This window comes from Pinus tabuliformis, chromosome 6, assembly GCF_031772625.1.
Source record: "Pinus tabuliformis cultivar Carrire ecotype Pingquan chromosome 6, CPIR1, whole genome shotgun sequence".
NCBI lineage: Eukaryota > Viridiplantae > Streptophyta > Pinopsida > Pinales > Pinaceae > Pinus > Pinus tabuliformis.
In genome coordinates, this window is record NC_142292.1 from 259825171 (window position 1) to 260113528 (window position 288358).

The window sequence follows — 288358 nt, forward strand, 5'->3', positions numbered from 1 at the left end:
TGCTCATGTCTCAGCTGCTTATTATCTTCTTTTTCTGTCATTCTGTGGCTTTTAGCCAATCGGCGCTGTCTATTCATTTTCCCTCTTGGGCTCTCTGGCTTTCGGCCTCTGTCCGCTCGAATCCCTCTTCTGAGCATTAGCAATCACTGCATAACGTCTTTAGGGGAGGTGGCCACCTGTTCCGCAACGGAAAGGACCTTCGGGCCTTTGAAATCCCCCAGAATAGCGTTCTCTATTTACACAGAGAAAAATGCTAAAACACAGGAAAAATCGTCAATCTGTCGTTTTTTCGGACTTCAAATATTATGAATTCCGCCTTATCTTTTATCGGGTCCGCCTTTTAAATCGCCATCGCAAGTCACATAGGCGCGTTCCGTGGTTTTCTTTTGTATTTTTAAAAATACATTAAACATTGCAAAATCCCATCGGAGGACCTTATGGTGGACTTGACGTATTATATATTTGCATTCATAAACCCGTCAAGTTCGAATATGTATCGCAAGTCACAATATCGTGTGGACTCGGGGGTAAGCCATATGGCATGGCCTATGTCGACGCAATCCGCCGATGCCGATATCAGCGATCACGATATCGCTTGGCCCGGGGTCCCGCCTTTGCCTCGTGGCATCGCCGATTGAGATCCGTTGATATCAGTGATCGCAACATCGCTCGGCTCGAGGGTCCAGCCTTTGCCTCGTGTCATGGCCACTGCCGATATCGATCGGACGATTTTGGTGATCGGCATATCGCAATATCGCATCGCCCAGGACCTTTGCCTTGGGTATACACCGTCTGCCTCTGATCCGACTCGCCGATCCGATCATCAAAGGTCGCTGATTAGGGGTGCCTTTCGCTTGACCTTAAGTCCTCCTCTTTGCCTCATGTGATGCGATTTTCCTTTATAATGGTCTTTTTCCCATTTTTAAAGGATTTTTGCCTCTTTTCCCAAAGAACAAGGCAGCTTCTTTCTGCAATAACTTTTGCATCCTAAGTCTATTTTTTCCCATTCAAGTTGCAGCAAATTCAGAATGAGACGATCTCTGCAATGGGGCTAGTTCCAGGAACTTACTTGGACTTTCATTTTTCCTCTGTGAGGAACACCTTGACTTAAGAATCTATCCAAAATCCATTTTAGATCACGCCTTCCCACTAAAAGAACTTTTGGTCTCCAAAAGACTGATATACTGATCTGAACAGTAAATGAGAGTGACTCGCCCTTTTCTTTCAGCCTCCCTACGCTTGCCTTGCTTAGTGCCTCTGAACCAAAGTTTCTGACCACTTCCCTTCTTAGATGGGCTGGTCTTCCTAGGAAGAACTGTCTTCCTCCTTGCCTTCCTGCAGAACTTTTGCTGAAATGGTCACAGAAGGTAGTTTGAATTTCCCTACCCTGTTCATTGATCCAAGGTGGCTCAAACAAATGTGAAGTTCATCTGCTCCACAAAAATTTCATTTGTACATGTTTGAAAGGTTTCCAACAACAACTATTAACAACAACAGCCATACAGACAACAACTGGATGGAATAAACTCCTGATTCAACAAAAGAAACATATTTCACATCTTGTGAACACCTCCATGTCTTGTATCTGCATACAGATGATGGACTAGACAACAAGCCCACAAAACATGCCTTTAAAAACAAATCACCCTTCAAGTCAAGCATGTAGAAAAAGACCATTAGGACTCTTTTCAAAAGATAAAACATTTCATCACTATCTCCATCTTAGAGGCCAAGTTAACTTCTTTCAAGTCAACATTACATGCATGTTTAAAGCAATCAGCCCTTCAAGTTAATTACACATACATGTTCAAAACAAGGAAAACATTAACATCCCTGTGTTCATGCACATCATGCTTATGCATGCATTTCATCCTTCAAATTTCACTTAAGCACACTGTACTTTTGAAGTTAAAATGAAATATAATGTTGCAGCAACAAAGTGAGTCTCCCACTCAATCTTTTCCATTCACAATCTTGGTAGAAACCTGCAACTTGCATCTCATCAACAAAGAAATGCAAATAGATGCATCAATAGACATGCAATCCTTAATTGGAAAAAAACTCTAACCATTTCTTACCAATCCAGTTCAAAGGTTTTTCCTTTGTCTGCACATCAGCATCAACATGTGAATCATTTTGAAACAAATTATTTATGGAAACTTCCTTTCCATTTCTACCATCTTCTCTTTCCACTTTCTTCAACTTTGGTGGAAGCATTGTTGGATTCAGAGTCCAACACATTTTAGCAAGATGCCCTTGCTTATGGCAGTAAATGCAACACATGTGCATCCTCTTGACAGCATGATTTGCCTTGTCCAATGGACCTTTGTCTTTTTGCTTCTTTTCCTTCAAAAGTTTCCTGTATGTGGCCATTCTCTTCCAACATCTAGAAACATGATGGTTATCCAAACCACAAAAGGAACATGCAATTCTTTTCCCATGCTTATGTGGAAATTTACCATGCTTTGCAAAATCAAAAGGGATGTGTTTAGAACCAGATTTATACCTGCCTCTTTCACCTTTATTGCCTTCAAGAGGAGGTGAAGCAAATGAAGAAGTGGCTCCCTTTGGAACACCATCAATCTCTTCAAGGCTGTTAGAGTTTCCACAACTCTCTGGTTTGAGTGTGTGCTTCTATACACCTACATCCTGCAAGTGATGTTTCAAGATATTGCATTCCTCCAGAACATAATTTTCACACTCTACATTGCAACCCCTCCTTGGAGCTGTTTCAATGGCCTTCATGGCAGCTTTGGAACTCTCTCCATAAGACTGTCCATAGCCAAGACCCAAATACTTAGGCCTTTCCTCAACCATTATTGGTCCAACAATACCTTGTGCATGCTTTCCGAAGCCCTTTCCTTCATAACCCATCTTGGACATTAGCTTGGAACATATGCCTCTAGTATGTTTTTCAAAAGAACCAATATAAGCATTCTCAGAGGAATTTGAAGACAAACTAGAATGGTTTACCTCTTCTTCAAGCTGATACTTGACTAAGGCTTCTTGGGCAACAAAGAGTTGTGTCTCCAACTCATGCATCCTTTTCAAGTTCATATTTGCAATATGAAGTTGCCTCTCCATTTCCTGCAATTTGTTAGAAAGCAACTGCTTCTCTTCCTTCATGGAATTCAACTGCTCTCTAAGTATGCTGCTCTTCCTTCTATCCTCATACATTTCTCTCACCATATCCATCATGGTGGAAAAGTCTTGCTTCATATCTTCATCAAAGAGTCTCGTGATGAAGAAAGAATAATTCGAGGACTCACTTGTAGAAGTTGTCATTATACCAATGAACAAAAGAACTTCAAACAAGATTAATAAAGTGTTTTATTAAGAAACCTTTTGTAACAAATCTCTTGTGCTTCAAGGATTTCTTTGAGGTCCTTTGGAATAGAAGAATGCCTTCAGCCATTCTTCCTTTTTGTCCTTCGTGGACTGAGCTATCAACAGCTTTCCCTTCACCTCTGCAAACTCAGAAAATAGTCAGTGTCCAACAAGCATACATCAATTAGAAAATCAATTCTTGACTGCCCAAACACCTTTTAGACAAGCAATCTTTGCTCTGTCAATCAAGCATTCTGATATAACCTCCTTTGAAGGTGGGTTTAATCAAACTTAAGCTCTTATACAACCTGATCTGAAAATGGGGCACTTAGGCTTCTTGTCCAACTTACAAGAACCTCTCCCACTCCCAAAGCTTTAAATATTCCAAGTCTTATTGATTAACCAATGCGGAATTAATAAGTGCTTGATATTAAGGTGTATACTAGTATTTTTTTAAATTGTTCAGGTGCTGTAAATTAATGTGCTGAAACTGATATATAAATACATATAACAGTAAATAATGCAGCAGTAAAACAAACACATAAGACAACAATTTAACTTGGAGTTCACCCAAAACTCTTGGGCTACGTCTCCTTGAGCTCTAGTCAACTTGACTAGGCTCTCTGGGATTATGGCAGGTCCTTTTACAAGGTCTTGGCTCAACTCCACTGAACAATGGGCTCAGAACAACATCTCTCCCTGGCTCTTGAAGCTCTCAGCGTTCTGGCTCTCGGCTCTCACTCTGGCTCTTGGCTCTGGCTCTGGCTCTTCGGCTCTCTGTAATTTACAACTCTCTGGCCTTTCACTTGAACTCCAATCCGATACACCGCCTGCCTCCGATCCGATCCGATCATCAAAGGTCACTGATCGGGGGTGCCTTCCGCCCGACCTTAAGTCCTCCTCTTTGCCTCATGCGATGCGATTTTCCCTTATAAGGGTCTTTTGCCCATTTTTAAAGGATTTTTGCCTCTTTTCCCAAAGAACAAGGCATCTTCTTTCTGCAATAACTTTTGCATCCTAAGTCTATTTTTTCCCATTCAAGTTGCAGTAGATTCAGAATGAGACAATCTTTGCAATGGGGCTAGTTCCAAGAACTTCCTTGGACTTTCATTTTTCCTCTGTGAGGAACACCTTGATCGGATTAGTGGTATCAACGCGGTTTGCCCTTTCTTTGTTTTTCTTTGCATGTCCCCAACGAGGTCAAGGTATAAGGAGTTAGGGCTTGATCTAGTTGAACCATTGCAATATCAACCTCACAGAAACCGATGAACTCCCATGACGGAAGAAAATAAAGACGAGGGGGCAGGATATCCTTTCAAAATGTTGCTTGAGGAAGCCCTTGAGTGACAGAGGGATGCGATGATGGATAACTTTTCCCAGATCCTTCGACGGCTACCCACAGGCGATGCATCTTCATCCAGCAGCCACTCTGGAGGTGCCACTCCTTTTAAGGTACAAGTTAACTTCGATATTCCCATATTCAAAGGCCTGATAGATGCAGACACTATAGATAAATGGTTAAATCTATTGGAAGGATATTTTTTAGTTCATGAATTTTCCAATCAGGAAAAGATTACTTTTGCACTTCTTAAAGCCGCCCCACACGTCAAGGACTGGTGGGAAACCTACTGTGAACAAAAGGACGAGAGTGAACCCTCGTTGTTTTCAGTCGCACCCACTTGGAATTATTTCTGAGACGCCATCAAGGAACAATATTACCCTGTCGGGAGCTATGAAGACAAATACATAAAGTGGACCATGCTACGGCAGGGAAGGGACCAAGATGTGTCATAGTTCACAAATATTTTCCATACCCTTCGCACGAAGTTGGGTATCAAGGATATTGAGCGGCATTTGGTGCTCAAGTACCATGACTTTCTACACAAGTATATACAGGACGATATGGAGTTCCTGGACATTTCCTCTCTTGGCACGACGTATTGGTACGCTATCAAGATTGAGCAGAAGTTTAAACAGAAGAAGCAAGACTTTGGATCTGCAAATCCAAAGCAAGGAAAAGGCACCCCCAAACCACAGAACAAAGGACTAAGCCAAGGCGGGGCTACCTAGGACAGCCTGTCGAAGCCACAAGCAAAGAACAACACTACGAAGATGAAGAAGGACATGAGAAAATGGTGTGAGTTCCATAAGAGATCCACTAACAGTACAAGTGAGTGTCAGGCCAAGAATTCATTGGTGGCTGAGTTGAAGGCTTCCGAATCAGATGCAAGTTCCGACTTTGAATCAAAACTTGATAAGGGAACTGATAAAGGGAAGCAGATCATTGATGTGGAGCCCAGTGCCACCATGGCCACCACCAAGATCCAGAAGATTGAGCCTAAAGATCCAGAGGAGGGGGAACGCTTCTTCCACTCATAGATGTGGGTGAAGGGTTCTTCGTTGCAGTTCATTGTCGACAACGGGAGCCAAAATAACCTCATTTTAGCAGAGGTCGTGAAGCAGTTGGACCTAAAGACTACAACACATCCACAGTCGTACACCATCGGGTGCCTTGACCAAGGACGATATCTTCGCGTCAGCCAGCAGTGTCTCCTTCCCTACAGCATCAAGCCCTTCATGGATGAGGTACTGTGTGATCTTTCTCCTCTTGAATTTTGTGATGTATTGTAAGGACAACCATACTTGTGGAATCGACATGTTGTATATGAGTCTAGACCTCACTCTATGCTTATTACTTTAGCTAATAAGTTGTACAGGATACCGGAGATAGCCCCTCTTACTGCCATCTCTTTGATCACTACAAAGAAACACTATATCATTTCCCGGATGAGGGATTTTTTTTCTCCTTATGATTCAACCCTAGGGCAAGAAGAAGGTTGTGGCCACGGCTTCCAGGTAGGGCTCCTCTGCACAACAACAATAGATGAACAAGGTCATGGAGGAGTACAGATGTATTTTTGCCTCACCCACAAGTGTACCTCTGCATTGTCAGGTCAAGCACTCCATCGATATGACCCCGGGTGCGCCACTTCCCAATGGACTGATCTATCGACGCTTTGCTTTGGAGAATGATGAGATCAAGAGGAAAATTCAGGAACTATTGCATAAAGGGCACATCAGGCCAAGCTCATCACCTTGTGGGAGCCTAATTGTATTGGTACAAAAGAAGGATGGGACTTGGAGGCTCTGTATTGACTATCAGGCGTTGAACAAGATCACTGTCTGGAATAGTTACCCAATCCCACGGACCTTCTAGACCAACTCAAAGGGGCCAAATATTTCGGCAAGATTAACTTGAAGTCATTTTATCACTAGGTGCTTATAGAACCCTCTAATGTGTGGAAGGTTGCCTTCAAATACAAGGAGGGCCTTTTTGAATGGTTGGTCATGTCGTTCGGATTGACGAATGCCCCTGCAACCTTCATGAGAATAATGGACGACATCTTGCGACCCTTCACCAATGCATTTGTGGTGGTGTATTTAGATGACATCTTGATCTTCAGCCGGAGTTGGGAAGAGCACCTCCACCATATTCGATAGGTCCTTCAACCCCTGCAACAACACAATTTGTGTGCTAACTTAGAGAAATGCACCTTTGGCCTGATCCAGGTTCAATATCTGGGATACATCATTGATGAGCTGGGTGTACATGTGGACCCATCCAAGATACAAGTCATTTTGGATTGGCTAGCCCCAACCACTCTAACAGAGTTCCGCAACTTTTTGGGTCTTTCCAATTTCTACCGTAGGTTCGTGTTGGGGTTCTCTCATATCACATGGCCTTTAAATCAAGTCACCAAGGGCGGAGCGAAAGAAAAGTTTTTTTGGTCAACAACCCAACAAAAAGCATTCTCTATGTTGAAGAATCACCTCTATTTTGCACCAATCCTCACGTTTCTAGACCTGCAACAACCATTTGAGATTGAGACAGATGCCTTCGACTATGCTCTTGGTGTAGTTCTTACTCAACATGTCCATTCAATGGCTTACCACAGTCAGACACTTTCAAACACAGTCTAAAAGTACCCCACTTATGACAAAGTGTTAAGAAATTTATTGCATAACATAAATAATTACTGAGAGGAATAAATATAAAAATAACCAGCAACAACCATAAACACATGAACACAAATGTTTATCCGGGAAAACCCCAAATCCGGGGTAAAACCCAACCTAATAAGATCTCATTAGCATTGGCCAAAACCCTGGCCAATCTGACCAAGTGAGCCTTCACCACTCACCTCCAGGTCTTACATTACAATGAAGTCCTTCCAACCTTGTATAAGCTCCATTTCATATAATACCACGAGCAGAATACTATGGGTGCACAATACCATGTGCCCCAAAACCATCACTGTTTAACCTGGTCAACTTTGACTCTATCGTGACTCAAGTTTACCTAACAATTCCCCCCTTAAACTTGACTTAGGTTCCTTGACTAACTCCAGCTAAACTTGCTAAGTGAGACAATCCCGGTCACTCTAGCTCTTACCCCCTTCAGAGTTTTTACCCGGGTATTGCTAACCCAACATCCCCCCTATCACCTAGGTCTAACCCAGACTTTACTGGTGATAACCAAGGGGTACACATGCCTTACCAGGTCTTACAGTAGTATGCCCATTTACATGCAATAATTTTGACTTCATTAATTTTTTTTTTGTTTATTGTTGCTGCAATTCTGATCCATCCTCTCTCAATTTGATTTGCTCAAAAACTTCTATCAAACCGCTCCAACTGCGAGCCTGACGAGAACCTCATAGATTCCAACACCGGTGCCCTCACATAGTAGAAAACGAACAATTTTCAAAGCCGCATGAACAATTTTCTTCTGCTAACATGCATACAACCTACACCTACTTCATCTTTCAACATGGCATAGAACACACAGGAAATATCCCTTATCGATTCCCTACGAAAAAAAGCTCCGAACAAAATCAGCCTTGAATTTTAATATTACCAAAGGTATCTCTCAACCTTGTTTAAATAGCCGCATGAATCCCGAACAATTTGTCAACATGTTCCAAACCGTAAATATCACAAATGCACTACAATCCCTGGCAGTTACGGCACTATCTTCTACACATTCTCACATAGTAGAAAACGAACAATTTTTGAAGCCGCATGTACAATTTTCTTCTGCTGACCTGCATGCAGCCCACGCCTACTCCATCTTTCAACATGGCATAGAACACACAGGAAATATCCCTTATCGATTCCCTACGAAAAAAAGCTCCGAACAAAATCAGCCTTGAATTTTAATATTACCAAAGGTATCTCTCAACCTTGTTTAAATAACCGCATGAATCCTGAACAATTTGTCAACATGTTCCAAACCGTAAATATCGCAAATGCACTACGATCCCTCGCAGTTACGGCACTATCTTCTGCACATTCTCCTCGAGGTTCTTCTGCGTACGATTGTCCACCATTACTTTTCAGATCTATAAAAAAGGCTGCATTGATCTCATCAGGCACTATAAACCCCTGGCATCAAAAAATCCCTTTGAAGCCAATATTTGGCTCTGATACCAATTGTTAAGAAATTTATTGCATAACATAAATAATTACTGAGAGGAATAAATATAAAAATAACCAGCAACAACCATAAACACATAAACACAAATGTTTATCCGGGAAAACCCCAAATCCGGGGTAAAACCCAACCTAATAAGATCTCATTAGCATTGGCCAAAACCCTGGCCAATCTGACCAAGTGAGCCTTCACCACTCACCTCCAGGTCTTACATTACAATGAAGTCCTTCCATCCTTGTATAAGCTCCATTTCATATAATACCACGAGCAGAATACTATGGGTGCACAATACCATGTGCCCCAAAACCATCACTGTTTAACCTGGTCAACTTTGACTCTATCGTGAGTCAAGTTTACCTAGCACAAAGAAATGTATTCCATTGTGCAGACATGCCTTCAATGGAAGCATTACATTTTGGGGAAGGAAATGATCATCCACACACACCACCGACCTCTACAGTTCATACAGACACAAGGTAAGTTTCAGAATGATTGCCATCAGAATTGGTCCACCTATTTGCCATACTTCCATTTGAACATTAAGTATAAGAAGGGCAACACCAATAACATAATTGATTGCCTCAGCTGACCACTAGTCATGGCCCTGATCACTGTGCTCGACTCTTGTGGGCACGACACATCGGGGTGGCCACATCTTTACAAGAGCAATCTAGAATTTGACATCATATACCAGACACTCATTGAAGGGAAGCAAGTTCCAAATTTCCACCTTTAGGATGCACAATTATGCCACCTGGGACACATTTATGTTCCTTCAAGTGAGCGTGCTAAGATGATTTGGGAGGCACACTACAGTCGGGTCACTTGACATTTTGGAGTAGAGAAAACTGTGGTGGTATTGCAGAAGTATTTTTATTGGCCAAAACTTCATTAGGATGTTGGGAAGTACATTAGATCCTTCACCTCCTATGTCATTCCCAAACCAACCATCAAGAAGTAAGGCATGTATACTCCTATAACTACTCCTAGCCGGCCTTGGGAATCTATCTCCATGGATTACATGCCAGGCATTCCTTCTACTAAGCACGACAACAATTGCATTTTCCTGGTCGTCGACAGATTCTCTAAGATGGCCATCATGGTGGCCTACAAGAAGAATATAACAACAAAGGCCACTGGTAAGCTCTTCTTTGAGCGAGTGTGGGTACACTTTGGGATCCCATAGTCCATTGTCTCAAATTAGGATAGTATATTCTTGAGTGCATTTTAGTCAATTCTTTGGTTGATGTTGGATACAAAACTTACTAAGTCCACGACTTTCCATCCCCAAATTGATGGCAAAATAGAGGTTGCCAACTAGATGATCGTACACATTATGCACATGTACAATTTGAAGCATCCACGCACGTGGAATGAAAGTCTCTACTATGTCCAACACAGCTACAATAGAGCTCTCCACATCTCAACATGCCACAACCCCATTCAGGTAGGGCTAGGATTTCAACCATTATGCCCCATTCATGTGACCATACCATTTGCAACCACTCAAGTAGATTCGTCTCGCGTTCAGTCTGAAGCTAAAAAGGCTAACAACTTCATTTAGTGCATTCAACACATCCACCAACAGGTCCATGATATATTGGATAGAGCCAATGCTAAGTACAAGCAGTGCCATGATCAACATCGAGTGTCGCACAAGTTCTAGGTGGGCGACAAAGTTTGGCTACATTACAGAAGGAGCGCCTTGCTAGACCCCACCACAAGCTTCTCCCACTCTGATATGGGCCATACACCATCACCAAGGCTGTCAGTGAAAATTCCTTCAAGCTCAGTATCCCATTGTTCCTTGGTCTGCACCCAGTGTTCAATGTAGATCGCCTTCGGCCATACTTTCCACCATTGTTGGACACATCTGACATTACAGAAAAACCCACACCAACAGAGCTCAACCTGGACTGCATGGAACATGCAAAAACTAATAAAATCATGGACACATAGATCAAGAACACTTGCCAATAGAGGATACAGTTATATCGAGTTGTCAAAGTAGGCAAACTCCTTCACCAGTGCAAGTGGTTCACCAAGAACCAGGTTCAACAAAAATTTCCTCACCTCATGGAGGCTATGCATGCAATGGGGATCATTTCTTCCTAAAGGGGAGGAATGATACAGGTGGATATTGGTGGCCACCCACCTATTCCACCTAGACCCCCAGTCAATTTCATATGTTTCCTTGTTCATTTAAGCATTTACTATTTTTAGCTGTTTTTCGAGTCCTGAACTTCTGTAGCAATTTTGAGCCCCTAAATGACGTTTTTTTTTTTTTTTGTCTATGGTAGGCTCATAACAAAAGGTAGTGGCAAAAGATGTAGTACTCGGTGAGACCTTTCAAACAAGGTATTGTACGTGCCAAATAGAGATAATATGACCAAGTTACGACCCCGAGAAGTTTGCTGCCAAACTAACCCCAACAGGGCCCACAAACTCTTGGTGTTACATATCCTAGGGTTAGGATTTTGGTTTTTTAGGGTTTTCTCATGTTTTCCAATAATAAATAGACCTTTGAGCCTCATTGTAGCACAGTTTAGAGGCATGTATCCGCCACATCTCTTCTCAGAGATAAGCTACCGTTGCCTAAGCTATCTTATTTCCATTATGTTTGTAAGCATAGTTCAACATTTTTCTATTAATGAATGAAGTGTTTTTCTAGTGCATCTTCGTGTTTATGATTATATCTGTAATTTGTTGTGTTCCTGTTTAAGTTCGGATCACCCAAAAATATGTCCAACTTTGTTGTCAATTATAGTTTTTTCCTTGCTTCCTTGGAAACATGACAGTAAACTGATGATCTAAATATCTTGAAGTGTGACACATCTGGTTTCTTCCCTGAAAAATCTTCCTCTGGTGTACTCATGCCAAGAATCCTATGAGGACCCTTGTTCTACAAATAGACCGTTGTGTTGCATGCTTTAGACCACAAGTGTAGAGGTAGGCTTTGGTCATTCAACATCGCCCTTGCTACTCCCACAATACTTTTGTTCTTCCTCTTAGCCACCCCATTCTATTGTGGGTTATGGGGTTCTATCAACTCCCAATGAATACCTTCCTTTGCACATAAATTTTAAATTCATTCGACACATACTCACCATATTTATCGCTCCTGATAGCCTTCACTTTCCTGCCAGTTTCTTTCTCAACAAGTGCTTTGAATTAAACAAATTTGGAGAGCGTCTGGTATTTCTTCTGCATGAAGTAGATCCAACACTTCCGTGAGAAATTATCTATAAATATGACATAATACCTGTGCTTGGTAGTGGAGGTTGTCGAAAAAGGCCCACATACATCAGAGTGGATCCTTTCAAGGACTGCATGCACCTTGTTGTCTTGATCATTGGAGGTGGATTTTGTGTACTTCCCCAATGTACACCCTTCTCACGTATCCCACTGCTCTATTGCTCATTTAGGGAGGCCTACAGAAATCTGTTGCACGATCTTCAAAGCACCATGATGAAAATGGCCAAGTCTTCTATGCCATAATTCACTGACATCTCGGCTTTGCACCTTCTCTAATTTTGTGCTCAATGTTGCACAGTTTTCCACATCTAATTTGTAAAGTTTCTTCACTTGAAACTTGATCTAGTTCAGTTTTCCCATGGTGATGTGTCTCAAGAAAGCCTTCCCTTTGCTAAATATCACATTGTGGCCACAGTATTCCAACACATCTACGGAAACTAGATATTTCTTTAGACCTGGTACAAACATCACATCCTTTAGCCAAAGAGTGGAGCCAAACACCCTCTGAAAAGTAATTGTACCAATATCAGTTGTGTTATACCTTCCATCATCCTTGATCTCGATGTGCATCTCGAGATCCTTCTCCTCCAAGTCACTAAAAAAATATTTGTTCCCCATCATGTGGAATGAGGCACCACTATCCAGATACCACACACTACCCATCACTAAGCTTGACATGCATGCAATGAGGGTAAAATCAAGTTTGAACTATGAATCCAAAGCTTTACCTGATGCTCCTCCAACTATCTTCTTGCTTGCCTTCTTGTGTGGACACTTCGTTGCATAGTGCCTGAATTCATGACAGTGAAAGAACTTGATTCTGGATAAGTATTTCTTCCTTCCCCCTTGACTCGAATCTACTTTGGATTTGGATTTATTCCCCTTGTCTTTCTTTTCCTTTCCATCCAAGGCACAATTCTCCTCATCGTCTCCCTTGGATGAGGTCCCATCTCTGGTGTTCCACCTTATTTCTTCTTGCACTAGATTAGACCATAACCTCTCCCAACTTGGTAGTTTCTCTCTACCATTTACTGAATCTTGATAATTATGCCAGCTCTTGGGAAGGCCCAAAAGGGATATAGCTACCAAGTCTTCTTTAGGGACATTAACATTGGCCCCACCAAGTTGATCACGACACTGTGTAAACCTTCTCAGGTACTGTGGAATTGTGTCATTATTTTGCATCTTGATACTTCAAGGCTTGTCCTTGTGTGCCAGCTTCCTGTGGTCACTATTGTTATCGAACAATTCAGATAGTGATTTCCACATCATGAATGGAGTCTCTTTTCCATGGAGATTCGATACATTATAATCCCGAACTCCCTCCAATATGATTCTCCTCACTTTGGCCACATCCTTCTTCCACTAAGAAAGATTCTGGGCATCAAATGTTTGTGTTTTGCTACATTTGCTTTGATGTATTCTAGCAGCCCATTATCATCCAATACTGCCTCCATCGGTCCTTCCATGCCATAAAGTTTGAGGTGCCTTCCAAGGCATACTCGAGCCTGAGTCCATTGAAATCCATCTTCTCAATCCTGAAGAAAACTGTTAACACTAATCTTCAAATTCGAATCTCCTGCAATGAAAACTTAGAAATCTCTTCTCTATAGTGACTCCTGCTCTTATATCATGTAGAAATTAATGTGTAGATTCAATATTGCTCATGAAAATTACTAAATCACGAGACTTGAAGCTACTCTACTCATCTATGGAAGTTAATTCACCATCTAAAACAAGAATCATTGACATGAAAAAGGAAACATCACACATGCACAAAGATTTATCTAGGGGAAAGAAACTGCTCAAAATTCCTTACTATCTATATTGCATTAATCAGAAAATAGAGAAGAAATACAATGATTACTCAAGCATGAGCTCGCAAATGTATAGTTTATCCCTCTACCCAACTGACTAAACCTAGCCCAACACTTAGCCAATTTCAAGTCTTCCCAAGCTCCTATTTCCTTTTGTTGTTCCCTTGGGAAATTACCCCTTTTTTTTAGGAATTTCACACCAAGTAATTGCTCAACAGCCTTAGGTCAATCTTTCACTGCATGCACCGCCTGTACACATGGGAATATGCTACAACTAATAGTACACTGCCTGGGAATCTCCATTTCAACTGGGTAACTCGAATTCTCTGCATGCAAAAATTATTTTGGGTTGATTGATCAATTAATTGGTTGATCATTAAGTGTGGTTGAAGTGCACATCCACAAATTTACCTCAACTAGTTCTTTTGACAGTTAGAACTAGTTAAACTGACAATAACTCAATCCACTGAAATAGATTGTTATAAATTAGCAATCAATCATGTAGGATTGAACTAAATTGTCTCCAACTCGAATTTGCTAATTTAACTAAGTGACAAGATCCATGTCACCTCAGTTAACTACTTCCAAATATTCTACTGAAATAGAAATTTGAATTTTAATCTAGTTTGACCAAGGCAAAGTCAAACCTAGATTTTCTTGCTGCATTTTTCAACACTTGATCATGACCTATCGAAGGCCATGGCTTCCAAGAGGTTCTCATTAGATGGGATAAAAATGTTCTGGAAGGGATACATATCAAATGATCCAAAGGAAATATCAAGCATCAATGCTCCTAGTACATGATGCATTACATCACCTACTAGATCATCAATATACGCGGGCATAGAAGAGGTTTCCACATAATTAATCTGTGGCGAGGGAGATACCACTTGCATCTAAGGACCATTTAGGGATTTTGGTTGATTGGGAGTCAAATTAGGACCAACGAACAAAAGCTGGTCAATGGTCACGATTTTTCCTTCATGTGGGAAACACATCACACGAAAGAGTGAAGAGACAAGAGGCCCCATATCATAAACGTAGTCACGCCCAAGGAGTAAATTAAAATCCAAAGGGCCTTGGACTACCATCACATTGATATAGACAATATTTCTTGATAAAGTAATAGGCAACTAAGTAAGGATCCCTAACAATTGAGTGGTTCCTCTATTAAAGGACAACATATTCTGGGTAATGGGAAAAAGTTGCGGAGAACTGAAAGCTGGCCAAGCAGTTGAGGAAAAAATACTAACAAACGCGCCTTTGTATATGATTGTATCAGGTACAACCATATTATAAGATTCTACTATGACTTGGAAGGGCACATGAGGAGGAAGACGATATCCTGCTAATCATCTCCAATCAAAGGAAGTGACCATACTACTTGGAGGGGGTGTTGTGGGAACGAGAGAACTACCCCCTTGTGCTATGGGAATGAGAGAACTTCTCCCATGTACAATGGTAATTTGAGGATTTCTCCCCTGTGCTATGGGAATGGGAGGAGTGTCCCCCTATGTCGTTAGAATGGGAGGATTTCCCCCCAGTTCATTAGAACCTGAAGAAGCAAGAAGAACCTGAGTGATATGAACTTCACTCTTTATGAGAAAGGTATAATCAACTGAAGGTGGAATTGATTCAACCATTTTCTCAACCAATGGTTGGTCAAGAATAGACTCATGGGATTCACATTTAAAGAGAGTGGGACTGATTGAAGACAGATTTTGATTAATCACTGCATCAACTAGTGGAGGATTAGGGAAAATCTTTTGGTAGCCAGTCGAAAGTTGCGGTTGAGAAACAATAAGATTTTCCAACAATTTGGATGCTTCGTCCAAATAAGGGCAAATGTGAATTGGATGTTTCCCTTCACATAAACTACGGGGAAACTTAACTTTACCCTTATTCTCGTGAACCCTATGATCACTAGTTGAAGGTTTGTTACCAACATGATCTCCAGAAGCTGACGACAAAGGATGATGTAAGCTTGTGGATCACACTTTTAATACCTTGGGAATACCAGGACAATCTCTAAGAAGGTGGTCACCTTTACATAACTTTCAAGGAAATTTAACTTTGTGGGGCTGATTGGAAGGTTTCTCCATACTAGTTTCATTGGTAGCAATGGTTGCTTGGTTTCCCCCCTACTTATTTTGCTTCTTCTTCATCATCCTTTTCTTCTTCTTCTTAACTTCCTAGTTACTAGAATCAAGACTTTCACCAAGCAAGGAGGAAGAAAGGGATGAAGAAACAACAGGTGAAGAAGGAAAAGGGTCAAATTTAGGATCAAATTGAGGTTGATGCCATTCAAGTAGAGGAGAACTTGGTTGAGGAGCAATTTGGACATTCAGAACCATAGGGGTCGAAAATAACCAAACTGGAAAACCAATGGTAAATCCAGGAAGGGACAACATTGCCATATAAGGAGCACCAATATTTCCAAAAGAAGGAAAAGGACCAGGATTCCTGTCAGAGGTGTTTCCTTGATTGGTAGACTCCATAAATGTTGCCAAGAGTCTCAACCTAAGATCCACTAAGGAGTTGTTCCACGGTAAAGATGTTGTTTCATGGTAAATTGATTGATTTTAGAAATTAAAGACACAAAATAAAACAAAGGGGTAACTAGCAAAAAAATTTTACCAAGCAAATGTGAATTGAAATTTCCCAGCTTGGAAAGCTAATAATTTATGTATGCGCATGCAATATCCCCGAATTTTTTGTTCTGTGTATCACAGTGTATAAGACGGTCGACTCTGTTACATGTGGTGGGATAACAACTTTGTGGAGACTTCCAAAATATACCTGGAGGTACGTGGAAGCGTAGTCTGTAGTAGTGATGTCTAAGGTGTGACCGTTCAATGAGATCGTTCCCATATACTTATTATGCGTGGAGCACCATTCGATATACTTGAAGGTACATGGAGAATGATCTGACACAATTACGCATGTGGAACGAGATATCACCCCCAGAACGTAATGATGACAAAAAAAGACAAATCCTACATTTAAAGACGCTAAAACACGTCTCTAACCTAGAACTCTAAATGTTTACATTAATTTTCAAATGCTCCTTAGGTTAATTGAGTGAATCTTAGAGGTTCATCTTGAATTATGTTTCGATTTCAAGGCTCAAATTCGATGTCACATGAACACACGTATGATGCAATTAATATGATAAAAATAAATCTTTTCATTTTCCTTTTAACAATGAAAGGCCTATCTAAGTAGGGAAAGAAGAAATCAATCAACAATGCAACAAAAAAGTGATGCAACAATTGATCTCCTCAAATTCACTATTCCAATCAAAATCAAAGCCCTATATGCAATGCAAATAATTGTTTTTCTTTTCTTTTCTTTTGATGTTTTAAATGCAAAGGAACATATGACTGCAACTTGATCACTGACGAAAAGAAACCACACAAACTTTAACTATGATGTAAAATTTACTTTTCAAATTAAACAATCAATCTATGCATACAAACTCGAATTGACAAGAAGAAAGAAATAAAAAAACAAAATCTGATCAAAACGGTGATGACACTCAGAGGTGATTACCATTCATACACAATTTAGCCCCCCTAGGAAACTGGGGGGGGATTTATCTGCAAAAATGAAAGCAAAAATACTCAATTTTTTTAAGAAACTGAAGTAAACCTCTGAGAAATGACCAAAGGAAAATTCACTCACTTTCACACAAAATCAAGTGTCTTCTTGGCTTCAAAGAGACACAGACAAAATTAGAGACCCAAGAATACTTTTTGAACTCAAGCAGAATGAGGAGCAAGGTCAAGGAATGCCAATTTTTGTATCCTACAGGATCATCGCAGGTGCAGAACAAACACTAGTGCATTGCAACACAGGTGCAAAAAAGACACCAATGCATTGCAGCGTAGGAACAAAGAAGGTACAGGTGCGCTAAAGCACTCTGCCTAAGAATAAAGAGTGTGATGAGGAAGTTTCGATCAAAACACGATATAAGAAACCAAACCAAGCTCAAAAATATGTTTTCCTAAGCTCAATCAATGTGTGAGTGAGTTAATTAAGGTCGTTTCAAGAGGTGAAAAATATGTTAATATCAAGGAAACCACTAAGGGACGAATCACTCCCTAGTATGGTCGCTAATTTGTTATATGTAATTTTCACGATTGTGGACAAAGGTGAATTCCATAGATCTATTGGCCTGATCTAGAACAACAAAATACAAAAAGATTCAATTTTTCGTTAGAGAAATTAGAAAATGGGAAAGAAGCATACCTGGAATCTAAAGTAAGCCTTCCTTTCCTCCGTGCTTGTAAGCTCCAACTTTAGCTCTAAGTGCTATAATTAGAACCCGCACATAGGACTAAAACAAGCAAAGAAATCACAATCCACGTAGCATAATCTAGAATCTCTATTCAATGAATCAACATGGCATTGACATACATGAGTGCAAACATAACACAACAAATATAGGAAAACAAGATGCTCTTTGTATTGATAAATATAGGAGGGAGTTTACAACCATAAATAGAAGTTGATATTGTAGATGTCTCCCCAAGTTGACTTTGTTGAGAAATGGCAACAAGAAATTCCAGTTTAATTTGTCCTTGAGTTAAACTGTGAATTAAATTAGAATTCTATTCACATAGCAACTTAAAATAGTTAAATTAAGTTTATTAAACTTACTTAACTTAGGAAATTCAAGTTGGAAGTCTTTTGGAAGTCATTTGTATGTTCTGCCTACTTTGTAGGAGTCCAGTATGAGTTAATTGTGAGTTGTAAAAATAGAAGACTCAGTTTCATGAGTCAGTTCAGTTAAATTAGTTCTCAAACTAATTTAGAGGAATAATAGTGAGTTAAGAGTCAATGGTGACACTAATGAACTCCACCAGTGCTACTATAGTTAACTGATTATTTACATTGACACTTAATCCTATGTGATTGGGTGAATTTATGTAAATAGTTAAATTAGGAATGTGAATAGTCATCAAGAGATGAACTGAGCAGTCACACCCTTTGTATATATCAATAGCATACCTAATGAAATAAATCGAATCATCTTTTCTGCCTAATGGAGTTACTGCCTGGCCTGACATGGTATCAGAGCCAGCTCTTTTTTAGCCTTTGTGTCCCTTGTAACTCCTTGTCTGCTCTCCATATAGCTGAGCAGGTTCTCCATAAAATTAGCTGCTCCTGACATGGTAGCTGCCCCACTGTCCTTACTGCCTCTACCATATTCCTTTCCAGCACTGCGATACCACCTCTATCCATAACGCGCGCTGCTGCAAACTCCCTATCGACCGCCCATTTTTTGAACGTTGTTATGACATTATTGAACGCTGGTTCTGTTGTTTAACACTGTGTGTTCATTCCATCTCAAACGTGAACATTGAACGTTGTATACCCTTCAACGCTATGTGTTTGAATGCTGTCCATATGAAATCAGGACTGATGAAAGATATTTGTATTTGGAATGTCCAGTGAGCATTTTATATTTTTTATAAAAAGTGGAAGTCACTCATAAATCATGGGCTGGTCATGGTATAATGTTTAGGGTTATGTAATAGCAACCTGGTTTCGTTCTCACACGTTGCCAGAGTTTTTTCTGAAAAATTAGTTGACCTCTTGTTGTTTTGCGGTGGAGGATTTTATCTCAGTCTTCTCATTCTTGATAGTTTCCAACAATATCGGAGTTGTGGAAGGTTTTCCTTGTGGACGTTTGGTACCTGCGCTTGCTCTGTCATTCTAGCCACCATTGCTAAGGTTTTGAAAGCCTGTCATGAGTTATGTTGGGCGTTGTAGTTCACCACGACCACCACCATTCATTGATCTGAGAACCAAAAACCGTCCGCTTACTTTGTAGCGTAACAGCATAAAGTATTTGATTAGTTTATTGTTGTTTCGAATTTGAATAGTTTAAGCAGCATCACCCTAGCGTTGTTTCGAATTTGAATAGACATTGTTGTTTTAGCTTCGGTGGCTTGGCGCACTCCAGCGTTGTTTTATTTGTTTAATCAGTTAAAAAGAAGTTATGCTGGTGCTCTGAGCGTTCGATTTTTTGGGACGGTTTGTCAAGAACTACTCCCCGTTTAAAGTGCCATCAGATTTTGTTCAAATTGCTGGAATATTTTGGTTCTCTGGAGTCTTCAAAGCCTTCACGCAGGAAGCCAATAAGCTCGGCCTCTTCTTTGTATATAGATCTGGTCGGTCCATACCTCAATGAGCGTATTGACTGGTATTTGATATAATATTCCTTGATTGGTCAGAGATTATTGAAAACTTGAGATGTTGCAAATAATTTTTTATGTATTGAAAGCTCGAAATTAGTGGATACAATGGATTACTCTGCCCATGCTTATACATATTTTCCATATCATGTAATATTTGAATGTAATAATGGACACAGTTATATTGGAGGCATTTGGAGAAAATATGTTGCATAAAGTTGTAACGTGAGGTATTGATGTACATATTGGTATATGAGGAAGAGATTTGAAATTTTTTGAGAATACCCTTTTGAGTACAATTTTTACTGTATATTGGCAGAAATATTTTTCTATCAGCGGAAATAATTTTTGTTACAGTATGCATACTAGAGAAAGAGGAAGATATTTCAGAGGCAGGGGGGGCAGACACCCTCAAGAAGAAAAGGCAGATTTTCACTGCATTCACTGCAAAAGAAATGGATCACATGATGCCTCTACATGCAAGCTACCATGGGACAAAATTGAGCAGAAAAGAAACCAACAGAAAGGTAAAACTGATGATATAGACAAAGGTAAAGCACCTGAATCCGCTCACTATATTGAGGCAAAATGTAACATTGGAGTAAGTGAAGATTTGTTTAATGCTTCACTTGCTTCTTCGAAAAATGATTGGTTGCTTGATTCAGGAGCAACCTATCACATGACTCACAAAAAAGATTTTTTTGAAGATTTCACTGACAATGTTGATGGAGCAGTATACTTTGCAGATTAGTCAAAAATCAAGCCATCAGGGCTTGGCACAATCAGGCTTAAACTGCCTGGTCTTCCAGACTTTCTTCTAGATCATGTTCTATATCTCTCACAGCTCAAGAGAAACTTGCTGTCCTTGGTCCACATCCGCCAGCAAGGTCACTCCATTCATATGTTTGATGGCAAGCTTGAGGTAAGAAAAGCATCTGACCACTCACTTGTCATGAGGGGAATAGAAGAAGAAAGGCTTCTCAAACTGCAAGGAAACTCTGCTCATGCACAACATTTCTCATATATTTCTCATCATGAAGAAGGTACACTTCTATCAAGTTTATTATGTCATGCTAGATTTGGACATTTAAACTATGACAGTCTCCGCTTATTGAAGAAAAATGGTGTTGTTGGTTTGCCTACAATTCCTAGGAAACTTAAGCAATGTGATGCTTACATTCTAGGAAAGCATAGCAAACAGTCTTTTCATGATTCACATTCAAGAGCACATAGGAAACTTGAACTCATTCATTCAGATTTATGTGGTCCAATGCCTGTTCCTTCTGCAAATGGAAATAAATATATCATGACGTTTATTGATGACTACACCAGAATGTGCTGGGTTTATTTATTGAAGAACAAATCTAATGCTTTTCAAACATTCAAGAATTTTCATAAATGGATTGAAAATGATGCACAATCTCATATTGGGTCTATTCACACTGATAATGGAAAAAAATACACATCAAATGAATTTGAAAACTATCTTCGCCCACATGGAATCAAACATCAAACAACTGTGCCTTATAATCCCCAACAGAATGGTGTAGCTGAAAGAATGAATAGAAAAATATTGAATATGGTATGATCCATGCTTTTCTTCAAAAATGTAAAGATAATGTTTTGGGCTGATGCTGTTCTATGTGCAATATACATAAAGAATAGATGTCCATCTAATGCTATAAGAAACAAGACTCCTTATGAAATGTGGTATGGACATGTTCCTTCGGTAAAACATCTCAGGGTCTTTGGTTCCACCTGTTATGCTTTGATACCAAAGGTACATAGAAACAAACTTGGTGCTAGAAGTCATAAGTGTATCTTCCTGGGGTATTCAAACACCTCCAAAGCATACCGCCTCTATGATGAAGTAAATAAAAATTTTGTTGTATCTAGAGATGTAATTTTTCTTGAATCATCCAAATCTGACAATGTTGTTGAGCGGCAACTTGATCGCTTGGATAGATTCGCAAAAATAAAATCATTTCAAGAATTTGATAATCAGATTCCACATCTTGAAGGGGGGATTCCTATTCTAGATCAACACGTGGAATCTTCTTCTGAAGAACACTCACCCCCGAATGAAACTCCAACAACGGATGATGCTTTAAGTGATGTAATTGATAGAATTGGGAGACTCAATCTTGATTCAGTCCCAACTCAATCAACAGAGCAGCCTGGACCATCTCAGAAAGGTCCCCCAAAGTGGCTGACAAAGACACTTGAAAGTGTTCATCCTGATGAAATTGGAAAAACAGGAACCAGAAATTCAAACCGACAAAATGGAGGTGATGTAGATGACTCTAATTCACCTGTTGATATGGATGTTTCTTATGATTGTGAATTGAACTTGTCTACAGATTTTGAACCAACTTCCTTCAAAGAAGCTGCTTCTCATGATGAATGGAAATAAGCGATGCAAAAGGAGTATGATGCCCTCATAAAGAACGGCACTTGGAAGCTGGTTGACCCTCCATTTGGAACCAAACCAATTGGCTGCAAGTGGGTCTAAAAGAACAAGTACAAAGCTGATGGCTCACTTGACAAGCACAAAGCTCGGCTTGTGGCAAAAGGTTTTGCACAGAAGGAAGGGGTCGATTACGAGGAAACTTTTGCCCCCACAGCAAAATGGGCCACCATCCGGACACTCTTTGCACTAGCAGCTCAGAACGGTTGGAAAGTCCATCAAATGGATGTAAAAACTGCCTTCTTGAATGGAGATCTAAAAGAGAATGTTTTTATGTCCCAGCCTGAAGGATTTGCTGTGAAAGGACATGAACATAAAGTATGCAAACTTGTGAAGTCCTTGTATGGCCTCAAACAAGCACCGCGAGCCTAGTATGAAAAACTAACTGAGCATCTTCTGAAACTCAACTTCAATCATTTTGATCTTGATGATGCAACTTTATTTGTCAAGAAAGTTGGAAAAACAGTTGTATATCTTGTGGTATATGTAGATGATCTTTTAATGACAGGGAACAATGAAAGCTACATTACATCCATAAAGAAGGAATTAGGGAAAAGTTTTGAAATCACTGATTTGGGCTATGTTCATTACTATCTTGGCATTGAAGTAACCCAACATCCAAAGTCCATATTTCTTTCTCAAAAGAAATACATTGGAGACTTGTTAAACAGATTTGGCATGACAGAGTGCAATCCTCTTACTACTCCAATGGAACAAAACTTAAAGCTCACATCTATTGAAGGAAAGGAATTTGAGGATGCAACAAAGTATAGACAGCTTGTAGGAAGTCTCATCTACCTCACTACTACCAGACCAGACATTTCATTTTCTGTTGGAATCCTCTCTAGGTTTATGCAAAAGCCTTGTGAGGGACATTGGTCTGCTGCAAAAAGAGTTCTAAGGTACTTGAAGGGAACTCAAGACCTTGGGATCAAGTATACACAGGTGGACGACTTCAGCTTGATTGGATACTCTGATTCAGACTTCGATGAAGACAAAGAAACTGGGGTATCTACTTCAGGATATGCTATGAGTCTTGGATCAGGAGCTGTCTCCTAGAGATCACGCAAACAATCAGTTCCAGCAGATTCCACAACAGAAGCAGAATACGTGGCAGGAGCTAAAGCAACAAAAGAAATTGTGTGGCTCAGGAAAATTCTTGAAGATTTGCAGGTAAAACAAGTACAATCAACTCCACTCATGATTGACAACACCTCTGCAATAAATTTGGACAAGAACCCAAAGTTCCATGATCGAACAAAGAACATCAATACTAAATATCATTTGATCCGACATCATGTTGAGGCCAAAACAATCCATCTCCGTCATTGTTCCACAAATTAGCAAATTGCAGACATATTCACCAACGCGCTTGGAAGAGAAAAGCTTGAAAGATTCATAACGATGCTTGGACTCACCAACATCCCATCAGATTAAGGGGGGGAATGTTGACACCTAATCCTCTGCGATTGGGTGAATTTATGTAAATAGTTAAATTAGGAATGTGAACAGTCATCAGGAGATGAACTGAGCAGTCACACCCTTTGTATATATCAATAGCATACCTAATGAAATAAATCGAATCATCTTTTCTGCCTAATGGAGTTACTGCCTGGCCTGACATACTTATCAAAAACTCATGCATGTTGATTCTGAGAAAGACCCAGTTGAGACTAGAGTGTAGGGACAGTGTACTATTTGTTGTATAATTTTATGAGTTGTATTGATAGTGCATGCAATCAGGAATTGATCCTTAAGGGATTGCGCTATTTTTAAAGGCTTTATTTCCCTTTAAATACAAGCTATTCTCCATAGGAATTACACATTGGAATAGAGACATGGAGAGCTTGTGAAGAGCCTAAGCTTTGGCCTTGAGCTTGCTTATGAGTTGGAGATTGAATTTGTTGAGTGTTGGGATTGTTCTAGAGAGAACAAACATTGTAATTTCATCTTTATTTTCTGGATTAATACAGAATAGATAGTGGGGTTTTGAGCTATGGCTTTCCCCGGATATTTATTGTGTTATGTGCCTTTGATTTTCTTCCTCTATTGATTATTGTTTGCTCGATGTTTATGGGCTTCCACTGTAAAGAGTAAAAGTAGATTCTTGTCTCTTGCTTTAGTATATTACATGAGCTTGTGAATCTACATGATTTTCTACAGACTTGTCCTTCCTTGTCACAAAGCACACCTTAACACCAACACTAATGTGTGAATGTGATGACTCCTTTAGGTTCAAAGCAGCAACATGAGGGTACTATTAATCTCCAAAAGCCAACCTAAACCTTATAGGAGGTAGTAAATTTATAGGAGTGTGGTAGTTTAGGAATTCTTATCCAATTACCAATCTAGGCTTGAGATCCACTTAAGATGGGAGGATGATCTCAAGGGATAAGAGATAAGGTCTCCAAGATAGGATATGATGGGATTCAAGCTCTTATCCATGGTAAATAGTTAAAACTACATTGGAAGCTTTTGGAAGAGGAAGCTTTTGAAATAATTTTTATTTTTCTCGGATTTCTATAGTCAACACACCTGCAGAAGGGAGAAACAAGTGTCGACCAGCAACATCTAACAAGTATGCAACATGCGTTGAACACAGGTGGCTAAAGAGGCAAGGTGCGTTGGCACTAAAAACAATGTTTTTGATGTAATTGTCCCAAAAACTCATACTATTTGGAGAAGTGATGCTTAAGGCTTTGTGAAAGGGTTATGACAAAGTGTTCCAGGATGTTGATTGATCCGGTTTGCAGGTCGATTATGCTGATGTGACAAAATGACCTGTAATAGGGGAAATCTAAAATTTAAATAAGCTCAGTTTTTTCAGGCAGAGATTCCAGTCCTATACATTCCAAAGTTAATGAAAAAATCCTTTGCATAAAATGTAATTTAATGGTAGTTTTTGAAATGGATTAGTTCAGCGGTGCCATGGATCGAGTCGCATTTGTGTTAATTATTCGCAATTGGTGTCATTGTCCTTCATAAGGAGCTCCATCTATTTATCAAGCTCCAAATGTTGCAGGTATTTAGCATTTATTAATTCATAGTGAGGCAAACTTGTTTCCCGCGGACCATTTTGCAGTGGTGTAATTTTGTAGGTGTGGCTCAATGGCATACCTTGACCAACTCACCCTAGAGAACTCCCTAACCCAGATGAATAAAATGACTGATAAGCTATCATAAATTATTGTTTCCTAATGGAGCTCATAAATAGGTGAAGCAATATGGTTGAAAGGAAATGGCTCTACAACTAATCCTATTGGACAAGAAACTGGAGTTGCTCCAAACGAAATTTGACAAATTACGAGCTTTCATGGAGGCAGAGGTAGCAATATTGAACATTAGAGTGAGTATATTGGAAGATGCTCCTAAACAGGGCCTAAAGAATAATCAATAAGATCAAGAGGCAAGTGCAAACCAACCAAAGAAAAGGACTCATGGTTTTATTGTTCAAGCTTCGAAGTTTTGAGGACAAGATGCAGATATGAGAAAAACAGACCCACATGTGGGGCCATCTGGTTCAAGCCACTCTTAGAGTCTTATTTGATGGTGTATTGCATGTATATTTTGTCATTAAGTGTTTTCCTTCTAGAGTATATGGTAGATACCCGTGTTGGAATGTAAACAAAAGATTTTCTCGGTGTAGGGAAACTCCTTTATGGAAAGGTTTAACTAGTGAAATTTCTGATATATATATATTGGACATATGTAGCCATCCCCTATCTTTGACATCCATGACAACAACATCTCCAATAAGAAGAAAAAAATATTTTTTTTCTAGATCTTGCACTTCAAGAGATAGAAGTTGTTTCCATTTTGAACACATTTGCAAGGTATATAACTTAAGTTATTTTCTCAAAGACTTGAAAAGAAAATTATATGTGCTATTCAAATATTAAATGAATTTTATGATATTATGAACAGGAACTGGAGCTCTGCGAATTACCCTCGAATCAGGGTTTCGATAACCATGGCCGTCGTTCAAAATCCGTCTGTTGTCATCGGCGCTGAAAGAGTTGGCCAGGCGCTGCAGTACATGGGAACTCGAAAGGATGTAAATGTTAAGAGAAGCGAAAAAGCTCTGAACATTTTTCCCAGCCCCATTCTTGCTTGTACAAGAAGAGACGATCTGGAGGCGGTGATTGAAGATACGCTTTGGCCTTGCTGGGAGGAGAATGCAACGAGAAGCTGCGGAAAGACTGAAGAGAGGACGGCAGAATCCCGGATCTGTTTCGCAGTTGTGGCCCTAGCCTCTACGCCCAAGCGGCCTCGCAAATTATATGGGTTTCTGATAACAGATGACAGCGAGGGCTCTGGAAGCCGGCAAATGCTGAAGGAAGCGGACCCTTTCGAGCCTACACACAGGGAAGCGGTTAGGAAGAACAGACAAGAGATCGGCCCATATCCGCGTTTCCAAACCTATGATACGGCCGTGTGGGGGGAGAAAACCCTGAATGCAGATGAAGACAGAGCACGAAATTTACAAGGGTCAATGCAAAGAACTGGATCGGGCATTACATCCACGGCAGATTATCAGTTGCCCAGATCTGCCATTAAATCACCAGATCAGGCGCCCAGAAGAACAGGGAGCCTTAAAAGAACCCAGATCTGTGGACATGCAACCGTCATACAGCGACCTCAGAAGGGCTCGGACCCCGGAGAAGCGGACTTCACACAACTCTTTCTAAAAGCACCGGAAGGAAGAAGTTACTGCTTGAGATTATGGAAGGGCAGCAGTATCCTAGAACTACGGAACAGAATACAAACCCTTCTTGGCATCCCCGAACAAGGGCAAAATCTGATCTACAAGGGGCGCAGTCTACAGGACCACTACACCCTCCAGGAATACAATATAACCACAGATTCAACAATCATCATAAACCTTCGTCTGAGAGGAGGAAGCCCTGGATCCAGTTCAAAGAATACAGGCTCCTTCAAGGACGCGGTGAAAGGAAAAGGGGAAAACATTCAACCAAAACCAGGTCCAACACCAGAGCTACCAGGTCCCTACATTGTGGAACAAACACTGGAATCTCCAACGATCCAAGTAACTTCGCCAGAGGTAACTGATCTACACACTGATCTAGCCACACGTGCTGTTATATGTAGATTTAATGGTTTCTAGCCAAAATCAGATGCATTGCATCACTGGATCCTCTCAACATGGACACCTGACTGTGAAATTCACCTATGCTCAAAGGGTTTCTTCATAGTTAGTTTTACAACAGAACAAGAACGTGACAATATTATCAATCAGGGGCCTTGGTTCTGGGGCAATGCCGGCCTCTTCACCACCCCCTGGTTCCCCGAATTTGATGCAAATACTATGAAAGTATCAACAGTTCCTGTTTGGGTGAAGCTACACAACCTCCCTCTCCACTTCTGGCACTACAAAGTTTTATCAGCCATTGGAAATTCTTTGGGGAAATTCCTCAAAATAGATGGAGAAAGAATAAACCAAGGAATATTCACCTATGCTAGAATCTGCGTAGAAGTGGATCTAAATCTGGGGCTACCGGATCACATCACATTGAACTATAATAATACACAGAGGATACAATCGCTTGATTATGAAAACACAGCATTCAAGTGCCTAAGATGCATGCAAACAGGACATCTCCAAAACACCTACCCACTGGGAAAGAAGGACCCCAAAGAGAACAAGAAACAACAGAAAAAGCCGAAAGGATGGCAGCACACCGATTGGAGGGAAAAAGAGGACATGCAGACAGAACCTACAGGAAAACAATCAAAACCTGACACACCAATGGAACAGGAATACACACAGGAAGGAAATGCCCCAGACACACAATTGGGGCCTGACAATATGAAACAACAACAAGAAATACAGTTGGAAGCAAGTGGCATCAAACGAACTCATGGATCTGAAGGCTCGGAATCCGACAAGGAACAACCAATAACTACAACAGAAAATCAGCTGGCTATCACTGCACCAAACTCCAACTCTGATGGCTGGCGAAGGGTGGAGAAGAAGAAGGGCAGGAAAGCATAGACCCGCTGACATTCATTTTTATTTTTATTTTTATTATTTTGTAATCTCTGTTCGCTTGCGAATACAGGGACAGTCATCTGAATATGCTTAAGCATCTACAAAATGTAATTTTTTCATATTATGAATAAAATTACGACTTTTTCTACGGGAAAAAAAAAAATTAAATGAATTTTATACTTAAAAGACACTATATGTAAAGCCTAATACTATAATTGCAAAGGAAATCATTTTATCATTGGTGTTAATTTTTTTCAAAGTAATAGTTAAAAAAGAACTTTTGGTTATATGGTGAATTTAGCGACCTTATAAATCTATTGATTATTCATAATGTATGGATAATTCACATTTCATATTCCAAATAGTGTCTTGATGAGGATCGTAGAAAAACATCTCAAAAAAATTGTATCCCAAATCTCATTGGACACTGGTCTCAACCTTTTCGACTATCCTTGTAATACCCTTAGCTCTTCTAAACTAGTATCCTATCAATTACATGATAAATTATTGTTCTCTCCTTCCATCCACATTGAACTCAATCTTGTGTTTCTTCTATTTCCTTAGCTACAATTTTTTTATTCAAGAATTCTTGGTTATCATAGTTGACTATGTCAATAGATTTTAAAAACAATAAGTCTTATATATGCTCTAATCAAAATTTTCATGAGGTGTAATGAGAAGCAAGAAACAACTTCTTTGCTCTATTAATCATATTCTATACAAGAGGATGTGCAATTTTCTGTTCCTTTGTAACCAACAACTAGCCTATAAGTGACGTGATTTAAAATGACAAGGAATATTTCCTTTCAACATCTACAACCTTAGCTTCTTGTGACATGGGGTAAATAGTTGAGAGGGGATGTGTTTAAGGTCTCCAGTATGTCCCGATCTCTAACACTCAATGAACACCGAGGACTTTGATTTCAAGTGATCTTTTAATCAAAACAATGAAAAAGATTATGAAAATGAAATATATTTTTAATTCAGTAGTACTAATGACCTAAAAATGTTGATTATGTTGTGGCAGAAGTTGGGCATAACAAAAATTCACCTCATTGAGATCTAATTCAAACTCATAAGATCTCACATATGTTTTAAGCTCAGTGACAATGATGTGGAACACTAATTTTTATATATTGGAGTTTTTGAGGTTCTTTTCCCAAAAAAAAATTGTGTTGCAAAAATATCCATTGTTTCTTTGAATTAATGTTTTAGATTTTTTTTTGGCATATAATGAATTTAATTCTTCATATTAAATTAAGTGTTTTTACTTTTATTTTCTCAATATAAAAGACTATGCATTGAGAAAATTATATAATTATTAACATACTAAGGACAAATTAAATTTTTGTTTTGATCTTTATTTTCCATCACATAAAAGAAATACGTCATAAAAAAATATAAATGCTATATAGATATCTAGAATTTTCAATTTTGCAAATGTGCATGGAAATTTATTCATTGCACATGACATTAGTGTAGCTTCACAGGGTACCAAGACACATTTTATGTCCATTCTCTTCGCTAGTTCTACAAAGAATGCAACATCTATGGCATCGTTGATTTCATCTTCAAAACAATAGTTGTGGGTCTACAAATTTACGATCTCTTTACCCAGAGACACTTGGTGCATCCACATATAGTCTACATTGCTCAAGGAAAGCATGACCCCATTGAAAGCACAAGTATTTCTATTCATAACTGCTAGGTGATCGCTTCCTTGGGCATGATTCCATTGAAGAGAATGTTCTTGGCATGTCTAGGTATATCGTGGAGACAGTACTCTTGTACCATGTATATGCAATCTTATTTAGGTAACTTGATTCAAACGGTAGGTTGGTTGGAATGGAATGGAAACTTTGCATTGATTACACTCTACTATGGGGAATTCATGAATTGTGGCCCGAATGCAAACACTTTTAGGTGGGTCAAATGGCCTGACTATCAAGATATGCTAAACTTATCTTGATTGCAGGGGGCAACACAAAATATATTATCCACCACCAGTGAGACACGAGGAGTCGAGGTACAGTGGAAATGAGAATAGGGAATTTGAGACAATGGTTTAAATTTCATTTTACGAGGCGCTAGAGGATACGTGACCTTGAGGGTGGGTGGTGGTGTGCATCAATTTGACATCCACCTACGTCAAGTAAGGGTAGATCGAGTGGTTGAAGCAGGTTGTTAACTACCTCACCACCCATGTTTGATTCCCCAAAATGGCATGTTAAGCCTATTATGATGAGGCGAGAAGATTATGTGGACCTAAGGGGTTTACTTCGTTCGTGGTCAATATGAGATGATTCGATTCTTTCTAAGTCATATATTCCTGGTATATTTGACCTCCAATCAACTGATATATACTGTTGATATTATAGTGGTAACTGGAACATTTGATCCTGGGCCTTGCCCAGATTACTCCAATGAGTTATCGATTCACTAAGGTAAAAAAAATTCATATCCACCTACCTAGCTCTTTTCGATTTCAAAAATTTTCTCGACATGACAATGATAAGGGTTATAAACAGAAATTGTAATGAAGACAAAGGGGCCCAATTAGCCACATGGACGAGGCTGAGAAACTTGCAGTCAAATAAGTCTGACCTAAATTTTGTAATGGTATGGATAAGGATTTGCAAGGATGCATGTTACAAACCCATTCATGTTTGATGTTGCAAAGGGAGCTCTACATCATGTTAGCCTTGCGAGGAAGTCTGGTTGATGTTGCAAAGGGAGCTCTACATCATGTTAGCCTTGCGAGGAAGTCTAACCATAAAAAACTATGTTAACTTGTGTTTCTTATACTTTTGCAACTTCGTACTTAAAATAACAATAAAGTTATTACATGATATAATGGTTATATTACTGTAAGACTTGGCATGATATGCCTCATCCTTGAAATATTAATTTTCTCGAATATTTGAATTTAGTTAGGCATGATGATATTCTTTTAATTAAAAATAAAAAGTAATCATATTAGTGAGGATATCTCTATCCTAAAACATGTAATCTTGAAAAATCTTATTCTTTATATATTGTAAGTGCATTAATGTAATGAACATTAATAATAAGGAGGCATTCTTTATAGAAATGAGAAAAAAATATCATAAAAGCTCACTTTCAATTTTATGAAATTTCAAATTCACAATAATATTAACTATGAAAAAAAGTATTATATATATATATAGAGAATGTTTTCAACATTGATTATTAATAATTATTATATTATACATTATTTAATATATTTTTATAATGATTTAATTATTATTATTATTACGAAGATAAGTTTAAAAATTGAAATAAAAAATATGGTCATGATTTAATAGATTTGTACACTATTATTAAAAACAAAGGCTACATTGTAGCTAGTACCTGTCACTAGTTTAAATATAACTTAATTAAATTAAAAAATAATAAAGACAAAAAATTCATCACAAAAATAAAACAACTAAATTTTTTTGTATTATTGAATCACCAAAAACTAAAAAATATGATTAACTAATATTGTTTATATTAACATATATACACTTTAATATATATGTTTATTTTTTTATTATATATTTATGTCTTTTATTTTATTTTGTTGCTGATGATGATGATGGTTAACGTCCACTGAGACCAAACATTGGTCTATGGGACGTAAAGAAACAAATTATTTATTTTGATTTAAGAGTTTATTCCTATGCTCAAAAAGCTTGGAGAGAAGCCTCCCGAGCTCACTATAATTTTGACATTGTAAAAGGCTAGGAAGGTCAGTTTGTAACAAAGATTGTGAAATTGAGATCTAATGTGGTTGTGGGCACTCTCACTATAATTTTGACATTGTAAAAGGCTAGGAAGGTCAGTTTGTAACAAAGATTGTGAAATTGAGATCTAATGTGGTTGTGGGCACTCTAAGAGGAAGTGGTTTTCATCCTCGATGTTCCTATTCTCACATATATGACAGATCCTTTCCATCCATGGCGTTTTAGGAACTGCCCAACGACCTCTTTCACTATGGAGCTCATGAGAATTCCTTCTAATCTTTGCTATATTAATTTTCTTCTTTGAGCTAGTTAAAATAAAGAGATACTTTTGATCTTCTAGGGTGGGGTTGATGACCTTCTTATATATATATATATATATATATATATATATATATATATTATATTTACTGTTTTTAATATAATAATAAGTTACTAGAAGAAAAAGTAGAATTCATGAAAATGAAAATAATTAAATAAAAAGGAAATAAATCTAAAATCAAAAAATTAGTAACTAACAGAAATGGAAGTTATTTAACAGCCATAATAAGAGTTCAACTAATCAATTTACAAATAAATAAATTTAAATAATAATAATAAATAACAAAAATTAAATTCCTAATGTTAAACTATGAATAAGCAAATTTTTTTTATTTTTTATTTATAAAAACAAACTAATAAACAAATCAAAACTAAACTAAATAAATAATACCATACATGAAACAAATATAATAAGTTACTAGAAAAAAAAGTAGAATTCATGAAAATGAAAATAATTAAATAAAAAAGAAATAAATCTAAAATAAAAAAATTAGTAACTAAGAAAAATAGAAGTTATTTAACAGCCATAATAAAAGTTCAACTAATCAATTTACAAATAAATAAATTTAAATAATAATAATAAATAACAAAAATTAAATTCATAATGTTAAACTATGAATAAAAAACAAACTAATAAACAAATCAAAACTAAACTAAATAAATAATAGCATGAAACAAATATAATAAGTATAAAAACAAATAAAAAACAATATCATAATTTTAAAAAATTATATTTAAAAGCGTTCTCATCTATCATGTACCATTCCATGACACAAATATAAAATAAAATATATGGTATAATATGAAAATTTTACTGACTAAAGTGTTATCATTGGAAGCCACGTCGGTAAATTTAAACCCATAAAATACATAATATATAATTAAGTACAACAAATTTTCAGCCAACATTCATGGTCTCTCGAAGTGTATGCCGGTCATGGAGGTCCCGTTTGAGAATGACAAAAATAATATTGATAAAATTGTATGTTTTAAGCCCGTAAGGTGACGGTTTTACTTTCCCGGCCGTCGGACTCGTCGGATCTCCGGCCACCTCTGCTATCGCGGTCTCGTACCATTTCTCGACGTCTGTTTACACGCGTCCACCGTCCTCTGTTTGATTTACAGTAGTCCTACCCGTGTTCGTTTGCTGGTGGTCCGTTACCTGCGACAGGCAGATGCCACGTTGGTCACATTCTTGCAAAGGAGTAGGTGGACGTGAGGTAATGCACTGTGCCACTCTACCTCCACTGCTGTCAGCTCCCCTGTTTTGCACTCGAATCCCTTGCTCCAATCCTCTGCTTACTCTGGTATGCCATGGCCAATTCCTAATTCCACTCATCATTTTCAGAACATCAGTAAATCTGCTGACTCAACTCAAAATTCAACTCGCAAGATGCTGGAGATGTACAAAGCTGAGAACCAGCAAGGGGTCGGGGAAGTTTTCTGAGGAGTGGGAGAAAGTGGGTTCCAATTCCAGGAAGAGGGGTGATTGTTGCAGTGGACGGGTCAAAAGAAGCCACGCAGGGCAAAGATGGGATCGGTATTGGGATGGGATGGGATACGGCGAAGAAGACACTATACCTGCATGAACAGAAATGTCAAAATTGTTGGAGGAATTACTACACTTTTATGGAATTTATAATTTTTATTTGGAGATCTTAGTTACTCTAGTTATTTGTTTGTTTGGAAAGTTTATTAACACAGTTTGTTAAGGCTGGCTGGTTTTTGGTGTGTTTAACTAACGCTTGATAGTTTTGATATAAAGACAAATCTCTTCAATCTGAACCCGGGTTCAATTCTCCTAACTGCGTCTTACTGGTGTTAGAAGAATCACCCACTTCTGTAAAATCCATAATTTCAACCCTAAAAATCTTACTTACCAGTTTAGAAAATTTACTAACAGCTACAAATTTCAGTGTGACCAAAGTGAAAACAAACTTATTCTAGAGAATAACTACAACCCTATTAAAGTGGTGTTTTCCTTTAGCTGCTAGTTAGAACTATTTTTCTTATCAATATATTTGACTTAGCTGCATTTCAGTAACATTGTAATCATAGATGAATTGGTTACTCTTTATCGTCTGTTGAATGCTGATCATTGTGGTCCAATCCCTAACATAGATAACTGCTAGGTTGCCACTGGATAAATCATGGCGTTAGTGATGCGTTCTCCTCCGCAACGCAAAAAATCCCCGGGAAACAGCTATATCAATCATGGTACAGAAGGGGATATAAGGGTATCATCTCATGTTCACAGCTTCAGTTAGTAAATCAGGGTGTCTCAAATTCAATAATAGTTCGAATGGCTTAGAATTTTGTAGTAACTACAAAATCCTGTGTTACATAACACGGTAAATGATCCAAGGATATCCTTATTTCCTTCCATAGAAAAGTCCGGTTTGTATTTAAAAGAGCCAATTAATCTCTTAAATCTAAATCTTAAATACTTCCAAACCTTGAACTAATGTGGACTGTGTAATATACCGCAGTCAAACTGTTGAGTATTCAAAATTTTGGCATTTCTTAGATTTGATTGTCTTGACTAGTCTAATTAATGTTTCTTTATTACTTCTTTTTTCAGTAGATCTTTGTATAAGTCAAATTAAGCTAAGATATCCACTATTAATAGAAAAGAACAAGAGCCATCAAAATGTATGAAACTGATAAAACAAGAACAAATTTATAGAACTGATAAGACAAGAACAAAGTTCAAACCAAAGATGATCTTCCAAAAAGGTCACTCGTGAGAAGCGTGTGGAGATCCTGCCTGAATGAATGAACTATGAGACAATTTCAATGCTGTCGTGGAAATCCTGTATGAATGAACTATGAGACAATTTCAATACTGTCATTGAGTAACAGAGATGGATTTTATTTTAATGAAGTGCTCAATGAAAGCTATATCTCAATAACTCCATCTCTACCATATGAAATATAAATGACATCTCAAGTGTGACTACTTGATTGAACTCCTTATTGCTTCCTGATAATAAAGTTACAAAGTTTATAACTACCTAATTTCATTCATTTTTTTCTCATAATCCAAATTCATCAAAAGTATGGCTGTGAGAGCATTGTGGAGACCAATCGGATGTCGAAGCAGGAGTCTTTTCATATTTCAGAAATGAACTAACATCAATTTTAGGGTTTCTCGCCATGCGTAGATTCAAAAACATTGATTATATATATATATCATAAAATACATAATTATTTACAAAACTTAATAAAGCCCAATTTTAGTTTGCTAGTAATCATTGGATTTATAAAGTCCAATTTTAGTTTTGCAAGTAATCATTGGATTTATAAATTATAAGTTTTGCTTAGTAAAAAGTTAAAATTGCAGTTTTAAACTTATTTGTTGTGGAATTTTTATTTTATTATATTTTATTATTTTTTTACATCAAAATCAAAATTTCAAATTAGTGATGTTGAAGTAATTTTGAAATTTATTAATTGTTTATGCTGAGTAATGATAAAATTCAACTTATAATGTAAATAGAAGGGTAAGGAGTCATTGGATTGCAAGCCAACAAAATCAATGGATAATTTAGCAATGATGAAAGTCTAACTTATAAATGTAAAATGTAAATATAGAAATAAGGAGTCATTAAATTACAAGCAAACAAAATTAATGGACAATTTTGTTTGTGCTTGTAGATTGGGGAAATCATTATAAGATATATGCTTGTCATGCCCATAGATTGATTAGATAAAGTGATATAGGCTCAAGTTATTCTACAACACCCATTCATACATTACATCATTTGTGAATTTTAGACTCACATGTTCATATTTCATTTTGACTAGTATTCAAAAATAAGATCATACTCAATGTTACCAAAGTAAATGCACCTTTCATCTTTTTATGTTTCAAGTTACACGTTTCCAATTCAATGAGTGCTAAGTGAACTATTCAAAAATCATGAGAAATTAGTCACTTTATGACTACCTCTCATGAAAATGGTCATACTTTGAATGACTTACTTAACGCAATTGAATCCCAAAAATGATATCTAATATAATGCACTGCGTAAATCCCCCACACTTAAATTCAAAAAGAGTCAAGGGATCTCTACTTGAATGGTTCATGAGGCACAATACTTGCTAAGGTTTTGCAAATGGGGTAGCAAGCTAAGTGGGCTTGATTGTGGGGAAAAACTCCACAGTTAAGCGCGCTTGAGCCAGAGGAGTTCTGGGATGGGTGACCTCCTGGGAAGTCCTGGTTACCGGGTGCAAGCCCCGGAAGTGATGATTGATGCTATGTGATTCGTTCTCCACATTTCACTAGTTTCAATCCCACTTCTTCACCCCTGTGAGCATCACCCGATGCAATGAGTGCTAAGTGAACTATTCAAAAATCATGAGAAATTAGTCACTTTATGACTACCTCTCATGAAAATGGTCATACTTTGAATGACTTACTTAACGCAGTTGAATCCCAAAAATGATATCTAATACATGTATCAAGTTACATCCTTATATACATCAACAACTATAGGCTAATAGATGAAGTTATATGATCAAGTTAAATCCTTCTATACTTCAATGTATACCAACCTAGATCCATCTTAACTCTGGATCTAGTAAGCACCGAGAGGGATCAAATTTCTTAAGATGCAAACCTGTTTTAGAATGAAAAGAGATTTGATCCCTTTCGACGCTTGGTAGATCTAGAGTTAAGATGCATCTAGGTTAGTTTAATTTTCTCCTTTAAATAGGTTATATTCCACATGAATACCATGGATTATCATAAATGTGGAGCTCAAAAATCATCATTAACTTGACCAAGTCAAGTTTACCTTAATTACCTCAATTCACTATTTTACTTCAATTTTATTTTAACTAATAATATTCATTTTTGTTTATTTTATTTCAAATGTAATTTGACCGAGTCAAAATGTTTACATTATGTTACATTACCTTACATTACAACATCTCTACCATACTGGGTTGGAGGGCGTCTCTTCGGCAATAAATCATATGATCCTACTTGTACATAATATATGGTGGTTTGGCTATGGATGTTGTCTCATGAACCTTATCGCAGATGAATAATGAATGAGATCCTAATCTTTCCATTTGTAACACCATATTCTCTAGTTTTTTTTTTTTTCATTTTACAATTGGGTAGAAATTAAGGATGGGTAATTACAATTTTATGTGTTTCATGTCCATTATATGCAAGCCCAAACAATTTTTATGTTTATTTGCAATGTTATGTTATTAGAAACAAAAATGGAAGGTTTCCAAAGAGATAAGAATTTGAACACAACCACTTTTCTACAAATATCATGCTTATGAGATTGATTAGTTAAGCTCCATATAAATTCCATGTCAACCCTAAAACCACTTTCATTTTACCATTTTATTATAATTGTACCCTCTGTCTTCTATCTATTTATCTATCTCTACGCACACACACATTAAGGATGACTAGTCTCGGGATTACCAAATCTTGTCTTATACATTGTATTCAATATATAAAGAGGTTTCTCCTTTGAAATGGATTGTAATTATTAGTTTCTTATCATTTTTAAGGTGCAAGGTTCATAGTATTTGATATCAAAGCATGTAAAACTAGGTTTTTGCTGCTTCAAACATGTCATCTTGACATTTTCACTATAAACTTTTGTTGGAATGTTTTAGACTATAATATTTTGGGAAAATTGAGGCGAGATCTTAGGGAAAATCATGTTAAAATTTTATATTTTTGTTTGCTACACTCTCTACTTTAGGAGGTTCTAATTCAAGTTTATTTCTACTAGTTATGGTGGACTATTCTCTTTGTTACCAATCATATTTCTCTCTCCTTTTATTACTCATAGATAGGATTTAGTTGCTTGTATTTCACATTGCATTCTTGCATTGCATTTTATTCTTATTTCATATTTCATCCTTGCATTGCATTTCATATTGCATTCTTGTATTGCATATTAGTTGCATTTTAATTTACTCATAAAATCCAAATTATGGTAGTTAGGGCATAATAGGATGTTTTCCATTTCAACAGTGAAAGGTCTAATTAGGCCCTTTTTCTAGATAAGCTTATGAAATTGTAAAGGCAAGTTTCTCATGTTAAAATGAAATTGGAGATGAATAATTCTATCTATAGTTGTGATGCAATCTTTATAGAGGTTAAAATTCCTTTCAAGTGTGAAAAACCAAGAGAAGATGAACCACAAATGATATAATTTGAGGTGAAAGATGGAGATTCTAACTCAACAGAAGATGATGAACTAGATAAAGATTAACCTTAGACTTTAGTGTTGAGGAGATTGGTTAGAGAGATAAAGATAATAAAAAGTTATAATCAACTTGATTTTCATTCTACTTTTGTTTTATCTACTATTAATTATGATCCCATAATTGTTAGGGTGTCAATTCATACAAGAGAAAGTAAAATTTGGAAGAATTCAATGGTTGAGGAAATGGAGGTTGTTGTTGAGTTTTAGAATTGCCATATTTTTTCCATCTTTTCACAATCTTTCCTTTAACTTTTTAATTCTTCTCAATTTTTTTCATAACCCTACTTTTACTCCATTTCAATATTTATATGTGGAACTAGGCTCAATATTTTCTAATACATTTATTTTACTATTTTAAGTGAATTTATGATTAAATGTTAGAAAAATAACATGCTTTCACTTATCTTTGAAAGTCCGGCCAGTTTGGTGATGATTGCAAGTATATTTAAAGCTTGCAACAATGCAACTTTTTATCACTAAGATCCAAATTTCATTTTCATATTCAACCCTCGAAGATTTGATGAGGTTTTGGGAGTATCATTCAAGTATCTTGGTTAGAGATGAATCATGGAAGATTTGCTATCAAACATTTCGAGAGATTTGTGGGAATATTTTTAGAGATATTACATGTTAATTTTTTTTAACAAGAACCAAGAATATATTTTGTTTGAAAAAAGAATTGAGCTAAATGCTCGGTTTGAACAAACAATAACTCTTTCATCCACCTACATAATTTTTTACTTATTTCCTTCAAACAAAATAAAGCAATTTCAAGACTATTCCACTTATGATACACCAAAACTTGTCTAATAAAAAACAAAATTTACTCAACATATTGATTTTGTTTCTTTATCCATTTGAAGAGATATCCTCTTTGTGGATCTTGGTTTTGGACAAGTCCACATTAATGTTCAAGCATGATTAGAAGACCCTCCTATTAAGTCAATGAAGCTTGGAGCTTTTAATTCTTTGTGGTATTTCCTAAATCTGGTCAAAAGGGGGGAGAGACCTGAATTTTTCTTTAACAATTCTGAGAAGGATGGAGAGGAGGAAACATTACCTTCTTCAACCTTATTTGAAAATTTAGAATCACCTTTGTTATGCAACCAACTCACAAAATAAAAGAAGAGATAGATCAACGACTTCAAAATTAGCCTCTTCGAGGGGACAACCTCCTTTACATTACACAAATGAACAATTCTTCCATGATACAAATGACAAGACCTCATTTACATATATAGGATTCTAAGGGGTCACAACAAAATCAGAGCCTACATAACAATAATATTGTAAGGGCATAACAATAACAATAGTGGGCTTCTATGGGGCACAATAATAACAATATGGGGACTACATGGGCACAAAAATACAATAAGGGGGTTGCACTAATAACAATAAGGGGCTACACTAGTAGTATTGGGACCTAACATGCCCCTCTCCTTCAAAAAAGTGTTGTCCTCAACGCTTGAGTAGTTCTGGATGCTTCTGTATAAAATTCTCATCCTCCCATGTGGAATCTTACATATATAGGATTCTAAGGGGTCACAACAAAATCAGAGCCTACATAACAATAATATTGTAAGGGCATAACAATAACAATAGTGGGCTTCTATGGGGCACAATAATAACAATATGGGGACTACATGGGCACAAAAATACAATAAGGGGTTGCACTAATAACAATAAGGGGCTACACTAGTAGTATAGGGACCTAACATGCCCCTCTCCTTCAAAAAAGTGTTGTCCTCAACGCTTGAGTAGTTATGGATGCTTCTGTATAAAATTCTCATCCTCCCATGTGGAATCTTTAGCAGGTGAGTTCTTCCACTTGATGAGATACTCTGAAATTGATCAATTTCGTAGGTGGCAGATTCCGTGACTGCTTCAGGTTCCAATATGATTTTTCCTTCCTCCTCAAGTTTCGACAATATTGTTTGAACTGGTAGCTTGTCACTTATAACCTTCTTTAAGCATGAAACATGGAGAACTAAGTGCACTTAGGAAGATGCAGGAAGCTTCAATTTGTATGCCATAGTACCAATATTTTGCAACACATTGTAAGGACCATAGTACTTTAGTGATAATTTAATATCCTTCTTAGCTTTCTTGAGGGACATTTTTTTGTATGGTTGTAGCTGTAAAAATACACAGTCGCCTACAACAAAATTTATTTCGCTGCCATGTTGATCTGCTTGTTGTTTGATTCGATTTTGCACCAAAGTGAGGTTATCCTTTAAGAGTTGGAGAACTTGTTGTTGATGCTCGATGTGATCTTCCACTGCTTGAACCTTAGAATGATTGTCCAATACTTTTTGGAGATCAGGAGAAATAGATGATTTCACTGTTTGAACCTCTAGTGAACATAATTGTGCAATTACGCCCTGTTGTTCTTTCTTTAGAATATTTGTCATGCCATTAGAGATGATTATCTTTCTTGGTTTCCCTGCGATACCCCTTAATTCAACTTCCTTTCCTTCCCAAAAAAATTTCAAGAAAAGTTCTTGAAAATTGAAAGCTATCGTCCCCAAAGACTATAACCATTGGACTCCTAGTACAACATCAGCACCACCCATTAGAATGGAAATCATTTGACTGTTCAAGACATGTTAACCCATGGATAGCTTGATATTATGGCACTCTCCAGAGTAATTTATGGTTCCTTCATTTGCAACCATTACTTGACACTTTGGTGCTGGATATAGGAAGCAATTCAATTCTTTGGCTATCTTACAATGAATAAAATTATGGGTACTATCTAAATCAATCAACACTATTATCTTTTTCTTCTTGATATGTCCTTTTATCTTCAGAGTTTGAGGAGTGGTAATTCCTATCAATGCATTACAAGATATGGTTAGATTCATTTCTTCTTTCTCTGGGGTTGGTTCTTGGTGTATATCTTGTTCTTTTGACGTTTCTTGTTCCTTTTCTTCCTCATCTTCCCCATCTATGTAAACTAATTTCTTCTCAGCACACTTTTGACTTTTAGTGTATTTTTTATCACAACTGTAACAAATCCCTTTTGATCTTTTTTCTTCCAATTGTTGTGGTGTCAATCTTGTAGGTTGTGGAAGGCTAGGAGCAACAACACTTCCATCTTTATAGTTATGAGTGGTAGGCTTCCTTGTTTCCATAATTTTTCTTTCAATTTTTCTTGCCAACCTGAATGCCTTCTCCAATGAATCAAGTTCCCAAAGGCGAACCTCATGTTGGATGTTATCCTTTAAAGTCCCTATGAAGACTTCAATCCTATGCTTCTCTGGAATATCATTTACCCTTGTATTAAATTTTTGGAAATCAATGTGCTCTGCCATTGAACCCTTTTGTTTGAGATTTATAAATTGGCTAAAGAAGGTGTTGCTCTTTGTATCCTTATAATGTGCTATCATTTCCTCCATGAATATTAACCAGTTGACAAGTGGTTTACGAAAACAAATCCATCTAACCATAAAAAATGATTTGGTTCTAAATATAAAGATGCAATACGTACCTTTTGTGACAGTTGCACATCATGTAGATATAAATATTGTTCCATATGTAGTATTCATGTTATGGGATCCTTGCCATCAAACTTCCTCATATCGATCTTTAGAATATGGTGGGCCTTTAATCCAACGTTAGATTCTATGAAATCACCATTAACATTTCTTTTTTTTCTCATCATGAGTTTCCTCTACTACCTTTTCGTCATTAGGAAGCCTTTCTTGTAGCAACTTTGTCCAACCTTCCTTCAAACCTTTCATGTCTTTCTTCAAATCTTCCATGTTGCCTTTCAATTCTGCTTCTATACCATTGATATTAGCTTCCATGCCATAGATAAAACCATTTATCTTAGCTTCGATCATATTCTTCAAATCATCCCTCCAATTTTGCTTACTAGGTGTTTCTATTTTCTTGATTCGAGTCATTCTTTTTCTTTATTTTAGGAGCTCGATCTTGAATCTGTTATATCTCTGTAAATTCAGATCTCTAAGATCTGAAATTTTGTCCTGTGGTATCCATATAAGTCCTCTTTCCAACCCCACAAGTCTGATTGAGATTGGATTCTCCAAGAAAGAGTTATGATCAATCTCCCATGATGGCTTGATTATAGACTAGTTCAATAGAGCGAACTTGTATGACACACCACGTGTCACTGTTTTAACCTTCACCCCTGAAAATGATATCAAACAAATTATAGTCCATCCTCTTTCTGTCACTTTTTATGAAATTTGAATTCGATGAGTTATGACGATTTTCCTTAGTTCACCTGTTTGAGATGGAGTTCTGGAGCCTACAAGAACCCTAACTTCCTCAGCTCATATATCCGAAAATATAGTGAGATGAGATCTGAAATTCGGACACGAGGTTCATTAATATTTCGGCTCAAATTTGTTTTAATTTCAGCTTCTGAAACTTAGTAGAAAAAAATTATAGTGAAAATTCCACGATGATCTGTTTGAAGCAATGAAATCCTAGAATCCAAACCTCTTATACCAAATGTTATGCAAAAAGCTCATAAAATAAAAGAAGAGATAGATCAACAACTTAAAAATTAGCTTCTTCGAGGGGTCAACCTCCTTTACATTACACAAATGAACAATTATTCCATGATACAAATGAAAAGGCCTCCTTTCTATATATAGGAGTCTAAGGGGTCACAATATAATCAAAGCCTACATAGCAATAATATTGTAAGGGCACAATAATAACTATAGTGGGCTTCTATGGGGCATAATAATAACAATATGGGGGCTACATGGGCACAAGAATACAATAAGGGGGTTGCACTAATAACAATAAGGGGCTACACTAGTAGTATAGGGACCTAAAAACCTTCCTTCTTTCTCTCCTTTTTCTAAGAGTGGCTTCTTTCTCTGCCCCTAATTCCTTGTTATGGATTCATTAAGGGGCTATTTGAAATATCTATTCCAACGACCTTTGAGAATCTAACTCTTTATCCTTCTCTACATGTGCACTTCTAACTTATTTATTTGTGTGATGACATACTCTCTTATGTGGTTTTTCATAGATTATCTTTTCACCCTAATTTTTGTTTGCAAATCCAAAAACCAAATATTCTGGACAATTCCTGGTGTTTCTACATGAATGAAAAACCTCTTTTCTTGGACCCTTAACATCTCTTTCCACCCCATTTTCTGACTTATTCTCTGCTGGAACAAAATGTTCTTGTGGAATCGTTCCTACTTTCAATGACATGAAACTATCCTCTTCTTCAAATCTTTGATCCTCCTCTATGGCTTGGAAAACAAGGTCCTCTCCTAGATCTAGGAGTCCTTTTGATTCCATTTTATCTACATCTTCTTGCCTCTCATGAGCATTTTCCTTTGCTTCTTCTTGAGTTGCATCACCTTTATCAAGATCACCCTCTAAAGAGGTGAATGGGTTCGCTAATCTAGATTATTTATTAAACTCTACTTCTCTTTCCTACTAGATTGGATATGTTGGATTCTTAGTTGAGGAGGCGTGAGTCTCCTAGGAATTTAGAGCCTGGCCCTTCCGAGATGCTTGTTGATTCATGCCCTTTCTCTTGCCTTGAGTTTTCTATTATACTCCATCTTCTTGGATATTTGTAGTTTCTCCTTTTTTGGGGAAATTTCTTGCGAAGTGCTCATGTTCATGACAAGGAATACACAAATGGTGTTTGATCATAATCTGTAGGTTGGATAAATGACCAGTTCTCAAGAGAGAGAGTTGGATTGCTTTAGGAATACCTTTCTCTAAATCAACTTCAACACAAATCCTAGCATAAACATACATTTAAATCTTTGACAATTTCCCTTTATATATATTTTCTCAATGCATTTCCAATATTTCTCAGGGTTATCTTCGTCGCAATAGTGAAGAGGGAGATGGGGTAATTTTACCCAAATTGGAACCACACATGGGGCATTTTTATCCAAATTGAAATCTAGTGCTTATTATTCTCATTCTTGGATTTAACACCTTTCAATCCATTATGAACTAATGTGTTGAAGGAAGCAACTGAGAGGATGTGGAGCATGACTGGGGAGATGCTAAAGAGGAGGGCGGGGAGATGGATCCCCCCACGGTGGCTTCCATTTCTCAAAACCCTAGATTTTTTGCACAGTATTCCTGTTGTGTGGGTTGTTTTTAATATAATCTTATTACTTTCTAATTATTAGAAAATGGTTGTGACAACATTAGAGATATGTGGATCTGATTTTATTATTGGTAAAGTTAGTTGTTTTATGAATAAGAGAGCCCTCTCCATTTTCAAAGGAGGACTCTTGGAGCATAAATTTAGATTATGACCAGGAATAAACTACATTTCTTGAGATATTGTGTCCATATAGATTCTTTTTTTATTATAATTTGTAGTCTTATTAATTTATTTATGTTGTAGATCAACAATAACATTCAATTCTACAAAAGCAAGGGCCATCACAAGAGAAGATATTGTTGTTTAATATAGGATATCCTTTAATTTCATTTTTACAATATGATTTATTATTATGCAAGTGTATTTTGTTTCCTAATTCACCAACAATGAAATTGTGATCTTTGGAAAGTTGGAAAGTATGAGATTAGCAAAGATATAACTTGGTGATAACAAGATCCTAGTAGTAATATTAGTGCCCAAGTACATGATTCTTAGCAAGTGTGGTTGAAATAGATTTAATTTCATGCAAGCTTGTTTCATTTCCAAAAAAATCCATTTATCTTCCTTTATTTGTATAATTCTTTTACTTTAGATCATATTACGAATAATATGATTCTACACATATTGTGCTTGCATTTCATTAGTTTATGAACTTTGGATTGATAATTAAATGTAACAAGATTTAGACGTATAAACATTTTTGGCATCATTTCTATGGAAATGCTAAAATTATTAGGTAATTTGTAGTTTCTTGCATTTTGCATAATTTATGAGGTTATATTTCTCTAACAAGCATGATAATTTCTAGGCATACATGAATAGACTTAGACAAACATATTTCTTGGTAAACTATTCCAATCATTCCCATTGGTGGTGAAGTAAGAACCACCCCATCCACCAAATATTGGTAGGAAGATCCATAACTGAAGGAATGTATATAAAGGTAGAAGCAAATGAAGGATAAGGATGTTTCTCAAAGTAAAATCAAACACTTCAAGCTACACTATTGAAGTATTTTATTTTTTCTTGTTTACATTTGTATAATGAAATGACACTTGTTATAAATCCATCAATTTAGTACCACAAGTTTCTTAAAGGTCATGTTTAAGATATATGAGACATGTATTAGAGATTTTTGATGGGCACAGTTATTATATCATCATAATAAACAAACTCACAAAAAATCTGAAAAACCCACATCATATTTTAGGAGAAAATGGTCATTTGCGAAATGTTGTAGCAAATTGACTTCGAAAACCTCTTCAAAATAGATTTGGGGCGACCAATATTTGAGGACCAAAAGAGGAAATTTAATAAAAAGTATTTGTAGGTAAGATATCCCTTAGAATATGGTTTTCAATTCAACTTGAATCAACTAATTTTGATGTCATATGCAAAGGCAACACTCAAATTACTAACGACTTCTAATGAAATCTATATTTTGACAATTCTACATCTTGATTGTTTATTAACATATTTCAAATATCAAATCATTACATATTTAGAACTTGTTTATCAATGATAGAGGAATTCAATTCTAGTTTAATTAACAACTTGAATTATTCCATTTTGAGGCCAGGTGAAAAAGTTATGCCACATTTAGTTATTGCATGTATTAAAACGAACACAATTAAACTTTGCCTCCTAGGTCTATTCATCAACAATTTTATGATACCAAATCAAGAAAAATTAAGAACTTGTTTCCAGGGGAGATACAAAAATGAATATATTTTAATCTCCAAGTGTAATCACATTGATCTCACCTCTAATGAAAATCTTATGCTCCAAATAATGATTGTTGGTGGAGGAAGAAATTCACAAGCAACTAGATCAAGCAAGTTGTTTTTCAACATGTTTGACACATCATTTAAAATTACTTTGAAAACATTTTATCAACGAAATATTGTTGGGAGCTCTAGGTTGGCCACCACTTCTCAAAAGTAAACAAATGCATTTTTCTTCATCTATCTTATTTGGATTTATTTAATATGCAATTTTCTTTTAATTTCTTTTTTCATGTTTCTTGGAAAAATAATAAATTATCGCTTTTCTTCCACTATCATCTCATGTTTTATTGCAATTAAATGCTTAGTTTTTTTCGGTCCTGGGAGAATCCAAGGGGTCAAATCTATGGACAAGTGGTTTTCAAAAATAAAAAATTGAAGAATCCTGAATGAGGATGACATCCAAGAAAAGAAAGTAATGCTAAACACAGCATGTTCAAAGCACAAGTGCCTTGGAGCCCATGACAGAAGTTGTAGTTGCTGACCAACAATACCAACAATACCAAATATTTCAAGATGGATTAAGATTAAGTTGAAGGAAAATGAAGAAAGATATGAAGACTAAGTGAAGATCACTATCAAATAAAAGTCAATTTAGATCCACTATACTATCAGTACATATGAATTCTTCTCAAAGATCTAATGTCCATCCTACTTATTCACTATGGTATGCCCATATATTTCTCCTTGTTCCAAAAAAACATATTGAAGTTAATGAAATTTCTTTTGTCTATATGGTCAATCTAAATCAAATATCTGTCATGAACACTACTTCTACATGAATTCAACTATTTTTACCTTCACAAATTTTCCATACCACCATACTCCATCCACCCTTAACTCATACAATAAAATAACTTAGCTCCTTTACAAAGTTGTGTTACCTCACTATTCTATATTTTTTCCTCAAATAAACTTTAGGGCAAAAACTTGTTCGAGACACCATCAAACCTTCAAGTGCTTGCAAGCCAGCTTGTTGGAAGGCATTCCTTGGGTATAAAAATTGTGATTGTGAAAACCCTTTCAGGGACAATCAAACAAGTATTACTTCAAAACCAACTTTTGGAGAACAAGATTTATAAATAATGAAAGTGAAATAAAAATTACATCTTATTTCCATTACTCTTTACATCATAGATTCACAAACTTGTTTCTCCATCAGAAGAATATTTCATATCTCATTTTATAGAAGGTGGATGCTCCAAATATCATGCTACCAATCCCAGGGTCCAAGTACGAAACGATCCAGGTTCTACTCATTCAACTCAGTTCAACATACCATTATGGACCAACTCAAATTACTTTATTCCTAGGATGTCATCTACTTATTATAGATCTGATGGACTTCTTAGGTATAGGTATACACATGAATCATTTAGTCATTATTAAGGACATGTGATTCAAATGTATGAAAATATTTGGATATTTGGATGAGTTTCTCCTATTATTATATGTAATATAGTTGTGCTCCGCACTCACTTTGTTGTACATGGTGTGTATTGTTCATTTTTATGTATCTGGATCGGAACGTTTGGTATCAAAGCATACAAACCTAGGGTTTTTCTACTTCAAAGAGGTCTTATTGGAATTTTCATTGTAACTTTGTTTTTCTTTTTTTATAGTAAGTATTAGAAAGTGAAATTTGGACGATATGAGGAGAAATATTGGGAAGACTATGGAATAAAATTTCATGTATCTATTTCATATACTTTCATAGATATGCTCTAAGGAATTTAGGGTTCATGAATGCTCCTAGAATTAGTTTCAAACAGGTCAGTTTGGAATTTTTGCTATAACATTTGTTATGGAATGTTTCATATGGTGAAATTTGGATCTTATTGAGGTGAGATTGTGTAAAGCATTTGGTTAAAATTTTAGATCTTTCATCATCCTACTTTCAAAGATATGCTCTAAGGAATTTTGGGTTCTTGAATGCTTTTGAAATCAATTTCAACTAGGCCAGTTTGGCATTTTGATATAACTTTTTTCTAGGACATTTTAGATGGTGAGATGTGGAACATATTGAGACAATATTTTGGGGATTATTTAGTTAAAATTTCAGAGTTTTCTTTGTTATACTTTCTGAGATGTACTTTGTGGAAGTTAGGGTTTAAAGGATCTTGAAATCAGTTTCAAACAAGTGAGCTTGGTAGTTTTACTATAACGTTTTTTTGTAATACTTGATACGATGAAATTTTTAGAGATCTGAGGAGACATAATAAAGGACCTTCATAAAAAATTCATAATCATATTTGAAGTATTGGACATGTGGCATGCTATACGAGTTTTCTTTTGGGAAGAGACCAAAATAAAAAAATAAATAAAAAGAGTCTTGGGAAAGTTACCCTAATTTTTACTCGATACATAAAACTTTGGCATGTAGTACTCTCATGCTTATTCTATACAATTATTCAAACTCATAAGGGCCAAACTTTTATAGATACACTAGAATTAATGTCAGCTAAAAGGATATAATCCATAATAGTGTTTTAAAAGGTATTTTAACTTAAAACTACCATAACTTTTGATTGGGATGTCTGATTGAGGTGATTCAAAAGCCATTGGAAAGAGAAAACATAGAAGAATATATGTGAGAAATGATGATAACTATTTTATATCATTATTTTTAATATATTGAAGTTGTAATATAAGGATTTGGGTTAGACCTCAATTAAGAAGTAATGACAATACCTAAATTTAGTGGAGATGAAGATAAAGATGCAATCAATCCCATAGAATGGTTGAGGATGGTAAAGGAATCTATTAATTATCCTTTAGGGGAAAGTAATTATTTTATTGATGAAGCTCATGAGTGGTGGTGGAGTTTTGACATGTATACTAGATGGAATATTAAATGGAAAGCAATTTTTTTTCCAATAAATGGATAAAAGATACAAAAATGGAGACATTGTATAAAATTCAAGATGAATTAAAAGAAGCCAAAAAAGATATCATGAAGAAAGGTGATGGAGTATCTAAGATACAAAACCTTATTGAAGCACCCATTAAGGAGATTGAGCAAATAAAACAAGGAAAAAGTAGCAAGGGGAATTGGAAAAAGGATGACTCAAGAAAACAATTGAAAAAGAAAGATGAAGAAACATATAAATTACAAAACCATAACATAAAACTACTAGATGATATTAGTATATTGAAACAAGAAAAGAAGAATTGTCTAAGTAAAGAAGATACAAGGATCATAGGTGAAAATACTTCCAAAAGAATTGGAGATAAAATTCATAAGAAGGTTGAAGAAGCCCTATACACAGATGTGGTAAAATTAGAAATGCATTCTAGGACTGAAGAAGGACACTATAATTCGATAGACATTACAACTTCAGAAAGATAATGAAGACTAGATTCAAGAACGTATCCAAAAGATACTTGAAGAAGTTGAACTCCATCTAGAGTATGTGCATGTAAAATATCATGGTAATATCTCCAAGGCTAGAGTAATCAAAGATCATGAAAAGGAAAGAGAGGAGGTCATTATCTATAAAAATAAGGTAGAGGAAATGTGTATACTAAGTAAAGAAAATCCATCAAATGTGAAACCATATCGACATCCTCATTACCAGGAAAAAATTCAAGGAAGACATGAAGATCGATATCAACATTATCAAGGTAGACAAGAAGATCGATATCAACATTATCAAGGTAGACAAGAAGATTGATATCATCATTATCAGGGAAGAAAATGGAATGCTCATCAAAATTCATGGAACATGGAATCACTAAATCATTATTCAATATGATGTTACCAAAAACCAACAACTACTACAAATTGGAGAAGTGCCGACAATAATACATGGAATCAAAGGAAAGAAAACTATGAAACAACCATCTGTCAAGGAAAAAGACAAACAAAAAATGAGTTTCGATGAATGGATCATAAGCGGTGGAAAGAAGAGTGTATGAATATAAGGAATTCCTATTATTTGGTTTCATCACATGTAATACCCTTAATTGCAAAGCTTTGAGGAAAAAACGTTTCGAAGTGCAATACTGTGTTATGATCCTAATGGGGGCTATATATTTCGTTAAACGTATGTAGTATAACACCAAAAAGGGGCATATATGTGGTTTAATGTGCATGTAACATTTAAATGTATATATATTATGGATAGCCTAGTAATGAAGGGATCACATGTGCAATGTGTAAATGTGTATATATAGGGATCATGTAGTCATTATTGAGGACATGTGATTTGGATGTATGGCTCTTTTTGGATATTTGGAGGAGTTTCTCTTATTACTATCTATATTGGATTTGTGCTTCATGATGACATGATTGTATATTGTGTTCACTTTTGATTTTTATGTATTTTGATCATAACAACATTCCATATTTGTCAAATTCTTATGATGACAAAATCAACCTTTAGTTTTGGTGGGTGGTGGGGGGGGGGGGTGTTGTTATTCACACCTTTTAGATACATTTTCTTTCATTTTTCCATTATTACTGGACTTCATTGTGAAAATGTTTATATACATGTTGTTGTCACACGTTTTTATTGTCGTTACAAGAAAATAACACCGTAATACATTAACACAACCTTGAATTCAAATCCGGTGGTTGGAGGATGTTTTACATGACAAAGACCTGCTTTGACACCTCTTAGATCATAAAAAATTCAAACTGGGTGTTCAGGGAAAAAAATTCAAAGGAAATTCAAAACAAATTTCAGAAGGCTCCTAGAATTTTGTAGCAGTAACTACCAAAACTCTGTAGCTAACGAAATTTAGCCATTTTGTATGTTTGAATACACAAACTTTGTCAAATCGAATTTGGCTATGTGGATTTTATGCATAGAATCCACAAGATGGTTCAACACCTATCAAATATATTGCAAACTTAGCAAGGAGTGCATTAGTTGAAAGCCAAACCAAAAGTAAAACTTGGTAATTTCACAACAATCAAATCTACTTCAAGGACAATTTTTTCACATTATTGGCACTTAATTGAGGCCAAATGAAGACAAACTAAGACATGGGTTTTATGTCCAATATAACCATTTAAGTAACCACATGTGCAAAATTCTCAAAAAGTGCATAAGGAAGGTTATACAAACGTATTTTTAACATAGTTTTCAATTTTTACCATTGTGTACAAGAAATGAATAATTTAAGTATTTTTGTGCACAATGGTACCTTTTATTCATCAAAATAGAAATCTGAAATTACATTATGATAGAAAGGGTAGAAACACACCTTCTCCCTTTCAAATCACTCAATTTGGTCTTAAAATGAGCCCAGGGTATACATTTTTGTGCACATGTTTATAAAAACCAAAAAGGCAAAAATGGTCATTTGGATGGATTCCCCGCAAGTAAATGAATTTAACATTGGGCATGTAAGAGCTATGAAATTATCAAAAATGATTGTGGTTGGTACAACCCTTTTGGTGGGTTCCATTTTAATGCTATGATCTTTATTACAAAGAATGAATTTGCAGTAGTTTTCACTAATATTAAAGTAGTGATGCGAGCACTTGCTCTTCTTGCAACCATTGTGATAAGTGATTTGGCCATTATTTCTTATGGATTTTTTATTCTGCTAGCAAGAAGAACATGTGGGATTTCTTCATTTCTATATACTTTGAAACTTCTGCGACATTGTTATTGAAAATTTTTGAACTAATACCCATTTTGGCATTAGCGAGAAATATGCTCATCTTCAAACCTGTAGTGTTTTTTTGTCTAGTAAGCATATTTAAATGAAGAGAATACCTTTAAATGAAGATAGTTTAGCCCTTCTACTAGAAGAAAAACAAGCAACATGTGAGAAACTAGAAGAAGAGAACAAGCATTTAAAACATGAGTTGTTAAAGGTAAAGAAGGAAATGATCTCAAAAACATGCAAAGATGAAATTCTGTCCTTGAAAGTCAAATTAGAAGAAGCTAAATGAAAGGAATAAGTTCTTCAAGATTTGATCCATGAATGGGAAGAGAATTGTCAGAGTTTCGAGGAATAAGTTGTCTCTTTGAGAACGGATCTTGAGAAAGTGAAGATTGAGAAAGGTATAAATGAAAAATTTACAGAAGGAACAAGAAAGCTAGATCAAATTTTAAATAGTCAAAGGTCTTCAGGAAACAAAACAAGACTGGGATACTTCGACCACAAGAATCTTCTATGGGAAAGATGAACTTTAGGTCCGCAGGATTGAGGAATCTCAGAGTTGTGCAAATATTTATCAAGAAAGAATAAATGGAGACAAAAATGGTAGCAAGCCAGAGAGGAGCCCATCACTGGAATAATAACTTCATCCACCACAAGGAGCCACACCAATGGAGAATGAATCAATTAGCCAAACAACAAAGGTACCTTCATGCAAAAACTCATGAACTTTCCAACTTCATTCACTCTCATTTATTTTATGGTCATTGTTGTAAATGTCACATCTTTGGACATAAGGTTGTTGATTGTATAAGGATCAAAGTTGAAAGAGATGAAAACTCCAGATATAATAAGTATTAAAATTTTAGATCTCAAAACTCTCCTCTCATAAATTGAAATGCCTTCTCTCCCCTAATGAGTGATGTTGAATGTTTCAAGTATAATAATTTTGGGCACAAGGCAATTGAGTTAGAAGCATATTTGAGTACCCATCTAAGTCCCAGAACACTTGGCATCCAACTTTTCAAAAAGATAAGGAGAATTGGAAACGAAAATATGGAAAGAGCATGGAATGTGGACTTTCTCTATCAGCACATAATCAAGAGAACATATGGTATGTGGATAGTGGTTTTTCCAAGCATATGACTCGCGATAACAACAAATTTTTGTTGCTAAAAGAAAAGGACAGAGGGAACAATGTCACTTTCGGCAACAATGCCCCAACAAGAATTAAAGGTAAGGGCATAATGAGTCTTGATCAAAAGACTAAATCCCAAAATGTGTTGTATGTAGAAGGTCTCAAGCACAACTTGCTTAATGTAAGCTAGATGTGTGATAATGGCTATAATGTGACCTTTCAATGCAAGGACTGTGAGATCCGAAATGAAGAAAATGGAATGTTGGTGGGAAAAGCAGTAAGAACTCATAATAATGTATGTGTTTTTGATGACTCTAGAGTAAGCTACTATTTGAGTAAGACGAATGAAGCTCGGTTATCATATGAATTTTGACAGTCTGATAAGGGTCAACAAGCTGGGAGTTGTGCGAGGATTTCCAAGACTATCAAACCCTGATAGTTCAATCTGCAAGTCATGTCAATTTGGGAAAAAAACTAGGACTCATTTCAAGACAAAAGAGTTCTCTTCATCTAGACCACTAGAGCTAATTTACATATATATATGTTGCCCAACTAGAGCAAAAAGCCCAAGAGGAGAAAGGTTTTTTTTCCAGTAAGCATCTTTAAATGAAAAGAATATATATATATAATTTTTAAATGAAAAAATTATATAATAAAAAAAATTAAGTAAGTTAATTCATTTGTACTTTCAAAAATATTTATAATTTTATAAAGATATATTATGTATTGTTTTCATTGGGAGATTCTTATTATTATTATTACTAGCATAGATCCATTTTAAGGACAGATCTAACATGAGCTCAAAGGGCAAATTTCTTCAACTGCAAATTTAGTTTAAGTGAATGAAACAATGTGTAATTTTTCATTGTTTAAATTTTATTCTTGAATGTTATATATTTTTAAGCAGAGGTCAACATCAATTCATATTAAAATATTATCTATAACCTATATTGGATATTTTATTATATACAACATTAAAATATTTTTTTAAACTTATTTTTTTCGATATATGAAGTTAATATTCAATATAAGTTAGTTAACATAGATCTTCAAACAATTTATTTACATAACTTGTTAAAATATTTTTGAAATATATATATATTTTACTTCTAATTACATTACATGAAATTATATTATGGACAACTAACTAAACATGCAATGCATAGCATATTCTTTTTTTCTTTTTTTTATTATAGCTCACATTGCTTTTCTATTTAGAGAATATATATATATATATTAAGAGGGACACAAGCACAAACATACTTACACATAGATTTTACACTGGGATGTAGAATGAGCCTCTCGTCTCAATTATTTCTTTGTCTAAATATTTATTGATTAAACAAAAACATACATCATTTGCCACCATGACTTTTTTATTATCACAATTTTCCTTATAATAGCAATATCAAAGCATAGATGAATGGTACAAAGAATAATAAAGTAAATGTAAGGGGACAAAAGACACAACTATAGAGGAGAATCACCCAAATTGGGGTTGATACTCAAGGTGACATTTTTTTTCCTTTTTTTTTTGAAACCTTAACCCAACCTTTTGAATGCAGTTTGATCAAAGTGATCTAGAGATTCTCATTGCGCGCTGAAAGAGATTCCTTGTCAGATTCTGAAGAAGTCAACTCATGAGCTCATTTCAATGTACCTAGAGAAGAATTATTATTCAATATCATTTTGCTTGCCGAAGGAGCATGGTCCACACCAGGAATCACAAGAGATGTTTGAGGCCTTGAGTCTTGGACCTTGTCCCCTGGATCGATTTCATCATCAACTTCTTCATCGTCCTTCTCCGACATAAAGGCCTTACTCTCCATAAGAGGAGGGTTACAAGGATTCCAACTTTTAGATATGGAATTGCAGATGTTCCACTTATGTTTAGAATTAACTAGGCAAGAGTTCTGTAAGTGTTCTACTTGATGACATAAGCGACAATGAAAAGCATTTTTTGCATAGTCTAGAGCCCGGGTCTAGTGAAAATCTCTAATTTTTTAATTAATTTGGTTGGGAAACCCTTTGTTGATATCACTTTCAATACAGATTTTACCATAGGTGTATACACCAAGTTTTCCATGAGAGACATTAGTAGTAAAATAATGATCCAAAGAATCTCCAATACCTTGAAAGATTGTGTAGTGTCATAGGTGAGATAGAAACCTTACCTATGTTGACATTTTGGTAATAACAATTATAAAAAGATCAAAATATAAGAACCAAAATGTTGAAAACAATCCAACATTACCCTAAAATTATTAAATTAAATTTTTATGTATTTTTTCAAAATTTTATTTAGTTGATCTAAATAAAATAAAAAACTACAAATATTAGTTTTCCTTTTTACATATATATATATTTTATTAAAATTTACTAATATAATTTTTATTTAACTATATATATATATATATTATCAATATAATTTCCATTTAACTAAAAAGATATATACATATATAAAATTATTTCTATATATATATAATTTAGAAAAAGATTTTTAAAACACATGATTAGTTTTAATATTTAAATTATATGTTAAAATTAAAAAAGACACGAAACTAATATATTTGTATGATTAAATTTATAATATAATTGTGACTAATAACTATAGCATAAACTTTAAACTTTTAATCTTTATATGTGAAGTTTACCTTTTAGGAAGGATTGAATCACTTTTATATTTTAAATGAAAAGTTTAGTTTATATTTATATATATATTTATATATATATTTATATATATATTTATATATATATATATATATATATATATTAATTATAAACAATATATTCTTTTTCTGAAGAAAGAAGGATACTTTATAAATGTTTTCAATAATCACTAAGTTTTTTATAATAATAATTTTAAAATAGTTAAAAAAAAGTGAATAATAATAATGTTCTCAATTTTTATAAATGTTTTCACTAATCAATTAAGTTATTTATATTTATATGGATAATAAGTTTAAAATCTACAAAGAAGAATTCTAATCTAAATTTTTATAAGTGATATAAAATAGTTCTACAAAAGAAGAATAATAATCTAAATTTTTAAGTGATATAAAATAGTTCAAAAAAATACTAATCTAATTTTTTATGATATGAAAAATTATATTTTAACTAAAACATTTATATGGATAATAATATTAAGATAATTTAATTTTGAAGAAAAATAAATTTTATTTTAAAAAAATATTAATATATATTTTTAAATTATATGTAAAATTATATAAAAATTAATATATTTTTAAGATGAATTAGTTTGTAATATTTTTAGTTAGATTGTTGGGGAGACAAGAGTAGAAGGGGTTATTTTTCATCTCGAGGAAGAAAGAGAGACTCAATTTGCCTGAGGATTAGGAGTCACAACAAAAAATTAAGTTGAGTATCTTGTGTTAAGGCGGGGCTTGGAATTAGCCTTCTTTAGAGGTTTATGATAATTGATAGTATTTGGAGACTCTAAAATTGTGATCCAACACATTATCAAATGTCGAAGGAATTGTGATTAATTCCTCCTCCTATATTACATCGAATCAAGTTGATAGTGGATAAATTTGATTCGATAGAATTTTATCACATTAGGAGAACTTTTAATGAGGTGGTTGATTCCTTGGCCAATAAAGGTGCATAGTTAAAACAGGGAGAAATAATGATTCATGATGGAAATATAATATTCAAAGCAATTCCTTGATGAATCAAAGTCTCATTATTATGTTTATATTGTTGAGGCACATTAAGAAAAGTTTAAGGTGCTAGACTAAGGTATTAAATTCCACTTCATATAACTGAGAATTCTTCATAAACGAAAGGATGTGGTGGCCACTGATAGACTTGGAGAGCCATGTCATAATGGACATATGGAAAGGCAACGTCACTTTGAGAAGACATCAGACAGATGGAGCAAGGTTGATTTTAAATATTGTGCAGTTCAAATGTGTGACCCATCATTTTGTGAATTTAGATTTCAATTTAGTAGTGTGCATCTCTTTGAGTTCTATTGGATTATTATGCTCTCCATAATGATTCTTGCAAATCAAGCATGGCGCGAGATTGAGGTAAGATGGGAAGGTGCATCAGTATTTATAGGTAGCTTGGGAGAGAATGGCAGTGGTGAATGAGAAATCCAAACCATTATTCATCAAAATTTTCAACATCTCTGGATCAATTTCAAAGCAATGGAGCACATTCTAAGGGATGGCAAGGAGAATTTTGGCTCTGCTCTTGCCAGAATGGTAGGAGCACTTGAATTTATAATCTCTCTGATATCACATCAATATGCAGAGATAATTACGGTAAAGTCCAGGGCACAAAATGAGATGTTGACTTAACAAATGGGTTTATTGGAGCTCAAATTGCACCATCTCTGGCTGGTGACAAAAATGCTTGAGTTTAGAATGGGAAATAGGGTGAAGGTTGCGGAAAGGGATGCTGATGATGAGCCTAATCCATTAAATGAAGATGACACGAAGCAGGTGGAGTTTGCAATGCAGATTGAAGATGATAATAATGATGGTGCAGGCATTCAAGGAAACATTCCAAAATAGGAAGTCGAGGAAGAAAATGGTGCTTGGGAAATCGAGGTCTTGGAGGATATGTAGTTATTCTTTTAAATTATTATTTTTGTCATGTTATGTAGATATGTAGTTTTTGGTGGAATTTTTTAGAGAACATATGGAATTCATCAGTTTAATATAGTAAAATGTAGCACAGGAGAATGCAAAGAAATTTTAGTTTGGAAATATCAGACAAATGTAAGATACTATTTGAAACATGCTGTAAAAGGCCCTGACCTTTAAACCAGGCTTATATAATGCAATGAATACTCATTTCTTTTAAAAAATTATATATTTACTTAGATTGTATATATAAAGAAGTAATAGTGATTTTTTTTTTTTAATTATTGACTATATGATGATGATGATCACTGTCTACTTGACCTACATAGTCTATAGGAACTCAAGAAGGTAAGAGATTAATTGGAATTCTTTAACATTTTATTTTATGCTCCAAAAGAAGTGAGAGAAGGTCACCATAGTTATGTTGAATTAGAAGGTAAGAAGGTTGGTAGTGTGATAAATCTTTTGAAAATTAGATAAAATGTGAGTATAAGATGGACAATATAAAAAAACATGTTTTTCATCTTCAACCCTCTTAGTATAAAAAATGTGTCAAAATCTTTCATCCCAAGGCATTTTGAGATTGACTAATGTCTAGTTTCACTATAAAGCTATGATTTAGATTGGATCATTATATTGTTTTTCATCCATCTCGATGCACTCAGAGTGGAAAAAGTGGAGGAATTAGCTCACAGGACTGTTTTTATAGGCATGACCCAGTTTGGCAAAATGGGGTCTAAAACCTTCCGGGAGTGTTTTGAGGCATAAAATAACGTTTTTTGGGGGGTAATTTTTATTTATTGATTTATTGAAACACCTTTTCATTCTATTCTACACACATATATCTTTCCAACGATGGAAGAAGTGCATCAATCAGAGTCCGTATGCAAAAGGTATGCCACTCAGAAGTTGACCTTCATGTTTTCACACCTATAGTTCAGGAGGATGCCATGCCAACCCCCATTATTCATGGAAAAGGGGCTATCGACGTGATTGTGATGTAAGAGACTCTAGAAGAGTCTATATTATAACTCTATTAAGAGTTAATGTAGTCAAACTTAACCACTAGTAGGCTATCGAGATATGTTATAACCAGGCCACTAGGAGGAAGAGACATTCCATTCTTTCGAGCATTTTGTTCCATAGTTGAGAAAAGATAGTTAGGAGAGATAGGAGGTAAAACACATAGAGAGGATCTGTGCATTGTAGCAGCCCACGGGCCATTGACATTACTTCTTTGTGCCTGCAATAATTTTTCATATAGAGAAAAGGAGCGAAGCAACCTCACCTTCCAGCAGGGTTGTCTCCTGAAAGAGTTTCCCAGCGCATATCTTATGTCTTATGTGTGTGTGTGAGAGATTATTTTGTCATTCTCTACTTTTTTGCATAATTTCCATTCGCAATACCAATTACAGTTAAATTTACGTATCTAGAAGTTTATTAAAAATGTAATAGTGTAAACATTTAGATTTTTCATATATTGTTATCAAATATGTTGTGACGAACTGTCAAATGGAATATCTATAGCAGTTTACAAATCAAGCTCACTACAATTAGTTCTAATATTACAAATGCTCATTTTCTTCTTCACTCTAGTCAATATATAAAGATATTTTTGGTTTTTGATATTAGGGATGATCAACTCCTTATAATATATTAGTTTCCTTTTTCCCTCTAACTCTTTATCAGCCCATAGTTTCTTCTTAAATTTTGTTATAATAATATTTTTAATATTAAACTTATTTTTCAAGATGATATCCTCCTTTATCCCCTAATGGTTTAGCTAATACTGGTCATCCTTATTCCATCCTTGCCTGAGTCAAAGGTGGGGGTTTTGGCTATCTAGTTAGAAGAAATTTTAGGAAATTATCATCCTTATTCCATCCTTGCATGAGTCAAAGGTGGGGGTTTTGGCTCTCTAGTTAGAAGAAATTTTAGGAAATTACTTGGCTTCTATGCTGTGTAACTGCTTGTACATAATATAACTAGTCATAACTATATTTTCAATAAGGGAAATACTTTCTTCAATTTACAAGATGGGGTAGGGAACATTTTCTTTAATATTGAGATTGCAAGTTATAAAGTTGTTTTGGATTCGTTTAATCTTCCTCCACAACTTTTCGGAGATACTGCAATCCCAAACTTCACATTCTTATCAAATAATAGGAGTGACAAGAGTCTCAAAGAGGAGCTTTTGTAATCCCATATTCAAAGATTTACTGACTTATAATTGTTTTCAAGTCCATAAGAAGCTTTCCGTCCTCCACTTATCATTTTCTCAATGTTATAATTCCAATTGAACATGTGACATATGTTATTATAAGATATTTGTCTGAAGAAACTTCCTCCAAGTTATTTTTTTGTCATATATGAAAGTTTCATATGTGATCTTCTTGGATTTAATTATCACGATTTTAGATTTGTCGATATTAACAATCATACCCATCTTGGAGCAAAAAAAGAGTATTCTTATTTTCTTGCCAAGATAATAGTGGCTCCTCACCAAAAGAACAATATCGTCAACATAAGGAGAAGACTTATGACTATGCCAGTGAGTGTGGGGCCAATACAAACAACACCTTCCAAACAATCCTCTAGCTTATCAATTTATATTCCAAAAATGTCGGGGATAAAGGACACCCTTGCTTGACTTCAATATTGCATTTAATTTCTTTAAACCAACCCTTTATGGCTCTAAGATTGGAAATTTTATTCTCATATAGCCTTGTCACAACAATCCCCAACTTGAGGGGAACCACTATCTCTGAAATCCTTTTCCATAGATTTGTCCTAAGAACAAAGTCATTTTTTCTTAATATCAATAAAACAACAAAAAAGGATAAGTTTTATTATTGTGACATTCATTTTCAATGTTCGTAAGAGTAACAAGGTGGTGCATAGTTGAATGATATCTCCTAAACCCAACCTCGTCTCTAGCTCTTCTACCATGGTTTTCAAGCCAAAGACTAATCTTCTTTTCGAAAATAAGTCCATATAACTTGGCTAAAATGTGACTAATCATAATGGTCCAATAACTAGAGGGAATGATTTTATCCCCTCTTTTAAAGATATACACAATAAGGTTTCAAATCCAAGGCTTAGAGAAGCATCTAAGCCTTGCTTCATTGTCAAATTGAAGAGCTTGTGTATGTGAGGGATGAGGATAGGTCCTTCCATTTAAAAATTCTAGCTTTGTAACCTTGGATATCCTTAGCTTTCTCATTAGCTAACTGCTTAACCCTAAACTCAATATCTTCAAAAAAAATAAATATATATCATCCTCTAAAGAAACATTCAAAATGTTGTTTATAAAATTAAAGTATTCATAAATTTTTTTAAAGTAGTTATTCTACTTCTTCAAAAAAATCAAATTATTTTTATAGTTTTACTAATTAAACTTTTTTGTACACAACTTTATAAAATCATATAATTTTTTAAAATACAATATATTAATAATCATACAATAGGTTTTTATTCTACTTGTGTATTCTACTTGTTTACAAGCCATGATATACAAAATGTACATTTTTGAATAACAACCATATTGAAAAGATTAAAAATATTAACAAATTAAAAATAAAATATAATATTTTTAATATAAAATTTGTATTTTTAGGCAAACTAACTACATTCAAATGATTAAAAATCACAATGCTAACAAATTAAAAAAAATTTAAAAAATAATATTGATAATATTTTTCTTTGTATTTTAAAAAAAATTGAAAATTTAATATATATTAAAAATATATATGAGGGAAGGCACAAGTGGGAGGGGTTTTAGTTAGCCTTGATGAAGAAATTGTGTTTTAATTTGCCTAGGATTTAGGTGCTTTGTCAAATAACCAAGCCGAGTTCTTCGCTTTGTGGAAAGGCATAGAATTTGATATGGCAAAGAAAAATCTCAATTTATTGGTTTGTGGTGATTCAATGCTTGTTATCTACCAAGTTATAAAAGACAAAAATAAGTTGTGCTTTGATAATCCTCCCATTCTTCAAAGGATTTCATTAATTGTCTCTCAATTTGAGCACCTATAAGGTTTTCATGTCTACAAACACCTAAACTCAATGGTGGATAGGTTGACAAAAAGAGATTCCTCTCCAGGCCACAACAAAATAGAAATAAATATTAGGATTACAAAATATGCCACGATCTCTTAAACATGATTAGATTCCCAAGTTATATGGGTGTCAACCAGGTGTTTGCCATCGTTAGAAATTTATGTATCATCGAGAGGAAGCTCCTTGCCTCATATTATAGTCATTTCCCAGTGCATTTATTGAAGTTGATGGGATCCGTGGTATGGCTGTATTACATTTTTCGGCCATGAAAATTCAAAATTCTCCCTTGGTGGCACATTCCTTTCAATAAGTGACAACTTTTCATAAATATCTCATGTCCGATCCGATACTTGTATTTATTCTTCCATGAGATGAAGTTTGTGAGTTTTAATATGGACAAGACAATTTATTCATTGTGGAGAGGGACGAAGTTAATGTAACTGCTCTGCAAATCCCATCAACAATCCTCTTCCCATCCTCTTGAAGATTTTAGTTTAGCTATAGATTATACGCTCCAATCTTGCTTGTGCCATAATGGCATGACCTATTTAATGGCTTTTCGGGCTCTTGTAGGCTTCTATGGGATTATGTTCCTTCGTAGAGAATGGTTCAAGGTTGGTGTACCATCTATTTATTTTCAGTGGACTTCCTTGGACATGACGGAGCCCCAAAGATTTGGATATTGGAAGTGTACAACTTGGTTCAATGGCATTGACCCTAGCACTGCTTTTGAGAAGAAGAAACTTTGTCACCCTCATGGAGATGATCTCTTTGGTAATGGACGCAATTGATGGACATAATCGTTGGAGGTTTTTGTTGGTCATCTCAAATCTTAAAATAATTTTATGTTTCCATGCAAATACTGTTTGATCCTCGGGACATTTTGTCATGTTATTAGTTGCAATGTTTTTTGTACAAGCAAGAATGACAATGTCATCGCTGGTTTTTTGAATGTATAGACAATTGAATATATATATATGACAAAATCTTAGATTTCTATTATAAGGGTTTTGACCCATAATCGAGTCTTTATTAATAGAAAACCCTTACTTGTTCCTTTGGAGAGAGAGAGAGTGCTTTAATACCTTTAAGAAAATCACAATTTACATGATAACTAATATATATTAAAATCAATATTTAAAAATAATCATAAATTAATCATTTAAAAAATACAATAAATTAATATATTTAGAAAAAGTGTAATTTTTGGTTAATTTAAATCAAATCCGGCTAAATTTTTTTAAAATTTGAATTTAAGTTGTTTAATTTATAAAATTCAAGTGTTCTATGAGTTAGGATGCTGAATCCATTTTTACATTCAAAAATGTATTTTAAATAACAAAAAGCCATAGTCTGACTTGAAATTGTATGGTGAAAATACCATTTCATTTATACATTAAACTACACTTTTAAAAAATATCATGAAAATTACAAATAATCAAACATTTTTAACTAATCAATATTTTTTAATAATCAATATTTTTTAATAATGAGATAATTTATATATAACTATCTATTAAATCAAAATTGATTTGTAAAAGTATGATAAATCTATAACCTTCATATTAAGGTGGTTAGGTTCCACCTTGCTTTCTTCCAAAAAAAATGAGCCAAAGAACATAATGAAAACATTTAGTAGTTGAACCAACATTTTTAATGATTTATGAAACTCATGGCAAGTCTATAAACTTTTAAGCTCATGTTAGGTTCTACCTTGCTTTGTGAAAGGATGAACCAAGGAATATAATGAAAACATTTCGTAGTTGTTAAAGGAGTTGTCGAGGAATTGCCCGAACCAAGGAATATAATGAAAACATTTCGTAGTTGTTAAAGGAGTTGTCGAGGAATTGCCCGGACGGCTAAAAGTGACCAGAATCCAGGCAAAAATATTTCAAAAAATCTTGTAGAGACAATGTTTGAATCATGTTTTTTATGGTGGAAATGGATTCAGCACTATCAAAAACGTCTAGGACACCCAAAATTTTGAAGTTTAACAACTATATCTTGATTTACAAAAATCTTTGCCGAATTTTCTTTAAATATAACCAGAATTTCCATAATTTTTTAGACAACTCCTCCACATCGCGGTTGTTAAAAGGTCGTATGATCATTTTTATTGAGAATACACATGAGTGGGAAGAAAAAGCGACATCGATGCACATTATACTACTTGTCGTTTTTTCCGACCTGGAAGCGGAGACTCACGGGGATATCTATCATAATAATATCTTATTATAGTGGATGTCGTGGCTTAGACCGCTGGAGTAAAGGGTAGAAACGAGAGGACAGTACCAACCCTAGAATCAATATCAAACCCTAGATATTAGGGTTTGACAGTTCACGCCCGGTCAAGCTATTTCGCCCCTTCATGAGGTCGTCAACCTAGGTGCTTTTCCTAGAATACAATCATTTTCTCCGCTATTTTCGTTTCGCCAGCATCTCAGGAGATAATTTCTACCTAAGACTGTGGCGTTAGAGAGTACGAATAGATTTAGCAGCTGGATCGGGCCGCATTCCGGCGTGCGAAGTTAGAATCTGTGAGTATTTATCTAATCTGGCAGGAAAGATTCCGGCCGTTGACTTTTCTTTGTTTGATTTGGAGCTAAAATCACAACTGGGATATATATAAATCCATGCGTGTTTGCTTGATTTCTTTGTGTGTTCGAATGTTTACAGGAAGCTCAAGAGATTTAGGTCACAACTGCTCAGCGCATTGCAAATCACCACTCTAAAGAGCTGGGACTGACAAGTTTGCATTGCAAATCACCACTCTAAAGAGCTGGGACTCACAAATTTGCGAGGTTCGATCGTGCGATCTGTGTCGCTGACAGATTACTTAGCTAGAGAGTTTGCGAGGTTCGATCCTACGACCTGTGTTGCTGATCAAATTTTCATGCCGTCATCAGCTCGCTGCCCCTTTCTGTTTTCTGACACGCGTACGGAGGGTGTATTTGAGGTGCGCACTCGTAATGCTTTGGATTCTTAAACCGCCAGAGTTTTACATTCATTCTATTCTTTATGTTATACCGCCCGTGGCCATTTTTAATTCCAAGTTAGGGTTTTTGGAAAACAAAAAATAGTGTCACGCTTACTTTCTGGAAAGTCTGACAGATGCTGTGTATTTCGTAAAATCCATGTATTAGTGGCGTTGCGAGGTACCATTTTTACGCATACAGTTAATGTCTAACTCTGTAATTATCATTAGAGTTAACTGTATTTAAAATTCATTCAATGCTCACTTTCTAAATGTGTAAATATTATTAGAGTTAACTGGCGCGTCACACAATTTATTCCCTTGAGCTTCGTTTTGCCAATGGTAATATAAGAAATAAAATTTGACGTTCACTGGAACCCAGCTGGCCAAATGCCGAGAATGAACGACCACTTCGACTGTTAGTTTAGCTTCTGTTATTTGACGGAAATACTCTCCGTCCACATTGAATTATTTTGGCCATCTATTTTTAATTAGCGCAAGATACCAGTATTTTTAGGAGTCATAGTTGTGAAATAGAGAAGTAATTTTAGGACTCATAGTTGTGAAACTCAGTGATTAATTATACGAACACAATGTAAACATTGCAGGTGATCGGCTGAGGTTGAAATCTTCTACAGTTTTTGTTGCGTCATGGCTGCCACTGCCACCACTTCGGCGCAGCATCATATCGAACCGAAGGTGACGTGAACCACGAATTAGCTACTAGACATTAAACTAGTTGGGCAGTTCAAATCATGCCATATATACTTGATAATTCTTGAGTAGCGAATAACGTAGAATCTCTGTGGGCAGGCTGTAAATACAGACGGATATGAGGCAGACAAAGGTCTAGCTGACGACGAGATTTCTATCAAAAGCACACCATGCGAGCGTTTCAGTATTCGGTAAGAACACAACGTTTATGCCCGCCCGCCCTTATTTCTATTATCGTCTGCTACCAACAACTTGTAAACAATTTTTTACTGCGTGATGTTCTCATGATCCAATAGATTTGCATTTGCCAAGACACTCACATTTTAAGCAAAAGCTTTTAGAGAGACAGCAACGTGAATTAAACATCTGTATCGTTCATGATATATTATTATTCAAACCAAAAAGAGAAGCAGGCGTTTTCCTCGATTTTTCTGCGGTCTCCAATCTAGACATGTTTAATTCTGAAATTTAGTCGATTTAGCTGACATAAACTCAAACTCTTTCACTTTCTTTCTTTCGTGTATATACACGAGTGAACTTGTGTAGAACTTTAGTCGATTTAGCTGACATAAACTCAATCTCTTTCACTTCCACACGGGTATATCTATGCTTATTACCATTCGTTGCGCAATGTTAATTTACTCATACATCTATTGTGAATTCAGCCATTTCACTAAAAGGACGCAAAAACAGACGTTATGAATTGTGTAGAATCGATTTCAATAAATTGTTTCACTCATGTTGATATATCACCATGTGATTGTGGTGGCTTTTAAGCCCCTTCCTAATAAAATGAATGTAGTTGTTGTATCTGCTATATGAGCAGTGTCATGAATATTTGAAGTGCATGGGGCGTTCCTAGAACTGTGACCTTTGTTAAATATATTGCTTAGCATTGCTTTGGCCTAGGTAGAATAGTATTAATCATCATGCTCCCGTTCTCTCCCTATATAATCCATTTTTCTTTAATTGAGGTCCGTTAATGGTTCCTTTTGAGTTTCAATATTTCTATCCACTTAATTTTTCTTTTGTTCATGCAGTGGTTATGTTGCAACAATTCGTAAACATGATAGAAACACATCTTGGCCATTCTCTCGGCATTTACTGGAAATTAGATTAAAGGAAGCAGGAAATTTGGCATTGCCACCTCTAGAAATTCCTAAATTCAGATGGTGGAATTGTAAAAATTGTCTAGGAGACGTTGGTACTCCTGGTGAGAGCTCAATTGAGAATGAGTATACGAAGGACGCACATGCTTCGAGCTTGCAGGACTATGATGTTAACACTGATCATGGATGTCTGATGTTCGGAATGTATTTGCATACTTCCAGTCCTGATTTGCAGGAGAAACAAAATCTGCTAGACCACTGTACAGAAATTGTAGAGACTCCTGCGTTTGAGTTAAAATCCGGTGATGCTGTAGGTTACTCTGCACATGCAAGCGACAAAGAGAATAGAGATGAGGAGGTAGTCACAGATATTATGCCAGAAAATAGAATAGAAAGCACTGTTCCAATGGAGCTAGAAAAGGACAATTCCGAAATTGCAGATTTCCAGGAGAAGACAAGTGGAATCTCTCACTGTTTATCAAATTTTAGAAACTCGGAGGGATTCACCAATTTGACTGAAATCCATCAGCATCAACAGGACGATAAAGGAGCAGCTGCTGAGATGGGGCAGGCGATAATGGAAACAACATCATCCATGTTAGTGAGTAAAACAAATGAGTTAGGTTCTAAAAAACATAAATCTAAAGCACTTCAAATTCTTTCCCAGCCTTCTAATTCCTGGGAGTATTTTTCCAGGAACAAAAACGTTTTTATGGAGATGAGTGAGAAGATGAAAGGTAAAGAAATGGAACACGCCACCTCTCCTATATTAGGCTCTGAATTAGATGCAAACAAGTTGAAAATTGTCAGCAATGTTCCTGTTAGCGTCGCTTCTGGTGAAAATGCTGAACCTAGTCAACAGGTTCTTGTCGAAGAAAATGGGGAGAAAACTATTTTAAATGTAGTAGAATCATTGACAGCTCAAACGAAGGAATTTAGCATACAGAATAAGGCCGATTCTCATCGAACATCGGATGATGAGAATGATGTATCATGTTTGAGTGGCAATCAGAGTTCATGTCCAGAACATATGAAAATAAACAAGTTAACTAAAGGAAAAGAGTACATTGATCTTTCCACTAGCCAGGCATGGCCGGAGAAAGAGAATGCGCTACTCTCAGAGCTAACTGGGAAGCTGAAGGTCAGTGAATCGAGGAGTAAGAGGAGGCCACAGAAGAGGCGATCAATAGCAGATATTATTGCTTCCGAGTCATTGCATTCAAAAACCTTGAACAAAGAGACACAAGAGTCCGAATCTGCTGATATCATGACGGAAAATATTTGCAGGACTGAGAACAATGAGCAGTCATATCTGAAAGAAGGTCATACAACTGATCTCAAAGATGCAGTGATATTGTCATCCGAACCAACAACCATGACAATTGGCATGTCTGAAGTTAACATTGATTCAGAAATGAAAAATGTTACACTCAAGAAACGGCACGCAGAAAAGCTTAAAGTTACGAAGAAGAACTACAGCATAGGAATCCAATCCTCGGATGCTCGCACATTGTTCTTTGAAACGGTATGTATTTTCAGTTTTATTCTTTAATTTTTCAGATGAAAATCCAATCTGTATTATGCAATTAAATTGCATAAAAACGGGCCCAGGTAGACATGGGCAAATCACTAACCTTAGATTACCACGTTCGACGGATATTCACTAAGATTGTTACTGATGAAAGTATTGCACTTCAGTATATTTGATGACTCATGTATTATCTATTTCGTGGCAATTAGTTAGAGATCAAAGTATTTATTTATTTATTATTCTTTTGGTATATTTCATGAGTCACTCATGTATTATCTATTTCATTATTAATTGTGATAGTTTGAGAAAGGTAGTATTTGCTATCCTTTTAAAAAGTATGAGTTGAAGGGATATATGAAGTAAGCTTATTCAAAATCGGGTATAGTATCCTTGTTTAAGTTAATTCTTTAACTATGTTGAAGGTTAGTTTTTCATTAGCACATGGTTGTTGAAACATTTTGTTTCAGTAAAGAACATAACTTAAACTCCAATTTTATAGGATATCTTCCTTTATTTGCTTTAGTAGAGATCATTGTTATAAAAATTGGTCCAAGTCGTCCAAGTCAACTCCAACTTGGTCTACTCTGCCAAGTTGACTAGCAACCATACCTAGTCAGCTTATTTCTTAGTTCCCGTTTGGCATATACATGAGCATGACATTGCTTATTTTGTTTTGAGTGGGTTGGAATCTTTATAATATATTTTTTAACTATTTTTTTATGTATTTTTTAATAAACTGAATTAAATTAATCAGTTTAAATCAATCTAAATTAGGATTGGAATTATAAGTGACCTTTGTTACCCACCAAAAGGGGTAACCCCATGGAGAAAACTTTTCTCCTACATATGATAGCCAACTAGATAACCAGCTAGCTAGTAGCTCCTGATATTCACTGTTCGATGATGATACGCCATGTGCCTTTGCCATTTGCATCAACCACTTACATCTCACCATTTGGCATTTCCACTTGGATGAAGGTGGGTAATATTCGAAGGTACTTTGATCATTTTGCAATTGGGATAAAGGGGTGATCTAGAATATTGATCGATCTTAAATCTATTCTCTTACCTTACCAGGGGGTTAATCTTCAATCCTAGTCCAGTTGGACCTCCCTTCAGGCTTGAGGGTTATAGGAGGGGCACTACTTGGAAAACCCAAATTGACATAATGTGTTCATTATTCCCCACACAATGCTTGACACTTTCCATGCCACATTACAAGCCCCATATACCACATCCATTCTTGGGGTATAACTTGTCATTAGTTCATTATAACTTGGCACCCTTATGTCCACATTCCTTAAGTAGGGCTGAAAAACGTTGTCGTGGAGGTTGATGCAGCTAAAAGAATGGAAAAACATATCATGGCCACAACAAAAGGAAAATAAGAAAATCAAAATGTAGAAGATGATCGGGACATAAGTTAACACATGGGTAAAAGCCTAGCATGAGATCTACCCTCCCAATTAGGCATCACTCGGTTCTTGAGCACATGATGTTCCACTACATAAAAAATGAACCCTTGCATGTGCCAACCTTGATGAGCGATGAACTGTGTCATCTTTAAGGGGTAATACCATAATACAAAATGCTACATTATGAAGAGCAAGCTCTAACCCTTGAGCTATGCACCATAATACAAAGCATTATCAAGAAAAAGTAAAAGGATCACTAGAGGGGTGGAAAAAGTGCTGAGTAGGGTAACTCATGCATCCACAATTGCTCCCTCCGCATTTATACCCTCAACATGTGGACTCCCCTTTAGTTGGTCCCCTTGACCATGACACTTGGCCATGAAACCTTTTCTCGTCCATTTTCATACATTTACGCTTACACCTATTGATTGATGGGTTGACCTTGGAAGTGTCACTTCCCCTTGAGGGTTGGAAGCACCTAATAGGGTTGACCATTGGCCACACTCTATCAAGGTAGGGAACACCTTTACGAGACTTGATCTAGTTAGATATTAGAAGGTGATCCTTGTTTGAAGTATTAATATCAAATATGCCCTTAACATCCAAGATTGGTACACTTAGATGCTCATATGGTCTTAGTCGTTGATGGATGGTTTCTTTCATTTGAGTTCGTGTTGGTTTTGTCAGGTGTTCCACAGTAGCCTTGGCATTGAGAGCACCCATTCGACAAGTACCTTGGCATTTTCAGAGAGATAGATGACTTAGCAGATGTAATGTTGATAACATTTGGCCTCATGATGACCTGAGTAGATGTTACATGTCCCAGAGCACCCTCAGGACCTAGGACGTTGGTCTACTTTGACTCGACATAGAGGATTCTTGATGATGGCATTGTTGGACCTAGCATGCCCCCATACTGGCCTTGACGATGGGCAGACGATGATTCAAAACCTAGATGAAGATGGTCTTCCATGAGAGACTAGGGAGGGCTTGCTGTACTTGATGAAGCCCTAACACTAGAGAGAGGAGGTCGTGTTTTGATCATTGGAGACCCATGGAGATGACATGGTGACACCTCAGCTGGACTTGGGAGCCCAAGGGGTGATTTGAGGTGGATTTGAGGGACACTCCTCAAATTTGGATGATCTTGGCACACCAACATATTTTAAGCCTTCATCACTTGTTGGCATGGCATTTGGAGCCCAAAAAGGGCATGATGTCAGCGTTTATGAGCCTATGGTTCACACATGTGGGAATTTATGGCTTGTTTTGCATTGAGCTACTATGTTGGCTCTTAACCCAAGGCTTATTTCATGTCAAACTTGTTTTAGGGGCTTCATTAATTAAAATTCATTGAGGTAGATCTCATATAAATAGAAGTCACCTCATTTGTATTTCTCATCATCACTTGTGGAACATTTCGGCCTCCTTAGAGGATTTCAGCCTAGCTATTGGGTCTTGTATTCTTGTGGAGATGTGAACCACTATGGAGATTTTGCTTTTGGAGACTTGCTCTTGTTGTGGAGACATCATTTTGGGATAATAAAGGACTTGTTCATGCATTTTTTGCAATTACTCTTATTGTTGATTATCTTTGAATGGTTATTGCATGGAATGGTTGTTGTTAGGGTTTCTATGTGCTAGTTTTATTGAATATTTTTCAATGAAATCTTGACAAAGTATCGCATGTATTAACCTAAAGAATGTATGATAATCCCTTGAATGAATCTTCATGTTAAGCTCTCATCATGACTTTATCCCCTCATAAAGTGATAGCTAGGGTTTTTTTTTTGCCCTTACTCCATACTAGGGTTTGATATTTCTATTAGTTGGTTTCCCTTAGACTCCATCACACAAGGATCAAGAACTGGCCATCCACATGGGTGATTACACCATAGAAAAACATCTTTAAACATTTTTCCCTCTCTCCCTCACATTTGCAGCCCTTCAAGGTAAGTCGTTATGTTAGGGCTAGTGTCGAATTCAACTATGAGAAGTGGATGGCCTATAGAAGAGTTATACACATGGTTCATGCCTCATTGCACCAAAACCCATCTTTTTCCATGGTAAAGTCTTCTTCTTCAGCGCTGACATCACAAGCCCTACATAATTGTTCCGTAGGGTAAACCCTAACCTAACCGTAGGCTTCAAGTTAGGGTTTCTTGAAGGTTGGTTGCTCCAATTGTTGATCATATCCATCTTTAACAAGCCTTTTCTTGGCCTTATGTACCTTGGTAAGCCTTTGTCCTTGCCTATTCATTAAACCCTAGGTCATAATTGTTCTAAAATAGGCCTCTTGGAGTGCATGCTTTGCCTTGTCTTTGTTGGATTGAGTCTTGCGCTTAAGTTGAGTGCCATTCCTAAGCCTATCCTTTGTCACCTCTAAGCCATAGACTTTGAATACCTATTAGGTGACCAATACAGGGAAGCCTCCCTTGTGGTGAAAGTCCACTAAAGAGCAGGAGGTGGTGAGCTATGGTGACAGTGGCCTCCACCTCATAGTGTTGTCCCTTGGTTTGGCTCTTGTCTTGTGAGCCCTCTCATAAGGCCTACTAGATTTTGAGGCAACAACCTCCAACCAATTTTGAGTTTGAATTCGAGTTTAAAAACATTACTAGAGATCCTCAAATAATCTTTTTACCAATGCAATTGTTTTGAGGAGATTCAAGGTCCATTTTGGTCGAAGAACCTAAGAGCAAGAGGTATATGTTCTCTTAAAATGCCTAGGACTTGTATGTGGTCTTGCCCATATATCACTTGGCTCAATCTCATTAGCGATTTAATAATGGACAATTCTTGTAGATTTAAGGGACAATTTATACACAAGACTTATCTATATGTCTTCTTTAACTTCGTGTTCTTGTTTTTACTTTTACTGATTATGGTGAAGCTTTATTTCCTTTTAATATTATTTTGGGATGGAGGTTAAGGAGCACTCTATAGGGTTTATTGTAGCTTAGTCAAATGTGATGTTTTGAGGTGTAATAACCACATTTTTTGGCCATCCTATCACATTAATTAATCATCTTCGTAGGTATTAAATTCAAATATTTGCGAGAGTGGCTTAGCATGTTCACCAAAATAATTGAAGGGACCATATGACAACCACACTATTTCCTAAATTAGGTAATCATATAGTGAAACTCATTAAGCCATTGTGCAACGAAGGAGTGGTGACACTAACAATAATGGTCTGGCCAAAAACCTTGCACAAGTTTAGGTTATTGTAGCCTAGTCAAATGTGATGTTTTGAGGTGTAATAACCACATTTTCTAGCCATCCTATCACATTAATGACTCATTTTTGTAGGTATTAAATTCATCTATTGGCTAGAGGGGCTTAACATGTTCACCATAAAGATTGAAGGGACCATATGACAACCACACTATTGCCTAACTTAGGTAATCCTATAGTGATTCTCATTGAGCCATTGCGCAAGGAGGGAGTGGTGACATACAATGGTCTTGTCAAAAACCTTGCACAAGATTGTTCCCAAAATTTACCATAGGGTAATGAAAATTTTGTTAATAAAACTCCAATTACTATTGATGTTGATAAATATTTTCATGATTGTGATGGCCTCAAATGGTGCACCTTCCTAGGGTGCTTTGTGGTCTATAGTGTTTGTTATTAAGGCTTGGATTAAGGAAACATGAAAGCGACATGACTAGATTTTAGATTTATATAGCTACTCACAGCTCCTCTTATTGCAATACTCTTGGTTTGTTGCCCAAAAGAAAAGTGGTGACATACAATGGTCTTGTCAAAAACCTTGCACAAGATTGTTCCCAAAATTTACCATAGGGTAATGAAAATTTTGTTAATAAAACTCCAATTACTATTGATGTTGATAAATATTTTCATGATTGTGATGGCCTCAAATGGTGCACCTTCCTAGGGTGCTTTGTGGTCTATAGTGTTTGTTATTAAGGCTTGGATTAAGGAAACATGAAAGCGACATGACTAGATTTTAGGTTTATATAGCTACTCACAGCTCCTCTTATTGCAATACTCTTGGTTTGTTGCCCAAAAGAATGAAGCATTTTTTGAGATGAAAATGTCCATATTTAATGTCCAATTTCGATAAAGTTCCTAGGCCTATGTATTTAGTATTGGGAGTTCTTGAGAAAGTTGTTTTCTATGAAGTCAGGGGTTTTTTAAACCTTTTCCCATAGAATGCGAATTTTCCTTAGGGTTGCTCTCTCCAAGGATCTCAAGGAGCTTGTCTACATTTATCTCAGGGGGATTTCTTAACTTAGGTAGTCACATACATCAACCTAACCAATAAGTCATTAAGTCATAACGTCAATTGAGTCTTTGTCATGTATTGAAGACCCATTTGGGCATGTTACATATTGTAAAAGAAAAATTATTTGAGTCATTGTAAGAGTCAAAAGGCCCTCCAAGACCAAGTCCAAGTGCTACTAGCAAGTAGGCCTCAAAATGAAGCAATCAGCCTACACCAAGATCAAGTCGGCCTAGAGTTAGTGATAAGTCGACCTCAAATCATGGACAAGAAGCCTATATAACGAGGCACTCAACCTCGCTCAAGGACTCACTTCTCTCACTTGATACTCAAGGAAAAAGGAGTGAAGAAGAGGAAGACAGAGGAAGAGAATAAAAGGACGAATTTTTGAATATGTCTCCACACGTACGAGGAAGCTAGGGGACATTATACTGCTACAAATCAGAGATATAGTCACCTCAAGTAGATCGAAATAAGGCAAGGAATTGATTCATCTTGCAAGCCAAAATCACTAAGCAACTAGTCCAAGTGTAGTGAAGGAGGAGAAGGATTAAAAGAGCCCTTATCTTGTCACACGTGCAAAAAAGACAGTCGATTACAAGGAGCCGAGAATTTTAGGAAGGAAGGCTAGAAGTTTCAAACTTGAGTTGCAAGATTGAGGGTGAGGAAAGAAGGAGAAGTTGCAACATCTTCTAAGAAGAAATTGACTTTGACTTGAAGCAAGGGTTAACTTGGTCTTGGAGGGGTTGTTGGTCAAGGGTCTAGGTCTTGGAATTCATCAATTGAAAATTCTATAAGAAGAAGAATTCAGTGGGTTTTCCTCTCAAGCTTGGAGATGTTTTGGCCCTTGCTGATATCCTACATCTTGTATCCTTTGTCTCATTGTTCTTTATGATTTGGTAGCTGTTTGATGAAGAACGCATAATGATAATAATCAAGTCAAGAAGAATGTAATTAAGAAAAGTAAAAAGTCTTCACAAGCAGTTATCATTGCTAGAGAAATCTCCTCATCTCTGTGCCCAAGATTTCTCAACAGAATGGAGAGGTATATGTAAAGGCTTATAATGTGACATGGAAAGTGTTAAGTATGGTGTAAAGGAGAATGAACACTCTATTTCAATCCAGGTTTTCCAAGCAGTGCTCCTCCTATAACACTAAGGCCTCAAAGGAGGCCCCATTGGACTAGGGATAGTGATTAAACCCCTTGGTAAGGTGAGAGAACAAAGTTTACAATCAAGATTAGTCAATTTTCCAATTCACCCCTTTATCCGTACTAAATGCTTAAAACAACAAGTATAAGCACCTTGTTGCAAAATGATCAAAGTACCTATTGAGTAACAACCCACCTTCATTTAAGAGGAATGGCAGATTGTAAAAGGTGCATAATTGATGCAGATGGTAGAGGCATATGGTATTTCATCATCAAGAAGTGAATGTCAGGTGCTATTGGCCGGTTGGCTATCAAATGTAAGAGAAACGTTTTCTCTTATGTGGTTACCCATTTTGGTTGGTAATAGAGCTTAGCATGCCTCTCCCCTTCAAAAAAGTGTTGTCCTCAACACTTGACTATCTGGGGGTGTTTTTGCATGAACAACTCATCTTCCCATATCGCTTCTTCCACTAGTAGGTTCTTCCATTTGATGAGGTACTTAGTAATTGCTCAATTTCTTAGCTGCTTAGTCCTTGTTTCCAAAATTGTTTCTAGTTCTAGTATTATTTTCCCTTCTTCATTAACCTGAAGTAGATAGTTTGAATTAGGATCTCGTCATCGATTACCTTCTTTAAGCAAGAAACATGGAAGACTGGATGTACATGTGAAGATGGAGGCAATTGCAATTTATAAGCCATACTTCCAATCCTCTGCAACACCTTATAGGGGCCATAATACCTCAGTGCTAATTTATTGTCCTTCTTTTGTTGCTTGAGGTACATTTGTTTATATGGTTATACTCTCAAAAATACCCAATCCCCCACTTCAAATTCCCTTTCACTATGATGTTTATCTACTTGTTTCATCTTATTTTGTGCCATAAACATGTTGTCCTTCAATAGTAGGAGAACTTCTTGTTGGTGCCTTATGTGGCCCTCTACTGAGCGAGTCTTTATATTCCCTTTAAAGGGTGATGTGATGGATGGAGGATGATATCCAAAATGTTCCATAAATGGTGACATTTTTATGAAGTATGGAAGGATGTGTTGTACCACCATTTTGCCATGGGGAACCATTTGATCCATTGTGTATATTTATCAGATGCAAAGCAACATAGATATCCTTCTAAACATTTATTCACAATCTCAGTTTGCCCATTAGATTGAAGATGGTAAGATGAGCTGTGAGCCAATTGAGTACCCAATTAAGAAAAATAATTCAGTCCAAAAATTTTCAGTGAAAATTGGATCTTTGTCTCTTACAATAATCCTTGGTATTTCATGTAGCTTTTGGATTGTTTTCATGAATGCTTCTGTCACTATACTTGCTTTAAAAGGATGAAAAAGAGAGCAAAAATGGGCATTCTTTGTCATTCGATCTACCACTACGATAAGGACAGTCTTTCCTTCATATTTGGGTAAACCTGTAATAAAATCCATTGAAACTTCTTTCCAACCCTGGCATGGTATGGTTAATGGTTGAAGGAACCCTAGGTTCTTGATTGTCTCTCCCATATTTTGTTGGCATACCACACATTCTACCATAAACATGTGCACATTTGCCTTAAGACCTTCTGATAAAAATATTTCTGGATCCTATGGTATGTCTTCAAGAACCCTGAATGCCATCCCATCAGAGAAGTGTGTAATTCCAAAAGAACCTCATGTTTGAGTTGAAAATTCTTACATAAATATAAGCGATCTTGATACCACAACAAATCATTTTTCCACAATTTTTCTACTGCATTGGTGTCCTCCTGTAGTTGATGAATGATCTTGCATACCTTCTCATCTTGCTTCCATTCTATCCTTGCTTCTTCCACCTAGTTAGATTATGGAATGGAAATAACACATAGTAAACCCTTTGTGTATTCCTCTTTCCTTGAGAGTGCATTTACAACAATATTTCATTTTCCTTTTTCGTAGTAATTTCAAAGTCATAACCCAACATCTTTGTAATCTAAGGAAGATAGTCTTTGTTCCAAAAAGCACTTCAAACTATCATGATCTTTTTTTACTTTTAAGTGTCTTCCTATTAGGTATGGATGCCATTTCTTAACTACATGTAGTATGGCGAACATTTTTTTTATAGACGGGTTTGAGTAAGTTATTTCCTTTAAGTTAGCTACTTTCAAAGGAAAGGGGCATACCTTCTTGCATCAGAACTGCACCAATGCCATGACCTGACGAATCACACTCCCTAATGAAGGTTTTTGTGAAGTTAGGTGTTGCCAAGAAAGGAGTTGTATAGATAGCTTCTTTAATAAATTGAAAAGATTTTGTTGCTTCTTTAGTCCAAGAAAATGATTCCTTCTTCAATAATTTTGTTATAGGTGCTGCTATTTAACCATAATTCTTGACAAACTTGCGATAATATTTTGTCAATCCAAAGAAACCTTTGAGTTTCTTCAAACTGTTTGGGGTTGGGCATTCCCTCATATCTTTGATTTTGTATGGATCCGCCTTGACACCCTCATGTGATACAATATGACCCAAATATTCCACTTCTTGAACCCCAAAGGAACAGTTGAAAGGCTTTGCATATAGTTGTTTCTCTAACAGTAGTGTTAAGACCTTGTGAACATGTTGTACATGCTCTTCCCAAGATTATCTATAGATTAGTATGTCATCAAAAAATACCGACACAATTTTCTAAGGAAGGGTTTGAAGATATAATTCATCAAGCTTTGAAATGTTCAAGGTGCATTTGTAAGTCCAAATGGCATAACCAAAAGTCCATAATGACATTCATGTGTTCTAAAAGAAATTTCACGAATGTCTTTTTGCCTCATATAATGATATCCAAAACGGATATCCAACTTAATAAATAAAATTGCTCCATGCAATTCATCTAATAATTGATCAATGATAGGAATAGGAAACTTATCCTTGATTGTCATTTTGTTGCGCTGTCTGTAATTTGGACACATATGCCATGAACCATTCTTTTTGGTAATCAACACCACTAGTGAAAAGAGAACTTTGGCTAGGTTGAATGATGCCAACCTCTAACATTTCTTAAAAATACGCTCAATCTCACTCTTCTGTGGATGTGGATACCTGTTAGGCCTAATGTTAGGTGGTACACTTCCAAGTTGCAAATGAATTGTTGACAATTGGCAGCTTAGGGAGAAAGTCCCTCCTTAGGGAAGCCCTTCTCACCCTAAGGAGACCCTACTAGCCCTTGGAAGAATTTAATTTGCACATAGAAAAATATTATTTTTATTGTGAAACCATGAGATTACAAAAAGTACAAGTCGGCTTGGAAGAGGAAATTCGTTCACCACAACCACATATAAATAGACATCACTTGGCATCACTTGGAGGCATCATCACACATCATTTGTTCATTTGATTGGTTCGTACAAGTCTGAAATTGCAGGGTCTGAGCTCACACATGCGAAGAGGAGAGAGAGAAATCTATTGACCAAGTTTGACTTTTGATTTGGGATTGGTTTGACTTTCTGTGGACTTTCTTTGACTTTGGATGACTTGGGCTACTTTGACCGATTTCTGATATGTTCTTGGGAGACCTAATTCAGGAGGCTGTTGACCAAAGTTTTGGGCATGCGTTGACCACCTTTGACTATTATTTTGAAGCTAGGGTTTTTGCAGGTCATCTCTTTGACTTTGACCGAATTTGAACGCTGTTTTGACTCAAGTTGATTGTGTAAAAGAGGCCGAATTCTTTGTTTGACCAAATTTTCTGGGCACTTTGACCGTTGACTAGTTAGGGCAGCGTTGACTGTTGTTGACTGTTGCAGAAATTGCAGAATTGAAGTTTGACTAGATTTGACTTTATTAGTCATTTTTGATTGGATATTGGTTGGTTGATTTGGTTTGTCAAGGTTTTGACCTTTGACTATTTGTTGGATGTACTTGGACTATGTATCTCTCTACTGAACATTTGATGACAATCTTATAGAAGAAGAATTTGGAAAGGGTTTTCCTGCTTGTGGGGTTTTTCCCTGGTCCTTGACCAAATCTCTATCTTTATTGTTCTTGGTTGTCTTCTGTTGTGCATATGGTTTACTGTTCTATCTACAATTGCTTACTATTATTGGAAGATTGAAAAAATTACTGGATAAAGTGATTGCTATTGAAAGAAGAAATTGATTAAGTGATTGTAACAACATAGAACATTGGAAAATTAACATGGTATCAGAGTTGAGGTGAAGACAAGCCCAAGAAGACAAGAGCAATCACCACTTGGATAAATCTTATCTGCTGAAGAACATTTGATTTTGGTCAAGATGTCTACCTCATACTTCAAGATTGAGGAGAAGCTGAATGACTCATCTAATTTTGCTGCTTGGAAGACTAGATTGGACAAAAATGACGTCTTGGATTATGTTGAAGGAAAGGAACCTATGCCTCTGGAAAATGCTTTTGTTGCTATCAAGGCCAATTATAAGAAAGGTGAGGTCAAAGCTAAGAAAATCATTATCGATTCTTTGAAAGACCACTTGCTTACTCATATTTCAAAATTGAAGAAGTCCAAGGAAATGTATGATAAACCAGTTGGGATGTATGAAGTCAACAATTTGAATCAAATTTTTTCTTTGAAGAATCAACCCAAGGGCATCAAGATACTAAGGGAGAGAACGTTCAATCATACTTCATGATGATATCTCAACTCAAGGATCAACTTCGGACTACTGGAGAAATGGTATCTGATAGAGAGATGGTGTTGATCTTGCTTGGAGGTCTTCCTCCAATATGGGAAACATTCATTACTACCACTAGCAATAATGACATGTTCTCTTCATTTGATGAACTAGTGGGCAGGTGCACTCAGGAGGAGACCAAGATGATTTCTAGAGGAAGAATTCAAAAGCATGAAGAAGGAGAACCCTTTGCATTTGTTGCTCAAAACAAGAAGAGGAACAGAAGGGGAGGACCATCTAATTCAAGAAAGGAAGCACTAACATCCAGGGACTCCAATAGAAGAGTGAATAGGGACAAGGACTTGTCACACATTCTATGCTATAATTGCCATAAGCACGGTCACTATGCTTGAGATTGCCTAGAGAAAGGTAATGCTCCTAGATCCAACAACAACAATTGTGGCTTCAATAACAATAGGTTCAACAATAGAAGAAGAAGAGATGCTCCTACTAATCGTGAAGAAGGCCATCGTCCTCCCAAGAGATCAAGGAACTCAAGTTATTGAAATAATGCAACTGCTACTCAATTTGAATATTTTCTTATTTCTTCTCTTTCTAGTTCCTCTCCTCTGGATTTGTTTGATAGCTGGTTGGTACATAGTGGAGCCTCTAGACACTTCACTGGTTATCATGAAGTCCTGTCAAACCTGGTTGAGAGGAGACAAATTTGAAGATTGTTCTTGGGGACAATACTACTTATCCTGTGAAGGGGTTGGTTTGTTTCATTTCATTTGGATTATGGTCAAACTATACATCTACAAGATGTTCTATATGTGTTAAGATTGAGAAAGAATCTTGTGTCTATATCTCCCTTGGAGGACAAAGGAATGCATGTTACTTTTATAAGTGGAAAGGTCCTTACTTGGCCATTGGAATCTCGCTTGAGGTATGCATTCACTTTGGTATCAAGAATCGAAGGCCTCTATAAAGTCATTGGAAGACCAATCGGAGCATTGGTTCATGATAATAATCATCAATGTGAACTGTGGCACTGAAGATTCGCTCATCTTCATTATGAAGCCTTGCCTAAAGTGAGGAAGATGGTTTCTGGAATGCCTGAGGTTCAAGCAAATCACGATGGAGTTTGTCCAGAATATGCAAGTGGAAAGAAAGACGAAGGGACCATTCCCTTCTAGTAGAAGCATGACCAATGGGCTACTTCAACTAATACATTCTCATCTATGTGGACCCATGCTAGTGACATCTCTTGGTGGCTATCTATACTGTATAATCTTTGTGGATGACTTCTCCCGTAAGACATGGATATTCTTCTTGAAGCACAAAGGACCAAGCATTTGACATGTTCAAGGACTTCAAGGCACTAATAAAAAATAAAACAAGGAAGAGAATCAAAGTCTTTAGGTATGATATTGGAGGAGAATTAATTTCAAATGAGTTCATTGACTTTTGCAAGAAAGCATGAATCAAGAAGGAGACCATCATACCTTACAACTCGAAGAAAAATGGTGTAGTTGAAAGAAATAATAGGACTATCATGGAAGCTGACTGAGCGATATTACATGATAAAAAATTGCTGAAGTGTCTATGGGGTGAAGTTGCTAACATAATGGTTTACGTTTAAAATAGGACTCCTCAACAAGCCTTGGGTGACAAGACTCCTGGAGAAGTTTTCACAGGTGTAAAGCCCGATATTGGACATTTGAGGATATTTCGCCGCCCCATTTACTTTCATGCGCTGAGGACAAAAGGAACACACTGGAAGCTTCTGGAAAGAACAGTAGGTTTGTTGGTTACTGTGAAAATTCTAAATCTTATGGAATATATGTGCCTGGTCAAAGGAATATAGAGTTTAGCAAGGATGTGACATTTGATGAAGATGCTGCCCTTGGGAAAGCAAGGGACTCTCCTCCCCCTACCAATGTTGAGAAAAAGGATGATGCCATGGATATACAAGAAGACCCTTCTATGCCTGGGCTAGAACTTGATGTCGCTGATGATCCCACGGAACCCATGGACCCCTTGGAGCCCCCTCCATGTTATCCTCCTACCCGGAAGAAAGCCTTATGGCTTTATGACACTCTACAAGATGTTGAGAGACATGCTGTTGCTAGAGGAACCTTTAGGGAAAGCAAGAAGCCATGTCGATATCAGGGATACATTGTAGCTATGAGTAACATCATATAGGTTGAACCCCACACTTTTGAAGAGGTAGTGAAAGAGCAGGTATGGAAGGGCGCTATGGCAGATGAGTATGAATCTATCATGACAAAGGATGTGTGGAAAGTGGTTCTTAGACCTGAAGGAAAGTCTGTTGTGCCTTGTAAATGGTTGTACACTATAAAGCGTGGTGCGGATGGAAGTATCGAGAAATATAAGGCAAGATTTATGGCTAGAGGATTCTCCCAGAAAGTGGGAGAGGACTATGATGACATTTTTGCACTGGTTGCCTGCTACATTACCATTTGGTCTATCGCTGCTCTTGCTACTAGCTAGGGATGGACACTTCACCAAATGGATGTGAAGACTGTGTTTCTACATGGCATACTCAAGGAAGAAGTATATGTTGAGCAACCACAAGGCTTTGAGGAGCATGACAGGAAGACTCATGTATGCAGGCTGAAGAAAGCGCTTTATGGATTGAAGTAAGCCCCCAGGGCTTGGTATGCCCACATTGATAGCTACTTGATGAAGCTTGGATTTATGAGAAGCAATGTTGATCTGATTCTTTACTTCAAGGTCATCCAAGGTATGCCCTTGATTTTGGTTTTATATGTTGATGATTTATTCTTGATAGGTAGAGAGCCTTTTTTTCTCGAGTGTAAGAGGGAACTGGCCTCTGAATTTGAGATGAAATACCTTGGATTGATGCACTACTGCTTAGGCTTGGAGGTGTGGCAAAGACCAGGTGAGATTTTCCTTGCTCAAGGGAAATATGTTGTTAAGCTGTTGGAAAGATTTGGTATGGTGGAATGTAAGTCCATGACCACACTGATGGAGATGAACTTCAAGAAGTTATGTGGTGAAGATGCAAGACCCGATCTGGAAAATCCCTCTGAGTATGGACAGTTGATTGGGGTACTGATGTTCCTAGTGAACACTAGACCGAGCATATATTTTACAGTCAACATTCTTGAGTCAATTTATGACTGAGCCTCTACATGTACACTGGGTCGCTGGTAAGCATGTGTTGAGATACTTACATGGGACTATCAATCTTGGACTGAGATATACTGCTAAAGATGTGAGACTACATGGATGCATTGATGCTGATTGGGTTGGAAATGTTGTTGACAAGAAGAACACATCAGGGCACTGTTTTAGCTTGGGGTCTGCCATGATATCTTGGATGAGTAGGAAGTAGAAGTCCATTGCTCTTAGCACCATTGAGGTTGAGTATATTGTTGCTAGCATTGTAAGCTGTGAGGCAGTATGGTTGAGGAAGCTCTTTGGAGAAATGTTTGAGCAGGTACTAGACACAACAGTGATATATTACGGAAACAAGAGTGGGATCCGTCTTTCAAAGAATCATGTGTTCCATGATAGGTCCAAGCGCATTGAGATCAAATATCACTATATCTAGGATATGGCGCAAAGAGGAGTCGTAAGACTCCTCCACATTTCAACAAATGAGCAGATAGCAAACGTTCTTACCAAGCCTTTCCCAAAAGGCAAGTTCTTGGTCTTCGGAGAGCAGCTTGGACTGGTGGATGTGACCCTCCCGAGAAAGGGTCACAACTGATCGAGAACACTGACCTATGCTCTTCCCCCCTCTTTGATCTCCAAGGGAGGGAATCGAGTGAAGATCTCCTAAGTTTAAGGGAACTCTAGACAATAGGTGTGTGTGATCCCTACCCTTTGTGGTAGGTTGGGTATCTCCCCTATTGTCATTGTAGGATGTGTGTGATCCTTGTCATTTATGGCAAGTGGGGTATCTCCCCCTACTAGGACTTGACAGAGTATACCCCATTATGCATATTACCCACAAGCTGGGCTTGTAGGGATTGCCACCCATCTGGCCAATGGGTGAGGATACTTGGGTGTGTGTGATCCTTACCATTTATGGTAAGTGGTATCTCTCCCAAGTAATGGGATGCAGGTGTTCTACAACTTGACTCTTGAGGGTCAAGGTGGGAAGATCAACGGACAATAAGATGGTTGTGATCCTTACCTCTCATGGTAAGTGGTATCTCACTTATTGTTATTGGACAATGGGATGGTTGTGATCCTTACCTCTCATGGTAAGTGGTATCTCGCCTATTGTCATTGGACAATGGGATGGTTGTGATCCTTACCTCTAGTAAGTAGTATCTCACCCATTGTCATTGGATATAGGGTGGTAGATTGATCTCCACTATGACAATTCTTATTTTTTAGATTGATATTGTTCAACATATGAGCAGAGATGAGTAGAGACGAGATATAACATGATACAACGATGATGATGACGAGACATCTGAGATGAGACTTGTGATGTAGTTGGAAATTCCTCCATAGCTGAGAGGGAGTGTTGAAAATTGGTAGGTCAGGGAGAAATTCCCTCCTTGGGGAAGCCCTTCTCACGCTAAGGAGACCCTACTAGCCCTTGGAAGAATTTAATTTGCACATAAAAAAATATTATTTTTATTGTGAAACCATGGCATTACAAATAGTACAACTTAGCCTAGAAGAGGAAATTCTTTTACCACAACCACATATAAATAGGCATCAGTTGGGATTACTTGGACGCATCAACACACATCATCTCTTCATTTGATTGGTTCGTACAAGTCTGAAATTGTAGGGTTCGAGCTCACACATGCGAAGAGGAGAGAGAAAACTATGTTGACCAAGTTTGACTTTTGATTTCGGATTGGTTTGACTTGCTTTGTCTTTGGTTGACTTGGGCTACTTTGATGGATTTTTGATCTGTTCTTGCGAGACTGAATTTAGGACCTTGTTGACCGAAATTCTGGGCATGCATTGACCACCTTTGACTGTTGTTTTGAAGCTAGGGTTTTTGCATGTCAACTCTTTGACTTTGACCGAATTTGAAGGTTGTTTTGACTGAAGTTGATTGAGTAAAAGAGGCCAAATTCTTTGCTGCCTTGACCAAATTTTGCTGGGCACTTTGATCGTTGATTGTTGACTAGTTATGGAAACATTGACCGCTGTTGACTTTGACAGAAAATTGTAGAATTGAAGTTTGACCAGATTTGACTTTCTTGCTCATTTTTGATTGGATATTGGTTGGTTGTTTTGGTTCGCCAAGGCTTTGAACTTTGACTATTTGTTGGATGTATGGGACTATGTATCTCTCTGTTGAACATTTGATGACAATCTAATAGAAGAAGAATTTGGAAAGAGTTTTCCCCTTGTGGGGTTTTTCCCTAGTATTTGACCAAATCTCTGTGTCTCTATTGTTATTGGTTGTCTTCTATTATGCATATGGTTTACTGTTCTATCTACAATTACTTACTATTATTGGAAGATTGAAAAATTATTGGATAAAGTGATTGCTGCTGAAATAAGAAATTGATTAAGTGATTGTTACAACATAGAACACTGGAAAATTAACATGAATAGTATGGTCATGATCTTGAGCAAGTGGAAGATGATTAGGCATCTCTCCAAAAACCTTAGAATGATTGTCAATACCTTTTTGGAGATCCATTCGAGCAAAGGATATATATTTTTGAACATCTAATGAACACAATTGTGCAATTACACCTTGGTGCCCTATTTTTAGCAATTTTGTCATGTTATTAGAGCTTATCACTTTACCAGGTTTCGCTTGGATACCTCTAAGTTCAATTTCCTTTCCTTTTAAGGAAAATCTTATGAAAAGTTCTTGAAAATTAAGGGCCACTGTTCCCAATTATTGTAACCATTGGACCCCTAATACAACATCAACACCACCCATTTGGATTGCAATCATGGGACTTTTCAACGAATATTCCCCCATATTTAACTTAATCCTATGGAACTTCTTTGAACAATTTATCGTATCTCCATCTTCAATCATCACTTGGAATTCCAGTGCTGGATATACAAAGAAATTAAGAAGTTTTTCCAATTTGTAATTGGTGAAGTTATGGGTAATGTTACCTACTACCTATGGGTAATATGCATAGGAGAAATTTTTTCTTTGAGATGGTAGCCAGTAGGCCATTGCAGCCACTAGATAGCTCGATGTGTCATTATCTCCACCACCTGAGACAGCCATGTGGTCCCTTGCCCATCTGTTATGATCATATATTTGAAGGGGGGCCTCCCTACCCCGAAGGTATGGATTTTCATTGGTATAGTTGAGTAATTTTCCTTACTTATCATGGACACTTTTGGGCATGGATTGGTGGGGGGATTCAGCAGAAAGAGTGGGCTAGGTCTGTGCTCTTGTCTCCTCCGCTCGGGTTGGTGGTTACACTTGTATCCTAGTCCTCAGGGATCTCCTTTATTGGCCATTAGCTTTAGGGTAGACACTACATGGAAAATCCTGATTTTGGTTCTGTGGTCCCACTTCTCGACACCATATACATCACTCCCTCCTGTTCATTCTAACCCCATTCATCATTTTTCCCATTTGGATCCACATGTGTCTATTGGGTCCACATAGGGTTAGCCTCCCCCCCCTTGTCCACATCTTGGGTCGGACCTGGAATGATGCCCCAGAGGTTGATGTAGCTAAAAAAAAAGAAGAAAAAACACAATTTGGCCACTCTTAACAGGAAATGTACCACAAAATGCAGAAGATGGTTGGGACATACAAATCTAGCACGTGGGCAAAATCCAAACATGAGCTCTACCCCTTATCCATGGCCATCACCCTGGTTCCTATGTGCCCTAGATGAGCCCCCTCCATCATTAAGGAACCCATGATTTTCCCAACCCTTGGTGGGCAATGAAATGCCCCACCTCAAAAGGGGGTACCTACTGCTTCATCCTACACATCATGCTCTCATCCCCTGGAGTCTCGAGCAGTTATGAAGAAAAATCAATCAAAGACAAAAGGCATATGAAGAAGGGTGGAAAAACAAAGGCTGGGGTAACTCATGTACCATGATTTACTCCCTCCTAAACTCGTATACCCAGGTTTGGGCTTCTCTTATTGTAGCTACCCTTGTGCCATGGCATGTGGCTTGTAGCATTCCCTTGATCCCCACTCTATTCCTTCACTATATCATTTGCCACCTACCACTTGATGGATGTACCATGGACATGTCACCCCCTTTAAAGGTTGAAACCACCTAATAGGGTCCTTGATTAACCCCCTTACTAAGCTTGGAGACACACGTACATGCCAAAGCCCACTATGGAAGGGCATGCCACCATGAAGTGCCCCTTTGGTTCCATGGCTTGTAAGCTCTTTTAATTGATTATTTTGATGATTTGTTGTATTGTAGGGCAAGGGGACGCATTGGATCTTATGTAGGATTGCAGGTGGGTCTCCATTTGGGGCTTGGTCTCCCTATACGGGGTCCAAGCCCTCCATAGGGCCATATTGGCACTTGTAGGGTGAGCGTTGAGAGCCATGGGCGTCCATTATAGCAGAGAGTACTTCATGGATTCCCAACCTCGCTCATTGATTGCTCGTGTTCTACCTTTTGGATGAGGATGATGCACCTTGTTCACCGTGCCCAACCGGCTCCTCACTTGCACCATACACTTAGCAAATGTTCCAAGGTCCAGATGAGGATGTGTCTCACTGCAGGAGACAAAGGGAGGGCTTATGTCATCATCCTGGCCCTTACAGATGGTTTACAGGCATTATCGATCCACTTGGAGATTCATGAGGATGTCCTTGTGCCCGCACATCCACTTGGGAGTACCACAATGATTGCTTGGAAAACAAGGGGCCAACCCCTTGTCCACTATGTTTGGAGTCCATTGTCTCACCATGGCACACTTTGGACTTCATTAAGCCTTCTCAATGGCCCAACGACTCATTATGTTGATTACTCTGCCCTCTTGAGAGGCTTATTTTTATGTTAGTGGCTATCTTGGTGGGCTTGTCACCAAGGGATGTTATTATTGCACATTATTTTATTATTTAGGGCTTAATAAGGACAAATAGGCAAATCGAACTCATTAGAGATGGTATAAATTGATGAGAGGTGATTCATTTCTCTCATCATCAATTGTCTGGGTTTAGTAGCTCTTGTGAGAATTTTGCATTCCCTTTTGGAGGACGAGTTTGGTTTCATGGATGAATTTTGATGTTTGGATACTATCTTCTTGATCTTGGAGCTTCAAAATTGTCTTGATTTGATGATTGGATATACTCATTGTACATGTAAGTGCTCTTTTCATGTCTATTCTTTACTTTTATCTTGTCACATGAATGTTGCTGGGATTTTCGCTATCTAGGTTTGAAATTGCCTCTAATTTATGCGAAATTGTGGAATTTTTTATTCTATTATAGTGCTGCATATATTACATGTGTCATGTATAACGAATGAATGTTCCTAGAGGTTAAATTTTGTTGAATTCACCTTGATAAGTCATCATTTCTTGTGCATCGAAGTGTAAAATCTTTTGGCAGTTGCTCTCATGCCCTAATTGCCATGCGAAGTTGTCTAGAGGTCTCCTTGATTGGGTATAGTCTCTCCAAATCACAAATTCACCTTGACTCCATCTCTCCCAAAGGCAAGGCACTGGTCCAACCACTGGTGATCACTTTTAAAGATTATTTTTCTCACCTTCCTCTTCTCTTTCTAGGCCTAGTCCTAATAGGTCATCTAGGGCATCAATCAAATTCTTTTCTAGCCATCCAAACACTTCAATTTTTGGTCCACGAGGATTGCTCTAGAGGTCCTCCAAGATTGAAGAAGTTCCGTCGGTAGATTTGGGTTAGTGTCCTCATCTGGGTCATTGCAATTAAACCTAAGAAGAAAATTAGTCATTTGATCCTACTCCCTAATTAGGTCAAGCCCCTCCTTGAGTGATCAACTCCATATCCTTGACCTAGTTTGGGTCCACTTGGTTTCTCTGTGGTCCCACAAATTTACAATTCAAATTCCACAAAGATTACTTAGAAGCCACTTCTTCATTGGAATCCTCGAGTCTAGGAACCTTCTTGTCAAAATATATTCCTTAAACCTAAACTCAAAGATCCCCTTAGCCCTTCCTAGAGAGCCTATCACCTTGCTTCTTAAGCATGTAAGCCATTTGTCAGAGCCTTTTGTGAGAATAGGCTTGGGGAATCACTCCTTATCCTATTATCGCTGCATTCATCCAGTGATTCCCCTTATATTGAGTCTCCTCCCATGGGTGAAAGTCTGTAAAGCGAGGGAGCCTTAGTTGAGGTGACAGTGGGCTATCACTCCATTGTTTCCTCTTAACCTAGTAGTTGCTCTATAGGATACCCTCCTAGGACCCCTGCTAGTTTGAGCGGTAACAGGTACTACTAGTATTGTTACATCTTACTTTATGATATATCCTTCTATCTTGACAGTTTGTGGAGCATTAATGATGACCAATCCATGACAAGAGATTGTTGGAGTAGTCTCTTAAATCTGTAGATCTTGTGATGGTTCCACTTCTTGATCTTCTTTATATTCACAGTCTACGTAGAATAATTTCTTCTCACTACATTTACGCCTCTTACTATACTCGCTGTCACAATTGAAACATAGTCCCTTTGCTCTTCTTTCATCCATTTGCTAAGGAGCCAACCTTATTAGCTTAGGAGAGGGGACATTATTTTCTCTATAGCTATTAGTGACCAATTTTCTAGTGGCTATATTTTTATTTTCAACTTTCCTTGCTAGATTGAAAGCATGCTCTAGAGGATTTAGGTTGAAAGAGACACATCTCATTGTGGATGCTTTCTTTAAAGTTCCCATAAATAGGTCTAACAAATTATCCTCTAAAATATTCTTTATCCTGAGGCTCAACTTTTGGAATTGTTGAATGGGCTCTGTAACAAGACTTTTTTGTCAAAGATTTACTAATTTACTAAAAGAATGTATTGCTCTTAATATCTCCATAATGTGCTATCAATTCCTCTATAAAAATGGACGAAGATATAATCAAATCCTTTTTCCTTTCACAAAGCCATTGATACCATACATGTTGGTCTTGCTCTAAAAACATGGATGTAAAGTTGCCACTCGGTGTAGATCAAAGTATTTCCCCTTCAGAAATATCCATGTTATAGGATCATTACCATCAAACTTCCCCATATTGATCTTTAGAATGTAGTAGTTCCTTGGTGCTGAGTTGAAGCCTTGATGATGTGTTCTTGGATTGAAAATTCATGATTATGGTTTTGTGATTCAATATTTGTGCTTTCCAATTGTGATAAAACATTTCCCATAAGTGATTGAGTTTCAGCACAATGGTTCTCCTTGTTTTCATTATTTCCTTGGATCTCAGTATCCGTTTTAAGAAGCCTCACTAGGAGAAGATTTTCCATGGCATTCATGGATTTTTGTATTTATTCCTTATTTTCATTCATTTTCTTTTCTATTCCTTTCTTATTTTCATTCATTTTCTTTTCCATTTTGCTTTTAATTTTTTTCTTGAGAACTTAGTAAATCCACCTTTTTCAACATACTACCATCCATTTCATTAACTTTCCTATCTAATTGAGATAACCTAAATTCTAAGTCTGTACTTTTTTCATGAGTCTAGGATGAGCCTTCAGTAAGTTTAATTGTAGTAGCTTTCTTTGGAGGCTTATTGGAAAATAATAATAGTACTCTTTATCACAACTTTCAGACACAGAAAAAAATGGATCTTCTAGTCAACAATTAGTTCACTTGTAAGTTATGTACCTTCAAAACTTTAATTTGAAGAAAATTTGAATGGCAAAAGTTTTTCTCTATATATCTATGAGATTTGAGTTATTATAGATTTGAAACATTGGTTTGTAATAAGTCTTTTCTGCAATTCCATAGGTGTAACTAGAATTTGATGTGGCGAGTGAAAGTTATGGTTATGGTAACTTTCCCAAAACTTGTTGATTTTTGGCCTCTTCCCACAAGCAAACTTGTATATTGTGCCTTATGTCCAATTCCTCCAATATAATTATGAAATTTGTACGTGAGGTACTTATGTATGTCTCGTGAGATCCTTGAAGATTTCATAGTTTGAAAAGTCCCAGAAAAGAAGATATAGCAAAAATACCAAGCTGACCTATTTAAAACTTATTTCAGGATTGTTAACAAACTCTAACTTCCACAAGGTATAACTCCGAAAATATAGCAAGCTAAATTTTGAAATTTGAACCAGATGTTCTTTGAGATTCTCCTTAATATAATTCAAGTTTCACATTTTGAAACCTCCCAGAAAAAAATTTATTGCAAAAATGCCACACTGACTTGCTTGAAGTTTATTACAGAAGCATTCAGGAACCCTAACTTCCTTAGAACATATATCTGAAATTATAGTGAACCAAGATTTGAAATTTGAAGCAAATGTTCACTGAGATAATGGTTCAAGTTTCACTTTTTGAAACCTCCCAGAAAAAAGTTACAGTGAAAATTCCAAACTGACATGTTTGAAATTGAATTCAAGAGCATTCAAGAACCCTAACTTCCTTAAAGCATATCTTCGAAAATATAGCGAACCAAGATTTGAAATTTGAAATAGATGTGACTCAAGATTTCTCCTCAATAGTCTCTAAGTTTCACCATTGAAAACCTTCTAGAAAAAAATTATAGCGAGAATGCCACAACAACCTGTTTGAAGTAGCAAAACCCTAGGATCATGAGCTCTAATACCAAATGTTATGAACCATATGTCTCAAAGATTATAAGAAACCAATAAATACAATCCTTTTTGAGGGGGAAACCTTCTTTTACAACGAATACATTGTATGAGACAAGATTTGATTATCCTAAGACTAGGTCTCCTTAGTAGACAAACACACACATACTTATATATAGGAGATGAAGGGTACAATTTTAATAAAATGGGACCATGCTAGGTTCTAGCCTACATAACAATATAACAATTTACTAACTCAATATCTAGGGCTTAATAAGGGGTTTTAGAGTTACATAGGCCTTATATAGGGCTTAACACTCAGTATGACATACAACAACAATGTCAAATTTCAAGCCATATTCAATACTTTGGAAATTCAAGGACTAGTTGCATTTCAGCATGGCCAAGAGAGTACTTGGTGGGTCCACATGATGATTACATGTTGTTCTTGGACACTAGTGTGCCATTGTTTGTGAGTTTCCTTCCTATTTCCTTCAAGCCACTCATTGCTAAATTAAGCTTAAAAGTTAAAACCCTACTCACCCTCTTTAACTGTACTTATTGTTTTGCAAGTGTTCTTTAATTAGCCTCAAAAGCAGTTACTGATTATAAGAGTGTTGAATTTGGGGGAATGCATGGCCTAAGGAACCTGCTACCACCGGAATTGTACGCTAGATATGGTAAAATATATTACCCACACAACAATCTAAGTGAAATCTTAATAGGTCACCCACTGTTACTTCAACAACCTATCTTAGCCTCTTTAGGCTGGCTCTCCTATTGCTTAGAGGGGGGCTTCTATACTAGGATCACAAAGGCTGTCAATAGAGCACATAATGATGTCGCAGGTAGCCTTAGTAAAATAATTTTTAGAATTTTGGGTTTTTATAAAAGAGAGAAAAAATGTGATGGAGGGACATGAAGATTAGTGCCAATCTCCTTTAAGGGCATCAGAGTTAAGGAGAATGAAATCGAAAGATGAGATCAAGAAGAAATCCTCTTAAGATGGTCATCTGGTGTTTATGGATTAGAGCAAGAGGTTAGAACCTGATAGATAAATTTACTCGTCAACTAATAAGGGAAAATCATGAAATCATGGAAACGGGAAATCCTTTAACCAAAAGATCGACTATCAATTTAGGTGAGATTTTGTCCTATAAGGAGAAACCCCTGATAAGAGCTAGTCCTATAATAAGATTTTGATAACCCTAGTCCAACAAAGACAAGGTGAGCCCTAGTGTCCTATCCCTCCTCTTCCACATGACTATGTAGCCACTCAATGTATCGACCTTGGTAGCCTTGTGGTTGTCTTGAACAATCACATTTATGCCTTTAATGATGTAGAATAAATAACTAAGAAAAAGTAGCTTCTAAGTCAAAAACATTCACCACATAGATAAACCCTTAGCAAAATTGCTCCCAAAAGATATTTCCATTAAGCTTCAAGGAGAGGAGTGTTCTCACAATCCAACCATGAACACGAATGCAGAAGCTTTCCTCTTTTTATAGAATGAGAACTACTCCCTTTACATTAAAATATCTTTTTTTGAATTAATTCCTTAGATTTCTAACTCCCAAAATTAACTAATGCAACAAGAAAATAAGGTAGTCAAGCCACTTGTACAATGATTTGATAAAGAGGGGTTAATCCATCCAAGAAGGAACAATGGTACAAGATGCCAACACCTAGCCTCCAAAGGCTCCTTAAATGGTCCAAAAATTATGTAGATGGTCCACGATCAATACTCAAAGCATGGTGAATTAATTCCCGAAGTCAACATGTCCAATTTCCTCCTTTTAATTCAATGGCCTTGAGAAAACTCCTTCAATTGGGTAGCATCATTATAACAATATATTATAATGACTCAATACCTCAAATAAATGTCCCAAATGGAGGTCCATACTTATACCTTGGACCAAGGAGTCTCCATAATGTACAAGAATGACTTTTTATGTCAACAATCAATCTCAAAACTACTGAACAACAACAATGACGTCCAATAAAAGGGCCAGCTTCCTTCATAACAGTTCATCAAAGGTCTCAAATAATGCTCCAAAAGACAACCCATGGTCATACCTTTGGTCAAGGCACTCCATGAATCATGGGAGATGCCTCTACAAGCCAAAACTTGGGTCATAAAACCCCCAACTAGCCAGGTAACGTCAAATTTAATGAAATTAGTCTTTAGTCTTGTTGTCGCCTAAGATGTACACCTCAACGTGGGAAAATTTTCTGACCCCACAAGGTATAGTCTTTATGGCGAACGCTCAGAGTAGGGGCTGTCACCTATTCCCTACTCACTCCGTTTAAGCTCTCTCCTAGGCAAACTAATGTTGAAATTTTGATGTTCTGTGCTGTTACAATCACTTAAATCTTAAACTTCTTTCTGTTGCAAAATAAGTTAAGTAATTGTAGATAGAACATAAACCATATCAACCATATGCACAATGGAAGACAACTAAGAACTTAATGAGACATAGAGAAGTTAGGTCAATGACTAGGGAAAAACCCACAAGGGGAAAACCCGACTAGATTCTTCTTCTATTAGAAATCAATTGTTCAACAGAGATACAAATTACAATGAGAGAATGAATAAGTTCACCCAAATCTAAAGAAGATCTCTGATAGCAGTAGCTGATGCAAACATTGAATCACTTTCGCTCTCCAAGATCTACTCTTGCTCTTCAATACTCTTTCTCTCTCTCTCTCTCTCAATCTTCCTCTAGACTCTCTAACTCTTTCTTTCTCAAGTTCGAATTTTCCTTTCACAAGCACAAGTAAGTGCGTCAAGTGAGGATGAGAGGCACAAATATATAGGAAAGCAAGGATGTCAAGTTCATGAGGGAGTAACTCCTATGCCTTTAGAAGGAGTTACATCTGCCAAAATAGGAGTGTAACTTATGCCACGAAGGAGAGGAGTGTAACTTATGCATTTAGGAGAGAAGTGTAACTTATGCATTAAAAAGGTGTAAGAGGAATCTTTTTATGACGAGTCATTAAAGTGTGTAAGAGAGTGTAAGAGGTGCGTAAGAGCATTAAAGAGAGAGAGGAATGAATCCATTAAGAGAAAGAGAGTAACATATGCATTAATTGAGGGGAGTTACATATGACATGATTGAGTTTCTTGATTTAGAGACTTGAATTTCCTTTTAATAATAATATAATAATATCATAAAGAGGATAATAGTAATAATAATAATAATATTGATGATTAAGTTAAAAATCAAACAATTGAGATTGATTAAGGACAAATAAGGGATTTTCCATCATGTATATATGATTATGAATTGATGGAATGTGATTTACTATTTTTGGAAAGTCGTGAATTTCTATTTTAAGAAAGTCACTGTAGAAAGGTTAGAAATGAATTTCTATTCAAGGAAATTCATCCCATAGTTGTCAATTTTCAATAGCTAAGGGGGTAGTCCCTAAAGATGGTAAAAACTAAGGAGAAACTTGTTGAAACAACAAGTCTAGGATATTAGGAGGCAAGGCAATCACTTCTCTTAGTAACTTGAATTATAATGAGATGGACAACTGAATTATTAAATTGAGCAATGTGAGATAGGTAGACTTAGTTAGATCAATATGACACTTTAAGATGAAAAATAAGAGACCAGTGTCTGGATAACAATGCCCAAATAAGTTAAAGAACTTGCACAATGATATATAATGCTTCAAGCTACAAGATAAGCAATGTCACAAGGAGAAATGTTAGTACAAGAAATCAACAGATCAAGATAACTAAATATATGAGCAATAAACTTTAAAGAACAATTGCAACAAAGACTGAACATACAATAATGTAAAGCTTGCAATTATAGATTGAGCTCACAATTCCAATTACAATGATCAACTGATGGGTGAATGCAAGATCTATCTAATGTGAAGTGCAAGATCTTGGTTGATTTTAATTAAATACCTAGGCTAAAGTGAAAGCCTCCTTCTGAATTGTTTTGAAGCAAGTCTTAAACAAGGTTGTAGAGAGAACTACTGGAGAAGGAGACTAAGGCCTCATTAATAATACCTACCCATGAGCTCTAATGACCCAAGTGCCTTCGTTCTTATAAGGGATTTCCCCCAAGAGAACTACAAGGTCACCTATTTTAACTGTTGAGTAAGGGTCAAGCTTCTCAAATTGGTATGAAGAAGGTGGTCCTAACCTTCTATCAACCAAGCTTATGCTTGAAGGTAAATTTTAGGAATGGAAAGCCAGATCTAAGATGATGATGCAAGTGACAATGATAATGAGATAGTTTCAATGAGATACAGTAATGGAAAGATGCTTCAATGTAAAAGATATTAATTTACTTATAACCAAGCTTATTAAATATAAGTTTTTAAAACATAAGATTATAAGATTTCAATAATGAGATAATGAAGCACTTTTAGGATTACTCTATGAAACAATTAACAACAGTTTCAAATAACTTAGTTATGGTGTATGTTAAGATGATCTTCATTCATATGATATTACAATGGAAACAAGTGAAAATTTGGATTGTGCAAACTCAAGTAACCAATGACATATGAGATTGCTAACAACGATTTAATGAGAAGATACAACTCAAGGACTAACGCTATCAATGAAATTCTAGTCAAATGAGAGCAATAGAAAGGAGTTAGTATCTAAAACCAAAACAAGAGAAACTAACTAAGAAGATAGATGCTCCTCCCTTTTAAATAAGGAGGGGGATACCATGGGATTGAATCCCAAGCTCCCTTCAAGCAAGAAGACTGATTTTATTATCAAGATTACAATGAGAAGAAGCCCTTAGACAATGAGAAAACGCCTCTCTAAACACCTTGAGGAGGTCACAAAGATAATAATACTTTAACACAAACGACCACTCCTCAAGCTATCAAACACAAAAGAGGAAGGCACAAGGCAATGGATAGTATACTTCAGTGAAGAACGACTTGCACCAGACCTAAAGAAAACTTCACAGCCTTGATGAATCAGGCCTAAAATCCCATTGCCAAGCAAGGAAAGAAGGAAGGAAAGAAGGCTAGAAAAAATGTTTAATTTTATGTGACAATTTATGTGGTTATTCCAGCCTTAAATCTTCAAATTTTAATGTGAAAAATCCTCCAAACAAGATTACTTGACATCAGAAGGTATGCGGCCCTCTCGGAGGCTTACGACTAGGATGAATGAGGCCTCTAGGCCTTGCGGCTAGCCCTCAAAATAATCTTCCAATGATCGGATCCGAAGATGGCTAGTCCCAAGCGAAAACAAATGGAAAACCCCTCCAAATGATGAGTATGGTCCTGCAAAATCACAAGGGTTAGTCTAATAGATTAGAAACAACAAATACAAACCCCAAGAGGCTTGCGGCTAGGCTAATCAAGCCCTAATATGCTTGCGGCTAGGCCTAAAATGGCCAATGATGCTAGTGGCTAGCCAAAATCAAGCCTAGAAATCAAAACTTGAGCCCAAGATGTATCAATCAATCTGTGAGATCAAAACCAAGTTAGGTTTTTGATGAGAAAATAGAGAAAACTATTTACAAAATTTTCAAGCTCAAACCTTTTAAAAAATGAATTTTGAAGTAAGAAAAAGGGCTCAAACCCTAGCAGCTTCCTTAGAAAATTTTCATTGGTGATCAGAAGCCACAAAAGTGACGGATTGAAACCTTTAGAGGGCTAAAACCCTTGTGGCCCTGAAGAGAAGCTAGACTACCCTAAAAAATACGAGACATTGAGCATAAACCCTAGCTATCTAAGTGAGGGCTAAAACCCTCAAAAAAATTCACCTCTCCTTTTATTTTGAGATATATGCACATGCAAAACAAATCCAAGGAGAAACCGTAGACGTCCTCTTCAAATCTGCAAGAAACTCACGCTAAAAATCCCAAATGGCTATATACAAATATAGAGAAGTGTGTACAAGGGCTAGAGAAAATAATTTACTAAATTATAATGATTATGGCTATTATAAGCAGATCTATTCAATTAATGCACAAATAGATTAAAATAGATGACAGAAATAATTTTATGGGTGAGCAATGGCCAAGATCTCTGCAAAACAAATTGTTAGATAAACCTTGAAATTTAATAAAGTGGGCTCTTAAGCTTTCTTGTCTTGGGAGTTGGTTGGTCCATCCGAAGACTTCCTCTCACGCCCAAGATCTGAATACCATAAAGTCTCTACACACTTAAGATCAAGTTTTTAGAATGCTTCTCTAAAACCCAATAACTAATGCAAGATACTTGTGCAAATAGTTAATCCAACCATTGGCTAACAAAATAATAACTTATGAAATTTAATTTCAGTAGAGCATTAGGAACATGATTCATAAAAATATTACCACAAGAACCAGAAGAGGAACACCACCATGAATAAACCCCAAAGACTTCTTTATTATTCCAGAAAAAGTATTACAGTCAACAGAGCTTGACTAGGAGGTCGATTACAATTTTTTTCATGATCAATGAGGAGCAAATAGCTTCCTTATATAGAAAATGAGAGCACAAGACCCCTCCAAGTGGAAAAGCAGCTAGTTCCCTTGATCCATGCTTGATCCTTGCCAAAATAATTCAATACCTTGATTACTGCTGCACAGATCCCTAGAAAAATTGAATTCCTTGATTGCTCGGCTAGATGGACCAAGCTTTGACTTCTGGGTGGTTTTGGACCATTGGAGAATCTTAAAAAAAATTAGAATCCTTGAAATTCCTTCATTCGACATAACCACTTGGACTAAAAATTTGATTTCCTTGAGAAAATAATTCTTTTTGGCCCAATGAATTTTTTGTGTGGGACTTTTTGCCTTGGAAATGAGACCTTTCTCATATTTTTTGACTTCATTCCTTTCAATAAAGGTCCTCAATATTTTTTTTGATATTTTTCCACTTGGAGAGAATTTAATTTTCTCTCATTTTAATTTTTGACAAATTTCCAGCTTAGTTATTTGGACAATTTTCATTGGAAAATAAAATAAAAGACTCAAGAGGGGATTTACACATATTTTCCACCCTCAAAGTGGGTCTAAAAAATATTTAGGCAATGATGTCTAATTATGATTAATCATATACCTAAAATATTACTAGACAACACCTTTTACATCAACAATTACATAGACATCCCATACAGAAGGGGGGAATTTTACAATTAAAACATGACCTCTAGACTCAACCAAATTCTGCGACACTTGACAGATGATCTAGTATGATGATATACATAGACTCGATAGCACTAGGACTACACCTAAGACCTTACCTTCGAGCCCCACTCTAGCATTGGGGTATTTGCGGGAGAAAATCTCTGCCAATTAAAAGGGTCAGAAAACGCGAATAATTGGTAGAGGGTGAAAACCTCCCTATACTTTCATTCAACATATTCTTTCTTCTAAAATTGGTCATGCATAATAGGTGCCTTAGAAGAGGAGTTATGACAGTAGTAACAATAGTTTTACAGAGACGAGATAGGAGTTTTTGCTGTTGAATTTTCTAAGTCTATCCGTTAGAAAATTAATCTGTATTTTGCTGGTTTATTTCTTCTATTTGTTTAAAAATCGAACAAGTTATTTAATACATTAAATACCAAAATAAACACAATACAGTCACAACATCTACAGATCATCAACTGAAAGAAAACAAGCACACAAGTGACACCGTTATTTTTGGACAAATGTCCCCGAAAAAACCCAATGCGAGAAAATCGGTGCAGCTATTCTGAGGGTTATATTATTATGCAGTCTATTTGAGTACAACAAGGTGGCTAATCCGGCTCACCCATCAAAGAAAAATACATGGCAACAAAACCTCTATACCCGAAAACAGGTATTCAGAAAACCTGTCCCACGAAACCCTCTCCAGCACAACTGAAGCTCAGCGTTGGCCCTTTTGACCTCTACGTCAGCCTCCTGCTGACCTGCGTCAGCCCCAAGACCCTTCACGTCAGCCCTCTGAGGCACTCCGCAGCCTCTTGGAGCCTCTGCGTCACTCCCTCTGCCCTCTGTGTGGATGACGCAATCTCTCTGGGCTCTGCGCTGCCTCTGCTGGGCTTTGCGTAGCCTGGACTGACTGCTGCTCTCACTCTCTCTGCTTCTGTGCTGGTCTCCCAGTATTGTCTCTGCCTCTCTGCCTCGTACTCACTGCCCCTCGCTGTTGATCACTGATTCAACTTTGCTTAGCAACCCCGCTCTAGCAAAATGAATGACTAATCACTCTGGTGTGTTCTCCAACTGACCCTCAAGCCTCTTCTTATACTTTTCTCATTGGTCCATCAATGGCCGAGATTAAATCTCTAATCAACGGCTAAGATTAGATTTGGCTTGATCCATGACTTTTGGAACCTTCTAACCCAGTTTTATATTAATACCCATTAATATTTTATTTTTCCTAAGTTTAGACTTAGGAACTCCATTAAAAATATTAATTATTTTAATATCTCCGAAACCGGTTAGAATTCGCCCAAACCATTTCTGGGTCTTTGATATCTCATGTGCTTTAGCCTATCCACCAATTTTCATGGCTAGAGCACATCCGATGCTATCCCAAATCAACACTCCCTCTTAGCGAGTATTGTGCTCTAGTAATACTCCACACTGAGTATCACACTGATTATCTGGCACTGGTCCCTGTGCTGATGCTAGGCCTGCCTGCCCAACATCCTCTGCGCTGTTGCATCCTGTACTGCTGGCCATGGCCCTACCACTGCCACTGTTGCATCTGTACGACAACTCCCTTTGCATCCGTGTTGCTGCTGGTCTATCCTCCCAGCACTGCATCTGCACTGCATCCCCTCTCATCATGCTGCATTGTGCTACTGCATACTGCTACTGCACTGCAACTCAGTTACTGAGAAGTAAGTTACTGATCCACCCAACTTCTGACATCCCTGTTAGGCTAGAAACACTTTCGATGCTGAAGCTCCCTTTGCCGCTAACAAGTGCTCTCTCTACTGGCCTTTGCGCTACTGCAACAACTCCCTACATCTCGCACCATGGCACACCTCTCTGTACCATCCTGCACTGGTGCAACACTCCCGTGCCTCTCACACTGTTGCAGCCTGCTAGCCTCGCGCTGCTTGGGGACTCCTGCACTGTAGCACTCTCTGCTGCTCCATCCGCATCCGTCTCTACCGACATCCGCCAGTCCTGCTACTCCTCTTCGGGGCTCCTGTAGCAAGGTATAATCCAAGAGGTTGGGTACCTCAAGGATCCTGCCCCTCATCGCCTGTAGTCCTCCTGACTATAGCTTGATGTCTCCTCACTTCTTCTCAAGTGGTACATGAGCACTCATGGCACAATCGTCATCCTCCTCGACTTCTTTCTCTGCCTTCGCTGGCACTGCCTTCGAGTTAAAAGCCTCTCCCTTACTCTTCTTCCTTGGACACTGGTTCGCAAAATGACCCAGTTCCCCACAATGGAAGCACTTGACCTTGGAGAGGTCCTTCTTCTTCCTCTTCTCCTGCTTTCCCGCAGATGCTAGAGTCGCATCCTCTTCTTCCTCCTTCTTGATCCTGACCCCTTTGCCGCTACTCCCCGCCTTGGTCAGCCGTCTGATCTCTTCTTGACGAAGAGCTGCCCATAGTTCTTCCCAATCCGGAAGACTCATCCTGCCCAGTATGCTCTAGACAAATACCTCCCAATCCTCAAAAACTATGTTAAGTGTGGTCCTCACCATTAATTCCTCATCCAGCGTGGCCCCTATGGAAGTTAGCTGGTCACGGATCTCCTTCAACCGACCAAGGAAGACATCTATCTGCTCTCCCTTCTGCATCTGGTATGCTCTTAGTTGATTCTCTAGGAGCATCTTCCTTTGCACGGAAGTATGCTGGTACAATGTCTTCACGGCGTCCCACATCTCCTTTGCCGTTTCCTTCTCGGCAATATGTGGCAGCACATGATCCTTGACCCCATCAAGGATGATGAACTTAGCGTTAACCATTGCCTCCTCGTACTTTTCATTAGCTATCGGGTCAACTGGGATAGCTATCACTCTCGAGACAATGCCCTTGATGCGATGTCTATCTAGAATGGACAAGATCCTGGCCTTCCAGACCACAAAGTGGGATGCTCCGTCCAACTTGTCCTGATCTCTCAGCCCATTCACGACCATCTCGCTGTTCTTCTGCCGACTCCTGCTGAGTCTCTCTACTTCTCGTCTGGAAGTTCTCTTCTGGATTCCCTCTGGGTCCTAATTTCCCTCCTGGAAATCCTTCTGCCAACGTCAACTTGGCCCCCTCCGATCGTTTGTGCAACTGCAACACTGATCCAGATTGGCTAGAAATTCGCCTCGGCAGCAACTCCCTCTACCTTGGTCTTTCCCTGTTAGGTACTGTTTTGACCAGAGTACCCCACCAGCTTCGCTCTTGCAAACTACCCACAGCCTCCTATGCCCCAACAACTGAAGGATTGAGCCACTTGGCTCTGCGCAATCTCAACACCGACAAATCAACTCCCTCAGCCAACTGCGTCAACCCTCCTGGCCTTTGCGTGGCTCTGCGTGAGCCTGATTCAGCCTCTCTCAGCCTCTGCGCTGGCCTCTATTTGGTCCAGACTGTTGACGCAGTCCCTCTGCGTTATTCATTCCTTTGTCGCCTTCTGCAAGGATCAACTCTGTCACTCGGGACAGCTGAATCTGTTGCAAATGCTCTGCTCGGCTAATGCCTTTAGTTTTCCAGTGATCTACAACCATGCTCTGATACCATGTTGAATTTTCTAAGTCTATCCGTTAGAAAATTAATCTGTATTCTGCTGGTTTATTTCTTCTATTTGTTTAAAAATAGAACAAGTTATTTAATACATTAAATACCGAAATAAACACAATACAGTCACAACATCTATAGATCATCAACTGAAAGAAAACAAGCACACAAGTGACACCATTATTTTTGGACAAATGTCCCCGGAAAAACCTAATGCGAGAAAATCGGTGTAGCTATTCTGAGGGTGATATCACTATGCAGTCTATCTGAGTACAACAGGGTGCCTAATTTGGCTCACCTGACAAAGAAAAATACACAGCAGCAATACCTCTATATCCGGAAACAGGTATTCAGAAAACATGTCCCATGAAACCCTCTCCGACACAACTAAAGCTCAGCGCTGGCCCTTCTGGCCTCTGCGTCAGCCTCCTGCTGACCTGTGTCAGCCCCAGTGTCATCTGCGTCAGCCCTCTGAGGCACTGCGCAGCCTCTGGGAGCCTTTGCGTCACTCCCTCTGCCCTCTGTGTGGATGATGCAGTCTATTTGGGCTCTGCACTGCCTCTGTTGGGCTTTGCGTAGCCTGGACTGATTGCTGCTTTCGCTCTCGCTGCTTCTGTACTGGTCTCCCAGTATTGTCTCTGCCTCTCTGCCTCGTACTCACTGCCCCTCGCTGTTGATCACTGATTCAACTTTGCTTAGCAAGCCCGCTCTAGCAAAATGAATGACTGATCACTCTAGTGTGTTCTCCAACTGACCCTCAAGCCTCTTCTTATACTTTTCTCGTTGATCCATCAACGACCGAGATTAAATCTCTAATCAATGGCTAAGATTAGATTTGGCTTGATCCATGACTTTTGGAGCCTTCTAACACAATTTTATATTTTATTTTTCCTAAGTTTAGACTTAGGAACTCCATTAAAAATATTAATTATTTTAATATCTCCCAAACTGGTTAGAATCTGCCCAAACCATTCTGGGTCTTGAGGATCTCATGTTCTTTAGCCTCTCCACCAATTTTCATGGCTAGAGCACACCCGATGCTATCCCAAATCAACATTTGCCTCGGTAGGAACATTACCTTCAGCAAGGGAGAGGATTGCATCACTTAGAGCCTAGAGGAGGAACCATAGCTAAAGTTAGAATCTCCTATTGTAATATTCTCCTTGACCTCCCACACCCTCTTTGAGAGGATCCGTCTTTGGCCAATCCAATCTTTTTCTAAGTTTACTTCAGATACTTTTGTAATGCTTCAAGGCCTACTTTATAAAGGTAGAAGAGGAGGGGTGAGGTAGGGACACAAATTGGTATTGTCTAGTGTCGTGCTTTGAATGTCTTGCTTTCACACACTTCACCAGTAGTTGTGAGAGGACATAGTTGTATTGAGAGGTAGGGAGTGCTTACATTGTATCCACATGATTGCATTCCTTGATACTCGTGTTTGGAAGTGCTTCAGAAGTGGTTGAAATCCCCCTAGGGTACTTGTAGTTGTAGGTGAAACTGATATTCCCCTAGCCCTTGTGCTTGCAGCTTTGGAAATAAAGGTAACATTTATTCAGTGTTTACATCTGAGTGTTTTTTTTTGTTTTTTTATAGTTCTTTAGTCTCTTGAATTGATTAGCACTGGGAAGTACTCCCCTTTAGTTAATTTTCTATACTTTGTAGCCCCTAGGATTCAAGGTTCGAAGGTCACTATTTGTAATTGCGTCATTTACACTTGCTTATTTTTACACTTTTGAATGCAAATCTATGCTTCATCATTACACCTACTGTTTTTTACACTTTTGCATGCAGATCTGCACTTTTAAGAGCAGATTTTCATATGCTAACAACCGATTTGCTCGTATCCCAAGGTTGTAGTTTGTCATTAGGTGTAGATCTGCATTTTTGCTTGCTGTTTTGAGTTTAATTGCAGATTATTGGTCTGAAATTTATGAGTGCAGTGAGCATTTATTGCAGTTTGGTGGCAGTTTTGGATCTATACGGTTCACGCTTTGTTTATAAATTACCTAGGGATTCTTCCTGTGGTTAGAAAACACTTACTCAAAGTTTACGGGGATAGTACTAGGTGACAGTGTACATTCTCCAATTATTTTGGACTCTGGAGCCTGTCAAGCTTCAAGTGTTAACATTGTAGCGCCATTGCTGGGATTTGAGCCAGGCTTCCTGGTATTGTTAGCACAAGGCTACTATGATGATGGTAAATTGATTCTATTGCAGATTTTTATATTCACATAGTGTCTCCACCAGGTTCAAGAACAACCAGGTTTGATCCAGATCAAGGTATTCATCCATTCTTGAACAACATAAAAGAGGTCTTATAACAGTCAAGAATCTAGTCTACTCCTTCATGAATGGTTCGTAAAGTGGTAAGCTCATCTAATTCAGTATATCCATTTTCAGTTCCTCAAGTTTAAATCCCTTGAGTTTCATTTTTTTACAGCAGTTCAAATGGCTCCTCTTGATTGTACAACTATTGCTGGATATCCCAATGACATGTTGGATGCCCTTGATTGGAAGTGCTTTCCCAAGTATCAAGGTAATAACGCCCACCCTGCTAGAGAACATCTTGAAAAGTTTATATATTTCCTTCAGGACTTTAGTGTTACACATGAAGATATATCAAGATGAAGCTTTTTGCGCCATCTCTTGGGAAGATGCTAGGAGATGGTTTACAGGGTTGCCCAATTATTCTGTTAAAACTTGAGATAGGTTCACAATTAAATCCAAGGAGTACTAGGGAGAAAAGAGAGATTTATCTTTCTTATTAGCAGAAATGACTGTTCTTTGCCAACTAGAGAATGAGAATATTAGAGAATTTAATCAAAAGTTTGTTAATGTGTTCAAGGAACTTCCTATTTATGAGGCCTAGTGAAGCCCTTGCCTTGGTTATGTATACAAGTGCGTTTGGTTTTGTTGTGAAGGGAGAAACATCCAGCTGATTTGAGTACAGCTTATACAATGGCTTGTTCCTTGGCAAGGAATTGACTTTCTTCTAGTAAAGACTACATCTTTTTATTCCAATAGAAGTGAGGCAAAAGTTGATAAAAGTGAAAAACTATTCTCTACTAGTTCTAGTTTAAGAGCTAATAAAATTGACCAATTGTTTCATTGGATGTTGCTTTTTAACGATTTGCAACAGCAATTTAATGAGTCATTGCAGGTCGTTTTCAATTAAGATGTGAAGATGAAGAGAAATGAGCACCCTGTTACAATTTCCAAAAAACCTTATGTATCTCACCCGAAATGGAGGAAAAAACGGTTGAGGTATCTTCTAATTCCACAACTCCCAATTTTATTAATAGTTTTTCTTCGGTTGCCCGAGTTAATTGAAAACGCTTTCTGGGCGAGGGCTGCAAAGAATTTGCTTGTATTAATCAAGTGTAGATATTAGTCCAATCTGAGTGGTATAGAGAAATGATTCCGTTCTCAAATCGGCACATGCAAGTGGTAAAGAAAGGTATGGTTAAAGCAGATAATTTGAGCTCTCTAGTGGTTGCTAATCACATTACTTTGCTACCTAATGAACCAGTTTCCCACTCAATCGAAGACCTACGCTGTTAGAAAAGGCCAACAGGTTTGAAATTTTCAGAATAGAGTGTAAAGTAAACAACTAGTTGCTTCCATTCCTCTAAAGGCACAAATCCCTTGTAGATACAAACGACAAACGAATCCCTAATTTTCCAAAGTATTTGTACAGTTTGGAGTGTGGTTGAAGGTTTGGTTCATTGGCATTGTGAGGGCAGTCGAGTATGGTGGGATCTAGAGAATCAGCCAATTTGGAGTTGGAGTGTTCAAGGGTCCCATGGGGCAGATTTGCCTTGTTTTCAGGATTGCAGATTAAGAAAGAAAAGTATTTTCTTTTGAAGAGACTCGTGTGATTCTTCCTCCGATAGTTGGCTTGGCATTGGCAGTATGATGGCAGTTGAGTGTGGTGGGATCTAGCCAGTCAGCCCATTTGGAGTTAAAGTTTTGAAGGGTCCCGTGGTGCAGAGTTGCCTTGTTTCCAGGCTTGCAGATTAAAAAAGAAAGGTATTTTCTTTTGGAGAGACACGTGTGATTCTTCTTCCCATAGTTGGAGTGGCACCCTCTTGGTTAAGAGTATGGGTTGATCACCTCAAGTTGTATCTCTATTGTGGATTGAGGAGTCTTATTCTAGAGTTTGATTTGTTCAAAATGAGTATTGGGATGCAAGGGCCATTTTGAAGAGATTGGGGTTGGATTTTTGCTTACCCACTTTTATAGTATGACTCCCAACATTTATATTTGGTGCTTCATTAGTGACATCTGCTATCTTTGGTTCTTGATGCATGAATGATGTCCATTGATGTGGAGGATAAATAGGTTCAATGGGTTCATAATGTGCGGTATGTTTATCATTCTTATAAGCTAAGGGTATTGTTACCTGCCAAAAATGGGTAACCCTTAGGAAAAAAATTTGCTCCTTGGACAACCAACCAACCAACCAACAATCCTATATGATCATTATTGTTGTTGTCTCGCTTGCACAACTAGGTTAGTGTGGGTAAAGCCCTCAACCCCACAAGGCGTTCTTGGTGGCAAATTAAGAGAAGGGGTTATCACCTAATCCCTAAGTTATTGGATCTAGCAGGCGAGGGTCTAGGATCCGCAGATTCATGAATCCGATTCGGATCCAGATCCGGATCTGCCTTGATTCGTCTAGGAAATGTCGATGTGGCAGATCCATGTTTGTTAGAAACGAATCCCGACTTTCAAAAACGGATCTCGATTTGCCTTGATCCATCCAACAAATGTCGATGTGGCAGATCCATGTTTGTTACAAACGAATCCCGACTTTTAGAAACGGATCCTGTGTAATAACAATCAGATTTCAAATTAATAAAAGTGCAGTTTTTAATTTTAGGTTTCTTTTGGTGTTTTTAATTCGATGAAGTGGTCCCTTTTGTTTTGTTCCATGAGTTTGTCGGCTGCACTTGCTCGATTTCAGATAGAAACAACGCAAGGGGTAGCAGACAAGATTCAATGTTCTCCAAGCAACGAGCCCACTGAGCACTCAAGTTTGGAATGACAAAACTTATGATACTTAATGTTTTTTTTTTTTAAATCTCCATGCGTCCATCCATTTGTCCATTTTTTGGTCCTCTGTCTATGGAATTGGCTGCCCTACTCCCTGTTCAGTGTTGTATAAATTTATAATCAATTAAAATTTAAAAATTTAAATCACACGGCGTTAATATTTTTTTAAATTATAGGGACAGGGACAAAGCAAGGGTATTATAATGTAACATTAATTCTTAGGTTCTGTTACTAGTTGTAAGTCAAAAGTGGAAGAAACGACTTAAGTTCCATTGTGATAACAATAATTAATGTGCGTTGTCGTTTGAATGTGCAATTACAAAATTTGGTTTCGGTTCAACCTTATCTCTGCCATTCAAGTTTCAACATACATTCACGGTAATGTGAAATAACAATACTTCGTTTTGGTTCAAAACTTCAACCGTATCTTTTCCCCTTAAAACAAATTCAAGGCATTAGACATCCAAGACAGATTTGAGTGCGCATTGAACTTTGTTTTATTAGAAAAACTCGTACCCAACACTAGTCGTAATCACTAGTTCAAGGGGTGAATGTATGGCTTAGTAAATTATTTGAGTTTCTTACATTATATGTTTAAATTGTAATACCGATGCTTAATGTTATTGAAATTATTAAACACCTGTATAATTTAAAAAACCACATTATATTAAACAATAAATTTCACATTAATTATTTAAACACCTGTCGCTGTGATGCACATTATTTCGTATAAGTTATATTATATGTTTAAATTATATTAAATTATAATTATTTTTCACGAGGCTTATATACCTATATATAATAAGAATATTAAATAATAAGAACGCTGAATAATGTAAATTATAATTATTTATAATACAATATTATAATATTCAACATTGGGTGTATTCACAGTAGAGCCTCTTAGTATTTTAAATTTTAAATTTTCATGTACTTTAATTTTTAATTTTATGTATTTTAATTTTTAATTTTGTCTATTCATAATAGTTTGAATTTTGGATTTTCTCATATATGCAGTCACACACTAAAACCTACAACCTATGGAAATGGAACCATCACAACAACGTGAAAAGAAAAACATCAAAAGAGACCCAAAATCTCCTTTATGGTAGTACGTGGAGATTATTGGAAAAAATCCCAAAGGTGGTTCATATAAATGAAAGTGCAATGAATGCCAATGTTACGAATATAAATTATATAAAATAAAATGAATATAAATAATAAATAATCAAATGATGATTATCTTAAATAGTCATTAGTTAAGTGGAAAGACATGTCTAAAAGACATGCCCAGTCATGAAAGGACACCTACCTAGGTATATAAGTATGGCCTCATTGTAACATTCAACATCCTTGTACATTTGATATATATTAATAAATAATTATTACAAATACTTTTGTGTATTTTATATTAAAAGCACAAACACTCTTTAAGTTTTTGTTAGAACATATTCTAAGAATACTTGTGCTTGAAGGTTTATATCAAAAGCATAAAATCTTTTAATATCCATATCCGAATCTTGGTAACTTAGCCTAATCCCAACTCTCTCTGTTAAAGCTCTCTCCTAGTTAAGCTAAGGGGGATGGTCTCTAAGAATGATTAGTGAAGTGAAATTTGAAGTTCTAGGAGATTAAAGTTAAGGGAACTACTTCTGAAAGTTAACTTGGTTCAAGATACAAGCATGTAAATGTGTGAGCAATATGAAAGATATATTCAATAATGATCCATATGACATTCAAGAAATAAGAGTATAAACCAGTGCCTTGTAAATAATTGCTCAAATGTAAATAACAAATACTTGCAAGATAGAAATGAAATGTCAAGTCACAATGACAAGTATCCCTGCAAAACCAATGCTAATTCAAGATATGAAATATGAGCAATAAGAGATATAACTTGCACCTGTAAAGGAAATGCTCATGTAAAAATAGACAACGACATCAAATAACCATGAGTCAATAAATCTCAAAATGACAAGTATAAAAGTTAGATAACAATACTGCAAGTAAAATTGAGAATGCTCATAAGACAATTTGATTAGGATGATATGCAAACTAACTATGTGAAATGCAGTTATCTTGGTTAGTTTTAGATGCCAAATCTAAGGTGAGAAATTCTCCTTTCAAATTCTTACCAAAGGGTAAAAATTGGGGTGACTTGCAAGGAAAAGGGCTTGAGGAGGCATTAAGTTCGTCGTTAACGATACCCTTCCCATAATCCTTACAAATCAAAAGCATAAAATCTTTTAATATCCATATCCGAATCTTGGTAACTTAGCCTAATCCCAACTCTCTCTGTTAAAGCTCTCTCCTAGTTAAGCTAAGGGGGATGGTCTCTAAGAATGATTAGTGAAGTGAAATTTGAAGTTCTAGGAGATTAAAGTTAAGGGAACTACTTCTGAAAGTTAACTTGGTTCAAGATACAAGCATGTAAATGTGTGAGCAATATGAAAGATATATTCAATAATGATCCATATGACATTCAAGAAATAAGAGTATAAACCAGTGCCTTGTAAATAATTGCTCAAATGTAAATAACAAATACTTGCAAGATAGAAATGAAATGACAAGTCACAATGACAAGTATCCCTGCAAAACCAATGCTAATTCAAGATATGAAATATGAGCAATAAGAGATATAACTTGCACCTGTAAAGGAAATGCTCATGTAAAAATAGACAACGACATCAAATAACCATGAGTCAATAAATCTCAAAATGACAAGTACAAAAGTTAGATAACAATATTGCAAGTAAAATTGAAAATGCTCATAAGACAATTTGATTAGGATGATATGCAAACTAACTATGTGAAATGCAGTTATCTTGGTTAGTTTTAGATGCCTAATCTAAGGTGAGAAATTCCCCTTTCAAATTCTTACCAAAGGGTAAAGATTGGGGTGACTTGCAAGGAAAAGGGCTTGAGGAGGCATTAAGTCCGTCGTTAACGATACCCTTCCCATAATCCTTACAAATCCACGTGCCTTCATTCCTACAAGGGGACAAAGCCTCCAAGAGAACTGCGAGGTCACGTGTTGGAACCTTACTCCATACCAGATGGAAGAAAGATCAAGGAAATTTTTGTCCTATGATGTCTATACAACCAAGCTTATGCTTGGAGGTAAGTTTTAAATATGCAAGTCTAATACTAGAATGCCTAAATGAAATGCATAAGTGTTATTGCTTCCAAAGAAGAGTGTTGATAGCAATGCTTCCAAATAAGTGAAATGAGATAATGCTCAAGATAAATTACACCAATAACTCCAGTGCAAAAATTAGAGTGAAACTAGCTCAATGTCACTTCACAAGCTTAGAAATAAAAATTGCATAGAATCATGTACTTCACAAGTTGCTTGTAAACCAAATGAGCTAAGTGAAATTAGACAAGTAAGTTGCTCAAAGTAAAATGCTTCAAGTAAATGATGAGAATACAAGGTTTCAAGAAATATCAACAATAATCAAAATGACATGTGAGCATAAAATGATGAAGCATGTACCCCAATAGCTTATGAAACAATCACCAAGTAAAGTAAAGAAGATGGATTAGTGAACAAATCAAAGCTTGCCAATGTAAAGTGCTTGTATGTTGTAACTTAAAAGCACATAAAATGAGTTGCTCAAAAGATATGTTGCAATTGTTGATGCTTAAGCAACAATGAATTGCAAAATACAAGAATTTGAGAAATAAAATGGAAAACTAGACAATCTCAACTTAGCAAATGAAAAGAGATGTGAGTGTTGTTTTAAGTTTAGAGATTAACCATGCATAAATTAGATTAGAGTGCATGTAAATAAGAAAAATATGAGAGCTGGAATCTAAACTATGAAAATCAATCCACCCAAGAAAGAGTCCTCTTAAATGAGGAGATAGGGTACATGCGAGAATTTCCCAAGCTCCATCAAGGAAAATTAGCTTTGTATTAAAGAGATATTACAATGATGAGTGCCTTCCTTCTAGTGAGGCAAGGCTTCTAATTTCAAGTGGGCTTTAACAATGAAAAAAATAGAGCCTCTTGTTGAAGAAACAATGACAATACTTCACCAAGACTTTGACAATGAAATACAAAGGAGAAACCTCTCAAAGAGAGTCTCAAAAGTCTGTCAAAAAGGGAGAGTAGAAGACTGCCCACGCTACTTTCATAACAGAATTTTAAGGCAGCTTGTTACACTAAAGGAAATGTGTGCTCCTCATGCAAAATCCACGGCCTAGGAAGGCCAAAAGGACTGTTTCTGAAATCTCATGGCCAGCAGAGGGAAAGAAGGCTCCAAGTGTCCACAACCAAGGTCGAAGTCTACCCAAAAGATGCTAAAGGTCCTGCAAAAATTTGTTAGTAATTTCCAGCCTTTACTCCTTTTCAAATCTGCCAGAAGAAATGATTAACAAGTCTGCTGAAAGGGGCTGCAAAACAGATCCAAAATGAGTGGGAAAAAGGCATAAAAGAAAGAGAATGATAATCTACAATTAGTGCATGAGGACTAGATCAAGACATCAAGTAAAACTCCCATACTTGTCTAGTTATAATCATGCTCCAGATAGCAAATGAAATCAATATAAGCACAAAATATTTGAAGGAATTTGGATTGAAACTTGACTTGTCTACAAGCCAAATGCTAGGGTCCCTACAAGAAGATTCAAATGATTAGACTATGAGATTTAAAGCAAGTGGGAGTTCCTCCAACAGCCACACTCAAGAGTGGGATGGTCTCTCCTAAGACTTCTCCTCACGCTTGTAGCTTGATCCAGTAGTGATGTTCCTTCTACAAAAGTTCAACAAATGATTAGCTCCATAGATATTTAGCAATAAACAATGATTAGAAATTCTAGAGATTTATTTGAAATGAACTAGAGCATTCTATATCTACAGCCAATTCCTAAATCATAGTCAGCTCAAGGTAGCTCTACATTAACATATATCTAAAAGAATGTGGAAGCAAATAGTATGATAGCACAAGTAGAAATAAATGAGAACAATGATCAAATATTCATACCATACTCAAGGAGGAAGAACATCCCATAAGTGAAACCCCAAAGTCTTTATTGCATTGATGAATGAAAGTATACAAAGGAGCACAGCTTCTGCAAGCACAATAGCTCGTATCAAGTGTACAAAATGAGATCCCGAGGCTCAATTCATAGAGAAGATAAAGAAGGTCTCAATGTAAACCCCAATGCCAAGTGGAGAAATGAAGAAAATCTCAAGGAAATTCGAATTTGTTGATAGGAGCTCCAAATGCCAAGTGTAGAATCAATTTTCCTCATGCTCATGTGCAAAAAATCAAACTGCCTGCTGTAGATGCCAAGTGTGGAGTGTGGAAGGTGAGATGAGAGCCATATTCCATGAGTTTCTCAACCCAAAAGCCAAGGGAATGACACCTCTGCAAATCCATCAACAAACTGTCCTCAAAATCTTGTGTGTATGTGCCCAAAAGACTGTTGCACATAGGCAAGATCTGGCTGTGCGTTGATCCTTCCTTCTTCAGCTATGTATAGGTGTGGAGTTGGTAGACTATAGTGGGGATAATGTTCCAAAAATATCTCAAATCAAATATTTGATACAATCATCACAATGCGTTGATCTCCCAAGTGAAATTCAACTTGCTAATATGCAATTCCTGCCCCAAATCTGGCCCACATTTAATTTCCCATGTGACTTTATTCCTTGTGCCATGTGGGTGCACATTCAACCTCCAACTTGTCACTTTGATTTGAATTAATGAGTTGAGTGCTTTTCCATGTCGTTTCCACCTCAATTGGCATGTGGGTATATTTACTTTCTCCATTTTGTTATTTCTGAGTTATTTATTTCTCATTTTACCACCTAACTTAGGAAAAAGTGGGTTTTGAGGGTCCATAACTTATTTTTCACCCCTTAAAGTGTGTATTATTAGAAATTTGAGGAGGAGAGGTGTAATTTTGAGCACACATACCCCCTACAACTTCTTGAGACAATACTTATTACAATTTACGTACATAATTTATTAAAATTTTTGTCCTTGGGAAATTAAAAAAATTAAAAAAATGACCCCTAGACCTAATCAAATTCTGCGAACTTTTACGAGTGATCTAGCATGGTAATATACAATGACTCTAAACACTATGACTCACCCAAGGCCTCGCCATAAAGCCGCACTCCGTCTTTCGGGTTATATTTGGGAGAGAAAACGCAATTAATTATTAAGTGCTAAAAAGTACCAATAATTAACCAAGTAAAAAAACTCCCTAGAGTGAACTCACTTGATGACAATGTTCCAAGTTACCTAGGTTTGTTACATGACTCTATTTTCATCATGCTAGCATCACTTTACAACATCCCCGTAGGGCTTGCGGAAGTTGAGTACAATATAGAAGAAGAATGAGAAGAAGAAGAAGGAGCTTAAAAGCTCTAATGATATTTGAACTCTAATGGTACATGAATTCTCTGACATATCCTCAGGCATGGAGTCTTTAAGTCTTCATGTATACTTCAGTGGTCAACAAGTACATAACATGATGCCTGGATTCCCCACTTCTTGCTCCAGTTAGATTTCTCTCTCCCATCTGGTTTTACTTCTTGACAGACACTTTAACCATTTTGTAATCATGTGATTTCATCAATGTTTTAGGCATGATAATGTGGATTAAGGGGAAAATTGGATAATTGACTGATCTTGACTGTATTTGTGTTGCCTCACTTTACCTGGGAGGTTAGTCTTTGACTCTAGTCTAGTGGGACCTCCTTTGAGGACTTATGGTTTTAGGAGGGGCACTACTGGGGAGGTTGTGATTGAAGCAGTGTGTCCATGGTATTCCATACTTACCACTTTCCGTCTTTCCCATTATTCCATCTCCATTCTTTGGGTTGGTGGTCATTGGTCATGGGGATTGGCACCCTTTCATCCTATTCCTTGAGTCTTGGGAAAAAAACTTTTCCTTGGAGGTTTATGCAATTAAAATAAAGGTAAGAGCATAAGGAAGTCACAATGAAATAAAAAGATAAAATGCAAAATATGGTTGGGACATTTGATTAGTGCATGGGAAAAAGCCAGGCATGAGCTCTACTCCCCTCATTAGCCATCACCTAGTTCCTCAAGCACATGATGCTTCATCTATAAAAGGAACTCTTGTATTACAGCAACATTGATGAGCAATAAATTGACTCATCTTTAAGTGGTATCAAATGCAAAATCTTAAAAAGCAAGCTTGGGATCTAAGCTATGCACCCAAATCAAAGAAATTCATAAAGTAAAAGACACACTAGAGGGGTAGAAAATGCAAGCCGAGAAAAGTTTAACTCATACCTCCATGATTGCTCCCTCACATCCATACACTCAAGATGTTGAACCTCCGTTAGCTAGTCACTTGGCCTTGAAATCATTCCCACTGCATTTCCACCATTCTCACACACAACTATGAATTTATGGGCCAACTTGGGACATGTCACTTCCCCTTGGGGGTTAGAAACACCTAATAGGGTTATCCATCTAACCATCCCTAACATAAGGATGTAACCTGTTTATTGGACTTGATCTAGTTAGACATTTGAAGGTGAGCCTTGTATGATGTATTATTGTGCCCCTAACATTAGGTATTGTCCACTATGACGCATTTATGGTTGTTGTACCTAATGATCATTGATTTTCACTTGATCTTGAGAAGGTTTTGTCAAGTAGTTTTGTCATAGCAACAAAGGCCTCTTAAGAAATTATTTTCCTCTTCAGCAAGCATTGCGAAGGCCATTTTACCCATTCCATAGAAAGGATCTGACCTTGTTGATGCAATGTTTCCTATCCAGATCAGAGCAATGGGCTACTTGATCACCCCACATGGTACTTGACACTTTGAGGTACCTCCAAACAGTAAAATATTGGACTGATGAATGTTGGTGTTGGAGATATTGATGATGTGCATGGTGGACCCAGGACACCCCTAGGTTTGCCTTAACAATATTTGATAGGCATTACTTGTTCCGAAGCCCAAATGATGATGGTCATCTTAAAGATGACATGGGAGGGTTTGCACATCACTTTTGAGCACCAATGCTTGAGGAGGAGAGTGACACACCACCCTTCTTGCACTTAGAGGGTGACGTTGGGCACCATCAAAAAGACATCTTGGTATGCAGGCACTTTGAAGGCATGCCCATGATCTTAGAGCTACATCTTGGAGTATGGAACACTCATTAGCCCACTTGACACTTGTGGCATTTAAAGGTCATTTGGAGGATGATGTCATAGTGGAGAAGGTCTTTCTCCCACATACGTGGGCATTTATGGCATTTTATGTTATTTTTTTGAGCTATGATGTTGGCTTGTAACCTCTATCTTGTAGAGCACTCAAAGAAAACTTGTAATTAGGGATTCTTACTTGTATTATTGTAGAAATGTTTGGGATAGATCTCATATAAATAAAGACCCCCTCATTTCGTTTGTTCATCATCACGCATTCTATTCTTTTCCTCTCTAAGAGTGTGTGAGCTAGTCTTCTTCTCTCGTGGAGGATTTTGTAAGTTTAATGCTTTATCATTGATATTTTGCACATTGAATTGATGAAGTAGGCTTTCTATTTGTGCCATGATTAAATGCTTAGTTATTATTGGAATCTTGCTACATTATTGCATGTAAAATTGTCCTCTTTAAGGCCTATAAGGGGACTCTATATGTGAATTCCCTATATTTAATTTCTCCCTTCGCAAGAATAATAGTTAGGGCTTGAAAAGTGGATGCTCGAGCCACCCCCCTTAATCCATCAAAGTCTTTCCCTTGAAATTTAGCCCTACAAGACTTCATTAAACCCTAGTAGGATAAGACACTAATCATTGATGTGTTGATTATCCATAAATTTTATAAATTTTCATCTTCTTTCTCCCATTTTGAGATGTCTCAAGTTAGTAGATTTATGCATAAATGTGAATTTTGTGTGGATGCTTGTGGCTCATAAATTAAGAATTGCATCTATAAATCATATAAATGAAAATTCTAGCATAATGCATGGTTGATACCTCCTATTTAAGACTCATGTCACCTTTTTTGCTATTTATGCATACCTAATAGCATAGAAAGAAATTCCCTAACCTAATCCTAGTCTCTTTTGGAAGATCTTTGATACTTTGTTGTTGAATATCACTAGAAGATCTTTTGTTGGGTTGCTATATGACATTGTGCTCCTTAACTTTGCATATCAACCAAACCCTAACTTATAACAACCTTATTCTTGGTCTAGGCATAGAGTATTTGAACCCTAGTATAGAGTATCTGAGCCTTCCTAAGCCTTGCGAGTACTCTAACGGTACTACCCCCATTACAAAGGACATCAATGGCAGCCTGTCACATGTGATTCACTATAATGTAATCAATCTCTTGGGTAACATGTTATTTGGTCCAATTATGCTTTGATGTAGTTCCTTGAATCTGTTGGTTGTCATTCATTAAATTGTTTTGCAGTGTTATGGTAGTTTATAACTTTATGGTGCTCTTATTTTGAATTTTCTTCCCCTAAGGTGCACATTCACTTCTCAAGTTTCTATTAATTTCTTGTTACAACTATCTTTAGATTCTAACCCCAACCACTCTTATTTTTTGTTAAGTTTATCCTCATGTTTGACTGCTTAGTGGCAATTCAAGAGTGATTTTTTTTGTGTGCTAATCAATTGTGATTTTACAAATAAATCATAGTTTGATAACAGCACATAACCCCTAGGGGCACCTCCCTAATACTGGAAAAGCACCACTCTATAAGGAGAGGCATCTAGTACTAACAGGGCTAGATGGCCCATAATTATTAGGCAAGTCTAGTGCAGATTTGCATGCTAACAGATGGTCTACAAGAACTCCAAAATCTATGCCATACCTGCAAAGTGAATCAAAGGGTTGGGTATTTGTGACAGGATGGATCAAAAGTTTCACATGCCCGCTACATAGTACAAGATGTCTTCAATCCCTATTCATTACAAAAATTTGAGAATGTCTATCTAACTAATCATTCTCAAGGGGTGCTACAAACAAAGGCATGAACCCAAAATTTCAAGAGCATATAAATGAAATTTACTACTAATGAACATTGACTTTGTCTTATCTTATCTTATCTACACCAGGAAGATGCCATTGCTAAATGAATTGAAGATCCAATGTACCTGTTACATCTCAGATTCTCTGCAGTCTACCCTACATATTTCAAGAGATGTGACCACTATGATGAGCCAAAAGTATGATGACTCTTGTTGCATGTGCCCATGATCGGATGATTGATGTATAGGATGATTGATGTACATGTTTTAGTTAGTTGGTAGACTAAATCCCCTATGATCGATGGTCATGGAACCAGGAAAATACTTTTAGTTCCTATTATAGCAAAATCTAGCAACCCAAAGCAAAGCCAAACTAGATGACCTAGATAACGGCAACACGTAGCAATCTGAACACTATCAGCTCAGCAATTACTCTCCTCTCTTTAATGAAGGACACAATCCAACACAAAGGAGGCTTCATTGGTAGCGATAAGGATCAAATAACCCAAGGATCTTAGGCTAAGTGCCCCCTAAGGAACCTACAATATAATCCAGTGGATGAAGGTAAAGCAAATCAGGGTTTGAGGTGGATAAAGGAGTAAAAAATAGATTTGGGTTTAAGGTAGCTATGGGTCAATCTAAATGCTAAGGCTGGTGTTGGGTTCTCATTTTTAACACTTTTGTCATTCCTTTTACCTACAATTTTGTCTTCTAAAGCCATAACCTACAACGTTTCATACCACATTTCACTCCATTCTGTCATAATGACTACCATCTACAGGACAAGATATCAATAAAGAATAACAAGGTAAATTGTTCATTTTCATATATTTTTCATCCTTTAATATGCAACTTAGGTTACAAATTGTTTTACTAATAGATCACTATTGTGATTCTATAGTGACTGTCTATTTTTTAGCAAATTCATCGTATCCTATGGTTACGGGTATCTAGAGGAGAAACCATGACTGGGAGGACATTACGAATGATATGGATATGAAAATGTGTATGTTATCCAGGTTCTAGAGTAAACAAACAAGCAACAAAGATTGGTCAAATCCCCGGTCACCAGGAATTTTGCGACAGATTATTTGACCATATCAACACAGATTTGATTACAAAATCACCTCAAAGATTGATCTACAGATTCTATGCAACCAATCATCAAGTTCGTAATGGAGGGAATACTTACTTATGACTACCAAGGAAAATTAGGAATCATATTTCTCTATTTTTAGAAATACTTTGTTCTATAGTTGTGTTTAGTTTGTAAATCCATAGGCTCAGAGATGAAAATGGTATTGATAAATCATTTTAGAAGGAACCTAGATGCTATATAAACAGTATTGTTAAATGTTGATGACAATGGATCTATCTAAGAAATCATTTTGATATTGTTAAAACATTGTACTCTGTTTCCTGAAGTTAATACAAAGTCAGTGAGGTATGCATTTCGTATGTTTCAATTCTGAAGAAGTGTGCTAAGTTAAGTTAGCTCTGAGACGTTTCTTGCAATGAACACCGAGCCAGGAGTTCGTCCTGTGTGATGGTACTTGTTTCTTTGTTAAATTTTAAGTTTTTATTCATATTGTAGTTTTGACTTGCTTCTTAGACAATTTACTATATTTATTATTTACAGATCATTTTGATGAATATTTACTATTTACTGATTTCAATATTGTTTGACGTTTTTAGCAAACTAATGTATGGCTTGTAATTGAAGAAATTACTTTGTTTTTATTAAGAAATCATCATTTACATTAAATGGTTACAAGTTGTAATGGGATGTTAAACTTAGTAATTCTGTAGATGACAAATCTGATTAACTCTTGTGACATTTTATCCAATTGTTTTAAAAGTTATCATTCAATAATTAGCCTTTAGGGATAACTGAATCCTACACAGATAGTGTAAATGCTTCACATGATTATGATTTTCATTATGATTTTGATTGATAATTAAATGAAAATAATTTAAGAACAGTTAAATTACCTGATATTTTTAGCATTGTTGCCCAGGAAGCATTAAACGAAATTAGTTATAATTAGGAAAAAGCACATCAAAAACAAATAAAAAAGCATTTATGAAAATAGTGTAGACTAAATCATGCTAATTAGAATGCATGAATAGGCAAAGAGATTCTAAAGGTAGATTTAAATGGGGTAGAATTGTTCCAACCACTGGAACACCCATCACTCCATCTAGCTCAACTCATGGTACAGTAAGAGCCACACTATCCACTGCAGAATGAATTAAGAGGAGGAAGAGAAGGCTGAATCCTCAATTCTAACAAAGGAAATGGAAAATATCCTGAACAATCTACAAAAGCTCCAGAAGCATATATTCCTAAAGAAACTGTCATCCAACAATTGATTGTTGATCAACCATTGGAATTACCATTTCTAGAAACTATTGTGCAAGGATAGAAATATTCCATTCCATTAGAAGGATTTGTTCAAGGAAACATGTCTGAAGGAGGAGGAGAACAACCAAAAGTCATTGTGGCATCGAAGGTTGAAGAACAATTTGGATTTCCAATTTTGGATTCAATAGTCAATTTCCAAATGAAAAACATTTCTCCATTAGTATTTCCTAATTTCCATGGTAGGGAAACCAAAGACCGAAACATTTCTTTTTGAATTTTATGTATTATGTCACAGTTATGATTACTCTAATGATGCTCAGAAACTAAAGTTGTTTCTAGCTACTCTTAAGTATGCAGCTTCACATTGGTTTATGGGATTGGAAACTAATAGCATTAAAACGTGGGATGAAATGCATCAAACATTTCTTGAAATATATAAATTTTATTATATAAATCGGGATTTCCGTGAAGAAATGTTTAAAATACAATAGAAAGAGGATGAAAGCCTTGAATATTATTTAGAGAGGTTTTCTTATAATGTAAAATGGGCTAGGAAATGGAATATAGAATTAGAAACTCTTACAGTCCTTTTTCTTCATGGAATTAGGGACGAGTGGATAGATGCATTAAATCTTATGGGTAAAGGAGATATTTCACAATTAGATTTTGCAGAAATTGGAGAATTATGTAAACACATTTCTCAAGAAAAAACAAGATATGGTAAGGGCCCTGTTACCCACCAAAAATGGGTAACCCTATAGGAGAAAACTTTTCTTCTATCTTGGACAGCCAACCAAGCAGGAGCCCTACATATTGCTCAGTGATGATGATATGCCACATTCCTCCGCCATTTGCACGGGTCATACACCTCTCACCATCTGGACAAGTACTTCAACCATTTTACAATCAAGTGCTTTTACTTAATGTTTGGGCATTATAACATGGATAAAAGGGTGATGTAGATGATTGACTGATCTTGACTATAAACTTGTTCTCACCTTAGCGGGGGAGGTTAGTCTTTAGCCCTAGTCTAGCAGGACCTCCTTTAAGGCCTTAGGGTTACAGGAGGGGCACTACTTGGGAAACTTGGATTGAAGTAGTATGTTCATAACCATTCCATACTTAACATCTTTCATCATTCCTTGATACCACATCCATCCTTCAGGTTAATTGTCATTAGTTCATTGGGATTTGGCACTCATACATCCGCATCCTTAAGTTAAAGGAAAAAAAAAATGCCATGGAGATTGATGCAACTACAAGAAAGATAAAAGCATAAGATGGCAACAACAAAAGTAAAAGAAAAGTTAAAATGCAAAAGATGGTCGAGACATAATTAGCACGTTGGCAAAAGCCTAGCATGAGCTCTACCCCACTCATTAGCTATCACTTGGTTCTTGAGCACTAGATGCCCCATCTCATCATAAGAAACCCTTGCATATCCCAACCCTGATGAGCGAGAAACTGACTCATTTTAAAGGGGTAAATAAATGTTATATCATAAAAAGAATGCTTGGACAGTTAAGCTACACTCCATATAAAGCATTGTCAAAAAGAAGTAAAAGGTGCACTAGATGGGTGGAAAAAGAAATCTGAGGAAAGGGGTAACTCATGCCTCCACGATTGCTCCCTCCAATACATCTATACAGTCAGCATGTGGACCTCCATCAATTGATCCCCTAGCTATTACACTTAGCCACAAAGTCATTCCTCTCCATTGCCACATGTTGTCAATTACACCTATGAATTGAAAGGTTGATCTTGGACATGTCACCTCCACTTAGGGGCTAGAAGCACGGTAGTAGTCCAAGGTCTAGAAGATGAAAGAAAAATAAGTTGTCTGCTGATACAATCTGCTTTTGAATGAATACGGTCCAACCCTTGCAAAGTATATCAACTTTATATATATATATATATAGGCCAACACTACAGAATCAATCCACCCTAACTACTGGAGAAAGAGGATGTGACCTTTTTGCTGTTCGGGTGACTTTCTTTGCCTTCTGGATAACCATCTGTGCTGTTTTCCAAAAGCAAAAACAAGATGTGATCCTATTCTCCAAACTGCTCCTTTTCCTCTAAATAAGAACTTGTCAGAGACTAACCTAAACTACTGCTGGTTACCATATCTACACTGCTAGGAACTCAACTAACTCCTCCTGTAGGAGCGTTTGAATGACTTTTTCAGTGGCAAAGGAGGGCAGTTGTTTGCCTACAGCATCCTCATCAACAATACTTCACATGAAAGCAAGAAAGGTATGAAGTCATTTTAAACTGCCATCATAGGGAGGTTTAAACTGATCCCCTTTTGATAGATGACAACTTCCATCATTGAACCTACATCTGAGCTGGCTGTAACATGCTTTATTATCTTAGGAATTCTCAATCTATTTCTCTCTGACTCATAATACCATTTCAAACTGTTAATTTTAGGTATGTTCTATGCTTAGAGCAATTTACTTCAATTTTTCATATTAGCCCAATGACAATATTCAGATTAGCAATCACATCAGCATGATAGTAAAGTGCAGATAGAACATAAACATAAACAACAGAAGACAAGCCAAGACAAGAGGACACAAGATGTGGCACTGGCCAGGGACAGACCCCAATGTGGGGAAACCCTTGATCAATTCTTCTTATGTTCTTCAATAGTTCAACAGAGAGAGAGAGAGATAGTACAAATATACAAATCTGAGATTTTATGACAGCAGCAGTAAGTCCATCATTCTGCTAATAATGACTAATCTAAGATGCAGCCCTGACAACATTCAATAAGAGTGATGTTGCATATCTCCTTTTAGTAGATCATCAATCCAGTAGTCTTCCTTAGAGCTGCAACATTCCACTGATGGCTTGCAGCACCTACAGACTTCAAACACTCATGAAGAGTAGATCATCAATGCTGCTGCAATGTTCCTCTAATTGCCTGATCCTGCAATTATAGTTAGGGCACAAGGAGAAGCCCTTTAACCTTCCAAGCTGTTAGACAACTAAGCCCTTCAAGGGCTGCAGTCCACCTAGGAGAGTCTCTCCTAATCCATGCTGCCACCTGAACTTAATGCATGCTGCAATACTGCCTTGGAACAGCCTTAGGTGCTTGCTATGGTTTGCAGCCTAGAAAAGCAGCTGGCTGTAGCTATAGATTCTTCCAACAGGTCTCATGAACCCTTAAATCATGCCCAGTCATAACCTTGATACAACGCTGTCACCTACAACAATTCAAGCTGCGTTTAGGGCTCCTTTGGCAGGCTTAAAGTTTCCTTTAACTGTGACTTGAGGCCTCTCTGTTGACTGCAATATTAGGGCCTCTTTCTAGCTATGAATTAGAACCATACTTGCTGAGGAAAGGCCTCTTCTGGACAGCGTACAAATTCTGCGGCTAGGAGACCTGCTTTGGCAGTGGATAAGTGCTACACCTGTCAGCGAATTAGAGCAGCGTATGGCAGTGTTTTCAAAACCATTTTTAAAAACCGGTTACCGGTCTAACCGGCCGGTTAGCAAGGCCGCCAGTCTAAACCGACCAAAAAACACGGTTGGAAAGGCCATTTTGCCATTTTTTTGCCCTAACCGGTGAAAACCGGCCGGTTTAGGACGGAACTGGCCGGTTTGTATCAAACCGGCTGGTTTTGTCCTAAACCGCCGGTTTTGTCCATAAACCGGCCGGTTTTAGCCACGCCCACCATAAAGTTAAAAAAGCATAAGTAGAAGAGCAAAAGCTATTTAGATTTACCTCTTGAAACAATTCCATCATCCTTAACTCAACCAGATCATGACTAATTATGATATCCAAACACTGATACCGAGGATCTCCCTAAAGAACAAAATCTAAATGCAAGATCATTAGTAAATTATGAGGATGATCATCTTTTGGCTGAACCAAAAGTTGCTCCCCCTATTGAAATGGTATATCATTGAAGTGTTCTTTAACCACCACTATTAGATATAAGGATAAAGTTTCCTATGGATTCAACTCTGCATGGCTGATTGTCATTCTTCTTTTTGTATTTTATTATCGTCATTGGAAGGAATGAACATGCCAACATTTTCTTCTTCATGGAACTCTGCATATGGCTTGATTGATACATTCACTAGTTCATGGTCATTTAAGCATGAGTCATCTTCAATCTGTTCATCATTGAAAACTTCATGACATGCAAAGATTTTGCTATCTTACTTCTTTTTAGCAGCAAGAAATTCTTGCACTCACAGGGAAACAAGAAATATTTCCCTAAAGTGTTGGGTTCTCACTCCATAAGAGGGAATAAGACTTTAAATAAAAAGCAGAGGCACAATCCACTAAAATGTTTCTTATTTGAAATGAGGGATGAAACTTTTGCAGTGCCTCAACAAATCTACCATGAAAGTCAAGAATAGTTTCACTTTCTCCCCTCTTAATGATCTGGATTAGATCATTATATTAGTTTCCATCCATCTTGATACTTTTAGAGAGGAAAAAGTGGAGGAAACGACTCATAGGACCATTTTGACTGTTGTGTTCTAGTTTCGTGAACTAGGTTCTAAAACCTTTTGGAAGTAGTTTGAGGTATAAAATGATGTTTTTGTGGGTAAAACTTTTCCACTTAAGCCAACACCCTCTAGTGCTATTCTATACACAAATACCTTTCCAATGACACAAGAATTGCCTTAATCGGAGTTCGTATGCAAATGTTATGCCACCCGAAAGTTGACCTTCTTGTTTTGACCACCATGATTTGAGAGGGTGCCACATCATCCCCCATTATTAATAGAAAAGTGGCTAGCCACATGATCATGATAAAGAAGTCTCTAGAAGATTCCATATTGTAACTCTAGTTAAGGGTTGAAGGAGTCAAACATAACCACTAGTAGGCTATGGAATTGTGTTATAATAGGGTCACTAGAAGGAAAAGGCTTTCCATTCTATTCAAATGTATTTTGTTTGATAGATGAGCAAAGTCGCTGAGAGTGGATAGAGAGAGAGAGAAAACAAAGGGGGTTTGTATACTATAGCAGCCCACGTGTCATGTCTCTCACTCATTTGTACTTGCATCCATATCCATTCAGAGAAAGAGGGAGCAGAGCAACCTCACCTTCCATCTTGGTTTTCTCCCGAAAGAGTTTCCCAGGTCATATCTTGTGTTATTTTGGATTGTGAGTGGTTGTTCTATTTGTTCTCTATTTTTTGCATAATTATAATTTGCATGCCTATGTAATAAACAATAATTAACAAACCTAGAAATTTGAGAATTTAAATATTATAGTGTAGATTTCAGATTTTCTAATATATTTTGGTAGATTTATTGTGACAAACTTTCCAGTTGAATATCCACAACAGTTTATAGATCATATTGGTATCAAAGTAGGTTTCTTTTGGTATATATGGAGTTGTAGGAGATCTAAATTGATTACGCCAAAAGTCATAAAACATCAACCATTGCCGACAAATCCATTAAGAACCCTCAATATTTGGTAGAGGATAGGTTTGAGTAGCTAGAAGAACAAGTCGTAGATATAAACCGTAATGTGAGGCTCCCAATGGTAGCTTTGACTAATAAGTTCAAGCTATTTAGAGAAGTTGGGGGTTCTAACATAGAGGTTAGATTAGAGGGGAGATCACGTGATCAGGAGGAAGTAGAGAGAGAGTCTAAGAAAGAACTCGAAAAGGATCAATCTAGTTCAAGTGCTATATTCCATTCCTAGTCCTTGTTCAAGATGGAAGAGAAGGTCGACATCAAGCCATATCAAGGTGAGATTGACGCATTGAAGTTAAATCACTGGTTGCGGAAGTTATTTTATTTTAGCGTTCACTGTATAGAGGAAGAACAAATTTTTTTGTTTGGTTGCCTGAAACTAGAGTGCCATGCTCTGACTTGGTGGGAAAGCCACATAGAAACCCCGAGGTTGGAGGGAGATCCTAAGTGGGAGGATTTCAAAACTCTCATAAAGTCACAGTTTTACCCCATTGGGTATGTAGAGGATCAGTGAATTTGGTGGCATTACTTGAGGCAGTGCAAAGTGTATAGGAGTAAACTACAAAATTTATAAAGATAGCCATAATGGTGGGTATCTCCCTAAAGAACCCATACATAAGTATATGGGGGGTCTACATAGACATTTGTAGAAGCAAGTGATGTTGTTCAAACCAAATACAATGGACGAGGCTTGTGTATAAGCACAATAATGGAGAAGATATGCAAGAGGAAAGGGAAATCAAGTGGGTCAAAGTAGGAGCACTGAGAAGCTTCTGGTGGGGTGGGGGGGTGTGGGCAGGAGAAAGGGGGAAAAGAAAAAAGACAACAACCACAACGCACTAGTGAAAATATCCCAACAACCGTGCAACCACTGTATGATGGTCATATAGAGGAGAAGTGTTGGAAGCTGCATCCAGTGCGCAACCTGAAGAGCATAAAGAAAGATGCTAAGAAGAAAAATATCATGGTCATTGATTTGAGCAATGAGGTGGACAACAACTTTCACGTGGCTGAGAAAATTGTTTGTACATTAGTGAAGAAGGGGGTGAATCTGAATAACTTTCAACAATAGGATGAAACAAGAATGAGAATACTCTTTCATTTAAGGGTGCAAGTCAAGAATACGTAAATTGATGCTTTATTTGACTTAGGATCGCAAGGGAGTTTCATAGCAACAAATCTGGTCAAGAAATTTGGACTGGAGACTCATGACCATCATAACACATATCCATTGGGATGGTTCAATAAGGAGGCAAAAATAAAGGTAACCATAAATGCGTAGTCAAATTTTCTATCAGTGATGACTTTATTGGTGAAGTAGAATTGGATGTCATCGGCTACATGTATGTGGTGTTGTGTTTGGATGCCCCTATATGTACATGGGGATGTGATCTTCATGTGGAGAGCCAACAAGTACTTCCTCATTAAGGATGAAAAGTCCTTCATCATCAATGCGTACAAGGGCAAGTCGAAGATCTCATTGGTAAGTGCCAATCGAGCCAAAATGTTGATAAGTTCTAGCGAGAAATATGTTTTGTTATTTTTAAGAGAAAATTAGTCAGTAGAAGAGTTTATGAGAGGTAAGTGATCTTGAGAATGGTGCACTAAAGAACATAAATAACATCTGGAAGAGTTTGCATAGGCATATAGGGGTGAAGAATTTGTTGTAGCAACTATTGGAAGAGGGTGTCGTTCGACCAAGTACCTCACCATGTGGGTCACCCATCATCATTGTGCCAAAGGACGAGAATTGGTGGATGTGTATTGATTATAAGGCATTAAACAAAATTACGATCAAGAACAAGTATCCCCTGCCTAGGATAGATGATCTGCTGGACTAGTTGTAGAAAGCCAAATAATTTACCAAACTAGACTTAAAGTTAGGATATCACCAAGTTTGGGTTAGAGAAGAAGATACCTAGAAGACCGCCTTCAAGCCCAAGCACGATTTGAATGAGTGGTTAGTCATTTCGTCTGGCATATGCAATGAACTAGCTACATTTCTAAAGTTAATGGATGATATACTGCACCCTTTATAGATTCATTTGTTATTATTTATTTGGATGATATACCAATATACAGAGCTGGCTGGGAGAAGCTGTTAATTTTAGGTATGTTCTATGCTTAGAGCAATTTATTTCAATTTTCACTGTCAGCTCAATAACTTTCTAGATTAGCAATCACATCAACAATAAAGTAAACTGCAGATAGAACATAAACATAAATCGCAGAAGACAAGCCCAGACAAGAGGACACAAGATGTGGTGCTAGCCAGGGACAAACCCCAATGTGGGGAAACCCTTGATCAATTATTCTTATATGTTCTTCAATAGTTCAACAGAGAGAGAGAGATATAGTACGTTTACAACAGAAGTCAACACTTTGACTTATCTAGATAAGAGCATAGATGATCTCTAAGAAGATGATACATGAGATCAATTGAAGACATGCTGCTTCAACTGATTCTCCAAGGTGACTCCTTCACCTATTGTTGTGCTGCATTTCGTCATCATGTTGTACCTCACTGCGCTGCACCATGCTACACCATCATCACTATGCTACATCTCATCATGCTTCATTAATCATGACTATACCCATCACTGTATTGCATTATGTGCCATTGCTACACCATGTTGCCATACTGACTTATGTGTTGGCTACATCTTGCTTGCTTGTTGTCCCTACCATGCTTGTTGTCCATAGCATGCTCGCTGTTGCATGCTAGCTGTCCCTTGCATGCTAGTTGTAACATTGCATGCTTGGTGTATTTGCTGCTAAGTACCATACAACTATCCCAATGTTAGTTAGTTGTCCCTTGCATGCTGCTCTCCTTCAGAGATAGATGCTCTGGCTGTTTCGGCAGTTCCCAACAGTTTCAGCAGTTCCCAGTAGTTTCGACAGTTCTCGCTGTTCCCCGCAGTTCCGACTGTTCCCCGCAGTTTCGGCAGTTCCCGGCAATTCCAACAGTTCCGGCAGTTCCCGACAGTTTCGACAGTTCCTACAATTCTTACAGTTCTAGTTGTTCTCGGCAGTTCCGATAGTTTCGGCGATTCCGGCTATTCCCGATAGTTTCGGCTTCTGCCCTCTGCATCAGCTTTCCCACCTGTACCCGCAGTTCCCGGCAGTTTCAGCAGTTCCGGCAATTCCGGTTGTTCTTGGCAGTTCCAAAAATTCTGGCTATTCCGGCTATTCCCGGCAGTTTCGGCAGTTCCGGCTTTTCCCGACAGTTCCGGCAGTTCCTGGCAGTTCCGGCTTTTGCCGTCTACGTCAGCTTTCCCGGTTGTTCAGGCAGTTCCGGCTATTCCCGGCAGTTCCGGCAATTCCGGTTGTTCAGATTATTCCAACTATTATGGCTATTCCTAGCAGTTCCGACTTTTTCTGAGAGTCCCGACAATTCTGGCTATTCCTGGCAGTTTTGCCAATTCCGGTAGTTCCAACTTTTCTTGACAGTTTCACCGATTCCGGCGATTTAGGCTATTCCCGACAGTTCCGGCTTTTGCCCTTTGGATTAGGGAAACATTATCCCTTAGGATCTCTCCTCCTACTAAAACCGAAAGACAAGTAGAGAGGAAGAGATCCCAAGTGTGTTGAAATGATTTGAAGGCCACCTCTATTTATATTAAAATGTTGAGCACAAGTGGGGTTTATTTGGTCGCTGGCCGACCTTGACGAATTGTCCCATAACACAAATAAATTCATATCTCCATGAATACTTATCAGAATCGGTTGATCTTTAGATCAATCCTACACCTCTCGATGAGAGGGATCCAAGAAAAATATCAGCGTCCATTAAGATGACCCACATGGAGTTTGGCCCTAGTTGCCAATTTTAACAGAAGCACATATCACATTTCATGTATTTGCTAGAGACATTATAGAAGCATCAATTGTTGACAAATCTCTAGAAGTGTGAGTTTGCACAACATTCTTTGGTGTATTTGGGATATGTGACAGGTGGGGGAGAGTTGAAGATAGATCTTGCCAAGATGGATGCCATCATGAAGTGGTCGGTGCCTACTACTGTTTTTGGAGTTTTGTTGGGGCAACATATTATCTCAAGAAATTCAAAGTCTTGTTTTCAATAGTAGCAACACCACTCCACATTGTAGTAGTGAGTAGCATGAGTTTCTAGTGGGGAAAGGGTCAGTAAAGGGCCTTTGAGGAGTTAGAGAAGATTAGTCAAGCATCAATTTTTTGACATTACTGAACTTGTAGTAGCCCTGTTGAGTGGATAAAAATGCGAGTGGGTATGCCATGGTAGTGGCCTTGATGCAGGGAGGAAGGCCTGCATTCTAACATTTTGATGTATTTTAGGGGGAATTTCTCAACTACCCTACCTACAACAAGGAGCTCTATGCCTTGGTGGAAGCTGTGAAGAAGTGGAAATGCTATTTGATGGGAGAGGAGATAGTAATCCACACAAATCACTAGCCACTACAATACTAGCAGGCCCCTAGTAAGCTACAACAGACTAGGCATCACAAGTGGATGGGATTTCTACTACAGTTTCATTTAGTGATCAAGTAAAAGAAGCGCAACACAAACAAGTTGGCCAACATGCTTTCAAGGCCACCCACATCAATGATCACAACTTTGGTAACTCTTATGCACATGGATCCTTTCACCCATGATGCATACACAAAGGCATGCACAAATAATGAGTACTTGAAGGAGGTGTTTTAGCAGTAGCAAAGCTAGAGTTATGATCATGATGGCGACAATGCATTTGACTACCACCTTTAGAATGGGTTACTCTATAGGTTAGATAAGTTACATGTCCCTAAATGAGAGCGATTGTGGTTGATCAGAAAGGTTCAGACCTCCACGGTTGCAGAGAATTTTAGTGTAGGAAAGACAATGGTCAACTTGCAGAGGTATGTGTATTGGCCCAAGATGCAAGAAGAGGTAGCTATGCTCAAAAGCTGATGCATACTTTGTTGTACTACTAAGCCTAGTAATAGGAAATAGAGTCTATGTTAAAATTGGCAACTAGGGCCAAACTCCATGTGGGTCTACTTATTCATGGCAGCTGATATTTTTCTTGGATTCCTCTTGTCGAGAGGTGTAGTATTGACCTAAAGATCATTTGATTCCGACATGTATTCATGGAGATATGAATTTATTTGTGTTATGGGACAATTCGTCAAGGCCGGTCAACAACCAAATTGCCCCCACATGTGCTCAACGGTTTAGTATAAAAAGAGGTGGCTTGCTAGTCATTTGCACACACACTCTTCTTGTGACCTCTTCCTCTCCATTTGCCTTTGGGTTTTGGTGGGAGGAGAGATCCTAAAAGACAACGCTGCCCTAATGAAGAGATGCCCTAGATCTGAATGCTGCCATGGGAAAGAAGGATCTACGCAGCCCTAAAAGAAGATGACCTAGCTTCTAATGCTGCCCTAATAAACACAGTTAATGGAGGAAGTCTCAACGCTGTCTTAGAAGAGAGTTCATGCCCTAAACGCAGACCCTAAGACGCTGCCATATGCTGTCATATAAGGATGCCCTAGACTCTAACACAGTCATGGTGAAGAAGGCTTTAACGCAGAAGAGAAAGGCATCTATATCGTTGGTCTAGAAGAGACCCTAAGCTGTCCTAAACGCAGGTCTAAGAGACCCTATGATGCTGATCTATGAAGACCCTAAATCTGCTGTCAATGTGCCCTAGCCGCAGGCTTGTGAGAAGATTTAATAGCAGTCATGATGGAGAACCTTCAACGCTGTTCTAAAGACTTTAATGTAGCCTTGGAATCACAGTAAGGAAAGGCATAACGTAGACACTAAGACGTTGTCCTTATATGCCCTAACGCTATCCTAAAAGAGACCTCTATTCGCAACAAGGAGAAGCCCTAGTCATGAAGGAGACATAGCTCTAACACTGTGCTAAATACAGTCATGGAAACACAACAAGGAGTGGGTAAAACCGCAAGTCTATAACAAACATCTAGACGCTGATTTAGGAGGGTCATATCATGCCCTAGTCGCAGGGAATAAGAGGGCTAATAACTGTATAAAGGAGGCCTAAAAAGATAGGTTCTAAATGTTGTCAAGAGAGCTCCATATATGCTGTCCTAAGGTGCCCTAATCCGCAGCTACAAAGCTATCCTAGCTGTTGTCTATGTAGCCCTTAAGAAGGGTCCTGTAGCATTGACAACATAGTGGTATGGTGCAACAATATGATATCATGGGACAACATAGTAATAGGGTACAACAACATGAATGTATTGAAATGCAGCATGAAGGATGCAGTATGTGTATGATGGGTATACCAGTCATTGGTGCAACATAGTGCACAGTGATATGGGTACAATAGTCATTGGTGCAGCGTAGTGTACAGTGACAGTGGTGCAGCACAGTGATGCATAATGCAGCGTGATGTTGAAGAGTAACTGTTTAGGCAATTTAGTGTCCTAAATTGCTTGCATAAATTATCAACCGAGGTTTGTAGACTGATGAAGTGTGATGCACTATATGTGCTTAGTTAACTTTTTTCTTACTTTGTTGTTTTGTATTTTTATGTTTGTTTTGGGGTTTCTGTTCTTTGATGTCTAAGAATATACAATCTATGAGAGATTTACATGGATCTAATGAATTTTAAAGGAAAGGAAAGGTTCCTAAGTTAGTCTAATCTCCTAAAAATGGACCAAGAACTGTTTAACTAGTTAGAACCTAATAAGAAAAAAGAGCATCTATCTTATCCTACCATTTAGTCCTAATCCATGGATCTAATTCTTAAAACCAAAAGTGATATTGATGCAGAAGGTAATTCAGTAATTGCATTCATTTAACCATTCAACCATTCAATTTTGGAATATGATGGAATCAATCTCCTTGAAATGATTTTTTGGAATGTCAAGTGATGCAACTAAGTAAGGACCTGAAAGCAGAAAAGAAAAGATAAAAGCATGTAAAACTAACAATGTACTGAGTAAACTCAATCACTGCATGAATTAGATATTTAACCATTTAAGTTAGAATTATCATCATTTTGAAATGGTTTTGAGAACATCTATTAATACAACTAATTGACAGTTCTATGCTAAGAAAATGAGTAACAAAACAGTAAGAAACTAAGCAACTGTGTATTCTTATTACTTCAATCTTCATTCAGTCATTTTTCATAAAATATCTCAGAAGAACAAGGCTGCACAGTTGTGATTTTATCCTTACACTATTGGTTACAAACTGAAATGAAACATCATTCTAAATTAGAGAAAATAGACTTGTAGAAAACAGAGTAATAGAAATTAAACTGAAAACAACAAGTGAAAAACCTCCTTCAGTGCAGGGGCCCTCTGCAACTGATGTGGCTGGATGCTAGCTAGTTAAAGATGCACTTTTAAACCACCATTGACAAAACAAAGTTTGTATTATGAACAAAATGAAGTCTGAATACAGAGTATTAACAAAAAGCCTGTAATTCCTTCTAGCTTCTAACTACTTCTTGGTTTCATTCAACCGATATTTATAGGAAAATAACATAATTGTCTAAGAGAAAATCTTGCTATAGGTGGCTAATTCGAATCTATCATGACTGTTTATAAGAAAAACATGCTACAAGTGGCTTAATTCGAATTGTAATAGGACTGTTTAACTTCTGATCAGCTACAGGTGGCTTAATTCGAATTAACTGTTTAACTTCTGATCAGCTACAGGTGGCTTAATCTGAATTAACTCCTCAACAAAACTATTAGACTCTTGATTAGCTACGAAAGAGCAAATCAAGAGTCCTACTGCTTCTAGATAACGTATTTGACTCCATATTTGACCATGACTTTAGGCATGCTTTTCTGTCGATTTGGACCGAGTGAATAGGATAGAATCCATGTGGAGATGATTCTGGAAATGCCCATGTGGCCCAGTTCTTCATTTGACACCTGTAACCTGCCAAACCATGAGAGTAGCTACGGAACCCACAGTTAGCTGCAGAATAGGTTGTGTTCTGTAGCTAATTTGCAAAAATCTATTAAAATAGCAAGAACATGAAAATATAATATGGTGATCATTTTAATGCTTTCTTAAGACAAAACCTAGCATTTATCATTGATTGGATCTGTAGTCTTATGAGAAAACGAGAGAAAAAGGTGAGAACAAATGTCAAAGGGAAGGTAATTCTGAGGTTCAACATACCCCCACTGCAAAATCATTGCATGTCCTCATGCAATTTGCCAAAAATGTGAGTTCTTCTTCTCTAATGCATTTGCTTAGACACTTCTGCTAGTACATCCAATTTTCTTCTTTTGCTCTTCTTTGAAGTGACTGTCATTCTGGGTTTCTTCATAAGAAGCCTGTATTTGAGGTTAATCACTGTTCTGTTCAGAGTCTAGACTTTTATTATTTCTTTTCAACTTCTTATTTTTCTTATACCACAATCCTAGATGCAGAATGATGTTATCATGAATTGCCTTGTCCAGTTTATTTTGTTTCTTCTAGGTTTCATTCTCATGTTTGATATGTCTGTTCAATATCTCTAATTCATAAATTTCCTGTTTGAGAGAGTCAATTAGAGGTTCTTGTGGATTGACAAAAGGCTCTGGATTCATTGAGGCACTTTTCTTTTCCATTGATTCTGTATAATCATATATTTGTTGCTGCACTCGGTCTATGCCTGGAGATCTTTTGCTTGGGATACCTTCAAAATGATGGTTAGGAGAATTTTGAGGACTGTGTGTAGAAGGGATGTTAACAAGAGAAGTTTCTGGGGTTTCCTCTTCTAAGTTTATGAACTCTGTCCCTTTTGACGATGTTTTCTTTACCAAACCTCAGAGTCTAGAGCTTCTTCTAGGTTGTGGATGACTTACATTCTCCTCCTCTGTGACCTTTTTCTCCTTTCTTATTTTTCCTCTTGCCCTGATTTGCTTCCTGATTTCTGTCAGTTCTTCAAAGATTAATTTTTCATCATCTTTTTGTAATGAAGACTCAAGTCTGTCTTTAATAGTTATACCAATCTTCTTTCTTCTGCTTCTTCTAACATTATCTTCTTTGGGTGACTCTGGTGCTTCTTGGAAATGGTTTCTAATGAGGAAATTCTCCCAGGTATCTCCTATGCCTTTTAAATGAAACTCAATCAGTATCTTTATCAACCCATGATGGTACATGGTTGTATCTATGAACTCTATTTTCTTTTGCACATTTGAGGCCATCCTTCTTAAACTATTTAGCAGGAAGAAAGGAAGATTGATTTCTCCGTTTTCTAGGAAATTCATCAGTAACAGATATGGTAGACATACATGCAACGGAATCTCCCCTCACAAGTGATAAATTTTTGTAATATCAAAAGCATGTTCCTCCACTTACTTTTAAGAGCTGAAATGGGAATTCCTTTTCTAAAAACAAAGACATCCATACCTGGGTTCCTGAGTATTACTTTCCATGATTCACTATGGAATTCCTTGTTTTTGAACCATCTTTCACCATGCCTTGGAAGTTCTGTAGCCTCGGTTATGAACGACTCAGTTACTGCAAACTTAATATCTCCAATTTCTACCTCTGTGCCATCAAAAGATCTAGCAAAGGATTTTGTGATCTCTTTATGAAAACCATCAAATTTCTCGATGAATTTGAGCCATCCAGCCTTCTGCAACATTTCTTTGAGCTGTGGGTATCCTTCCATATACTTTGCTCCTACCAGTTCTGATTTGACAATGAGCCCCATGCCTTCTACTACGCAAAGTTCCTTAACCTTCAGAATTACCCTTCCTGGTTTATGAAATGGACTGACTGCGAATATGGTGAAAGGAATTGCAGGTTTGCATGAAATAAGTAGATGGTAAGGGTTTTGGAGAAACGTGGACAAGTATGTCATGTCGTAGTAATGACTTTTAAAAACAACGAGGGAATTAATTATCGACCATTATGTGACAAAATATGGAGGATGTGGCAGATATGTAGTACGATAGAGATTGCAATCAAATCAAATGATGATTTGTCAAGGAAACATATGAATGTCCATATTATACATACTTTATGTTCTAACCTTTCTATTTAAAATAAATTTTTGCACTTTACCTCTTAGAACTTAACCTTTTCGTTTGTTGTTTTCTTTGATGTTGATCCGCATATACCCTTCTTATCATCACTAGTATTATTATTATTATGATACTATTTTTATAAAATAATCTAAAGTCATTCACCTTTAGTGGATTAATAAAAACGAATTCTATCATGGAATAAGTAAATTAAATTGAGAATCTCTTACTTGCAAATCAAACCCCTCTCTTCGAATAAAATAGTAAATCCACTCTTAAGAGAATGCCACTCCACCCTTAAGAGAAGAGCAAGGGAAGAGCTGGAGCAAGTGTGAAGGACATGATTTGATCAAGAGAAGGAGATCTTCAAGCAAAGATCAAGATCACTTTAGCTGCAAGTTGATTAGACATTGGTGACTTTATTCATTCTCATTCTCTCTCTCTCTCTTTGTACTTTGCTAAATAATTGAAGAAATCTAATAGAAGAAGAATCATTTGGGTTTTCCCCTTGTGGGTTTTGCCCTGGTCATTGGACCTAACTCTTAGTGTCTTATATTTGTGTTTCGTTGTCTTCATATGATCCTTAACTTTATGTTCTATCTACAATCATTGATCTGAAACGTTTTGAAGAAAAAATCTGCATTCTAAGTAATTGTAACAACATAGAAAATTCAGTTTTCAGAAAAGTACACTCAATTTTCTGCAAAGTACATTAAGCTTTCTACAAAGTACATTTAGTTCCATTCAATTTTCTGCAAAGTACATTAAGTTTTCTACATAGAACCTTCAAGTTTCTGCAAAGAATTTTTAAATTTCTGCATAGAACTTCCAGATTTTTAACACTCTCATTGAACTTTTCGGTATGCATAGTTTACCATCACCGAACAATATTCCCTCTTGAATCATATAATTCAACCATTGAGTTCTATTTATGTTAACTAGATTTTCATTGGTTGCATACACATCTTTAAAGTCAGCATCATCTTTATACATGTACTTCAGCTCATTAAATCCCACAATATTGATTGGATTCATGCATACTTAAATGAATTCTACTCAATGCATCAACTACCTTGTTTGATGTACCGCTTGTGTGTTTAATAACAAATGTGAAATTTATGAAAAAAACTCTAGCCATTTAGCATGTCTTTGATTTAAGTAACTACAAAGTATGATTGTTAGTATACAAAATCAATTTCTTGGCATGAGATAATGTCTCCATTTTTTTTCTTGAACAATGGCATAGAACTCCTTATCATAAGAGGAACACTTATGTTTTTCTTCATTCAATTTTTCATTGAAATAGGCAATTGGTCTTCCTTCCTGGCTCAAGGGAACTCCAATTGTAGTTCCAATTGCATCTGTCTCTACTTGTAATTTAAAAAAAAAATCTAGTAAGGCTAAGACAGGTTGTTCTGTAATCTTTTGCTTTAGCAATATGAAATTTCTATTAGCTGTTATTGTCCCCTTATATGGCTGTTTAGTTTCCTTAAAAATATCTACAATAGGAGGACAAATGCTATTGAATATTTTAATAAATTTCCTGTAAAAAAAATGCCAAGCCATGAAAGCCTCTTACTTCGAAGACATTCCTTAGAACAAGTCAATGTTTGATTGCTTTAACTTTTTCCTAATCCATCTTCAAATCATCTTCATAAATTAAAAAATCCCAGGAATACTAATTCATTTTTCATAAAACTACGTTTCTTCAAATTAATTAACATTTCTCTTTGCAATGTATTCAGGACTAACTTGAGATGTCTGAATGTAAGCATATGTGAGTAGAATTATTTAAATATTTGTCTTCCAGATCCATCGCATAAAAATATTAATTGCCGACATGTTTGGAACCATCTAATGTGGTTCATCATAAGACAAAGCCAAGATGACTTTATGAAATCTTGAAGGAAGCATAAGAGTCGGTGGGGAGACGCAAGTGGTTAGTTAGGGAGAGCAGACTACCAGAGAGGTGGGGTGGCTATATGGCAAGTGTTGTGGAGATTGAGCCAGCTAGCTACGAGGAGGCTACGAGTCAGTACATCTGGAGGGATGCCATGGTGGAGGAGTATGCTTCAATCATGAAGAATGATGTTTGGGAGATAGTGCTTGCGGAGAAATCAGTGGTGACTTCCAGATGGCTTTACAAGATCAAACATGTTGTGGATGGCAACATGGAGAAGTGTAAAACTTAATTTGTGGCATAGGGGTTCTCACAGGTAGAGGGCGTTGACTATGAGGAGACATTCACACTAGTGGCTCAGCATACCTCGATTAGAGCAGTGATTTCCATTGCGGCAAAGATGGGGTGAAGATTCACCAAATGGATGTGAAGACCACCTTTTATAATGGGGTCATAGAGGAGGAGGTTTACATTGAGCAGCCACAAGGCTTTGAGGTGCATGGGAGAGAGTCTCGTGCGTAGGCTTAAGAAAGCCCTATATGGTCTAAAGCAGGCATCGAGAGAATGGTATGAGAGGATTGGTCCTTCCTTGTAGCAGATGGGTTTCTAGAAGAGCGATGCAGATCCGAACCTATATTTCATTATGGTTGGCGAGGATCTACTCATTCTGGTCCTGTATGTGGATGATTTGTTTATTGTAGGAGAGTAGAGACTTATTGAGCAATACAAGAGAGATCTTGCTTCAGAGTTTGAGATGAATGATTAGGATTGATGCACTATTTCTTGGGTTTGGAGTTTTGGCACGAGGATGGGCATATCTTTGTGGGCCAGGGTAGGTATGCAGTCGACATACTGAGGAAATTTCATATGGAGGACTGTAGGCATATGGCTACTCCAATGATTACCAATTGGAAGAAGATGCATGCTTCTAATTCCGAGTTGGTAGACCCCACTTTATATTGTCAGGTGATTAGTTCGTTGATGTTTTTGGTCAACACTAGACCAAATATCTATTTCGCAGTCAACATGTTGTTTCAGTTTATGATGGAGCCCAGGAGGGTTCACTGGGTGGTTACGAAACATGTGTTATGGTACTTACGAGGCACAATGGACTATGGACTAGACTATATCTAGGGGGAGTCAGGTTTATAGGTTGTAGAAAGAGAAGTCCCAAAGTTTATAATGAAGAGTGATATGGTGTGAAGCCACATGCCTAACTGTATTGTCACGCCCCCAATGCAACCCCTATGGAAAGCGAGAAAGCATCTGCACCATAGCCTGCACAACAAGGTTAGCAACAAACATTCTTCATGTACTAACAACCACAACAACCATAGTGGTCTGTTGGAGTGCTAGTGATAGGAAGAGTACATCAGGATGTTGTTTCATGTTGGGTTCGACAATGGTGTCGTGGTTCAGCAGGAAGCAGAGATCAGTGGCATTGAGTTCCGTGTAGGCTAAGTATATTGCAACTAGTCAGGCCAGTTGCAAGGCTATTTAGCTTCGCAAGATGTTGTGTGGCTTATTTGGTCAAGGGTTGAGACCAACTACGATATACGGTAATAATTAGAGTTGTATTAAACTCACGGAGAATCCAGTATTTCATGATAGGTCAAAGCATATTGAGATCAAGTATCACTTCATTCAGGATTGTGTACAAAGAGGATTTGTGAAGCTAGAGTATATACCTACTAATGAACAGGTTGCAGACATTCTCACCAAGTCCTTGCCAAGGGGCAAGCATGTCTATTTTAGGGACAAGATGGGAGTGGTGAGAAACACCTTCCTCGGTAAGACTGAGTGTTAAAAAAGGTACCAAGGAGGTCTTTCCTAGTGTTATTTTTGTAAGCCTAGGAACACGAAATGAACCCACCTTTTTAGTGTGATTTTATGATTTATTAAAGTCATGTCAATTTTTAGTCATTTTATGAGGTACTAAAAGTACATTGTACTTTATAATATTAAAGTGACTTTATGAGAAAAGGTATATGGTACAAAAGCTAGTTATTAAAGCGACTAGGGAGGCTCATTAATGAAGGGGGTGACATAAGAGGGGGTTAATGGGAGATTATATCTCCATCCTTAACCAAGGAGAGCCAAGATCTAATCTAAACCCTTGAAGCAAGGGATAGGGCTTCTCATCATTATGAGAGTAAAAGGGAGGAAAAAGGCAACGAGATCATTCATTCTTCATGTGCAAGTGTTGGAGCAGAGAGAAGGAGAGGAAGAGAAGGAGGAAAAGGTTGTGAGAGCTTTTTGTTGAAGGAGAGAAATCATACAACAACAATGGAGACCATCAGCTGAGCATGAGTTTCAAGGTTGAACAGTGGCATGCTGGTCGAGAAGGTTCAACTAGTTCAACAACCCACAGAGCGAGGAAAAGGCAAAGGATTCAATGTGATTTTCAAGGGGCCAAGGGCAAAAACTTAGTGTGATTTTCGAGGAGGTGAAGTGCAATCAAAAGAACACATTTCCAAGTGGAAAACTTGGTCTGAAAGGCCCATTTTTTAAGGAGAAAGGGAAGGTTTGTGGCACAATTTTTGAGGCAGAAAAGTTTATCAGAGGCTTGAAAATTGAGGGTATTAATTGCTGAACAGTGGCATACTTTCCAAGGGAGATGGGCACAATTTTCTAGAGGCTGTCTGAGCACGAAATTCAAGCCAGAAGTATGGATAGTGGCATAATTTCTAGGGCAGAGTAGGTTTGGACAGTGGCACCGGTTTTAGGGACAACACAAATTTCTAGAACGCTGACCCAGAATTCAAGGGAGATATAAGTACCTTGTGATGTATTTAATGTTGTAATAATTTCTCCGAGATTAAAAACAAATAAAATCCTTCTTCCAACTGGTTTTCCCTTCGGGGGTTTTCTAAGGTCGTGTTGACCAAAAATAAGTATCCAAAATATATGTGAATGCTTGCTAAATTTTTTTGTTAGCTAAAAGTGAAAGTGAAAAAGTAGTGGTAGCCTTTAGTTGTTAAGTTGCAATTTTGTATTCATGTTTAAATGTGCAATGAACCATGGGGTTGGGCATTAAACATGATGAGTAAAACAAACTGAAACCAAGGTGGGCTACAGGACACACAAATTTTCTACACAACTCTGCTCTTTCTTGCAGATCTAGATAACTAGGCTCTCTGCACTCCCTTAGACTTAGCACACGCCTCTCATTCTTTTGTCGCTGTTGTGTGTCTTCTCCGTCTCCCTAACCTTGTTTTATATCTTTGCATTGAGCCAAAACCCTAACCCTAATATCCAAATTGATTGATGACAAAGATTATATCTCGTCTCACTTGAAATCAAGGGTTGAGACTAAAACATATTCACTCAAGTAAATAATTTACTTTTCCTAAGTTTCTATTAGCTGAGTAAGCCAACATATTAGTATGTGCTCTTTCCTATGTTAAACTTAGGCTAAGCTACACCAACAACTTGCTTAATCTAGAGCGAGTGTTCTAAGGAGATGCGGCTGACTTCTACACATCTAGACACAAGGCCTATGTGTAAGTACCTTCTCGAGCTACTAAAAATCAACAATACCTTCATTGGTTGCCTTGTGTTTATGTGGTTGTCCTCTCTTTGGAGATTTCACTACATTTTCCTTTGAGCTTTGTTTAATTCTTTTATTCCAATTGGAATGTTGTTGTCATTTTGGAGCTGCAATACATTCTCCTTTCTTGGTGATATGAAGAGGTGGTGCCCTTTCATTGCAATGCTTCACTCTCTTTGCACTTGGAGCAGCAATAAATTCTCCTTTGGCCTTCTTGGTGTCCATGCTAGTGGCCTTGATGTTGATGTTATCTTCTTCAAACATACTATGCTGTAATGGAGGTGAAGTCTTCTCTTTGGAATACATACTTTGGTTGTGGTTGAGCATTCCTTGCCTTCCATAATGCCTCCAAGATATGCAAGGCTTGTATATAGAGATCGTGCTTCAACAGTTCAACATTCATAGTTCTTTATTGCTGCAAAATCTAGCAGGTCTGGTGAAAGGCTTCACCGAGCGAGGGGCCAAACCTTATGGCGACAATGAGGAAGGGTTTCCATTGTCACCTCAACACACTTACTCCTATTGTTTGTTGGGATTTCAACCACAAGGGAGACTTCCCTATTACACCTAGAAGGTATTCTAATGCTGGGGCTCAAGGTGACTTATTTTAGATGTCTAAGGATTGGTAGAGAGCTTGGAAAGGCCAAAGATGAGCAAGATATTCAAGCTAAGGTTCAAGCTCTCTAAGGTTAAACTAATGACAAGGCTGTTATAACTTAGGGTTTCAATAATGTTCAATATTAGGGCATGCAATGACATGTAGGAGCCTTAGCAAAACCCTACAAATGATGTTCAACTTGAAAGGAATTAGGGTTTCCAATAGAGATTAGGGCTAACTTAAATAAACAAGTTTTAGGGTTGTTAAATGTATGTAAACAATAATTGAGGTAACATCAACCCTATTATGGCATGTAAGACAATATATGAATTGAGGTAGCTTCAACCCTATTAGGAAATGTAAGACAATCTATGATGCTAGATTTTGTTTTTAGATGGTTTATAGATTATCCTATAATTTAGAGCCACTCCCATGCAATAAAACAACACTCTAGAAACAAATCTACACCGTTGCGTTGTTGCCGAGGATCGAATCTGGGTCACCTTTGACACAGGTGGGAATACTCACCACTATACTAAAAATGTTGCCGCAAAATATAGTAGGCTTGTGAGGGGACCCATAGGCGAGGGCCAATCCCTCTGGAAACAAGGAAGAAGGATTGCCATTATCACGTCAACAATATTCCTCCTACTGTTTAGTGGAATTTCACCACAAGGGAAACTTTCTTGTATTCACCTATAAGGGCATTCTAGTTAGAGGGATCCAGGTGATATAAATGACCTAGGGAAGGATACCTTAAATGCTAAATAGAGTTAATTCTTCTTTATAAAAGAACAAGTATTCTAACCCTAGATGAGCTAAGAACTACTATAAGATAGGGTTTATTGATAGGCAATGATAGGGAGTATCTATACATGTAGAAGTCAAAGAAAGGATTTCCTTAAATAATAAAATCGACAAAGGAATAAAGGAACCCTTAGATAGGCTATAGGTTGAAGCTTGGCTAGGGGCTAGGGTTTTAATCACACAGAGCCTAGAGGAGCTTGGAAAAGATGATATTAACCCTCATTAGGGAGGTTTTACCACAATTAATGCTAGAATTTTCATTTAAAAGTTTTATGCAGGCAAACCTTCACATTTCATCCACAAACATCTACTCAAATTCAAATTCATGACAAATAAGTGCTAAAAACGCCCTAACAGCTTACCTTAAAAGGCTTAGGAGAGACAAGAAAAGATAAATATTTAGGTTTTGATAGTTTTTGATCAACAAAACCTTAGCCAATGCCTAATCCTACAAGGGCTAATGGAGTTTTAGGGAAAATTTTAAAGGAAGATGAAAATTGATTGGAGTAAGGGGGGAATATTTTTTTCCTCTTGTAAAACCCTAGCTATCTTTTTTGTGAGGGGAGAAATTAAATATAGAAGATGCACCCTAGGAGTTCTTCTATAGGTTTCAAGGAAGAATAATTTTAACATGCAAAATTTCACCAAGATTTCCAATAAACAATATGCATTTAGTCATGGAACATTTAGAAACCCTAGCATAAATTCATTCACATGCAAAATATAGAAAAATAAGTAATAAAATTACAAATTCCACCAAGAAACTCTTGTTTTAATCCCAATAAGACGTATCCAGTGCAAAAATCAACCTCTAATCTAAAGATGCTCCACAAAAATTGCATTTTTCCAAGTAGCAAATTACACAAAGGAAATTCACATTCTCTCTAAGGAGGCCGAATTCACATGTGTGATGATGATCAAATGAAGAGGAGGGATCATATATTTATATCAGGTCTATCTCTTCACTTTTACAATTGATTAAGCCTACAAGCCCTAAAACAAGTTTAACTTTGAATTTTTGACAAGACAAGACTTTAGAAGCCAACCTCATAGATCAAAACAATAAAATAATGCTATAAATGCCCACACATGTGGGTTGATTTCCTCTAGAAGCATGGCATCATCTCCTTTTTGAGAAATAAATGCCACAACAACATGTGGAATGGGCTAATTAGATCTTCCACCATCATAATCAACTTGAAGTCTTGAGGGGAAGCCTCAAGAAGTGCCTCCATATTCAAAAACCATGTGCCAGGTGCCCTACATCACCTTCTCAAGGGCTCGATGGATGATGTGATCCCTTATCTCTTGAGCTTGGAGCACTAAGAATGAGTACAAGTTCTCCCTTGTCATCTTGGGGATGAACATCACCATTTGAAGTCTGGCACAAGCCACGCCCAACAAATAGTGTCAAGGCCAACATGGGGGCATCCTAGGTCCATTAGGTACAACATCAAGTAAATCCAACACCAAGCAAGAGGAGCGCAACGTTTCAAGATATGGGGGCTGCTTTGGGTGCCAATCGTCATTTGGAATCATCAAAGTGCCCAATGCTCTGCTCTGGAGGGGCAATGCTGCATTTGCAAGGTCATCACTGCTCTTTTGGAAGGTGAAAAACAACCTAGGCGTCCTGTGTAGTGGAGTTATGTAAGGCACCCTCAAAAAGCCTCTATTGTTGTGTGAAGAACCACTAGGCAAAGCCATCTCAAGATCAAGTGAAAGTCACCAATCATTAGGGACAATGACCATAATGCATCTTAGTGGACCATACATAATTGTTAGGGGCGTAATAACACTTGAAAAAAAGATCACCTTCAAATATCTAACTAGACCAAGTCTCGTAAATATGTTCCCTACTTGTGTTAGGGATGGCTAGATGGTCAACCATATTAGGTGTGTCTAGCCGCTAAGAGGAAGTGATAGGTCCCAGGTCAACTCTTCAATTCATAGGTGCTTGTGATAATGGCGACAATGGAGGGGAAGGACGTCGAGACAAGGTGGCATGACCATATAACTAACTTATGGAGGTCCATCATCTTAAGTGTATAGATGTAAGGAGGGAGCAATCACGAAGGCATGAGTTACCCCTTTCCTTGGCCTACTTTTACACTCGTCTAGTGCTTCGTTTACTTCTTGCTGGTAATGCTTTGACTGGGAGCATAACTTAGAAGCCTATAGTTGATTTTAATCATTTAGCATTTATTTACCCCTTGATGCATTAGAGAAATTTTGAGGTAAAAAATGGGCCTCAAAACAAAAATGTGCAACCAAAATCAAGTTTATAAGAACAAATAGGATTCAATATGATGATCTTAACCATGGGGGATGATTCACCATTTTTGGAGTAAAAAAGTAAAAAGATTAAAAAAAAAAACTACCTTTTCAACTTGTATTTTCAACTTTTCTCCCTACGATTTTACTCAAATTTCGAGTTGGAGTGCTTGTTGGATGAATAATTTAATTCCTCATCCAAGGAGTACCCATGTTGCATACTTCGATGGGCCTTGCTACATGGGTACTCCTTGAATGAAAAATTAAATTCTGCATCCAACAAGTGCTCCTGCTCGAAATTGGAGTAAAACCGTAGGGAGATAAGTTGAAAATACGGGTTGAAAATGTAGTTTTTTCTTTTTCCCTCTAAAATTTGATGATGTAATCTAATCTTATTTTTATTGTTTCCACTATTATTTTATAATATTCCTTAGGAGGATAATTTTAGACCTCAAAATCCCTCTAATGATGACACAATTTATCACTCATCAAGGTTGGGACATGCAAGAGTTCCTTTATTATGTGAAGGAGCAGCAAGAGCTCAAGGAACTAGGGCAATGGATAATGAGGGGGATAGAGCTCATGCTAGGGTGTTAACGACGTGCCAGTCATTGTCCTGAACATCTTTTGCATTTTATCATCTCTTTTTCTTTTATTGTGGCCGTTTATGCTTTTAACGCTCTTTTAGTTGCATCAACCTCTAGGGAAAAGGTTTTGGCCCAGACTCAAGGATGAGGATAAGAAGGGTGACAATCGAAATGAAACAACAACCAAAAGCTCGAAGAATGGATTTGGAATCTCGGGAATGATGGGAGTGGTAAGTATGGAATAATATGGACACACTACTTTAATTCAAGGCTTCCAAGTAGTGCCCTTCTTATAACCGTAAGTCACCAGAGGAGGTCCCACTGGACTAGGGTCTAGAACTAACCTCCCTGCTGATGTGAGAGAACAAGTTTACATTTAAGATTGGTCAATCGTCTAGCTCACCCCTTAATCCATGTTAGAATGCCCAAAACATTAAGTAAAAGCACATGATTGCCAGATGATTAAAGTACCTGCCGAAGGATGACCCGCCTTCCTTCAAGAGGAATGATAGATGGTGAAAGGTATATGACTAGTGCAAATGGTGGAGGATACTAGAATAATGTCATGTATTGAGCAATGTAGGGCTGTTGTCTAACTCACTGTCCAAAGAAAGAAAAAAATCTCGTATAGGGCTACCCATATTTTGGTGGGTAACAAGGATAACGTCCAAGCACCAAAACATTAAGTAAAAGCACATGATTGCTAGATGATTAAAGTACCTGTCGAAGGATGACCCACCTTCCTTCAAGAGGAATGATAGATGGTGAAAGGTATATGACTATTGCAAATGGTGGAGGATACTAGAATAATGTCATGTATTGAGCAATGTAGGGCTGTTGTCTGCCTCACTGTCCAAAGAAAGAAAAAAAAAATCTCGTATAGGGCTACCCACATTTTGGTGGGTAAGAAGGATAACATCCATGCACAAAAAAGAGGAGAGAGGCCACAAAGGTGACAATGGTGGCTAATCTCATTGTTGCCATAAGACCTATATTTCTTGGTGAGGCCTTGCACTATGTTTACTAGATTTTGCGATAACAATACCTATCTCAATGAGGCATCCTAGTCTAGTACTACAATAATTGTGATGGATTCTGACCATCTAATGACCAATTATGTACTTGTGCTTGGAATTGCAATGACTAGTTCACAATTATAACAACTTTATTAGACAAAATAAATGCAATATTGAGTTCTTTCTTAAAGAAAATTCAATTGTTAGCTTTTTGGAACTAGAAACAAAATTCAATAAAGAACATATACAAGGCCTTTTCAATATCCACCACCTAAAGTCATTTGTCCACAACAAGGCCAACTTCCAAGATAAAGACAACATGGAGAACCATAGGTAAAGGCTTATGGTCATATCCTGTTATTGTTAAGCCTTTTGGCATAGCCAAATATATTCGTAAGGGATACAATGCAATTGAATATAGTACAAATTGATTGAACAAAAGTTGAAATGCTAAATCATTCACAAACTAATTGAACAACTGAAATTCTAATGCCTACGTCTCATAGCAAGGACATTTTGCTTAAGTGACCAAGCAATTATGGGTTTGTTCGGCTACAAAGGTGCTTTTCCAATTACCGTAAGCCAGTAGAACCATGTGTTGATCCTAGAATGAATCCTTTAATATATTTTGATACTGAGATTAATTAATGAAGTAATGCATAACTGTTTAAAGCCATTGATAGCTTTGTACTTGAGGAGAGGCTTCCTACAATAGTGAGCCAAATATTTCAACTAGTTTCTATGGGGTTTGATACCAAAGGAAAATAAAGTGTTGTTGGAAATTAAAATCTCATCTTTATCAATTATAAAGGTATCAACATTATTCAACCTAAAGAACTGCTTGATTTGATCCCATGGGATGTAGTGTCTTGACTGTTGGAAATTGTAACTAGGTTTGGTCCTCATAATTTTTTCATTTTACTTATATCATTATGTATTTTATGTAAAAAGCAAAAGGAAGAAAAAGAGAGAAATTAGTATCTCATTAGTTAAGCATGTTCTTCATGCTTCTAGGATTTCTTTAGTCAAAGAGTCAAAGTCCTATTTAAAACAACAAGGAAAAAGAATTTTTGAATATGTAATTTGGGTCAAATTGCTTCTAGATGCCAAGTCGGCCCTGCCTATCAAGTTGGGCCTACCCCAAAAATAAAATGTCTATTCAAACCCCTCTGGATAGTATAAATAGAGAGTAAGTTGGACTCATTTGCACACAAGTAATTCACATGAATTGATCTGAAATATCCTAGAGAGGAATAGTGAAGAAAAGGAGGGTTGAAGTTTGTAATTGAAGAAGGGTTTTCTATTGAAATTCTAATGTTGTATGCTTTAACAATTACTTATACCAAAATTTCTTTTTGTTGCAATATTAGTTAAACAATTGTAGATAGAACATAAGCCAAATGCACAATTGAAGACAACCAAGAACAAGATAAGACACAAAGAATTTAGGTCCAATGACTAGAGAAAAACCCACAAGGAGAGCCCAACCAAATTCTTCTTCTATTAGATATCAATTTTTTAGCAGAGATACAAGGTACATTGAGAGATCAAGAGAATGAGTAAGTTCGCCCAAATATGAACAAGTTGTAGCATGGAGATCACTGGTAGCAACAACTAATGCAAACACTGAATCAACCTTTAATTTCTGCGCTTACTCTTCAACTCTTTCTCTCTCACAATCTTCTTCAAGTCTCTCCAACTCTCTCTCTCATGTTCGAATCCTTCTTTCACAATGCACAAGTAGTGAGAATAAGATGATATGAGATACATATATATAGGAGGAGCAACACATTTTGGTCACAAAGAAGGTGCAATACACATGCCTTGAGGAGAAGTTACATATGGCATTTAGGGAGGTATGCAGGCCTTTGTAACTCATGCCATTAAGGAGGTGTAAGAGGAATCTTTTATGACATGCTTTTATTGTGACTAAGAGTAATATGCCATAGCTTATTGAGTGCATAAGAGAGAGTAATGTTTTCTTCAATGAAAGCGTAAGAGAACCTTTTATGACAAGACCTTAATGAGTGTGAAACATATCCATTGAGAGAGAGAGAGAGAGAGAGAGAGAGAGAGAGAGAGAGAGAGAGTTATGATGTGCTATGTGAGACATAGAGGTACGAAGTGATTAAGTGATGAAGGTAAGGTGACTTGAAGTTCCTTTTAATAATAATAATGTCATAGTATCATAAGGATAATAATAAAGGTAATGATAATATTGATGATTAAGTCAAAAATTGAACTATTAAGATTGATTAATGATAAGTTAAGTGATTTTCCAACATCTATACTTGATTACCAATTGATGCAAGGTGATTTACTATTTTTGGAAAGTCATGCTTGAGATGCTAGACATGACTTTCTAATTTTAGAAAGTCACTCCAGAATTGTCAAAAATGAAATTTTATTTAAGGAAATTCATCTCTGAGTTGCGAATTTTCAACACTCCTTCTCAGCTAGGGAGGAATTTCTTTCTGTGACAAAGATTTTTGCTTTCTCTACTCATCTCTGCTCTGGAATAATGATGTCACAATCTAATGAAGAAGAATTATCATAGGGGAGATTCATTTATCACCCTATATCCATTGATCTTCTCATCTTGACTCAAGCTTGGGAGGATTACCACTTGTGAACACATGACAAGGATTGCACATAGCCAAGTCTCACCTCTGCTTGGGGGGATTAGCACTTGTCAACACATGACAAGGATCGTGCTCAACCAAGCTTTACCATAAGAGTCAAGTGGTAGAACACCTGCATCTACATACTTTGGGGGGATTACCACTTGACAAGGATCGCGCACAACCAAGTCTCACATTTGCTTGGGGGCATTACCACTTCTCAAGGATCGCGCACAACCAAGCTTTACCACACCCATTGGCCAGATGGGTGGTACTCCCAACAAGCCCAACTTGTGGGTAGGATACATGCTGGGGTATACTGTTGGCAAGTCTCAGAATTGATGGTAGGGGGGATTACCATTTGTCAACACAAGACAAGGATCGCGCACAACCTACAGTCAAGAGTTTCCTCAACCCTAGGGGGTCTCCTGGCCCCATTCCCAACTTGGGAGCTCAAACAAGAGGGAAGAGCATAACTCAGTTTTCTTGATCATCCACAACCGTTGTCACCATGAAGGGTCACATCTCTCAGTCCAAGGTGCTCTCTAAATACTGAGAACTTCCCTTTCCGCAAAGGTTTGGTAAGCATGTCAATTATATGATCATTAGTTGCAATATGATGGAGCTTACTGCTCCTCTCTGCACCATATCCTAGATATAGTGATATTTGATCTCAATGTGCTTGGACTTGTCATGGAAAATGAGATTTTCTGCAAGTCGAATCCTGCTGTTACTGTTGTATCTAGCACATGCTCAAACAACTCTCCAAAGAGCTTGCTCAATCATACTGCCTCACAGCTAGCCATGCTAGCAACAATGTACTTGGCTTCAACCGTGCTAAGGGCTACAGACTGTTGTTTTCTTCTCATCCAAGATATTATGGCAAATTCCAAACTAAAGCAGCATCCAAATGTGCTCTTTCTGTCAACAGAAATACCAGCCCATTGAACATCAGAGTACCCATGTAGTCTCAAATCTCCGACAGTATATCTCAATCCATGATTGATGGTCCCATGGAGGTATCTCAGCACATGCTTTGCAACAATCCAATGTGCATGTGATGGCTTAATCATATATTGGCTCAGAGTATTAATCGCAAAACATATGTCTGGTCTAGTGTTCACTAAGAACATCAGTGCCCCAATCAATTGTCGATACTCAAAAGGATTAGCCAAATTGGGTCCAGCAACTTCACCACATAATTTTTTGAAATTCATTTCCATTGGTGTGATAACGGGCTTACATTCTATCATACCAAATCTTTCCAGAAGCTTGACAACATATTTTCCTTGAGAAAGGAAAATTTGACCAGGTCTTTGCAATATCTGTAGACCCAAAAAGTAATGCATCAAATGAAGATCTTTCATTTCAAATTCAGAAGCTAACTCCTTCCCACACTGAAGGATAAGAGGTTCTCCACCAGTCAAGAATAAGTCATCAACATATAATACCAAAATCAAAGGCACACCTTGGACCGTCTTGAAGTAGAGATTTGGATCAATTGCTTCTGGTAAAACCAAGCCTCATCAAGAAGTTATTAATGCGGGTATACCAAGCTCTTGGGGCTTGCTTCAATCCATAGAGAGATTTCTTCTGTCTACACACATGCGTTTTCCTGTCATGCATTCAAAGCCTTGTGCTTACTCCACAAATACTTCTTCGTTGAGGAAGCCATCCAAAAAGTAGTTTTCACATCCATTTGGTGAAGAGTCCATCCCTAGCTAGCTGCTAAAGCCACAATGGATCGAATGGTAGTATATCAAGTAACAAGTGCAAAAATATCATCATAGTCTGTGCCCTCTTTCTGAGAGAAGCCTCTAGTCGCAAATATAGCTTTATATTTTTCAATATTTCCATCGACACCATGTTTGATTTTATACAACCATTTGGAAGTCACAACAGACTTACCTTTGGGTATTGGAACTACTTCCCATACATCGTTATGTATGATGGACTGATATTCGTCAGCCATTGCATCTTTCCATAATTGATCTTTCACTGCTTCTTCAAAAGTGCATGGTTCGGCTTGAATAATGTTGCTCATGGCTACAGCGTATCCCTAGAACCGACAAGGTTTCTTTATTTCTCTGAAGGTTCCTTTGGGGGAAGTATGTCTATTAGCGTCCTCTAGAGTGTCACGAAGCCATAATGGCCTCTTTCTAACATGAGGATCACTTGGAGGAGTATCTAAGGGGTCCATGGGTTCATCAACAAGATCAGGCTTAAACTCAGGATCTTCTTGTGCATCCAAGGCATCATCCCGAATTTCAAAATTAACAGGAGGAGGTCGGGTGTCTTTCCTTTCTAAGAGTTGTCTCTTCATCAAATGTTACATCCTTGCTAAACTATATAGTTCTTTGACCATGCACGTATATTCTGTAAGCTTTAGAATTTTCAGAATAACCAACATACGTAACTTTCTTACCTGAAGCTTCTAGCTTGGTCCTCTTTTCTCTTTTTTCATTTTACTTGTATCATTATGTATTTTATGTAAAAAGCAAAAGGAAGAAAAAGAGAGAAATTATTATCTCATTAGTTAAGCATGTTCTTCATGCTTCTAGGATTTCTTCAGTCAAAGAGTCAAAGTCCTATTTAAAACAAGAAGGAAAAAGAATTTTTGAATATGTAATTTGGGTCAAATTGCTTCTAGATGCCAAGTCGGCCCTGCCTATCAAGTTGGGCCTACCCCAAAAATAAAATGTCTATTAAAACCCCTCTGGATAGTATAAATAGAGAGTAAGTTGGACTCATTTGCACACAAATAATTTGCATGAATTGATCTGAAATATCCTAGAGAGGAATAGTGAAGAAAAGGAGGGTTGAAGTTTGTAATTGAAGAAGGGTTTTCTATTGAAATTCTAATGTTGTATGCTTTAACAATTACTTATACCAAAATTTCTTTTTGTTGCAATATTAGTTAAACAATTGTAGATAGAACATAAACCAAATGCACAATTGAAGACAACTAAGAACAAGATAAGACACAAAGAATTTAGGTCCAATGACTAGAGAAAAACCCACAAGGAGAGCCCAACCAAATTCTTCTTCTATTAGATATCAATTGTTTAGCAGAGATACAAGGTGCATTGAGAGATCAAGAGAATGAGTAAGTTCGCCCAAATCTGAACAAGTTGTAGCATGGATTACCACTTGTCAACACATGACGAGGATCGTGCTCAACCAAGCTTTACGATAAGAGCTTTCTCAACTCATCTTTGATCATCTCTGCTCTGGAATAATGATGTCACAATCTAATGAGGAAGAATTATCATAGGGGAGATTCATTTATCACCCTATATCCATTGATCTTCTCAGCTTGACACAAGCTTGGGAGGATTACCACTTGTGAACACATGACAAGGATTGCACATAGCCAAGTCTCACCTGTGCTTGGGGGGATTAGCACTTGTCAAAACATGACAAGGATCGTGCTCAACCAAGCTTTACCATAAGAGTCAAGTGGTAGAACACCTGCATCCACAGACTTTGGTGGGATTACCACTTGACAAGGATCACGCACAACCAAGTCTCACATTTGCTTGGGGGCATTACCACTTCTCAAGGATCGCTCACAACCAAGCTTTACCACACCCATTGGCCAGATGGGTGGTACTCCCAACAAGCCCAACTTGTGGGTAGGATACATGCTGGGGTATACTGTTGGCAAGTCTCAGAATTGATGGTAGGGGGGATTACCATTTGTCAACACAAGACAAGGATCACGCACAACCTACAGTCAAGAGTTCCCTCAACCCTAGGGGGTCTCTTGGCTCCATTCCCAACTTGGGAGCTCAAACAAGAGGGAAGAGCATAACTCAGTTTTCTTGATCATCCACGACCGTTGTCACCATGAAGGGTCACATCTTTCAGTCCAAGGTGCTCTCTAAATACTGAGAACTTCCCTTTCGGCAAAGGCTTGGTAAGTATGTCAACTATCTGATCATTAGTTGCAATATGATGGAGTCTTACTGCTCCTCTCTGCACCATATCCCAGATATAGTGATATTTGATCTCAATGTGCTTGGACTTGTCATGGAACATGAGATTTTATGCAAGTCGAATCCTACTCTTATTGTCACAGTATATTACTGTTGTATCTAGCACATGCTCAAACAACTCTCCAAAGAGCTTCCTCAACCATACTGCCTCACAGCTAGCCATGCTAGCAACAATGTACTTGGCTTCAACCGTGCTAAGGGCTACGGACTATTGTTTTCTTCTCATCCAAGATATCATGGCAAAGTCCAAGCTAAAGCAGCATCCAAATGTGCTCTTTCTGTCAGCAGAAATACCAGCCCATTGAACATCAGAGTACCCATGTAGTCTCAAATCTCCGACAGTATATCTCAATCCATGATTGATGGTCCCATGGAGGTATCTCAGCACATGCTTTGCAACAATCCAATGTGCATGTGATGGCTTAATCATATATTGGCTCAGAGTATTAACCGCAAAATGTATGTATGGTCTAGTGTTCACTAAGAACATCAGTGCCCCAATCATTTGTCAATACTCGAAAGGATTAGCCAAATCGGGTCCGGCAACTTCACCACATAATTTTTTGAAATTCATTTCCATTAGTGTGATAACGGGCTTACATTCTATCATACCAAATCTTTCCAGAAGCTTGACAACATATTTTCCTTGAGAAAGGAAAATTTGACCAGGTCTTTGCCATATCTCTAGGCCGAGAAAGTATTGCATCATTTCATTTCAAATTCAGAAGCTAACTTCCTCCTACACTGGAGGATAAGAGGTTCTCCACCAGTTAAGAATAAGTCATCAACATATAATACCAAAATCAAAGGCACACCTTGGACCGTCTTGAAGTAGAGATTTGGATCAACATTGCTTTTGGTAAAACCGAGCTTCATCAAGAATTTATTAATGCAGGTATACCAAGCTCTTGGGGCTTGCTTCAATCCATAGAGAGATTTCTTCTGTCTACACACAGGCATTTTCCTAACATGCATTCAAAGTCTTGTGGTTGCTCCACAAATACTTCTTCATTGAGGAAGCCATCCAAAAAAGCAGTGTTCACATCCATTTGGTGAAGAGTCCATCCCTAGCTAGTTGCTAAAGCCACAATGGATCGAATGGTAGTATATCGAGTAACAAGTGCAAAAATATCATCATAGTCTGCGCCCTCTTTCTGAGAGAAGCCTCTAGTCACAAATATAGCTTTATATTTTTCAATATTGTCATCGACACCATGTTTGATTTTATACAACCATTTGGAAGTCACAACAGACTTACCTTTGGGTATTGGAACTACTTCCCATACATCATTATGTATGATGGACTGATATTCGTCAGCCATTGCTTCTTTCCATGATTGATCTTTCACTGCTTCTTCAAAAGTGCATGGTTCGGCTTGAATAATGTTGCTCATGGCTACAACGTATCCCTAGAACCAACAAGGTTTCTTTATTTCTCTGAAGGTTCCTTTGGGGGAAGTATGTCTATTAGCGTCCTCTAGAGTGTCACGAAGCCATAATGGCATCTTTCTAACATGAGGATCACTTGGAGGAGGATCTAAGGGGTCCATGGGTTCATCAACAAGATCAGGCTTAAACTCAGGGTCTTCTTGTGCATCCAAGGCATCATATCGAATTTCAAAATTAACAGGAGGAGGTGGGGTGTCTTTCCTTTCTAAGAGTTGTATCTTCATCACATGTTACATCCTTGCTAAACTCTATAGTTCTTTGACCATGCACGTATATTTTGTAAGCTTTAGAATTTTCACAATAACCAACATACGTAACTTTCTTTCCTGAAGCTTCTAGCTTGGTCCTCTTTTCCTTTGGCACATGAAAGTAGACAAGACAACCAAAGATCCTCAAGTACCTGACTTCAAGCTTTTCACCAGTGAAGACTTCTTCAGGAATCTTGTTGTTTAAGGCTCGGTGTGGAGATCTATTTTGGACACAGACAATAATGTAAGCAACTTCTCCCCAAAAAAACTTGGGTGGCTTCTGATCATGCAACATAGCTTTGATTGCTTCCATGATGGTTCTGTTCTTTCTTTTGGCCATACCATTTTGTTATGGTTTATACGGTACAGTGGTCTCTTTCCTGATTCTAGCTTCTTTGTAGAAGTCAATGAAATCATTTGAAGTGAACTCTCCTCCATTGTCAGATCTGAAGATTTTGATCTACTTTCCAGTTTGTTTTTCTACCAGAGCTTTAAAGTCTTTGAACATGTTAAATGCTTGACTTTTGTTTTTCAAAAAGAAAATCCAAGTTTTGTGAGAAAAATCATCCACAAAGATTATATAATACAAGTAGCCACCAAGAGAAGTTACAGGCATAGGTCCACATAAATCAGAATGTACAAGATGAAGTACCTGACTGGTTTTGCTTTTGCTTGAAGGGAATGGTCCCTTTACATGTTTTCCACTTGCACACCCTTGGCAAACTCCATCATGATCCAATCTAATCTCTGACATTCCAGAAACCATCTTTCTCACATGGGGAAATGCTTTATAGTGCAAATGAGCGAACCTTTGGTGCCAAAGTTCACATTGATGATTGTTGTCATGAATCAACATGTGCATTGGTCTTCCATTGACTTTATAAAGACCTTCAAATCTCGATCCCAGAGTGAAGGCATCTCTCATGCTAGATCTCATTGGCCAAGTGAGAACTTTTCCATTTATGAAAGCAACTTTCATTCTTTTATCTTCTAAAGCAGATACAGACACAATACTCTTTTTAAGACCAGGTACATACAAAAATTCTTGAAGAGATGTAGTTTTACCTTAATCAAGATGAAATGAAATCGAACCAGATCCCTTTATAGGATATGTAGAGTTATCTCCAAGTATGATTTTCAGATCCGTCTCCCTCTCAACCAGATTTGAGAGAACTTCTTTATAACCAGTAAAGTGCCTTGAAGCACCACTATCAACCAACTAGCTATCACAAGAATTTGTAGGAGAGGAACTAGAAAGAGCAGAAACAAGAAAGTACTCTGACTGTGTCTCAGCTGCATTATTATCATACCTTGGGTTCCTTGAAGTCTTGGAAGAACGGTGGCTTTCTTTACGAACAACAAGAGCTTCTCTTCTTCTTCTATAATCAGATCTGAAGTTGTTGCTGCGATTGTTGAAGTTGGATCTTGGTGCTCTTTTGTTTTCAGGACAATCACAGGCATAATGGCCATGCTTATGGCAGTTGTAGCATTGAACTTTTGATAAGTCCTTATTTCATTTATAGGAACTGTTAGATCTGGGAGCATGCTTTTCTGAGAAATGATGATCTCTTCTTCCTTTCTGCTTCTTGCCTTGGACAAAAAAGGCAGTAGGTTCTCCCTCTTCATGCTTGGGAATTCTTCCTCTAGAAATCATTCTAGCCTCTTCTTGACTGCACTTTCCCAGGAGCTCATCAAATGTGGGAAACTTTTCATTGTCGCTAATGGTAGTAATAAAAGTCTCCCAAGTAGGAGAAAGACATCCAAGTGTAATCAACACCAACTATCTATCAGATACAATTTCACCAGCAGTTGACAGCTGATCCTTGATTTTTGATATCCTCAGGAAGTATTCTTGGATGGTCTCTCCTCTATTCATTTTAATGTCCTTGAGTTGATTCTTCAAAGAAAGGATTTGACTCAAGTTGTTTACTTGATACATTCCAATCAACTTGTCATACATTTCTTAAGTTTTCTTCAAGTTGGAGACATAAGTGATGAGAAGCTCTCCAAGAGAATCAAGGATAATCTTTTTAGCCTTGACTTTTCCCTTTATTGTATATAGCCATAATAGCCTTGCTAACAACATTCCAATTTTTTGGTGGTTCTGCTACCTTACCTTCAACATATTCCAGTGCATCATGTTCGTCAAGAGTAATATCCAATTTTTCCTTCCATGGACCAAAATTTGAAGCATCATTCAACTTTTCTTCATTCTTGAAGTAAGAAGAAGAGATCTTGAACTAGTCAAACTGATTTTAGCAGCAAGGAGCAACAAGTGATATTTCAACAATAAATAGAAGGAGCATCAAGTGATATTTCAGCAGTAAATAGGAGCAGCAAGTGATATTTCAGCAGAAAATAGAAGGATGAAAACTCTTATCTTCTTGGGCTTATTTTCACCAAAGCTCTGATACCATGTTGAAATTCTAATGTTTTATGTTGTAACAATTACTTATTCCAAAACTTTTTTTTGCTGCAATATTTGTGAAGCAATTGTAGATAGAACATAAACCAAATGTACAATTGAAGACAACCAAGAACAAGATAAGACTCAAAGAATCTAGGTCTAATGACTAGGGCAAAATCCACAAGGGGAAAACCCAACCAGATTCTTCTTCTATTAGATATCAATTTTTCAACATAGATACAAAGTATAATGAGAGATCGAGAGAATGAGTAGGTTCACCCAAATTTGAACAAGCTATAGCATGAATATCACTAGTCGTAGCAGTTGATGCAAACACTGAATCAACCTTCAAGTTCTGCTATTACTCTCCAAGTCTCCCTCTCTCTCACAGTCTTCAAGTCTCTCCGACTCTCTCTCTCAAGTTTGAATCCTTCTTTCACAATGCACAGGTAGTGAGAATGAGATGATATGAGATACATATATATAGGAGGAGCAACAAATTCTAGTCATAACAAAGGTGCAATACACATGCATTGAGGAGTTACATATGCCATTTAGCGAGGTATGCATGCCTTTGTAACTCTTGCCATTAAGGAGGTACACATGCCTTCGTATCTCATGCCATTAAGGAGGTGTAAGAGGAATCTTTTGTGACATGCTTTTATTGTGAGCAAGAGGAATATGCCATGACTTCATGAGTGTCTAATAGAGAGAGAGTAATGCTTGCATTGATGAAAGCGTAAGAGAATCTTTTATGACAAGACCTTAATGAGAGTGAAACATATCCATTCAGAGAGAGAGAGAGAGAGAGAGTTACAATGTGCTATGTGAGACATAGAGGTATGAAGTGATTAAGTGATGGAGGTAAGGTGACTTGAACTTCCTTTTAATAATAATAATGTCATAGTATCATAAGGATAATAATAAAGGTAATCATAATATTGATGATTAAGTAAAAAATTGAACTATTAAGATTGATTAATGGTAAGAGATTTTCCAACATCTATACTTGATTACCAATTGATGCAAAGTGATTTAATATTTTTAGAAAGCCATGCTTGAGATGCTAGACATGACTTTCTAATTTTAGAAAGTCTCTCTAGAATTGTCATAAATGAAATTTTATTTAAAGAAATTCATCCTTGAGTTGCCAGTTTTCAACATTTTCTTGAAGCCAGATTTGTGTAAGTTGTGCCTTATCATATCTCTTGTTGAATATTGTCGCTGGTCTCTTGTTGTTAATGAATTTGCTATGAAAGGAGGCTTTGACTTGGCATCTACAAGGTTGGTCATGGGTCTTGGATATCTCACATTGATCTGATTCTACAAGAAGATAATTTTTCTGGGTTTTCCCCTTAGAGGGGTTTTGCCCTGGCTTGGAGCCTATATCTTTTTTTCATTGTTTTCTTGTGATCTTCATGTTTACATTTTGATAATTGTTTGATGAAAAGAACATAATAAAGATTAGTAAATGGCCAACAAACTTCACAAACAATTATCAAAGAAGAGAAATCTATCGTAATTCATAAGCTTCCCGATTTCTCAACATTCACCTTAGTGAAGAAGATATGTTGGAGGGACTTGATGCCTTCACCAAAAAATTCCAAGGGTACAAAACCATGACTTTTCAGCCAAAGGTTTTCCCTCAAACAAAGGGTGACATGTGACATCAAAAGGATTAATCGCGTCCCAAGAGGTCTATACAAAATTCACTGTGAAAGACACATTTATCTTGACCAAAGAAGGGGTGAGGAGAAGGGTGTAGAAGTTAACAACCTCTTTTTTGGTAAGTTGAATTGAAGCAAACATAATTAAACAGGAGTAACTTCCATGCCTTACTTAAATTAATAGGTAATCATGTTCTATCAAAATGATCTCGCAATTATCTTTTGACACTTTAAAGTAATTTGCAACTTACCAATATGACCGAATATTAATATTCAACATTGGTTTCTTTAAAAATACATGTGAGCTTCAATTAAATAGGGTCTTATTTTTATAGTCTCTTTATGTCATTCTCATTATGTTTGTATTTTGTTATGCTAATCTAAATTTCGACTGGCCTCTTATTGATATTTTATGATGCTTTACTACATTTTGTACCTTATTTTATATATATTGTTAAAATTGAAAAATTAGTCGTTGGAAGTAGAGTCACTTATATAAGCAAATGTCAATACAATCTACATTATGATATCACTTGGACCTTTTGTTTAGAACAATTAACATTAAAATATCATTGTTTCTTTTTTATAAAAATGTTTGTTATTTTATTCCTAAAAAGATAATATTCACATAATTAGCATTTTACAAAAAAAGTAGGTGACAAACTACTGTGGTGATTGTTAGTTGTCAAAAGGATTTAAAATAAAAAATAGTTCTTGCTACCCACCACCTATGGGTAGTGTCTATAGGAGAAAATATTTCTCCTAGATGGTCCTTGGTTAACCCCCTATTGAACTTGAAACACCTGCACATGCCAAAGCCCACTATGGAAGGGCATGCCACCATGAAGTGTCCCATTGATCCCATGACTTGTAAGCTCTTTTACTTGATTACTCTAATGATTTGTTGTATTGAAGGGAAAGGAGACTCATTGGATCTTACGCAAGGTTACAGGTGGGTCTCCATTTGGGGCATGGTCTCCCTATACGGGTCTTAGCCCTCCAGAGGGCCACATTGGCACTTGTAGGGTGAGCATTGAGAGCCATGGGCCTCCATCATAGCAAAGCATACTTTATGGATCCCAAACACCATTCGTTGATTGCTCGTGTTTCACCTCTTTAGATGAGGATGATGCACTTGGTTCACCATGCCCATCCGACTCCATACTTGCACCATACACTTGGCAAATGTTCTAGTGTCCAAAGGATGTCTCCCGCTGTAGAGGGAGGGCTTCTATCATCATCCTAGGCCTTACAGATGGTCTACATGCATTTTCAATCCACTTGGAGACCCATGAGGATGTCCTTGTGCCCCCACACCCACTTGGGAGAACCATAGGTCCTTTCTTGGAAAAGAAGGGGCCAACCCCTTGTCCACTATGTTTGGAGTCCATTCCTACATCATGGCACCCCTTAGACTTCACTACGCGTCCTCAATGGCCCAAAAACTCAGTTTATTGATCATTCGACCCTCCTGAGAGGCTTATTCTTATGTTATTGAGCTATTTAGTGGGCTTGCACCAAAAGTATTGTTATTATGCACATTATTTTATTTTAGGGGCTCTAGGCCAAATTAGCTAAATCAAACTCATAGACATTGTATAAATAGATGAGAGGTGATTCATTCTCTCATCATCCCTTGGATTGGGTTATCTTCTCTTGTGAGATTTTCGCTATCCTTCTTGGAGGACGAGTTTGGATGAATGGATGAATTTTGATGTTTGGATCTCTTTCATTTTGTCTTGGAGCTTCACTATTGGCATATGTTGATGATTGGATATACTCTTTCATGCATGTAAGTGCACTTTTAATGCTATTCTTGTTATTTACTTTTGTCACATGCATGTTGCTAGGATATTTCACTATACTAGGTTGAAATGTATTGCTTTTCATATGCAAAATTGTGGAAATTTTATCTTTTATAGCATTGCATCATGTCATGGGCCATGTATGAATGAGTGAATGCTCCTAGAGATAATTCGTGTCAAAATTTATCTTGATAAGTCATCAAATATTGCAAATCGAAGTGTAAAGACCTCAAAGCTATTTCTCTCATGCCCTAATTCAATGCAAAGTTATTTTCAAGGCCTCTTTGACCAAGTGAATCTATTCCAAACTATTTCTCCTTGAATCCATGTCTCCCAAAGGACAAGGCACTAATCCTCCATTGGTGATCATTTTCAAAGCTTATTATTTTCACCTCCCTCTTCTTCTAGGCCTAGCCTACATAAGTCACCTAGGGCATCAATTATCTCACAATCTCGCTATCCGAACACTTTGATTTTTGGTCCACAACTATGCTGATGTTTTCTTTAGAGGCCCCCCAAATTTGAAGCAAATCTGATGGTGGGATCTCGAGATATAGCAATCCATAGATCAAGACCATTTCTTGCCCTAGTTTTCCCTTGGCTAGTGTCGTCATTAGGATCATTGAATTCAAATCTCGAAGAAAATTTTCCCTTTGATCCGCTTCTCCAACGTAATTAGGTCAAGCCACTCATTAGGTGATCAACTCCATACCCTTGACCTTATTTTGGGTCTGCTTGGTCCCGCGTTGTCTCGCAACCTATTGATGCCAATTCCACAAAGACCAATTTTCCATAAGGATTTCTAGGCCCAGGAATCATCTTTGCAAGATATATTCCCAAACCCTAGCCTCGAGAATCCTCTTAGCCCTTCCTAGAGAGCATATCACCTTGCTTCTCGAGCAAGAAAGCCATATAATTGAGTCTCTCTTGTGAATAGGCCTTAGGAATCACTCGCCCTCTAATCGTTCCATTCATCTAGTGATTCCCCTTTATACTTGGCCTCCTCCCATCGGTGAAAGTTCGTAAAGAGTAGGGAGCTTTAGCTGAGGTGACAGTGGGCTATCACTCCATTATTGCCCTTGACCTAGTAGTTGCTCTATAGGATCCCCTCCTAGGACCCCTGCTAGTTTGAGTGGTAATAGTCCTCTTGTAAGTAAAAGTGACATAAATGAAAAATAGGTGGGACATTAAAGGAATATAATCCCACTAAGGTCATTTATCAACAAGCATAAAGGCCAATGGCCTCGGGCCATGTGAAAAACAATAACATATCATCAAGCCATGCCAAGGAACAATAACAAAATCCCTTAATTACATGTGACAACAACATTGAGGTTTGCATCATCATTGTGTGGCTTGGTTGAGCCAAATGCACACAAAGGGTCCTCCATGGTTAGTAGGTCCCCATTGTTCCTATGAGACAATCAATCCATTGGAGATGGAAAATGGTACACAAGGCACCTTATTAGTGATCTAAACGTGGGGAGATTTGTCTTAATTTCCACACAACCAATGTTGTTTCTATTCCCTTCTCTTGGTAAATTGGCATCTAAATTAGCGATGGGTATTCGATTGTCTCGCAAATTTCGTATACGACTAAGATGTCACAAATAATTGGGATCCAGCTTGGTCTAACAAGAACCTACTTATTTTGCAAGGGCCTCAAACCCAGTAGTCTGATCATGCCATAATTATTGAACATCTAATGGCCATTTCTCCACTTGTGCATGGATCAATAAAGACAAATCTACCATTACGGAAACTTAAACAAGCCAAGTAATGTGGTATTAGTCCCACAATTCTTAAATAAACCCTAATTGTAGCTTTCTAGGTCTAGAATAAACTTTGAATTTGAAACATATGACAGGCCTTACCAAAATCCAACACCCTAAGTCTTTTGTACTACAACAAGGCCACCTTCCAAGACAATGATGAGGTAGAGAAGCACAAATAGAGGCTCTTGGTTTGTTGATCCTTTTGGAAAGATTAGAATACGTGATTAAGGGATTTAGTATAATTCCATATTGAATAAGCCAATTGAATAAGAGCAAAATGCCAAGGCTTTCATCTTGTAACAAACCCCAACATTCACATATGAGCAAGTAAATATTGCCTTTGTAATTCAATAGGATTCAAACTATGTTGATCTTAAGTTGCATGGAGAATATCAAAGATTCCATATTCATTGATGTAGTTGCTCAATTTGCGTCATACTTGAGCATGCTCGTCATCATTAGGGATCAACTTGGCTAATGCAAGCATATGGCCACTCTATACCTCTGGATATGTGTGTGGTTTTCTCCTAACCCCACCCCTAGGTGTTGTTAGGTGAACCATGATGGAGGATAATATTTGGGTGTAAGCACATATTCTAGGACATTGAGTGGAACATTAGATTATCTCACCTTTTGACCGCATACTTATGAATATGATCATATAAGATTGCATGTCTTTATGTTAATTTTCTTGAAACTCTACAACTACTTAGATGAGTTACTGAAAACAAGGCAACCGAAAACTGAAACCAAATTTACTTTCACCAAGATAAAGAGTTTCTTAAAAGATTGTAACCAGCGGAAAAACACTACAGATAAAAACACATCCACACAAATTGACACGCTTGTTTACCCAGGAAACCGAAAAGGGAAAACTTGCTTTCTTTGTTGCAGTATTTTATTGATTTTTATTTGAGGAAATGGATCTATTACAATTCATGCTTCTACTACAACTAGTAATCTATCTTTGCGAACACAATTGTTTTCTTGCTAAATAGCCTTGACTTGCCTCGAGAATCCCTGCTCCCTGCTCCAAAATCCTTGCCCACTTAAGCCCCTTATTTCTTTGCAAACTTTTTCTTGTTTCCTAGCGCACAATTGGACTTCTATTTTCTACATACAAGCTCCTATTTCCTTGCGCACTTGTGGCCTCCTATTTCCTTGTGCAAAAGCCTCCTAAACCCTTGCGCACAACCCTCCTAAATCCTTGCGCACAAGCTCCTCAATTCTGTGCACTCCACACACAAAGAATTGATCTCTCAAGAATGATCGATCTTGTGCCTTCATCCTTCTCTTTATAGATAGAATTCGAGCATGCAAGGAGGCCTAGTCTTTAGTTGTGATTGCAAGTTAACTGAGAGTTCAACTTGTTCTCTCTCCAATCAACACTGAAGTCTTAACTCGTTCTCTTTCCAATCAACACTGAAGACTTAACTCGTTCTAACTGAACTTGTAACTGCCACCTTGTCTTGTAGTCAAACTAAAGAAGACTCCAATGAATTGAAGCTCCAATACTACACAGGCAACCTTGTTGACCATTCTAGTAAACTGGAAATCAACTCATCGAAACTGAAGTCTATCTCATGAAATCGCATCATGCTAGAGAAATACTAATTTGTGGTCTTCACTGGCTAAGGCACAAGCCAAAAGACCTTCCATTGCTACATTTTCAACACTCCCTCTTAGCGAGGAAGGCATTTTGTACAACTCCCAACTTATCTTTGAAATAGATGAAACAACGTCTTGCCAATGCCTTGGTCAAAATATTTGCTGTGTGCTCCTCTGTTGGAATGTATAGTAGCTTCACTATCCCTTTTTTCCCTCAATCCCTAAGATGATGATACCTGATCTCGATATGCTTGGAGCGATCATGAAACACTGGATTCGCAGAGAGCTTAATGCAAGTTTGATTGTCACATTGTATTACAGTGGGCTCCATCCCCTGTCTAAAATCCAGATAACTTCACACACTGCCAAATTGGTAGCCATGTACTTGGCCTCTGCTGAAATTAGTGCAACTGATCTCTGCTTCTTGCTGAACCAGGAAAAAACTATTGACCCAATGCTGAAAACGCAACCTGATGTACTCTTCTGATCTATGGAGCTCCCTGCCCAATCTGCATCTATGAAGCCCTTAAGCCTCACTCTATCAACTTGTCTGTACCATAATCCATAATTTGTTGTGCCTCTGAGATATCTTACAACATGTGTCAAAGAAACCCAGTGAACTTTGGTAGGATCGATTATAAATCGGCTCAACTGGTTCACTGTAAAACAAATATCATGTTGTGTTTGGACTAAGTACATCAATGACCCGATGAGCTGCCTGTATAATGTAGCATCTGCTCGCTCTACTCTGTGAGCATCCACCTTCCTCCAATTTGTGACTAGAGGTGTGGTCATGGGCCTACAATCCTACATATGAAACCTTTTGAGGATCTTTGCAGTGTACTTCCCCTGCCCCAAGAAGATTTCTCCATCACCCTGCCATATCTCCAGCCCGAGGAAATAGTGCATAAGCCCTATATCCTTCATCTCAAACTCTTTTGTAACATTTTCCTTGCAATCCTGAATCAAGCTATCTGCTCTAGTCAAGATAATATCATCAAGATAGAGCACTAGAATGAGCGGAAGCCCTCGAACCATGATGTATAACAGGTTGTCATCTGCCTCACTCTTAGTGAAGCCCAATCCTCGAAGGTAGCTATCAATGCAAGTGTACCATGCTCTCGGTGCCTGCTTGAGCCCATAAAGAGCTCTCTTCAGCAAACATACATGAGTGTCTCTGCTGAAAGTCTCAAACTCCTTTGGCTGCTCCATATAAATCTCTTCCTTAGCCACCCCATTGAGGAATGCTATCTTCACATCCATCTGGTGGATCTTCCACCCCATTTGAGCTACAAGCGGCATAATCGTTTTGATGGATATATAATGAGCCACTAGGGAAAATGTTTCATCATAGATGATGCCCTCAACCTGCGAGTTGGTCTTGTACTTCTCCATACTCCCATTGGCTCCATGCTTCACCTTGTACACCAGAGCGTGAGCCTACTGTTGATTTTCCCTCTGGCCATGGCACAATCTCCCATACATCGTTTTTCATGATGGAGGAATATTCCTCCACCATGGCATCCCGCCAAAACTACTGAGAGGCTACCTCCTCATAACAAGAAGGCTCTGTGTACCTCTGTGTATGCTTGCTGTACTTGAACATAGAGCTAGGAGTCCCAACTCACTCCTGGGCCTCCTAAATCAACCTCTCTGTCCACTTGGCTCTCTTCCTCCCTGTGCTGGGAGTATTGACTAAGTGGCTTCTTCCTCTCGTCTTGGTCTCCCCTCCTCATCCTGCATTGACTCCTTGTCATCGTGCTATGCGGCCCACTGGCCACCTGGCTGACACTCAATCTGTAATATTGGTTGAGGCTCCTGCTTCGGAGTGAGTAGCTCCTCCTTAGGTATTCCAACCTCCTCTCGCTCCAAGGATGCCCTCAAAACTCTGTCCTCCTCAAACCTCACGTCCCGCTGGATAAATGTCTTCTTGAGTGATTGTATCTACACCTTGTATGCCTGAGATGTCTTAGTATAAACCATAAAAACTCCCTTTTTAGTTTTGGGCTCCATCTTCTTCTTGCTCCCTTTGGACACATAATAGTAAACTTTTGTCCCAAAGATGCAGAAGTGAGAAACATCAGGCTTCTTCCCTGTGAAAGCCTCCTCGGGTGTAACTCGTCCAAGAACATTGTGTGGACTCCTATTCTGCAGAAATGCTACAGTGTTGCAAGCCTCTATCCACAAGAACATGGGCAACCCTTGGTCATGCAACATGGCCTTGGCTGCTCCAACTATGTTGCAGTTCTTCCTCTCAACCACCCCATTCTGTTGAGGGTTATGGGGTGTTGTAAGCTCTCTCGTAATACCCTCCTTTGCACACACGTCCTGAAAGCATTGGAGACATATTCCCCGCCATTGTCACTCCTCAATGCTTTGATCTTCTTCCTAGTCTGGTTTTCTACCAAGGCCTTAAACTCCATGAACTTGGAGAAGACCTCCTCCTTCATAAAGAAGATCCATGTTTTTTGAGAATAGTCATCTATGAAAGTGACATAGTACCTGTGTCTCATGAGGGATGGAGAAGAGAAGGGCCCACATACGTCTGAATGTACCAGCTCCAATACCTTTGGCTTTGTTGTCTCAACCCTGAAAAGATGACTTGGCATACTTTCCAAGTGTGCACCCCTTACACACATCATGTTTGTCGAATACTCCCTGTGTTAGTACTGTGGCTATCTGCCAAAGGATCTTCAATGCCCCATGATGCAGATGCCCCATGTGTCTGTGCCAAAGTTTCCCCACATCTCTGCTCTGGGCACTTCCTGCTTTGTCGCTCAAGGTTGTGCATGTTTCAACCTGCAACTTGTAGAGATTCTTCATTGTCACACCAGTTTGCTTCATGGATCCAGAAGCTAAGTGCTTGAGGTAAGCCTTACCTCTACTGAAGATGACATGATAACCCTTGTCCTCTAGGGTAGCAACAGAAACAAGATTCTTCTTAAGGCCTGGAACATAGAGAACATCCCTGAGATGGAGAGAGCTACTAGACTTCCTCTCAACGCTGATAATACCAACTCCCCTAGTAAAGTACTTGCCATCATCTCTTAGCTCAATGTGAAGCTGCATGTTCTCCTTCAACTGGTTGAAATATGCCTTGTTCCTGGTCATGTGGAAGGATGCTCTAGAATCAATATACCATATGGTGTTGCCTATTGAGATTTCCATGCAAGCTATCAATGAGAAGTCTTTCTGGAACTGAGAAGAAAACTCATCTACCTCAGTTGATGTAGCCACATGGTCCTCACTGGACACCTTCTTCCTGTTAGGGCAGTTAGCGACATGGTGCCCAAACTGATGGCAATGGAAGCAGTTGATCTTGCTAAGATTCTTCTTCTTCTCACCCTTCTGACTGGACTCGACCTTCCTTTGCCATTCTTGCCCTTGGCTTTTCTACCTTTGCCTGCTAGGGAAAGGTTCTCCTCATCCTTTGTCTTCACTGGTCTTCTAGCTCTCGTCCATCTTTGGATTTCTTCTTGGACGCAGTCTAACCACAACCTTTCCCAGCTGGGAATGTTCTCTCTGCCACTGACTGCATCCTAGAAATTTTCCCAAGACTTATGAAACCCAAGTAACACAAGGCTCACAAGGTCATTGTTTTCTACAGGCTCGCCCACTCCAACGAGCTCATTCCAAACCTGGGTGAACTTGGAAAGGTTTGTAATGATGGGTTCTCCTTTTCTCATCTAGATATTTCTTAGCTTGTCCTTCAAAGCAAGCTTCCTGACATCACTAGAACCCTAATACAAATCTAAGATGGCTTTCCACATCTCGTATGTTGTCTTCTTCCCATGGAAATGAGGAATAATATGGTCTTTGACCGCCTCAAGAATGATCCTCTTGGCCTTGGTGTCATTCTTGTTATGATGGATCAACTGTTGGGCATTTCGAGGTGGATTTATTTGATTCACCACAAATACTATAACCCCATTATCATCCAACACAACTGAGATCCGCTCCATCCATGCGCAAAAGTTTGAGGCTCCCTCTAAACAGTGACTGCCTTTGGTCCTTGGAACGACATCCTGCTTATCCAAATCTTCTCTTCAAAACTTTAGTGAAAGCCTTCAAATTGAACTGCACTCTTCACTAACTGATCAATTTGGTGTTGGTCTTTATGAAAAACTCTACTCTAATACCATGTTAATTTTCTTGAAACTTTTCAACTACTTAGATGAATTACTAAAAACAAGGCAACTGAAAATTGAAAACAAATTTATTTTCACTAAGATACAAAGTTTCTTAGCAATTTATAAATACCGGAAAAACACCAGAGATAAAAACACATGCACACAAATTGACACACTTGTTTACCCAAGAAACCCAAAGGGGAAAACCTTCTTTCTTTGTTGTGGTATTTTATTGATTATTCTTTGAGCAAATGGATCTATTACAATTCACGTTGCTACTACAACCAACAATTTGTCTCTGAGAACACAATTGTTCTCTTGCTGAATAACCTTGACTTTCCCTGAGAATCCCTAATCCCTGCTCCACAATCCTTGCACACTTGAGCCCCTATTTCCTTGCGCACTTGCTCCTATTTTCTAGCGCACAAGCTCCTGTTTCCTTGTGCACTTGTGGCCTCTTGTTTCCTTGTGCACAAGCCTCCTAAATCCTTGTGCACAAGATCCTCAGTTTTGCGCACTCCACACACAAGGAATTGATCTCTCAAGAATGATCGATCTTGTGCCTTCATCCTTCTCTTTATAGATACAATTGAAGCATGCAAGGAGGCCTAATCTCTAGTTGTGATTGCGAGTTAACTAATAGTTTAACTTGCTCTCTCTCAATCAACACTAAAGTCTTAACTCGTTCTCTTTCCAATCAACATTGAAGACTTAACTCGTTCTAACTGAAGTTGTAACTTCCACCTTGACCTGTAGTCAAATTGAGAAAGACTCCAACGAACTGAAGCTCCAACACTATGCATGCAACCTTGATGACCATTCTAGTAAACTGGAAATCAACTCATTGAAACTGAAGTCTATCTCATGAACTCGCATCATGCTAGAGAAAGACTAATTCGTGGTATTCACTAGCTAAGGCACAAGCCAAAAGACCTTCCATTGCTACATTTTCAACACTTTACTCAACAATGTCTTTGAACCTGTTGACAAGGCGAATTTTCGCTATACCAACAAGGGGAACTAACCCAATCGTAGACCCCAATCAGATTTGCTTTCATTTGGAGTAGCTAGTTCCAATGGGTTTTAAAGGACCCCGTGAACTGTTATAGGTGTTGAGAGATTGCTTCCTGGAGGAAGACTTCAATTAAATCAACAAAAGGAAACAGCTAAACTATGTGTATCAAATCCTATCTAAACTACTTAAGCTACTCTAATCTAGTCCTGACTATCATAATCTATCTTGCAGGAGCAAAACAATAGGAGGTTAAACATCATATATAAATCTCAAGTCCAAATGAACCAATCACTGGTCCAAATAAGGACAAGGTTGTATTAAATCCTAATCGCAATCCAATTACTTATACAGGAATATACATTCCTTTCCATACAAATAACACTTGCAACTGATGTTTAACAAAGTTTGGAATCAGCAACCTTTCATGAATTATCAATGCTATTGAATTACATTCAAATAACCAAGAATAACCATGAACAGTTAGTTATCAATATGCACAAAGCAAATCACATTTGTCTTTATACCAGCAAAAACACACTGATTCTAAACATATGAGAGAAAAGGGAAATAAATTTGAAACAACAGGCTCCTTGAACCAAACAATCCTCTTTATTCACAATAAATCAAAGTTGTTTTCTCCAAACAAAAAGCCCTTCTCTCCTATCTGGAAGTAATATTTATGCCTCAGGCCATGACCCTTCGTCTTCCCCTATTCTTTTCAATATACCGATCCGAATAAACAGATGTAGAGCCATTGGTGTCACTGCTGACATGTAGAAGGCGTTTCCTGTCACTGGAGCACTTCATTTCCTGGTGAAATGAATAGATGTTGATTAGAGGATGATGACTGTGTGTCATCTCTTCATGATGAGATCTAGGGCAGTTTCGCTTTCGGAATACACAGGAAACACCTAGAAACCGACTGAGAATGCCAAAGGCCGGCTCTTTCAACAGAACACACCCGCATATATGAGTTCTCCGGATCTGCTTATGCATCCTTTACTCATTGCCTGCAGAGATAATAGACACCAGTCATGCTTATGAAAATACGACAGAAATGCTTTAAAAACATAAGTCTTGCCTTCATTGAACGTTTATTACATCAGAAGGAATAAATGTGAAGGAAGGAACGTTTATAACACAGAACTGGATGGTATTTCGGAAGGGGTCTAAGTGGTAACCGGTATTGCGAGGAAGGCCCCTGATTCCATTCTTCAAACGACACGTAGCAGCTAGGAGGAAAGAGGATACCACTTTTCGGGCGGGTATTCCTCGAGCAACTTGTTCACCCGAAATCTGCGTGGACCGTTGGATCCACGAGGGGTAGATCAACGGTGGAGGATTGGGGAGGCGGACCCGAAATGCATATGAGTCGCGTTTAATAATCCCTTCAGATCTGCAACATAAGCTTTCCCTTTGAAAAACCCTGGCCACAACGTTTTATCGAATACACAGGAATATACGTGAAAACCCGCAGCCCGATCGTACAGCCGGATTTCAAAAATTATATACCGGAGCCTATTATTATTGCCGAGTCCAGTCATCACCCCTTCGCTAACTGCATAACCCCCGGGCTCCACCGATTGTGATAAGCGATCGGGGAAGGCGGACCCGAAATATATATATATATATATATATATATATATAGATATATATATATATATATATATATATATATATATATATATATATATATATATATATATATATATATATATATTTCCCTTAATAGTCCTGGGGGGTCCGCAATGTATGTCTTCCCTTTGAAAAGCCCCGACCTCAATAATTTTCGAAAAACACAAGAATATATGGGAAAACCTCGTCCAGCCATTAGGTCGGACTTGAAATATTATATCGCTGGATCTATAATCATTGGCGGGTCCGGGTGATAGCGGTGTGTCTTATATATAGACCCCGGACCTTGCTGATAGTGGCATGCGATGGGGCTCCAGACCCGATATTTATATAATATGGTTAATAAAGCCGTCGGGTCCGGAGTATAGTGGTACGCATCATGCCTTAGTGTTGATTCCGATAGGCGAAAAGGGGTGATTTAGGCATTTTTTTGAGTATTTCTATTATAAAGAGTCATAATGGAGATGAAGGTGCGATGGAAGGTTTTTGAGGGTTGAAAAGGTGCCGATGGAGGATATGAATGAAGGGCTAGAAAGTGTTATAAATGGATCATGCGGCAGATGTTTAAAGAGGGGGGCTTTACCATTAGGAATTGAAGATTTGGCTCGACAACGAGTTAAAGTCTTTGGAATAAAACAGATCACTCAGAGAGGTGAAAGAATCAAATTTTCGGGGACCCATTTGAAATTGCTACCAAGGCAAGTTTTAATAGGGCGGTGGTTGTGGCCACAACAAATGGTGAACCGTTGGGAAAACTAGTTATCTCTTTTTCGAAATAAACCTTGGATCAATAGAACATGAGGGTGTTAAGATAAACTTGAAATGCAAACTGTATAGATGGACAAGCATGGGTTCCACTTCAACATTAATTGCTTCAGGTGGGATAGAGACAAATAGCTTCTACCTACTGATAGGGTTTTGACAGGCATTCTCCAATGGTAGTATTATGGGATTTATTGACTTTCCTTTACCTGTTTCCTACTTTCAAAAGTCCTTTTGGGGCCATCACTGGTCTGTCAATACCTGTTTAGGTGTGTACCTTAGCTCTTTATTGCTCATCAGACTTGATGTAGATATGTTTGTCTGCACTTTATATGAGAATTTCAGTGCTATATTTTCATATGATTGAATGGGGCGCAGTCATGGATCATGCCATATTTTTAAACCGCTTAAGCAAGGTTGGGCTTGTTGTGTCAACTGTACTCTGAGCCCAGCAACAGTCCTTACTCTAACCGGCTTCCCAAACAACCTGTCCTTCCAGATTGGCACAAGGACTTGACATTTCATTTTCTTTAAATAAGTCCTTCCAGTTTCAGGCACAAGGACTAGAGCACAATTGGATTTGCCACATGGTATATGACAGTGAGTTTAGCCCATGAAAGGAGATTTACTTGTAGATAACAGGTATTGGACAATTTAGTGTGGTGGATGGGACCAATGGAGAATGACTGCAAACCTTACAGTCAAGTATAGGCTAGGTTTGAGTGGGATTTTGGTTTAAAATGTAGCGTTCCTCCATGCCAGTCCAACTATAGTTACAAATTTTTTGTTTTATACAGATGCCCCTACATGCTCCAGATATCCAAGTTATCAACAGATCTTACCCAGTTCCCAATAGATGTCAACGAGTGGCTTTGGTTTCAATTCCACAGTTGATTTTCAAGTTCTCATGGGCTGATTGAAAATTTGTTTGATTTGCAAGGTAACGATGGATTTAGAATCAGCAGGTTAATGAGGAAGGCAAAAGTTGAAGGTGACAAATGGGGGCAATCTGAAAAAGGTAAAAACGAGATTGGAGGACTGAAATCAGTTGGCTGAAAAGGACTGCAATTCAAAACAGAAGGGAAAATAAACTTTGCAGAAAAACAAGAATGGTAAAGACGGAAATGGAACTAAGCTAACAACAAAATGAAATGAAATCTAACCTATTCAGGAGGTAACCACCATGTGGTGGCTACTGGAAGTATCTCTTCAGATGTTGGCCATTAACAGGGAGCTTTTCAGTTTCTTCCTGTAAAGTTTTCAACCTGTAAGTTCCTTGACCAATTTTTTCCAGGACTTGGAATGGGCCCAGCCATAAGTGTTGGAATTTCGTGTGTTTACCTTTTGGCTCATTCAACTTGTCCCATTTCAGGACTAGCTCTCCTACTTGGTAATATTTATCTCCTGCCAGATGGCGATCAAACCACCTCTTCACAATCATTTGGTGATTTCTGAATTTATTTCTGGCTTTATCTCTCAATTCCTCCAACCTCACCAGTTGGTTGATCCTTTCTTGAAGCAAGGCTGAAGGGGTTCCTCTTGCAGCTTGGGAGAGCTGTAGAGAGGGAAGGGTGACTTTTGGAGGGAAGATGGCTTCTTGTCCATAGATGAGGAAGTATGGGGAGTTTCCTAAGGCCACTTTTGGGGTGACCCTATCAGCCCAAAGGGAATTTGTTAGAGTGTTGTGCCAGTTCCTCTGGTTATTGGCGATAGATTTACGGATTATGCGTATGAGGTTCTTGTTTTAAGACTCTGCAATTCCATTTCCCTGGGGGTAATATTTCGATGCATACCTTATGCGAATTGATTTATCAATAGCAAATTCCGTCAATTTCAATGATGAAAAGTAAGAAGCATTATCAAATATGAGAGCGTCAGGGATGCCATACCTGTTGATGATGAATTTCTCAATAAATGATATTACCTCATCTTCATTCACCTTCTGAAGCGGGATGGTTTCGGTCCAATTGGTGAAGTAATCGGTTGCTGTAAGTATATACTTATGATGCTATGAAGAGTTTGGAGTGATCTTGTCTATGATGTCTAGGCCCCATTGCTGGAACGGGCGATAAATCATAACAGGCCTGAGGGGAACAACTGGCTTTCTTTCCCGTCCTGCGGCGGTTTGGCACATCTTGCATTTGCGAGCGTAGGCATGCGAGTCTCTGAACACTGTGGGCGAATAATATTCGGCTCTTAATATTTTGTGAGCAGTGGTCTCTCCGCCATAGTGACCACCTGCTGGGTCGTCGTGCATCTCTTTCAAGACATGATCAACATCACCCTTCTCTAAACACCTCAGCCAGATTCCATCATAATTTTTTCTGTATAATGTGTTATTGGCCAAATGATATTGATTAGATTTCAATCTGAGCGCTCTCCGTTGTGATGCATCCATGTGTTCAGGACATGACCCCCGTGTAAGATAAAAGCGGATGTCGTAATACCACGACTCAGGGTCCAAAAGGGCCTCCGACATTTCGCGCTCATACATCAACGCTTCATTAATCCATAGGGGCTCCTCCCTGAATTCCACTTGTGCATTATGTGGATTCTACGCTTCTGGTTCCTTGGGCGCCCCTACTTTCTCCGCCAAGGCTTCTGCTGCTAGTCTGCACAGTCCCTGCCCTCGAACTATCTTTGCCGGCTTAATCTCGAGGTCAAACTCTTGAAGTGCGGTTATCCAATTTCCTCTCCATTCACCCATTTCTTTCTGCACGAAGAGGGCTCTCACAGCAGGGTGGGGAACGATCACTTTAGTCCTGGCCTTTAGTAAATAAGGGCGGAAATGTTTTATGGCCTTGAAAACCGTGAAGCCTTGTTTCTCCACGTCGGGGTAGTTTAGTTTTGCTCCCTGGAGATTAGAGCTCATATAAGAAATAGGGACTTCGTTGCCTTCAACATTTTTTTGAGTGAGTACTACGGCATATGAAACATCAGAAGCAAAAGTGTACAAGAAAAATTCCTTGCCGAAATTGGGGCTGACCAATGCAGGAGCTTCCGCGATGGCTTCCTTGATTTGCTGAAATGCTTCCTTGGCTTCATCGCTCCACTTATACACAACGTCTTTCTTCATCATTAGCTGCATGGGGCACACTATTTCCGCGAAACCTGAGACAAATTTTCTAACGAAATTGATCTTCCCGAAGAAAGATTGCATTGCCTTTTTATTTGCAGGGGGTTGTATTCTCATGATGGTCTCTATTCTTTCAAGATCAATAACAATCCCTTCTTTAGAGAGGATATGACCCAGTAGTTTCCCTTCTGTGACTGCGAAGACGCTCTTCTTGGGATTCAACGATATTCCATACCTTTGGCATCTTTCAAAAATCTGTTTCAGGTGACGAATATGATCCCTTTTGTGATACGAATACACAGTGATGTCATCCATGTAAACCACTACTGATCTGTTAATCAACCCTCAGAAAGCTATATCCATAGCTCTCTGGAATGTGGCGCCCACATTAATAAGTCCAAAAGGCATTTTACAATATGCGTAAGTGCCCCATTTAGTGTTGAAGGTTTTCTTAAGTTGATCCCCATTAGATACCAACACTTGATTATATCCTGAAAACCCATATAATAGGGACAATATTTCAAACTCAGAAACGCACTGAAGAATGTGCTCCATAGAAGGGATGGGATAGTTATCCTTTTGCAATGCTTTGTTCAGGTTTCTGAAATCAATACACAGCTTGATGTCTCCATTTTTCTTTCTTACTGGCATGAGATTGGCTACCCAGCGTGTGTGTCTGACAGGAAAGATGATTTTAGCATCCAGCATTTTGTTTAATTCTTTCTTCACCAATGGTTCTAGGCTTGGATGCATCTTACGAAGCTTTTGTTGGTAGGGCCTAGCCTCCTTTTCCAAAGGAATTACATGCTGCATAACGCTAGTATCAAAGGTTTTTAGGTCTCCATATGTCCATGCAAAGACATCCTTGTATTCTTTAAATAGCTTGAAAAATGTAGCCTTTTCTTGTGGAGAGCACCCCAAGCCCAAATTGACATTTTTTGGGTCTTCTTTGGTTCCCAGGTTGACCGATTCATACTTCATGGATGAGCTATGCGTTTTGCAGTTAGTCGGCTTCTTGAATTTATCATGCAAGTCATACAAGTGCTCCATCTTAACAACTGACTTGGGAATCACATTGCGCTGATCCTTTTCCTCATCTTTCCTCTCATTCATAAGCCTGTCATGTTCTTTTTCATCAATGATTGCATTCTTGAATGTCTTCTCGTAGTGCAAGAACTCAAGGATTTGCTTGTCATCTTCGAACACCTGCTAATTTGAGATGTTATCAGGCACAGATGGTTTGAAAATCAATTCAACATAACATTTATTCTTCTTCAATCTAAAATCAGGAAAAAGTTTAGCAACCATACTAGCCATCAAATTGGCATCTTGGTTTTGCCCTCGAGGTATGTATGTGATATTAAAAGAATCAAAATTGTCAATTAAGCTCCATACCTCATTTTTTGGTACCTTACCAGGTGTGGTGAATTGCAGTGTATCCTTTTCCTTACCTGATCCACGATTCTCAGAGTCACCAAAAACTTTAAGATTTTTCACCTTCATATCAATGGCTTTCTTCAAGCCCTGCAGCAGGCCTTCATATTCTGCTGTGTTGTTGGTGCATGCGAACTCCAACCTGCTGGCCATCAAATTTTGGTTCCCTTGCGGGTCAATGAGAATGCTCCTAGCACCTGCACCTTCAAAGCAGTTAGAGCCATCAAAGTAGAGTGTCCAAAATATAGAATCTAATGTTACATCAATTGAAATGCTACCTACGAAATTAGTCCTATCATCTACTATAATACAGGATAGTTCATCAATTGGATTATGGGGGGGAGCTTCCAACTATGTGTTTGTCAAAGTTTCTTCAACTGTTTCTGCATGGCATTCTCCAAAACAAGTCTCCGTAGCATAAACATTGAAACTATAGTTCCCAAGGATAGAGTTGGTAAACATCACAGGTTCATTGGGACCCTTTAGTTCCGTTACCATATACTTCATGTATCTTTCTCAATCAACTCTCAGCATATCACCTTTTCCCTTCTGAGGCAGCAAGAGATGGGACCAATCAATTGAGAAGTATCCATTCAGTTTTGCTGACCAGTCCCTACTAAGCAGCTTTCTATAAGCCTCGGGTATGTCGACTACAACTATGTCAATGACTTGTGTTATGTGGTTTAGCAGTCATCCGAATCAATACATCTTTCAATTCCCCAATTACCTTACACAACACTTTGTCTTGCTTCGTCAAGTACTCAAGCTTCAGTGTTTTCCTTGCACAAAGACAGCCTGTCGATCACAGTCGATCCATTCCCCTCACAGGCTGCTTACCCGGACTTGGTCTAGCTACAAGCTGAGCAGCTTCCCCTTGAAAATTGCACATTCCTGGAGGGCAACCAGCCTTCCCTCTAGGAATTGCGCAATTCTCTCTGACAACTTGCTGGTCTTCATGATTGCAGACTCTTCAGCCCAGGATTTGCGCAAATTTGGGCAGCAGTCAGCTGCTGGGCCCCGAAATTGTGCAAATCTCCTGGGCAGCTAGCCCAGCTCCCAACCAAAAATGCACATTTTTCTCCAGCAGTCGAGCAATCTCTTGCATGTGCAGCTAAGCTGACTGGTTCCCTCCGGGACCGAGCAAAACTGACTTGTATGCATGGGCTATTTCTCCCAAGGCAGCATGCAAAGACATCTCTTGTTTCAGGGATCTATGTTTAGCAGTTGGAGGTTACATGCAAGGATCATTTCAGAAACCTCCCACCAAGTGTCGCTTCCCCTAGATTTGTGGCATGTGCGTCACAACCTTGATGTTATCAAAACTCATCAACTGGACGCTACAGAGCTCATTCCTCACATCAACCTTGTAGCTTTGACATCCCACATCACATTTAGGAGCAGTCGGCACATTCAACTCAGTTGTTTTGGGGTAAGCTTGCTTCCCATGCCTTGTGCTGCATTTCTATCACTTTTTGTGTTTTCGCTTGTGGGAGTATTGTTTGTTTGATTTCTTTGAACGCTTGCTGTCGTTTACATGTATACTAGCTTGTCCTAGCTATGTTTCAATTTTCGTTGCTATTTCACTGTTGTCGCATGCATGAAACTGTTTTGCACGGATGTTTGCCCAACCGACGAACTGCCTCACCCACATGCATGTTGATCTTCTTGCTAAATCTTTCATTCATGTTTTTCATGCACTGTTAATCACTTATTCTATCACTTTGTGTCGCTATGCATTCATTGACTTACTTTCTTTTAGTTGCTCGTCGACGAATCGGGCCAACCTTGGCTCGGGCTCTACTTTCACCAAGGCTGCATTGAACAATCTGGGAAAGGAAGGCTCACCTTCCTCTCTAGATTTGCGCATTCCTGCCCAACGCTGGCCTTCAGGACTGTTTTGCGCATTTCTGGAGGACAGTGGCTGCTTGGCCCAAGAAATTGCGCAAATCTGTCCCTAGGCCAGCAGTCCTTCCCAGTTGGAATTGCGCAATGCACAATCCTAGCAGTCATCCGCCAGATTGGACTGTGCATTGCGTAGTTCCAGCAGTCAGTCAATCTCTCAACATCCCAGACTGTGCCTTGTGTAGTCTTGGTAGTCAGTCTCCTGACCTTCTGGCCGAAATTGTGCAACCTTCATGATCATTCACCCAGGTATGTTGTAAGTCAGTTCTCATGTTCATTTTGGTTTTCGACTGACAGATTGCTTGCTATGAGTGTTGCCATGTCTCTAGGTATCGTAGGTGTTCATCTGCCTCTCCGCAGTGCAGGTACAATGGTTTCTAGCAAAGCAAAGATGAAGACATCGTTCAAAGCATGCTTGGGGATGAGTGGATCAAGTGTCTATGAGCTTGCCTACTCACGAAGACATCAAGCTGTTCGTAGACAAGGACATCAAGCAATAACATCATGAACAGTAGCTGAAGGCAGCATACTGAATGCAACAAACACATCGAATGCATTGAATGCAGCGAATGCAGGAGGAAGGTTGTTGACAACACAGAGGTGGAACAAAGTTTCAAGATCAAGCAGATTCACTGATAATGAAGGCAACTTTGGAGACTCAGGCTATGAGGTGACAGCGCGACATGAAGATCGCGCGTTGCATGTGATGAAGCAGCAACTCAGGAAGAACATGAAGCTGCACAGACAGAGTAATGAGTTACAACAGGAGTAGGAACAATAGTGGGCGCAACATGCACTCACGGATGAAACTGCGCTCGTACAAGTTAAGGATCCATCCTAGCAGCTGACACAGAGCAGACATGGTGAGCAGTGTTGTTGATCGCATGCAAGGGATTTAGCAGCATGCATGTTGTTGAGCGCACACATGCAATCCAACCCATTCAACACACTCACCAAGGCGAAGACAAGAAGCAAGTCCAACTGAGGCTGAACATGTACTTCGGCAAGTTGATGTGCATGACCACCAACACACACTTGAAGATCAGCACGGACACTATGCATCAGTGTGTTGCCGGTTCAATCATACCCAAGAAGACCATGCGCATGTTAGCAGACGAGTTGGATGAAGGGGCCAAACCAATGCACCGGTTGCAACGGAGGTAGAGTTCGCTTCAACAAGATGTCACCATGAGGTGCATGCACACCATCACGGACGACCAAGCTTGGCATCAGCTCACCACCTTCACCATCATAAGCATGTCAAAGAGTTGGTCTCATCACAGTGGACCGAGTGTCAGTGATGTCTTGCAAGGCTTGCTCAAACCATGTTGTCTCACATGAGTACATGTGCATTGTAATGTTGAGTCATGTCAAGTGTAAGTCAAGTGTCAATGGTTGGATGTAACAGTCATAGAGTAGGTGAAGAGTCATGAGGTTAGTTGAACTGTCACAAAGGGGAATGTCAAGGGTCACCCCACCCTTTGCTATAAATAGTCCCTCATAACTCATTGTATAGGCTTTTGGTCAGCCAAGCTTCTACTAAGACTATCTTGAAGAAGGATTAGACAGTATTGTAACGCGCCTTGGCTTCTCGACTGCACAGAGCTAGTACATCTCCTTGGAGGAGTAGGTGGATGTGGTCGTAACGTTCCACTGTTGGGGCTTGCAGGTTTACATGGTGTATTGTATGATTGTGACTTACACTTCTTTAATAATAAGAGCCAACACATTTTCATGCATATGTTGTTATTGTAGTTGGACTGTTCCAGTTGCCTTAATGATATATGTTGTTTAACTTACGTACTTGTATATGAACTAATTTGTATGCAATTATATGAATCTTGTTGTTAATGTGTTGCATATGTTGTTAATGCTGTCACCATCCGTGTCGACTACTCTGCCAGACATTAGAAAAGCCTTTCTCATGAACCTTGCTATATCAACCGTCACCCTCGTCTTGGATTGATTCGTGAGTGCTGTTCGTGTTATCTTACCTTGTTGTGACTGCCGCATCCGAGTGGACTGCTCCGCCGGAAGCTGTGCATGTCCTTTGTGTGGTGTGTTCCTAGCCAAGTTGGGACTGATCCCTTTCAACCTGGAACTCACCTTCACCTTCCTCTCCCTTCGAAGTGTTGGAACCTCTCGTACACATTCCTTGACTCTCTGCATCAGTCACACCCTTGCTACTGACAGAGTTATCTTACTTGCCTCTATGTGACATCGTGGTCAAGGCATTACCTTACGACCCACTGCTGGGACTCCTACACCAAACGGTCTGAGGTCTAATTGGGACTTCTTACCGAGGAGATCCCCTTGACATGTTGGCGGGTCCAGCATTGTCAACAAACACCAAGTCACCCCACTTCACTCCTGGGGGTATGTCAGCAAACATGGCGAAGTCTTTCTCCAACCTTTTGATCTCTGCTGATGCTACCTATTGGTACTGCTTCTCCTCTTTGTCCTTCTTCCTGAGAGGACACAGGGTACTGTAGTGACCAAGCTCACCACATCTGAAGCACTTGACCTTTGACAGGTCCTTCTTCTTTCACTGCTCTCCCTATCCCTAACTAGGACCCTTTGATGCGAGGGCCACATTCTCCTCCTCCTTCACCTACGTCGATTCACTACTGTTGCCACTAATGGAGCTCTTCACTAAGTCTTGCCTCAACTCTTGCTGCTGCAAATCAACCCACATCCTATCCCAACTTGGCAAGGTTTCTCTGCCGAAAATACTTTGGACAAATACTTGCCACTCCTCTGAGACACTGTTGAGTGCCAATCATACTAGCTCTGTGGCTTGAGTCGCTGCCTCAACAGCTGACAATTGATCCCATATCTATTGAATCCTGGTGAGGAAGGGGTCTATGCGTTCCCCTTTCTGCATCTTGGTGCATCTCAGCTTCTCCTCTAAGTACATCTTCCGCTGCTCGGAAGTGCCCTATACAACGTCGAAAGTGTATCCCACATCTCCTTGGTCGTTCCTGACCCATTATGTGTGATACAATGTGATCTCGAACACCGTCAAGAATCAACCTCTTTGCCCTCGCCATCTCCTTTCTATACTCCTTCAGCTAATTTGCATCCGTGGGGATAGCTGTCACTGCATCTATGAATGGTTTAAGGCCATATTCATCCAAAAGGAACGACATCCTTGCCTTCCAAATGACATAGTTGGAAGCACCGTCCAACTTGTCTTGATCTCGTAGTCCGGCAGAGGCCGTCTCAGATGATGTCAAAAATCTCCTCTTCCCTTTTGCTCAGTTGCTGCTATGCTATTCACACTCCCTTTTGGAGTGAGAAAAAACGACTCACAACAACTGGTGATCTGCAAGGGAATTCAAACTTCTTGAGACTAGAAGTCCCCTGACGAAAATTTTCCCTCAATGTGTGCTCTTCTTCCTCTCAATGCTAGTTCTGTTGCTGCAAAACTGTTGCTTCCAACTAGAGATCTACTCTGCGAAAAATACTGGTTGCTCCCTCTGGAAACCCTCGATCTAGAGAGATCGAATTTTTCTGTCTCTCTCTCAGAAAAATTGATTCTCCTCAAGAATTCGACCTCTTGGCCAAGGTGACTACGCTTCCTCTGGGGCTTTGATTTGTTGCCCCTTAATGAACAACGAAACTCCCTCTTCCTTCACTACTGAGCTCTCTCGCTGATCATCTATGCTCCGATACCATGTGAAAATTTGGAAACCTGAATCCTATTGCAACAACTGGAAATAATTCTCCTAATTGTTAAGTTGCTACAACTAATAGTGAATCAATCACACTGCAACCTACACAAATAAACCGCGGAAGAAATAAACACTAGAAGAAATACTAGCACACACACATAAAGTAACAATTATTTTTGGACCAATTTCCCTGGAAAAACCCAACTCGGGAAAACCAGTGCAGTAGATGAGGGTTTTATTATTATGCAACGGTGAAATAATCTGAGTACAACTGGATGTCGAAATTGGCAATCCTACAGAGAAAAACTAGCAAGGAAAATCTAGTGACGAGAAATTCCTCACTCCACAGGCAAATCCCAACACTGACCTCAACTCAAATTGAGTTGTCCAAACTGCCTCTGCATAGTCACTATGTCACCCTAGCGCAGTTGCTGTTGCTCTCAACTTGGAACGACTTCTCCTCAAGCCGTCTGACCAGTGGCTATCTGAGAAAATGTCTCTCCTAGCCTCTGGAACCTTTGCCCAACTTCTGGCATTGAAATTTTACTTCTCCCCAGCAATTCGACTTTGTCTCTAGAGGCTACTACATTGCTCTACGTCAGCCTCACTATGGCTTCTCTGCCTCTCTGCATATGCACTCACCAGATCAAGAAATCTTCCTCTGACTTCACTGTCCCTGCACCTCTCTCACTGCTTCGATTTCTCTAGCTCTCTCTCTCTGGCAACTGAATGTTGCTACTCAGGAAATCGATTTGCTCATGAAATTGAACTACACAAGTGATTTCTCCAAGCCCCATCGACTTCTTCTTATAATCCTCTGTTGAGACTTCAACGACCAAGATTAGATCTTAATCGATGGCTAGGATTAACTTGAAGTCGATCCATGTGAATTTCTAGAACATTCACACCATAACTTAATTAATTCTGATTAATTAGTCATATTCCCTAAGTTTAGACTTAGGAAATATTTAAAAACTGACTAATAATCTAATTAAGTCACTTCTAGGCAGAATTTCTAGAAACGATTTCTGAGTTTTGGAGATCTCATGCATTCTAGACTCTCCACAAAATTTCAAGGCTAGAACACATCCGTTGCTACAAAAAATAACACCTCTCTCATCTTCAAAGGTGCCTAATGGTGAGGTAATAGCTAGCTAATATAGTCTTTGCAATCTTAAGTAGTTGCGACTTAAAGTGATTATGGAAAATATAATGGACATGACCACTATTAGCAATAAATTAATCATACTTTTTTCTTTCTTGTGCAATGCACCAATCCATTTATAATCTTGCTTCATTTAATTATATTATGCATCAAGAGGTTCACCACATAATAATCTCCTAATGCCAGCTTATATTTATTTTCTCGCAACAATTATTTATTCCCAGTAATTTATTTAATTAACCAAATCAAGTTCTAATTGTTGAAAAATAAAATGACTAGTATTTTAACATCCAGAAATTTATATGCATCAAAAATAAAATCAGAGAGAGATCAATCACACATTACAACGAATAAACACCCAAAAAAATTCTCTTTCATCAATTAATATGGAAAATCAGGTTTTCGACCCACAAAGAATTTACAAAGAAAAGTACAGTGACTGAAACTTGCAACTCGACCCCATTTGAATAACTTGGCCCAAGGAAATTCGACCAATTGGAAAGTAGCCACTGAAGAAAATCAACCTGAAGAAACTCGACCCACCTCTCACCAATAAATTGACCCCTGCACCTTGCCCTCACTCAACCTCTGCACACTCACAAGTCAGCCCTGTCAAATTGGCCTCCCTAGTAAATGTGCTCCCTTCTCGCTTCAACAGTTCAACCTCTCCAATCTCCATCAAATTGGCCTCCTAGAAACACTCCCAAAATTATCCTTGTATCCTCCTTCCTTCTTCTCAATCTAACTAAGTCTCTCACTCTAGAGAATTCGCTCTCTCCTTATTGAGAAAATCGCTTTCCCAAAAATGTTGTATCTGCCTCTCTTCTCTATCTGTGTCTTCACCTCTCCCTTATGCTTTCATTTATAATCTTCATTGAGCCCAAATCCATAACCCTAATTTCCCTTCTAGAATATTTAGGAGATCAATGGTTGAGATTATTTCTAAGTCACTTAAATAATTTTATTATTTATCCTTAGAGATTGACTTAATAGTCCACAATACTTGACTTTAATTATTGTACTTTTCCGAAGTTAGACTTGGGAAAGAAGACAAATACCTAAATAGGAAATAAATCATCTTCTACATGCCAAGACACCCAGCCTATGTGAAGACCTTCCGAAACTATTGCTAGCTTCAACAACCAAAATATGTTAGGATACATATCCTCAATGATTTCTCCCTTTCCCTTATAAATATTAACATTGTCAATGATGAATTGAATGACATTGCATGGTCGAAACTCTCAAACAACTCTAATTAGAGACTACAATATTAATAATAATAATCTTATAATGATCCAAGTATTCATGGGCTAAAATGAAGACCTTACCAGTAGCATAAACACCAAAAAAAATTTGGGGATTAGGAATAGCGATGGAGCTCTGAGGCACTAGGGTTTTGAACAGGGGGCGACAGGAGCGAGCTGGTATCAATGGAGGGGCTTGGAGGAGGGAGCTCCACTCCCTCCTACAGTAATGTGGTTTCAAACAGAAGCAAAGAGGCGAGTCTGAACAATTTCCGGAAACCACTAGAGGCAGAGACAAAGACAAATGGCACTCACAAGCCAGGAAGCAGCAATTCCCATGAAAAGGAAGGGACCCACAAGGAAGCTAGGAGGGAAACAAATCCTGGCGACAGCAGTCAGAGAACTGAGAAAATGTCTGCGACAGGACCCTGCAAGCCCAAGGCTAACATTAAACCCCGGGTGGTCTTAAATGATCCTGCACTACAAGTGCACAGAGATCACATGGCGACTTATGTGGTCATTTGCAAGTTCATGGGCATATGGCCCACGGAGAAAGCACTGTACACATGGATAAGAAACAACTGGAAATCGAAGGGAGAAATAAATCTACATCTTGGCTCCAAGGGTTTCTTCACAGTGGTTTTCACTAACCTAGAGGACAAAGACAGAGTTTTCGAAGGAGGACCCTACTTCTATGCAGTCGCAGGCCTTTACATGTGACCTTGGGTGATGAACTTTGTTCCAGAGCGAGAAACGTTCACATCGATCCCGGTATGGATTAGATTATACTCCTTACCTTTAGATTATTGGCTATCGGAATCTTTAAAAGCTATAGGTAACAAATTAGGGCATTTTATAAAGATATCAGAGGTGACTTTGCGAGGGAAATACACCTCCTTTGCTCGCATATGTGTAGAGATGGACTTATCAGGAGCACTCCCGAATGAAGTCATCCTAGAAGTTTATGACGAGGAATGGGTACAGGCAGTCGACTATGAACACATCCCATTCAGATGCTGTAAATGTCATGAACATGGGCACCTCTTCAGAGATTGCCCACTCAACAAAAGGGAGGACTACCCGAAAACCAACAAAGGAAAAGACCCTGAAGGTTTCACCAAAGTGGGAGGCAGAGGGAAAGGAGGGGGAAAAAGTCCCAAAAGAAACCTAGTGAAAGCAAGATACCAAGTCATAACAGTTTCGAAATTTTAGAAGAAGAAGGAGGAGAAAATGGAATGCACAAGAAACCAGAGGACTATCATAGAGAGAAGGAAAAAGAGGACAGCATGGAAATCATACAGGAATACAATGAACAAAAGGAGGACCCACTAAGCACTATGGAACTTGGAAGGGACCATGAGATGACCCCAAGCGAAGGAGGCACGGAGGACCAAGACCTACAGGAGATCCTTGAGAGGGAGAACCTTGAACTAGAAAAGTTTCTAGAGCAGGGAATCAACAAAGGAATTGACTCTCTACCACAAGAGGAGTTTGACAGAGTACAACAACTATTCCTCCGAAGGTCTCACACAAAGGTTGTAGGAGTCAAAAGGAACCATGATAGCCAGGAGAACAAAGGGGTTAAATCAATGGAGATAATATCAGGACACTCCACCAAAAACCCAGGCAAGAAAAGAGGAAGGAAGAGACAAAATGAACTACTGACAGAGTGTGGAAAACTCATGATTAATTCAGGTAAGATGAAAGATCTCACCAGTTATTGTTTTACAAACCCATCATTATGAAGCTTACAACCTGGAACATTAGAGGACTAGGGAGTAAAAGAAAACAAAGAAATCTTAGTAACAGAATAAAAGAAGAAAAACCAGATATGGTGTTTATACAGGAAACAAAATGCTCAGTAGATAAGATTAGAGAAAAGCATAGCAAATGGCTGATTAAGTATGAGTACCTAGAAGTCAAAGCAAATAATTCAGCTGGAGGAATTCTCACTCTATGGAATCCTCAGAAATTTGGAATCCTGGATGCTGAGGCATCCAGAAACCACCTTTCATTGGTTATCCAACCTTTGGGGGACAAGGATTGTTACATGATCACAAATGTCTATGGTCCTCAGCTACTAGAAGATAAACTCAAGCTCCTCACCTCTCTGGAGGAACTGAGAGAAAGACACCCAACAATGCCCTGGATTCTGGGAGGGGACTTCAATATGATCAAATCTCTCACAGAGAAAAAAGGAGGAACCAGAACACTTGGTAGAGACTCAATAGCCTTCCAGAACTTCCTTAACAATATGAGACTGGTGGATATGGATACAATAAATGGCATCTTCACGTGGAACAACAAAAGAGGAGGAACTTCCCAAGTAGCTTCGAGATTAGACAGATTCATAATCTTAGAGGATCTCCTTCTCACCGATTGTATCATGACAGCTTTCATCCTCCCTTTCGGAGGCTCGGATCACTGGCCCATCTAGCTGGAAGCTTCCTTTATTGGAACCCCGAGGAATAGACCTTTCCTGTTCGAAAACATCTGGCACTCACCTGATTTCATCACTAACATTGGAAATTGGTGGGCTGAAGAAATACACACCCAAGGCACAAAAATGTTCCTCCTGCATCAGAGACTCAAACACATCAAGAGAAAGCTCAAAGAATGGAATAAAAATGAGTTTGGCAACATCTTCAAAGCCAAAGGAGAAGTGGAAAAAAAATTACAGGAAATTAATCAAATTCTCATCACAGAAGGCTTCATAGAGGAAAGGAAAATGCAAGCAGACTCACTTCAACAAGAATGGGATAACAGATGCCAGCAGGAGGAAATCTTCTGGAGACAGAAATCCAGGGTGCAATGGATTAAGGAAGGGGGAGAAATACTAGGTTCTTTCACAAATCTACCATGGAACACAGGGCACATAATAGGATCACAAAACTTATAGATCCTCAAGGAATAGAGCAAGATACTCATAAGGAAATGGAAGCTGTACTGGTTCAACATTTTCAAAGTATTGCAGAGGAGACCATGGCAGAAAGATCTCAATTTTCTAAAAGTTTTACTCAGCATATTCCAAAACTAGTAACCAGGGAAGACAATTATAATCTGAACAGGCCAGTGACGGAAGAAGAGGTCAATGAAGTAATCAAAGAGATGCATAATGGGAAAGATCCAGGCCCAGATGGTTTCAATGTAGACTTCTTCAAAACATGATGGGAAATTGTCAAACATGACATTCTGGATGTGGTGGAGGACTCGAGAAAATCTAAAACAGTTCTGAGAGCGCTTAATGAATCCTTCATTTCCTTAATCCCCAAACAGGAAAAAGCCATGACTCCAGATAGATTCAGACCCATAGCTTTATGCAATGTGGTGTACAAAATCATTTCCAAAGTAATTGCTAACAGACTCAAACCCCTTCTTCCAACACTTGTGTCAGAGGAGCAGACTGGATATGTGGAAGGTAGACAAATTCTCAATAATATAATTCAAGCTCATGAAGTGGTGCATTCCCTCAAGACCAATAAGCAAGTAGGTATGATAATACAGCTAGACATAGCAAAAGCTTATGATAAGCTAAGCTGGTCTTACATCAGGGAAGTTCTTAAAGCATATGGCTTTGACCACAACTGGATAAGATGGGTCATGGCTCTTGTGACCACTGCCAGTTGTTCAATTCTTCTTAATGGCTCTCCATCCAGAACCTTCAGGCCATCGAGAGGCCTCAGACAAGGAGATCCTCTCTCCCCCTTCCTCTTCATTCTCATGATGGAAGGATTGGGTAGAGCGATCATTTCAGCCAAGGAGGAAGGAAGAATCCAGGGACTTAGACTCACTCAGAATGGGGACACATTGACCCATCAACAATTTGTGGATGACACTATGCTGCAGGGCACACCCACAGTCAAGGAAGCCAAAGCTTTCAAACAAATCCTATATGAGTTCGCAATGGCTGCTGGTACTGAGGTAAGCCTCACAAAATCAAAGGTTTTCTTTTTCAATACTGATATTTCAATTCAAAGAAATCTCTCCAGAATTCTAGGCTTTCAAAGAGATCATCTTCCCTCAAAATATCTGGGAATACCCCTCACTGACAAACCTTTGAGCAAGGAAATCTGGGAGTCTGTAACTAATAAATTGAAGGACAAAGTCAGCAAGTGGACAAGCAGATCCTTGAATTTAGCAGGGCGGCTAGTCCTCACAAAGGCAGTACTACAAACCATTCCAATCTACATGTTATCAACCCTTCCGGCACCAACAAGAGTCTTACAGCAAATCAGGAATATTCAAAGGGATTTTCTTTGGGATAAAGGGGAAGAGAAAAAGAAATGGGCTTTGGTAGCTTGGGATAAGCTTGCAAACCCAAAACCCATGGTGGTTTGGGTCTCCATGATCTGGATATTTTAAGCAAAGTCTTGGGGGCAAAACTTTGGTGGAGATGGCTAAAGGAAATAAGAAACCCCTGGGTTAAACTCTAGAAACAAAAATATGCAATGGATTGGCAAGAAATTGACCACATTAGAATGACAGGACACATCAAGGGTTCCCATATTTGGAACAAGGCATGGGAGAACAAAGCTTTAGTTTAGAAACACAATTTCTGGGAGATCAGAAATGGGAATCTTGCCTGGTTCTAGGAGGACAACTGGCAGCAGGAAAATAACCTTTGTAGAGAAGGACTGGATATCATAAAAAACGACACCATTAACAAAGGACTGAAAAAGTAAGTGACTATTGGGATCAGTCAAGGGACACTGGTAAATGGAGAATTTGGAAGGTACCAGATTACAAAGATGAGACCCCGTTGAAGACCCAAGCCAAAGTTCTGGAAACTATTCTGGAAAAGAGACAAATTTTGACCTCAACCTCGAATGATCTACTAAGATGGGGTAGAAATAACGAGGGCATCTTCAACCTCAAAGAAGCCAAAAGAATAGCCACGGGACTTAACTACCCAAGCCCTAATAAGACATGGAAAGACCTATGGAACAACCCACACTGGACGAAGATCAAACTGTTCAGGTGGCTAGTTCAACACAAAAAGATTCTAACTTGGGAAAATCTCAGAAAGAGAGGTTTTGCTGGTCCATCAAGATGCCAATTATGTGGCCTGCAGGAAGAAACTATGAATCATCTTCTCAACCTCTGCTCTTTCACCTCAACCTTATGGAATTGGGTAGCCTATATCTTCAAGCAGATAGACAGGAACGAAAATGACATCACTGATACTTTAAAGAACTGGAGGAAGGACTTCTCGGACAATGAGACAGTAAATACAGCCTGGGCTCTGATTCCAAGATTCTTGATCTGGAATGTTTGGAAAGAACGTAACAACAAGATCTTCAAAGACAAATCTGGCCCAACTCAAAGCATCATAGCACAAATCATAAAATAGCTCCAAGAAACTGTCAAAGCTCTTCGGAAGCATCCTCTTGAGAAGCCCTCGGGTCATCGGGATGCTCACATTCTGGAACTGTTGGGACTCCAGTCACATGTCCCTCAAGGCATAAATACGATAGCAAAGCACATTTCAGAAGGAAAGGCTTTCTGGCAACCCCCTCCCCATGGCTTTTTAAAATTCAACATAGACGGAGCCTCAAAAGGTAACCCTGGGGACGCTGGTTATGGAGGAGTCATAAGAGATGAAGAGGGCAACATAAAAGTCATCTTTCACAATCACCTGGGGAGGGCCACCAACAATATGGCTGAACTCATGGCCATTGAGCAATGCTTGGAGATTCTGATAGAGTTCAATTTACATAATACAATCATCGAGGCTGACTCGGAGTTAATAGTTAATTCGGTCAAGCGGCTGGGCACAGGCACTGCAGCAGACAAAGTCTCGAAACACTGGAGACTTTTGCAAGTCTATTACCGAATTCAATCGCACCTAAGAATTCTAAGAACTCTTAGTTTTGTTCATGTGCACAGAGATGCCAACAGAGTAGCGGACTGGCTAGCTAATGAAGGGGTAAGATGCACAAGAGACAACAGGTGCTGCTTGTGGGAGTCGGTACCCGCAGGTCAACTGCGTGAGGGTTGTTACACTCTGGCCCTCACAGACAAGGAGCATTATCAACACAGGAAAGGAATCCGCTAGTTAACCTTTAATCAATGGACGACAGGGGTTCGATAGAGAGACAACCTGAGATTTGGCATTTTCGGGTCTCGCAGTGGGATACCATAGATCGCCTTCTCATTGGTTCTGCAGGAAGCTCGGTTAGTGAGCGGGCAGCTAGGAAAATTGTGATAATCCATTCTAATTGGTGGCTCAGTCGAATGGATGGTAGTAGGTTCAGAGTTTCCGTGGTTTCCGGATTTCGGGCGTCAAAGCGGTTTCCAGGTTATCAGGCGTCCTCAAAACCCGAAGTGGTTTCTCAAAAATGAATCTGATGCCACTTAGCGTTCAACACGTGGCTCTCAGAGGAGAGAGAATACCACCCTCATCGGGCAGGTATTCCTCCTGCTTCTTCTCCGCCCGATATTTCCCTCAGCCGTTGGATCATGTAGCTGCTGATCAACGGCTGAGGTTTGATGAGCAGGTTAGTGGGTCCGGGTGATGCCCAGCGGACCCGAAATCTTTTTGATAAGGTCTCTATTCCCCTCTTTGGGTCCGCTTTTAGTTTTTTCAGGTTCTTGTTTTCGCTCCGTTTTGGCCCTCGACCACTTGACCTCGAATCATGGTTCGGGCGATGGAGGCCATGTGTTTTGTTTTTCTTGGGCCCTAGGCCCGGTTCTCGAAAAGTTGACTCTTTTCCCTAAGCTGGAAGAAATTGCTAATTTTTCAGCCCGCTTCCTCTTTGGGCGCGTTGTATTTTATGTAATATATTTTTAGTGACAAGATAATAGAAGGACCGACTCTTGCTTTAGGAAAAAAATAAACACCAAAAAATTTTGTTGATAGTTTTCCTTGTAACATTTGTCCAACCTTTAGCTTTAGTGGATACCCCATATGTGGTCCAATCATTTGTAAATTATCATATAGAACTATAGACTTGTCCTCTAACCTAGTCAAGTCTCATGGTTTTGGCTTTGTCATACTTGAGGCTCCTGTATCATTTAGGGGAATTATTAATGGCTACATTGTGGGGGAGCGCCCCTTGGCCTTGCTCCCAAAGCATGCTCCTATAGGGAACATTCAGGAAGCATTCTTCCTAACCGCTCCCTTATGGGAGTGCTTTTTGTGAGCGTGATTCCCTTAAGAAATATACACTCTCTATCCATTTTGGGAGTGCTCCTTGAACACTATTGGGAGCAAAACAAACCACTCCCACGCATTCCCTAAGTGCTCCTTGAACGCTGCTAATTGTGAGGAAAAAGGAGCAACCATTGACGATGGGTAACCCGATGTATTTTAGTTGGGGTGTTTGGTTCACACAATGAACCTTTTGATGCATAGTATTATTAAAATGAAGGACAATGACTATATATGGATTGGTGCTTTGTACAAGAGATGGAAGAAGATGATAAAATTTATTATCAATCATCACATTACCCACTTCATTTTCTGCAGTCACTTCAAGTTGGAGTTAGATTATTTGCTAGTTATTATCTTATCGTAAGGCGCCTTTTGAAGGTAAGAGAGGCATTGGCCAGTATGGTCTCAAGTGATTTATTGCAATATCTAAAATACAACGCTATATCTGCATTTGACAAACATGAATTCAAGAGGTAGAGGACACATTGCTTGATGGTTAACTTTGGAAACTGGTTAGATATATTCTGTAGTTCACCAAACCCATTTATCATGTGATTTGGTTTGCAGATTTAGATCAACCAATGGTTTGGGAGGTGTATGAGTAGATGGACAACATGCTAAGCCAAATCAAAGATATTGTTTAGCTAAGGGATGTGATCTTGTATGATCATATTTATAAACATGTGGTCAAAAGGTGGGATAATTTGGCTGTTCCACTCCATGCCCTAGCATATATCCTTACACCGAAATATTATTCTCCATCTTGGTTGGCTCAACCAACAGTTGGGGGTGGGGTTAGAAGAAAATCACACGCAAATCTAGAGGTGCAAAATGAGTATATGCTTGCATTATATAAGTTGGTACTTGAGGAAGAGGAGTGTGCTCAAGTATGAAGTGAATTCAGCAAGTACATCAGTGCACATGGAATCTTTGGTAACTTGCATGCAACCACAAATCATGATAGGTTGACGTCTATACAATGGTGGAACATGTATGGGTCCTGTACCACATATTTGCATAAATTGGTGGTGAATGTGTTTTCTTAGGTAGTCAACACTTCTTTTGCAACGAGCAGAAAGCTGAGTTTATTTGCACTACACCTTCAGGTTGTTGTCCCATTATTGTGATGCAATGGATGTTTGGAATGATAATTATAGAAGTGATGACTTGGGGCAACAATCTAGAGGAGACAAATTTGGAGGATGGAGCCATAGTTTTAGAGTGGTTGGAAGCTAATCTTTTGTGTGATCATATTCATGGAGCGGACATGCCACCCCCATCCACTAGTACGTTTCCAAATGCAATAGTTTTTTCTTTATCTTCATAGCATCCAATATTACATGAGGGCCACGCAGTTGTTGTTCATGTTCCACAAACACTACCACCTACTCCTACTCTTTTTATAGATCATGAGAAAAGAAATGAGAAGTTTCTCATGGCAAGAGGAAAGCATAGTAGATACGATATCTCTTTTTCTTTATACTTAGCACTTTGTCTTTATTACAACTTATTCTGTAAACATTATTGATAGTTTCAATTGAAATTTGAAGTTTGGACCTACCTTTGAACCTAAGTCACATGACACGAGGACATGAGACACGGAGGACACGTAAATACGAGTATTCGACATGAGACGCAACGACCCCGGAAACAGGACACGAGGGACACGTTATATATATATATATATATATATATATATATATATATATATATATATATATATACTGAAATATAGTGCTTGATCCATATAGATATGAATCATGATGATATCTATTTAGTATTTAGTATACACTATTTACTATTTAGTAATTTACTAGTTAGTTTATTAATTTACTACTTCACAGTTCAATGTTCATTGTTCATGTTATAATTTTTGTTATTAACTTCAAACAAGATTGATCATGTTCAAACTTCACATAAGGTAGTTTATGAACTATAAATTTATATGTGTTCAAACTTCATTGTTGACCAAAGCGTTAATCGAGCTTTCCCTCCCTTTAGACCTTGAAGGTGTAGTGAGCAATGAGCACATGATGGGGAGCTGGGATTTTTATTTCAACACACGATCTATACGTGGTCACTCGTGTATAATTAAGTTAAGTTTCGTAAGCTATAACACAACTTACAAGAAATTTAAGTGCTCCAAACTCTCAACAAAGCATGTGAACGCTTGTCTCCTACATCTCCAGGTCCAGCTCGATGTGAAGTTGTGAGCATTGCGCTCGAATCTAAAGGAATTCCTCACACTGCACAACAAATTGGATTCCAGCGACGAGCAAACTCAACTTTGGTGGTGAACAATGACAACCCAAAAATAAAACATGTTGCAGGTTTTAAATGTCACTTTTCATGGGACACGTGTCCTGAGAACCAAAAACGTTAGGGCACATTTTCAACACGTTCAAAACAAGTGTCTCGATTGGAGGACACGAAGAAAAACGTTTTTGACACGTTTTAGGGCGGTTTTCGTGTTCGACACGGGAAATACTGGACACGAGACCTTGAGGGATGTGTCTTGTGACTTAGCTTTGAACTGTTCACCAAATATTTCAACTCTCTGGTAACGAATATGGTCCTCTGTTTCGTTTCGTGGTTGATGTTATCTATTACAATCATTGATGACAAATTTTATATTTTGAAACTTGAAGGTTGATGTTGTAGTTGATGATTGATCATTCAATGACAATGTTATAATTACTATAATTACTAGATGATTGATGTTGTACGTGTACTAAATGGTTGATGGTTTAACGATAATCACTAATCTGATGGTTAAATCTACGTTTTCATGTTTTCTGTAGTTTCTTTTACATTCTACATGTTTTTTCAATTAATATATATGCATAAATTTATATTAAAATACGCATTACTTTAAAAAAATTCTCTTGAATTTTTTTGTTCCCAAAATCTTTTGAAAATTGCACTTTTCTCTCTCATTCTCGCTTCTCGCTCCCACCCCCACTCCCAACATCCTTGGTTGATGGCAAGTACCATTTGATGCCTATAATATGAGCAAAGAACATTGAATGGCATGCCACATGTCGAGAGAACCCTAGACACTTTTGCATTTGCATCATCCCTATAACCTTGCTTGAGGAGATGCACTATTGTTCTATGCCATATATGCATGTGCAAGCTAAGTCACAAGGATTGCTGAACTTCAAGATTGAAGTTCGAAATTTGATGAACCCCAAAGAAATTTAAAAGTTCGTTTTGGCTCGGCAAAAGATGCCACTGACTGCTTCTATGTGTTGTTGTGAGATTGTACCAGAGTGTTCTACATGTTTCTATGTGTTCCATTCAGAATTTACTGGTTAACTTCTGCACAGTCTTCCCCACGAACTGTGCTAATTGCAACCCTGGAGGCTTAGACCTCATCTTTGTACTGTGGCACTATTTGATTTGTTGCAATGGGCGATTGGTGTGTCCGTACAATATGCTTGTGGTGATGGCTGATGCATGAAAGTCACAACTTGCTATTGGCCATGTTCACACTATCACGACTCAAGTTGTCACTTTGTTGACCTTGGTCATATTGTCATGACGCACAGGTTGTCACTCGCAAATCATGGTCCAGATCGGGCAATCTCTTATGATTTTCTATTTTTTGATCTTATAAACATTTATTATTAATATACTTTATATCAGAGACCATGGGCATATGGGGAAAATTTATAATTTTCTATTTTTTAATCTTATAAACTATTTCTTATTAATATACTTTATATAAGTTCATATTAAATATTAAGAAAACCTTTTTTTTATATAGTTATAATATAAATTACATATAAATTGATAATAAAGCTATATATATATATATATATATATATATATATATATATATATAGTCGAACCTAAAGACGAACCCTATTCAAATCTGAATGAAAATTCGAATTCGAATTGAACTTCAATGTTGTCGAACGTGAACCACGTGACAGTGTGTGGATGTGGGATCAACCATAGAACATTCTAAATGAGGTCTCAGATTTGATCTTTGAATTTTTGGATTTGTTTTGTGATTCCTCCTCTTCCCTCATGTACTTATATCTTTTGTTGGCAGTTTATCACAGGTTTTGACTCATATCACCTTAGTAGTCTTTTCATCACCTATCATAATCCCACAAGGACACTTCCTCAGATGGGTATATGAACTTGTATAAGTTGTGTTACAATGGAGGCATGAAAATTTAGTGGTTTTACCTCCTTTCTCTCCCTCATGCCTTGTCACATTCTTCCACAAAGGTGTTGAAGCCTTTTTAATCCCCTTTTACTTCTTCCTCATCCATGGGGTACGAACTGCCATACTCCTTCCTCCTCAACACTGGTATTTTGGTTTTGCATAATGATAAACTACACACCCATCATGTTTCTGGAGAATAACTGCTGCATGCAGTAGAATGAGGGAGAAGTAGGAATGGGAAAGATTAAGAGAAGAGAACATTCAACATAGCAAATATACAAGTTTACAACACATAGGAGAAAAAAAACAAGAATGGGCTTAGAGCCAACAACTTTAGCTCTCTGATATGGTTGAATGTAAATATGGCCATCCTCAGTCTCCCTTCTAAGCTTTCACAAATCTGCTCCTCAACAACTAGCAAGAAGGCCACTCAAAGTCCTAGAAAGGATGAGTGAACTGAGTGAGAAGTGGGATAGAATGACTAGAGATTGACAAAACCATGTAGGAATGTTGAAGCCTGAAAACCCTAGTAGAGCTCCCTTACGATGAAGCATTTTCTTCTGAATTAGTTTTGGCTTTAAAATGGTGGAAAGAAAAACCCTTTTGAAAAAACTCACTTGTTGTCTAACAACATGGATGAATTTGTATTTTATTATGGCATCGATGTATGGTATGCTTCTAAGGTATGTCCTACTAAACTGATTGAATATAAGTATGCTAATTCTCTTGGGTCTAGTTTAAATAATGATAGATAATATGACGATTTTTCACTGTTTATTATTTTCTCACAATCCTTGCATTCATGTCACAAGTCTATTTTGATGCATCTTTATCATGCAAGTCATTGTTTGACTGTGATGAGGATGGCTGATTTGAATAGACTAATGTAAACCTGGGTGATATCTATACTCTCATATGCTACTGATTCATAAAGATTGGGTGGATTTACATTACATTGTCTGCTTCTTGAAAGAAATAAGACAGCTCTTTAACAACTTTTTACTATTCTTTTGGTTCAGAATTCCTCAAGTCCAAGCTTTTCTGAAGCTGTCGCTAATGCTCTTCAATTGCCTCAAAACACATCACATTTGGCATCGGTATCAAAGGACAAGGCAGTTCAGCACAATGTACTGAACCCAGAACAGGGGCAAAGAAGAAAAAGATATTCTGCAACGGAAGATGAAATACCTATGGATATTGTTGAACTAATGGCTAAAAATCAACATGAGCGGGGTCTATCAAACCCCAAACGTCTTCGCAAAAGCCATAATCTCCAGAAGGATGAAAGAAGACTGAAGATGAAAAAAGCAGATCCAAGTCATGTCAATAAACATGAAGAGGAAGGAGCTAACCTCAGGCAGGAGATGGTTACTCCTAAGAGTACGGCGTGGCCCAAACAAACTGGTGAAGAAAACCTGGCCATTTTAAGAAAGCACTCTGGCAATGATTTTCTGGTAGACTATGGCCATATAGATGTTTCTGGGGTAAATGCAATGAATAATTTAGTCATGTCAAATAAGGAAAGCAATACATCTAGCTCATGTAAAGGTCATTTGGCCATGATGCAATCAACACAATGGTTCAATCCATGGGGACAATATTCTTCGGATTTTGTTGCACCAATTTTGGATGAAACAAACGCTGCGTGTAATCTACCATTTCCCATTGATTGTAGTAAATCACATGTTGCTATTAGTCATTGTGATCAGTATGGAGCTTTCTCTACAAATGGCATGGCACTAGAGTCTATGCAGTTGCTGGGAGCATCAAGTTATTTTGGCTATATGGAAATGCAAAATTTGTGCAGGGAAGGTGCCTCTGCATTATCATACTTCACAAACCCAGTGCTTCCAGTTTTTCAAAATAAATCTGAGTCCTTTTTTAATTATAATGGGCATTCACATCAAAATCTCACAAACAGCAACAGTCCTCAAAACTTGCCCTGGGAAAGTTCCGATCTAGGAGTTTCTGGATCGAAATTTAACATTCCATCTGAACCTCACAAGGGGAATGGTATTCCAAATCTCTCAGTAAGAACAGATGGAATTTCACATCCTCTTTATTTCAATGGACAAAGTAACTCAGCTTTGTTGCAGCAGGTAAATGCCCAAGCTATGCAGACATCTGGGAAGAAATACTGTTTTCCCTCTGCACCAGTGCTGAGGCTAATGGGGAAAAGTGTATCAATTCCAGCAACATGTGCAGATAAAAAGAATATGGCATCAGAGAGCAGGGACAACAGAAATTTCTCTAATTTACCCCAGGGCTCTTCACAAAAGCATGTCAGTTGGTTTCATCCAGCAACCTGTGCCCCATCTGGGTTAATGGAGATGTATCAAAATGGAACATTTAATGGCACTGAAAGAATGTTTAGAGGTTCAGAACCCATTGAAGGTAGCACACATATGCATGAACAAATCATAAGTTCAGTTAAAACTATACCTCTTGTTCCAAAGTTCATGCCTTCTGTGCATCTTGTATCAAATGGGCTCTCTGGAATTTCTACCCCTTCTTGGACAATCCCTGGCAAAGGCAATAATGCTTCTCTGGAATCCTCTCTTTTGAGAACAAAATCTCTCTTCCAGGGTACACCATTCCCTGAAGAAAAAGAGAAGGGATTACCATGTACAAGTGGTTACAATGGCAATCTACAGACATATTCTATTGTTCCTCTTGCTTCTCAGAGTACAAAGGTTGTAAAGGGCTCCAGTTCTACGAAAGGCTTAAGATCATATAGGCCAACACCCACTAGTACGCATCTAAATAGATATCAAAGATCTGATCTTGATATTTATCTTCAGAACAGACACAAATGCCTCCAATCCCCTTGGGTGTTGGGATCTAATCCCAGACAAAACTTAAAAAAGGAACCAAAGAAAACAAAAGCACTGAACAAAAAAATTGTGGAATCTGCTTTATGCAACAAAAAGGCTTGCAATGTGGAAATATGCACACTGAATCAGAACCCAGCCGAAATCAATATAGAAGAAGAGGACGGATACAATTTTGGTTATGATCATCCGGCTTCATCTCATAGAGCTTTTCCATATAGTGATAGAAAGATAAATATGGCAATCCCACAAGTGCAAAAACGTCGGAGAACCTTGAAGAAAAAGCACTTGCAAGAATTCCTTGTTCAGAAGGATGCTTATGTTGGTGAGCTTGCCAACAGAAATGTGGAGAATCTGGACTCTGTGGGACAGGAGGTAACTTTTGTTAAAGAAGTGGATGGAAACAATACTTTAAATTAAATGTTTTGTTTTCAAAAATATAGCACGACATTGGTTAACCATACTACTTCAGTTGTGAGTAAGTACAATACCACACTTGATTCCACCTTATGTTTTATTTTCGTCTTAAATTGCTCTTCTTGATGGACGTGATGCTCCTTGATGGAGATGACTAAAGAGCAATTGGATGGTTCTGCAAGCATGTGGCCATAGAGACATGACTTTTATTTCGATTTGCATATGCTTGTGGACAGTTATTTGTGCGTTTCTTTAGTTAATGGATTCATTGCCTATTAATTATACAGGTATGTATATATCCCGGCTATTTATGCACTGAATTAATTGTTATGGCTCACAAATTGTGAAGGGACCACAGCAAGCCCTCAAGGTATCTCAAGGAGAAAACTTAATCCTGTATTGTGTTCTGATGCAGAAATGTCCAACAGATTTTTTCTTCCTTGTGATGATGGCATGTCTTAAGCAACTAGAGTAAAACATGGTTACCTATCTTTGGCATTGTAAAAGTTGTTTCAGTTTAAATAAAGGTGAGTTGTTTCACTTTAAATAAAGGATGTCCCTCAAATCACAGGAAATGGCGTGTGCATTTTGGTTTGCCGTGAAGTGTCTTTCCATGGATACTCACTGTGCTAATATTGAAACCATTGAGACCATCTTTGGCGCGGAGATTAAATTATTTCGGGCAAATTAAGGAATTTACAATCAAACTCAGTCGAGTTGTCTTCAGTTGGTTTGCATGTTGCTCCAGCCGCGTAACCTTTTTATCTGGGTAAATCGTAAATTAAAGAACCTTAGGGAGCCATCTTATTACTTCCAAATATTCACTGTTATGAATAAAAGCAAATAACTTTGTAGTCATTTTGGTTGGCATCAATGTTATTAAGAATTTTGATGTTTAAAATTAAAAGTTAAAGTGTCTGAGGAGAATTTAGGAGAGGTGGTAATAACAATGTAACCGTTCTTCAAAGTAATGGCTTAGCCATTGGTGTTATTATTTTCAAAATTGAGAAATATATATATATATATGAGAGAGAGAATGAATGAATAAGAGAGAGTGTCTAAATAAAAATGTTATAATAATATTTAAGTGAAAAAGAATATGTGATAATAATAATATATGAGTTTTTATTTTATTTTTAAGTTTGGTAGGATTATATTTTCATTATGTTCAATATATTAGGGTGGGGAATTGAACTGGTGACTTCATATCAAGGAGTGCTTTCGCAGAACTTCACATCAAAGAGTGCCTTCGCAGAACCCTGATCACCATCTATCCAAAACCCTGATCACCATCTATCCAAGACCCAGTTGACAATAATATAAGACTTTTATTTAGTTGTGATTTATTAATTGAAATATGGTTATGTTTTGAAAATTAAATAATAAATTAAGTTTTTTTTATTTAAATTGTAAATTTGTTTTAAAGATTTAAACTTATTTTAAAGTGTGAAAAAATGTTAATTTTATTAATTCTTAAATAATAATTATAAATGTTATTTACTAATATTTTGTAAAAATATTCAAATTTTTTAGAAATTTGGTAAAGCTTTGTATAATTTTTTTGGTATTTTATAAATTAAAATACTTTTATTTTATAGATTTTGTGTAAATAATTTTTGCAAAACAAACTAGAAATTGGTGATTTTTGTTTTTGGAAAAAACATCTAAGCCCTCAAAATTCTTCTTACTTGCACTTTTAAGGTAAACAAAGATAATGATGATGTAAAGATTTTGCTAAGCTGTAGTTCAATGATTGAAATAAGAAGTCATACCCTAAACATTTGTTTTTAAATGACAAGTGGACATATGACCTTGTAAACTAAATTATAATGATTAAATAACATACTTATTCAAGCGCGTTCTCACTAATTTTGCAACATTCATTATAAATATAATAATAATAATAGTAATAATTAAATAGCATATGTATTCAAGCCCTTTCTCACTAATTTTTATTTTGTATTTTGTAGTGGCTTTTCCCATATGAAATTATTAACTTAATACCTAAGATGAAGTTAAACCCTCTACTTTTAAGATTTTTATCATTTTCAATTACAATAAAACCAATGCAAATTCATCATAACTGGGGATCTATCATGGGTTTAGAAGGATCAAATCCCTTGAAGTGCAAATCTTTCTGCCCTTTAAATAAAGTTTGCACTTTAAAGAATTTGATACCTCTTATCCCATGATAGATCCATAGTTATGATGACCCTATATTGATATACAATCGACATTACAATATTCTTTCGTTATTTATCTTTTCTTAAATAAGATACCAAATCCATATCAGGCATTTTTTTGTTATTTATTTTTCTTAAATAAGATACAAATCCATATCAAGCAAGGTAGGAATTGTGCTGCTTTTACATACAAGATTGTAAAAAGTGCATCTCTTCCCAAGAAAAATCCTTTTTATTTTCACTTGCTCTACCCATTGGTATGGGCAACCACACACACATAGAGTTAATCTTCAAATAATTTATTTATGACCAACATTGAATTAATATTGTTTTAAATGTCACTTGTGAACTGTGTGGAATTACACTTCACCCTCATATTTAAATTTTAAAAAACACCTAGCACATATTTATGGAATAATTATTATTTTTAATTTCCAATTACTTTCTTTATATATATTTTAATTTGAAGTGGACATTGAAATATTGTATTGTGATTAATATGTTTTAAATGCTCCATGTCAACTCCATGTTGAGCATGGAAGGAATGAGGTGTTTCTCTCATACTCAACAACTCATCATCCATATTTTTTAACCACCAAGATCCATCTTAACTCTAGATCTACCAAGAGCCACGAAGGATCAAATCTCTCAAGATTCAAACTTTTTCTTTTGAGTACAAAACTTGAGGAAATGTTTGCATATGCAGAGATTTAATCTCTCGACACTTAATAGATTCAAAGTTAAGATGAATTTATGATAGTTTTTATAACATTATTTATATTATATTTACATTTCACGTATCTCTATATAAAAATATATTTGATATGTTTTGAGAATTTTTTTTTTAATGTGATATAATATATATGGGTGAAAGCATGGAGTTGGCCTACACTTTTTGGCGAAAGCAAGCATGTTTTGGGTGAAAATCAACAGCTCAATCGAGCCATTTTAAACTCTCAATCGAGCAATCTTTGAGCCCTCTATTGAGTTGTTTGAGGGCTTAAACAATGTAACTTTAGGTTAACTAGGAGTTTGATTGAGCCATGTTTTTGAAATTTCGTGCCAATACAGCCTAGGAACGGAATTAAAAAAAAGTGGCTCGATTGAGCCTTAGAGCTAGGATCGAGCCATATTTTTGAACTTCGTGCCAATACAACCTAGGAACGGAATTAAAAAAGTGGCTCAATCGAGCCTTAGAGCTAGATTTAACCTTAAAGCTAGGTCGAGCTATAGGCTAGATTGAGCTTTAAAGCTAGATCAAGCCTTTGTTTAACGATGTAAATGTCTCGATCGAGGGTTTACTAAACCTTCGATCGAGCTATTTAAATTTGAAATTTAAGCACTTGATCGAGCCTCTTAAGTCCTAAAATCCACAATTTCAACACCCCTTTTGAAAATTTTCCTGCAACACAATTTTATACTCTAGCGGACTTAGGGCTAAATTTTTCCTTTGGTGGCGGAGTTTATCATGTTGAATTCATGAAGGAATCATTTATCCAATGGCATATGAGTGACATTTTCGAATTCATATGATATTTTCATCTAATTTCTTTTAATCATTATGCTTGAAATTTTTTGAATTGTTTTAAAGATGTTGAATAAAAAATCAATATCATAAAATATAGTAAAAAAATACCACTATTTTTCATTTACGAGTCCTATTGAAAACGATAATTTTGGTTTTGCAATTTATTTAAATAGTTGAACAAACGTGTCTGCAAAATGCAATTGAAATATTACTTAGCCAACTTTGAAAAATAATAAAAAATATATTTTTGTGTAAAAAAAAAAATTTTAATATGAAAAACTTAGCTCTCTCTTTGTAGATCATGTTCATATATATATATATTTGAAAATTACACATTTTAGGCTAAGTTATGCTAGTTGAACATACACGTACCTCTTAAGATGTGTGAAAATTTGTAAGGGCAAAGATTTCATTTAATGAAAAATTGACATATTATACAACACTTAAATCTTTTTGCAAAAAATATCATTAGGACATAATGCTTATATGAATTTTAAGGGTTTCAATTCGATAAAAAAGGAAAAACTTGAAATTTCATGGCCACATTTGGCCCAAAAATGTAACTCATTTTCATGCTTTCATCTCCACACCCCCCCCCCTCATGCACACACATATATATATATATATATATATATATAGAGAGACTTAAGTATGAAATTCTAGATTATTAAATTGCTATTATAAAACATCATTAACTTAATTTTTATAGTAAGATGGATTTTTATTTTATAAGTATTATTTATATTTTATCTATTTTTCACTACTTTATATATTCTTTCTTATATATATATATATATATATATATATTTGAAATATCATGGTTATGAATATGAATTATTATTATTTAAATTTCTTTTAATGTGATATGCATATTAGGAATGTTTTTCCAAGAAACTGTTAGTAATTTTATTATTACATGTGTTACTTTTTACTTTTTATTAATTTTTAATTGAGTCTACATTATGTTTTATTATTATTATTTTTTGATTCAATGCTTTACCACAACATCTCATCCTTCACACCATCTCCCCTATACTAGGCAACCATAATATTTCTAAACATTCTAATCAATATTTATAGCTTACATATACATAACAATTGTTTGATATGTATTTGGTTTCTAATGCAGCTTCTTCACTCTATAATTAATAATTAATTTAACTAAGATAGACAATTGGATCTTTCCACTAGTGGTAGGGTCTTGAAAACAATTTACTAGGATTTCAACAAACTACAATTAGCCTTCCATGGAAATGTTTGAAGGATCTAGTGGCCTACAAAGCTCCCTCTTCCATGCCTTTAAACTTGACAAAGTGACCTTCCTATTCAATGTACGAAAACTCTCCAAAATATTTTGGGCAAAATTGTTTGAATCTTTCACATTTGTGAAAATATTTTTATCAAATCTCGAATATAGTAATTCCCCTAGCTAGTAAACATAGGAAGTTTCTGAATTTATAGAGAGGGCATCCATCACACAATTCACTAGCCTTTGGCCCTCTCACAATTTGATGGAGACTTGCCTAAAAAAGAACTACGACAAATCAAATCAAAAGGGAAAAGGTAGGCCTTCTGTGGAAGGGGATTCTTTTACTTCTTGTTCAAGTTAAAGGAATCTCAAGACTTAACATATTGAAATGGGCCATACTTCATGGGGCCAAGAGATACATACATACAATAGATGATCCTTGGATTACAATGTAAAAGAGGACGTGCCTATGAATATGTCCATTTGGGTGTCTCCCCAACTCTCCTCTTATCTTTTAAGATGGCCAATCTCTATTAGCAATAGGAAATTCAATTGTAAAAACATTAAAATAAATAAATAAATTAATTGATCTATTTTCTTATGCATGTTCTTGAATTTGTGTGAAATTCAACCTTGAGAAGGTATTATTAGAAATTGTGCAAGTTGAATTGAATGAGTGGTCTCACTTTTAAGCTCTAGATTTTAAATAATTTCCCTTCAAATGTAATCGATGCCACAAATATGGGCATCTTGCCAAACACTACAATAAGAAATAGTCCTTGGATGCCATAGAGCCTCAATACAAGGAAAGATGATTACATCTTCAAATAAGTAAGGTCGAACTAGAAAAACAATTACCACGAAGAATACCAACCCTCCCAAACATAATTGACCTGAAGTTTTAAGGGAAGAGAAACATGAGGAAACAAAATATAATTTTGGGATCAAAAGAGAGGATTCCTTGCAAGAAGCATTAAGGCCACCAAAATATACACCACTCCCATCAAATACAAGCTCATGGTTCAGTAACCTACATAGGAGGATGAGGACCCTACATAACAAGACTCATAGTTATTGTAGTAGCATGTGGGGGAGATTTAGCACAACTCCCCATGAAATAAATCAATTCACCAACATGAGGAGCATACGAGGACCATAAAGCATATGGACTAGGGAAGATGCACAAAAGAAAGAACTAATCAAGGAAGAAACCATTGACCCTAATAATAAGCAACTCCTTCCACCCAATTGAAATCACTAAGACCCAAATCCAAGGCTAGCCTTCACTTTGCTCGCTTTAGTTCTACCACCAAGTAGGGAGAGAAAAATACTAGACTCAAACATCATATAGCCTGAAAAATAATCACAAGTAGAGACTTAAATGGGTTGGTGATAAGTTACAAGCATGCATGGAGCATGATAGCCCAATTTTATTTGTATGCCCACTCTTCTTAATTGAATGGTATTATAGCAATGCAAGAGAAGGAAAAACAAAGCTAGCTTACTTCAAGGTAAAGTGGGTCTACGATAAAGAAAAACATAACCCTAGACCACAATAGATGCTCAAACTCTTCAAAGGAGAGCTCTCCTCATAGAATTTCATGGGAAATGAGGTAAACATAAGAAAGGTTACTTGTGAGAGTAAATGAAATTAGAAATTCCATCTATTGTATTTCCAGAATAAAGATCTAGGACTCAAACTTTAAGGTTGATTCACAATTAATCTAGAGAGTTCATGAAGGAATATGCGTAGACATGTGTGGATACTTAGGTGGGGTGATTAACCTTTATGATCCTAGAAAAATAACTTTTTTTAGAACCTAGGGGAAGATGGGATATTTAATCAACTCCTAGAAAAAGGAAATGACAACTCCTTCTGTGTGTTTCAAATTTATTCCCATACTTCTGCATAAAAAATAACAAATGTTAGGAATCCATTAGGCAATTGGGAGGCATGATGGATCAAGATAGCATAGATACAAATTGATTCTCAACTCAATGGAAAAGGGAGGAGGTTGGTATACAACGGATTCCTACAAGTTGCAAGTAGATGAATTTATCTCATACTAGGATCTCGTAAAGGAAAATTTACTTAGGTCAATAAAAAAGTGGGTGTATGACACATCTTGAAGTAATGGGATTAATTTGTGGTATATATTCTTCTTCCTAGGATATGTTCACCTTACTTCAAAGAGCATACTGTCAATTTCATATCACAAACCCATCCTCTTGAAATATAAACCTCAAGAAAATTAGAGTTCTCAACCAGTTAAACCCATGTCCTCATCTTGTTACAAAGAAAAGAGGTGTGAGAAATTGTTGTGGAAAAAATATCAAAATAAACATAAATAGACCTAATTTTGGTAATGCCATGGCTAAATCAAGTGAGAACTTAAGAAGTCTCCTTGATGGAGAAACCAATTATTCTAAGATATAAAATGAATGAGATTAGAGGATCATCCAAATGAGTTTCCTTGATGTATATATACTAACAAAAAGGGATAGAAAGAAATAATTGTTGGCATTATGATACATATTTGGCACTATGACACAGGTGTTGTCCTTGATGGCAACTCACACAGATGACAGATCATAGTTTAGGCTCACAGAATGAAGAAAGAGAGGTATACACAGGTTCTCCATTGACCAAGCCGCATGTACACGCGGGTTCACAGACCAAAAGGCGTGTATAGCATACACATGCACTTTCACGAAAGAAAGGCACGTACATGTTGGAAAACTTGTTTTGGTCCATGGTATTTGGTCCATGGTATTGGTTCAAGGTATCTTGTTCGAAGTGTTAACCCCAGGTATTTGGTCCAAGGTATTGATTCTAAGTGGTTTTGGACCATGGTATTGAGTAAGGCCTAAGACTATAAAAGGAGGAGAAGATCATTAGGCAAAGTCACTCAGGCATTGGATATCTAATGAAGAGCAAGATCTAGAATACGTGTCATTGGGTTATGGTGCACAGCTGGATTTGAATCAAGGATGAACCTGAGCGCTTGATGAAGGATAAATTCTATTGATGGGTCAAGATATTAAGGCTTGAAGAGAAGTATCTTTGTTTTGATCTTTTATCTGAATAACTGGCACATGTTGTAATCTGTAAATATGATGATCTGGGTATAACTGACATCTGGAATTGTTGTAAAGTTTAAATCATCATTTATAGATCTGTACGCAAGTTCGCTTTAGCAAAGGCGCATATACACACTAGTTCTACATTTCCAAACCGCGTATACACAGGTTAGCCTTGAGAAAGCAGTGTATGTACGCAAGTTCGACACATTGAAGTAGCGTATACCTAATAAAATATGCTTTAGCTACTTCTGTTTGCTGTTACAGTGTTCTGGGTTTTGGCTTGGGTTCTAGTTACTGTTACTGTATTCTGGTTACAACATTCTGAAAAGTGATTGATTGATTCAGTTTTTGTTGGTGCAAAGGAGATTGGTTGATGTAGATATATTTCATGGTTGATTGATATTATTGATGGATCCAGTCTGAAAATTTATGAAACGTGGTCCCTAGAAGAAAAGAGAAGGTTGTAGCCTTCTGTAGGCCAGCACCTACGTACTAGTAAACACATCAACTAGTACAAGAGCTAGGGTGTTGTAGCTCCCTTCCAGGAGAAGTTGGAGAATGAGAGAAGGTTGTAGCCTTCTACATGCAGAAGCTTGTGTATTGGTATAAGACTGCACCAGTACAAAATTTGTAAAAATAAGTTTCTTATTAAAAGGAAGATAGAGATGATTGCAACAGGTGGTTTTCACCCACATTAGGTTTCCACCTTATATCTTGTGTTCATGTGTGTGATTATCTGTTCTATTTTTACTGCTCCTGGTTACTATTTATATGGTTCTGATTCATAGATTAAAGATCAACATATGAAAAATTAACTAAATTATAAGTTTACAGGGTATACGCTAGTTTCCTTACATACAGTTGCGTATACACGCAAGTTTCATTATTTGAAGTAGCATATATGAATCTGAATATGAAAATGAAATATTATTGACTTACTAATACTGATTCCCCCCCAGTATTATTTCCAACAATTGGTATCAGAGCAGGTCCTTCAGAAGAAGCTTGATCACTTGAAGGAAGATCTATCATCATAAGTAACTACAAAAGAGAGGGATCCATTAGACCACCAATCTTTGATGGGAGAAACTTCATTTTATTGGAAGGTAAGAACCACAACCTATCTTCAATCTCTTGGAACAGATGTCTAGGAAATTGTGGAAGGAGGATATACATTTCCATTAGCAATTCCTACAGATACGGCATGTAAAAAGCAATATGAAACCAATGCCAACGCTGTCAATACATTATTGGGGAGTTTGTCACAATCAGAATTTTTCAAAGTTATGCAGCTCAAGACCGCCAAAGAAATATGGGACAAGATCGTTCTAAGCTATGAAGGAGACAATCAGGTAAAACGTGCAAAAACACAATCTCTCAAAATTCAATATGAAACTCTCAAAATGCACAATCATGAAAGTATAGCTAATTACTTATTACGTATAGATGAGATTGTTAATTGCATGAAGAACTTGGGTGAAGAGATAAAAGAAGTTACTTTAGTTGAAAAGGTTTTAAGATCCTTTTCTACTAAGTTTGAATCAAAAGTTTCTGCCATAGAAGAAAAGCAGGATCTTCAGAGTATTACTATGACACAACTGCACAGAATCTTAACTGCTTTTGAAATGAGAAAAGGAGGTCCATCAGATATGAGAGAAGCTGCATTTAAAGCTTCAAGAAGAGAAGAGCTCAAGAACCTTCAACGGGGTTCTGGAAGATTCAGAGGTAAACTACCTTTCAAATGTTTTTCTTGTGGAAGAGTTGGTCATTATGCGGCCAAATTTCCTCATAAAGAAAAGCTTGATAAAGGTAAGGAATCAGCAAAATGGAATAGAAAACATAATGTAAGTAAGAATAGCTACTATACGCATGAAGATAGCGATGGTTTATCAAATAGTGATGAAGATGAAAATAGTAATGACTATAGACTTCTTATGGCTTTTGAAGATGATGATTTCATGGATGCTTTAGATGAAGATGACCTCTATGAAGAAATCTCTAAACTCAAAATCTGTTTAGAAGAAAATAATATGATTATAGATACTCTGACATTCCAACTTGCTGAAAGAGAAAAACACAATGAAAAACTAGAATGTGAAATTGTGGGTCTAAGAAAAGATATTGAGAAAACAAAAGCTCTCAATCTCAGATTTGCTAAAGGATCAGAAACTTTAGATGAAATTATCAAAGTGTAGTGCTCTCCTCTGATAAAGACAGGTCTTGGATATACTAAAGAAGCATCTCAGGCATAGAAGCAGTCAAACCTCCACTAAAAGTTATCTTGATGCAACAAAGAGAAGTGAACAGTTTGAAAATCGTCAACAAAGGCATAAAGCAGATCACCAGGTAAATCGGGTTCAATCTACTTCAAGGATGAACAGAAGCTACAACCAACCTCAGGTAAATCATACTCAATCTGTTTCAAGAATAAATCACCAGGTCAGTAGATTCGATAATCGCAGTAACTTCTTTAATGGTCAATGTTTTTCATGTCATAATTTTGGACACAAAGCTGATCAATGTGTTGCTTACAAGACCATCATGACTAGAGAAGCACGAAATCAAAGGAATGTGACTGGGATCATGAAAAGGACCTACAATAACTTTTGTCCTCTTGAAAGTGAAATAGAATGCTCTATCTGTAACAACTTCAGTCATGAAGATTCTTAATGCAGGAGTAAATTTTGGCAAAAGGAGCAAACTTCATTGGGTCCCAAAACATGGAGAAAGGAAGAACCGCAAATAGAAAGATGTGGTATTGCCTTGTATGCAGAAGGACAAGAAAATCAGTGGTACATCAACAGTGGATGCTCGAAACACATGACAGGTGATAAAGAAAAACGTCAGTCATATAATGACTTAGAAAAAGAAAAGAAGGTCTCATTTGGAAATGATACTCCTGCTGTCATAAAAGGTAAAGGTTTCGTTCTGTTAAAAGAAAAGGTTAAATCTAGGAATGTTATGTATGTTGATGGTCTAAAACATAACCTATTGAGTGTCAGTCAAATGTGTGATCAAGGAAATGAAGTAGTATTTCGATCAAATGGATGTGTTTTTCGTGAGCTTGATACAAGAGAAACCATGATCGAAGGCATAAGAACTCCAAATAATTTATACATACTCAAAGGAGGACAACAACAATGCTATCTAAGAAAAAATGATGAACACTGGCTATGGCACAGAAGATTGGGGCATCTAAGCTTCCCTCAAATAAGGAAAGCATGCAAATTCCAGGTTGTTCGTGATCTTCCTGATATCAACATTCCAGAAAATACAATATGCAAATCATGTCAATTTGGTAAGCAAACTAGAGCACATTTCCCAGAGAAGGAAGGATCAGCTAGTAAGCCTCTTGAACTTGTTCATACTAATTTATGTGGTCCATCAAGGAAAAAGTCACCTTGTGGAGAAGAATACTTTATATTGTTCATTGACGATTTTTCCAGAATGTGTTGGATAGGACTTCTAAAGCATAAAGATGAAGCATTTGAAAAGTTCAAAGCCTTCAAAGCTTTGGTTGAAAATGAATCAGATCGCAAAATCAAATGCCTCAAATCTGATCGAGGAGGGGAATTTACCTCGGATGAATTCTTCAACTTTTGTGAAGAACATGGAATAAAAAGAGAATTCTCCACCGCAAGGACTCCTCAGCAAAATGGAGTGGTAGAAAGGATGAATAGAACTGTTCAACAAATGGCTTGTGCCATGCTAGATGAGTTTGGAACTCCTGCAACCTTCTAGGGTGAAGCTGCATTTGCTGCCATCACTATTCTCAACAAAGAAAACGTTCGGGTAAACAACACTCAAACTCCACATGAACTTTGGTATGGTAAGACTCCTACTGTAAAATACTTCAAAGTTTTTGGAAGCAAATGTTACATCAAAGGACTGATGAAAAACTTGGCAAGTTTGAATCCATAGCAAATGAAGGCATTCTCCTTGGTTACTCTTCCTGAAGTAAAGGATATAAGTGTTATAATAAAAGACTTGGGAAAATTATTGAAAGTATTGATGTTGTGGTTATTGAAGAAGGCAAAAATACAAAGTAGGTAAAAACCGAAGATTGTGGAGAAGATGATTATTATCCTTCCACATCAAATCTGACTAATTCTGAAGAAGAAGAAACCAATGAAGCACCAGAAGAACATATAATGGCAGAAGAAAAGACTCCATCTAGGTATGTTCAGAAAAATCATCCAGAGACTCAAATTTTGGGACAAAAAGAGGCAGGTGTGCATACAAGAAGAACTATTATAGAAGCCTCAAGCTATCTAGCATTTCTTTCCTCCATTGAACCTCAAAATGTAAATGAAGCATGCAAAGATGAATGTTGGGTCAAGGCCATGAATGAAGAACTTGAGCAAATTGAAAAGAATAATACTTGGGAATTAGTTCCTAGACCTCATGATAAGAATATCATAGGAACCAAATGGATATTCAAAAAAAAGCTGAATGAAAATGGTGAAGTTATCAGAAATAAGGCCAAATTTATTTGTAAAGGATATGCTCAACAAGAAGGTATAGATTTTGAAGAAACTTTTGCACCTGTTGCTAGACTTGAAGCCATAAGAATGTTCCTTGCTCTTTCTAGCTTTCAGAAATTCAAAGTATACCAAATGGATGTAAAATCTGCCTTTCTTAATGGAGACTTAGAAGAAGAAGTATATATTGAGCAACCAGACAGATTCATCCTTGGAAATGATCCAAAACTTGTATGCAGACTCAGAAAAGCTCTCTATGGTCTAAAACAAGCTCCAAGGGCCTGGTATTACCGTCTTGACAAATACCTCCATCAACAAGGTTTCTCAAAAGGATCAACTGATAGCAATATATATACAAAGATTGATAATGATAAATTGCTAATACTTGTTGTGTATGTTGATGATATCATTTTTGATAGCAATGAAGAAGCCATGAGTCAAAACTTTGCTTTGGTAATGCAGCAAGAATTTGAAATGTCCCTGCTTGGTGAGCTCACATATTTTCTTGGCCTACAAGTTCAACAAAATAAAGAAGGTATCTTTCTATCACAAACCAAGTATCTCAAGCAGATCTTGAAAAAATAGGGCATGGAAGATTCTAAACTAGTATGTACCCCCATGGTAACAGGAGGTAGTCTCAGCTCAAATGATGAATCAATAGCAGTACATCAACCAACCTACAGATCCATGATTGGCAATTTTCTTTGTCGAACAGGTACCTGACCAAACATCATGCACGCAATGGGAATAGTTGGGAGATTCCAAGCAAATCCAAAGGAATCACACCTTCAGGCAGTCAAAAGGATCTTCAAATATCTTCAAGGAACTCAGAATTTTGGTTTATGGTATCCTAGGGATATAGATCTTACACTTCATGCATATATAGATGCAGATTGGGCAGGAAGCGTGGATGACAGAAAAAGCACTAGTGGTGGTGCATTCTATATGGGTTCTAGATTAGTGTCTTGGTTCAGCAAGAAACAAAGTTCAATTGCATTATCTACAGCTGAAGCAGAATATGTGGCTGCTGCATCTTGCTGCACACAACTCCTTTGGATGATGCAAACATTGCAAGACATTCAGATCACATGTACTCCACCCATCTCCATTCTATGTGATAATACAAGTGCAATCAGTATTTCAAAGAATCCAGTCATGCATTCTAAGACCAAGAACATACCCATCAAATATCATTTTCTACGTGAACAAGTGCTTGAACAAAAGGTCAAATTGGAGTATGTTCCCTCCAAAGAACAGGTTGCTGATATATTCACCAAACCACTGCCCAAAGAGACATTTGAATATCTCAGAAAGAAGTTGGGAGTAGTTGATGCATCATCTTGCTGTTAAATCTTATCTATTTCAGAGAAAAGTGGTTGTACACGAGTTTCATGAAGCGTATCCGTGTACATCCACCGGTTGCTGTGGATACAATGGCATATATGTTGGTTTGAAGAAAAACAGTGGATGAAAGGAGTCTAATATGGGTCTGACAGTGATCATTTGGCACAGGTTCAGGGGGAGCATATACTTCTAATAATGAATTGTTGGCATTATCTTAGAAGATCTTGGTACAAATTCAGTTGTTCTTGTTTCAGGTGGAACAGATCTAGGGGGAGATCATGGTTGCTGGTTTGGATAGTGATTGACAGATGTTGCTGATGATAATTGTTGATAACTATCATTGTCTTGTTTTAGATATTTGGTCTCTATGTCATGTATATCTTTTATTGACAAGGTCATGAAACGACCTATCTTGTTTCCCCATTATGCATGGGATGGATGATGTAATGTTCTAGCTTTGACCTGTATAATCACTTGGTATATCCCCACTTGGTTGGGAGATGGATGTATGTATGAGTCATTAGTGATAGGAAGGTCATTTATGATGTATGTATAGAATCATCTTTTTGCAGACCTTGCTTATATTCAGGGGGAGCATAGACAACACACTTTAGCATATCAGAGAATTCAGCATGCACTCAGGGGGAGCACAACCCTTTGCCCTTGATGACAAAGGGGGAGAGTGACTTGGGGTTGCCATCAAGTCCAAATGGGGAGATTGTTGGCATTATGATACAGATTTGGCACTATGACATAGGTGTTGTTCTTGATGGCAACTCACACAGATGACAGATCACAATTCAGGCTCACAGAATGAAGAAAGAGAGGTATATGCAGGTTCCCCATTGACCAAGCTGCGTGTACACATGGGTTCACAGACCAAAAGGCGCGTATAGCATACACACACGCTTTCACAAAAGGAATGGCGTGTACATGTTGGAAAACTTGTTTTGGTCCGTGGTATTTGGTCCATGGTATTTTGATCCATGGTATTGGTCCAAGGTATCTTGTCCGAAGTGTTGACCCCAGGTATTTGGTCCAAGGTATTGATTCTAAGTTGTTTTGGACGATGGTATTGAGTAAGGCCTAAGACTATAAAAGGAGGAGAAGATCATTAGGCAAAGTCACTCAAGCATTGAATATCTAATGAAGAGCAAGATCTAGAATACAGGTCATTGGGTTATGATGCACAGCTGGATCTGAATCAAGGATGAACCAGAGCACTTGATGAAGGATAAATTCTATTGATGGGTCAAGATCTTAAGGCTTGAAGAGAAGTATCTTTGTTTTGATCTTTTATCTGAATAAATGGCACATGTTGTAATCTGTAAACATGATGATATGGGTGTAACTAACGTATGGAATTGTTGTAAAGTTTAAATCATCATTTATAGATCTGTATGCAGGTTCGATTTAGCGAAGGCGCATATACACGTTGGTTCTGCATTTCCAAACTGCATATACACATGTTAGCATTCAGAAAATAGCGTATGTACGCAGGTTCGACACATTGAAGATGCGTATCCCTAATAAAATATGCTTTAGCTACTTTTGTTTGCTGTTATAGTGTTCTGGGTTCTGGTTACTGTTACTGTATTCTGGTTACAACATTCTGAGAAGTGATTGATTGATTCAGTTTTGGTTGGTGCAAAGGAGATTGGTTGATGCAGATATAGTTCATGGTTGATTGATATTATTGATGGATCCAGTCTGAAAATTTATGAAACGTGGTCCCTGGAAGGAAAGAGGAGGTTGTAGCCTTCTGTAGGCCAGCACCTACATACTAGTAAACACATCAGCTAGTACAAGAGCTAGGGTGTTGTAGCTCCCTTCCAGGAGAAGCTGGAGAACGAGAGAAGGTTGTAACCTTCTGCAGGTAGAAGCCCGCGTACTGGTATAAGATTGCACTAGTACAAAATTTGTAAAAAGAAGTTTCTTATTAAAAGGAAGATAGAGATGATTGCAGCAGGTGGTTTTCACCCACATTGGGTTTCCACCTTATATCTTGTGTTCATGTGTGTGATTATTTGTTCTGTTTTTACTGCTCCTGGTTACTGTTTATATGGTTTTGAGGCACAGATTAAAGATCAAAATATGAAGAATTAACTAAATTATAAGTTTACAAGGTATACGCTAGTTGCCTTACATACAGTTGCGTATACACGCAAGTTTCATTAACTGAAGTAGCATATATGAATCTGAATATGAAAATGAAATATTATTGACTTGCTAATACTGATTCACACCCCCCCCGCCCCCCTCCCTCTTAGTATTATTTCCAACAATAATATCCCACAGAACTATAGTTAATGTAATGATAATGAACGTGGATTATGGTTAGGGGATTAACAAGTCCCTCCCATTCAAACGAGTGTTTCCCTTGATGTTGATTCATTGTGGATGCTTATGTATGAAGAACACATCTTTCCAAGTTGCATTTTCTATTAGCAGGCTCTTAATAATTATGGAGGCCCTAATGTAGGTCCTCTTAGTAATTATGTAGGTCCTTATTTGCTTGATCCATGTTTCAATGATTATTTAGGTCTTAATATAAGTTTCCATCTTTTTCAAGTTTTGGTAAAATAACTTGAAATGGGATTCTTCACTAATTATCCTTATTAAAAAGGAAGTATGGAAGATTGAGTGTACACATGAGAAAGGAGGCATCTTCAATTTGTAATCCATATTGTGAATCATACACATTATATTATTGGGCCAATAGTACTTGGGTCCTAATTTATTGTCCTTATTTTGTAGCTTAAGATACATATATTTGTATGGTTGTAGCATCATATATATTAAATCCCCTACTTCAAATTGCCTTCACTTTGATTATGATATGCTTGTTGTTTCACCATGTTTTTGTTTTAGGCAATCTAACCTTCAAAAGTTGGAGAATGCCCTATTGAATGTAATCCTCTACTAGTTGAACCTTGGGTTTCCCTCTTAAGGGTGTGGATAGATGGAGGATGATGTCTGTAGAGTGGTATAATTGGTGACCTATTGTATAAAGTATGGGAGGAAATATTGTACTGCCATTTTGCAAAGGTAACCACTTGTGCCATTATGATTGTTAATAGGATGCAAAGCAACAAACATATTTACAATCTCTATTTTTCCATAGGATTTGGGATGGTAAGAGCATCTTTGAGGAAGTTAAATACATGAACAAGAAAACAAATCAATTCAATTATTACAAGTGAAAATGGGATCTTTGTCGTGTATAATAATATTTAATTTTTCATGTATCTTTTTGAGATATGTCCATGAATATTGTGGCCATCATACTTTCTTTTATAATCTCTTCTTTCTTCTATTGGGAAACAACTATTTCACCACAAAATTTGGAACAACAATGTTTAAGCCTCCCTAGAAAATATGTTCTTGATCTTTTGATAAGTTTTAGAAATCCCAAGAGTCTTTGTATAGGAAAAGTGTCTAGTTTAGAAAAGGCCTCTATTTGAGTGAGATTTCTTATATAACTATAGGTGATCCTTAAATACTAGAGTGAATTATTCTTCCACAAATTTATTTGATATAATAAGGTAATGTTTTAGTCATTGAATCAATTTCCATTTTATTAGTCTAACTACCATTCTATCTTTGTGTATTTCAACTTATTAGAACGTCAAATGGAAATAAAATAAAGTAATTCCTTAATGTTATTTTCTTCCCTTGAAAATGCACTTTCCGCCACACTCTCTTTCCTTTTTTTATAGACAATTTAAAAATCATAACTATGCATCTTTATGACCTCATTTTGTTGCTTTTCTGAAGATACTTATTGTTCTAAGTACTCATGATTTATTTGTACCTTGAAGTTTCTTTCTATTAGGTAAGTGAACCATTTTGTAACTACATGTAGTATGACCAATATTTCCTTCTCATAAACAACTTCGAGTAAATTGTTTCCTTCTTGCATAAAAGTGTACTAATTCCATCTCCCAAGGCATCACACACCACAATAAATGTTTTCATGAAATTTAAGTGGCTAAGATGGTAGTGGTACACATGGACATATTATTTTTCTCAAAGGATTGCATTGCATCTTGAGTTGGAAGAAATCATCCATTTTCAATAAATTTCTTAGAGAAATAACTATTCAACCTAGTTCTTGACAAAACTTGCAATGGTATGTTGGAATTTCCCATTCAACGATAACTATATGTTTGATATGGTCTAGTTTGATGAGCTCATGACATATAATATACCCCAAATAGGGCCACTTCTTGAACTCCAAATGAGTACTTGGAAGATTTGACATATAATTGTTGTTGCTTTGATTATATTAAGACCATATAACCATGTTGTGCGTTCCCTTCCAAATATATGCTACAAAATAGTATGTCATAGAAATGCGAAAACAATATTTTTAAGGGAGATATTCAAAATAAAGTTATCTAGCTTTGAAATGTGACAAGTGCATAAGTAACCCCAAAAGCATCATAATAAACTCATAATGACCTTAATGTATTCTAAAGTCATTTAGGGGAATTCTTTTTCCCTAATTCTGATTTGATAATATTATCAACAAAGATCCAGTTTAGTATAACATATTCTCCCTTCAATTCATTTAACAATTCATTGATGATATGAACCAGAAACTTTAATATTATTCTAGTTGAGTTCTCTATAGTTTAGGCACATATGCCATGAAGAATACTTTTCGTAAAAAAAAACACCACTAATGTAAAGAAAGAACTTTGACTAGCTTAAATGATGCCAACTTCTATCATTTATTGAACCGTATCCTCAATCTCACTCTTCCAAGCATAGTGATAAATGCAAGGTTAGATATCAGGTGGAATGCTTCTCAAGATGAATTGAATAGTATGATCATGCTCTTAAGCAAGAGGAGGACATTAATGCATATTGACAAAAACCTTTTAATGGTTATTGATCACCCTTTGGAGATCCAAGGGCACAAAGGGTTTAAATATTTATTGAACACAATATTGCAATTACTCTATGGTATCACCTTTAGATAGTTTTGTCTTTTTATTGGAGATTATCACTTTCAATGATTTCCCTATCATTCCCTCAAGTCCAATTTCTTTGTATTTTGAAAAACCCAATGAAAAGTTCTTGAAAATATAGAAGTTGTTCCTAAGAATTTTAATTATTAGACCGATAAGACCACATCAACACCTGGCTAATTTATAGTTAATGAAACTATGGGTACCACCACTAGATAAAGTATGTAATCTCAATAACCATTTCTCAAGGAGACAACTAATTAGTTGTTGGTCAATATTATCCGTCGATGCATAATAGCATCCATGCTTTGCATTCTCTCTTCCAACATGGACATGCCAAATTGTAGTTCACTATTTTCTTCCTATGTCATATATGCGCCTTTGTAAAATTCACATTTGTCTCACTATTGTTAGACATAATGAGATAAGGTTTTGTAGGCTCTTATAGGCAAGGACGTGTCTACATCTATACATTTTTGATATATTTTTGGGTTTCCAACAATAGTACATGATTGGTCTTTGATGATGTTGATGAAGGAGGATGAACCATGCCCTTAGCTAAACTACATGGTTCCAAGGTGCCTACGAAAAATGGTTGAAAGGAAATCTAACTATGGTCTCAAGTATTCCTATGGGTATTTAGGTATAGGTATACCATAAAGATGTCCTCTGATGATTGTACTTGTATTCTCTACATGTATGTTTACTAGCCACAATTATACCTACTAAACAATAGATGTCTATGTAGATTATGATACACATATTTATCCTAAAAAATATATATTTAATAAAAAAATGGAAAAAAATCTAAAACTATCCTCACCTTATTTAGAATTTCCTCTACTGGTTGGCCCTTCATCTAATGAAAACATGTATTGTAGAGCAATATCTCAATATGTCTACTTTAAAATCCCAAAATTTCATTCAATTTCAAGTCTTTAAGAGAAATTTAGGTCTAAGATACCCAAATACTATAATTTTGGTGTTTTTTAGGAACAAAACTTATACAAAGTGTCACTTCATCAATATTTACCAACATATCTAAAATTTTGGCCTAAAACACCATGTTCTGTTTTTAATCCAATCTTACAAGTGGCACTAAATTTGAACATAAAAATATTTAGATATGTCCATCTTACTAAGACCACAAGTTTAATACTAATTTGAGGACTAGGAAAAAAATCCCTAACTTGTATATAGTGTGCCTTTGGAAAAATGGAAAACTACATTCTAATGTTTACACAATGTACGTAGTTGTTTCCTCTATCAACCTTAAAATTTCTAAGAAATAATGATTCCAAAAAATGTGATATATGGTAAGATGGATCTTTTTAAGGAGATAAGTAAATATGGATGTTTTTAAGGAGCCAAGAAAATCATCCTTTCCAACATCAAATGTTGTGGAACAAATATTTAAATAAGAATAAAAAGACCCAAGTTCATATTGCCATGACTAAATCAAGTGAAAGAGTGTCGTAAAAATGATCATCTTCAAGAGGGAACCTATTATTACAAGATATCAAATGCACAAGGTAAGATGATCATTCAAATGATCCTCAATGTCTATATAAGATAGAAAGAGAGATATAAAAATAATCTAATACAACATAAAACTAATTAATATGATGATTATGAGTGTTGGTTATAGTTACAAGGCTAACAAAAATCATTCAATAGAGGTGGGAAATGGAGGTGGTGGGGTTCCCATATTTTTTCAAGGAACAAAGGGTTGAATCCTTAGTTAATAAAAGTATGAAAGAATGGACCAAAGGAAAGTAACTCCTTTGCTAACAATATGCCAATAAATTACCATCAATGTATGATGGAGATATAGGGAATAATGAATCAAGAGGGGTACCTAAATCATTTTATTTTAGTAACTCCATATGATGTTGAGGTGAGATGAGGAGCATTGGTGATTGGAATCTCATTGTGTATGGCTTAATTTTGAGGCAAAAATAATAAGTGTTTTAAGAAATAAGCTAATCTCTTAGACTACATAATATTATCTTAGAGATATAGCTTGTTGATGGGACATAATTATTTGATTTTCATGGTATTGGAGGGAAGGTATGCTCTGACTTCAGACACCTTTACATGAAAGGAACCCCTTTCATCCCTTGAAGCATGGAATAAAAAGAGAGAATTAATCTCACACCTTATCTGGGAGGAGGAGAACAAAATTATTTATGAGATATTAGAGCGTTGAAGATGGAATAAGTGCTTTGGTCCATACAAGTAGATAAATCTCCTATTTTAGAAGGTTTTTTGTATCAGTTTATAGCACCATCTTGCATATAATCAAGTACAAATTTCAATATATAATTTAACACTAAAAAAATGTTCTAGGTTTGTGAGTGGATGAATTCTTTATTGTTATCTGACTTATACTAAAAGAGAGAAATTATCCATTATTTGAAAAAACACATGCCCATATCCTTTTATAACATCTCTTGTAAGGTCCCTATAAAAATCATGTAGGTAATATAATGTGATCCATCCAATCCAAACTTATTTTTGGAGAGCATGGAAGTATTACGAAGGGAAAATAAAAATAAAAAATGAATAATAATATATTGATTAATGAGCCACCATTTCAACATATTAGAAGGTAAAAAATGAATATTCATAAAAATAGGCATGTCTAATGTCTTTAATAGAGTTCAACACAACATTTTGCTAGAAAAGTTTGGATTTTCATTGTTCTCTATAGAGTAGATTTTGAAATAGTAAGAAGATCAAAGCATAAAAAACATTCACAATTTGCAACATGACAAGTTGCTATTGAGTAAATCATCAATAATGGTAACCGAATGATTTAAGGTCATCATGTCCATGTTTAGAGAAGCAAATTTAGGAGAAAGAAGTAAAAAATCCAAATGTAAAGTCTATAATGCAACTATGTTAACATTCTTAGTAAGATAGCACATACTATTGAATTCTCCAGTGATATCCATAAAAATTTGATTAAGTAGCCATGTTAAAATCCCATAACATTAAATATTAAAATCTTATTATATAAAAATTGAAAGCCAAGAACTATTAGATCTATTTCCAATAAGTCATTTAATTCAAATTTCATGACACTTAATATTAAATATTACAATCTTATTATATAAAAATTAAAAGCCAAGATCTATTTCCAATAAGTTGTTTAATTCAAATTTCATGGCAAAGTATGAAATATGTGTTATCCTCACTTCTGCCACAGTAAAAATTATGAAGCTCATCATTTGTTTTTAAAAGAAAAGTAAATTATTTCTTGTAAAGAAATTTCTTTTGGCCGCTTGGAAGATCATGAAATTATGAAGCTCATAATTTGACTAACTTGACTTTAAAGGGAAGACGAGTTTAGTATTTCTGCCACAGTAAAAATTATGAAACTCATCATTTGTTTTTAAAAGAAAAGTAAATTATTTCTTGTAAAGAAATTTCTTTTGGCCGCTTGGAAGATCATGAAATTATGAAGCTCATAATTTGACTAACTTGACTTTAAAGGGAAGACTAGTTTAGTATTTCGAGTGGTAGGAGGTTGGGATAAAAGACATATGTATTCTTGGATAACAAACAGTTGGATGAAACCTCCTAAATTATTTAGGGGTCCTGGATCTTGCATCTCTTGAACTCCATAGTACCCCCGATTCAATCTTCCATAGTACCCCCGATTCAATCTTCTTTACATTGTAGATTGGAAAGAGAAAGAGATAAGCCTATTTGGAATGATAATGTTAATGGTATCTCTCCATATGATTTTGTATATATTTATTCATCTGTTCTAAAGCAATTCAATTAAACTAAATTTCAAAGTAGTTTGTGTATATTTATTCTTCTGTTTTTAAAGCAATTCAATCAATCCAAATTTCAAATTGGTAGCTGTATTTTGCTTCTCCCGCCATCAAGATGGACAGCTACTAAATTCTTGAATTATATTTAGCGTCCAGGCTATCCAACACAGGATAACAATTGGTCGCTACGCAATCCTTAAGGAATGTTGAGTAGAGTCTAACCATCTGTGATTGATGTCATGACACATCGCGTCTCCTCAGAAACAGATACAAAAGCTGTTATTGACTGCTTTGAGAATTTGCTTTTCTGATTCTCTCACAGGCTGTGTGAATGTAGTAGAGGATACAGGGTAGTCCCTTTTTAAATATGCGCAGATATAATAGCTGGATTTCTGATAAATCAACCGAAGAAATCGTGGCCGGCATATATAATTTTGACCGGGACTAGACTACAAACCTGTAGGGAGCAACTCCCCACCTACCTAACTATTTGGACCATATCCTTAAAACTTAATGGACCGCTGGACCTCTGATTATCATAGCAATACTAGGGTTTTGTGAATGTGTTAGAGTAGAGACGGTAGTCCCTTTGGATTAACTGTGCCCAAATATAATAGCTGGACCTCTGATTATCATGGCAATTCTGTTATTGAAGTTATATTACAAAGGTTATCTGGTGTTATTGAGAGCACGTGGAAGTATACTACTTAATCATGGATTGCATAAGCATAGTTGATGTAGCAATTGTATGATGGCCCAATGTTTGGGTATACAGATTTTCTTGCTTTCTTACCTTCTTTTACTAATAGTGGAAAATATTAAAGGCTACATAGAATGAATAGACCTCCATACATGTGTCGATTAATAGTGGAAAAGATTAAAGGCTGCATAGAATGAATAGACCACCGGCCAATTGAAGGAGCCCTAACGCTCTGCAATAGTATATCTTGGAAAGTATGGCCAGATCTAAAGGCAACAATCTTATTAGGGTTTTAAGATTAACACAACAAAGTGGATTGACCCATTTATTTCTGTGTCTTAGAATCACTCTCATGACATCTCTGTAAAAGCTGGGGAGGGACGAAGACTCTGTTTGCTAATTGTAATGTAAGAGAGAGCAATGCAAGCATCGAACAATCATTACTGTAGCTGATGAAAGAAATTACAGGGGCAAAGGAGAGTTTTTCCCTCAGCAAATCAGTTGTAGAGGTTAAATCCTCAGTTGCGGCTATCGCTTAAAAAATACAAACGTGACTCACGGTAGAACAGAGTAAAACAAAGTGGTAGCGGTAAAATTAAAGGTTAAAAACCATATGGCAATAAACCATACTTTAACCTCTGGAAGAATGGATCCGTAACCAAAACAAGAGAGGAAGGAATGTCTCAGTGATCTGGAAAGCCACCACTGAAGCATTTAAAGTCATAGAGCAAGGTCTGGCTTGGCAGGTGGGAATGGTGAAAATGTAAGGATTGGTAGGGACCCCTGGGTGGGATGTAACGAACTCTTTGCTTTGTCTCCTGGGCTCATCAGACATCTGGACTCTAAAGGCATTGTTCATCTATATCAGGTGGAGAAAATAGGGCAGTCATCCATTTGGGGGCAAGCTTGGAAATCGGGTGAAGACCTTGAGATCAGTCCTCTGTGGTGGAACGAATGGCAGACTTTCATTCAAGAGTTATCAAGATCCAATGTGAGAATAAGAGATAGACCGGACCAGCTGGTCTGGGCATATGCTGACTCAGGATCCTACTCCCCGAAAGCAGGTTACAATTTCTTAATGTCGAAAAAAGGATGGGAGGACCCAGGTTGGTGGGCAAAACCTTTGTGGAAATTAAAATGTCCTAAAAAAGCCAGACTGTTCTTTTGGTGTGTGCTAAAACAAAAGATACCAACCTGGGACGTTCTACAAGCAAGATTCAAACAAGGGCCTGGAAGATGCCCTCTTTGTAAAGATGACTTGGAGACCATTTTTCATCTTTTCATGGGATGCCCCTTCTCTAAAAAGGTGTGGGAGGAGGTTAACAAATTACTGAAGAAACAACTTAGATGGGATGGGGGATCCATAATGTCTGCTTGGGAGCAGTGGTGGAACCATTCTTCAGAAGAGAACTTGAGGAATCTCCCTCCTATTATCTGCTGGGGAGTATGGTTAGCCAGGAACAGAAGCCTTTTCAATGACAGTACCCCTTCAGCAGAAGCTATAGCTATTCAAAGCTCAGCTATTTTTTCCAGTATCCCTGATCCAGAGGACTCAAAGAAAAAGCCACAGAGCAGGGAGGAACAAATAAGAGCAGGCATCCCGTGGGCCTATTTTGATGGGGCCTCACAAAACAACTCAGCTGGGGCAGGGATAATTATACATTTAACCGAATCTCACTCCTTAATGGCTTCAGTGGGTATTGGATCCGGATCTAATAATTATGCCGAACTTTCTGCACTAAAACTTCTCCTCTGTTGGCTTATCCATAGGCACATCTTCGCAATTCAGATTTTTGGAGATTCCTTGAATGTAGTGAAGTGGGTAAATGGTAACAGTAGGTGTCAAAATTACATGTTGAGGCCACTTCTTGAAGAGATCTTGACATTAAAACAGTCCTTTAATGTTTTTTCAATTGAACACATCTACAGGGACAGAAATGAAGCCGCGGACAAGCTATCTAAAGATGGTCTGCAGCAGGCTGTGGGCATATGGAAAATGACTGAAAAAGTGCATGAACAGATCCGTGTGTCGGATCTTCCCCCTTATGCATAAACGCTGCTGCTTATTTCTGTTGTTGTTTATTTTCCTTTTCTGTATATAGTCGCATGTTTCCTTTTTGTAATGGACAAGTAAATGCTGGACACTATGAACTTATTGCCCAAGGTATGCGGGCGTCACTATGTTTGGTGGGCTGTTTTCCTTTCAAGGAGGCCCACGGAACTGTACTGTTGTGGTTCAAGTCATGGTCTGTAACACAAAGACTGAGGCTTGCGCTTGGATCCCAAAGGGGAAGCAACCTGTACCTGGTACAGGGGAACTGAAAGTTTTTGAAGACTATGGCTATTTCAGAGAAGCATGATCCTTCTCTGGTTTTTTGCTGAGGGAGAAGTCCTCACAGAACTGAATGCTCTTTTGCATCTGCTTGTAACTTTTTATCTTTATATATAAAAAGTTCGTTTTTTTTCTCTGGAAAAAAACAAACCATACTTTAGATTATGATATCAAAATATATGAAAATACATTTGTATGATAAATGGACACTGCAGCTTCAAGTAAAAAAAAAATCTTACTGCCATTTACGTTTCACCATAGGTAGCGCAATAATTCACTGTAAAACTTGTAACTTAGATGTTTTAGGCGCCCACCACAAATAACTCCACGATTTTCTCCTCTTTGCCTCTTAGACTTGCATCCTCTACTATGCAAAAGATTTTTTACATACATATATTTCAAAACATACAATTTTGGCTAATTAATACATGACAGAGCAAACATTAAGACAAAGGATGGGCGATTGAACATAAAATGTTTTTCTATGTTGAGGAGTACATATTTTAGTGGCAGAATAAATGTTTGACTACGCTTATTTCACCAACCCTTCATTTGTTGTTAAATGTTTGATGTGTGTTGTGGAATGGGGAACTTGTACTCCTACTAAGAATTTATGTCCTTCAACCTGCAAACAAAATCCACAACCTGCAATTAAGGTGTACCACACGTATTGTTGTTGTCAGTGTAATTAACGCGGTGGTTGGGATTAATTTTCCAACACTCTCCCTTAGTCACCGCTACCACAATTGACAATTCCCAAACAGTGTCTGAGATAAACAAAATTTTCACGTGTCAATGGCTTTGTGAAAATTTCATCACACTGTTCCTGTGACCTACAGTGCTGCAACACAATTTCACCATTGTTGATCAACTCCCTAATAAAATCAATGTGCTTGGTCCTCTTGTGAAAAACATAATTCTTTGATAGTGTAATTGCGGAAGTGTTGTCGCAGAAAATAGTTGTTGTTCCCTCTTCCTCATGGCATAAATTCCTCAATATTCTTCTCATCCAAATTGCTTGACACGTTGTTGATGTTGCTACGACATATTCAACTTCTGCTGTTGACAATGACATTATCAACTGCTTCTTGGAGGCCCATAAAATGGCTCCAGAACCCAAATAAAAAACATATCCTGACGTGCTCTTTCTATCATCGACACTTCTTACCCAATCACTGTGAGTGTAACCAACCATCTTAAAATCATTTGTTGCGGTGTACAAAATTCCATACTCCTTTGTCCCATTGACATACCTTAAAATCCTTTTGGCTGCTTGCCAATGTGTATCCTTGGGTGTCTCCATGAACCTCGACACTTGGCTTACTGCATACATTATATTAGGCCCAATTGCGGTCAAATACATCAAGTTGCCCACCATACTTTTGTATAATGTCATATTGACATTGCTGCTGCAATCTTCTTTTCTCAACTTCAACCCTGTGACAATTGGAGTCGGTGTGGGCTTCTTGTTTTGCATATTAAACCTCTCCAAAATGTCTACTACATAATTTGCTTCGGAAATAAAAATACCATTTTCTGTTCGCTTCACTTCTACGCCTTAAAAATATCTTAACAACGCCAAGTCAATCATTTCAAACTCATTTTTCATGACTTCTTTGAAATCAGCGATGAGGAAATCATCACTACTTGTAAAAATCAAATCATCTACATATAAGAAAACAATAAGAAGATTACCATCACTCTCTTTGATGTAGAGAGTAGGTTCGTCGTCACATTTGTCGAAACCATTGTCCATCAAGTAAGCATCTATCTTGCTATACCATGCACGTGGTGCTTGCTTTAGCCCATAAAGAGCTTTCCTCAACCTATACACCTTGTCTTCTTGGCCTTCTACCTCATAACCAGGTGGTTGCACAACATATACTTCCTCTTTCAGTACTCCATTCAAGAACGCTGATTTTACGTCCATTTGATACACTTTCCATTTATGTTGCACGACAATTGACACCACTGTACACATTGTCTCCATCCTCGCGATTGGCGCAAATGTCTCTGCATAATCTCTTCCATGTTGTTGCTTGTATCCTTTGACAACTAGCCTTTCTTTATGCCTTTCAATCTTTCCTTCAATGTTGCTCTTGGTCTTATAGACCCACTTCACTCCAATGACTTCTTTTCCTTATGGAAGGTCCACTAACTCCCATGTGTCATTCTTTTTTATTGCTTCTATTTCTTCATCCATTGTCGCAACCCATTTTTCTTCTTTGACTGCATCCTCAAAATAAATTAGGTCATATACATGACAAAGCAATTCAAATAAGGAATTCAGACCAATGCTACTATCAACTTCATCTTGCTCATAAATTTCATTTAAATTTCTGAATTCTGGTATTCTTATGCTTGTGAAAGACGGGCTTGACATATCACTTGATGTTGCACTTGAAGTAGATGATGTTGTGGGTCTTTGCGGTGTGCTTGGAGAAACACTCGCTTGACTGCACAACGTTGTCCCATTATTTGTTGATGGTGTTGCTTGTTCACTACTTTGTTGAGCTTGAATAGGAGTAGAAGGAGTCACTGTTGAGGAATTTTTTGCTGCAGTCAATTCCTCTTTGTCTTCATGTGGTATACATCCTTTCACATTGACTGTCTTCTCTGAACTTCCATCCCATGCTTCCTCTTTTATGAACTGCACATCTCTGCTGATTATGACCTTCTTGGTTGATGGGTTGTAAAGCTTGTATGCCTTGGATTCATCACTATATCAAACAAATATGCATTCCCCCCCTTGATGTCCAACATCTTCCTTAACTCATTCGGGACATGTGCATATTCTACATATCCAAACACTCTCATGCGAGTGACACCATGCTTTTTTCTATTGCATGCCTCTTCAGGAACCACATTCTTGACACTTTTGGTTGAGCACCTATTCATGTTATATGCTACACAAGCAACAACTTCAGCCCAATAATCATTTGGAAAATGATTTGCCTTCAACATACTCCTTGTCATTTCCATAATGGTCCTATTTTTCTTTTCCACGACACCATTTTGCTAAGGTGTATACCTTGTTGTAAATTTCTTGTGAATTCCATGCTCCCTGCAAAAACGGAGGAAGTCATTTGAGATGTATTCGCCACTTCTGCCAATCCTCAATACTTTAATGTAGTGTCCACATTGCTTCTCAACAAAAGCCTTGTATTGAAGAAGCATTCAAACACTTCATTTTTTTGTTTTAGGAAGTAGACCCATGTCTTCCTTGTGTAATCATTTATGAAGGTCAAGAAATAGTATTTGCCACTAATTGATGGTGTCTGCATTGGTCCACACAAGTCTGAATGGACAATCTCCAAAGGTGCCTTTGCCCTTATTGACTTTCCTGCTGGAAATGTCTCTCTATGTTGTTTGCCCAAGATGCATCCTTCACATAGGCTATTCAGTTTTTCTCTGAGTGGAAATCCCTTTACCATGTCTTTCCTATGCAGCAAATTCAAACCTCCAAAGTTGAGATGACCAAATCTCAAATGCCATAACCAATTTTCATCTTTAACTTCTGCTTGAAATTTTACTTGTGTGACAACTGCAACTTTTCTTTCATCTTCTTGTGAGTTCATTGATAGTTGTGCTTGTGCACCTTCTTCCTTCAAATCTGATTTTATCTTTAGGGGAAACATTCTATTGCTTGTCATCTGAACTTTTGCAATCAACTGTCTGCTTGGAGGCTTATCCAAAATTGTGCACTCATCATTTTTGAAAAAGAAATTGTAGCCCTTTTGCATGAGCTGTCCAATGCTTATGAGGTTATGCTTTAAACCAGGGACAAAATAAACATATGAAATATACTTCTTCTCCCCCTTCTTTGTTAGAATATTGACTCTTCCTTTGCCCATGACAAAGACTTTGCTATCAGTCCCTAATGTCACTTCAGATTTCACACTTTCATCTAAATTAGAAAACATTTCAATGTTCCCTGTCATATGGTTGCTGCACCCTGAATTTAAAAACCTTACATCACTTTGTTTTTCTTGTGCTACATTACAAGCTAAAAACATGCAATCTTGGTTTTGGTTTTCTTTTGTGAAATTTGCACTTGGTTTGTTACTTATGTCATGTTGCTTCTTTCCACATTCATTTGCATAATGACCATACTTCTTACAGTAATGAAATTGAACTTGAGATTTATCATACCTCCTTGTGCTTGATTTTGGCTTGGGCCTTGACTTGGATTTTGATTATTGCCCCTTCCACTTGAGCTTGAAGGGTTGCCTCTTCCACCTCTGTATGTGATTCTTCCTCTTCCTCTAGCATTTAATCTTCCTCTACCTCTACCTTGACCAAATGAAACTTGTGTCTTGAAGGCATGCTCCAATGAGGAGTTTGTTGCTCTATTCAATTTATGTTCATGAGAAATCAGTGATGCATGAAGTTCATCCATTGAAAATTGTAAAGGATCCTTTGTCTCTTCTATGGCCACAACAATGGCATCAAATCTTACTGACAGACTTCTCAAAACTTTCTCAACTATTCTCCTTTTCTCAAGTGTCTCACGATGAGACTTGATTTGAGTAACCATTCCAATTACATGTGTAAAAAACGAGTCTACATTTTGAGACTCTTTCATACAAATTGTATCAAATTCTCTCCTTAGCATGTGTAGCTTTGTTGTCTTCACTTTTCCATGCCTTACTAGGTTGTCTTGAAGGTGTTCCATGCTTTTTTGGACTTTGTTGCTGCTGCAATCCTTGCGAAAATACATTCATGAACTGCATGAAAGATGTAGAAGAGGGTTTTTGCATCCTTCTTCCTGTTGTCCCTCAACAAATCCTTTTTTACCTGTGACAAGGCATTGTACGCTGCTGCATCTACTGGTTCTTGAAACCCATTCTCCACCAAATCCCAAATACCTTGAGAAGAACACAAAGCCTTCATTGTAATAGCCCACTAATCATAATTTTTCCCATTAGGTTGAGGTATCTGAGGATTAAAGCTTGTGCTTGATGTTGCCATTTCAACTGTTACATTTTTTTTCTCACTAGTAAATACACTCCAAAAAAATTATGTATTCAAAACAATTTTTAATTTCCAGTAAAAACACTTGTTTTTACACTAACAGAGTTTCACTCACTCTGATACAACGTGAAAGAAATTACAGGGGCACAGGAGATGACTTTTTTCCTAAAAAAATCAGTTGCGGAGGTCAAATCTACGATCAAATCCCAACTCCACATGAGCTTAAAAAACACAAAAAATGATTCACGATTGGACAGGAGTTTAAAAAACACAAAAACATAGAGTAAAACATAGTAGTTGCCGTAAAATTAAACGTGAAAGCTTAAAACTATATCGCAACAAACCATACTTTAGATTATGATATCAAAACATATGAAAATACATTTGCATGATAAATAATAAAACAAAATTATTTACGTTTTAACAACAAAATTGCATTTCAGGAGAGGTTGAAACTTGTAACTAAAATGTTTTAGGGGCCCACCATAAATTGCTCCACGATTTTCTCCTCTTCACCTCTTACACTTGCATCCTCTACTATGCAAAAGACTTTTCACATACATATATTTCAAAACATATAATTTTGACTAATTTTTCTCTCTTCACCTCTCAGACTTGCATCTCTATTATGCAAAAGACTTTTTACATACATATATTTCAAAACATACAATTTTGACTAATTAATACGTGACAAAGAAAAACATTAAGACAAAGGATGGGTGATTGAACATAAAATATTTTCTATATTGTGTACATATTTTAGTGGCGGAATAAATGTTTGACCATACTTATTTCACCAACCCTTCATTTATTCTTAAATGCTTGATTCTTAAATGCTTGATGTGTGTTGAGAAATGGTCTGAGGTTTTGCGAAATAGAAACTTGTACTCCAGATAAGAATTTTTGTCATTCAATCTGTAAACAAAATCCGCAACTTACAGTTAAGTGTACCACACTTATGATTGTTATTAGTGTAATTAACGTGGAGCTTGGGATTAGTTTTCTAACAGCTTAGTCTCCAGCAATAACTTTTCGCGTATATGTTTTGTATGAAGACTCTGTTTGTTAATTGTAATGGAAAAGAAAGAGTGCAAGAATGGAACAATCATCACTGTAGCTGAGTGTCCAGCAATAGATTTTGGCGTTGTATAACCCTTATATGTATTTTTTTTTCTAGAAATTTGACCATAAATTTTTTTGTAAAATATTATTTTTGTAGTTTAAGTGTGGTTTTTAAGTAAAAATCTGTATGGTTTAAAATTGAATTTTTACTTTTTATATATAGATTTGGCAACTCGTAACCCCTATCACTTATATTATCTAAGCTCATAAGAAGTAATTCCAATAAATGCATATAGATTCAGTTAAATTAAACATAAAAAAACGAAAAAAAAACAAACAAACAAACTAGGACTTGTTGAATTGAGGCTTCTGTGATCCATATCAAGTTTATGAGAAAGAATTTTTCGGCGTAAATCACATGTTTCGAACCAAGGAGTGTGGTTCATCGTCAGGATAAGTTGAAGAACTAGATCATGGCTACATGTTAAATAGGGATAACGGATCTTCCAATGGCTAGGTTTGACTGAAAACGGCTATATTAGACTAGACTGGACAAATGACTATAATTGACCACAAAACAGCTAGATTTGACTAGTTAAATTATTTAATAATAATATTATTAGATAAATAGTTATTCAATGTCTTAGGGTTGATATTATTATATTTTATAATGTTCAAATGTCAATAAAGTTTAGAAACGAACATTATTTTAATACTTTTAGGTTGGTATTGGGTGTTATTTTAAGTAAAATGTTAATCAAATTTGAGTTAAAAAATAATAAATCTAGGGAATATTAAAAATAATAATGAGTAAAATGTTAACAAATATTAATAGATCTAGGGATTATAACCATTAGTAATTGTATGGATTTAATATTAACTAAAATAATAATATTAGTTATATTATTATTATAATATTATAATAATATTATTATTCTTATTATTAATTGTTTGGTAACTAATTAATATAAATTTATTAGTAAAGCTATCTAATGTGAACATAAACTTACTACTTAAATTTAAATAATTATCATATACTAGATAATTTTAACCCATTCAGATAGTCATGAAAATGACTATCTCATAAATATAAGGAAAAGAGAATGAGGGAGATCTCCAAAGAGGACCAAAAACTCAAATGAGAATTAAGGATAAAGAAAACAAGCTAGATAGAAGCTTCACTATAGGATACTACAAGAAAAAAAAAGAAAAAAATAAAAGTACAAGTCATTAATAGAGGGAGGGGGAGGAAGGGGAAGAAACGACTAGGAAGAGAGGGCAGGTGTTAGGACCTACGGTCCGTGCGACAGACAGGGTGACTCCACCGTGCGAAGGACGTGCGAAATATGAAACGAAACGAACCTTGGACAAGTTTATAAGGTGTTGGGTGAGCGATGAGGGGGTGGTCCCACGAGTTGGGCGGGCCGACCTACCTCATGGGCGAGAGTTCGCATTATGAACGAGTTGGCTGGGCGTTTGGTGTGGGTCGGCCGGGTGACATAACTTGCCACTTGCCCGTATATATTGGAGGGAATTTGGAGGCAAACGACCATCATTCGATCAACACGAGTTCGAATAAGGAGTTCTGCAGTGTGTGGATGAGCCCGCACGACGGGCGGAACTCGGGTGTAAAACTCGTTCAAGAAAGTCGTTCGAGAAAGTCGTTCGAGAAGTCGTTCGAGAAAGTCATTCGAGAAGTCGTTCGAGGAAGTCGTTCGAGAAGTCATTCGAGAAATTTGTTCGAGAAGTCGTTCGAGAAAGTCGTTCAGAAAAGTCGTTCAAGAAAGTTGTTCAGAAAAGTCGTTCGGGCAGAACTCGTTCGAGGTCGTTCGGACGAGCTAGGTGAGGTTGTTCAGGCAACCCGGGTGAGGTCGTTCAGGCAACCCGGGCGAAGTCGTGTGGTGACTGGGTGAGGTCGTTCAGGTGAACCGGGTGAAGTCATGTGGCGACCCAGGTGAAGTCGTGTGGCGACTCGGGTGAACGAGTTGGTGAACGGATGGACGTGCAGATGGGCGGCCGGGCGAGGGCGTGCCGTGCACGTCGAAATGAAGAATCGTGCTGATGGGCGACTTGGGTAGGGCACGTCATGCATGACGAAACAGTGGAAATGGTGAAGTGTTGAGATTGTGAACGGAGGTGTGACTCGTGCGGCAGCGCCCGTGTGTGGCGACTTGGTTATGATGAGGCGCGCCGAAGTTGGGCAAACAAAATGATCGTGCGACGAGGTGAACGAAGGGTTGGTGAGTCATGCGGCGACCGTGCGGAGGTGCCGACAAGCTAGGCAACCGAGTTTGTCGAAGTTTGAAAATTGGCTAAGTGTAAATTTGGGGTTTCCCAAGATTTAACTTGTACTTGTAAAAGAAGATTATATATATTGATTCGGGCAGACTCATATTGCAGGGAGTTGCCCCTCCCTTTATACTGTTGTGCATTTCTCTTGTATAATGCTGTTTATGTGAATGTTATGGGCTTTCACTTGTATAAAGAACACATTAATAATACTTGGTTGGAAAACACAAACTAAGTAGGATAAGTGGAATGTTAGGCGTAGTCTACAATCGTAAGTATTGGTGAAAAGAAAACGATTGGTAGTGCCGCACCTCGCTATAAGCGGTTGAAAGACTACCGCAGGTGTAGGGGCGTGACAGGTGGTATCAGAGCTAGTGCCAGGGAGCTGGTGCTGGTGTTGAAGCGTTGAAGCTGATACACACCTGCACTTCGTGACAGGTGGTATCAGAGCTGGTGAACTGAATCAAGGAGCTGATTCTACGAAGACCGAAGACTTGGCAAGGAGTTCAAGTTTTGCAAATGACAAGTGGAATATCAGGGTGATTCAGGTGAATGGTGAAACAGGTTTAGCATAGGTGAAGCTTTGTGCTTGGGCCAAGCTGAACAACAGGGCATGGCAGGTTTAGAAGAATGTGAAGGGAAGCCCTTGCTTACCTTATACAGGTTGAATCGGATTAAAGAAGAGAATCCCCAGATTCGAAAGGAACTTAAAGTCTTGGAAAATAATGTTGAAGACGAACTTCTTCAACTTGGTTGGACAATGGAGCAAGATGTAGTTGTAGATTGTGCTGACAAGGAAGAGGAAGCTGTGATGACCAAGGATGTTGCAGATGTGACAACGATGGAGGATGAACTTGAGATTGATCAAGTTGGACCAGGATCGTGCAGTTTGCAGACATGGATGGATGAGGATACTCATATGGAGGAGCCTCATGATGATGATGTAAGTATTGTTGATACTTGTGTCTCATTTGAGCATTTGGTAGATGGACCGTATGCAGGGAAGGGAAAAATCAGTTTGCCGATGCTAGGGAGGATTTTACCATGGATGTCTACGATGAGACCTTGTATGGAGAAGCAAGGATTGTTGACTGTTGCAGGACTTGTTGGGGTTGTTTGTGACCTTATGGCAGAAGGTAGAAAGACCCGTGACAAGGGAGGAATATGATGATCATTGTGAAGGATTGGGTCATGCTTTAGCCACATGGAGAATTGGCTAAGTGCCCGACATGACTCATGGACAGATTGAAGGGCACACACTTGAGGTACGATGATGCTTGGGTGGACTTCTCATGGCTGAGACCAAGAGCAAGTCTTGGTGGAATATTCAGTGGGGGAGCTATGATGGAAGGGACTCGTGAGGATGATGATATGGTTGGGTGACCAAGTTCACTAGACCGAAGATTGCAGACTTGGATGAGGATGACCGATTGTTGTGATGGGTCTACTTGGTTGGACTACATGGGCAACTTAGTCATGGACATCAGGTTGGAGACATGGAGCATGGCAGTCTATGCAGGGACATTATGCAGGAGCACTTGTAGAGGTGTCACTTATGGGCATCCAATGAGGAGTGCCAAGGTAGGGATGTTGTGTAGGTGGATATGTTGGCGTGATATGGAGATGTTTTACCTACGAGCCGATGGAGAGGTTGTGCATTCTTGTACAACAAGACCATGGACTTGGATGGAGTTGTGAGCAGACTATGGAGCATTCCTACCACATGGAGAGCTTAGGCATCTTGCAAAGACCTTTGGGCCGAAACATGTATGCTTGCTAGGATGTTAGTTGGAGATGACTCATGGAGCTCATGATGACATGAGGTTGTGACTTTTGGGGACTTCATATATGGTGGACTTAGAGGATCTGATGCATTGAGGAGCTGAGGTCAAAGACTTTGATGCAGGATGGGGTGCATATTTTCAAGTACATGTATGGGAATGGCTTGAAAGAGTGACTTGATGTGGAGGATCGATACGAGACACTTTGGAGTGATGGAGTTATAACGATGATGATGCCTTGGTGGCAACACTTGGGCATGGGTTGAGCCGAGACTTAACCACTTATGACACATGGGAGCTGATTGATCTATGATCATGGGTAGCACATGGATAGATGAGACGAGTGTATACTTGTTTCTATGGCAGACTTGAGGGATGGCACATTGCAGATATGATGGAGGTTGCTTCATGGACCTGAATGTGGCACATCAAGAGTCGGGTTCGATGAGATGATCTCTTCACTTTGAGGAGATGGATGTTTTGTAGATGGATGATGTTGGGGTAGATGTGGCTGGTCTCATACAACACATTAGTACCAGACATCATGGACAACATGTTGCAGATGAGATGAGGACTACTTCATGGACCTGAGCATGGCTTACACTTATATGGAGATGGACTCTTGATCGAGTTGAGGATGTGGCAGGATGTTCTGAGAAACAACTGGTGATGGCATGAGGATGTACATTCTCATGGTTTAGGCGTGACGGTTAGATTATCTACCCAACTAGTTCAAACATGGGGCTGCAGCGTGTATAAAGATGTGTTAGCATTTGTTGGAGTATCATGGCAGCAGTTCACATGATGACGACACATGGTGAGGTTAGCATGAGATGTTGCAGGAAGCATGTAACTTGAGATGGAAGGGCCAACCTTCCACAATGGGGAGCAATGTGTGGAGATTGCGACGAGATGGTTGATGGTCATGGATTGAGATGATTTCCGATGTATGACATACCGATGAGGTGTATACCTTGGTATGGTGATCTTGGTGACAGATGGTTGCCGGGATGAGATATTGTCGAGGACGACAATGACTTCCAGTGGGGGAGGATGTTAGGACCCGCGGTCCGTGCGACGGGCAGGGTGAATCCACCGTGCGAAGGACGTGCGAAATATGAAATGAAACAAACCTTGGACGAGTTTATAAGGCATTGGGTGAGCGATGAGGGGGCAGTCCCACGAGTTGGGCAGGACGACCTACCTCATGGGTGAGAGTTCTCATTATGAACAAGTCGGCTGGGCGTTTGGTGTGGGTCGGTTGGGTGACATAACCCGCCACCCCCCCGTATATATTGGAGGGCGTTTGGAGGCAAAAGACCATCATTCGATCAAAACGAGTTCGAAAAAAGAGTTCTACAGTGCGTGGATGAGCCTGCATGATGGGCGGAACTTGGGTGTAAACTCGTTCAAGAAAGTCATTCGAGAAAGTCATTCGAGAAGTCATTCGAGAAAGTCGTTCGAGAAGTCGTTCGAGAAGTCGTTCGAGAAATTCGTTCGAGAAGTCGTTCGAGAAAGTCATTCAAAAAATTCATTCAAGAAAGTCGTTCGGGCAGAACTCAGGCGAGGTCGTTCGGGCGAGCCGGGTGAGGTCGTTCGGGCGAGCCGGGTGAGGTCGTTCGGGCAACCCGGGCGAAGTCGTGTGGCGACCCAGGTGAGGTCGTTCGGGCGGACTGGGTGAAGTCGTGTGGTGACCCAGGTGAAGTCATGTGGCGACTCGGGTGAACGAGTTGGTGAACAGGTGGACGTGCGGATAGGCGGCCGGGTGAGGGCGCGCTGTGCACACTGAAATGAAGAATCGTGCGGATGGGCGACTTGGGCAGGGTGCGCTGTGCACGACGAAACGGTGGAAACGGTGAAGTGTTGAGATTGTGAACAGAGGTGTGACTCATGCGGAGGCGCCCGTGTGTGGCGACTTGGTTACGACGAGGCGCGCCCAAGTTGGGCAAACAACACGATCGTGCAACGAGGTGAACGAAGGGTTGGTGAGTCATGCGGCGACCGTGCGGAGGTGCCGATGAGCTGGGCAACCAAGTTTGCCGAAGTTTGAAAATTGGCTAAGTGTAAATTTGGGGTTTCCCAAGATTTAACTTGTACTTGTAAAAGAAGATTATATATATTGATTCGGGCAGACTCATATTGCAGGGATTTGCCCCTCCCTTTATACTGTTGTGCATTTGTCTTGTATAACGTTGTTTATGTGAATGTTATGGGCTTTCACTTGTATAAAGGAACACATTAATAATACTTGGTTGTGAAACACAAACTAAGTAGGATAAGTGGAATGTTAGGCGTAGTCTACAATCGTAAGTATTGGTGAAAAGAAAACGATTGGTAGTGCCGCACCTCGCTATAAGCGGTTGAAAGACTACCACAGGTGTAGGGGCATGATAGCAGGGAACCAGCAACTGCCGATCTTCCAACCGTCATCTCTATTGAGATTGCTTGGCCTTTTTTCAATCTCAATGGCTTCTCTAAATTTTCGATGATGGAACTACGCAACCTTAGCAATAACTTGGGCCTCCTCAATACAAACATGATGTTTAGTCTTCTCCGCATGCTCTGCTAGTGCGGAAGACTTGGTTCTCCCATGCTTTAGGTTTGCTGCGTGCTCATTAATCCTTTGATTAATAGAGCGACCAGTCTCACCAATGTAGGGGGTCCCATAGGAACAAGGAATAATATAGACACCCTTCATGTCCTTAGGGTTGACAGGATCCTTCACTGATCAGAGGGAATTACGAATGGTGTTAAGGGGTCTAAAGGTCGAGGGAACATTATGCTTCTTAAGAATCCTAGCAATCTTATCAGTGGTCCCTTGGATAAAAGGTAGATGGACCCCTGGGACTCGATCTTTAGGTTCTTTTTTAACTACCGAATTCTTGTAGGCTTTAAGGAAAGCCTTCTGACCCAGGTGTCTACTATAACCGTTCTCAACAAAGACATTAAGGAGATGGGATTTCTCTTTATCGAAGCTCTTTTCATCAGAGATCCTTAGGGCATGAGTAGCGAGGGTGTTGAGAATGCCCAACTTTTGAGTAGGGAAATGATGGGAACTGGCATGCAGATATTGCTCCGTGTGAGTTTTCTTTTGAAATACTTGGTGGGAGAGGGAACTGTCAATATTCTTCGAAGTGAAAAGGAAAAAGAATTCCTTCGCATTGAAATGAATAAAATAATGCGTAGATGACAACATTTTTCCCCTCATTGCAGATGCAAAGACAACCAAGGAGGTCTGGGACACCCTTGAGAATACTTTTGATGTAAGGGAGAGTATTCAAGTTGAAGATGAAGGTGGATCTATCGTAACATATCTACAACAAGATGAAGAATATGGTGAATCTCACTTCAAAGTGGATGATAATGATGGTGGTCTATTACCAAATGCAGAGAAATAACACACAGATGCTCCTGAATCCCACTATGCACAATGACAAGTGGATGATGGTTTGGTGAATCCAGCAACAAAATTTGCTAATGATAATGAAACTGCCTTTGGAACAACCAATGTTATGGTGAATCCAACAATTCAATTTACCGATGTTAAGTTTGATCAATAACAATTAGCCAAAGATGAATGGTTGTAGATGATGCCATAGAAACATCATATCGACATGATTTTATTTAGTGATAGAAGCCTACTTGAGTATGAAAACGAAGTGGAAGACAACTTTTTTGCATCAACACGGTTTAGTAAAGAAATGGAAGCGACAGAGGCAGCGAAGGAAGCACAAGAAGAGGAAGCTATCATTGTAGAGTAGAAAGAATATGATATTGTACTTGTTTTTGATCTTAACTTTAATTTTGAATGTGTAGATGTTAGCAACAACAAAAAAGAAGCAACAAATTTGGAAGAAAATTTAAGTTTCCTTGAAGCATGGCTTGCAATACGATGTTTTGATAAAATCTGCATAGAAGCTACATAAATGAATGTTGAAGAAAACAGGGATGATGAAAACATTAATGATATTATCATGAAGTGGAGTCCTGAAGAGATAAATTTTTATTATAGGCTTATGTTGCAGAAAAATATTGATGATGAAAATCACACAATAGAAGATGAGATGTGACAACAATCCACATACAAGACAATTTTTGAAGAAGTCAAGGACATGCTTAGACAATCTAGAACAATGGAAAAGTTGCACCAACAAATCGAGAATCTGAAATTTGAAACCTACAACAAAAAGAAAAAGTTGAAGCAATTCAGAGGCTACAGGATTTGGAAGAAAAGAAAAAGGAAACCTAGCTGATGTTAATATTTTAAAATTGTAAGCCTAGCTGAGACTCAGACCTGTAGACATCCTAGTTTAAATTTTTGTTGTTGTAATTAAGGGGGAGCGTTGGAGAATCTAATTCCAACCACCTTCTAGGTATCATAAATTGTCCATCCAAGTGTCATAGTCAATTAGAGTTTAGTCTAGTTAAGTTGAGTTCCAGTTCAGTCATTTATTGGTGGTGTCTCCTATGCAATCTATTAAATTATTATTGAGTAATGAGAATTGTGACATTTTCTACAACTCCTTCATTCTCTAACAATATGGAGATATTGAAAATTTTGATAAAGTTAAACTATATGAAAGATTGTATTAGAAAAAATATCATGTGTTTATTGTAAGGTGCGTATACAAACACGACACATATACTAACAAGTGTAATATGTAGTGTTGGTGCTTAGTGTTTGCCCTTTATGAAAAATGTAATAACAATACTTATTTTAACTAGGATAAAAATAATACTATTATTATGTAAAAATAGATTATTATGTTAAGTAGTAAAGTTACTTTTGTACTTTCTATGTTAAATATAATGAGAAGAAAATCAACTTTTATATTCTTCCTATAAAGGTAGATGAAGTTGTTTGTAAATAAAATGTTGAAATCTGTAGGTTATAAATAGATTAAATTGAAGTAAAAGAACATTTTAAAACTACTTTTATAACTATGACTATTATTATGAGACTTAATTAAAGTATGTCATAATTAATATTTTTAGACATTTCAAATATAATTTTTATACCTGAAAAAAACATAAAGTGAAAGTTGACTATTCAAACTTATGAATTATTTTATTATGAAATTGAAAATTAGTTTTAAATTATATATTTATTAAATCTTAAAATAATTTAATTTTAAGATACACAAATCATTTGAAATTAAAAAAAAAAATGAAAAAAATGGTTATTATTCTTTTTGTAAATATAAAGATATATGTTAAAATACATAATTGAAATTTATTATTAACGAGTTAATAATACATGGATGGAGGAATCAAAATGTGAGATTGTAAATTGAAACTTGATTAGACATTATGTTTTAAAAGTATATCAACCTATATCTATTTTAACTATGGGTTTAATAATTGTTTAAAAAAAATTACATCTTTAAGATATAAATTTACATTTTAAAATATAAATTTATTTTTATATAAAAAATGAAGAATGATTTGTGCTACAAGAAATTTGATTTCTCTCAATCCTTAATACATATGAAGTCAAAATAAATATATATTCATTTTTAATAATATTGTTTATGTAAATTTCTCATATATATATATATATATATATATCTATATCTATATCTATATCTATATATATATATATATATATATATCTATATATATATATATATATATATATATATATATATATATATATATATATATATATATAAAAGTTTATTAAAACATTAATAATACATATATGTTATACTTATTTTTGGATATGTTTTATAATTGTTATAATTTAATTTTTAGTGCATATGATGGATTATAATTAATTAATTATATAACATTTGTGACATGTTTTTATATATTTAGTAGTTGTAGAATTTTGTAGAACTTTTCCTACAAATCAGCTAGCTTTGATACCATGTAGAACTTTTTCTACAAATCAGCTAGCTTCAATACCATGTAGAAATTCGCACTGTAGATCAACCTGATAATGCAATGTACTAAAGCAAAACACTTAATCTATTTCTACAAATAATTTAGCGGAAGCTTAATCAACCATGAGCAACATCAATAAGAACACATATAACTGATAAGAAGGAATCAATCACACATAACAGAGAAGAATTTACTCGGGGAAAGCACCTACTTAAAACCCCATCTCTGTATTATCATACATGTGGAAATATAGTCCGGATTACACAAAGCCTTAGCTTGGAAGCTATCTAGCTCTCAGTACAATCCCTCTGCTGCTCATAGACAATCAAAGGCTTCTCACAAACCTTCTCCTCTGCCCTCCAAGGCTCCTATTTCCTTGTGCAGTTTCCTTGGAGTACAGTGCTGCCACCTGTGTGAATTGGCCTCTTCACACACTCACTAACCTCTGATCTAACTGCACATACCTGAAGGAGATAAATCCTCATCATGGATGAGCTTCCTTTATAGGAAAAATATTCATCCGACTAATAGTACAATGTCCCTTCTCTGATCTCAACTGGGTCTCTGACAGAACTGACATGCATCATTTATCCATGAGTGAATACACAGTTATCTGAAAATAATAGCTGTCACATGCATGCAAGCATCAACAAACTATATCTCATTAATTTAACATCTTGTTAAATTAATCTAACTGAACTTGACTAAGTTAAACTAAGTCAATTGATCCTCTCAATATAGAACTTATCCTTAATTCCTCAATCAGTGGAGCAAATCAAGGACACATTCCCAATTAGTGGAGAAATAATTGCATGTTCTCACAAAGACTTCAAGTTTGCTTTTCCTTAACTAATTAACTCATGGAGAATTAATTAATTAATATTCCAAACTGCTGGTAAGACTAAATTCGAATTTACTTCCTATAGATAGACTAGGGACTGCTATAAATAGGAAGGGACCCATAAATTCTATTTTTAGTAGTTTCACCTCTCACCCAAGGTGGCCAAAATGCTCATTGGCCAAACTGCTATTTTTAGAAGTGCTATTTTTAGCAATTCTATTTTTATCACTTTCTAAATTTAGCATTTCTTGTTGCACATTTTTCAACACTCCCTCTCAACAAGAAAGGTTTCCTCTCGAACTTGATCCTGTAACTCTGGAATGTTCTGCATGCAACAGATTTACCAAGTACGGTTGCTCCAACAACACTCAGAACAAAAAAACTCCCAACTGACCACTTTGTTGGGCTAGAAACATACTCTGATGCTGAAACTCTACCTGCTGCTGACAAGTGCTCCCTCTCTGACCTCTGCACTACTGCAACATCTCCATGCATCTCTCACCGTTGCACTCTTCTCTGTGCTACCCTACACTGTGAAACACACTTGTGCCTCTCGCATTGCTGCAGCCTGCATTCTTTACGCTGTCCTGGGATTCCCTGCATTGTAGCTCTCTCTACCGCTCCATCCGCATCTGTCTCTACCCAATCAGTCAGTTCCTGCTACTCCACATCAGGGCTCCCATAGCAAGATCTCATCCAAGAGGTTGGGTACCTCAAGGATCCTGCCCCTCCTCCTTGGGACGATCACTCTATATCGCCCCACCTCCTACCTGGAGGTATGGCTGCAAGTGATCCCTCAGCCCACCTGGCTCGAATTTTCCCCCTATTGGAGGTCTCTGCATGAATAGATGTCTCTACTCGATCTCCACTCAGCTTCCCCTGTTGTGGCTACTCCACAACCTCCTGAAGTTGCTGCACCAATCGTGGCTCCTCCACAATCGTCTGAGACTTCTTTTGGCGTTGCATGTTGAGAGGTAATTTACTCTCCCTCTCAACCACCAAGTATCTAACCTTTGCCTTGCTCCTCAAGGCTTTGCATGCATCTTGTACCTCAAGTGCATATAGGTTCTTGGCTAGCACACCAATCTATTTCCACTTTCCCACCGTCACGATTTTTTTTTTGGAAAAAGAGCTGATTTTAAATCAGCGATATCTCCCTCATCCGAACTCCGATTCAGCCGATATTTTTTTTTGATTTTGGGTATTTTTCCGCAAGGAATCCAAATTTGCTATTTTTTTCTAAAAATTTTGTAAAAAAATTTCAGATATGCTCTGCAAACTCTCAGCCCAAAACTCAAAAATTTGAAATCTCCTCTAGTATAGTGTTCTTCCTTGATCACCTGTGCTCTGATACCATGTAGAATTTTTCCTACAAATCAGCTAGCTTTGATACCATGTAGAACTTTTTCTACAAATCAGCTAGCTCTGATACCATGTAGAAATTCCCACTGTAGATCAACCTGGTAATGTAATGTACTAAAGCAAAACACTTGATCTACTTCTACAAACAATTTAGCGGAAGCTTAATCAACCATGAGCAACATCAATAAGAACACATATAACTGATAAGAAGGAATCAATCACACATAACACAGAAGAATTTACCTGGGGAAAGCACCTGCCTAAAACCCCATCTTTGTATTATCATACAAGTGGAAATATAGTCCGGATTACACAAAGCCTTAGCTTGGAAGCTATCCAGCTCTCAGTACAATCCCTCTACTGCTCATAGATAGTCAAAGGCTTCTCATAAACCTTCTCCTCTGCCCTCCAAGCCTCCTATTTCCTTGTGCAATTTCCTTGGGGTCTAGTGCTGCCACCTGTGTGAATTGGCCTCTTCACACACTCACTAACCTCTGATCTAACTGCACAAACCTGAAGGAGATAAATCCTTATCATTGATGAGCTTCCTTTATAGGAAAAATATTCATCCGACTGATAGTACACTGTCCCTTCTTTGATCTCAACTGGGTCTCTGACAGAACTGACATGCATCATTTATCCATGAGTGAATAGACAATTATCTGAAAATAATAGTTGTCACATGCATGCAAGCATCAACAAACTATATCTCATTAATTTAACAACTTGTTAAATTAATCTAACTGAACTTGACTAAGTTAAACTAAGTCAACTGATCCTCTCAATATATAACTCTTCCTTAATTCCTCAATTAGTGGAGCAAATCAAGGACACATTCCCCAATTAGTGGAGAAACAATTGCATGTTCTCACAAAGACTTCAAGTTTGCTTTTTCCTTAACTAATTAACTCATGGAGAATTAATTAATTAATATTCCAAACTGCTGTTAAGACCAAATCCGAATTTACTTTCTGTAGATAGACCAGGATTGCTATAAATAGGAAGGGACCTAGAAATGCTATTTTACAAGATACTATTTTTAGCAGTTTCACCTCTCACCCAAGGTGGCCAAAATGCTCATTGACGAAACTGCTATTTTTAGAAGTGCTATTTTTAGCAATTCTATTTTTAGCACTTTCTAAATTTAGCATTTCTTGTTGCACATTTTTCAGCATTAGTTATATATTATGAAATACCATGATTATTAATAATATGAAGTATCATTATTTAAATTTATTTTAGTGTGACATGTATATTATTATTATTTTTTTTATAGAAAATATTGTTTATAATTTTATTAATAAAAAAACATTACAATATCAAGATTCAATTTATTATTTTTAATTGGTCCAATATTATATTTTATTATTTATTTATTATTTATTTAAAATGTAATTATAATGTTTTTTCCGGGGTGATTTTTGGCCCCGAAGGACAAATAGAGATACAATTCGCATGGGGACCGGGAGTGGCAACAAATAATCAAGGCAAGTTCTTCGCACTTTGGTAAGTCTAAATCTAGCAATTGATTAGAAAATCTAGTAAATCATGATTTTTGGTGACTCGATGATTTTTATCTAGAAGATTTATTGTCACTCTAAAGAGCCCTCTTCTCCTCTAGAGGCAAGGATTCTTCTTCAACTTCAACAATTTGAAAAGGTTGAAATTTTGCATGTGTTAAGGAATTTAAATTCCTCATCAGATGTCTTAGCAAATAATGGAGCAAGGATGCCACATGAAATATTGGAAGTTAATCAAAGTCAAAAAATAATTCTCTTTTTTCATGAAAATCCATAGGTGCGTAATGGGAGCAATGATTATATTTGATGAATAAACAACAAAGAGGGATGTTGAATTTATTATGAAGTACGTGATTAGACAATACTTAAGGTCTTGGGACTTGAGGCACCAAGTGAGTTGGCAACCATATCTTGAGGAAATATCTCAATCTTCTCTCGTGGTGTACCCTTGTTGTTTCCTTATCACCACTTGGACACCGATCTACTCCCTGCTTTGCATAGCTCATCTCTAGTTCGATATTGGGTTGAGGTTAAGTAGAAAGTTGAGGTTAAATCATTTAATTCACATTTAGTTGGAGTCTCATCCAGAAAGTTGTTGTAGCAAGTGGGTTTTCCAACGAATATCAACTAGTGGTTTCACCCGAAATCTTCCAGGTTTGCATTCAATATAGGAGGCCCTAGTACTTAGAGGATTAATGGTTTGTTATAGTGGTGAGATATCTCACATTCATGCTCAGAATTTTGGTATTTATACCCCCTCTGGGTCTTCATGTAACTCAATCTCTTCTCGTCTTAGCCATTCCAGAGTCTGTCTCTATAAGGTGGTGCGGTCATTCAATTCATATGCCATGGATGTATGTAGTACTTCCTCTTGGGAGACTGATTTGGTAGACATTAATATCATTCTGGATAAGGTCCTTGCAACACTGGCAAGTATGCAACTGGGGTACAAAGCGAGGCAAAAATTGGAGGAGAAGGCACATAATTCTCTACAGATGATTGTTAACTCGCAACTTGAGCCCATGTAGGCTAAGATTGATTGGCTATAACATGAATTTAGGATGGAGTTAACAATAATACACTGTAAGATGGAGGAGATGGAGGAATTGTACATTGTTGATTTGTAGCTTACACTATAAGACCCCAAGTCAGAGGAGGTGTCAGTGAAAAAGTGAGGAAGCTCAACACAACCTCATGGCCATCCAAGTTGATTAGTACCAATGTTGAGCATTGTTCTGTTAAATTTTGTTTTCTATACAATGCAGATATAGATTTCTTTTAGGCACTTTCATTAGGATATATAGTGGACATCTCTTTCAAATTATAGGGAAAATATGTCATAAGCCCAGAGTACATGTGTGTTGGACTTCAAAATCCATAGTTTTGATGGAGCTTGATGAATTCTATAAGGGTTCTAGCCTAGATTGCAAAATTTTCATCTTTTAATAGAAAACTATCTACCCATTTCTTTTAAAAAAAATTTCTTCCATATTACCTTATATTAATATTTATTGAATTAAAATAAAAATAAAAAATACATATTATCTTATAATAATATTTTTTGTATTAAATAAAATAAATTGAAAAATACATTTTATAACTAGAATTTTTATATTAAAATAAACTTCAAAATGAAACTTTACAAATTAATAATCATGTATTTTTAGTTTTTTTTTTTTTTTTTTTTTTTTGAAAAAACACAATTTAAAGTAAAAGTTATAAAAAAAAATGTCAGATAAATTATTAAAAACTTCTAAAACAATATGTTTAAAAAATAAAATATGAAGAAATGATAATAAAGTGGGTATCATATTATCATATTGTGTTATATAAAGATCTGATGGTACACATAATTAATGGTTAGGACACTTGGTGATAATAGATATTTTTTTAAAAACAAATTTAATGTCTAACAATTCTATTTAAAACCACATAAAAATAGTAATTTCTTGTGCATACCCCAATGAAAAAATAGGAATTTAAATTAAAAAAATAAATTTTAATTTTCAAAATATTCAATTTAATATTTTAATTTTAAACTACTTTAATAAACTTTAAAGTTTCTTTTCAAAAATTTAATAACTAATTAAATTTAACTCAGTTTGACTTGCAATCAATTGCAATATAACCTGCCTTCGACAAGTATGGTAAATTATTTTGTAAATTTTATTTTAAATTTGTTTTGAAATTATAATAATAGAGTTTAAAGTAAAAATTGTATTTTTATGATCGTATATATTTTTTTATATTTTTTTTTCTTTAATTTCAATATTTAATTATAATTTTTTTAATATAATGGTGAAACAACACATAATGACTTGCTTAACAAAAATAAAAGATATTGAATCAATCATTCACATAGCGATGTGTAGTCTCATGTAGGAAGGAAAAGAGTTTTTTACTTCTCAAATTTTCATTGTTAAAAAATAGTTCAAATATCATAACCATATATGGTTACATTGATTTATAACAAATAGTTCAAGCATATTTTATTCGTAAGTTTGTTAAGTAATTGGCGTTGAGGTAGAATTGTGAAAATTTCCCAAAATATTGCGTGAATTTTGAATAAGGAGAAAAAATATGTCATCCAAATTTATTTATTATAAATATGATAAATTGGTGTGCATTTTTTATAATACCTAACACCTTAATGTTGATATTAGAGAAAAGTGAGAATGATATAAAATAAATGAGTATAAGTGAGCATGACAACTGTAAAATCACAAATGGCTAAAGAGAGAAATTTTTTACAAAATGTCAATTAATATATTAAGGAATTACAAGACTACAAACATGAGTTGTATTATTGGATTATTGATCATCAAAATCAAATTGATATAAAAAATTAATTAATTAAAACACTTACTATTGAGAATATGATTAGTGCAACATATACAATAAATGACCTCATACAGAAGGTCAAATTTTTTATAACATAGAGGATCTATTGCAAAAGGCTAATGCAACTTGTGACATATGAACCAACATAAAAGGTTAATGCTACTTGTGATACACATGACATAGTGATTGATACAAAGGAAATAAATGATATGATTTATGATTCCTTTCTAAGTTATGAAGCAATATTGATGAAGAAAAGTCTTGTTGAAAATGAGTTACAAGATAATTGTCAGATCTTTATTTAACAAAGATCAATATGGCTTGGGATATGATAAAGGAAACTGTCACATACAAATACTATGCCCCTATTTTTTTATTTTATTTTATTTTCCTTGTATAATATATATATATATATATATATATATATATATATATATATATATATATATATATATATATATATCTATATATATAGACACACACACAACCATGGCAAAAATATGTGTCAATACTTTATTTTTAATAAGGGGCAACATTTTGTATAGACCTTAAGAGAGTGAATTAAATTTGGAAATCAATTATATACAAACACAGTCTCCCTCTTCTTCCCCCTTATCATATTGTTTGCAAAAGTCTCATGCCAACTACCCTTTCCTTAGAGTTAGGTTTGCATGGCCTCAATTCTATTAAGGTTTAGCCTTGCTTCCCTTACTCCGATGGTGAATATAGTAAGGTTGCTATATTATACAATGTGATATTTTCATCATTGGTTCTACCCTTACCCTATGTTTGATCCTATGGTATGTTCTAATGTTCTTTGTCATACTCATAAATATATATATCCACTTGGGCACATTCATTTAACCTAGATATTGAGGAAATGTTGTGTTGGGGCACTAAGCCAGGTCATAAATACGCCCAGAGATCCCCACCTCGATGGAGGCTCAACCTTCACTCTCATACCCTTGATCACCTAACTGTCATGTGATCTTCATATGGCCGATTGTGATTTTGGGAGGCATGAATGATGGAGATTGAAGATGTTGATCAAAGGGTGGTGTGACCTCTTCGTGTGCTAACCATAACTATGAATGGGAAAAGTTTCATTTTCATAAGTCTTTGTCTCGTTATGTGGTTTCCCTCTCTGTTGTGCTATCTCTGAGTGTCGTCGAATGTCTGGAAAGTTCTGGTATATACTACAACTTTATGGGATACATTTGGTGTTCCCTCTATTTTCTACGATTGAAACTCAGTTTGAATGACACCTTGCGTCCTCTGCTGGATTCCCAAATGGTGGCATCTCCTTCTTCTTAAAAACGCTAGTCATGGTGTCATGACCCCAATTATTTTTTCCCGAATTGAGCTATGTACGACACTGATTAAATGACTCCAACCATTAGTTTCCTTTACATTTTCCGAACTACGCCTACTTACTTCTTCATTCATCATTATTAAACAATCAAGTGAGGAATTACTTAACAAAACAATCACAACATAACATCAATGCAAGAGACACATCATTTCTTTAATAATTCAGTTTTATATAAAAATTTGCAATTTTTACAGTTTTTGGGGAGACTATGTCTCAACCTGTTTCATAAGACTTTACAAATTTCAGTGCCCTGCTTGGTCGGTTGGCTCTGCTGCATGACCTGACCGCAGTTGCACCACCATTCAGCGCTGCCCCCTTGGGAGCTCGGCCCACTGAGTCGTGCGGCTCGCTCTGTCTACCCGCGACCCAACTCGCCGACCGCTGTGCAGACCCACCCACCTGTGCCTCCGTGACCCGTTGTCCGCCCTACACTCACCCAAAACCGGTGTCAGGTTGGCCCGCCCAACCTGCAGCCACCCAACTCTCGTCAACTATGTTAAGTCTGCTTGACCCATGGGATCATCTCCGCACCATTCACCTGTTTCACCTTGTTCTGTTTGTGAGTTTGGTTGATGTCCCTTTCAATCATACCGTTGCTCTCATATATACACTAATTAAAATTTGGAAGGGGCTTGGCCTTTGCCAATCCGACCTGCCCTTTTCATGACTCACGCCCCTTCGTATATTATCATGTCGGCCCATCCTTAATTTCAACATGTTAGCTTGCCACTAGCCATGACCACTACCTATAACTTCTGCTTGCCCACATGCGCCCAACACTTAGCCAATTTTGATGTTGCTCATGTTGGCTTCCCCCAGTGCGCCCTCTAGCTCGTCAGTTATGTGTGCTTGCCAAGCTCATTTGTTAAACGCGCCCCCTTAGCTCGTTGGTAAAACACGCCCATCTGCTCGTTAGTTATGTGCATGCCCGCCCAACTCGTCAGTTAAACGAGCCCACCTCAGCTCATCGGTTAAATGCGCCTGGGTTGGGTACCCGACTTGTCCAAGTGCGACGGTGAAGACTCGGGGGCCTGACATCCTCCTCCACCAGAAGTCATTACCGTCCCTAGCAATCCGGATCCTCTCATCAACTCAACATCATACTCAACAATCTCTCTCCTCCATCTCCACAGGGAATCCTCTGTTTCCCAGCTACTCTCCTCCGGTGCGTTCTTCTATTTAACATAGAACTCCTGTCGTGTCGTGTTCCCAACAACCATAGTTTGAAGATCCAGAATCTTCTCCAAAACAAGGTGTGGCTTGTCCACAATCATGGCTAGTCCTCTTGGTGGTTCTATCCTCTCAGGGTGATGTGCATCATGTCGACATCTCTTGAGTTGACTCATATGGAACACAATATGTTTTGAACTCATGTGGTTCGGAAGCTCCAACTCATAGGCAACTTCCCCAACTCGCTTCTTCACCCAGAATGGTCTGTCATACTTCCTCATCAAAGATATCGGAGTCCCTTTTGGTGGTTGAAACTAATCTCCTGTGATCATAAAAAAACCATATCTCGCACACTGAAGTGTGCGTCTCACCTATCCTTATCTTCCCATTTCTTCATCCTCCTTGCAGCTTCATGCAAGTGCACCTGTTCTAACTCCAAGGTCTCCTCCCATGCTGTCAAGAATCTCTTCGCATGTGGAATCCTCATAAATCCCCTCGATAACACGGTATGTGGAACAATTGGCACTTGTCCATTTACCAACTCAAATGGACTATACTCGGTTGCGGAACTCTTTTGCATATTGTAGCTAAAATGAGCCATATCCAAGAGTTCAGGCCAATTCTTTTGATCAGCCATCACATAATGTCTCAAGTAGTCCTCCAATAGTGCATTAATCCATTTAGTTTGCCAAAATTGTCTACGGATGGTAACTCGAACTCTGCAACAACTTTGTCCCGAACAACTTGAACAAAGTGGTCCAAAATCCGCCTTTAAATCGCAGATCTCGGTCTAAGGCAATACTCAATGGCATACCCCAATACTTCATAACATCTTTGAAGAATAGTTTAATAGTCTTTCTCGACTCCACATGGTATCTTCTTCGGAATGAAGACGATATACTTAGAGAAATGATTGACCATGACCATAACTCTGTTATCCCCATGTACCTATGGTAACTAAATGATGAAGGCCATTGAAACACTCATCCATGGTCTCTCTGGAATCGGTAAAGGCTACAACAATCCTCCCTGCCTCTGGTTATCTGATTTGTCCTACTGAAAAATGATGCATGTATGTACATACTCCTCTACATCCTCCCGTATCTTCTCCCAAAAGAATCATCTCTCCAATGATGCTAAAAAACGACATTGACCTGGGTGGCCAGCCCATGGAGAATCATGGCACTCCTTCAAGAGGTTCCTCATAAGTCCCGATGACATGGGAATGTAAAGTCAGTTCCCAAAGAACAAGAGTCCCTCTCGTAGAAAAAACCTTCGTGTCTTTCCTTCCTTCACTTGCATCAAGATGCTCTGTGCTTGAGTATCTATCTCCATACTAGCTCAAAGTCTATTTTGCATCTCAACGGTCATCTATACTCAACTACTACTGCGTTCTGCTTGGTCTTCTCCCTCTTCAAGTGTGGCTAACTATCCCTTTCTGCTAAGGGAATCTGCAACTGCATTGAGTCTACCTGGTCGGTACTCAATAGTCATGTCGAACTCTGGCAAGAAGTCTTTCTAACGAGCTTGCTTCACTAACAACTTTGATTGTGATGAAAAATAACTCATTGCAATGTTGTTAGTTTTGACAAAAAAAGGCTTCCCAATCAAGTAATGCTTCCATACCTGTAAACATTGGATGATCGATGTCATCTCCTTCTCATGAACTGGATACCGCCGTTCTCTATCCTCCAACTTCTGACTCTCATATGCCACCGGATGCCCATCCTGCATAAGAACCCCTCCTATCGAAAAATCTGAAGCATCTGTGTGCACCTCAAATGGTCTCTCAAAGTTAAGTAACTTCAGTATCCATTTTTTAACCACCCTCTTCTTCAAATCTTCAAATGCTTCTCAACACTTCTCCATCCAACCCCATCACTTTTCCTTCTTCAAAAGGTTTGTTAGTGGCAATGTCACTTTGGAGTACCCCTCTACAAAATTTGTTGGTAGTTGGTCATCCCTAAAAACACCTTCATATCATGGACATTCTTCGGTTCATCCCAATCCTCTATCACGTTCACTCTGCTTGGCTCCATCCGTATGTGTCCTTGACCCACAATGTGTCCAAGGAACGAAATCTCGGTTTGGGCAAACATACGCTTTAACTTCTTCAAGTACAGTTGATTCTTCTTCAACGCCTCAAATAACAAAGCCAAGTGATTCTTATGATCCTCCATGTTATCATTTTATATCACGATATCGTCCAAGCATACTACTACGAATGAATCTGTTGACGGTGATGGACCCGCCAACATGTCCAGGGGATCTCCCCGGTAATAAGTCCCAATTAGACCTCAGATCATTTGGTGTAGGAGTCCTAGCAGTGGGTTGTAAGGTAATGCCTTGACCACGATGTCACATAGAGGCAAGTAAGATAACTCTGTTAGTAGCCAGGATGTGACTGATGCAGTGAGTCAAGGAATGAGTATGAGAGGTTCCAACACTTCAAAGGGGGGAGGAAGGTGAAGGTGAGTTCCAGGTTGAAAGAGATCAGTCCCAACTCTACTAGGAACGCACCACACAAAGGACATGCACAACTTTCGGCAGAGCAGTTGACACAGATGTGACAGTCCCAACATACATGGTAAGATAACCTAAACAACACTCATGGATCAGTCTAAGACAAGTGTGACGGTTGATATAACAAGGTTCAGAGAAAGGTCTATCTAGTGTACGGTAGAGAAGTCGACATGGATGGTGACAACATTAACAACATATGCAACACATTAACAACAAGATTCATATAATTTCATGTAAATTAGTTCATACAAATTTACATAAGTTAAACAACATATATCATTAAGGAAACATGAGCAGTCCAACTACAATAACAACATATGCATGAAAATGTGTTGGCTTTTATTATATAAAGAAGTGTAAGTCACAATCATACAATACACCATGTAAACCTGCTAGCCCTATCAGTATAATGTTACGGCCACATTCGCCTGCTCCTCCAAAGAGATGTACTAGCTTTGTGCAGTGGAGAAGCCAAGGCACACACAATACTATCCAAGCCTTCTTCAAGATAGTCTTAGTAGAAGCTTGGCTAACCAAAAGCCTATACAATGAGTTATGAGAGACTATTTATAGCAAAGGGTGGGGTGACCCTTGACATATCCCTTTGTGTCAGTTCAACTACCCTCATGACTCTTCACCTACTCTATGACTGTTACATCCAACTGTTGACACTTGAATTACACTTGACATGACTCAACATTACAATGCACATGTACTCATGTGAGACAACATGGCTTGAGCAAGCCTTGCAAGACATCCTTGACACTCGGTCCGCTATGATGAGACCAACTCTTTGACATGCTTGTGATGGTGAAGTCGGTTAGCTGATTCCAAGCTTGGTCGTCCATGATGGTGTGCATGCACCTCATGGTGACATCATGCTGAAGCGAACTCTTGTCTCCGTTGTGACTGGTGCATTGGTTCAGCCTCTTCATCCAACTCGTTTGCTAACATGTGCATGGCATTCTTGGGTACAGTTGAACTAGTAACACACTGATGCTTAGTTTCCATGCTGATCTTCAAGTGTGTGTTGGTGGTCATGTGCATCAACTTGTTGAAGTGCATGTTCAGCCTTAGTTGGACTTGTTTCTTGTCTTCGCCTTGGTGAGTGTGTTGAATGGGTTGGATTGGGTGCATACGCTCAATGACATGCATGCTGCTGGATCCTTTGCATGTGATCAACAACATTGTTTACCATGTTTGCTCTTTGTCCGCTGCTGGGATGGATCCTTAACTTGTACTGATGCAATTTCATCCATGAGTGCATGTTTCACCCACTGTTGTTCATGTTCCTGTGCCAACTCATCGACAGTCTGTGTAGTTTCATGTTCTTCCTGAGTTGTTGCTTCAGCACATGAAACTCTTTCTTTGTTCCATCTTCTGCCTTTCCGTGATCTTCATGTTGTGCCGTCACTTCATAGTTTGAGTCTCCAAAGTTGCTTTCATTATCAGCAGATGTGCTTGATCTTGCAACTTTGCTTTGCCTCTATGTTGTCAACAAACTTCTTCTTGCATCTGTTGTGTTCGCTACATTCGGTATGCTGCCTTCAACTGCTGTTCATGATGCTGCTCACTGTGATGCTACTGCTTGATGTACTTGTCCAGGAGCAACTTGATGTCTTCGTGAGTAGGTAAGCCCATGGAAACTTGATCGACTGCATCCTCAAGTGTGCTCTTAACGGTGTCTTCGTCTTTACTCTCTTGGAAAGCATTGTACATATACTACTAAGAGGTAGATGAACACCTGTGATACCTGGAGACATGGAAACACTCATAGCAAGAAATTTGTCAGTCGAAAACCAAAATGAACATGAGATCTGACCTGCAACATACCTGGGTGAATGATTGTCAAGGTTGCGCAATTTTAGCCGGGAGGTCGGGAGACCGACTGCCAAGACTATACAAGGCACAGTCCCAGCTGCTGGGAGACTAATTGACTGTTGGAACTGCAAAATGCGCAATCCTGTTGGGCAATTAGCTACTAGGGTTGCGGAATGCACGATTCCAGCTGGGGAAGCGATACTTAGAGGGAGGTTTCTGAATTTATCCTTGCATGTAACCTCCAACTACTAAACATAGATCCCTGAAACAAGGGATGCCTTTGCATGCTACCTTGGGAGAAGCAACCTATGCATGCAAGTTTGTTTTGCTCGGTCCCGAAGGGGATTGTGCAATTTCTAGGCCCAGTAGCTGACTACTACCCAGATTTGTGCAAATCCTAGGCTGAACTGCCTTTGATGGGAAAAATTACGCAATTCCTGCTGGGAGGGTTGGTTGGTGAGATTGCACAATCCAGGAGACCAACAGGTTGTCAGAGGGAATTGCGCAATTCCTGGAGGGAACTACTGGCTTCCCTCCAAAAATCCGCAAATTTCACTGGGAAGATGCTCAGCCTGCAGCTGGACCAAGTCCAGATGAGCAACCTGTGAAAGGAAAAGATCAAACTATGATTGATATGCTACCTTTGAGCAAGAAATACACTGAAGCTTGAGGACTTGACAAAGCAAGGCAAGTTGTTGTGAAGGTTGGTAGGGAGGCTCCAAAACAGGCTAAGGAAAAATTTTTGGAGGGTGGTTGTAGCTGCTACAACACTTGGCAACACACTGGTAGAACTCCAACTCTCTGAATGGACCTTGTTCGTGAGAAGCAAGTCTAACACCTCCAGAAGTATTGTTCAGTTCTTAGCTCATCTTGGTTTCACACTAACTTGATTGTAAGATGTAGCATCTGCCAGACTCTTGGTTGATTGACACACATTCCAAGCCAAGGAAACACAGTTGTTTCGATTGGGGTTGAGGGGTATATAAGTGCACAAGCAATATAGTCGTCAGAGTCTAAGTTTCATCTCTGGTGTTGCTCCACTGCCAGCAGGCCTGGACAGTACCCCGATGGAGTCACATAGGAACACAAGCATGGCTCCACTGCCAGCGAGCCTGGTTAGTACCCCAACGGAGTTTCTTGCATCACCTCCTGCGTAGGAAGCCTTTCTCTTCTTTTGCCTTATTCATTTTTCTTTTTTTTTTTTACTTTTCATTTTTTTTTCATTTTCACTGTGCATAGCACTTATTCATTTCAGAGGCGGAAGAGGGATCCCGACTTATTGAGAGCAGAAGAGGTTGTTACAGCAGAGAAGTAGTTTATTGTATCTCTAACGTGCCTGTTAAGGTTTTCCCCCTCACCATACTCTACTTGACTAAGCTAACAAAGGTTAACCCAGAAATAATCGACTAGAGAAGGTGACACTGGTTAGTGCGCAAGCGTTGTGCTTACACCAAGGTTCACTTCGAAGAGTACGTATTTTCCTTCGACGTATCATGGAATAAGAGTAACAAGTTCATCATATAGAGGCAAGATGATAGATAACCAAGTAGTGATAGCTGTAGAAACCCTCTTGTACTTTACCCATCTCGTTTCATGAGTCACACATGGTTTCATGCAAACTAACCTATGAACGAAACAAGTGAACAAACTAAAATTAAACAAAGCAAAGCAAGAGAAGAGGCAAAAATGAAATCGAATCAAGTAAACAAGCAAGCAAGCAAACAAACAAGAAAACAAATCATGCAAGCAAACAACTGAAAGCAAACACTACTTCTACACTAATAGTGCATGGGCCTGATCACATAAAGTGATACTTCCAGTGAAGCCATTGGCGCATTTATAGACCCATGTGAGTGAAGACTTGGTCCACGAGTAACCGAGTTGTGCGGACTAGCATACAAGAAAGATATGATAGTGAAGATGGACACACTTTGTGTTTCAAGGTGCCCAAGGGACATAAGTGAGTGCATGTTCATGACGGACAGTCCGTGGACTTATCGTGGTGCTGCGTGACACTACGTGCAACTTTGAAGAAAAAGCATACTCTTTATTGAGACATGTAAGCAAATGAAAGGAACAAAGATAACTTGCACCATGCATGAGTTCTTGCAATGTAAGACTCCTCCAATGCATGAGCAATGGGATCGTGTAGTTCGAGTGGAGGAAGTGTGATCTGTGTGTGAGATGGATCTTCAATGCATATAGATGAGTGATGAGGAGCCTTGGGTGATTGAAAAGTTTCATGATCGGAAGTGAGACTAACCCCAAGAGAGCAAGGACCTAACATAACCATCAGCTTGAGCTGAAGTGCCTCGGCAATCGTGGGTGTCTTAACTTCATCATCAGGTAGGTCATCATAAAACGGTGGCTTCGAAAGATCAACTGTGATAGATTCATGATCGTGATAAAGAATGGAAGAAAATGGATCACGAACGCCACGATCAGAAAAATAAATGAATTCTTCGTCATCCTCATGATCATATGAATCAAACAGAAGGGCAGATGAAAATCAAACGAACTTATCCTCTGTGTTTCCGGAAAAGATAGTTGAAGGATAAAGTGGTTATTCAATGAATAACTTATCCTCTCCATTGTCGAATGATGGAATAGCATCTGGTGAGTCCTGCGAGTGATAAAAAATGGGTGCATCCATAAATGAAGACACACATACAAAATCATGGATTGCAGGTTCACCAAAGAAGCTAGGAAAGAACGGAGGAGGCTCAGATGGAAGGGAGTCATCCTTCATCGAGTTTTTATGTTCAAGCTCCTACTCATAATCTTCATGAATGACAACGAATGTTGGTTGTGAAACACCAACTCCGTCAGTGGATTGTTCCTTGTTCACAACAAGTGAAGAGTTCGGAATGGACGAACACAAGACAACATCATCTAGAGGAACACCTAGGTGTGAAGACAGAGGTCAAAGAAAAGAATGCATATGGGAACTCGAAGGACTAACAACCAACTCTACACAAAAATTGAGTGGAGTGATGTTGGGAGGGTGTGAAGAATGAATAGATGTGTGAACATGATCCTCAGCATCACTAGACGATGGTGGAACTGTTGAATGAAAGGGAGGAAAACAGTCAATTGAGAAAGTGGCTGCTTCCGCATGGGATTGTGATGTTCCATCAGCGAAGAAGGTTGAGCGAGGTTTGACATCAAGATTTCTCTCGGGACGACATATTTCTTAAGGCAGTACTCGAACCGGTCCCAAAGATAAGAAAACTTCATCTGGCTCTTCGGAGCTTGAAATTGTAAGTCATGGAAGCGCTGCCAAAAATTAATAACGGATTCATGCGGAGCACTCCATTGTTGTAACAGTTTCCGATCAAGATGGTCTGGATCAAAATGATGGAACGTGTCTTCAATAAGATCACAGAGGTGCTGACATGAGTGCATGATGTCAGCTGGTAGGTTGAGAACCCAACGAAATGGGGATTCACGAAGTGTGAATGCAAGCAGCAGACTGGCCTATTCATCAGTGAACTCATCTTTCTCATAAATCATGGATAGGAAGTTATGTAAGTGCTCAGGCCCGGCCACTTCGCCTTCACCATCATACATGTGAGTGGACAAGAGATTAAAAAGCTTCTCGGAGATGGAGACATCTTCACGATTCAAAAAACACCTCGAGGGAAGAAGAATGCAAGATTCCATGAAAGATATGCAAAGGTTCAAAACTAGATGAGAGGACACTGCTTGTCATCAGGCCCTCCTTCTAGCGCCAGAAATGTTGACGGTGCTAGACTTGCCAACATGTCAAGGGGATCTCCCCGGTAAGAAGTCCCAATTAGACCTTAGAGTGTTTGGTGTAGGAGTCCTAGTGGTGGGTCATAAGATAATGCCTTGACCGCGATGTCGCATAGAGGCAAGTAAGATAACTCTATTAGTAGCAAGGGTGTGACTGATGCAGTGAGTCAAGGAATGAGTATGAGAGGTTCCAACACTTCAAAGTTGGGAGGAAGGTGAAGGTGAGTTCCAGGTTGAAAGGGATCAGTCCCAATTTTGCTAGGAACACACCACACAAAGGACATGCATAGATTCTGATAGAGTAGTCGTCATGGATACGACAGTACCAACATACAAGGTAAGATAACCTAGAAAACACTCACGGATCAGTCCGAGACGAGTGTGACGTTTGATATAACAAGGTTCAGAGAAAGTTCTGTCTGGTGTCCGGCAGAGCAGTCGACATGGATGGTGGCAGCATTAAAAACATATGCAACACATTAACAACAAGATTCATATAATTGCATGTGAATTAGTTCATGCACAAGTACGTAAGTTAAACAATATATATCATTAAGGCAACCGGAGCAGTCCAACTACAATAGCAACATATGCATGAAAATGTGTTGGCTTTTATTATATAAATAAGTGTAAGTCACAATCATACAATACACCATGTAAACCTGCTAGCCCTATCAATAGAATGCTACAGCCACATCCACCTGCTCCTCCAAAGAGATGTACTAGCTTCGTGCAGTGGAGAAGCCAAGGCGCGTTACAATACTGTCCAAGCCTTCTTCAAGATAGTCTTAGTAGAAGCTTGGCATTGGTTCGGCCTCTTCATCCAACTCGTCTACTAACATGCACATGGTCTTCTTGGGTACGATTGAACCAACAACACACTGATGCATAGTGTCTGTGCTGATATTCAAGTGTGTGTTGGTGGTCATACACATCAACTTTCCGAAGTGCATGTTTAACCCTAGTTGGACTTGTTTCTTGACTTCACCTTGGTGAGTGTGTTGAATGGTTGGATTGCATGCGTGTGCTCAATGACATGCATGCTGCTAGATCCTTTGCATGCAATCAACAACACTGCTCACCATGTTTGCTTAGTGTTCGCTGCTGGGATGGATGCTTAACTTGTATTGGCACAGTTTTATCCATGAGTGCATGTTCTGCTCACTGTTGTTCATGTTCTTGCTGCAACTCATGGAAAGTTTGTGTAGCTTCATGTTCTTCCTGAGTTGCTGCTTCAGCACATGCAACTCCTTCTTTGTTCCATCTTCTGCCTTCACACGATCTTCATGTTGCGCCGTCACTTCATAGTCTGAATCTCCAAAGTTTCTTTCATTATCAGTGGATCTGCTTGATCTTGCAACTTTGCTTCGCCTCTGCTTCGTATCCATTGCGTTTGTTGCTTTCGTTGTATTCGTTATGCTTCCTTCAGCCGCTGTTCATGATGCTACTCGTTGTGATGCTGTTGCTTGATTCCCTTGTCCATGAACAACTTGATGTCTTCTTGAGTAGGTAAGCCCATGGACACTTTATTGACTGCATCCCCAAGTGTGCTATGAATGGTGTCTTCATCTCTTCTCTCTTGGAAACCAATGTACCTATACTGTTGAGAGGCAGATGAATGCCTGTGATATCTGGAGACATGGAAACACTCCTAGCAAGAAATTTTTCAGTCGATAACCAAAATGAACATGAGAACTAACCTAAAACATACTTGGGTGAATGATCATGAAGGTTGTGCAATTTCGGCGGGAGGTCGGGAGACCAACTGGCAAGATTGTACAAGGCATAGTCTGGGCTATTGGGAGACTAACTGATTGTTGGAAATGCAAAATGCGCAATCCAGTTGGGCAGTTGGCTGCTGGGGTTGAGGAATGTGCGATTCTAGCTAGGAAAGGCTGCTGGCCCAAGGACATATTTGCACGAATTTTTGGGCCAAGCAGCCACTGACTTCCATAAATGTGCAATTCAGTCCAGGAGGTTAGTGCTGGGCCAGAATGCACAGATCTGGAGAGGAAGGTGAACCTTCCTTCTCCATATTGTGCAAGGAAACCTTGGTGAAGGCAGAGATCAGGCCAAGGTTGGCACGACTCGCCAACGGGCAACTAAAAACAAGTTAAGTTGATGAAATGCATGGTGACACAAAGTGATAATAGAAGTGATAAACAATGCATGCAAAACATGAATGGAAGATTGATCAAATAGATCAACATTCATGTGGGTGAGGCCGTTCGCTGGTTGGGTGAAGGTCCGTGCAAAATAGTTTCATGCATGCGACAGTAGTGAAGTAGCAATGAAAATTGAAACAGATCTAGGAAAATCTAGAATATATGTAACAACAGGCGTTCAAAGAATCAAGAAAACAATACTCATACAAGAGAAAACCCAAATGGCGACAGAAATGCAGCGCAAGGCATGGGAAGCAAGATTACCCCAAAATAGCTGGGCTGAAAGTGCGAACTACTCCTAGATGTGATGTGGGATGTTAGAGCTACAATATTGATGTGAGGAATGAGCTCTATAGTATCCAGTTGATAAGTTTTGATAACATCAAGGTTATGATGCACATGCCACAAATCTATGGAAAGCGACAATTGGAGGGAGGTTTCTGAATTGCTCCTTGCATGTAACCTCCAACTGCTAAACATAGATCCACGAAACAAGGGATGCCTTTGCATGTTGACCTGGGAGAAGTAGCCTATGCATGCAAATATGTTTTGCTCGGTCCCGGAGGGAACCGATCAACTTTGCTGCACATGCAAGCAATTGTTGGAGAAAAATGCGCATTTCTGATTATCAGCTAGGCTAACTGCCTAAGGGGATTGCGCAATGTCTGGGCCCAACAGCTGATTGTTGCCTAGATTTGTGCAAATCTTGGGCTGAACTGCCTGTTGATGGGAAAAATTGCACAATTCCTGCTGGGAGGGTTGGCTGGCGGGATTGCGCAATCTAGGAGACCAATATGTTGTCAGAGGGAATTGGGTAATTCCTGGAGGGAACTGCTGGTTTCCCTCCAGAAATGCACAAATTTCACTAGGAAGCTTCTCAGCCTGTAGCTGGACCAAGTCCGGATGAGCAACAATATCAAATTGTGATCGATAGGTTGCCTTTGACCAAGAAAGACACTGAAGCTTGAGGAATTGACGAAGCAAGACAAGCTGTTGTGGAGGTTGGTAGGGAGGCTCCAAAACAGGCTAAGGAAAATTTTTTGGAGAGTGGTTGTAGCTGCTACACAAAATCCAAATATGGATGTAGCACATCATTTATCAAAATGAAAAATGTAGCAGGAGCGTTACAGAACCGGAAAGGCATAGCAAGGAATTCAAAACTTCCATAACTTGTCACAATAGCGGTCTTCTTCTCATCTCCCTCCGCTATCTGCACCTGATAATACCCATGCCTCAAGTCTAGCTTGGAAAACACTCGGGCTTTCACAAGCTTATCGAAGCAATCCATAGAAAGTGCCAAAGGATACCTGTTCTTTATCATTTTCTTTTTGAGATCATTATAATCACAACACATTTGTAGCTCATTCTTATCTTTCTTCTACTGGAATAATATCGGAGCACCATATGGGGCTTTGAAGGTCCTATGAAACATGCATCAGCCAAATCCTTGAACTGTCATTTCAACTCCCCCATTCTGGCCCTGATAATGATAAGGAGATTTTGTCAGAGATTTCTTCCCTCGATCTAGCTCAATGCTTTGGTACACTGCATGCCTTTGTGAAAGTATTTTCAGTAGCTCATCGGATATCAAATCTGCATACTTGTGCAGTACATTGAAAATTTCAATTGCAATAGGTGTCCCCACTCCATCATCACTTTCAATTTCCCTGATAACTGTCACATATGTCTCCACATTTGAATCCCGCATCACCTTCCTCATACTTAGTGCAGAAACATGTTGCACCTTCACTTCCTTCCTTTGCTTATGAGTTGGAAAAGTCCAAGTTCATGAGCCTCCAATCATCATGATTGTTAGCTTTGCTATTAATTTCAATATTTAAAGGTCAAAATGCATGTTTGATCGGGTTTTCTATGATAAAAATAGGATTTACAGCGGCCAGCCCACCCTTTTCCCTTCACTCTGCTCATGTTCTCATAACTCCCGATACCTCCATTTTCCTCTAAATTTCTCCATAAACCCCGTATAAATCCTTTTTCCTTCGGGTCCCAGGCGCATAGTTAAAACCATGAGTCCGTGGTCATATAACTGCGCGCATACGAAAAAGCACTACTGGCGAGGCCCTCCCTTGTCACAGCAATCAATAAACTTGTGCGTTTAAACCTCTGCCGTCCGATCGATTGCCGCATGATTTGACGGCAGTCGCACCTCCCGCCGCCGAAACCTTCCCACGCGTTAACTCGTGATCGCGGCAGTTTTTTGCCTGTCCCATCATCCACGTGTCAACCTCCTATTGTGATCGCTCGGATATGTACGTATACCAATCACCTCTGATAAGCGGTGCGGGGAAACCACTTACCGTCGTCCTGCCCGTCCCCGCCGATTATTGCCCGCGCTTGTTAGTCGCCTGTCAGCTATCGGATCTGCCCGCCCACGATCCGACGACCCTCGTTTGTCCGTCCACGTGTCTTCCCGATACTCCTTATCTAGCACCCTCCGCCATTGATCACTGCGATCCAACGGTTGATGTTCGTCTTCCGCCCACTCATACGCCTGCCATGAAGTCTTTGCCACCTTTCCCTGTGTCATGCTTCTGAAGGACAATGGCGGCCATCTACCAGTACCCTGTGCATTTATCCTTCAACAACAGAGTTCAAGAGCAGTATGGCCTAATAAGGAAATAGGACAATATCGAGCAAATCAAGCATTTATCAGCTATGGATCATTTTTCATACAACACTCCACCTGTTTAGGATGGACAACCGAGCACTAGAGAATGTCAAATTTGCTCATTTGAAGCAGCAGATTATATCAGAGATCCATATTAGACAATTAATTTGGTTGATGGTCCATTATGACCACTCCACGCATAGGATAGCAGATATTTTTGTAATTAACCTCCATATATACCCAGAAATAAGATGTAATGAAGGTTGATGGATATTGTTTTGATGTAAAGTTCAACTTTTGGAGACTGTAACTACTATGATACCTGCAGCATCTGGTCTTCATTTTCAGCTAATACAAGCTTCTTTTGCTGTTAATTGCTCACTTTCCACTTCTTCTTTGTTCCAGGCTGTGCTTGTTATGCATTTTTCATATTCTCTTGATGTTTAGCATTAGAGGGGCTGTCATCCCACCTCTATGTTAGAATCTAGTATGTATTATTGAAGGTGTATGCAGGTTTTTGTTTTCTTGGTGCCAGAGAGCTGTCATCCTGTCTGTGCATTAGGAAATAGATTTGCAGACCTTTCTATTGGTTGCAGCCGGCCATCACAAGGTCCTGTGTATCTGCTGGTGTGGTCAATATTTTCCATGTTCACTTATTCCTCAAAATATGAGTAATTGGTGGTCTAAAGCCTTGTAGTGCGAGGGGTGTTCACCCATGTCTGGAGTTAAGCATAGTAGAAGTGGTTATCTGGCTTGAATATGCATCATTCCTTCCATTCATCCACCATTTTCCAACATTTTTGTTGAGTTTGTAATGTTCCCGAGCATATCTGATATACAACCTAGGAGAGTTTCTTGGGGTGATAACATTAATTGGCGTCATTTCCAGGGAGAGGAGATTGAAGCTCAGCTTCCCTAGGAAAACGACACAGTTCTAGATTTTGATGATAGACAAGGTCTGGGCACATTTCTGGTTGTAATCATCTATCTGGCGACTCCACATTGAAGTTCTGTCTCAGTTTGTGAGACATACTCGAAGAAATCCTTAGAAATCACCAGCTGAATCAGTACCTAACCCTGAGAAGATTGTCAAGTCAAAGAAAACATCACAGAAAGGAGCATCAGGATCAGGTAAGCCTAATAAATCTCATGGATATCTGAAAGATAAAATCATAGCTGAAGATATACAGTTTGAAGATTTAGAGCCCAGCACTGTTAATAAGGAAATCCCTTCAGAGAATAATACAGCCCCTGGTTCAGATAGTTCCCCTTTGAATCTCAGTCCAAAGAAAGCTTCCCATACAGTCCATAACATCCCTTTGTCTCTGTCATCCATTTCATTTTTTCAAGTTGCTCAATCTGCTAGTATCCTTCCACATATCCCAATCATGGCAGGCCAGCAAGCACCCACGAAGATAGAAAGAATTGTTGCTGCTAGGTATGGACCCTTGGGCTTGTCTATTCCTTTAAATCCCATGCCTATGGTAGAATATCAGAAATATATGCCTAAGTTCACTAGCACAGAGGGAGTAACAGTTGAAGAACACCTTGAGGCCTTTTTACAGTTATGATGATAGCTTAGATATAAGTGAAAATGATGTATGGATGAGAGTTTTTGTCCAGAGCCTTGATGGAGAGGCCAGGAAGTGGTTCAAAGAACTAGCCCTAGATCTATTGCTGATATTGAAGCCTTATATGATGCATTTTTGAAGCACTAGGGAGATAAAAAGGACTTGCTGTATTATCATACTGAGTTTGGTAACCTGAAGAGGGAAAATGGGGAATCATTGCCTAATTTCAATAAAAGATTCAATCGTATGTATAGTAAGATACCAGCTGAGGTAAAGCCTACCCCTACCTCTGCCAAACTCACTTATGCCAATGCTTTTGACTCTGATTTCTGCCTATTGTTGAGAGAAAGGAGATGTGCTACTCTGGCAGACATGCAGGATGCAGCCCTAGAAGTAGAGTCTAATATCATGGCTGTAGAAAAGCTCAAAGGTCAAGCTGACAGAAGGAGGCAGAGAGCTCAGGCTTCTACCTCCTCTACATCATCTTTAGAGCCTAAATTAGATAAAATGACTAAGATGATAGAGTCATTGGCTGCTGAAATTTCTAAGCTAAAGGTTGAGCAAAATTCAAGAAAAACAAGGCAGCAGAACACATTTGCTCCAAGAAATCGAAATCCATTCAGAATAGCAAATGAGCAGTTACAAATAATTCAGAGGGGTAAAAAAACAAATGAAGAACATAAGGTTAAATCTCCTTTCCAAAATGTAGTCATGGAGGAGGAACAATTTGAAGATGAGGATGAAATTCACTGCATGGAAGATAAAGGCAGCGCTGCATTTTTGACATTGGTTGCTTATGAAGAATCTTTGTTGTAGGAACAAGACAGTCAAGAGTGGGACAGAGAGGCTATTCTACAAACTGGTGAACAGAAAAGATACAACCTGAGGTCGAATGCAAAAAATGTCAAGGAGAATCCTGCCCAAAGAGCTGCTGTCCAAACAGAGCCACAGAATATCAAACAGAGAAGACCAGTAGCTGATCCAGTCATCCTCAAAGCTCCAATTCAAGAGGTAAGAGGTTCTGATAAATTACCTTCCTCTTTCAGCTTAGAGTCAGAAGTCCAGAAGATGAAAATCTTTGTGCCTCTGGTAGAGTTGGTAAAGAGTGAAATGTTTAGAAAGCCTATCCTTGAAGCCCTTGAGTTGGAAACCACACAAACCTCCACTGACTCTGTCAATCTGCAAGATGATAAGCATGCTGCTGTGCTCAGCCCTATGATTGAACCTGCTGATAATGATTCTCCATCTTTTTATGTCTCCTTGACCATTCATGACAAAATCCTCCACAACTGCCTGCTAGATACAGGAGCCAGCCACAATTTGATGCCTAAAGTTGTCATGGAAGAGTTAGGCCTTGACATCACCAGACCCTATCATGATTTATTCTCTTTTGATTCAAGGAAGGTGAAATGCCTAGGATTGATCAAAGATCTAGCTATTACCTTAACTCAGCTGCCATGAAGAGTATGATGATGGATATTGTGGTAGCAGATGTCCCTCCTAAGTTTAGCATGCTGCTGTCCAGAGGGTGGATTAAGAGACTAGGTGGGACATTACAGAATGATCTATCTTATGCCACTGTCCCAGTTTTTGGAGGAGAAAGTAGGAGATTGTACAGAGAAGCATAGTTGGCATACATCATCAGTGATGAGAAGAATCCTACTAATCATCCTATATATGCTGTGGACACCGATTTTGGAGCAAGTATTCTCAAAATAGAAGAATCCCAGAAGGCCTCATTTCAGATCAGGAAACCAACAGTTCAGGCTGAAGAAGAGCAAGGAAGTCAGGTTTGGGAGATGTTTTTTGATGGAGCATGTTCCAAGGAGATTTCAAGAGTAAGGGTGGTGCTGATATCTCCACAAAAGAAGAGCACACAACTGTCTTTTAAGTTGGCTTTTCAAGTCACAAACAATATAGCAGAGTATGAGGCTTTGCTATTGGGCCTTAATGCAGCAAAAGACAAAGGAATTAGGAACATAAAGGTGTTTGGAGATGCCGATCTGATCATTCAGTAGGTAAATAAAACATTTCAGGCAAAACACCCAAGGTTGAAAGCGTACAGAGATGAGGCATGGAGACTCAAAGGTTCCTTTGATTATTTCTATATTTCATATATCCCTAGAGCCAAAAATCAGCTCGCTGATTCCCTTGCTGTGTCTGCTAGTCTACTTATCTCTCCAATGCCTCCCAGACTGGTGTATGAAGTCGAAATGAAATATAGACCATCCTTGCCTAATAATCTCCAACATTGGAAAGTGTTTGATGATGATGATGAGATAAATAAGTTCCTACAAGTTATTGATGAGTTTGTTGAAATGCAAATTGACCAAGATAATGAAGCCTTGTTAGAAAGCCCCAAATCCCAGCTTGGAAATAAAATTGGTAAAAATAGCATTGTCCAGCTTCCCAGCAATCATATTCCTAAGGGTCTAATTCCTCTTGAAAGACTGTTCGACCAGAATGATGTGCCTTACAAGGTTGCCCAAAAAGAAGATCAATCTGCAGTCTGTAAGCATGATATAGGAAGTCCAGGTTAGCCTAGATACATAAATTTGTCCACTCATCTATCTGCTGACCAAAGTTATGAATACTACAAATAATGAAGCAATTTGCTGATGTGTTTGCCTGGGGGTATAGTGACCTAAAAACCTATGATAAAAAGATTATTCAGCATAAAATCCCTTTAGAGAAAGACACCATTCCTTTTAAACATAAGCTGATACCAATAAATCCTATGCTTCTTCCTCTAATTAAAAAAGAAATTAAAAAATTGTTGGCTGCCAAGATTATAGTTCCTCTTAGATATTCCAAATGGGTAGCCAATCTAGTAGTGGTGAGGAAGAAAAGTGGAGAAATCAGACTGTGTGTCGATTTCAGAAACTTGAACAAGTGCTCAAAGAAAGACAACTATCTTCTACCAAAGATGGAGAATTTGCTGCAAAAAGTATCAGGAGCCAAAGTGATGTCTTTCGTGGACGGATTTTTAGGGTTTAATCAGATTGCTGTGCACCTAGATGATCAAGAAAAGACTGCATTCACCACTCCTTGGGGCACTTTTATGTATGCCAAGATGCCTTTTGGGTTGATGAATGCTGGAGCTACCTTTCAGAGAGCTATGGATATAGCATTTGTAGGAGAGAAGGATAAATTTTTCCTCATCTACCTTGATGACATAACAGTATACTCCAGCAGCCATCAAAATCATTTGCAGCATTTGAAAAAGGTGTTCCTGAAGTGCAGGAGGTTTGGGATTTCAGTCAATCCTAAAAAGTCACAATTTGCTTTAGAAGAGGGCAAGCTGTTAGGACATGTTGTTTCTGCTGCAGGTGTTCAAATTGACCCAGAAAGAGTAAAAGCAATACAGACTTTGTCTGTCCCAAGATCAAAGAAGGATATTCAGTCCTTTCTAGGCAAGATTAATTTTGTGAGGAGGTTTATACCAAATTTTGCAGAGCTGATGAAACATATTACCTCCATGTTGAAGAAGGGGTCAGAGGTTAGATGGACTAATGCAGCAAGAAAATCATTTGAGTCTATTAAAAGAGCCATTATGGAAGCTCCTACTCTAAGCAGTCCAAATTACAATAAGGAGTCCCATATATTTTCATTCGCCTCTAAAGACACCATTGCAGCAGTTTTATTGCAGGCAAATGAAGAAGGTTCAAAACATCCAGTAGCATTTTTCAGCAAAAATTTGAGGCATGATATTATTGAAAAACAAGCATATGCTCTTATCAAATCCTTGAAAGCTTTCAGAGTTTATATCTTGCATTCCAAAATAATTGCATATGTACCCTCTGCTGCAATAAAAGATGTCTTAACACAACCTGATGCTGATGGAAAAAGGGCTAAGTGGATTGCAAAATTGATTGAATTTAATATAGAACTGAAGCCCACCAAGCCGGTCAAAGGTCAGGGTCTTGCCAAATTATTGGTTGAAGAAAATTGCAGATCATTGGATATTGATTCCCTGTGCACAATTGCAGAAATTAGTCAGATAGATAAAGAAGTGGAAGCAGCTAAACCAGAGAGAAAGCAGTTAGTGGCCGAAAATCTAGATTCTTGTAATTGGTATTCTGCAATAGTTGAATTCTTGCTGAAACTAGAAATCCCTTCCAGCTTTACTCTAAGTCAAGCTAGAACTATAAAGCTTAGGGTAGCAAAATATTGTATCTATGAAAATCTGCTCTATTGGAGGGATCCATCTGGAGTGCTTTTAAGGTGTCTGGACAAAGAACAATGAATAGAAGTCATGTAGCAGTTTCATTCCAGCATGTGTGGAGGGCATCATTATTGGAAAACCACTACCCATAAGATTCTTAGAGCTGGGTATTATTGGCCCACTTTATTTTCTGATGTATTTTCATTTGTTATATCTTGTGACAGGTGCCAAAGATTTGAAGGAAAATAGTAATTGAAGTCCCTACCCTTGAAACCAATACATGCAAAAGGACTTTTTCAGTAGTGGGGCTTGGATTTTATTGGAGAAATCAATCCACATTCCAATGGCCAGCATAGATGGATATTAGTAACCACTGACTATTTTACCAAGTGGATTGAAGCAATTCCTACCAGAAAGGCTGATCATAATGTGGTCATGAAGTTTTTGATAGAGAATATCTTTACCAGATTTGGTTGTCCACATAAATTAGTCACAGACAATGCAACAGCCTTCAGGGCAAACGAATTGGTGGATTTGTGTGATTCAATGGGTATTAAACTGGTTCATTCCACCTCATCCTATCCTCAAGGCAATGGTCTAGCTGAATCTTCAAATAAAAGCCTGATAAGGATAATTAAGAAGCTACTCGAGGATAATAAAAGGAATTGGGATTCTAAGCTCAAGTATGCACTGTGGGGGGACCATTAAGAAATCCACAGGGAATTCTCCTTTCAAGCTTGTATATGGCACTGATGTTGTATTCCCAATTCAGCTAAGTCTCCTTGTGGCAAAATTCCTTCAAGAAGAGCAGAATGAGGAGAAAGAAATGGCAAAGAGGATCACTGATTTAGCAGAGGTACATCAGATTAGAGAACAGTTGGTTGAAAAGGATGCAGCACATCAGAAAAAGATCAAGGATGCTTTTGACAGGAAGACAAAATCAGATAATTTTTAGGTTGAAGACTTGGTTCTAAAATGGGATGTATTGAAAGAAAAGAAAGGCAACCATGAGAAATTTTATGCTTTCTGGACATGCCCTTTTATTATTTCACAGATCCAAGGGAACAACACCTTCATACTGAAAAGTATGGGAGGAGAAGCAGTTTTTGATGGCCCAGTTAATGGGTGTTTTCTCAAAATTTATAGGATTTAAAGATTTTGGGCAGTAAAATTGTAAATATTTTGCTTTATCAGTTTTAGTATAGGTTCAATTAGACTCCATGCCCAATGGAACACTAGGAATTTTGGCTAATTTGTTTTTATCAGGAAAGCATTGATCTACAGGTTCTTGAGACCTCACAGGGAGGATCTCATCCCTAGAAGGAGCCAGTGTTAGCTCTGCTATTAATTTCAATATTTAAAGGTCAAAATGCATGTCTGATCGGGTTTTCTATAATAAAAATAGGATTTACAATGGCCATCCCGCCCTTTCCCCTTCACTCTACTCATGTTCTCATAACTCCCGATACCTCCATTTTCCTCTAAATTTCTCCATAAACCCTGTATAATTTCTTTTTCCTCGAGTCCCAGGCGCATAGTTAAACCCATGAGTCCATGGTCATATAACCGCACGCATACGAAAAAGCGCTACCAGCGAGGCCCTCCCCTGTCACATCAATCGATAAAATTGTGCATTTAAACCTCCGCCATCCGATCGATTGCCGCATGATCTGACGACAGTCGCACCTCCCATCGCCGAAACTTGCCCGCGCGTTAACTCGCGATTGCGGTGGTTTTCCGCCTATCCCATCGTCCATGTGTCAACCTCCTATTGCGATCGCTCGGCTATGTATGTATACCACTCACCTCTGATAAGCGGTGCGGGGAAACCACTTACCGCCGTCTTGCCTGTCCCCACCGATTATTGCTTGCGCTTGTTAGCCGGCCGTCAAGCCCTCGTTTGTCCGTCCACATGTCCTCCCGATACTCCTTATCTAGCACCCTCCACCATTGATCACTGCGATCCAACGGTTGATGTTCGTCTTCTGCCCACTCGTACACCCGCCATGAAGTCTTCGCCACCTTTCACTGAGCCGTGCTTCCAAAGGACAATGGCGGCCATCTACCAGTACCCTGTGCATTTATCCTTCAATAACAGAGTTCAAGAGCAGTATGGCCGAAGAAGGAAACAGGACAATATCGAGCAAATCAAGCATTTATCAGTTATGGAGCATGTTTCATACAACACTCCACCTGTTCAGGAAGGACAACTGAGCACCAGAGAACGTCAAATTATCTCATTTGAAGCAGCAGATTGTATCAGAGACCTGTATTAGACAGTTAATGTGGTTTATGGTCCATTATGACCTCTCCACGCATAGGATAACAGATATTTTTGCAATTAACCTCCATATATACCCAAAAATAAGATGTAATGAAGATTGATGGATATTGTTTTGATGTAAAGTTCAACATCTCGAGACTGTAACCACTATGATACCTGCAGCATATGGTCTTCATTTTCAGCTAATACCAGCTTTTTTTGCTGTTAATTTCTCACTTTCCACTTCTTCTTTGTTCCAGGCTGTGCCTGTTATGCATTTTTCATATGCTCTTGATGTTTAGCATTAGAGGGGCTGTCATCCCACTTCTGTGTTAGAATCTAGTATGTGTTATTGAAGGTGTATGTAGGTTTCTGTTTTCTTGGTGCCAGAGAACTGTCATCCTGTCTATGAATTAGGAAATAGATTTACAGACCTTTCTACTGGTTGCAGCCGGCCATCACAGGGTACCGTGTATCAGCTGGTGTGGTCAGTATTCTCCATGTTCACTTATTCCTCAAACTATGAGTAATTGGTGGTCTAAAGCCTTGTAGTCCGGGGGGTGTTCACCCATGTCTGGAGTTAAGCATAGTAGAAGTGGTTATCTGGCTTGAATATGCATCATTCCTTCCATTCATCCACCATTTTCCAACATTTTTGTTGAGTTTGTAATGTTCCCGAGCATCTCTGATATACAACCTAGGAGAGTTTCTTGGGGTGATAATATTAATTGGCGCCATTGTTGGGGAGAGGAGATTGAAGCTCAGCTTCCCTGGGAGAACGACACAGTTCTAGATTTTGATGATAGACAAGGTCTGGGCACATTTCTGGTTGTAATCATCTATCTGGAAACTCCACATTGAAGTTCTGGCTCAGTTTGAGAGACATACTTGAAGAAATCCTCAGATTTCACCAGCTGAATTAGTACCTGACCCTGAGAAGATTGTCAAGTCAAAGAAAACATCACAGAAAGGAGCATCAGGATCAGGTAAGCCTAAGAAATCTCATGCATATCTGAAAGATAAAATCATAGCTGAAGATATACAGTTTGAAGATTTAGAGCCCAGCACTGTTAATAAGGAAATCCCTTCAGAGAATAATATAGCCCCTGGTTCAGTTAGTTCCCCTTTGAATCTCAGTCCAAAGAAAGCTTCCCATACAGTCCATAACATCCCTTTGTCTCTGTCATCCATTTCATTGTTTCAAGTTGCTCAATCTGCTAGTATCTTTCCACATATCCCAGTCATGGTAGGCTAACAAGCACCCACAAAGATAGAAAGAATTGTTGCTGCTAGGTATGGACCCTTGGTCTTGCCTGTTCCTTCAAATCCCATGCCTGTGGGAGAATATCAGAAATATATGCCTTAGTTCACTGGTGTAGAGGGAGTAACAGTTGAAGAACACCTTGAGGCCTTTTACAGTTATGCTGATAACTTAGATATAAGTGAAAATGATGTATGGATGAGAGTTTTTGTCCAGAGCCTTGATGGAGAGGCCAGGAAGTGGTTCAGAGAACTAGCCCCTAGATCTATTGCTAATATTGAAGCCTTAGATGATGCATTTTTGAAGCACTGGGGAGATAAAAAGGACTTGTTGTATTATCATATTGAGTTTGGTAACCTGAAGAGGGAAAATGGGGAATCATTGCCTGATTTCAATAAAAGATTCAATCGTATGTATAGTAAGATACCAGCTAAGGTAAAGCCTACCCCTACCTCTGCCAAACTAACTTATGCCAATGCTTTTGACTCTGATTTCTACCTATTGTTGAGAGAAAGGAGATGTGCTACTCTGGCAGACATGCAAGATGCAGCCCTAGAAGTAGAGTCTAATATCATGGCTGCAGAAAAGCTCAAAGGTCAAGCTGACAGAAGGAGGCAGAGAGCTCAGGCTTCTACCTCCTCTACATCATCTTCAGAGCCTAAATTAGATAAAATGACTAAGATGATAGAGTCATTGGCTGTTGAAATTTCTAAGCTAAAGGTTGAGTAAAATTCAAGAAAAATAAGGCAGCAGAACACATTTGCTCCAAGAAATCCAAATCCATTCAGAAGAGCAAATGAGCAGTTACAAATAATTCAGAGGGGTAAAGAAACAAATGAAGAACATAAGGTTAAAGCTCCTTTCCAAAATGTAGTCATGGAGGAGGAAAAATTTGAAGATGAGGATGAAATTCACTGCATGGAAGATAAAGGCAGCGCTGCATTTTTGACATTGGCTGCTTATGAAGAATCTTTGCTGCAGGAACATGATAGTCAGAGTGGGACAGAGAGGCTGTTCTACAAACTGGTGAACAACAAAGATACAACTTGAGGTTGAATGCAAAAAATGTCAAGGAGAATCCTGCCCAAAGAGCTGCTATCCAAACAGAGCCATAGAGTATCAAACAGAGAAGACCAGTAGCTGATCCAGTCATCCTCAAAGCTCCAATTCAAGAGGTAAGAGGTTCTGATAAATTACCTTCCTCTTTCAGCTTAGAGTCAGAAGTTCAGAAGATGAAAATCTCTATGCCTCTGGTAGAGTTGGTAAAGAGTGAAATGTTTAGAAAGCCTATCCTTGAAGCCCTTGAGCTAGAAACCACACAAACCTCCACTGACTCTGTCAATTTGCAAGATGATAAGCCTGCTGTTGTGCTCAGCCCTATGATTGAACCTGCTGATAATAATTCTCCATCTTTTTATGTTTCCTTGACCATTCATGACAAAATCCTCCACAACTTCCTGCTAGATACAGGGGCCAACCACAATTTGATGCGTAAAGTTGTCATGGAAGAGTTAGGCTTTGACATCAACAGACCCTATCATGATTTATTCTCTTTTGATTCAAGGAAGGTGAAATGCCTAGGATTGATCAAAGATCTAGCCATTACCTTAACTCAGCTACCCATGAAGAGTATGATGATGGTTATTGTGGTAGCAGATGTCCCTCCTAAGTTTGGCATGCTGTTGTCCAGCGGGTGGATTAAGAGACTAGGTGGGACATTACAGAATGATCTATCTTATGCCACTGTCCCAGTTTTTGGAGGAGAAAGCAGGAGATTGTACAGAGAAGCACAGTTGGAATACATCATCAGTGATGAGAAGAATCCTACTAATCATCCCATATATGCTGTGGACACCGATTTTGGAGCATGTATTCTCTAAATAGAAGAATCCCAAAAGGCCTCATTGCAGATCAGGGAACCAACAGTTCAGGTCGAAGAAGAGCAAGGAAGTCAGGTTTGGGAGATGTTTTTTGATGGAGCATGTTCCAGGGAGACTACAGGAGTAGGGGTGGTGCCAATATCTCCACAACTGAAGAGCACACAGCTGTCTTTTGAGCTGGCTTTTCAAGTAAAAAACAATATAGCAGAGTATGAGGCTTTGCTATTGGGCCTTAATGCAGCAAAATACAGAGGAATCAGGAACATAAAGGTGTTTAAAGATGCCGATATGATCATTCAGTAGGTAAATAAAACATTTCAGGGAAAACACCCTAGGTTGAAAGCATACAGAGATGAGGTATGGAGACTCAAAGGTTCCTTTGATTATTTTTGTATTTCATATATCCCTAGAGCAAAAAATCAGCTTGCTGATTCCCTTGCTGTGTCTGCTAGTCTATTTATCCCTCCAATGCCTCCCAGACTAGTGTATGAAGTCGAAATGAAATATAGACCATCCTTGCCTCATAATCTCCAGCATTGGAAAGTTTTTGATGATGATGATGAGATAAATAGGTTTCTACAAGTTATTGATGAGTTTGCTGAAATGCAAATTGACCAAGATAATGAAGCCTTGTTAGAAAGCCCCAAATCCCATCTTAGAAATAAAATTGGTAAAAATAGCATTGTCCAGCTTCCTAGCAATCATATTCTTAAGGGTTCAATTCCTCTTGAAAGACTGTTCGACCAGAATGATGTGCCTTACGAGGCTGCCCAAAAATAAGATCAATCTACAATCTGTAAGCATGATATAGGAAGCCCAGCTCAGCCTAGATACATAAATTTGTCCACTCATCTGTCTGCTGCCCAAAGTTCTGAATACTACAAATTAATGAAGCAATTTGCTGATGTGTTTTCCTGGGAGTATAATGACCTGAAAACTTATGATAAAAAGATTATTCAGCATAAAATCCCTTTAGAGAAAGACACCATTCCTTTTAAACAGAAGCTGAGACCAATAAATTCTACGCTTCTTCCTCTAATTGAAAAAGAAATTAAAAAATTGCTAGCTGCCAAGATTATAGTTCCTCTTAGATATTCCAAATGGGTAGCCAATCTAGTAGTGGTGAGGAAGAAAAGTGGAGAAATCAGACTGTGTGTCGATTTCAGAAATTTGAACAAGTGCTCAAAGAAAGACAACTATCCTCTACCAAAGATGGAGCATTTGCTGCAAAAAGTCTCAGGAGCCAAAGTGATGTCTTTCCTGGACGAATTTTCAGGGTTTAATCAGATTGCTATGCACCCATATGATCAAGAAAAGACTGCATTCACCACTCCTTGGGGCACTTTTATGTATGCCAATATGCCTTTTGGTTGATGAATGTTGGAGCTACCTTTCAGAGAGCTATGGATATAGCATTTGTAGGAGATAAGGATAAATTTGTCTTCATCTACCTTAATAACATAACAGTATACTCCAACATCCATCAAGATCATTTGCATCATTTGAAAAAGGTGTTCCTGAAGTGCAGGAGGTTTGGGATTTCAGTCAATCCTAAAAAGTCACAATTTTCTTTAGAAGAGGGCAAGCTGTTAGGACATGTTGTTTCTGCTGCAGGTGTTCAAACTGACCCAGAAAGAGTAAAAGCAATACAGACTTTGTCTGTCCCAAGATCAAAGAAGGATATTCAGTGCTTTCTGGGCAAGATTAATTTTGTGAGGAGGTTTATACCAAATTTTGCAGATCTGATGAAACATATTACCTCCATGTTGAAGAAGGGGTCAGAGGTTAGATGGACTGATGCAACAAGAAAATCGTTTGAGTCTATTAAAAAGGCCATTATGGAAGCTCCTACTCTAAGCAGCCCAGATTACAGCAAGGAGTTCCATATATTTTCATTCGCCTCTAAAGATACCATTGCAGCAATTTTATTGCAGGCAGATGAAGAAGGTTCAGATCATTTGCCTCTAAAGACACCATTACAACAGTTTTATTGTAGGTAGATGAAGAAGGTTCAGAACATCCAGTAGCATTTTTCAGCAAACACTTGAGGGATGCTGAACTGAGGTATGATATTATTGAAAAACAAGTATATGTTCTTATCAAATCCTTGAAAGCTTTCAGAGTTTATATCTTGCATTCCAAAATAATTGCATATGTACCCTCTGTTGCAATAAAAGATGTCTTAACACAACCTGATGCTGATGGAAGAAGGGCTAAGTGGATTGCAAAATTGATTGAATTTAATATAGAACTGAAGCCCACCAAGCTGGTCAAAGGTCAGGGTCTTACCAAATTATTGGCTGAAGAAGATTACAGATCATTGGATATTGATTTCCTGTGCACAATTGCAGAAATTGGTCAGACAGATAAAGAAGAGGAAGCAGCTGAACCAGAGAGAAAGCAGTCAGTGGCCGAAAATCTAGCTTCTTGTAATTGGTATTCTACAATAGTTGAATTCTTGCTGAAACAAGAAATCCCTTCTTGCTTTACTCAAAGTCAATCCAGAACTATAAAGCTTAGGGCAGCAAAATATTGTATCTATGAAAATTTTCTCTATTGGAGGGATCCATCTGGAGAGCTTTTAAGGTGTCTGGACAAAGAACAGTCAATAGAAGTCATGCTGCAGTTTCATTCTAGCATGTGTGGAGGGAATCATTATTGGAAAACCACTGCCCATAAGATTCTTAGAGCTGGGTACTATTGGCCCACTTTATTTTCTGATGTATTTTCATTTGTTAAATCTTGTGACAGGTGCCAAAGATTTGAAGGAAAATAGCAATTGAAGTCCCTGCCCTTGAAACGAATACATGAAAAAGGACCTTTTTAGTAGTGGGTCTTGGATTTTATTGGAGAAACCAATCCACATTCCAGTGGCCAGCATAGATGGATATTAGTAGCCACTGACTATTTTACCAAGTGGATTGAAGCAATTCCTACGAGAAAGGCTGATCATAATGTGGTCATGAAGTTTTTGATAGAGAATATCTTTACTAGATTTGGTTGTCCACGTAAATTAGTCACAGACAATGCAGCAGCCTTCAGGGCAACAGAATTGGTGGATTTGCATGATTCAATGGGTATTAAACTGGTTCATTCCACCTCATACTATCCTCAAGGCAATGGTCTAGCAGAATTTTCAAATAAAAGCCTGATAAGGATAATTAAGAAGCTGCTTGAGGACAATAAAAAGAATTGGGATTCTAAGCTCAAGTATGCACTGTGGGTTGACGGGGTGACCAAAAAGAAATACACAGGGAATTCTCCTTTCAAGCTGGTATATGGCACTGATGCTGTATTCCCGATTCAGTTAACTCTCCCTGTGGCAAAATTCCTTCAAGAAGAGCAGAATGAGGAGGAAGAAATGGCAAAGAGAATCACTGATTTAGCAGAGGTACATCAGATTAGAGAACAGGTGGTTGAAAAGGCTGTAGCACATCAGAAAAATATCAAGGATGCTTTTGACAGGAAGAAAAAATCAGATAATTTTCAGGTTGGAGACTTGGTTCTGAAATGGGATGTATTAAAAGAAAAGAAATGCAACCATGGGAAATTTGATGCTTTCTGGACAGGCCCTTTTATTATTTCACAGATCCAAGGGAACAACACCTTCATACTGAAAAGTATGGGAGGAGAAGCAGTTTTTGATGGCCCAGTTAATGGGCGTTTTCTCAAAATTTATAGGATTTAAAGTTTTTGGGCAGTAAAATTGTAAATATTTTGCTTTATCAGTTTTAGTATAGGTTCAGTCAGACTCCATGCCCAATGGAACACTAGGAATTTTGGCTAATTTGTTTTCATCAGGAAGGCATTGATCTGCAGGTTCTTGAGACCTCACAGGGAGGATCTCATCCCCAGAAGGAGCTAGTGTTAGCTCTGCTATTAGTTTCAATATTTAAAGGTCAAAATGCATGTCTGATCGGGTTTTCTATGATAAAAATAGGATTTACAGTGACCAGCCCACCCTTTCCCCTTCACTCTGCTCATGTTCTCATAACTCCCGATACCTCCGTTTTCCTCTAAATTTCTCCATAAACCCCATATAAATCCTTTTTCCTCGGGTCCCGAGCGCATAGTTAAACCCATGAGTCCATGGTCATATAACTGCGCGCATACGAAAAAGCGCTACCGGCGAGGCCCTCCCTTGTCACATCAATCAATAAACTTGGGCGTTTAAACCTTCGCCATCCGATCGATTGCCACATGATCTGACGGTAGTTGAACCTCTCGCTGCCGAAACCTGCCTGCGCATTAACTCGCGATCGCGGCGGTTTTCTGCCTGTCCCATTGTCCATGTGTCAACCTCCTATTGCGATCACTCAGCTATGTACGCATACCACTCACCTCCGATAAGCAGTGCGGGGAAACCACTTACCGCCGTCTCGCCCGTCCCCACCAATTATCGCCCGCGCTTGTTAGCCTCCCGTCAGCGGTCGGATCTGCCCACCCACGATCCGACGGCCCTCGTTTGTCCGTCCACGTGTCCTCCCGATACTCCTTATCTAGCGCCCTCCGTCGTTGATCACTGCGATCCAACGGTTGATGTTTGTCTTCCGCCCACTCGTACGCCCGCCATGAAGTCTTCGCCACCTTTCACTGAGCCGTGCTTTCGAAGGACAATGGCGGCCATCTACCAGTACCCTGTGCATTTATCCTTCAACAACAGAGTTCAAGAGTAGTATGGCCGAAGAAGGAAATAGGACAATATCGAGCAAATCAAGCATTTATCAGTTATGGAGCATGTTTCATACAACACTCCACCTATTCAGGAAGGACAACCGAGCACCAGAGAATGTCAAATTCGCTCATTTGAAGCAGCAGATTGTATCAGAGACCCGTATTAGATAGTTAATGTGGTTGATGGTCCATTATGACCCCTCCATGCATAGGATAGTAGATATTTTTGTAATTAACCTCCATATATACCTAGAAATAAGATGTAATGAAGATTGATGGATATTGTTTTGATGTAAAGTTCAACTTCTGGAGACTGTAACTATTGTGATACCTGCAGCATCTGGTCTTCATTTTCAGCTAATACAAGCTTCTTTTGTTGTTAATTGCTCACTTTCCACTTCTTCTTTGTTCTAGATTATGCCTGTTATGCATTTTTCATATGCTCTTGATGTTTAGCATTAGAGGGGTTGTCATCCCACCTCTGTGTTAGGATCTAGTATGTATTATTGAAGGTGTATGCAGGTTTTTGTTTTCTTGGTGCCAGAGAGCTGTCATCCTGTCTGTGCATTAGGAAATAGATCTACAGACCTTTCTACTGGTTGTAGCCGGCCATCACAAGGTCCTATGTATTTGCTGGTGTGGTCAGTATTCTCCATGTTCACTTATTCCTCAAACTGTGAGTAATTGGTGGTCTAAAGCCTTGTAGTCCGGGGGATGTTCACCCATGTCTAGAGTTAAGCATAGTAGAAGTGGTTATCTGGCTTGAATATGCATCATTCCTTCCATTCATCCACCATTTTCCAACATTTTTGTTGAGTTTGTAATGTTCCCGAGCATCTCTGATATACAACCTAGGAGAGTTTCTTGGGGTGATAACAATGATCTCATCAGAAAATGGGACAATAATTGCCTTATTTCCCTTCAGGAAATCCTACCCCAATATCATATCAAAGTCATTCGTGTCCATTACTGTGAAGTCTAATCGACCCTTCCAGTATCCAATTTGAATTGGAACTTCATCTGCCAATCCCGACACTTTAGCCTTCGAGTTCACTACCTTGACTTCCACATTAGTTGGAACAATTTGCAGCCCATCTTCTCTTGCCAACCCTGTCGTCATAAAGTTGTGTGTGGCACCCATTTCCACCAAAGCTTGGATGGTTTTTCCATGAACCTCCAAGTCAAGAAATCCCAAACTATGTATCCAAGATTTCTTTTGCTCAAAAACTTCAGAATTCATACATACCCAGTCTCTGCATTTTTCTGTTGTACTGGCTCTAATATCATCTGTCATGGCCCCAATCATTTTTTCCCGAATTGAGACCCCAATTCTTATTTCCCGAATTGAGATACATTGGGCACCAGCTAAATGACTCCAACCAATAGTTTCCTTTACATTTTCCGAAATATGCCTAATTACTTCTTCATTCATCATTATTAAATAGTTAAGTGTGGAATTACTTAACAAAAATGTCACAACATAATATCAATTCAAGAGACACATCATTTCTTCAAGAATTCGGTTATATAAAAATTTGCAATTTTTACAATTTCCAGGGAGACTATGTCTCAACCCGTTTCGTAAGACTTTAAAAATTTTGGTGCGTTGCCCGGTCAGTCGACCCTGCTACACGACCCAACCGCAGTTGCACTACCGTTCAATGCTGCCTAGCCTTGGGTGCTCGGCCCACCGTTTCTTGCTGCCTGCATTGTCTACCTGGCCCAACTTGTTGACCCGCCATGCAAACTTGTCGTGCAGACCCACCCACCTGTGCCTCCACAACCCGCTGTCTACCATGCGCTCGTCCAAAACTAGTGTCGGGTTGGCCCACCCAACCGACGACCACCCAAATCTCATCTGCTACGTTAAGTCTTCCCGACCTGCGAGCTCATCTTCGCGCCATTCACCTATTTCATCGTGTTTTGTTTGTGAGTTTGGTTTATGTCCCTTTCAGTCATGCCACCACTCTCATATATACGTTGTTCGAGCTTTGGAAGGGGCTAGGCCTTTTCCAAGCCGACCCGCCCTTTCCATGACTCATGCCCCTTCGTATATTATCACATCGGCCCATCCTTACTTTCAACACGTTGGCCCGCCACTAACCATGACCACTGCCTATAAATTCCGCTCGCCCACATGCACCCAACACTTAGCCAATTTTGATGCTGCTCATGTTGGCTTCCACCGGCACGCCCTCCAGCTCGTCGATTATGTGCACTCGCCCAACTCTTCAGTTAAATGTGCCCACCTCATGTCATTGGTTGAAAACTCCCATCTGCTCGTTGGTTATGTGCAGGCCCTCCTAGCTAGTTGGTTAAACACGCCCACCTCAACTCATTGGTTAAACGTGCCCGGGTTAGGAGACCGACTTGTCCAAGTGCAACGCTGATGACTCAGGGGCTTGACACATGGGGAGGTATGAATGTAGTTCTTTTCCATTTAACATTTTTATTCAATTATTTGTTCACTGGCGTTTCGATATTCACATTTGGGTTTAAGAGCTAGAGCTAATGTTACCATTCGATCCCTCATATTGAGTGCAGGATTATAGATGTTGTTGAGACCGAGCTTGCTCTATCTTTCTATGGGAGTTTCTGCAGGGAGAATGTGCGTGAAATGGATTTCTCTAGACTTTACACTTGCTTTGGTGGGTCTTCAGGTACTTACTGAACCAAAAATGGCCCAATTTCTCCATTTTATTCACGACTGGAGAATGAGTTAGTTTCCTGACATTTTTAAGCATATACATGTTATTTTTTTTTTCTTCCCGCAGCATGGAATTCCATCCAAGCGTCGGAAAGAAGAAGGTTTCTATAAGGTTCATAATAAGGTTTGGTTTAATGTCTCCCTGATCCCCTTTCAACAATGACTGAGCACTTGGGTTTTTCATTGAATTACTAAAGTATACAATTCTTTTAAAGTTTAAATAGATAGAACTCTGGTTGTGACACCGTATGCTCTGTCCTATCATTTGTTTTTTCTTTTGTTCCTTTGCCTTTCGTTAAACAAATGACTCTGTAATTGCTTACTTATTAATCATTATAGAACCTCTAGTGTAGGGAAGAAGAGTACAAAGGTGTATAACGCTAGGTAATTCCTTTTTTCCTCTTATTTCTTTGTTATTGTATCAATTATTTCTCACACCATATTGACTCATGCGTTCTTCACCTTGTCTGGCTTTACATGTATGTTGTTTTCCTTTGGTTTTTCTCTTATAATATCATGACCGAGTCTTCTACTCTTAATATGGATTCCACTTTCCAGGTGAGTCCTCGTGGTGCTCTCATCCACTGATTAACTTCCTTCAATGTACCCTACTTGCACCACAATTCAGTTGATTTGCTTTGCAATTTGTTTATTTTTTGTCGAGAAATACTAACCTTTTGGGTCCATAATTGCTTGCTATGTATAAGTTTCGTTACATATTAAATTTCCCAGTGGCTATCTTTGTAAATATGTAAACGATACTCCATTCATACCAAATAGTGGTTCTTTTGTTGATGTTTGTGATTTAAACGAGGTTTATATTTGTAATACAAATTAGGGTTTATGTCTACAACAAAGTAACGAACCCTTTAGATTTCTCAATAATTTAATAATTTTGTTTTTGGTTTCCTTCTTACCCATATCCATATATATATATATATATATATATATATATATATCATAGCTACTGCAATTGTGCTCATCGTGACCCACCGATTTACATAAGTTGCAGAAGAGTTGTTGCGGTGTCTGCACAAATTTCTGCAGCAAGTGGCAATTATATGTCACATGTTTTTTAGGTACCTAACATATAGCACACCATAGCGCAAGTCCTCAGAGGAATTGGCACTCCTCTTGCAACATAATTCGAAAATACAGGGGAGTGATCTTCATCATGCCTCTAGCTCTTACACTTTGGGCACCAAACTTCTTTGTGCACCTCTGGTCGAGCCACTCTATCCTTCTTCAAACTTTGAAACTCTAGGCAAATATTCTGCAACTCTGTGTGAATCTAATACACTCCCAAAGCAACATCCTGAATCAACGTTTCATGCAGTCTCATTGCTATTTCTAGGGCTTCTGCCTGGGTCCCAATCTTTTGTTGTGATAAGGAAACCCTTAAGTGAGGCAAGAGCGAAGCTACAAACCATTCGCGGTGCTGCCCATCCGTAAGATTCATGTTAGCTTCGTGGATTTAGCATTTCAATCTCTGATCCAGCTCCCAGGGTGTTTCACCAAGCCTCATCATGATTTCCTTGAATCCAACAACTAATTGCGATTCAGACTTGGGCCTACTGAATTCCTTATTTAGTGCAGTTGGAATGTCTGCCAACGTATCCATCGGGTTATCGGTACAGTACTTAATGTACCACATTAGCGCGCAATACTATAAAGTAGTAATCAGCGTTGCTTTCTTCATCTGATCATCTGTAATATTCAACTGTCCACACGGCCTTCACAACGAACCAAAACTGGCCCGAGTCCTCATTTCCCAAGCCCTTGAAGACAAGAAACTTCATTGTATTCGACATATTGAACGGTGGAAAAGGCGGTGGTGGTGTCGGTGAAGGTGTATGTTGTGGAGGTGAAGATGGAGGTGGTGTGGGCAGATGGGGTATTCGCGGGAACCCTTGCCTTATTAACTGGACAACACTCTGCGGTGAAGCCTGTGCTGCTCCTTCGTCGTCACTCATAGGAGGCTCAATCAACGGGCTATATTTAGGACCTGTTATTCCTCTATCCTTGAAGAGATTTCCACTTCGTGTAGCTCCAAACATCAAGGTAATGGCATAACCTGCTTTTCACACAAGAGCATCTTAATCCAAGTATTCAAAGATCTCAAATACTTACCTCGCGGTCCTTTGAAGAAGTGTCATTTTGCTTCGTTGTAGTTGACCGAGGTATCCACTGTGAAATATGTCACAAATCCTCTGATGACATGATCAAGCCAGTGATTGACAGTGCGCATGATCTTATCTTCAGAGGCTTCCAATCTCCGCACTAGCTCCGAGGTCCACACTATTGGACTGTCAAGTCTCCACCTTCCTTGGCTGTCTGCCAATTTAGTGATCCACTCGTATAGTTCGATTGGGAAGGAACATAAGAAAATTTTGTGTATCTCTGTGTACAGATACCTATCCAATCATTTTTCTTTCATCAATCGTGGATTTATGTTTCCTTGCACTGCGAATTCGTGGATCTCTTTATCCAACCACTCCTCAATTTATTTCTTTGTTGTATTCTAGTGATGCAACATCACACATCTCTTTATGTAGATCCTGGTATCAACAATGGAACCATTTGTTGTCTTAATGGGTCCTGACCCAGGTTCAGAGTTAAGTTTTTCCAAACAAATCCCTACGCTACTAGCCCTTTCGACATCAACCCGTGGAGCATGGACTGAAGTCTCACCCCAAGCAATATGGGGGGATGCTAGAACCAAGTTTCCACACCCAAAGATGAGCGTGATGTCATTTTATGTCCTAAACCTGCCTTCACGCAGATTGATAAGCCTTTAAGGCTTATCGATATAACTTCCTTTGACTAACCTCTAGACCTTCGTGAAGGTCTACTACTATCTTTCGCGGACCCTAAGCAGGTGAATCAACCACTTATGTGCCTATGTGATTACTCCTAATTCCGTATTTACCCAGATTGGCTTAAGTGTTTGATAAATTTAACATGCAACAAGATATTCTTCGCGTAAATAGTTATTATTACTTGCGTTCATATAACAATATAAATAATGTAAAGTTGCGCATCAATACAATATTATTTCATAAAACTATCATTTATCCCAGCATACAAGTGCATTCATTCATAACATAAATAAATAGCCAAAACATAGGAATTTCTAGAATAATCTTCTTTATTAATATTTCAGTTCTTCTTACAAATTCAAGACTTCCCTGTGCACTCAGCTGCAGGGGTCCACGCACTCAGCTATGGACTCTACTCTAGGCCTCTGCGCACACAGCTGCAGAGCCTCTCTTTTACCCTAAGACTTCTTCGCTGTTACTTTTACTGACCCATTACATTCATCTTCGTCCTTCGTTACCTTTTTCAGACTCTCCTACTTATACAATCCCATGGTCCGCATACCATGGGTAGGTCCATACAAGCTGACACAACTTACATAAAAAAAGGGTAAGACTCTTTATGACACTTTACTATCTACGTGCTCCGCGACCACAACTTGCAGAGACTTTACACTCTTTACAACAAAACTTGGGGTTTTTTCCCCAAAACTTGGGCTTTTGCCTGAAAATTGACCCTAGGGGACCCTATCCCAATAGGCGTTCGATAACTTTAACATGCAACAAGATATTCTTCGCGTAAACAATTATTATTACTTGCGTTCATATAACAGTATAAATCATGTAAAGTCATGCATGAATACCATATTATTTCATAAACCCATCATTTATCCCAGCATATAAGCGCATTCATTCATAACAAAAATAAACAGCCAAAACACAGGAATTGCTGGAATAATATTCTTTATTAATACTTCAGTTCTTCTTATAGACCCAAGACTTCCCTGCGCACTCAGCTACAGGGATCTGCGCACTCAGTTGCGGACTCTACTCTACGCCTCTACGCATACAGCTACAGAGCCTCTCTTCTACCCTAAGACTTATTCGCTCTTACTCTTATTGACCCATTAAATTCATCTTCATCCTTCATTACCTTTTTTAGACTCTCTAAGACTCTCTAAGACTCTCCTACTTATACAATCCTATGGTCCGCGGACCATGGGTAGGTCTATACAAGCCGACACAACTTGCATAAAAGAAGTGTAAGACCCTTTATGACACTTTACTCTACACGCTCTGCGACCACAACTTGTGGAGACTTTACACTCTTTACAACAAAACTTGGGCTTTTGCCCCAAAATTGACCCTAGGGGACCCTGTCCCAACATGCGAGTCAACCACTTACAATTATTAATGTGGGATTTATTGATTCTCTAACTAACTATGACTATGACACGACCCATTGGGATTATTACATAAATAAGGGGTTAGGGTTGGACCCTAACAGGGGGTAGGGGGACGGGGAAAACCAAAAGCACCCTGATTATTATTCGATTCTGGCTTTGATGAACTGTCATGCTGGAAGCGTGAATACTCCAGAGTTACTTCAAGATTTTCACGGAGGATTTCTTCATTTTCATATTCGCTTAAAACATGGCTATATTCAGTTTCTATGAAAGTCTTCAAATCTTGGCCACGGGATCTCTTTCTAGTGTCTATTCTATATCTTTTTCCACTTTGCATTGTTCCAGCTTCTTCTTCGGATCTTCTCCCAAACATAAGTAAACTAATAATCTAATTGCATTTGTAAAACTCCTTTTTCGCACAAAATCATCTTAATCCAAAGTTTCAGATATATCAAGTACTTACCTCGCGGTCCTTTGAAGAATTGTCATTCTGCTTCACTTTAGGACACAACTGAGGCTACCATGAACTCAGTGATGAATCCTCCCAAGATGTTACCAATCCAAAAATAAACAACTCTTGAAATCCTATTGTCGGTGTTCTTGAGTCACCGTATCAGTTCAGGGGTACACTCCTTAGGTTCATCTCCTTTAAAACAATATTTTCTTTCGGTCAACCTAGATATCCACTCGTACAACTCCTCATAAAATGAAACGAAGAAAATTTTGTATTGATCTTCAAAAATACACGCATGTAACCACCTTTCAGATGATAGATGAGGGCTTCTATTTTCCCAATCTGCAAATTCTTGTTCCTTTTGTTCTACCCAATCTTGAATTTCTTTCTTCGACAGATGCCACATAACATATCCCTCAAACTGATCTCGGTCCTGGAAATGGAACCATTTGTTGGCTTTAGGTTGGGCTGACCTAGGTTCGATTCTTTATAGTGCACCAAAAGAACCCTCAATCACTGGCCCTTTCGGCAACGACCTGCACGCAGATCGCAGTCTCACCCGAAGTGACTATGGGAGGATGCAGAACCAAGATATGTAGCCTTCAGGGATGATGCGATGTGGTATTTTTATGTTTTTTGATACTTAACATGCATAAATTACTTCGCATTCATATATTACTTCACCACATTACATTCATCACTTAAACATATCCTATATATCCATAAAATTTGTTGTAATGAAACAATATGCAATTGTAATAAACTACTAAGCTACAATAGATATTAAGCAAATAAACACATGAAGACACATATTTTACCATGGTTCATCCCATTGTGGGACTATGTCCACAATAATTGTTGCTTATAATAGAGAATTTGTACATCAAACAGTTCTTGGCCTGCGCACTCAGCTGCAGGCAGCTCGCACACTCAACTGCAGACTCAGGCCTTTGCACACTCAACTGCAGATCCTCTTCTTCGTCAGAAGTTACAGATCATAATAATTCAACCATAAACATAGATCTGGATCATAATATGATGATTCTTCTCTTTGTTATTTGACTCTATTATATAGTATTACATTGAGGGTCCATCATTACAATACCATGGACTACCTAATAAAGCTACTATGGTCCAAAAACCATTCATCATATACAAAATTACATTTTTTTTAATAAAAGGGAGGGGCTTTGACCTTCTTTGAAGCCCATGTACCACGTGGTATATCTACTGCACAGTCCTTTTTGGCACTTCGTTGCTCCACTGCGCGGTCTACTTCGCGCTCTGATGCATCCTTTACTTTTCACTCCACTCCCCAAAATGTGGAGTTTTTATCAAAATCTAGGCCAAGTTGGGCTGGACCCAACAAAGATAAAAGGCATTTTTACTGTTTCTCAATGTGTGGTTGATGATGGGTATGTTGTTGATGATGGTTGAGATTATTGCTACTCATTGTATATTGTCATTGTTGTTTATGTGGCTGCTGATTTGAGTGCTACTAGTCTTGCTAGTGCATATGATGTTTTTCTATTGTTGAGACTTTTGTTGCTGATGTGTTCTTACTAATGGTTATATTGCTACCTTGGAGGATGTTTTGCTACTAGAATACTTATGTCTTCCTCAAAATTCCACGATATGGAGATATTGTTATTGTTGCTACTCATAAAGCATTGAGAATGGTTGTTGTTTTGATCAACTATGTTGTGCCTGATGCTTCAATGAGTATTTGAAGTTTTGATTTGTGCCCTTTTCCATTGATGTCAAAGGGGGAGAAATTGAGGAAGTCAGTTATTCATGAGGATGGTTTTGGTTGACCCATATTGGGATGAAATCAACGCCAAAGGGGGAGATTGTTGGCATTGATGTTGTGATGAGTTGCTTGGTTTGCATTGATTTCAACCTAGTAGCATGATGATGGAGGTTACATTGATTGTGATGAGGTGGTTGATGGGTGTTGCAGTGAGATTGTTGGCATTGATGTCAACATGGTAGAGTGTGAAGCTTGATGTTATGGACATGCTATGGTTGTTGGGTGGTATTTGGTTTGTGCTTGGTTAATGTGACACATGTTTGTGTTGTAGCATCTTATGTTGTAGGTGCTTTTAGGGCTTGTACTGTAGCTTCTTATGTTGGTCCCATGTACAGTTGATCTTCATGGTTGATGCCACTTGAGCTAGTTTATGCTCTCATGGTTTGTTCCTTGCACTTATGATGAATACATCGTAGATGGACTCTTCAGGAGGTTACAAAAAATGTATTTGAGGTTTTTCATAGTATGGAAAAATGTTACAGGTGTTGGAGAGCTTGTTGCAGATGTTGGAGTAGTAGTGGTTATGTTTGATGGCTTGAGAGATAGTGAAATTAATGGATGGTATCCAAGTCAACCTATTTTAACTTTTTATGATGACGGATTTACTCAGTGTATTGACGAAGAGTTGCAAAGATTTTAGTGACTTGCAGGGGACTGAAAGAGGCTTCAAAAATAGTGGAACAAGTTGAGGCAAGTTTTGAGGAAAGGAGGCAATTTTTTAGTGATCTTAAGCCCTGGGAGCAAGCACAGAGGCTTGTGCAAGCATCTAGAATCCCCTGGATGGAGGCACAGAGGATTTTGGGAGCGTCTAAGGCATTGTACACAGAGGCTTGTGCAAGCGTCTAGAAGTCCCTAGATGGAGGCACAGAGGATTTTGGGAGCATCTAAGGCATTGTACGCATGAATAGTGTGTCATGGGAGCGCCTGGGTCTGTAGATGAGTTTTCTCCGGCTTTCTCATGCTCCTCAAATGTTTCATTTGGTTATTATGATATATCTTATTCAAGAATATTCATGGAAGACTTCATTTGACTAAATCAACATGTCCTAATGTGTATTGAAGTGTGAATGCCTTAAATGGTCTAAGTAGTGGAGGAGTGGAAAAATTTGTATAAAAGAAGGAGAAAATCGACCATTTGAGGAAAGGAATTAGAGCACATCTTTGTGTAGAGAGTAGAGGGTGACCTCCTACAACATGTTATGTTGCAGAGGTTGATTTTAGTGATAAGATCACACAGAGATATCATCTTCTTAGATCATGGAGTGAGGAGATTCATTGTAAGGGCAACAATTTTTGTGGTGAGGAAGAATTTGTTCTACTAAATGTAATAGAGTTTTTGGAGGTTCTGCAGCAAAATAATTTCATAGGCAAATGCTAGAGCTTCAAGCATGTTTCTTCTGCAGGTTTTGAGAGTTTGATGGAGGAGATGATGAGGAGAGAATTTCTCCTTGATTATCACTATTTTATTTGTGTATGTAGGGGATGAGTGTTGATTTACATAGTTGTAGTAGTTCATAGTTATATTTCTTATCTCTTATTATGTAGCTTATGTATTATGGTCATGTGTTGAGTTTGGTTTGTGCATGTTAGAGAGACCTTGAGCAGTTGATTGAGATTT

General features: G+C 38.0%; 1 protein-coding gene across 1 annotated transcript; it reads left to right on the plus strand.

Moving 5' to 3' along the window:
• Window positions 1-64459: 64459 nt before the first annotated feature.
• Window positions 64460-223462, plus strand: LOC149258358 (uncharacterized). The gene is made up of 9 exons (XM_089412981.1): window positions 64460-64753; window positions 64893-65172; window positions 65799-65889; window positions 66004-66095; window positions 66945-67610; window positions 67710-68538; window positions 195851-198037; window positions 198336-198366; window positions 222156-223462. The coding sequence occupies exons 3-9, from the start codon at window positions 65842-65844 to the stop codon at window positions 223460-223462; spliced, it is 5160 nt and encodes a 1719-aa protein (XP_089269107.1). The 5' UTR covers window positions 64460-64753; window positions 64893-65172; window positions 65799-65841.
• Window positions 223463-288358: the final 64896 nt, after the last annotated feature.

Coding starts and splice junctions, on each gene's coding strand:
- LOC149258358 (XM_089412981.1), top strand. CDS start 65,842: ATGGCTGCCACTGCCACCACTTCGGCGCAGCATCATATCGAACCGAAG. Junction 67,611..67,709: donor ATGGAAACAACATCATCCAT/GTTAGTGAGTAA, acceptor GTATTTTTCCAG/GAACAAAAACGTTTTTATGG. Junction 198,367..222,155: donor ATTGCCTATTAATTATACAG/GTATGTATATAT, acceptor CTGGCTTGGCAG/GTGGGAATGGTGAAAATGTA.